This window comes from Necator americanus, chromosome X (genome assembly GCF_031761385.1).
Source record: "Necator americanus strain Aroian chromosome X, whole genome shotgun sequence".
NCBI lineage: Eukaryota > Metazoa > Nematoda > Chromadorea > Rhabditida > Ancylostomatidae > Necator > Necator americanus.
Genome location: NC_087376.1, coordinates 24,011,715 through 24,293,422, shown reverse-complemented (window position 1 = coordinate 24,293,422; position 281,708 = coordinate 24,011,715). Strand labels below are relative to the sequence as shown.

The window sequence follows — 281,708 nt, the reverse complement described above, 5'->3', positions numbered from 1 at the left end:
GTTAATGCCATCAACAGAACTTTGCGCTGCGTTCGTCTTATGCCCTACACTTCACGTAGTCCGTCGACATCCCTCATTGTCTGCCAAAGGGCGAAACATGCCTCGCAGGGACACGCTATCTCTGCCATTGCTTTTGTGCTGAGTATCTATTGTTTACGTTTATTGTGATATATAGAACGATTGCACACGAAGTGCCAGAAATAGAAAATAATAGTGTGTTTTACTTGTATAAAATAAACAAATCTAAAGATCTATAAACAAATCTTAATTCTCAGGAAGATAAAATGAAATTATCTATCAATTAATACCAACATATTTTGTACGACCTCATTTTGTTGGATTTCAGAGAATCCTTATAAGTGCTGTCAAAGCAGGAAACTCAGACAGTTGTTGCTTGATGAATTCAAGTTTGCCCACAATGCAGACACATATCCAGTTCAAAATTTGAAATGCAAAAATAGATCTAACTCAAAATTTAAGCAAAGCGTGAGGAATTGAAAATGTTTTCGAATGTACCATTATATGTAGTGCATTTTAGGTTCAAAGAGTTCCGCGCTTGACTGGAGGATTCGCATTTTAACAAACGCATCACTTTGGATTCCGTCAAGAAGGTTCTCAAAAAAGGAGAGAAATTTCGAAAGAAAGAAGAAGAGAAAGACATATAGAAGGTAGCTTGAAAAAAAAATTCTATTTCAACATTAGAAAATGTCAGATTTTGTTCTGTTTCGGAGCCGCAATCAATACGATGACGACTTGACTGAACGTATCACAAAATTTCCGACTACCACAGCTGTTACGCAATAACCATTACAAAGCTCAGAATTTTGAAGCGTTGTCACCTTAATGTTCTTTGATGTAGCTTTCTTCCTGAAGAAATATGTTTTCGCTTCATTTTCAGAATTTTCGTTTTTTAACGTTCGTTTTTTCACTTCCTTCGTTACTACGTTGTTACCTTTTCTTCTTTGAACTCTCCTAGAAGCCAACTCTATCACGTAATCGCGGTATAAACACAGCGCACGACCTCAGTGACATGATGATGGGTAAGCGTGGCTTAATGATCGCAGCTAGCCTAAGGTATGCCGGCTCTAGGCTACCGACAACCTCTTCTGTAGGCACTTCCGCTGCAATAATGGGCTGTGGGTACCTAACGACCGCCCCCCGTCCAGGGTAGAACAAATAATCAGGGTGAGTTCCAAGATGGAAGAACTTTCCCTTTTTGACCAAGTATTAGCCCTGAACCCGTTATTGCCGAATTTTTCCGTTTTACAACCAGTGCTAAATCACGATTATGTGAAACATCATAAACATAGTACAAGTAGCTAGCTACCACTTATACAGGTGTGCTCTAGTGTGTCCACTACTTCAGTGAAAATTGTTAACTAGAATGATTAGGAAGTAAAGTGGAAGCAGAAACACGAAGGCGTAAGTTCAAGAACGCACTATTACAGCAATACGGAATCATCTCACAGCATCCGAGTTTCTCCAATTTATACCATTTATTCGTCAGACAGCACTGAAAATATGTCTGTGCTCCTATTTCTTAGCGCAAGCAAACCAGTTTCATTCATACTGATCCCGTCTCACTATATCTGCTCTTCAATTTCCTGACCATACTCTCTGATGCCGGTGAGCAATTCTGATGATTTGGACCCGGATAGGGTGTCAACTGAGCTCCACCTATCTCATGATTCGACTGTTTGAGGTTGTCGTGCCAATCTGATTACGTTGGCCATCTGCCTTTCTCACTGCTTCCTGACGCTACTCTTGAGTATTAACACACATCTTATTTTGAAAAGTAGGTTGACTTTACTTTTTAGGATTAGTATTATTTCCGAAAAACTGAAAATTATCTCTTTTTACCTTTTTTAATTTCAAGTTTATTTCGTTTATTTTTTGTGTTATTCTCCAGGATTTTTTGTTTGGCTACTTTTCTTACCGAATTTAGGCTGTGACTACATTTGGAGCAAGCCGCAGGTCAGATGAAAATCAAAAATCCACTCTACGAGGAATCGATCAAGGAATGAGACAAGCCAAATTAGCAGAACTGTTTAACGTTTCCACAGCGACTATCTACGTTTTTCTGAAGAAAACATAAGCATATGGAGTAACTGGAGGAGCGCCAAATCCAGTGTGAAGCCGAATGACTCACGAGTTACCGATATATGCCGGTTGAACCAGTAACGAATGTGGCCAAACATGTGCTTCGAATGATTATCTTGCGGAAAGACAAATCCTCTGCCAATGGATTGAAGAGCAATATACATATCAATCTATCTACACATCTATACATCTATACATCTCGATCCTATATCTATACATCTATGCTCTATACTATACATGTATACATATCTATGTATTTATACAAATATTCAAGAAGGTCCGATTCCATGGTTACTGAAGCAACCCCAAAGCATGATATTTCCTCCACCATGCTTTGCAGTGGGTAGTTGATACATATGATCGAGTTTTTCTAAATGGACGCCTGATATACTTAATGCTATCACTTAATCGAGTTAAACGTGGACTCCTCAGAAAATAAAACATTATTCCACTGCTGGCGAGTCCAACCAGTATGGTCCTCAGCTCACTTGACATGCGTAACACGATTCTTCTCTGATATGATCGCTTTCTTCGCCTATCTTCGCAGGCCTTCCATTGAGACTGGCTACTTGTATTCGTCTTCGAACTTCAAATTGATAAAATCTTTTCACTGGCGACGGCCAATTTAATTTGAAAATCGGAGACAGTGAGAATAGGATAAGCACGACTCATTCGAAGAATGTCTCTATCGTTAACTCGAGTAACCATTCGGCCTCGCTTTTGATATGACGACGTTGCGCCAATTACACCATGTGTTTATACATTCTTAGAGAAAAGGGGAGATAGTTGCTCTGGAGACGTTAAACATTTTAGCTAATTCGACTTGTCTCATTTCTTAATAGATTCCTCACAGGATGGATTTTGGATTCCGTTTGACATGTGCCGCACTAAGAATGTTCTAGCCATAAAGGATAAGGATGAAACGTCTGGCGTTAATCAATCCGCTCGGGATACGCCACCATGTTTACTTCAATTCAGAATAGTTTGAGGTTTACGAACGTGTAACTGAGTTATACAATGACTTGTAGGGGGTAGCCAGTGTGTCAAATCAGTGTTCTTATCCTCCCAGAGAAGTATGGTATCAATTTATCGATCCTGAGAGATGAAAGACTTGGTTTGCACTAGGGCAAATTCGAACCTCCGATCGTGCAGACATCTCATCTCTAACCAACGGCGCTACACCCACCCCATAATCTAAACATAATTTTAAAACAGCGAAATAAGAAAAAAATCCGAGACAAGAACACAAAAAATGCATGAAATAAACCAAAAATTGGAGAAGCGAAAAAGAAAATCTTCGGTTTTTCGGAAATGCTATTGGTCCTAAGAATGCAAAGTAAAGCTATACAGAACAAGTTTCTCATCCTAAACGACAATAAAAAAAACCCGTAGGTCGATTGATTTCTGGCTGTAGCACAACTAAATAGACATAAAATTTTGATGCTACTGGAGTTATCTTGGTCAGCGATTATTAAGGACCTAGGAATGATGAAACTGGAAAGATGGAAAACAAATTTAAATGTTCTCAGTGGAAGGAAAAACAGAAACAGACAAGAGTCTAAAATGCGAAATAATCATATGAAAATACGAAAATCCTTCTTTTTTTGCAGTGTTTTTTGTTTGATGCAGAAGAGTTGACTTAAGGCTCACTAGTCACTTCATCAATGCTACGACACACTGACAAATCGAGACAAAACTTTACATGATTCCCGTTTCAAACCTCTGCATTTGTTTTCAAAGTCATTATTTTAAAAAGGTGATGCCGCCTGTAAGCTAATTTGCATTGCTCTATTGGGCTCTCTCTGCAATTTACTATTAACTATTACAATTGCTATTAACATTGCTCTCTCCGCCATTACCTGAACCAGAATATTCGTTGAGCATTTCTGGTTACTAATGCACTTCTCTTTAGTAAAACTATTTTCATTGTTTTCAACTTTCCTATCTTACAGCTCATATGACTAAACAACATAAGATGCGAAGTTGTAAGATATGTGGATAGGCTGTAAACGAACCTTTGTTCACTTCTCGTGCCAACAATGCTTGGGTACAAATGGCCGTTGCCAGTTTGCAGCAAACTGTGGTACGAAGAGACAGTGGAACGCGAAGAAGTGAAAGACGAGGAAGGCTGTAACCAAGTATTCTACACCATTTTCCGTAGCCATAAAGTACTTAACAATACACCTGAATGGCATCTCTATGATGGGTTGAGGAGCACAAGCGAAGTGGAAACGAAGTGGAGTGGGTCATAGGTTCTAGCGGCTCTTCCTGAACTCAAAGTAAGGTATAGCTTGCGGTAATTCAAAAAAAACAACTTTTAAAAAAACGAAGCAAATGTTACTTCCTGACTTCCACCATAATACTAAATCAGGGTTCAAACTGGACAACTCCTTCACTCAAAGTTTTAGGAATGACCCGCATGATGTCGCTGTGGGATTACGTCTGGGCTAGTGGAAATATACGTAAGAAATTAATGATCGTTTCGATCGATCGATGATCGATTTTTCTTTGAACTCAGACAATTCATTTGAGTAGGCAATTGCCTACCTAAACAAAAAACAGGATAGAAGAAATGAGCGGAGCTACCAAAAGCAATAAAATCTAATGGAACAAAGACTTTACGTCACAATAAAATTTGCTCACCAACAATAACAACCGTATTTGAGTGTTAAGGTCATAAGGAGGTTGCTCATTCCACCGAGACACCGGATAATACCCATCCCGATGGGACTGAAAACAATGATTTTCTAAGCGGAATTTCGGTCTAGATCAAAAATCTAACCCTGGTTCGCAGTTGTTCGTCTAATGCATTGCGAAGACTGCTAATTTGATGGTTTTTCTGTTCATTGTCGGCTATGAGACGTTGAACGGTACTTCGAAGTTGCTCCATTTCTTCATCTGAATAAGACGCGTGTCGTACTTAAAACGAAAACAACAAAACAAAACACTGATTACTAAGTGCACATAAACATGTGAGCAGTAAAAATATTAATCCAAAATGTTTCGATTACTTCACAAATCTTTACTACAGCACATTTTTACAGTTTGAGTCAAAAGGAAAACAAGTTTTGCGTGAAATCGGAATAGATTTCCAAGTGTTATTAAATGGTTTAGCCCTTACGCTCACCAATGTTATTGAATATGGAACAGGCAACGCCGCTAAAACCTTTCCTGTCTTTTAAACTTTTTAAATTTAACTCCTCTTTACAAAGATGAGGGCGTCGTCATCAAATTGCTTGATTAACCTGATAACATGTTGATAGTCGAATTTAAGCAACAGCCAAGATTGTTAACAAATTTATTACGGCTAACGTTTCGGCGTTGTCGCCTTCGTCAGAGCCTGGAAAGTAAGAACATTTGCAATATATCCTCTCAAATGCCTCATCCAGAACAAGTCATCATCCCCTAGGATATTACACCCGGAAACTAAAACCAAAAAAGCCCAAATCATTGTGCCTACCTTAGTAGCCGCGTTGCCGTGATGTTAGCGGATATCCGCGTGGTGCTATCGCTCCGCTGATACTAATTAGGATGCGACCCGCATATGACCCCGTAGATCAAACCCGCAAAGGTCTTGATACAGAGCCAGCTCGTTGGTCACGGCTAAGCACTCTTCCTTTCTATTCATTTTTGGACCTTTTGCATTTATCCAAAACGCTTCTAAAGTTCTGCGAGCTATAATTTCGGGTTCCTACGATAGAATTGTGACAGCTACGCAGAAAGGAACGTTTTCATGACATTGTCTGCGGTGAACTCCGAGGGGAGTTGCTGCATTCGATTGTTTCATCCCCCTTAGATGCTCTTTAATGCGAATACAAAGGAGGCGCCCTGTTTCGCCAATGTATTGGTCCCCACATGTTTTGCACGAAATTAGATAGACTACACCAGAGACCATGCAGTCCCCTTCCTTCCCGAATGGGCATATTACACAGTCTGGAGTGAGACAGAAGCGGTCGTACATTCTGTTTCGAACTAGTTGTTTTTTGAGATTTGTTGGAGGTATTTCCACAACTCTCACTTGGTCCTCGAGACCGCATTTCACCAGACTAGCCCGTATAGCTTTACTCAGGTCGTCGGTTATGAAGGGCAGGCAGAAATTGATCTTATTCAACTCAACCCGTGTGGCATATTCTTGCTGCGCACCAAGATCTGGCCTACGTGCTACATTACCATTGTAACCGTTAGAATTCGCGATGCGTTGCGCTAGGTTGATCGCATCGATCCGCTCCTGGACATCTGATGTCACCCTTACGGCTGTCCTAAACATGTTTTTAACCATAGATTTCTTAGTTTTCCAAAGGTGAGCGGAAAGACAATGAACTAAAATGTTTTTGCTGCTAGGTTTTCGGAACCATCGTGTCTTCCATTCACCATTGGACCACTGTATTTCTACATTGAGGAAGGACAGCCAATTTTCTTTGGGTTTCTCCCTTGTGAACCGTATATAAAGGGACTGTTGGTTTAGAAGCTCGAAACAAGTGTCCATCTCGTCTTGAGTGGGGCATATAATGCAACAGTCATCAATATAACGGCAATACAGGAAAGATTTCCGTTCCAGAATGGGTTGTTCTATTTTGGACATGAATGCAATGGCTAGTGTGGGAGCTAGTCTTTGTCCCATGGCCCATCCCCTGACCTGTTTATAGTAGTTGCCGGCCCAACGAAAAATGGAGCACTTTAAGCATTCATCCAGGAGCGTCATAATTTGCCTTATGGAAAACCCGTGCGAGTCTAAGGTGTCCCGATGTTCTACGAGTAGCTCGAACACAGCTTGCATTGCAGCGCCGTTGGAAACATTTGTATAAAGCGATGTGACGTCGAAAGATTCGATGACACATTCTTTTTCTGAACGCGCTCTTTTAAGCTGCTCAAGGAACATGTTGGTGTTGGATAGATGCGCGGGAACATACTTGAGCAATGGTGCAAGTATAGCGTTCAAAAGCCAAGATATTCTGTCCGTGGGGCCACCTACGTTGCTTATGATAGGACGTACTTTGAATACATCCGGGTCTTCTGAAAGGAAAGCAAAGGAAGAGAGTTTATGTGTTTTTATTAGCAGGTATAAAACTGGGCAAGTAGGAAGTTCGTATTTCAGCTTTGTGATCATTGTTTTATGTAACCCCGCAGCCTTTTCAATCTCTACCCAAACTTTATTGAGACGGCGACTCTGTTTTATGAACTCTTCATGTGACGAAGAGTGGTAGAGTGTAGCGTCATCCAGATGTTTTCGAGTGATAGCCATGTCTAGTTCACGTGATATGACCACAAACTCTCCTCCCTTATCGCTGATTGTGACCTTTATCTCGCCACGTGTTGAGAGTTCGCGTATCTCACGTAGGCCAGAGCGTTGCATTGGCGTGAGATTAGAAATAGGATGTTTTCTCGAAAAACGTTTGAGAATCGAGAAAACTGATGTGGTGAACAAACGAAACTTGGCATCCACTCGAGGATGGGGATCCTGAGGTTTGAATATCATTGCGGGGAACGGTACCACAGGGAAATTCGCATTAATATTACTTCCTCTACCCGTTTCCTCCTCTCCGATCTTTGCTCTATATCGCAGACGGGAGAAACCCAAAGAAAATTGGCTGTCCTTCCTCAATGTAGAAATACAGTGGTCCAATGGTGAATGGAAGACACGATGGTTCCGAAAACCTAGCAGCAAAAACATTTTAGTTCATTGTCTTTCCGCTCACCTTTGGAAAACTAAGAAATCTATGGTTAAAAACATGTTTAGGACAGCCGTAAGGGTGACATCAGATGTCCAGGAGCGGATCGATGCGATCAACCTAGCGCAACGCATCGCGAATTCTAACGGTTACAATGGTAATGTAGCACGTAGGCCAGATCTTGGTGCGCAGCAAGAATATGCCACACGGGTTGAGTTGAATAAGATCAATTTCTGCCTGCCCTTCATAACCGACGACCTGAGTAAAGCTATACGGGCTAGTCTGGTGAAATGCGGTCTCGAGGACCAAGTGAGAGTTGTGGAAATACCTCCAACAAATCTCAAAAAACAACTAGTTCGAAACAGAATGTACGACCGCTTCTGTCTCACTCCAGACTGTGTAATATGCCCATTCGGGAAGGAAGGGGACTGCATGGTCTCTGGTGTAGTCTATCTAATTTCGTGCAAAACATGTGGGGACCAATACATTGGCGAAACAGGGCGCCTCCTTTGTATTCGCATTAAAGAGCATCTAAGGGGGATGAAACAATCGAATGCAGCAACTCCCCTCGGAGTTCACCGCAGACAATGTCATGAAAACGTTCCTTTCTGCGTAGCTGTCACAATTCTATCGTAGGAACCCGAAATTATAGCTCGCAGAACTTTAGAAGCGTTTTGGATAAATGCAAAAGGTCCAAAAATGAATAGAAAGGAAGAGTGCTTAGCCGTGACCAACGAGCTGGCTCTGTATCAAGACCTTTGCGGGTTTGATCTACGGGGTCATATGCGGGTCGCATCCTAATTAGTATCAGCGGAGCGATAGCACCACGCGGATATCCGCTAACATCACGGCAACGCGGCTACTAAGGTAGGCACAATGATTTGGGCTTTTTTGGTTTTAGTTTCCGGGTGTAATATCCTAGGGGATGATGACTTGTTCTGGATGAGGCATTTGAGAGGATATATTGCAAATGTTCTTACTTTCCAGGCTCTGACGAAGGCGACAACGCCGAAACGTTAGCCGTAATAAATTTGTTAACAATTTTGGCTGTTGCTTAAATTCGACTATCAACAAGTTGCAATCTCTATGCCAAGATTCAAGGAAAGTCGAACTTTCGCACTTCTGGAACCTGATAACAATTTTTATATTCAATCATCTTCATAAATAAGAGATAAACGTCCGGTAATTGTGGTCTTTTAACCAACACAGTGATATAGAACAGTTTACTGTCATTCAAACTTCTTAATTTTTCCCACATTTCTTCCTTTGCTACTGTAATCCTGCCCGCTGCGCGAAGAAGTCGTGTGTTGTAGAGCCTCTATGTGTACAGGCAGTTCTGGTAGCATGAATGTACAAATCTTCTCAGAGAATTCTTTCACTTGAGGGACGTAAAAGTAGTTTAAGAAAAACAATGGATAACGGAAAAAAACAGAAGCATGTATGCATCGATTTATTTTGAATAAGTTGCAGATATCCGCAACTAGAAAAATGAGCTGGATGAAAATTCACGTGTATAATAGAGTAACCTTACCGATTATATGTGCTGTGAGAAGCTTCCAGTGTATTTCCTGAACGAAGAGTGAGTAGCCATAGAATGTAATAAGGAATTGGTGAAAAAGAATGTAGAAATACAGTTTGACAAGCTTGATTTCAAAAATAAACGAAATCTATTATGGTGAGCAATCACCGATCCCTTAACCGCGCAATCGTAACGAATTATAATTAATTACGTAATTTTTTCGCCGTCCAACGCGAGTTCCCAAGTACATTCAATGATCGAGAGTACTTCAAACTCAAACAATTAAAGGCAGGGTATCATGATTTTGGTGCGAGCGAAGAGTTCGGGTAGTAGATGGTGGGACTCAGCGTGGTTCCGCTCATCTTTCACAAATCGCACTATTTCAGCTGCAACGCGTCACCCAACCGCACCGCACCCAAGGGCGAGCGTTCGAAGATCAGTTATGTCTTGTCCCCGTCCTATTCAAGTGAAACCAATGAATAGGCTGCTTTTGGGACCGTAACGTGTCCATAGAGGTAAGCTCAAATGCACCTCCTAGAAACTAAGGTGGTATTCATCATTATGTAACACCCTATCAAAGCCAACACACATGACAAAACATTTATGGACAAAGGTGGAAAGGTAGAGTTCTCGTCTATCGAGTGCATGTCGATGGTTCGGCACCCCACCAATGCAGAGTTTTGCATCATTATGGAGTATTTTCGTGACACACAGACAAACACACAGATACACACACACAGACTGAGCGCGTTATTATATAGTATGATGTAAATATAGTTGCCAAACGGGCATTTCTTTGAAAAGTGAAAAGAATACATCAATAATCTGAGAGATGATATCGAATTAACGTAGTTTCTTAAAAGAAACTCGTGAAATGTTATTATGGTCGCAAGCACACAATAACATTCCACTAGGAAGGAAAAAGGATAAAGTGCTCGAGGCTCAATCCCTCTTTTGTTTTCATCCTCCTAGGTAAAGATAGATATGATACTAGTTTCCAGATGGATGAAAGGTCTAGTTGGCCTAAAGCAGTTTCAACTCATTAGCCGTTCGTTCTGTGAAACCTCTTGTCACTGCTCCACACCTAAACAGCCAGAATCACAAACCCTCTCTCTCTAATCTCTCTCGTCAATTGGTTGCGAAGAGCCTGCCGTCAGTCGAGTTACAGTGTGGGTGCTAACAAGTCTTAAACACTTCGCAACGATCATCGATCCTACTCAAATACTTAGGGCGACTCGTCACTTCTTCCGAGAAGAGAATGTACGCAGACCAGATAAAAGCTTGCATAGTAACTTGTCCACAAATGAATCGGCTTATAGTTATGCTTAAAACATGTAACTCGACACTCATCCATTATAACATCAATTCGACGGGAGAGGCACAGGAATATTTTTTTGCCAAAAAATCATCTAACACTGAATGTACATTATTTCACAGGAACGATGCTCTCTCACTTTGGGACGACAATTGCGTATGTTAAAGATTGCTTTTTTTCTTGCCTCATGGCTCGGAACATCAACAGCGATGTTTCCCTCCCTTCTTTGGATTTTACATCCATCATTTTCAGCTTTAGTTTTTTTTTTCACCACCTCGTGGGAGACACTAGGAGCTTCTCATCGGGGACACAAATTCTAAATAACATGACTGTGATATAAGTAACTAAGGAAATAGCAATGAGCAATGAGCATGATCCATATACCCGGCTGTTACAAAAATAATGATCAGACGTTTATGTAGGAGTTTCCAAAGCAAAATCGCATCCCGAAAAACTCGTTCCAGTAGTTCTTCAGCTCCCTTATGCATTTTGGTTCCCTTTCATTGAGTCAAATGGGTGCCTGTAAAGAGGGCCCCGCAGATTTTCGAGCATGCCCCGATTATGCCTCGGCAGAGCAATTAGCTAAGGTGTGAGAAAAAGGTTAACCTTCGTTGCTACCTGAATAGCTGACTCTGCTCACCTATCGCTAGACGCTGCATCACCATGCTAGGTTATAATTCACGAGCTACTAGATTGTTCTGAGGAATCAGACAGATCCACTGGAATTTTTTGATGTGAGGTGATCTCAAATTTACAACTATACCAGAACTAATTGAAATCCTCGTGTAAAATAAGAGAGGAAGGTGCATCTAATAGCTCCAAATTACGTGTATGAAAATTTCCGGCAAAAATGGAACATTCCAGCTTTGAAAAATCATGAGAATGAGGCTTATTGTCATCTGCAAGTTCTAAGCTTTTTTGTAGCTTAATTTATTTGTGGACAGGTGGACCCTCTATACCTCTGACCTCTTATAAAAAAAAGAGTTAATTTGGTGAGATTTCTAGACTTCCTAAAGATAAGATCTAAGCAAAGCTCGCTCCAGTTCCCTTATTAGAATACCTCAGAAAATGGCATGTACTTTTAACCATATTGTTCTTTAATTTACATTTAAATTTTCTTTCACATCATTCTTCCTTACATATTTCCTTATACCTGTGTAGTTCTTTGCGTCTTTATGGCCAGAAGAGCATCTAAGACGGTTGTCTTCGTCTCAATAAGCGACTGGAGCGTGACCTCATCCAGATATGTTCGCGTATAGAACGGCACATCCACTAGACACGTAATATCTCGTAGGCATTCGCGGAGAATCCGCCGGGACCCTCTTTACCGTTCCCCGAGTCGAGTCAGATCAAAGGACTGAGAAAAATTAGTTTCCTTGAAGGGAAGTTTACATTAAAGCAATATTTAAGTATTAGGATTTGACGGATAGCTAAACTGTGGAAAGAAGTGAGTAATGAATGGAAATGTAACTAATCTAGTAGAAGATGAACAAGTCAAACAAGTTTTGAACTCGAAACAGAAAAAAAAACTACAGCAAATAAACAACTGGAAAGAAATTAAACAGAACTTACTGGATAACCAAAAACTTATTAAAAACAGTACAACAGGAAGATATATGACCTAGAATTTGTCTTTCGATGGTATCTACGAAGGGTGCATTGATATCTCATGTGAACGGAATCTACACTCTAGCGCACTCCAGTTTGTAAACCATCGTTAAGCCGAAAAACATTTAACTATTCGTTCGATGTGATCATTAGCGAGGTTCTCTTGAGATTTTCAAGATTAAGAGAAAAGTGGGTGTATATTTTAACACACTGACGACAATACGTGTTTTCCGCATTTCTGCTGGATGAAGGCACGTTTTTTCGCTTTCCCCTATCGACCGTGTCCGGATATCCGTCGTCTCTTTTATTTTGCTAAATTTTACTGTAATGTAATGAAATCATACTAAAAAGAATTTTCGCAACAAAAACTGAGGAAACTCCTTCATATGAGTGAAGAATTGCATCTACATTTTTATCATAGGACGTGACCCACTTATGACTTACAGTTTACCCGGTGGCCGTGACCCACATTGGGAAACATTATCGTCACTCCGTTAAAGGTGGCGTATCACGATTTTGACTTGCTGCGGAGTCTAAAGCGAAAGCGTAGAGTTGCGGTAGTAGTTTGCGGAATCCACGGTGGTTCCGGTCATCGTTCTTTGTTTTAATAGTTCCTACGAACTACATTAGAACGCGCCTCTATGAATGTGTTCCGATCTCTTCAGCAGCCTCTTCATTTCTCTCACTTGAATTGATTGCTGCGAAAACATCGTTGTTCTTCGACCGTTCGCATTTGAATGCGGGGCGTACACAAGGATGGGGCGTTGTGCAACTAAAATCATCGTGAAAAAACGGCGTCTTCCACGCTCTTTTTTCAAACGATTAGGGAAAAATGACAGGAACCACGTTCTGCAATTTACTACATAACTTCCTGCTTTCGCTGTAGTTTCCACACCACGTCAAAATCGTCATACGCTGCCTTTAAATTTGCTTATAAAAGTCAATGGGAAGCATTACTGAAAGGATTGCTTCGGATTTCAAATGAACCTCGCATAACACTGCCTCTTGTTTCATTCACTAAGTATCATGACAGGTGGAGTACATACTTTCAACAAAAAAAAAATCAAATGGGCAGAAACACGTACTCTCTTTCGACCCTTGGCTTCCTTTCACAGTAGGAAGCTGTGAAGGCTGCCTATTTCCACTGCTTGTTTGTGAACGTAACTGCTTTTGCACCACCATACTATTCATTGACTGGTTTACATGATCCATTTCGTTCTGTGAACAAATTAGACTTAAGCTAAAAAGAAAATTATAGCATTCCATTGCAAGTATACCTGCGACAACTTTAACATCTTTTCAGTTTCATTCCTTTGCTGCTCTAATGTAGCGTACTTTAGCTTTAAACTTGACACCTCCTCCATAAGGTTCAGTCTTTTTGACTCAAGTTCAGTACAATCACCCATATAGTGGTACTTCTAAAGAATTGTTGAAATTGATTTAGTGTGGACCAGATCAGTTGTGGCACTCACATCTTGCAGAAGTTCTTCAGTTGAGTTAAGACTATTCCGTTTCAACGCTAGAAGGGCTTCCAAATCTCTGATCTTTTCCTTCTGTGCACCAACTTGCTCATTTAGAACCGAAACCTAGAAGAAAAAATTGGACGTCTGTAAATGCCATGTAGAGAAAGCCTCACTATTTTATTGCTATGATGCTAGGATGATATCGGAAGGACACAGATCTACTGTTCTTCGCATAATGTTGTCGATGGCGAAATTGTACTGGAAAGATCCTACCACTGCCTTTTGTCACCAGTTACCACATCAAACGGGTTGGAACTGCAGCAGTTGTTCGTTGATTCATGTCACCAACCAAGCAAACGAGATTTCCTAGTATTCCGTCGGAGCGGAGCGCGTTGGGAATGCAGATTTCGATCACTCTCCTAATGATGAACACCTAGTAGATCGTAGAGCGGCCAGGACGAAAGCCAGCTTGCTCGTCGCGCGTCGTTTCTTCGCGAAGTTTAATATGTCGGTCCAGGATAATCCGCTCCAAAACCTTGTATATAACACCAAGCAAAGAGGTTCCTCGTTAGCTCCCAAGGTCCGTGAAAGATAACTTCTTGTGGAAGGGAATTTTGATAGCGTGTTTCCACGAGTCAGTTATCCTTTCGTCTATCCATATTGAACAGATGATCTTTGTCATCTCACGAATCCCAGGCGGAGCGAGATATTTTAGCATTTCTGCGCTAATCCCGTCGTCTCCACAAAATTTTCCATTCTTCATTTTTTGAATACAGACTAGAACCTCCGACTCGGTCGGTGTTTCCTCGTTAGCCGCAAATGTCAATCTATGAACGTCCTCGAGTTCAAGAGCTGATGGCACTTGCCGGATAAGATCCTTCGAAATTGGTAGAGTTGCTTCACCGACAGACAGCTCATTGACAGTGAGTGTTGAGAACTGGAGGACAACTTTTCATCTTGCCGCTATACTATTTCAGTAAAGCATAAGCGACCTTCCGAATCTTCTCCTTCCACGCCTTCTCAAACCTCTTCGTTTTTGACGTCCATTCGTTGTCGAGGTCTTTTTGCAGTTGGCGACAAATCACCCTCCTCAGACTCCTTTCATGACTGAAATCGCCAGTGCTACAGATGGCACACACAAAGTTATATGTGGATCTTATCTCCGTAGATACAAAAGCGAACTTTTTTCGCGGCATTAAATCCGAGAGCGTTTCTCTTTCAGTGTTCTGGATGCACTCTGTGAAGAAATCTGCAGAAAGCTTCTTTTTGGTACGCAGTCCATCATGAACAGAGACACTTTGGCGGAATTTCGTTCTGGATTCTTCGTTTTTCAAACCTGTCATATCGATTTTCGGTTGAAAAGGAACCCTTCTGTTTCTGTTGTAGAGCTGCATCCTAAAGCTGGGAAGAACTACACGGTCGGTGGTCAGAGTCGAACGCCACTTCCCAACCAGACCACTTCCGAGCTAAAGTTTGAGAATTCTCATCTTTCGCTTGCACTGCTCTTCAGACCTCAAAAGGATTGGCCTTGCCACGTAAGCTGATGGCGTCGATGATTGGTATTAAACATGGAGGCAATGATGAGGTCCGTCTGTTCCGATAAATCGACCACACAGCTACTGCTATCCAACTTGCGTTTCTGTTGTTGTTGAAGTCATATCTTCGCATTTTCGTCGATTCCGACAATAAACACGTGCTGGCTGGATATTTTAGACATCAACGCATTGATTTCATCGAAGAAGGCGTCCTTACTGTTGTCCTCAGCAGTTTACGTAGGTGCATAGGGACATACGATCCAGAGTGTACGACCTCTGTGATCCCGTAGTCGTACAAAGGCGCATCCGGACGACGTTGAGCCAAATTCCTCCACCAGGTTGTTGTAGTCGGTCCTCATAGCTATCACACCACCATTTATCCTCTTTTCATCAGCCTCGCCGCAGCATACAGTGTAATCTCTGTTACTGTTGATGGACAGGTCTCTGATGCGTGCTTCCTGTTGCGCAGCAAACGGCACATAGAGATATCACACCAGCCTACAGGGCTGTTTGTTGCAGTTCACTCGACAAAGTGCGGCAGTTTAGCGTGACGAAACGAATGGTTGTTTCCAAAGATTCCATGCTCCGTTCAGGCAGCTTACCTTTCAGGTTGTGGGCTTTGACGACGTGCTGCACCTTTTCGCAATGTATGGGAATCTTTCGCCATATAACAGTGCAGGTTATATAGCTAGTACGTCCTCAATGCTTACATTCGATTGCGTTTAGTAAAAACAGGACAACCACGAGCAGGTAGGAATCAGACTTGTATACGCGGTCCCATGGTACATACAACAAATCTATCCCATTAATAAATTGTTCCCTCGCTTATCTCATATTTCAGGTATTCCGAGCATCAGCAAAGTGAAAGTAACTAAGGTTTTGGTAGCAATTTACTGCTTGACTTGATGCCTACCAATTCTACTTCACCAAAAGATTAAAATACACTTAGCAAACTTGCAATCACGTTACAAAACAGTCAATATTCAAAACTTGTAATTTCTATTCATGTTTTAAACGAAACACTCCGAAAGATGTGTTGATGAAAGATGTAATCTTTCTTGAAACTAACCTAAATCTCACAGAACTCGATTTTTTTCCTTCGCAAACATTTGTAAGCTTACAATGAGAACAGCACAAACTTGCAACGAACTTTGATGATAAAATATTGCAGCAAAATATGTTTTAAAGAGAAAGACCTGGTTCATAAATGATAAAAAATGCATGTGTATGGAAGTGAAAAGTCAGAGAATCAGTTTAAAAATAAATCGGAAAGCGGTAAGCAAAACTAACTATATTACAGAAAAACGAATGATCACTATTAACATAACCGCTGACCTCAATGCAACGAACATTAATCATTAAAATAATTACTTCGAAATATCAATGAGTCAGACATTTCTGTGAATGCGCTGTCGGAAAACTGGCTGCTGACAAACACTGGAACATTCTTAGGCTTTTGGGTTCCGCATTTTTCATTCCCATCAATATTAAATAAGACATTAATAAAAACAATATTTAGTACACCGGGCGACTTCATAGAACGGATGAAAAATGATTGACAAAGATATCTAACCGCAGTTCGTCGATCAATGCCATTGACATTTCTTCATTAATGATCAGCATTTTATTTTACGCTGCTTTTTTGGAAAGTAATACTAGGACTATTAACATATGAACATAGTGGTTCCACTAAAACATCAAATGAGGAGATTTCACCAAACTCTTCCGTCATGTTTTCACATCCTAAAGCTACAGATCTATTAGTTCTGTGTTTAAAATTAAGTGTTTAGAGTAGCAAATTCAGAAATTAATTTTGGGATTGTGGAACACCTAGAATTACCTGCAGCGAAAGACTGTCTCTAGCCATAGCAAGTCGATGGACCTTCTCTTGCATTTCCGGATACTCTGGGCACGAAACTGTCGACATCGAAGGAGATGAACTCTAAAAAATCCGGAATGAGAAATATTGATTTAATTAGTGCCACGTTCAGTAATCCCACTTGGTAATTTGCTTCCGCTTCAAATTTCTTTCTGTAACACATCCAAACAGAAGACGAACGTTGAATGAGGGAATAAAAACTGATATATGGAAATGCAGTTGCACAGGTTAGAATGAAAATCACATCTGTTCATCCCGAAAGCAATGTTTCACATTCAACTTACCTTTGATTTCGATTTGAGAGAAGCCATTGCGATATTATCGAGCACTTTTCCAGCTCATCTACGCAGAGACATATGGGCCTCGCAATAAGAAAGTTATTCGAGAGGAAAGGATGAAGTCGCGAAAGATTTTTTTTCGAATTCTGAGAAATTGAAAGCGAACCTGAGCTGCTATAAATGTAAGAAAAAGAAACAGCTAGAGCTAAAACTATGTGAACAGTTACATGAGTGGTTCCTGGTTAATTCAATAGGATTGTCACTGCTTCACATTTTCGCTGGCAGACCTTACTTGCTCGACGGACTCGGGGATGAATACATGAGAGGTTTCCATCTTAGTTATGTCATTAAATCTTCAGAAAACTGTTAGCTATCACTGCAGACGTTTTTATTCTTTGATATGTGCATGCAGGACTGCGAGATCGCCCAAAAATAAACTGTGAACCATTATATTTTGAAAGTCAGGGCGAATTCACATACCGTTGCACGTTATCCTATTGGTAATCCACCAGATTCCAACATAAACAGGTGATAATTGAGAGATTAGTACTGTTATACACGAATATAACTGATGAACTAATTAGAAAACCCATTTACGGAATAGAGAAACAGCTGATGCTTATAATATGAAACGAATTCACCGATGTCGTGATCAAAAAAAGAAAGTATGACATCAAGTGTTTCTGTACGGGTTAGAAAGCATAATAGGCACACAGACCAGATCAATGGAGTGGTATACCTTTTCGGAGAAGTTAATAGCTCACCAAACTGCTTTGACTGGCCCATCCTGCTCCATGTTTTGCCCGTAGAACAGAAGTAGCGGTAGGAATGACTGACTGTTGTCCAACAGAATACTTTGAATCACTAAAGCTCCGATATATTCTGCGGTGTTTGCTTCTCATACGGTACGGTGGAGGTGGAGGAAGATATGAGCAGGATGACCCGGATGACGAACCAAGTCCAGAATCCGAGTAGTGTGTAACATACGGTAGTGCAACCCGTAGTGATGACCTACGACAAGGCTTCTGTTGCTAAGAAATCGATGGTTAATAAACTGCTTCAAAATAGAACGTTCAACTATTTTTAGAGCTTTTAGAAGGATACAGATCATACTGTCCGTTGTAATGAATCCCATAAACTTAAGCGCACCTACAAATCTCGAAAAATATAGGAAATTTCGCACTGGTATAACAAGTGCATCCAGCTATTTATTAGAATTTTTCAAGAATTGCATAATTATCCGCTTGTCGCATGAAGGATGAAACACTACAGCATCGTTTATGTTTGCAAGTGCCGATGATTAAACTGATCAGTGCGACGAGAACTCCTTTTGATAACACTCCCGTGAAATACGCTTATCTCTGACCAAAGAACCCATAAGTATAAAGTTACTTCTCATCTATAGTTAAATAACAAGGAAGAATGATGTAGATGTACGACTCATCGGTATTCACTTCTTCCAATTAATGAGGTACTATTAAACTACCCAAATTGGAAAAATCCTAATGTACTACCTGTGTGTTTTAAAAAAATCACGGAACGTGTTCCCATTTCCATTCCTCTGGAAGTAGACTGGTTGTTCACTTAAAAATATCTCGTTCTGACTAGTGCTAGAGCCGCCAGAAAGGATAATATAGTCATGAAAATCATTGATGCAGGACGAAGTATTCATCGACATGAGTATGCTTCAGAGTAATTCAGAGATACATTATTGTGGGTCGATGCTCCGCAGGAGTATGCAGAGTGAACTCAATGTGAGTATGCTGCATATTCCGCCAAGCGTAGTTGCGGTGAGCAGCAACTGTCCTATCGCCCGCTCCTCTTCCTCACATGCTACCATACATTTGCCCTTCCTTCTTTCGCAGCTTCTCGGACCAATCAGTGAGAGACCTCAAGCTCTTTCTCGTTATTAATATATATATATATATATATATCCAACTTCCCAATATGTACGAGGAATTTTTTTTTTCGGAAAATGTAAACCTACTATTCTCACCGCGAATTAAACACTAAAAGATGCTAGACAAAAATATATTGAGAAAAAAAGAAACTGCTGCTGGTACATTTACGGCAAGGAACGAACAAAAACGGAGGACGCTGCCAGCTCATGCTAATTGTGTTAGTATTGGAAAGCTCACACCCCCTCAACTAGTAAGTAACAAGTAATTCATTCTTGAAGGTAAGGTGTAATGTGAAATAGAAGATACTCCTCACAATGTTCTTATGTTTTCGAGCATGTGTTTAATTCCAAGAGGATCACAGGGAAATAAGAAACGAAAGAATAGAGATCCTGCCTGGCCCATAAACAGATGAGAGACGGGCAGAGTCTGCAGCATTACGGCCCCTCCAGGGATGCCAGCGAAACAAGGACTGCTTCCAGCCGACTAAGTGGTGTACTTTATCTAATAGAATAACACCATTAAAACCTTCAATAATCTTACCCACTCAGTAATTGCTTTTCAACTAATGCTGTACATGAAAGCATCAGATCTACAATTATTTCTCTCCCTCATCCATTTTTATTGCATTATTTGATTTTTACTTCTTCACCCTCACACAATTTAACTAACATCTTCAGAGTAGCCATTGCTATGGCCGTCCTGCTTAGTAAATTTTGCTTGAACCAAAACAGTTCTTTCATTCATAATCCAGCACGACACCTGTTGTTTCCGAACGAATTCTGCGGCTCAGAAACGATTGGATAAACTCCAATCGTTTCTGAGCCGCAGAATTCGTTGTTTTGTAACTTTAGTGGCACTCTGAAAACGCGCCTGTGCCTGGATCCTCTATTACACATTGTCGAACATATGTAGGAGAGAGAGGTACGAAATGCAAAACACGATGACAGCGGATGGCAGTTTTCCTATGAGCACAGGAAGCTTTGCATGTGCATCGACGCAAACTTTCTAGAAGTGTGATTGGTAGGGTAATGTGTTGACAAGAGGAGCGCTTTGAAAAGAAGAGGAAAAAAGCACATAAAAACATGCAGAAGGGCACACAAAACGAGGGCAGCGAGGAACGTTTAAGTTACTGAGTGATAACATGAAGTATGTGATAAAGAACTTACACAACTACCTGTCAGCCACTGTATAATTTTGAGTTGAGTCTCTGCATCCGGTTTTTCTGTTAATGTTTGTTCTTCAATAGCCTAAAATTCGAAAGTTTAAATCAGCTATTTTAGCCACTTAAAAAATGTTATTTAGTACCGATTTTGCAAAAAAAGAAACACCAATGCACGAATAGCAAGAACTGTTTGATGGCAACAGAGATCGGTAATAAGAGATATCATGTGCAAGTTTTGCACCGTATTCCTTCTCGAACAGCTTTTTTCACAATATCTTAAAGGACTAAAAGAGAATTTTAAATATCATTTTCAGTACTATTTCATTTTTCTATCTCATTCAAAATTACAACGCTTAATAACACTGTCACGCTTTATCGGTGAGGAGGAAGGGAGTGAATCATCTAATGATAGTGAATTGCTACTTGTAAGTAGTAGTCACTGTTGCAAGTAGTAGTCACTATTATACAAACATTTCAGTTACCACAGAAACAATTTATTAAATCGTTAATAGCTGCGCAGTGAACAAACGGTGAACTGTATGATGCGAAGAATGGTTAATGCTAGTTTTTGCAAAGTGTAAATATTCCCAAGATGACAAGATCAAAAGTTCATTGATTTTCAACGTTTCAACGCGTTCCAAAAGATCCAGATATGCATGTTGCCGCCGACTACTACTTTTCATTTTACTTCAATGTTAAAAAATTATAACCAGCAGCAAAAGATCGTTTTGCTGTTTGTTTGTATCCGAAAAATTTGCACGAACTTCCGAATCTTCCAAAACCTCAAATTTTTCTCAATTAAATTTCTGCAACATCTATCAACGTTTTTATTTCCACAATCCATTGCATTCACTTCACAGACAAAAATGTACACGTGTTTAACGTCTAATAACGCTGTGGGATTAGAAAATGAGTATCAACGGCAGGATTATCGCGACAACTTGGAATAGAGCAGAATTTTTGCAGGAGCTGATGTTTTCATTAATTCGGACTTACCGTGGTCGTTATTAACAAATAGACAATTCAAAGGATTGGATCGACTTCATAGAACTGTTTAAGAACCTAATCCTGGCAAAACATAGGTACTTATACCACACTTCATTCCTTTTTATAAGTTGATAACCAAAATTGAGTTCTGTCTCGTATATACTGGATTGGGTAATAGGTGGTAAGTTTTACCAAACTTAAAAATGCAAATAGGAATAAAAACATTCGCAAAATATTGCATAAAACTAAATCAGGCAAGAGATAAAAGAGAATGTCGTGTTCTAAAAGAAGTTATTATACTTTTTTTTTCAATTCTATTGGCATCTTTTTTACATACAATTACAATACAATATTACAATTAAAGTGTAGCGATAAATGGTCAAAACAGAGTACCTTCGATGTCACCTTCCTCCCTTTAATCGAGATTATAAATAACGAAGTGCACAATAAAGAATAAATAGAAAAATAGATGGTTAAGAAAGCATAAAATCAGATACGAAGATATCTCTCTCAAAGGTCCAGATGGAAAATGGCATCAACTACTATACAAGAAGAGGATTTCATGAAATCTCTCTCAGTCTCTTCCTTACAAAACAGTGAACTAATTCACTGTTCACTGTTTTGTAAGGAAGAGATTTTTCAACTAATTAACGGTGATAACAGACATCTTTCTCAAGAAACGATTCAGCACCCACCTTTAAAAATTCGCTGTATATCTTTGGCGGATTGCATAATGAGGATGATGAAGTAGGTACATCTGAAGGTGGCGACTCTACCCCTGATGAAGCATCAGATCCTGAAACTGGCAGAAAATGTCGGCAACGGACAATATCCTGAAACATGCATGCACGTGCCAGTTTGATCCCTCCAACCTTTGCTGCTCCAATCACTTGCCTTGGTTGAGCGATCATCCTCAACATCGTGCGCGGTTGTGCTCTCCAAATCTAGCTCTTAATATGCAGTACACTAAAGTCACCCCGTAAGTTAGTTCCAGTCTAGTTGAAGTCACTTCACTTCTATGAACAAATAAAATTGCATATGGTCAAGTACCTTCATCAATATCCCGTCGCATGTTTTCAGCTGTCCACGGTTCCGCCTTACAAGGCTGAGGCGAGCCGTTCTCACTGGAAGGTCCTCGACACTTGCTCCCTAAACTACAAAACTTGAATGTTCAGAATGTTGGAATACCGTCGAAAATGTGCAAAAAAGATTAGTCAGAAGGAATATAAGGAAGGACTTGTAAGGAAAGGAACTCCGCACCGATTCCTGTTTGTTCGATTTCATGCATAGCGAATTATACTCGCTACTGAAAAGGCGGATACATATAAATGGCAGAACAATGCGTTGGGGGAGAGCTTCCCACCAAGTGGCGAACGAGCAACAGCGAAATTATGACTCTGAGATAGGATAAGATATAAAGCAATATGAGAAGTTCTCGAGTAAAAGTCAAGATCTTCGACAATGAGATTGAAAATGCCTGCATCATGGCGGCAATGAAGCCGGGACACAACGGGATGCTCTCTTCCGGGAGCAATGTAAGTGGAAGGCACGATCAATGACTATCACAGCCCCTACGGATAATCGTTGACTAGAAGCAGCCCTATTCATATGGAGTAAGCGTAAAAATGAAATCCAATTCTCTGCAAGCCTGTTTGCCGCAACTGTACCGATTGATCGAATATTGCGTTCCTCGGATATTTCCCAAGAACTACGAAGTCATGAGCGAAACTTGCCGATGTTTTCAACAGAAGAATGTTTGATTCATGTTGAGGGGATAGAAAATGAATCGATCACAACTTAAAGAATGGGAGAAAGACAAACACATTCAGATAAATCATGAACATAACATACAAGCGTTCTCCGCGTATGTTTATGGGCAGGTCTACGAAACAAAAAAGCAAAGTGGAGTAGCAACTGCTAGCAAGCGACTTAACGGAAAGCAAATGCATTAGACAGAAAAAAAGAAAGTGGGCGATTTCTTATTTATTGAATCACAACTGAATAATAATCTCAAATGAATAGGAAATGGAACAACATTTATCAGAGTTATGAAGAATAAAACAAAAATGGATTAAGGACTTCAAAAGAAAAAATTGGATGGGAAAGGAAAATGTGAATGCAACAACCGAACAAACAATTGTTCAAAACATGGACTACTACTTGAGAATAGTAATGTCATTTGCAATACCGTCTGAGACTGAGAGAGACATGAGGCTGTAACTATGAAATTGTAAGAGGAAAGCAGCAAAGAAATACGCGCATCAGCAGAAGAGGGAAGTTTTGGGGTAGAATTGTAGCGTTAACGCTTGCTTTGTGAAAAAGCAACTAGAAAAAATCTGACAACAACTCACCATTTATGATAATTTCGTCCAGTTGTGCAAGAGCGGAGTTGAGAAGAAGATTTGCTTCTGCAAATCCATCCATACTGAAGGGATCTGCAGGAGGAATCCCTTCACAGAGTTCTAAATAATACGAAGGAAAAAATGCATGAGTGTGATATCTGTTGCTTAATAGAACTTCTAGGCATTCGAAAACGTATGAGAGAACCAATCGAATTTAATTCATAAGCAGAGAAGATTGTAGAGAGAATAGAAACGCGAAAATGTATCAAAATGCTGTCAGTCAAACATGTAAATTACAAACAAATGGAAGATGTCATAGACGCGGAAGGCATTCGAAATTTGAGTCGAATAATAGACGACTGCAGTTCGTAGAAGAACCGGCTTGATTCCAAGAAAGAGCAGGCGAGATGACTAGATGTTCTTTCTAGCATTCAGTTCATGTTTCAAGGTCTTTGAAGACCACCTTTAACTTCGAGAAGTAAGCCCAGACATAAACATTAGAAGGAAAGAATAGCATACAGCTGTTTTGAAGAGCAAGACGTGGAACTACAGGACAATGCGGAGTGTATTGACCATTTACCAGACCGAGTAGCCTCACGTAGAGTCAAACAACTTGAGAGTCACTTAAGCCTTAAGCACACAACTATAGAGAATTGCTGTTTAGCTGAACCGAGGTAGGATTCTTATCTTTATATGCATGATGATTACGTTCACGCCATTTGATCTTATCACACCATTCTATGGTTTTTTTTTTTGGGAAGAAGACGAAAAAAGCTTCGGTACTTTATAGAAGGAATATAGGATATGAAATCAAGACTAGATATCCTTGAAACTTTGTACTCACCCCTTCAGCAAGAAGGCTGCACAATTATTCAGCAATGCTTAGATTTATAAAAAAGGATGAAGAGAATTGTTGTTAGCAAGAAAAGCAGACTTAGTTCCGTACGATTTCTCTTACCACCTCAATTGAAGGTTACATACAACTAGTGTCCACTGAAATCTACTTCTTAAGCTGTATGAAAATTTTGATTCACGCTGTGGGAATTCTAGCGCCCCGTTACGACGACTTCACAAATTTCCGATCTCCTAACAGTTTGATCTCCTCTGCATTTCAGAAGGAACAGATCAAAAGAAGTTTTGCTGATTACCGTTATCAGCTAGTTCGATAATACAACATCTTTACAGATATGCGCAACACCCGGACAATTTTATGTAGACTTCTGTATTCATAGTACTCTGACTTGAAGGAACTCTACAAAGTCCGAGGGTTCGACTTTCTGCAATGCTCAGCGTCACTACACAATGTGTCGATTACTGAGGACGTTTTGGAAAACCGCTCTAAAGCAGTTGCAAGGCAAAAGCTCTACATTTGACCATTTACATTTACCGTCCCCCCATTTTTCGAATCCAAATCTCAGTGTGATTAACGGTTTAGAGCTGATTTTGCCCATAGATACTCTGCAAGCAATTCTAAACAACCTTAACCCATTTGGTTGCTGCGCACGTTTTAGCACAACTCTGTTCGTCTAAAATGGTTTTTCTAGCACGTTCATTCAAACATTCATGCGTAAAAAGGAAATCAAAAAGGATTTCCTGTGAAGGAAAAATCTGAAAATCCAATTGAAAATTAGTCAAGGGCGCGTTATCGAAAAAGATTCAACTCTCGTAGTGAGTCCGTGTAGACGTCCTGAGGACTGATGGCTTTAACAGCTCGTCATATTTCATATTTCTGGATATGCGACGGCAGTTGCGCGTTCTCAACGTAAGTTGTAAACTACATCCCGATCTTACTTACTGCTTAATCTTGGAAATCCCTCTAAAAACAGCTTCCAAGGTATAGGCTATTTAGTAGCCAAAACTATTTCAAACTAAACGTACTGTCGTTGCAAAGCCCACTTTCAACTGAGTGAAGTATCGGAAACGCCATCTTAGTGGAATATGTATGGTCTCACTGACATTACATTCTCTTTCCAGATTTCACTAGTACCGATAGAATACACAATTCAAGGTAACGGAAGAAACTCATAATTTTAGATGGTGCTCTGCACGTAGGGTTACCATAATCGTATTCATAAAGTCGGGTGAAAAAGACCTGAACTACGGTGCAGCTGCGTAAGCTGCTGCGTTCCAAGCGGCACACTGGAGATAGCGGTTGGAATTGAAGTGGAACCATTGCGAAGTGCAGTGATGAGAGGTGCTAGCAAGTGCCTATATGCGATAGGAGTAGCCGTACCATCCTCAGGTGAAGGGGGGCAAGCTCGTGGGGTGCTGCTCAAGTGATGAGGATCCCTTCGCCAACCGTTGAAAAGTGAAGACTGTAATCTCGCCAACCTCCAAATCTGAAGGGGGTTTCTTCGTCAAGCGTTCAAAAGTGAAGGACGTCGGAACACAGGCTCCGACCATCGCATCTATGAACAAAGGTCCCAACTTTACTTTAACCGCTACACTCCACTGCACCGCTTCAAGTGCAGCCGCTCCGTGCTTTCATTTTGTTTTGGCCCCAGTACAGCATCTGTTCGAAAATTGAATTGAATGAGATAAAATGAGAAGATATGCATTACTTCGAATACGAGAAACTGAAGATTAAACGAGTTATTTGATAAGAAGAGCAAAGTCGTTATTCGATCGACTTCGACTTGTGGAAAGGTGTGCTCACCATTTAAAATAAGAACCTTCCCTCAGCTCTTTTACTTCTAATGCATATTTTTTCCAAATAGTACCAGTAACAATGAGCTTAGCTCGTAAGCAAATTTGATGGCACTCATATTGACACATTCCGTAGTTTGTTTCGTACACTAACAGAGGGAGGCATCGTCGTTAAATTTGTGTTATCTTTTGGTATTTATTTAATTTTTCGTTGCGCAGCTTTTTTCTAGAAACAACAACAGTCATACGTGCGATAGTCGGAGCTGATGCTCGGATCCTCTTCACTTTTGGGCGGTTGGCGAAGGAACACCCCTCACTGTGATACGCTCAAAGGGGATCGTCATCACTTTAGGTGCACCTTTTCAGCCAGGCCCCCTTCAGCCGAGGAGGGTCCATCTCCTCCTTTCCGCACCCATGAAGGGTGCAGGATGTATTTTTAATGATTAAATAAAGTACTTCACATACAGGAAACACGTTGAATATTCTCGAAGTACTGAATCGCTTGTTTTTCTTTTTTTTTTACAAAAGAAAGTTTTTGTTCCAGGTTTTACACGAACTTCGTGGCAAACCATATCATATGCATTTTCATGTTGAGAACATAGATGCGATAGTCGGAGCCAGTGCTCTGACCCTGTTTACTTGTTTCTGAACGGTTGGCGAAGGGACCTCCTTCACTTCTGGACGCTTCGTGAAATCGCTCCCTCCACTTGAGCTGCAACCCATGAGTTAAGAGTCCTTTCATCTGCGGAGGTTCCGGCTTCTCCGTATCGCACTTGTGATCGAGAAAATCCCGAAAAACAACAGGTAAATTGTTTAACAGCATTGTAACGCAAAAATCTGCCTGCAGAGATAGCGCAGGCAATTTTCGCTTCTTGAACGACTACTGCTATGCAGAATCACCAACATTATCTTCATAACACTCACGAAATACAAAAAAAACTCTTACTTTAAAGATAAACAACAAATTAAATATCAAAATATTCAAATTTCCAACTTACAGAATATTGTTTCCAAAGTTTAAAGCTATATATATATATATATATATATATATATATATATATATATCATATATTCAACGTTGTTGTTCTTTGTGTAAGTGAATTCATACGGTAAGCTTCATTAATAACTACTCATCTTCTTCCAGGTCTACGCAATCCAAGCTCGAGACGTCTGAGGACACTCAATTCAACTCAAGAAGCTCAATTCCACGAAACTGATCTGCCCTGAGGATATATTACGATCAATAAGTGTCTGTCGAGGATCCATGGGCGTTCTGTAGGTTGTTTCGTGTAGTTCTCGTGTGCAAGAAGTGATTTTTCAGAATGTGTTCGAACTTCTAGCTAATGTTAAGCGAATTTGAATGAATTTTTCTCTTTCTGCTTGGATATAAAGCTGAATACGCAGTTGTGCTAACTCGTCATGACTTTTATAGCAAGAACAATGCATGGCGAATGTCCAGTCTGCGGTAAGAACATGGGGGATAAAATATACAATAATCTATTCTTCGTCCATTCTTACTCCAAATACGAAATTAAACACATGCAACAGGAGAACCGTCGGCTGAAAGAGAACAGTACGAATTTAAAGGCGTCACCTCTGAGGTGGTGCCGGTTTCAGATGAGTTATGCCTATACGAGCGCGTAGATTATGGGGATGAGGGTGATTCTGTTCATTTCTTCCTAATTGCCGTAAAAAACGGACCGGAAGATGCGGCTTTTTCGCTTTCCGGGGCGCTATATTCTACAACGAGTTCGATTGCAGCGGCGACAGCCTTGTGCATGTGCCGCATCTTCCAGGCCGTTTTTTGCGGCAATTAGAAAGAAATGGACGGAATCATCCTCCCCATAATCTAGGACTCCGTATGGGCATAACCCACCTGAAACCCGCACCACTTCAGATTCGTGGGGTGATCCCTTTAAGTTGAAGGTAAGCCTACATTTACCTGATGTGTTGAATGATATTTCTTTATAAATAACTTATCCTCAGGATCAAACAGAACATTTTGATGATGTTCATGCGGATCGACCGGGAACGTACACTGTTGAATCTTGTAGTTTTGCCGACTATACTTCGTTAAAGGTATTTTATGTCATATTAACACTTTTTCAATGATTTCATGTTCTGATCGCCCTAATTAGCTTTTCGCGTAGTTTGTTAAGTTACCATTTTTATTCCTTTTAAGAAATAGAAGGAGAAACTGGAAGAGGAGTGTGTCATAAGATTTGTCACTTTTTCGAAGTACATTTTCCAAGCACATACGATCACTTGCTTCCGGTGCAGTAGGTCACTGGCATCCTCAGTACATAGAGCTTCCGTCAAGTCTACAAAAAAAGTAAGGAGATACTGAACAGCACTTATGAAGGTGAAGGGAACCCACATTAAAATTCACTACCGAACCACTGACGAATCTTTATAGACTGTGGAACGACCAGACGATGTGCGTGTGGAGTTCTGTCGGCAACACTGTGGACATGAACAAGAACCTGCCCTTCTCACAATGGACGCCAAATCTGAGGCCTACATTATATCGCTTTTGAAGGAAGGTTTCAAAACCGACCGCACCTTGAAGAAAGTGAGAGAGACCAGTAAAGGCAAAGAAGGTACACAGACGCAGATCTACTACACTACGAGTAGGGATATCAGGTAAGTATTATGAGCAATATGAACGGTTGAATGAATAGTATGGACGGTGTTATAAGAACTTCGCCATTAGGAATAATTTGGACTCAGCTCGTATACACAACGTCGACGTTGAGTCAGCGGCTATTAGAGTTCGCGAGAGTAATCCCGATGATGGAATTAAGTTGTACACTCCACCAGTCAATGAAACTGGCGAGAGGTTTGCACTAGGTGCCCTTTTAGTCTTACATGATTTTTAAGTGCAACGCATGAAACTCACACTACGCACCATTTTTAGCCGATGTGTCAAATAGGTGTCTTTATCCTCCCAGACAAGTCTGGTGACAATTTATCGACGCCGGAGGGACGGAAGGCTTGGTGAGCACAAGGGCGGATTTGAACCTCCGATCGATCGTGCAGGAAGCGGAACTTCTAACCGCTACACTACACCCGCGGTCCAGAGTCAGTGGGTTATCATTATCAGCACTTTCATCCTACAGGTTAGTCCAACTATTTAAATCATGAGCTATTACTGCTGTGATAATTCGTCTTGTATTAGGATGACAGAAAAGGAAGTGTTGCTGCTTTTTAACGAGATCAAGAAAGTCCTTCCACGCTTCGACAATTTTTTCTTCATGACTGATGACACGAATATATTCTTAAATGGATTTTGTAAGGTTTTTCCAAACTCTGCAGCAAAGAAGCTGCTATGCACATTCCACATAACACAATCCATTGGACGAAAGACGAAAAGGATGTGTCAGGTATTCTTCTTAATTTCTACTCTATCTTTCATCCCTTCTAGAGAGACGCGAAGTGATTCCAGAGCCACCTCGCGCAAACACGAAACTGAAATACGCCAGTTTGTTGACGTTTTTGAGAGAAAATGGTGAGCAGACGATGATAGATTATTTAAGAAGGAACTTCCATCCATTTTCCATCCTTGATCATTATTTACACAAGAAGAAGTGGACGTGTGTTACAGTGGAGTGTGCAAGGCATTACTCGTGTAGGAACACGTCAATGTTTGTCGAAAGATTCCAGTAAAGAATCAAGTTTGAGTACTCGAATGTGAAAGCTAATATGAGGATGGACACACTCCTAGGGATGCTCATTACTTTTGCGCCGAATGTGGAGGAATATAGGAGGATAAAGGTGGATTTGTTATTGAGTAGCAGAGAGTGCACTTGATTAAATCATGATCATTCCAGATGACACGTGGATTGCGGGATGGCAGACATCGACTTCAGGAACACTATCGCACTCACTCTTTAGCGGTCAAAGTTTTCAGCGCTAACAGGAGTGCTGTGCAGGTGGTGGACGAAGGTCGCTGGAAAGTGAAGAACAGCAGTGGCGACTATTTCGTTGATCAAGTGATCTGCATTTACAACGCAAAAGTAAAGAACGTAACCACTGTATTGGGCCAGAACTCAAAGAGAGAAAGTTACAGCTGAACAGCCATTGTCAAAAGGATGGTTGCAATGCATTTCCGTATGGATTCCGTTGCGAATGCACTCACGACTCCGGGTCAGGGGTGTCCTGTGTAACAAGTACAGTTTTTTTTTTAAACAATTTTTCGAAATCCAGTATCATTGTACTAATTGGACAGGAAGAGTACCTGACACGAGGGAGACCTCACTTCCCGTTATGCTTCTCGACGATTTACCATCAACGTCTACAGCCAATCAATTGTATGTTGTCCAGGGATATGCTATCCAGACACCAATATGCTCGATAAGAACAGAGATTTATTGCAAAGGATCGAAGCAGTAAGTAAAAAATCTACATCCGCATTTACTATGAGATTATACAAATGTTGTCTCTCAGACTTACGCAGCGGTGCTTGGAAACCTATTGTGTCCCGCAAAGGGACCTAGAGACGGCATACAAGACCACTTGACGGGAGTGGCAACAGACACGGAGGAAATCCTGAGCAAGTCAACACTGGCAAAGTCGATAGAGTGTGGATCCGCTGCTAAGAAACAGCGGCTTGCAAGTCGCCCTGAATTACCACTGGTGGGTCGTATGCCGAATCCGTCACCCATACGTGTAGCTAAGATAAGTATCATGTACACGTAGTCTCAGTGTTTCCAACTTGTTCTAACTTGAAATGAAACTTCAGAAGACGGTGATTCGAGCAAAGCAGCAGGCAGCCACTGCAGCCAGTACAAACACTTCCGCAGTGCTCCGTAGACCAATTAGAGTTCTACGTGAAGTGTTTTCGAAAAACACCAGCCAACGACGAACTCGAACATAACTGGCTGAAGTGCAGTGTGTCTAGGATGTGGGCTCACGAAAACCGTACTGAAGGAGAGGGGTCCCCTGCCTATATGACAAAAAAGTATTCCAGTGCAGCCTGATTCCATGATGTAGTGGTTGCTGCTTCTGTAGAGTATTGTACTTTTTGCTCTAATTGTTATCAAGTTGTAGTTATCAGATTTTTCGTGTTGTTGCCGACAACGTCTTTCTGTGAAAACAATGATTTCTTACGGCTTTTATTTGATGTCTTTGCCTACATCGTATGCACTTTTCAGGTGCCTTTTTAGTTCGTGAAGTCATTGACCTGTAGTTGTTGTGTACTTTGTTGTTTTTTACTTTGTGTAATAAATATACATAGAAACGTGACAAATACATATGAATGAAAAATCAAAAATGTCAAATCCAAACGTCCTGAAGAGGAAAAATAGTCATTAAATGTCAGAAGGTAGTTAAAGATATCATAAAGGCTAAATATTATATCATTATTATATAAGTGTGAGTAATTATCCAGCTTGCCGTCAAATCCCATGTGTAGGCAGGCACATTTTACTTGACGCCTAAATGTGGTTACGGTGGCGGCCTGGCGGGTTATCATCTTGTCCTTTGCAGCACATGGCAGGGAAATGTTCCTCTCACGGTGACATTATGACCAACGCTTTAGGTCTCTTATGATACACGCCCTTTTTGTCTAGATCGTGAAAAAAAAATAATCACAGGACATAGAACTGACATGTCCAAATATAGTCCCACAAACACCCTTTACGAAATCATAATACACCACACAATGTATAATGAAATCTATAATTTGAAGGTTATCTGCAATAACTAACACTCATACAAATAGGGTGAACGAATGTGACAGAGATATAGAAGTGACAAAAGAGCCAACCAGTGTCCAGATATCACCCTCAAGAACCCAGAAAACGATGCGCAATGTAAATAAAGCGCCTTCGAAAATGTAGCATAACTCAGTGGTTACTACTACTTCTTCAACAATTATTTCCATCTCCATAAGCCTACTCCGCCAAATTGACGTAACAGCGGTCACGGATTTCCTCAAGACACTTTCCGTTGCTAATTGTTCCGGCAAAGCATGATCGAAAAAGGCTCGAGAATATGCGGAAGCCTTGTCCATTTAGCAGTTACATTAACTAGTACTTTAATAATGGAAATAAAGCCGAAGGCTAGGAGAGAAAAAGAAATATATAACAGCTTGTGATGATTCTAATACAACAGCCATGATATAGGAGAACGGAATAAAGAATTTTCAGGTAAAACGTAGTCGGGAGTGGGAAGTGGGGGAGGAGTGTGGGGCAGTCAGTGGCGCCATCATTTCTGAAAGTAAATAATTCAGTCAGGGTTATAAGACCTAAGCATTAGTCTTAGAGGATCTATGACATATAAGGTAGAGTTACTAGGAGAAAAAAGTAAGATGTCCAGAAATAAAGACGCCACCGAGTGCCCCTCCCCCTCTAAATACATTTTCAGGATTTTTTTTTTGATGCTACATGCCCTCACCTTCGCCTCGAAATGCAAGATTTAATTTCGTTAAGAGCAATTTACGAAGATGATTAGCTGAATAGCTGATCGATTTCGAAAACATCATTGCTTTAATGGGAACAGTAATCTCGACATACGAGTAAAGTACATGAAAATTTCATGAACAAACTGTGAGTAGCGATCGGAATGGAGACAGATGAGACAAATCTATGGGAGGCCGGATCGAACGAGGATGAGTGAGACGAGAAAAAACGCACTGATTAGACAACCAGACAACCTGGACGAGCGACACGGGTCGCGACCCTATTGATCGATTGAGGCAAGGAGGGAGGAATCGATTAATGTGAATAGATGAGCAGCATGTTGATGCATCATGACATAAAGTAGCATGAATCGAGCCACTCACAATCGATAAATGCTTACTGCAGGAGGAAGCTTTTAATGCATTTTTGGTGTAGAAATTGATAAGATGCTGCCCTATAACCACCACATACTCGGAAGTTGAGACGCAACATTTCACAATTCCATACATTGATGTATCTCCCATATGACCCCATTGAAATTATGAACATCTTTCCTCCATTTTAAAATTCCTACTTTTTCTCCATTCTTCGTTGGAACTTTTTAACATGCAACTAATGGTTTCTATCATTTGTAGAAGTCTGTTACATTTCCGACACAATTATTCGTCTCTTTCAAGCTTTGGGCACCTCCTACGGAAACACCCCTTAGCAGACTACTCATTGGCTTTACTTCAATGCTCCGTTCAAGAGAACTGATTGACTTCCTACCGTTCACTCAGGGACGAGGCGCATGCACAAGAGTGGTGCGTTCTAACGTATCTCGTAGGAACTAACACCATTTCTCATGACGTTTTTCAGGACTATTAGGGAGGAGCGGTGTATAGCAGTTGGTAAGAGGTTCCGGTGTACAATAGATCGGAGGATCTAATCGGATCGGATTCAAATGCGCAAGGAAAAATTCCGTAGAGGATAGAATTTCATTAATCTTCTAACGAAGAGGGCGGGTCCAATCCTTTCATCCATGCGGGGTCGAGAAAACATTGACTTGACACATCGGTTAGCCCCCACAAATCATTGTAAGGCTGCACGCAAGTTCATAAATCTCGAACGAATTCCGAGTGAAGTCGAACGCGTAGGTGCATCCTCATAGGGTTTCTTCCTATGAACTCAACAAATATAATTCTGATTCTAATTTGGAAATTAAATGTTTTTGTTGAACACTAAAACAGCCTTCAGATCTCTAGCACTTGTAACCTGAAGTGGTTTTTCTTCACTGACTGAAAAATTAGACGGTGTAAAATATGAGTTTAGCACGTGTTTGTATTGATTTCTGAACTGATTAGCAAGTTTGTAGTTCGGTTGTAAGAACTTTCAGCAAAACAGACAGTAAGAGACAGAGACAGAGAACAGTAAGACAAAAACAACACAAGACAAAATTCCAATTTGTTTTTTTTTCTTTCCTGCCTCAAATAATACGTTTTAAACATTGTAAGACATGTTTTTGTTAATGAATTGAGAGTCGTTTTTGTTTGAATGAGTGCGGTTGTATAGACAAAATCTAATGCAAAAAAAAGAGGATCAGAGAAATTAGTCATTGTAGAAAGAAAGTAAATCATAAATGACACACTATGAATAGCAGTAGCAGAGGATGAGTAACCACTTGTTGACTGTTGCTGTTCTTTTACCTTGATTGTTCCAAGAAATTCGTTCTTTTGTTTACATACGCGGTGGACACACGTTTTTAGGCGAACATTTGCCGTAATGTCCATCACCGAATCATTTCTTCTAATTACACTAGTTAAACGAAAATCGTGAAATACGTCCTAATAAATTATTACATCTCGTTCGGTTCAAGGCAACTCAGTCACAATATCAGCTCCTACGCAGTCATATATTTCAACTTTAATAATGTATTAATTACTTTATACACAATCACAAATATAAATCTTACACTTAAGCGAAAAAAAGAGACAAGGGGAAGAAAACGCTATGAGAAGAACTTATTGTGAAGCGTTGGCGTCACGAAATCATAACACTCATCCACTTATTTATTTACTTATGTATTGATATATTTGAATTTGCAAACATTTGCAACTGAGCACTTTCTGCCGTATACAAAAATGCATCCTTCGCCTAGATGAATGATCCTGGATGTACCAAAATGAAGGAGTTACATAGATTCTTTGGAATCCTCCTCAAAATACACTTTGTAGAAGACTTTCCGTTGAAGATACAGTACATACTAAGTGCACACTCAACCAAAAAAAAGCACTTGAACGTCATTATAAAAGGGAGACCGCCAATAAAAGTTCATATTTTGCGCAGGAAACAATAGCAACAAACAAGAGTAAATTGTTTCATTTTAAACTCGTGCTGTGATTGTGTTGTTTTATTTCTCCACAGAATTTCAATTTCATGCTCTTTATTGGCGATTTAGCGCTGTAGCAATGTATATGATTTTCCAGCTTAGCTCCAGACTTAATTTTTCTAGCGAGCTTACTCGTTGCAAATAATACGAACATTGAAACATGTTCTTTGCATGGAAATAAAATATGTGGTGTTAAAATGAAAATTGTCTTATGCTTCATTTTACTATTTTTCTGATTCGTATTCCCTGCTTAGAGCAAAAATCATAGGTACTATAACCGCATTGCTCCAGCGCAAACGTTGCTACTATCACATCGTGCTTCATGTCGTTTTGACCCGATTATATGCAGCTTCAATTTTGCAGAATTGCGCTCTTCGGCCGTATAACGTCTGCAGGCAGTTTGTCTTACATGGATGGCCCACTAGTAACGTGTGTGTTTTTGTGGAAATCAATAAGACCTCAAGTACATTTGCTCCGCTCATACTTGCAAATGAATCGCACAAGATAAATCGAACATTTAAGGATGATTTTCTACTATTTTGTTTATGATAATACATCATGTTATTGTTCGTTGTTCCCATTCACGCTCAACGGTACGAATATCTCCGAATGCTCCAGCTATGCATATTTAGGACGGGAAATCAACATGATGAACGACCTAACATCCGAGCCAGGCAGAAGGAAACGAGCGGCTTGGGGAGCATTCAAGAGCATCGAGGATGTAGTGAAGAAGACCAAGAACATTCGGCTCCGTGCTCACATATTCTACACCATCGTTCTAGGTGCTTTGACCTTCACCTCAGAAACATAGGCGTCTCGCAAGCAGGAGGAAAATGCGATCAGCGTCATAGAACGCGGAGTTGAAAGGGTCATGTTAGGAGCAACCCGCTTTACGCGAGTGAATGAAGGGATTCGAAGTCCACTCCCATGCCACCGATCGAAGATCAGAGACGCTGCCGCATATGCTAAGGAAGGCAAAATAAGGTGAGTCGGACACGTGATGCGTTTCAACGACAATCGTTGGACCAGAGCCGTAAGCGACTGGATGCCACGCGACATCAAGCGCACCGCAGGAAGGCCGCCGACCCGATGGTCAAACCCCTTTACAAAATCCTTCAAAGAAAAATACGATGCTATTTGAGTCCCTCGCGTGAAGAGATGCCACTGGGCAGCACTTGCGCGCGATCGCGACCAATGGAAGTATTACTGGTGCCCGCTACAGCAAATCGATGAAAAACGGGAGCACAGGTGATACAGGTGATTATTCGTTGTAGTTATGATTTTAAACTACTTGTGACATTGATAATGTATGATGGTAAATTAGCTGAAGCTGACGGTTATCGCTCCGGTTTCAGTGGCAGGTATGTGACACCTATTGCTGGAGCATCAAATGTCATATATGTCGATGTTTCAACTCATTTTGAAACCGAGGATGTTAAAGTTTGCATTGGATTTTGGTTTTGATGCGACTTAACTGCAAATTCAAAATGTTACAGATGACCTGTGAATGTGCAGTTAACTTGCTGTGAGAACAAGTCTGATGTAGGAGATATAGTGCACACCAGATCCCCTTCATTAAAAGTTGTTCATATGAATTATTGTTTTTGCGGTTATACGTTCACGTGACCCACGTATTTCCTCGTGAAATATCGTTCTCTTCCCTCAACGCCTTCAACGATCGGGTGCGTGTAAAGAAGGTCCCGGCGGAAATTCGATCATCCCCGGTCATGCTTCGTCAGAGCAATTAGCAATGGTGCGTATCCTAAAGAGATTCACTTTCGTTGGCACCGTTAAATAGCTGACTCTACTTCCTTGATCACCTTGACTCCCTTTGATCTTCGAACTGGTCGAGCGGGCGCCAGTAATTCTTCCATTTGTCCCGATCGCGTGCCAGAGTAGCCCAGTGGTTCCTCCTTTCGCGTGGGATACGAAGAGCATCATACTTTTCTTTGAAGGACTTCGTGAAGAAATCTGACCATCGGGTCGGCGGTCTTCCTGTAGTGCCCTTAATATCGCGGGGAACCCAGTCGCTCACGGCTGTGGTCCAACGGTTGTCGTTAAAGTACATCACGTGTCCGGCCCACCTTATTTTACTTTCCTTGGCAAATGCGGCGGCGTCTCTAATCTTCGTCTCTAATCATCAATGATGATATTCTAATCTTCGATCGCTGACGTAGGAGAGAACTTCGAATCCCGTCCCTCACTTGCGTGAAACGGGATACTCCTAGCATCACTCTCTCAATTGCGCGTTCAATGACGCTCACCGCGTTTTCTTCCTGCTTGCGAAATGCCCAGGTTTCCGATGCATAAGTCAAAGCAGGAAGTGCGGTGGTGTTGAAGAGGTGAGCGCGGAGCCATGCTAGGTATTATCAGTACGGTGTCATCAGCAAAGCGCAAATGGTGTAGCTGCCGACCATCAACCTTCACTCCCATGTCATCCCATTCCAACTTCCGCATTGCGTTCTCGAGGGTGGCTGTGAATATTTTAGGTGAGATTGTATCACCCTGTCGGACTCCCCTCTTCACGTCAATGATGATATTCTTGTAGAGTGGCGAAATTCCGGTCGTGAAGTTACTGTACAACTCTCGAAGTACCCTTATGTACTGATTAGGGACGCCTTAGTTGTCCAAGGCTTCCACGACCGCTTCCGTCTCAACTGAGTCGAAGGTCTTCTTTAAGTCGATGAAGGTGAGACAGAGCGGCATCTTGTACTGTCGTGATACCTCGATGAGTTTCGAAACAGCGTGAATGTGTCCTTTTCTTTGAAATTGAAATGGATCCTTTTCGAAACCGTGCTTGCTCGGACTCTGCTTACCTACCGCTAATCATATGCTACATCAACGACTAGGATATAATTCACTATCTACTAAATTGTTTTGGAGAATAAAATACATCCACCGCAATTTTATGATATGAGGTGGACTTTTAATCGTACCAGAAGCAAGAAAAATCCTCACGTGAAATATGAGATAAGGATGTATCTAATAGCTTCAAATTGCGTACATAAAAATTTTCATTGAAACGGAACATTCCACCTTTCAAAAGTAACGGTAATGAAAATTATCGGTATCCTGTAACTCCCAAGCTTTTTTATAACTTAATTTATTTCCAGACAGAGGGACTTTCTGTATCTCTGACTTCTTGGAACCTACAGGAAAAAGAGTTCAAATTTGAACTTATTTGGTAATTTCGACAGCTCACATCAGTCTTCTTTGCATATTCCCTTGTAACTGAGCGGTTCCTTGCATCTCTGTGGCTAGAAGAACATCTAAGACGGTAGTCTGCGTCTTCGTGAACGACTGGAGCGTGACCTCGCCCAGGTATGTTCGCGTATCCGCGGGCATATCCACTGAGCACGTTATGTCTCGGAGGCATCCGTCGGGACCCTCTTTACCGTTCCTCTCAACGACAAATCGCAGACAGACAGCTGAACTACTTGAGTAAGACCTTGAATTTTTTTCCACCAGGCTTACCAGCTATTCTTGGAAGGATACAAAGAAAGTGATTCTTCTGCTCGTTATTCGTTTTTTCTTACGAAAAAGAGTTTTGCCGATTTTTTTTGTCAGATTTCTCCTTTAAAAATCGAGTGTTGCGCCAGTTTCAATCTACATTTGACTGTTCTAAATATTTCTCGGCCTTCCCCATTTCCTTGAAACCAGATCACGTTCACCTCTACGTGCGCATTCTGGTGGTTTGATAGAGAATTCCTTCAGCTTCTTCCACTTGCACATTTTTCAGAAGATAACGTACGGTCAAAACGACATGAAGCACAGAGAGTTGCACAGTCGATTGCGCTCGAAGTGGCGCGGTGGAGCGTAGCGGTGCGGTTGGGATCGTGTAAAGATCCTCGCTACCGCCGCCCATCTCTGATGTTCGCCATGGTCCCATCTCGATTCCGCCCGCTGTCTCCACCGCCTTGCTTCAAGCGCAGCCGCTTACGCAGCGGTCTGTGCTTCATGTCGTTTTGACTCGACTATAGCAGCGCAAAACCAATCAAATTAATTACTCAACGTTTGGGACGGAGTTTTGCAAATATCACAAAGACGAATGTTAATCGTATATTTTCTACCTCACGCTTAATTTAATGGTCACATGGCACTTTCGACTAAATTATAACAGACCCAAGTATTTGCTATGTCCTTTTGGAAAGATAAAATATAATGACCGTGCCTCGATGGGTTTATCGCTCTTCGCTCCATTTGTAGTTCATACAATTGTTTCCACTCTATTTTCTCTTATTCCTTGTCAAATTTTTTTGCTCTCGTTTGCTCTCCTTGCTCACCAGGTGACATTGTTGTCACTTTGATAATTCTATTTTCAGTGTATGTGTATTTCTGTGTACGATGTGTATTTCTGTAGTTGTTGTAAGCTTATAAAGCATGAACAGTTTATCGTAAGGAAACCGCCTTTTGACGTCTGGATTATGTTGCGTTCATTCGCATAAATTATTGTTATGACTGCCTTGTAGCAGTCACATCACAACTGAGCTAGTCATAGATGAGGATAAAAGTGATCTCAAAACATCCGCTCTGAAATTATGCTCATATATACATTTACCACTATTACAACAAAATGTCTTCCATGGTTTAAAATCTTGCAGATCTTGCAAAAAATGTGTCGATAGTCTCTGGTGAGTGCATGAACATGTTCTTTCAGCAGCTGTTCAAAACCAATGGGAAATTACCTCTAGACTGTACTATACAACTCGTGAATTTAGGTTTAATTCTAAGTTCATAGAAATTTCCCTTTTTTCTCTAGGTGAAAATTTTTGTCTTTAGAATTCCAAATATGCATCAAGGAAGCTACTTGTTTCGATAATGAACATTTGTGAAATGTAATGCTCCTTTATTTGTGTGCGGTAAGCATTATTCAAGGAGATATTCACTCGTCTATCCTGTTTTTCTCATTCACCATATCACGCTTTACTATATTTTACTAATTTTCATATTAAGTCCTTGCGTTTGGTGAGCACAAATCCTATATTCTCTTCTTCCAACATTCTTTTCTGTCGCTGGAATACGTTCTCCTCGAAGAAAAAATTTCAATTGCATCTCTCAAAAAATAAGGATTTCAGAACGTTCATTTTGTATTGAGGTTGTGAGTGGGATCTGTATATAAAAAGTTGATTCTAGAAGCATGACTGACAAGAACCGATCGGAGAGAAGCTAGAAAGAGAGCGAGAGAGTGGTGTACCAACTCACAGCTCACCAAACGCTAAACGAAAGGCTAAGAGTAAGCGACCCAGCGCGTCTTCGTTGCGCGCATGCGCGTTTTCTGCACTTTCTACTCGTATGGACGACACAAGTGCAATATGCAAATACTATTTAATAAGTCTTCGATCTACAGCAAAGGTTGACTTGTCAGAATTGATGATATTTTTGATTGTTTCCAAAGTTTTAGCGCATATTGAAGGGGTTCAGCATTTGCAGAACTACGCTTCTTCTTCTTCCTAGCGTTTGTCCCGCGTTGTTACAGCATCCGTCTTTCTGCTTCTTGTCTTCCATTTGGTTCTATCCATTGCATCAGCTGTACACAAACGTGCATCTATCATATCCAGCTTCACACGGTCTAACCATCTTTGGCCTCCCACGCGGCCTCACTCCTGGAACGTCGAGCTCCAGAGCGGTTTTGGCAACAGAATTTTCCTATCGCCGGAAGACGTGATCAAACCATCTCAGTCGCGCCTCCATCTTTTCAGTTATCGGGACGACGCCGATGATGGAGCGTACGGTGTCATTGGATGCTTTGTCTTTTAGCGTTACACCTGTCGTCCACCTCAACATCCGCATCTCCATAGCTCCATAACACTCTTTCCAAGGCTTTCGTCGTTGGCCAGCACTCGCATCTGTAAAGAGCAACAGGACGCACAACCGCCGTGTAGATCTTCGACTTCAGTCGAGCAGAAACTTTCTTGTCGCACAGTACCTCTGTTGCCATTTTCCATTTCATCCATGCCGCATTAACACGTGCTCGTGCTCGACCTTCTTAATCAATGTCGCTAGTGGAAGTCATTTTGGATCCAACGTACTTGACACAGTCCACCTTGTTTAATTCGGTGCCATCGACACGAATTGAACCATCCTCTATCCTTGGTCCGCACTCCATGTACTCAGTTTTTGATACATTGAGGCGCAATCCATGTTGCTGCAGCCGATCCTTCCAAGACTGTACTTGTTTCTGAAGATTATCTCGAGACTCCGACGCGAGCATGACATCGTTGGCAAAGAGTAGGGTCCACGGATGCTGCTTCTGGATTCCCTTCGTTATCGTGTCCATGCACAGTATGAACAACAGGGTGAGAGATATGAACCCTGATGAATCTCTACTTGTACAGGGAATGGACTGCTTGTTCCAGCAGCACATCGCACAACGCTGGTAGGCTTAGCATAAAGCAGCTTCGTCCACCGCACATATTCTTCTGGTACTCTATGCGACCTCATGGACATCCATAACAGCTCATGTGGGACACGGTCGAAAGCTTTCTCGAGATTGAGGAAAGCAAGAAGCACACTGCGGTTCTTCTCTCGATGCTTCTCCAGAAGGATACGGACAGCATGGATAACATCTATAGTGCTGCAGTCCTTCACAAAATCGCATTGGTTGGGTGAAACGCTGACAATTTTCCTCAGACGAGCTTTCAGGACACGCTCAAAAACCTTCATCGTATGGTACAGCAGTGGTATAGGCCTGTACGAAGTGCAGTAAGCAATGTCTCCTTTCCCTTTCCAGACAGTCACGGTTACGGAAGTTTGCCAAACGTCTGGAGTCCGTCATTCTGCAACGATCTTGTTAAATAGAGTTGCGAGCCACACGGTCTCCTAGCAGCTTCCAGACATCAGCAGGTATGTCATCAGGACCGGTTGCCTTGTTCGACTTCATTTTTGCAAAGGCAGTACTGATTTCGACGGCAGTAATTGGTAGAACAGGATCCTCGACGCTGGGAACAGTTGGAATGGAAGGATGACACAGGATCTCCAGGATCTGACCAAAGCGACACGGAACGGCGCCATCAGCTCCCTTAACGATCTTGGTGTGCTCCATATCCAACGTTGAGCGATGACGCCCTCTGATTAAACGATACACTGCCCGCTCGCCTTCTCTGGTATCAATCATGTCGTACACAGCCTTGCAGCGATCCAATTTCGCCTTGGAGACTCTCTTCTCAGCCTCCCTCTTCGCCGCTAGGTAAGCACCGGATCTTCAGGCTGACGTGTCCTCCACCACAGCTTATATTTGGACTTCTTCTCACGAATTGCCGCCTGAACCTAGAGTCGTCTTTCCCAGAGTGTTCTCCGCGGTCAAGCGTATAACGCTGGAACTAGACGACCACATTTACTCCACACTACGAGTAGGGTGGAGAAGTGTAGATGGAGCCAGTGATGCGAAAAATACCTCCTTTCGATCTTTCAGATTCCACCATTTGATGCAATGTTTTTCAGTCCTTGGATGTCTCTTCCTTGGACGGGAGATTTTCAAGCCCATGACGAGCAAATGGTGTTGGGCAGCGACATGGTCTGTAGGGATGACTTTTGAATCCTGCAGAAGTCGGCGATCTCGTCGGCGTCACATCCAGAAATCTATTTGTGTTTCACGACCGCCGCTGGTGTACGTGATCAAATGTGATTTTCTTTTCCGATACTGCGTTAGCAATGATCAAGTCACCTGCAACAGCATACTCCAGGATTCGCAACCCGTCGTCGTTACGAGCTCCATAACCGTATCCACCATAACAACTCTCGAACCCGTCTTTCCGAGAACCGACGTGTCCGTTGAGGTCTCCTCCAATTAGAAGTACTTCTTCGCCTTCCAGGGATTGGCCGTACTGCTCCAGATCTTCCCAAAAGCACGCCTTCTCTTCTTCACTACAACCCATTTGTGACGCATGAGCAGATACGACTCGCAATTCCACTTCTCCTGTGTCTCCTTTTACAGCCATCAGGCGATCCGATAGTCGATCCACTGCTGTGACGCTGTCTCTAAACGACTCGTTCAATATGATAGCAATGCCATTGCGATTTGATGTGCCGTGGTAGATGAGCTTGAAGCCATCGCCTAATTCCCTTGACTTGGAGCCTTTCCAGCGAGCCTCCTGCACACAACATATGTCAACACAACATTTTCTGAGGCTGTCTGCCAGTTCACGACTTCTTCCGGTAAGCGTCCCAACGTTAAGTGTAGCCAAGCGCACTGGATGTTGTTGGTGATGGCGGACTAACTTCTTTGGCCGGCTCCGTCCTCTAGCCGGTAGCCCTCGTATATTTGCCACATTGCCAGGGCGAGGACAATGCGCGTCGCTTCTGGGGGACGCCCTACCTGCTTGTGAAGAACACATAGTAGACATTAGCAGTATGACGCGACGGGGTGTTGTCCTCGGTCGGCTTGTCGCACTAGCAAGCTAGCAGCCTGGCACCGGAATCGTCGTACTATCTCCTCACTTAGCTGGTCTGTAGCCTTGGCCCAAAAACCAGACTACAAGCCGGACAGCTTTGTGGCATGGTTGAACCTGTCGAGACCAAGTCTCGCCACCATAGCTGCCCGACGGCCAGGGCCACCGCTGCGCCGCTTTGAGGCGTGAGATAGGATTTGCAGCAGATTTGCAGAACTACGCTGTAAGCCTCGTCGACAAGAAAACCACAGCTGGATGAAGTCGAGGATAAAAACAGAAAACATTACAATCAATGAATCGATGAGGGAATTTGAACTCCAATCAAGCGAAACAGAAAACGTGGCGGCGGCTGGTTGATGTTGACAATGTGTCAGAGATAGAATATATGAAGCAATAACCCGTGATTTCGTACAGTGAAAATCTGAAGGACATCTAAAAACTAGAATAAAAGTGGCAGAACGTTCCTGTCACAATAGTTGTTATAATTTATGGTTCAGTGTTTTCAAAATATAACTATGTAGCTATGTCGGTTGTCAAATCAAAGCAAGAGCTAAGACTGTTATCAAACTTTATTACGGCGTTTCAGCGTCGTCGCCCTCGTCAGAGCATGGAATTTTAGATCATTTGAAATATATCCTTTCGAATGCCTTGTCTAGAGCAGCTCGTCATTCCATAAGATGCTAAATCCAGAATCAAAACCAAAAGAACCGAAATCGCTTTGCTTACCTATGTAGCCGCGTTGCCGTGATATTAACGGACCTCCGCGTGATAAAATTGCCCCGCTAATACTAACTAGGATCTGACTCAAAACCCGCGAAGGTCTTGATACAGAGCCAGCTCGTTAGTCACGGCTATGCACTCTTCCATTCTGTTCATTTTTAAACTATCCAAAATGCCTCCAAAGTTCCGCAAGCCACAATTTCGGGTTCGTACGATAGGATTGTGGCAGCTATGCAGAAGGGAGCATTTTCATGACATTTTCTGCGATGAGTTCCGAGAGGAGTTGCTGCGTTTAAAAGTTTCATCTCACCTAGATGTCCTCTGATACAAACACAAAGAGGCCGCCCTGTCTTGCCAATATATTGTTCGCCATATGTTCTGCAAATTAAATAAACTACACTAGACACCATGCAGTCGCCTTGCCTTACCGAATGGGCATATTATTAAGTTTAGAGTCAGGCAAATGCGATCGTACATTCTGTTTAGGTTTAATTGCTCCTTGAAATTTGTATTAGGCACTTACACAACTCTCGTTTGGTCAACAAGACTACACCTAACCAGATTGGCCCTTATTGTCTTACTTAGGTCGTCGCCTATTAAAGGTAAACAGAAAGTGATCAGTTTTGAGTTATCCACTGTTGCATAAGCTCGCTGCGCAATAAGACCTGGCTCCGCATTACATCAGGTAACCGTTAGAAGTTGTCAATGACTGATTTTTTGGTTTTCCAAATATGAGCGGAAAGACAACGGACTAATATGTTTTTACAACTACTTTTTCAAAACCATCGTGTCTTCCACTCACCGTTGGACCACTGTATTTCCACGTTAAGGAATTACATCCAATTTTCTTCGGGTTTTCCCGTATAAACCGTATGTAAGGGGATCGTTGGTTTAGAAACTCGAAGCAAGTGTTCATCTCGTCTTGAGTGGGACATATAATGTAACAGTCATCAGTGTAACGGCAGCACAGGAAAGGTTTTCGTTCTAGAATGGGTTGTTCCATTTTGGACATGAATGCAATGGCTAGTTTGGGAGCTAGCCGTTGCCCCATGGCCATACCCTTAGCCTCTCTGTAGTAGTGTCCCGACCAGCGAAATATGGAGCCTATTAAGAATTCATCCAGAAGCGTCATAAGCTGCCTTATGGAAAACCCGTACATATTTAGAATGTCTCGGTGTTCTACGAGTTGCTCGAACACGGCCTGCATTGCAGCGCTCTTTGAGACGTTTGTGTGAAGAGAAGTGAAATCGAAAGATTGAATGACACGTTCTTTTCCCAAGCGCGCTCTTTTTTCCCAATACAAGAAACACTGGTGTTAAATTAATGCGCGGGAACATGCTTAAGCAACGGGGCGAGTATGACGTTTAAAAGCCATGATATTCTATCAGTAGGCCCGCCTATATTGCTTATGATAGGACGTACTTTGAGTGCCTCTGGATCTCCTGAGAGGAGAGCAGAAGGAGAAAGCTTATGTGTTTTTACCAGTAAGTATAGAACCGGACAACTAGGAAGTTCGTACTTCAGTCGTGTGATCATTGTTCTATGTGATCCCGAACTTTTGAACCCTTCGTATGAAGAAGAGCACTAGAGTGTTGCGTCATCCAGGTGTTGCCGAGTGATACCCATGTCTAAATCGCGTCTAAGTTTGGGATTTGACCGCATACTCTCCTCCATTATAACTGATAGAGACCTTTGTCTACCACGCACTGAGAATTCGCAAATCTCACGTAGATCAGAGCGTTGCTTGGGTGTAGGATTTGAAATAGGACATATCCTCGAAAAAGGTTTTGGAATAGAGAAGACGGATGTGGTGAATACGCGGCACTTGGCATCCACTTGGGAATTGGGACTTGTGGTTTGTGCATCATTGCGGGAATGGCACCAAAGGAAGAGTAGAACTTATGGCACTACCTATTCCCGTTCCTTGCTCTCCAACCCCTGCTCTATATTGCAGACGGTCATGTACGTATTGCAGGCCACTATCTTTCGTACAATCCTGGGGCCAGTCGGTTGAACAGGTGAGAAACCCAGATCCAAAACTGACAGCGCGTTGTTAGAAAGAGATACACTGCTTATAACAACAACACGAGGCGTTATCTTCTCATCTTTCGAAGAATGGTTAAGGCTAGCACTACTAGGGCTTGCAACATTTAAAGACTGTTTTTGGTTCCGTTCCCGATCCAGTAACCCAAAGAATTTCCCTTGTAATCTAAACCTGGCATTACAGCGAATATTATCAAAGTAATTCTTGAATCACTCATGATTCTCCTCTGAAGGTTGCCGGGCACGAATCGTGTATCAGTTCTGGAAATTCCTCCCACAAATCGCAAGAAGCAGTTAATCCGGAACAGACCGTACAACCGCATTTGCCTGACTCCAAATTGTGTAATATGTTCATACGATAAGGCAGGCAACTGCGACTGCATTGCACTGCTCTCTGGTGTAGCCTATGTAATTAGTTAGCAAAACATGTAGCGAACAATATGTTAGCAAAACAGGACGGCCTATTTGTGGTTGTATTAAAGGACATCTATGTTAGATGAAAAAATTTAAACCCAGCAACTCCTCTCGTCCTATCGTACGAACCCGAAATTGTGGCTTGCGGAACTTTGGAGGCGTTTGGATAGGCGCTAAAAGTCCAAAAATGAACAGAAGGGAGGAGTGCACAGCCGTGACTAACGAGCCGGCTCTGTATCAAGACCTTCGCGGGTTTTGAGTCAGATCCTAGTTAGTATTATCGGAGCAATTTTGTCACGCGGAGGTTCGCTAATATCACGGCAACGCGGCTACTTAGGTAAGCAAAACGATTTCGGTTCTTTTGGTTTTGATTTTGGATGTAGCATCTTATGGAAGCTGCTCTGGACGAGGCATTCGAGAGGATATATTACAAATGATCTGAATTTCCATGCTCCGACGAGGGCGACGACGCTGAAACGTTAGCCGTAATAAACTTTGTTAACAGTCTTGGCTCTTGCTTCAATTTGACAATCAACAAGTGCAATCTCAATGCCAAGATTCAAGGAAGGTCCAACCTTTACGCTTATGTAGCTACGACTCATCCTGTTAGATTGAACAAGAGCACAACACAAATACTACTGCAGGTATTTTCTTTTCCCGCAAAAATTGTTAAATGGTTTGATGTAAGAGGCTAAAAATGGACATGAGATCTCCAGTAAAGAAGGACCCATTTTTACATGAAACTAAGATTATAAATGAAATAAAGAGCTTGTACTCTACTATTTCTTTCTATATGTGCAACATTTGGACCAACTTTATCAACTGGCAAGAACTTGCTTCCTTATGTTCTTTTCTTCTGAAACATCATTCGTTCACTACTCTATGTGATTTTTAGCGTCACTAACGAAAACATCGTACATCTAAGCAACATTCAACGCATCTCAGAGCACCAGAAGAATTTAAAAAAAAATATATCTTTGAATTGTGCCATTGTCATAAGGAATGGACTTTACATCACTTGTAATCTTTATATCACCCACAATTCATTTATGAAACTGATGATGAAATATTCTCTGAGAACAGTACATAGAAGACTCGATTATGAGAAGGAAACGAGGAAAAAAACGTGATGCATTTCTGGGAAGGAGATTCGCTTTCGAGTAGGATTCGCTATCGAGTTTGCGCTTGTGGTATTTGTGTTACACTTTAAAGGCTCTGAAAATTTACTTCTCCACTTTGTGGTGACAACACATGTACGACAAAGACACGAAGAAAGTCACTTTTCTCGAATCCCACCTATGTTAACATGTAGGCTTACCTCCCGTTATTGTGAAGTTTTGCTTAATTTACGTACTCGGTTGGTTTTTCAGCCGAAATAAGCTTGGAATTTCTACACTTCGTTTTCTAAAGCTAGATTGGTACTCTCCAGTTCCTTTGAACATTGAGCACTGGTAATTCTTAACATCTAATATAAGTTTAGCGTTGTGAGTGTATGATATATCTAAAGTTTTTGTTCATGTGTACATGACAAGTTTTCGGAGAAATTCTTTGAGGTTAGGGTCTCCAGCATTAGACAGGTTGATGGATGTTGTTTGGAAAAACAACGAAAACGCTGAACAGCCCTCCCAAACACGAATTTGGAAATTAGTTAGATAAGAAACACATATGGGTAAGGTTTACTTGATAAAGCAACTCTTAACTTCTGTCGTATGACGAAGTGAATGCTCGTAAAATGGATAAGTGTTGAAATAACCAGACGCTGAGAATGCACAATTATATACGCATAATTGGAAAATTCACTTCACGCACTTCTATCCCATCATTTGTATCCATATTCTTGATCAATCTGATTTAAGAATTGGTAGGTTCGTTTCGCGTTTTTTCTACGATTCATACAAATGCCTGGGATCCTCCTTAGGTACTAAACGAAAAGCACGACCAATATACTTAACCACAATGGAAAAGGAAAACAAGTGGAACACTTCGTTTGGTGATTTCCCAGTAGATTTCAATCTCAAATACAGGTACGACGGAAATAACTTCCACATTTCGTGAAATCACGGGTGGGTGGAGTGTTACGGTTGGTTCCATCATGTAAGGTACATAATAAGGTCTTCAGTCGTCATCAGAGTCAAGCGTGTTGTTGGAAAAAAACCCTCCTGATAACGACCCCCTCCGTAAAAAAACCCACAAGCAAACGGCCCCTTCTTTCTCAATTCTACAATAGTATAGCCGCTCATATAGCAATGAAAAATTAGTTGTAATAAACAGAATTAAAGAAACAAATTGGACGTTTAATAAATAAATCAAGTAGTATAATATAGCAAATTTTAATGAATAGTGCTATAATGGATATTAATATAAAGCGCAAGTAAAGTAAAAATATGTATTATTTATGTTTTCTTGCTATGCCAACGAGGTTTAGGTGAAGCTTTTTTATTGGCCTGACGTTTCGACAAACTCGTCTTTATAAAGGCCTGAAATTGGTTCGAGGTCTTTGATGCCATGCATAGCCCATCAAGCTCCTCTCTTCTCGCCAAGCCTCGATATTGTTCTAAGTACACCATGTATGACCTTCGAAAGGAAAACAAAGTGACCAGTCTCGCCGACTAGCTGGGCTAGTGAACCACCACGTTCTTAACTATTGTCACCAAGGCGAATGAGATCTACGCACTGTGCAGTATCCTTAAGTACTGATGTCTGGATAACGTTAAGGAACTGCATGTGAGGCAATCTTATAGCTCACAGAGTGTTACGAACGGCAAGAAGTCATTGGTAATTAATAAGCATTCATTTTCGTTATTCATGGCTGGATTCCTTAATTCTTTATTAACATATATTATATTATAGATGCCACTGATAGCTCACTGTAAGGATAAGAAGTAAGCCAGTACACATGTGCAAATATAAATTGAAAAGATGATGAGAACTCTTAACGTGTATTTGACGACACAGTTCTTATTTTGACAGCGATTACCAAAGGTTGAAAGTTTGACCCCGCCGAAATTTTTCCACTTTTGCAAAATGAAAAAAAAACAACTGATACCAACGCAGACCACATTCTATAAGCATTTTCTCATTATTTTCTACATTCTACACACAATTTCACTCATTGACATTGATTAGAGACGATGAATAGTTGGATCCCCGTAGTGTAATGGTGTAGTGTAGCTGTTAGAGGTTCCGCTTCCTGCACGATCGATCGGAGGTTCGAATCCGCCCTAGTGCTCACCAAGCCTTTCATTCCTCCGGGGTCGATAAATTGGTATCAGTCTGGGAGGGGAGGATAAGTCTGGGAGGATAAAAACACTGACTTGACACATCGGCTAGCCACCGCAAGTTATTGTATAGGCCAGTTACACGTTCGTAAACCTCAAACGATTCTGAATTGAAGTGAACGTGGGGACGCATCCCAAGCGGATCAATTAACGCCAGAAACTTTATCCTAAACTTTTAATAGACTAGAGAAGAGAGAGAGGAAGACAGAGGTGGGTGCTTTGTGTAAAGAAAGATTTGCGCTATAAAACAGTTAAAAAAATCTTTTTCAGGGACGTTCTGGTTTTTTTGGACGCTAGTTGAGAAAAAAACTGAGAAATTCACCTTTCTTCTCATTTTTTTCTCAACTAGATTATGAGAGAACCAAGCCTACCTGAAAGAAAGTAAAAATAAACGATGATAGCAAAAATATTCCGCTATAGCATACTCTGAAACGAATTCGTCTCTATAAACTATGAGCTGAGTTATTCGACTTTGTTTGAAGTCATACAGATTTCGACGCTTTGCCGAAAAAAATGAGGTTTTGCACCTTTTCCCGTTGCGAAATCACGGTAGCGCAGTTGAAAAATTCAATACCACATTTTGATTCAGTATCAAAGAAAACCCTTAACAGCAAATTTTGGTCTCTGTAGATGTTATGGCTCTCCCAGAAGCTAGTTGGGAAAAACCCGAAAATTTGAGGCAAAATTTGAAAATTTTCTCAACTAGGTTTCAAAAAAACGAGGAAATTTAGAAGCACCAAACTTTGTAGAAATATAGAAGAAATCTCTCTCTACAATTTTTTTCAGCATTATTGCATGAAATTTACTTGGAGTTACGATATTCAGAAATTCAGAGAATATTATTATTCAGAAATTCGTGGAGCCTACTTTGTACTAGTTTTATCCCTAATTGCGCCTGAAGATGTTTTTTTTTTCACTAAGCAACAGCATCGAAATTGATCTTTCGATTGATAATAATGAATTCATCACTGTTGGATGAGAATTACGCTCTATTAACTCTCGTACACTGTATGCAAAAATCCCATTTTTGTCAGGGGCTGATAACTGACAGCCGCAAAAGAAAAAAAGGTGACACATCACGCTGCACCGTTGAATGTGGTATGATAGTGGCATCACTCACCATCAGCCACTTATTTATGCCAGATACTCACTCGTTTTGATTCCTTCTCTCATACCCAACATTTTCCATCTTCTTGGTGAAATGTTTCTTAAACAAGTGACTTAAAGACACAACCCCACGAATCTGAGGTGGTACTAATTTCAAGTGGAGTATTTGTGTACGGCGTCGTAGATTATGGAGAGAGGTGGCTCCGCTCATCTCTCCCTGCATCACTGCAGATGGCAGCCTCCAGAATTCTCTTCTGTACGACGCCGATTGCAACGATTGCATACGATTGTAACGCGCCACCGTTGCGCATTTATTTAGTATTTTCCCAAAATAGTCCCAGAGCAAAAGGTGTGAAATTATACCGGCAAAGTCTTCAAAAAAACTTCAGTCATCTGTTTTTCCAAAAATTTTTTATCCCTTTATATGAGTTTATTTTGAAATCGACATTCCCCTCGTCTTTTTCTTCCTGCTTTCTTCATTTTTCTCCCTTCTGCTGACATGCCTTACGACTCCCCTCCTTCTCCGACACCCCTCTTACGACCTCCTGCTGAGAAATTCCCAACTCACGCCTGACCCTGGTCGTCACTATGCCGACGTCGGGTGGTCATCGAGGTTTTGTAGTGGGGCCTCCTTTTAAAAATGACGAATCTGTATCTGCGAAGAATAGGGCGTTTCGCACGTGATTCAGTTTACGTTCTAAAGCAAGTGTTATAGACCGGGAAACTATTTCGCTGTAGGTTCAAAAAGTAAGGGAAACAGGATCTGTACTGAAGAGGAAACCACCCAGACGCCACAAAAATGTAAGAGCAGCCGAAAACACCACATCTCCCTTCGCAAGGCAGTTCCGTTGCCACCGCGCTCTTTTGATTCAAGCCACTGTGACTTTTTTCTGTGAGAGTAGCTCAAAACCGTAGTTTTCAAGCGTCATTCTCGTTCCTTGGACCACTCAACACATTCAATTCAGGAAAAAATAAAAGGAGACCTTCAGATACCGTGAGTGTGATGAAAAACTTCCAAGAATGGCTCCAAAGATGTACCAGTCGTCAAGGCCAGGTGGAAGTTACTTGTGTCGCAATTTGTAAATCCTTTGCATAAACCATTTTTACGGTTTAATTGTTCCAAACAAGACATCTGTTATCTTCGTTCGCAGCGTGAAAATTCATTAAGTGCTCTTCTGCGTTGTATTCGTCGACAACTCGGATTCTTACCGAATTCTGATTACATCTGATTCCTACTGTACTCTGATTTAGTCAAGTCATAACGACATAAAGCACGGTACAATTCCGTAAGTGGCTACACTCGAAACAACCCGGTAGAGCAAATGGGATCGAGGTGGACTCATGACGAACTGCAGCAATGCACAGTGATAGTAAGGGTCTATACTCACAATACCATTTCTCGTAGAAGTTGAAAAAACAAGAAAGGTCCTACTGTAAAAACAAAACGCTCAAAATGGAGACGAAATGATCATATCAACCGTTTTGCTAATACTTGCAATTGTAGGATCATCTCACCAACAATACTGACATTAGATTTCTTCTGGACAATTTTATCTATAATATATCCACGAATATGAAGTAGGCGAGAGCATCAATTTAAAAATAGGACTAGACGTCCAGATTAAACCGCAGTGATCTCCTGTTGGAGTAGAACTCGCTTTGAAAAAGAAAGACGCATGCGGAACAAAGTATCATACATTTGTATCAGTGCTATACACAAAAAGAAAAATTTAGAAGTGCTAGATGACACAACTCAATTGGCAGAGTGAAAGGTTCTGTAGTACTGACAGGATTAACTTAAAGGCATCACCCCACGAACCTGGCGTGGTATGGATTTTCGTTGGAGTATAACTTTATCGGTTCGTAGATCAAGCATACAGGGGTGGTTCCGCTCGTCTCTCCCTGCATCACTGTAAATAGACGACTTCGGAATGCTGTCTCTTACGACGTCCTCTATTGCAACGCGCCACTCTTCCCCCTTCCCTTCTTCCCCAACTGGGATTCGTCGAATGAAATGAATTGCCATTGCCCATCGGGACGTCCGAATGGATTTTTGACGAATGGAAGTTGGATGAGGGAGGAAAGGCGGGGAGAGGAGTGGCGCATTGCAATAGAGGATGTCGTTTTTATAGGATATAGATGTACCTCAAAGCGTTCCAGAGCCGTCTATTTACAGGGACACATGGAGAAATGAGCGGAACCACCCCTGTATATATAATCTACGACCCGATATAGGTATAATAGATAAATGATAAACTTTCTGGCGTTAATCGATCCGCTTGGGATGCGCCCCCACGTTCACTTCAATTCAGAATCGTTTGAGGTTTACGAACGTGTAACTCGCCTATACAATAACTTGCGGTGGCTAGCCGATGTGTCAAGTAAGTGTTTTTATCCTCCCAGACAAGTCTGGTACCAATTTATCGACCCCGGAGGGATGAAAGGCTTGGTGAGCACTAGGGCGGATCCGAACCTCCGATCCATCGTGCAGGAAGCGGAACCTCTAACCGCTACACTACACCCGCTCTGATATAGATATACCTCAACGAAAATCCGTACCGTGCCAGATTCGTGGAGTGATGTCTTTAACATATACACAGTAACTAACATCTCAATAAATGTGCAATGATATACTCCTTGTTCTTTAGGAACCAGGTTTTTTCTTTCGTCCTACACTGGCACACTTTGCGAGTAAACGGCGTGATGGACGTCTTCTTCGCGATATCGTTCTCCGACTGAGCTGTGATCGTCATCGTTGATTTGGCGACTCTCTTGCAAGAATCTTGGAATACGAAATTCACAGCTCAATTTAAGTGTTTTTTCTGTTCTGTAGAGTCTCATTTTATACTATACTTGTCCCATTTTTCTACTTTATGATATCGTTACTTACCTTGATGTGTGAGTTCTTTTCACGTCCTTCTCTACTAGCTCGTAGTTCTCATCATCGCTCAAGCAATATCGCCTCTCTCTGCAACTGACTACTTACGCAGACATACTTTGCTTACTCGCTGTATTCCCAAGGAAGAACAACCATTTCGATAAAGTTGAGAGAGAAACGGACGTATCTTTGTTAATACGTCGTTGTTAATCAGTTAAAATGGTATCCATATTTCAAGTGTATATTAATATATTTAACATATTTCAACAGGTACCACAAATGCGAAACGGAACTGTTTGGGTTCTAGAAATATTCTAAATTATATTAGGTCTCCCAGAAAGCTGTCCATTTTTGGTATTACACAAAATACAAAATTTTTCTTACTGTCAACAAACCGCATTGAATAATATAATTGTCATTGTTATCAATGATAATTATTGCATGTTTGACAACTTCTTCATTTTTTAATTTTTTGCTGTTCAAAAATTTTTTTAAGAACAAAAACAAGCGATAGTCGGAGGGTGCTAAGTCCGGGGAATATGGTGGATACGACAGCTTTTCTCAACGTAGTTCTACAATTCTTTGACGAGTCCCAAAGTAGCATGTGGCCTGGGACTATCGTGACGCAGTATGATGCCTTTTCTATTAAACGTCGCCGGCCTCTTTTCTTGGACTGCTGTCTTTAAATTATCCAGTTGCTGACAATGCTTCTCCGAATTGAGCTTTTCGTTCGGTTTTGAAGACTCATAATGTATCGCTCCTCGAATGTCCTACCATATACACAGCATTCTCTTATTCAGAGTCAAATTTGGTTAAAAGGTGGAATGGCTTTCACAAAGCTATCCTATCAAAAACTTTACCTTCACCCAGCACTTCTATAAATTTCTACATGCTTCTGTAGCAATTCTTCCCGGTTGAAATTCGTATAGAATACGGTGGCGTAAATGAACTTTATCAGTAGCCATGGGTACACTATCGCTTCACACTTAAGACTGGCGTGAATCGACTCTGTTTTATTTAATTTGCTACGTCAGTATGTATACATTAAGAAGTAAAGATAGACAGCCGAAAATGCGCCAAAATAAACATATGCTTACGTGTCGGAACTTGTTGCATCAGAAGCACTTTCCGGTAGACCTAATATAACAAGTTGCATCGTAGGAGGATCAGACACAACCAAGTCTGTTTCTCATTTTTTTTTTTGGATTGCGACGCGGTATTGAGTGTAGTTATGGTCATAGCCGGTTCACGTAATCCCTCTTCGTGTTTACTGCTTTCCTGCTGCAACAATGGATGCAATTGAAACTATAGCATGAGCACATGAAGAGATCTTAGTTTCATTAACCCTTTTTCTCTTTGAGAATTTTAAGGAAAACGATCAAGCACGAGAATCAAAGCATGTGACTAATATAGATCAAGTCAGCATTGCATTAATGACTCCTTGAGATCTTAAGGCTGCGTACTATTAATGCTGCATCATTTCACTAGAAATGACTTAATGCTTGAAAGTATGCCTAAAGGGCATGAATTTACGGGTTATGAGCGCAAATGCTTTTTTTAACAACAGAAAGAAAACTATCGCATGTACTGCACTTGAAAGTGACGCAAATAAATCATACGGAAAGTAACGATATATTCAAAGGTACGCAGCCGCACATACAAGAAAGAATGAACAAAACGCAGATGGATTTAGCCTGATTGACTCACAAAACCTCTTAAGTCAGCTTCTTCAGCAGTTGTGTTGCGTTATGAGACCGCGAAGCGTACAATGCATAATTTCTTTGCCTCTCGTGTGCTGATATTGCTCCAGTCCAATACAAATACCAGCACCTCTGCATATGTTCGAGACAGTTCTTTACAAATTCAAATGTGGCTTGAGAATTGCATTATGTCACCTTCTTTCTCAGAAAAGGGAATCAAGGCATGTATTTTGAACCATTGCGAATAAAGGAAACTGCGCACCGTCTAGGCGAAATTTTTGGAACTCGTGAATTTTTCTTTCCACTTTACTACAACTTAATAGCGTAATTAAGAACACATTGAACATTGATGTAGCCTTTTTGACCTAGGATGAAGATTGAAAATTAAACAAAAAAATTCCAATTGTGCAGCTAAATGAAAGCGTTGTTCTTCTTTAGAAGCGAAATATATGTGCACTGGAAAAACATCTGTGTTTACACAAATGGTAGTGTGCCTTAGTCGCAAAAAAGTAACCTCGTTTCAACTCGGTCGAAACCTTCGACTGGTGCCACTCCTCCAATGTCCCGTTGGTATGCATAGTTTCTGTAGCTAGAGCTGTCAGTTGAGACTGCATGGTCGTGGAAATTTGCGGCACTTCTTGAATTGAAAAAAAAGATCAAATATGCATATTACATTACTTATGTGAGGAGAGTAGTGAAAATGAAAGTAGCGAACAAGAGGTTGTTCCGAAACTCACATTGCATCAGCTTCTGTTGATCTGGCTCTCTCCCTTACTCCATTAAACGCTGTTCTGAACGAATCTTCCTCTGGAGTGACACTGTAAACTATTTTACAATAATACTAGAATATCGTCTTTTTTGCCGGAAACAAAGTATGACGAAAAGCAAATAGGAGCCTAATTTACACTGAGGATCAGTTTTGTTAGCGCAGTCGGTAAGAGGTTCCGCTGTGGCTACAATCGACTGGAGGTTCGAATCCGCCATAGTGCAAACCAAGCCTCTCATCCCTCTGGGGTCGATAAATTGGTACCAGACTTGTCTGGGAGGATAAAAACACTGACTTGACACATCGTCTAGTCCCTGCAAGTCATTGTAATTCTGCACGCGAGTTCATAAACCTCAAACGAAGTCTGAGTTGAAGTCGAACGCGTAGGCGCATCCCCATGGAGATTGATCAACGCCGTGCACTTTATCCTTTATCCTTTATCACAAAGGGGCAGCTTCACAAGTGCACATGAAAGCAGGGAATCCCCACATAACAAACCAGCTTCGAAGGAGATAGTCATGAGAAGAATAGCGAATCGGGGAGAGTTCGTCTCCCTATGTCATTTGTTGCAAATGTGGTTCGCGTGTCCGAAAAAGGTTACTCTCTTTTCGATATCATTTTTTCAAAACTAAGCGAAGTAATTTCAATTACAATTTCATGGTAAAGTTGACTAAAAATATTAAGACAATTATTAAAATATAACACAAAGAAACTTCAGTTACAAAATAGTAACAGATTTTGTGGATTTCATTCTTCGATACCCATTGGTTCATTTAGGTGCGTACGTGTGTATGGTGTGTTCCATTTCGTACTGCAACAGTGGTTGTCAATATGTGCAATTGGCCAACTTTGGCAGGATTGCTAAGGCATACAGACAAACAGTGGAATATCATAGAACACAATGACCCTCGCGTCATGTTGGAAACGATTTATCGTTCAACTTGAAATGAGATACCAAATTCAAATTCCTGCAAATTAATTAGTGGTAACAAACCACTTAGTAAAAGTTCCATTTCCTTTCTACAAACATTTCTGGAAAGGTAGAAGAAAAAGATCTATTCAGAAGAGAAATCGCCTCTTAGAACGAGGTGTTCTAGGCGTCGTGTAATGATTATTTCAATTTCAGTTCTTCTATGAAGATCTATAAGAGGGGAAAGTGGAGGAGGACTGCCAGGAATGAAAATGTCAAAACTACAATAGTGGATGAAAAATGTTCATTTCGTTTACTCGTACTAAACAAAAGCCCTAAAGGGTTCGGATAAAGTTTTCTTAATAGCGATTTCGGTGATTACTTCGTTCATTTTTGCTTTTGCAAGAAAGGTTCTAAGCAAAGAAAGGTGTAAATCCATAATAATGTATATGTGTAAGGCACATCTAATGGCTTAAAATTCTCACTTACCACACTCTTCGCTGTTCTTTGGCGAATACTTCCGTTGTTCGTGTTATTGGTTCTTGGTCTTCAACTGCTACCTTCAAAATATACAGAACATACATTGCTACATTATTGACCAAGCATTTTTGAACAGTTAAGAGAATGCAACACTTACAGCGGGTCTGACACGATAAAATGCACCATTATCAAGATGTACGTTTTTGCAGCCGACACCTGTATCTTTCACTACCGTTTTCTCGGTTTCAACTCCTATTCCTCTGCTCTTCTCAAAGGCCTCTGTCCTGAAGATGAGAATCAACAGCTACATAGTTGTTTATATAACCTAATGGTGCTTTCGGAGACAAATACAAGAACGGGAATTGCTAGTGACTTTTCTGCAGAAAACTGCTCGCGTATCTCCAGTTGTATTGATCACGAGGTGAAGCTGCAGATCATCCAAGACGAATTTTACTAATAGGGATGTCTTCTATCTATGGACAACAAAGGTGGATATATGAGTTCTCCTGCTTCTTCTTTTCACGTCAAAATTTCATCAAACTTTTCACTGTTTTGGCTTATTAGTTTTGCAGAGTGTCGAGAAATGATGAAAATCTCTTCGAAAAAAGACTGGCTGCGCAAAACAAACTGAGAAACACCATTGTTAGTTTTTTTTGCACTAACTTATGGTGCACTGATCTTCTGAGTATAAAGGCAGCGTATCACGAAATTGACGTAGAACCGGAAATCAAGCGAAAAAGTGGACGAGATTTTTGATTAAAAAAAGCCATCGCATCGTTGCTTTTAGCTCGAATAGTTTCCTGAGGAGACTTCATTGGTTTTCGATTGCGCATTTCAATGCAGCGCGTGCACAAAGGTGGCGTGTTGCAACTGATTTCTGAGGAAAGAACGCTGTCTTCCACTCTGTCTTTTACGATAATTAGAATAGGCAGGATAGTTAACATTATTTATTACAACTAAAGAATTGGACGGAATCACCCTCCTCTCCATAATCTACGACCCCGTATAGGAAATATCCACCTGAAATCCGCACCACCCCAGATTCGTAAGGTAATCCTTTAACTGCTTTCTCAAGAGATCAGAGCAGATACAATGATTTTGCCTTGGATACTCCGTGCTTCTAGAATTGAAGTGAATTCTTGAGTGAATAGTCGCATTCGCGGTTCTTTCTAGTGGAAACCTACTGGGAGCACTTTTTTCCCTTCGTTTCTTTTAGTGAAAATGCAGTGTCAAGAAATGTGACGCTGTCGTTAGATTCAATTTAGTTTAGAAGAACATAAACGGTCCTACGCTATTGCAAATCATTTTGTGATTTAGGATCTCCTTTTGATTGGTTTTCCCATGAACAAAACTAACTTTGCAGCTTTCCGTCGCTGTCTCATCACGAGGAATGGTATGAGACACAGCGATAAGAGACATATTAATAAAAGCGGAATTAGTAGGAACAGCAACCAAAGTGGAAACGATGGCCCTCTGGTGATTACCACAGGATAGACCAGTGAGTGCGTAACAGCGGGGAACATCAACAAAGGTTGGCGTCGTTCACATGATCTCTGTGAAACAGAATATGAAAGTTAGGTGTACATATAATCGCAAAAAAAACGAGTTAGACAAAAAGAAGAACGAATTACTAGGTAACCTCAGCACAACCGCAGCAATCCAGCACTCGAATATTGCAGGCAATATTGTTAATTTTTTCCTTTGCGATGAAATGCACAAGTGTTCTTTTGACAGCTCCAGCTCTCGCGTACTTCTCAGTTTCTATACTCGACAGGATCCCATCACCACAAAGAACACATCTGCAGAGAACCTTATTTTTAATGGTCTCTCATAAAAGCAAGAGATTGAGATAGATTTCAAGATTTCTATTACTTGTGGATTCTGTTATGCTTTGCTAAGACAGAATTCTTCTACAAAGACATGATCTTACAATGGATTACTTCAAAATTAACTTCAATTTAGAAAACTTTAAGCTTAAGTGAGGCGTCCCAGATGATTCATGTTGACAAGAAACAATAGTTGAGCGTGCATGAAATAAGAGAACTGCTAAGACATGAAGCTAAAACAAATAGTTAATCATCTTCATCTTATGATACGCTGATTTTTTAACATTAAAAGGTAATCCATTCGACCTGCTTCTTTGCTTTGTTAACTACATGTTGCTCCAGTTATTCCCTAAAATTCAAAACTCATTTGTAGAGTAGTTAATGACATAGTGACAAGGTCCACGGCGTCGCCTCCCACTCCGCAATCTCCTTAACTCCCGAGGAGAACATGTAGTCCTAGCTAAACCTACTTCGGTTACCTTTTTGCTGCAAGGGTTACTCCGAAATTTCAGGTTTGTAGGGGTTGAGTTTTTAAGGTTTTTCACTGCATGATTAACGTTCATCATAGTCGTAGTAGTCGCAAAATCTTTTCGTTAGTCTAATAGCTTACACTGCTGACAAGCGTGTCGTTAAGGATTTTGATGCGTAAAGATTGGATTTATACTATTAGGGTGTTCGGAAAGTATCTGCCGAAATACGACAAAATTTCAAAGCAACACAACTTTTTAACAACATTTCATTATTCAACGAAATAATCTCCATCAACATCGACTAGCTTCTGCCAACGTCTCACAAGATCACGGATTTCTTTGCCGTAGAACTCTGGCGACTTGGAGGTGAAGAAAGCCCAAAGGTCATTTTCGAGGTGGTCACGATCGTCGTAGCGCTTCTCTTTCAAATGATGCTGAAGTGATCGGAAGAGGTGGTAGTCGCTCGGGGCCAGGACCGCGCTGTACGCTGGATGGGGTAGAACTTCCCATCCGAGCTCCAGAATTTTCTGGGAAGTCTTCTTCTTTGCGATGTGAGAGCGCGCGCTATCGTGCAGCAGGCGAACGTTGTCGAGCTTCGGGTGCTTCTTGCAGATCTTGTCGGCCAATCTTTGCAGTTGAGAGCAGTAGACCTCGGCAGTAACTGTCGTGTTGTCCGGCAGCAGTAGATTCCATGAACTCCCCACCAGACGCTCAGCATTACCTTCTTCTCATGGATTTCACCTTTGACGAAAGGATCCGGCCTTTCATCGCCAGCGTACTACGCACGTTTTTGGGTGTGGTTGACGTAGAGCACCCATTTTTCATCTCCAGTGACAATGGTGTCCAGCCCTCTGGCTTCTGGAGAGCAGCAGATGTCCAGACGTCTTTGGCGGTTGCCGTCGCCCAGTGCATGAGGGAGCCACTGACCAAGCTTTTTCACCATTCTGAGAAATCGCAGTCCATTGCTCACGGTGGACAGCGAACAGCCAAGACTGGCAGCAAAATACCGCACACCTTCATATGGATGCTGCTCTGCCAGATTCTTCAGTTCGTCGACCGATATTGCAGTCGGTCGACCAGAGCGAGGCTCATCTTCGAGTTTTTTGTTCTTTGAAGCGCTGGAACTAGGTGCGCACAGACCGCTCAAAAGGGGCTTCAGTGCCGAAAACTTGAGTTAAGTTTTGATGAGCTTCAGCAATGGGGTGGCCAGATTCGAACTCGTAAAAGAGTATGTGTCGAATATAGGTGGAATGTTCGGCCATTATAGGATGAAATAGGCAAGGAAGAGGGAACCAGATATGTTACGTGTATACACGCGGTAGTGTCCTTATATAATATATTTAAAACAGGAACTTCCAGAACATCTCAAAAAATCTGCACTACTGCGAAATTTTCGGCAGATACTTTCCGAACACTCTAACAGTTTTTTTTTTAATCTCATTGTGCATTCTTTGTACTCATAGCTGGAACTACGACTGCGAAAAATGCTCATGCACAATTGGCTAAAAAAGGGCAGAATATCAATCATTACGAAGTAAAAGTTTGGATGCATCCATGCAGCGAAGCAAACAACAAAACTATGTAGAGAATAACCACGGAGTTACCGATCTTTCCATACTATCGATCAATCGTCATATTGACCGACCGGAGGGACCGACCAGAGTGATCATCTACCGAAGTACAAGTATTTGGTCACTTCTAATTAAGGAAAGTACAGATCTTAAGTTCTCAAATATGTAATATATGGACACGATGGTGAAATATGATGACAGAAATCATTAGCTTAGGAACTGCCCATAATTCGATGAGAAGGGAAATCTTAAGGAGAAAAATATTTATAGATGATAGAGGAAAGTAGGTTAGGAAATATATTAACAGCTGTAGTGTTCAGAGTTTGCTCTGTAGAAACCATGAAACATCAATATATATATATATATATACATAATAAAACAGAATGAACTTCAGCGACAGGTGTGAATCTTTTTCTTTGGAGATAAAATAAAGGAAGAAATAAATCAGAAGAGATAACCTCCTTCTGCGGAACACATTCTAGATTTTTGAACATCCAGGTTGGCATAACAAACGGTACGTACGAAACGAAATGGTATCGTAAGCCCAGTATTAAAAACATTTTGGTTCATCTTCTTTCTGCTCATCCATTTCATATGAAGAAAGCTGTGCTTAAGAACATGTTCCGCACGGCAAGACCTTTGTTGTGGACATGAGGAAAGAAAGGAATCGTTAACTTTGGCTTGCAAAATCGCTGTTTCGAATGGTTATGAAATCCGAACGTCTGAGACAAGACGATACCGGAGTGAACGAGCACGGCAATTGGAAAACCCCACCACAGATGAGATGACTCTCTGCTTTCCTTAAATTTCCGATAAAATGAGCGCTGCCATTAGGCGGTGTTTGACGAGAGCGGACTTGGATAGATCCGTTTCGGTCGTTGAAATACCACCGAACGATTTGAAACGTCAGCCAGTTCGGAATCGTTCGTACGATACCATCTGTACAACACCGAACTGTATTATTTGTCCCACAGGTAGACCAGGAGACTGCTTGAGATCCGGGGTAATCTACCTGATTTCTTGCACGAACTGTGGCGACGAGTATTTCGGTGGAACGGTACGACCGCTGTATGTCCGCATCAAAGAGCACGTGAACGGCAAGAATAGGTTACGAGAATGGACACCTTTAGGTGCCCATGGAACACAAAGACACAACGGAACCGATTTTGAAATTAAGGCCCAAATCATAGCGCACGAATCTAAAAATTTGGCTCGAAAATCGCTGGAGGCATTTTGGATCCAATCCAAAAACTTAAAATGAACCGCAAGGGCGAATATCTGTCGATAACGCGGGAACTCGCACCATATCTCGAATGGTTCTTCCGATCCGAATGTGACAGTCGAACCATTCGCACTCGTGATCGACTAGTCAGCGGTCCATGCTATGCATCTCCGATCTAAGGTGAGCATTCAGTGCAGTCGCTAAATTGGTGATTGGAAGTAGTCGTGGAGTTTATCAGTTTAGTTGTGGAGAGGTTGGTCGTTTAAATTGTAGATGGGATCGCCCTTTTCAGGCTCTGAAGAAGGCGATATAGCCGAAAAGTTAGCCAATAAACTTATTTAACAACCTCTTGTACAGCTTATCAAACTCGATACTACATTCTAGTTAATTGTTCAGTGTGTCCTAAAAAGAGGATCGGATAAGAAATGAAGGATTAAAAAACCAGAAAATTCGGATCCAACTTCTGGAAAACCAATGTAGCTGTGTACTATAGTCACCAGATTCCTGCGAAAACCATGCCATAATGATTTTAATAGTACCTCTTATAGTACAAAAAAAAACTCTTTATCTCGTTGAAACTGCAGAACTATAAACTCTTGGAGTCTTTAAGTGATTGAGTATTCGGGCTTTGAATCCTCCGTTCCTGGAAGGTCTTTAAAATTTTGATTTTCTCACAAGCCCTGGAATCTTAAATATTTGAACAGTCAGAATTTTCTTGTACTCAACTAAAAGTCTATTCTGTTGGTGCACTAGAATGGTTCTGCAATTTCTAATTTCACTTCTGAACCTTGTTTGAATGCAATTCTTTTTCCTTTGACGGATCTGTGAGCAGAGAAATAGAGTCGTTTATAGATAATGATTTAAACCTTTCTCTAAATAATATACGTAAAGGGTACAAGTGGCAAATCCTCCATGAAACGCATTAGCTATGAATAAAGTAAGATCAATTGTAATGGATAGACTTGAAAACATGAAATGAGGTCGTCAAATTCTTGTAAAAAGCCCTAATTAGGTAACTAAATTGCATCCAGGGACTGTAATTGATGGTCGCTTGATAACATGGATTTTCGCGCAACGTATAACTTTGAACTAATAATTCCTATCTTCTTTGCTTTCATAGTGATGCGAGCGAGCACAATTCGTATGCATCCTCCTTATAAGTTAGAGTAGGAGGAAATTTGTACTTCGAAAATCTTGTCTCAGAAGATGGGAGGAAATCACAGGTCTCTGTTTAGGCGCGTTTCGGATTTAAAATTTCCTGGCAGGTAATGAAGAATCGACAAGAATTGTCACTTTGAGATCTGTGGTAGTTTCTTTTAAAACTAATACTCTTGTTAATATTCTATTCTGTATTATCCGCTGCTATCTTATACCTATTACATATATTTTATTTAATAATGTAGAAGTTTTTTCTCAATGGAATAAAATAACTAGGAAGTCTTTTCAAAGGAGCTGTTATAAAAGTTGGAAGTTGAAAACGCGTTTTTCTAACAAAGATTTCCTATTGGTAGAATCGGAAATCAGTGGTTTTAGAACACGTCTGCATTTGCCAGAAATTGTGAGGAATACAATCGGGAAGAAGGAGAGGATCCAGAAGTATTGGCCATATCAGTCATCTCACTGACTAGTTTGTGGTTAATACTGCTTACGCAGTATCAATTGAGAAATTTGTTTACGCTGCAACAATTATATTTTCTACCTTTTTTCACTAGTTACGTTCTGAGTTCCCATGGTGACAAGACAATTCCAAGCTTTTGAAGACACTTTTTAATTTTTACATTTATTGTAAGGCCTAATATGTTCCAGGTCATGAATCTGTTCCAAAAACAGACAATTGTTTTACGCTTTTACGCAGTAGTCGAACTAATGCTTATCCCATTGTAGTTCGTCAGTGAACGTGTTTGGAATTTTGTCGTTCTCCCTCGGAAACAAAGTTTTGCTGCATTATTTGATATGAATGGTACGTAAAAACATGAGAGCATTCCGTTATTTTCACCTTGAGAAAAGGCACCCAAAGTTTTACATTGTGAACACTGAAGCAGTAAGGAGTCACATGTTTCACTACTAGACTAGGATCAGAATTAGAGATGTTGACCTGATCAAGTTCTGAATGTTCGTAGTATCCCACCATCGACCTTTAAGATACAGCGGTGGATCATGAAGTTTATCCATGCTATACATTGCACCCTTTTGAGCACTCATTCAGCATTTCAATGTGTCATACCTATACTCTGGAACGAAAAGACCACTATATCCAAAGAGTCACAATTTCGGTCTCGAAAATAGAGCGCCGGCATTATGAGAATTTATTTATTTATAAGAGCTTTTTCCTACCACTGGATACTCGACGATATTTAGGTCTACACTGAACGGCACTGAACAAATTAGCCATTTCTGTTGATTCAACGAGCTTCATTCTGGGTTGATTAGCCTCTAATTGTAAGTGAAATAAACACGATTACTTTGTATACTGCCAGTGCTACGTTTCAGCGTTTTTTTTTCGTGTACGCCACTTCTGAATGGATGACGTCACGCATACATCATGATCTTTCCATGCATTTCTGTTAGACCTTTGCAAATCAGAACTATTTACTTCACTGCTTGATATCTGCAATAGTGGAAGCGCATTTATTGGAACTACTCCTACTACGTTGGCCGTAAGGATGTCGACTATTTGTATTTGAAAAGAACTGTTTCTGTTGCAGCAAATATCATAGCTCTAGTGTCGAGGTAAGCATCAAATTGCATTGTTTTTTGGTCGTACCAGCGGGTGTTGTGCTATGCTACCCTGTTGCAGGTCGTTTTTCCTAGATGTCAGTGGATCATTTCTAACGTTTCGCGAGTCTAATAAAGATAGTAACTTCTTAGTGGTTCACAAAAGTCCCGTTTAATTATACATCGAAAGCATTGCGGAAACAGTTGTTAATCATCTCAAAAACGAGCAAACCCATCGAAAATCAGTATGAGATCTTCGCTTAAGTCTACAAGGTTCAACTCCCCTCTTCCTCATTTATTCTCAAGTACAAAGTGAAGATTCTTGCTTAACAAGAAGTATGCAAAGGGCCGCGTATACAAGTCTGATTGCCACCTGCTCATGATGGCCTTGCTGTAGCTAAACGCAATCAGGCGTTCGAGTGTACGCATTGGGAACGTGTGAGCTATATAGCCTGTTATATGGCAAAAGATTCCCATACATTGCAGAAAGGTACTATCGTCCAGCAGCCCATAACCTGAAAGGTCAAAGCCCGTAACCTGAAAGAGCGAACTGCAACAAACGGACCTGTCTAGGATTCTGCGAGATCTCTCTGTACTGTTTGCTGCACTGCAGGAAAAACTCATGAAAGATCGGCCCGTCATCAGCATCGAAAACTACACATTATACTGCGGCGATGCAGATGAGAAGGAAGTAGGTGGCTGCGCGATAGCTGTGAGGAACAATTACAACAACCTGGTGGAGGAATTTGGCTCAACGTCGTCAAGATGCGCCTTCGTAAGACCTCGGGTCCGCAGAAGGCATAAACTCTGGGTCGTAATTGCCCACGCACATACGGAAACCGCTGAGCACAACAGTAAGAATGCTTTCTACGATGAAATCAATGCGTTGATGTCTAAAATACCAAGCCAGCCTGTGGTCATTGTCGGAATCGACGCAAATGCGAAGATGGGACTCGAACAACAATCCGATGTGCTAGGAAAATGATATTATCCAGCGGAGCGCACGTCAGAGAAGGGTGACCGTCTTGCTCACTTATGTATGATTGAGGAACAATTCGTGACCGTTTTTTTCATACTTAGGAAAGCATGAAGAAATTAAATGATTTGCCAAAATGTTGCATGCAGTCTGCGAGAGACTCTTTCCCTCTAAGATGAGGTGTTTTTTTTTTGTATTGTGAGTTTTTAGCTCCACTAATTACTGTTTTTTCAGAGTACTAGATGTAGACAAAACGGACAAAACGGAGCATTTACGGGAAATTATCGACGCTTTCTGTTTTTTTCATGTAGCAGACAAGTTAAAACGGCCAAAGCAATCGTGAGACTTAGTTTGTGTATAAAAGATTGATTGTTATGTATGACTTTCTCCCTCTAAGATAAGGTATTGTTTTTTTTAATATTGTGAGTTTTTAACCCCACTAATTACTGTTTTTTAAGACTACTAAACGTGCACAAAATGTTATGTATGTTAGATTGTGTATTTAGGATCTAATGAGAGACTGCAAGGGCATAAAAATCTTGAAGAACAACAAATGACATGAAAGGAAACGGAAGAACAAGCAAAAAACATTACTAAATACAACGCGATGCATCCAAAAACCCATTCACTGGATGATCGAAAACAATGAGAACGGTGGGAGGAACAACATTTGGAGTATGTCATCTCTTGATTTGCAGTAATTTTTCCGGGGAAAAAATTCGAACAAAAATCAATGTGCTTTCAACCAAGTTGTATTTGTATTTTTTGCTCCTTTTCCACACACAGTACCAATCTCAGCTTCTGTACTCTTATTATTTGTTTATTTGAAAATACCTATAGGTGTGCCATAAAACAAAAGCAAGATGGAACAGAGCTTACTAAAATTTCGCCTAAGTTTCAAACAACCACACTGGCCGTTCAAAGCATAAAGGGTGGTGGGTTGGCAGATAATTCTCCTGCTACAAAAAGTGAGAGATCTTCACGCGAGATCCTTTTATTATATATGCCTTCCCGATCCATGAATATTGATGATTAAATATCAATAAGAATTCTACATTCAATTTCCTATAGGCTTGAATAAATAGGTTAAAAAAGTGCTTCAGACTGACTTTTTTCTTGTCAAAATGTAACATTTTCATGAACCTAGGCATACCGAATATAGACTTTTTATATTTAATATTGAAAACGACATGAAGCACGTACACAATCGCGTACACGGCTTCTCTCGAGGCGCGTCGGTGGAGCGCAGCGGCTATGAGCGTGGTGAAATCCTTGCTTGGACCACTCATCGCTGCACTTTGCGATGGTCCTAACTTGGTTCCAACTGCTGCCTCCACCGCCCCGTTTCGAGCGCGTACGCAAATGCACCGCAGCTATATTTGTAATTCATGTCGTTTTGACACGATTATAATTCCATTAATCATCTTTTTAAAAGACATTTACTGAATATATGTTTTGATTTCTTCTGGGACCTTTCGTTCTCTGCGCGATACAGAGATACAAAACAATGCATCCGGTAGACTACTGTTTGAAAATTACCTTCCAGTACGAGCTCTATCCACAAACACTAGATAAGATCAGGTGAGAGCAAAATAAATGCTTGTGGTCAGGAAGTAATATCCTATCATGGCTAATCTCTATACTACAGTGCACCCCAAAGCCCTGCCGATCAAATACTGCGAGCTATAAAACATCGGTGCGTCTTAGCATACAATGCAGTTTCCACTAGGAGGCTCTGCCCTCCACCACACATTACAAAAGCGTCTTCTTGATCACGTCGAGGTCTTCAAATAGTAATCATATCGTTATTTAAACAAGGTGCTTTGATAGGAGTTAACCAACGACATCCTGACTACCAATCCGTAGTCGAAGTGTGAGTAAAATTTAAGTGAGGCTCAAATTTTTGGGCTACAGCTAAAACGTCTTTAGCTTTAATATAAACCATTCCCAAGATGCATTCAATACGTTAAAGGTTCAACAAATGAAGTGAATTTAGGTGAAGTAGATGTGTATTCAGCTTTTTTGCACCCAAAGGATGGAAACTGGAAATTTTCTCTTTTTACCAAATGTAAATGTCTCTGCATACGTTAACCAGTTTTGTAATCCTATTGAATTAGCACTTCAAATAGTTTACACATAATCTAGCGTATATGTTATATTTATTGTAGCTTTGCCAAATGATTTCCTCAACTAACCCGTTAGCATCAATGAAGGTCCTGCCATTGAGTGAGCAAGTATCCACGATGTAGTCTTGCTGCAGAACGTTCTCCATGAAAATTTCGAACGTGTACGGTTGACCAACAACAAATTGACGAATAGGGACATTTCCAGTAACATGTTCGATTGGTATGTGTCCTGAAACCAAGTTCGAATCCTGGTATCCTGTCTGGAATGTTCGCACGGAATCACATTTGTTTCCACAAATTTTACTTCTTTAAATATTTACTTAAGTGCTGGCACTGTTCAATATGTTACGAATGATTAAGCAACAATGTGGAGAAATGCCTAAAGAATTTGTCACCATAGCGTTATCTACAAAGATATTTCTGCTTCAGCAAAAACAAACCGCTGTAAATGTGCAGCACCGGGACTTCGGCCAGAGTGAACCCTACAGTTAGGGTGACCAGTCCGAAGCTAAGCCTTCCAGCCATAGCGCAGAATAGGACTGCTCGCGCGCACCGTGTTACTCGCAACTAAAATGGGCGCACGTTGCGCCTCCTGCCTGCAAGTGACTAATGCCTCCCGACGATGAACATTCCTCGAAATATATATGAATACAAATGTGTAAATCGTACAACCAATGTGAATAGGATTGTTGCAATACTATTTCTCTCATTAGCTTATACTAAGTTCAAATCAATTAGCCATAACTCGGCGAAGTAGTAGTAGTGTGACTACTCGCAGTCTCCAGCGTAGTCATGAATATGAACATCTATAAACATGATCATCTATCATCTACAAACAGAAAAAATTCTTCAAGCATTTAAGTAACCGGATGGAGTACACTTATTTCAATAATTATATTATCATCATCTGTGTCGAAAAAACTAACCGGTAGAGCGACAGGATCATGCTGTGTTTGCTAACCATATCACGGATCGTAGTTTTTCTTCTTTTCCGCACGCATAACTGGTCACGATTGCGCAGAACTCTGATGTTGGGCATCCTGTGCTTTTGAAATCAATCAGTACTCTCTAACATCACCAGACGAGTACCTAAGATTCCTTCGACACGTACAAGAAGATATGAAGAAGATACGTCTGCGTGTGAACTTTCGTAGGATCTAGGATCAAGGAACGTGTATGAATGACACTGTTGACATAATTTGGAAAACTTATGCCTCTCATATAGATCTCACATATGTTTGGAGGAACTCACTTAATTTCTTCAGAATACTACTTCAGTTTCAAATTGCTGCTGCGCAGCATCGCTATTCAAATACTTATCAAATATACCTCGATAAATGAGTTTTTCGGCAATTCTGATGGGACTGATTTCAGAGAACATTTGTACAGAGGAAATTTAAGAGTAAGGAAGCAGGAATCTATTTGGCTGTTGAAAACATCAGATTTCAGATTAGCGCTGTTTCTTGAAATAAAGGGCAGGTGCAGCAAAGTTGTAAAGAGGTTCCGCTGCGCTTGTAAGGTCGATGGTTCGAAATATCCCAAGGGCCAACTAAGCCCTTCGTCCCTTCGTGGTCGCTACATTGGTGCCAGACGTGTTTGGGATACGCGTTCACAACCTCTAGTGATTCCCAATCGACATGTGCGCGTCGGCACGTCGCAAGTGGATTGATTGACGTCGGACATGTTATCTTCTGTTCTTTTTCGGCAACAATGAAACATAAATAAGGTACGAAGCAGCAGTCCCTGCTCTGCTACAGGTAAATCTCAATAGAAATTTGCTCACTTGCTCACAATAGAGATTCAGTAAATCAATGTACGTGGTCAACTTCCCACATTTGAATGTAGAATTCTTAGGAATTTTCATCGATTAACTACGAACAAAATACTTAATTTTTACAAAATGGGAGTGCAAAACAATGAGACGGCTGTTCAAACAAATGCTGTTTTATTTCTTTAGATCTGTGTTTACTCGCTTGTTCAAGCAAAAGAGGCTATGCTAGCGTAGCTTGTGCCCTGCTCGTGTGCAAAATGGTGATGTCTCGTAAACTGTTTAAACATGCGATTCGTCAACTGAAGAAATATGTAGGTGTTTTCAGGGATAAACATACCGAAATAATTGCAGAAGAGCAATCAATTTTATTGCTACTTCTACCAAGTAGCAGTGTGCAAATGTTCTTGTATATCCAAAGATGATAAGGGCAAAGATATGTGTATGTGAATTAATAAATAAGTAAATACTGTTAGGGTGGGTGTGGCGCAATCGGTTACAGACCCACACGGTCGACGGTTCGAAACCGTCCTAGTGCTAACCAAGCCTTTCATCCCTTCAGGGTCGACAAATTGTTACGTGGGTTGTCTGGAAGAACAATAACACTGAATTGATCATTGGCTGGCCCTTGCAAGTCATTGCATAGGCTAACACGCGTTCCAGAACACCACCAGTGACTGATACACCAGTAACTTTTAAATACAGTTAACTGTATTCTATGCCCATAAATCATGCGGTCGCCTTACCAACAATGGAAATACTTAGATACTTATATGGCCCGTCTTCACTGGAAGTGCGGGTCCCAGGATCTTTTCCACTCGTTTCGTTCCCTCCCATTGTCAACCGAGATGTCCTCAATTTTCATGAGCGTTGTTGACTTCGAGCCCAATCCAACTGAGCTCTCAGCTGGTCCATCCGTGTAGCAAACACGTCAACTCATCTCGTTGGCTGTCTCCCTCGAGGGCGTTTAGCATCTCTTGGGATCCACTCTAGCGTTCTTTTAGTCTATCTATCGTCGATTCTTTTCATAATGTGACCCTCTATATTCCACTTCTTTCTGTGACCACGATATATATTCCACTGGGTCGCAAAGGCGAGACATTGTTCGTAAGTCAGAGCTAGTCAGCGGTGTTGCTTGCGCCGAGTGAACTCCAGAAGACATCTCTCAAGAGCCCTGTGGGTAGCGAATAGCTTCCCAGACGTGGCAGCGATGTCTAAGCACGTCTTTGCTGCATGACACAGCGCTGGAAGAACTGTGGAGACCAGCAGATGGGCGCGGAGATTTTGGCCTGTCAGTTGGTCCATAGCTTCGCTGACGAGTGCGAATGCTGCCTATTTTGCTCTCATCCTTCTATTCAGCTCTTCCTTAAAGTCGTTCTCAATATCCACAGAACGTACGAGATATACGTAAGACAAAGCTTCACCAGTAATTCTTCCATTTGTTCCGATCGCGTGCCAGAGTCGCCCAGTGATTCCTCCTTTCGCGTGGGACACGAAGAGCATCATAATTTTCTTTGAAGGACTTGGTGAGGAAATCTGATCAACGGGTCGGCGGCTTTCCTGTAGTGCGCTTAATATCGCGGGGAACCCAGTCGCTCACAGCTCTGGTCCAACGGTTCTCGCGGAATACTCCCAGCATCACTCACTCAATTGCGCTTTCAATGAGGCTCACAGCCTTTTCTTCATGCTTGCGAAATGCCCAGGTTTCAGAAGTATGGATCAAAGCTGGAAGTACTGTGGTGTTGAAGAGGTGAGCACGGAGCCGGGTGTTCTTGGTCTTCTTCACTACATCCTCGATGCTCTTATATGCTCCCCCAGCCGCTCGTCTGCACCTGCTCAGCTCGGGGATCAGGTTTTTCTTCATGCTCAATTCAAGGCCCAGATAAACGTAGCTGGTGCACTCGGATATATACGTTCCGTTGACTGTGAATGGGCACCCGAGGTCCATCCGTTACGCATGAACGTCGTCCTTTGCAGACACAGCTGAAGACCGATGCACACACATGTTTCTTCGAATTCGGTTAGCATTCATTCCGCTTGGCCGATACTAGGTGTTATCAGTACGATGTTTGCTGTTTAGTCGCATGGCAGTCCTTCATCCAAGACGTTTTCAATCCTATTAGGGATCACTCTTGTAAAGAGTTTGTAGAAGACGGACAGTAAGCAGATAGAGCGATAGTTTCCGATGCCATGTGGATCTCCATTTTTATTCAACAACACGGTTTTGCTGGTCTTCTACCGTTTAGGAACCTTGCATTCCGACAGGTAACGTGTGAAGAGCCTTGCCAAGGTGTTGATGAGCGCTGGCGTAAGGTTCTTCAGGTGTTCTGGTCTTATTCTGCCGGGACCGGGTGCCGTACGAATTATTACCGAAATAAGAGCACGTCATACTTCGGACGGGAAAACCTCTGGAATAGCATGCCATCTTCTCTCACATGGTGAGGAGACAAGTGGACATGGCTGTCGAAGAGACCAGAGTAGAAGTCGTGGAATATTTATTCTATTCCCCTTCTCGATGCAATGGCTGTTCCCTTCGGGTTCCGGAGAGCAGTCATCCTCGTCTTGCGACTCTCGAAGTCTCGACGGGCATAGCGGATGCTTTTAATCGACTCTGCAGCTTCAGTCTACACTTCTGCTCTTCTCTCCTTAAGGTCTTCATTTATCGCCTCTTTGCCAAGCCTTGCGAGCTCGGACTTGAGTTCTTGGTTCCCTGCGGCTCGTGCTGCTCCACGCTTGCGTAAAGAGTTTCAAGAGACAGGCGTCTCTTGGTGGTTTTAAAACTCTCAGCCTTCTCCGTGCAGTCGTGATGGTGTTCAGCGAGCCGGTCATATTCCTCGTCGATATTGTGCATTGCGGAATCTTCCCAAAAGCCCGCTAGCATAGCGAAGAGATCCCAGTTAATGATAATTTTGGGACTTCCCTCTCTGAACTTGGCGGCTTTCTCTTCTCTCCTTGTAAAGGAAAATCTTCCTCGGAGGAGGCGGTGGTCGGATCCCGTATAGAACTTTGGCACAACAGCGACATCCGTCAGGCAAAACCTTTTACTGACGATGATGTGGTCAATTTCAATACGGTACCCTCCATCGGGTGACTCCCACGTCCAGCGTAGTGGAGAGGGCTTCTGGAATTGCGAGTTCCCATGGATGGTCTTGGTCGTCATGATGAACTAGGAGAGAATCTCCTCTGTTCATTCCATTGTACGCCGTGAGTCCCGATGTGAAGTTCCTCTGGCGTTCTTCATGGGCCAGTTTTGGCGACCTTGCAGAAGGCATGATCTTTTCGGTAGAACTTCTCCAGGTCCATATAGAAAGCTTTGACTTCTTCTTCTTCGTAGCTTGATGTTGGAGCGTAAGCGAAGAAGATAGTCAAAGCTGGTGTTGGACCACATCTTCTCATCCGCTGACGTCCGATTTGGGATTCGTAAGCTGTTCTCTGCCATACTCGTATTGACGACGACGCCAATACGAGCAAAACCTCCGCTGTCGCAGGTTTCTTAGAACAGTTCTTCTTCAGTTTCATATACGGCGTTGAGAGGATGACGATCTATTCTTGGAACGCACGTACGCTTGCATCGGCCATCCTTTTCCTTTTCCATTTCGGTATGTATTCCTTGTTATATTCCTATGTGACTTCTGCAACCCCGTCTTTCCTGGCGCTACCGTACCAGACTTTCCTCCGGAATTAGGACACTCTTTTCTATTACTGTGACCTGCGTAAAATTTTAAAACCCAAGGGCACGATTGCAAGTCTCTAGTCCCACGAGTTTTTGGGAGAACGTTGCGTTCTCCCGGAGTGGACATCTTGAGCTTATTTGTTGGAGGCGGCTCCAAACTGCCTCCCTTGTGAGTCAGCCCTGGAACAGCAGAAACAAGGACTCCATTCCCTATATCCAGCCGCGTCTCTGGGCAAGCACAAGGTCGCTTTTGGTGCGCGGTTAACCCCCTATCCGCCACCCGTGAACGCGCCGTGTAGCCTCGCGACTAATCCCTCTGTGCTTGGCTCCCTCTAGTGAGGGAGATCCGTGGAAATGATTCCATTATCCATTGTAATGCAGTCGTGAACAGCTTCGGCAATATAGTATCGCCATGTCACATCGCTTAAAAATAGGTATGATGATGGACGGTGGAAAAGCTGCATCTTAGTGGTGCATCGATCGTAGCAATCTGCCAATGCCCTCACATACGACGTGTCCTCACATTGATCGGCCAGCGCTGACAACACTGCATCCGTTTCCACGCTGTCGAAAGCTTTCTCATAATCGACGAAGGTTAGAACAAGAGGCAGGTGGTATTCCCGGGAAACCTCTATGGACCTCGACATGGTTTGGGTGTGGTCCAAGCAGTTGGAATTACCTTAGCTAGATACGAGCATTTTGGACCATTTAAGACCTTTATAACTTTTATCATGTCATTTATAATGCGTTTTACTTGGTCACGTATTCGATAGTTTGTCCTCATATGGACATCCGACTGTAAACGCCGGATATGAATTTTGTACGTCTTGAGCCAGCGAAGCGATCCCGATTATCAAGCACAGTTTAGAGCAGCAAGAAAGGCAAAAGCTTAGGAGCAAGAAAATGCTAAGCCTGTGCTCTTTAAGCAAACCGTAAGCACTTTATAATTCCATGACCAGAAATACAAAGAATAAGATTACCCTATCCATTTCACGCCTATCCACGCCGAGTGTCCGAGTGTCCTTTTCCACCGCTTTGGTCCAGAACTTCCGTTTTCAGCCAAGTAGCCTTTTCCAGATTGAACTCGTTGAACAAGGCGATCTGCTGGTCTCCTTGTGAGATTCGTCCGTCTTCAGACACCAATCGGATCTTTTGGCAGGCTCAAGGTCGCTTTTGTTCCACGATTAGCTCCTATGCGCCATCTCTGGACGTGCCACGCAACCTCGCGACTTACCGGCTGTGATCACTCCACTGAAGGAGATCCGCGGCCTATGAGTAAACTCAAAATAGTAATTGAGAAAGACTCGATTTTGTACAGCAAAAGTAGTTTAGTTATGATGACAGAAGACATGCCTCAACGTGACAAAAGGATTCTTATCCTTTATATTTCTGATCAAGGTACTACAAAGTGCTTACAGTGTGCTTACAAAAGCTCGGGCTTAGCATTTTCTTACTGCTGAGATTTTTCTTGCTGTGTCTTAAAGGTCATAAATCGTCGAAAATGCACGTAACTATCTAACGTAACTTCAGCTAGATCGACCACATCTAGGCTGTGTCGAGAGTCGTAGAGGTTTGCGGGAATACCACCTACAACTTGTCTTAGCCTTCGTGAAAAATGAGAAGGTCTTCAACGACGTTGAAACGAATGCAATACTGTCAGAGTTGGTCGATCAAGGTGTGCACACGTCGTATGTGAAGACATTGACCGATTGCTACGATTGATGCACCACTAAGATGCAGCGTTTCCACCGCCCCTCACACCTACCCATTTGTAAAGGAGTGTGATAAGGCGATACTATGAAGGTCTCGAGGAGATCCACTTCTGCTTGCACTTATCAGGGCACAGGGGTAATCCATAGGCCGAAACTAGTTTCGATACGGGGTCGATAGCGTGTTGAAGCTTAGTGCTGCTTTAAGCGAATATCACAATATCGTCAGCTACTCGGCCAAGGGGCGTCCTTATGCTGCTAGTATGATATAGGCAAGACACTGATCTACTGTTTTTCGCATGACGTCGTCGATAGCGAAATTGAACAGGAAGTGTCCTGCCACTGCCCTGTACCTTACTCCAGTTACCACGTCAAACGATGTTGTACATTCTGCAGGTGTTTGCAGCAGTTGTTCGTTGATTCATGTTATGAAGTAAGCGAACAAAGTTTTCTTCTACACTATCTGCGCAAGGAGAAGACGGCTCTGATGAGGAGAGTCGAAAGCGACTTCGAAGTTCAAAGAGGCTAACTGCCTGGTTTCGACCACTCGGATGGAGGTATGGGGTCCAGCGTACCTTTCGCTCCTTGGAAGTCAAACTACGGACCTAGCATACTGCTATAGTCAGAGCAAACAGACTAGAATGCGTAATGGCGTTACCAACGTGTTAAGATCATCAGCCTTCCGGTTGATTCTAAGGTAACTGCGGTAATAAAAGAAGAGAAATTCCGATTGCGAACACCACGAAAGCGTGAGTAGGATTGCGCGGCTTACCTGCGATTAAGCAGCTAGTGCGTGGTAGGAGGTACATTCTACCCGATGCGCCATCTTCAAAGGCTTCCAACACTTACATTTATTGTGTGAGCCACAAAGGTATTTCATTGTTGTACAGAGAAGGGTATAAAAAAATAGGTAAGAACACGATCAAGCCCTCAAAGATAAAAAAAAACACACATTGTATAGGTGACAGCAAGCTTATCATGAAGGTAGATCAGAATTCCGCCCCGCTTGAAGCGCTGTAATTCATCGCAGTGGTGACAATAAGAAAGCAAATTGTGCCACGGAAAGTTTCAGGTTCAACATTAAGCATGTTCATGATTTCTGATTTCTCCGAGATCAAATGCTTGTGAAACGTAAAAGGGTGGGATAAACAAGAAAAAGCTGTTGTTTCGTTTCCACTGTCCACTTTATAAGTTTACCATTAAAATGATTTCATTCTGCTTACAGTTATTTGTAATGACTCCTATACATTCTTATTGTGAAAGTAGCAATTGAATAGGCTTCTTTCGCTCATCTGTATGATTTGTGGATGTCGGTACCAATATAGCGGACATACAACAAATCTTCAAATAGATAGAAAGACGGGCATTGTTGTGAAATCTTTGAACTGTGTAGCGTTTTTCATTAGCACTGTACTTTAACTAGTACATTATCCGTGAACTGCGATATCATCACTCTGTCTGTATCGAAGAGGTCAAAACTATCTGTTGAGAGATAGATATCCTACAAAATAGTTAGTTTAATACGAAGGCTCCATAAGATTTTATTGAGCGGTCGCTTGTATGGAAAAAAAAACATAAGATTCAAAAACAACTGGAAAATTCCGGGTTTTATTAATAGTGTATGAATATACAAGAAAGTAAAATTTCTGGAAACATATCAAATTTACTGCATCATTAGTGATTTTAGATTTTGCTGTAATATCGTATCTCGAACATCTACAAATACTCTTCTGATATTTTCTGTGTCAATGGCAGTTGTGTAGTGGTAAAAAAATGGGCGAGCTCGATCCTTCCGTGATGTTTCAAATTTGTCGACTAGGAAGAACTGCACGTCTCGCACTGATGTGTGGTCACCAGTAAAGTCAGAAAAGTACTGTCGGATGTCTGATTTCGGCACTTTTTCTGAAAGAAAATAAAATTTCATTTAGGGGGTTCGTTTTGTTTCTAGTAACTATTTTATTCGCGACAAATATATTGCATCCATAACTCCCATCAATTTTCTTATAACGGTTCCTAATGACAAGTGCAAAATTAACGCACTTTTGATGTTAAATGAGTGCAGAAATGAAATGTTTTGCATCGAAGTTTCGATGGTAGATTGTTTACCAGGAAAACGTCAGTGGTGAGTCACAGATTAAGACTCGGAGTTGGTGAAGAGCTCCGTGTGAGTATAAAATATTATATTCAATGTCACTAATGACTTTGATTTTACCAGGTTCTGAGCAAGGCGAAAAGGCCGAAACGGTTAGTTGTTAATAAATACCAGTACCACTCTTGGCCACAGCTCAAGCAAATCAATAAAAATATTGGCTTCGTTTATGAAGAGCGAGAACACATGCGATTTCCTTACTTGAAGAGAGTTCTCTTCCGTTTTTATTTTCTCTTCATATGAATCAACTTCTTTGAAAGGGAACATTTATTGTTTGTCTGTTATTGTTCATGGCATTTACATAAATATGAGACGATGCTTTACAATTTACTTCCGATATGATTTACTTACTCAGGCTAACTGATCTGTAAGTCATTACAGTAATTTCCCTTTCTCATGATCTTGCTGCTCTCTAAAGATGACTTATACAAATTTCAAAACAAACGAATGGTGCTGCGAGTAGCAGTGTGATGTACATAGTGGCTCCTAACAAAATAAAAAGCGGTAAGAAAAATAATTTCGTATTAAAGTTAACAATATTGTAATAGTGGACGTGGCTCAAATGTACTTCTCACATTTCGTCTTTGAATGGGAACTGTTGTTGCGATAGTTTCAAAAACGATGGGGATTAGTAACACTAAGTTGTGCAAAAATTCATGGAGTGTGTCAGGTGTAGTTATTGGGTCAATTAAAACTCACTTAAAATATAGTAGACATAGAGCAAAAGAGGTTTTTACCTTTCAGCAAGTCGCTCTTATTCATGAACAGAATAATGGACACATTTGTAAACGATCTGTTGTTGACAATAGTTTCAAAGACCGACCGTGATTCAACCACTCTGTTTGTTCGCCTATCTTCAAGAATCACCTGAATTAAGTCAACTGCCATACATTTCGTAGCAGTTTTGAATGTAAACGTAAATTGTAAAAATTTGTGATTTATCTATAAGTGCGTATTAAGCGCGTCATACATGTGGAAGCAGTCAGTTGTCCAAAAGGGAAGTGTAATAAGTAAATGACTTTGAAATGAATCAAATACCTGATCGTATTCGTTTGAGGCCACCATAAACAAAATACTAGTAATATCAGTAAAACATTGGAACCACTTTTGTCGTTGAGATCTTTGCCCTCCGACATCAATAAACCTGAATCACTGAATGGAAAAAGGGCTCAGAAGACAAAATTTTCTGCGTCCATATTTGAAATGTCCCTTAGAGACCGCATTTATAAAAATAAGTTTAGTAGCAATTTTTCAATAGATTACGCATATTTTTCGGAAAAGGAAACTAGGAATCTTCACAAGGCGGACAATCTTCCAAACTCAGTTGTATTATTTGCTTTTTGTTGGAATGTTAAGCTCGTTCTAACTTCCGAAATTTCCGTTCTGTTTAGAGAAAATTTTAGAGCACTTTACATGCAAAAGAAGTACAACTGAAGGTAGCTACTGAGCTAACCTGAAGGGAATTTTGTTGATATCAAATGTATGCTCGCATATTCCTCGCGTCGCTTTCCTACAGTAGAGAATATCCTTGTTCGTTGGATGGAAGTTTGGCATCGCGATCCTGCCGAGGTGGTCGAAAAAGTACTTGCATGAATCACTCTGAACGTGTTTCGCATACTTATTATGTTGTACAAAGGACTCTGATTTACTGCTTAAACTTACAATTTGGAAGAGATTGCGCTGCTCGTACGTTTCTTTGATGGCAGCATCTTCCCAGAAGTCATGGATTACTGGGGCGACATCAGCAAACGTAGTGTAGTCAATTCCCTTCAGTAGGTCTGCTACAGTGAACCTTAATATAAACATTTGAGGGTTTTTCTTGAAAGACGCGGAAGCAAACATTACAAAAAACGCTTACTTCATAACTTTAACCACGCTCCCTTGTCTTTCTGATTTTTCCCATGGTATATTCAATTTGCTCCTAGCATCCAGTAGAACTCTCATTGCAGATATTGCGTTCTTAAAAACTGTAAAGCTGATTTTTTAGGAGAACATTGTTGAAGGCTGTATATCGCAACAACAAAAATGTGGCTTAACAACCAGCAAGTTTAAAAAGCCAATGAAGGATCAATAGAAAATAATTTATCACAAGATATTTTACTACCAAATCGTAAAACCTATACCACCTATTGAATTCGTTTCACAAATGGCGAAGCACCGAACTAAATCCAAATGCAATAATGTGTCTGCCTTCTACGAAAATCTTAATCCCACTAACATGTACTGCAGGGTACCGAACACGATTGTTTTCGTATCATCGCTGAGAACTACCACTACGATGAAACATAGCTGAGAAGTCTCGAACTGCAGTGCGGAGTAAATTTGCGGCTAGAAACACTCTTTATTTCTTCGATGCCAATGCTTTCGTCTATTCTTCGTCTTGAAATGAAACTGAAAATAAAAAGTTGAACTTGTCAGCAAGGGATCAAATCTGTGCATAAATTAGGAATTGTCCAACAATGGTCAACGGGAAACTTCTCAGACCTCGTCGCATCGAACTGAAACCTGGAAGATGAACACTCGATCAATGGCCTCCCAGTTCACCAAAGTGAATCCAATGGACGTTTGGTTTGCTCGGTGCTGGCGGTCGAAACATCCGCCTAGCCAAATGCAAAAATCCCGTTTCTTGGAGGAAAATATAGGATTAATTCGACAACAACTACCTTTAATCGAACTGGCATGTGATGCATTTCTCAAGCATCTTCGAGCGTGCTTTCGAGCGAATGGAGAAGCTTTCAAACCCGACTGTTAGTTTATCTTTGCTGTTGATTTGGAATGCATTTTTTAAAAGATAAGGAACTCTTCTATGGATATATATTGTTATAGTGACCTGATTTCTTTTATTTGGTATAATCTTCGCCGCTTAGTTTAAATATTAACCTTAATTAATCTACGATAGTTCGTAGATCGTAGCCTTCACATACTAACTTAATGGGTGGCTGATCTTATCTCCTGACACCATTACCCGCATCTTCGCCGAGGTTTGTCGTCCTTGTGCATAGCTCTGTCCAACCTACTCGATCTCCAGCAAAAGCTTGCACAAAATTGACCAATTCGTCGCTATACCATATTCTGCCCAAAACTTCGGGTCCCGGCTCGCTCCACCGCGCCGCTTTGAGTGCAGCCGATTATGCAACTCTCCTTGCTTCATTTCGTTTTGACCCAATTAGACGTTCTTATTTCCTACTTCCTATACTCTAACAGTAACTTTTAAAAGGACCAAAATTCTAGCGAAGAGTAACATTACGTTTGGAGAATGATTAAATAAAGTTTATAGTGAACGGTCGAAGTTTTTGGGATCCTTTAAACATGCGTGAAACTATTGGTAGCGTAGCGGGAGTTACTATTCCCACGAATGTAAAAATTCTGTTGAGTGAACTGATCAGTTTGCTTCTCTAATTCGTTTGATTTCCGAATGTGTAGGGTATGTGCCACATTTTTACTGTGATTAACAGTTGACGCTTCCAAGCATGTCTACCACAGTGAAGAATCTAACAGTGAAAATTTCCTTGAACGTTGAATTTGATCCATTCTGTTCATAGCGATTTTGACAAAAATTTAGTGAAGAGGCACCCACGTATGAACGCGTAAAATGTTTGTATTGAACTACTGCAAATGTTCTATTTTTGTAATATATTACTATGGATTATTGTGTAATTCTTTTTTTTTGCACTAAATGAATCGAGTTTGAAGTATTTCTTTGTATGAATCAGATGAAACGATTCTAGAAAAACTTTCTATGTGCAGAATATTTGCTAACCTCTTCGTGTTTTGATAGATGAAGGTTAATTTTGAAATAAGCGGCGAAGATTATACCAAATAAAAGAAATCAGGTCACTATAACAATACATATTCATAGAAGAGTTCCTTATATTTAAAAAATGCGTTCCAAATCAACAGCAAAGATAAACTAACAGTCGGGTTTGAAAGCTTCTCCATTCGCTCGAATGCACGCTCGAAGATGCTTGAGAAATGCATCACATGCCAGTTCGATTAAAGGTAGTTGTTGTCGAATTAATCCTATATTTTCCTCCAAGAAACGGGATTTTTGCGTTTGGCTAGGCGGATGTTTCGACCGCCAGCACCGAGCAAACCAAACGTCCATTGGATTCACTTTGGTGAACTGGGAGGCCATTGATCGAGTGTTCATCTTCCAGGTTTCAGTTCGATGCGACGAGGTCTGAGAAGTTTCCCGTTGACCATTGTTGGACAATTCCTAACTTTTGCGCAGATTTGATCTCCTGCTGACAAGTTCAACTTCTTATTTTCAATTCCATTTCAAGACAAAGAATAGATGAAAGCATTGGCATCGAAGAAATAAAGAGTGTTTCTAGCCGCAAATTTACTCCGCACTGTAATTGGAGACTTCTCAGTATGTTTCATCGTGGTATTACTTCTCAGCGATGATGCGAAAACAACTGTGTTAGGTACCCTGCAGTACATGTTAGTGGGATTAAGATTTTCGTAGAAGACAGACACATTATTGCATTTGGGTTTAGTTCGGTGTCTCCCAGTTCTTGGCAACACTCTGGCGAGGCTATTAATGCGTTACTTCGCCAATGCAAGGTTCCATGTCAGAGAAAGGCCAGCGCGACAAGCAATGTTCTTGTATAAGCAAGCATTAAGCAGCGTATCAAAAAGGATTCAGCACGATCGAAGACATTCACACTGTTTCTAAACTCATCGAAGTATTACGAGAGTACGAAATATCGCTATTTCTCACCATTGTCGACTTAAGGAGGCCTTTCACTCACTTGAAATAGGAGCGATCATGCTTTGAACAACTAGGGTGTCCTTACTCGGTACACAAAGGTATTTCAAGAGTTGCACAGTAACTTCACGACTACTAATTTCGCCATTCTACAAGAATATCATCATTGACGTGAAGAGGGGTCCGACAAGGTGATACAATCTCACCTAAAATATTCGCCGCCACCCTCGAGAACGCAATGCGAAAGTTGGAATGGGACGGCATGGGAGTGAAGGTCGCTGGTCGGCAGCTACACCATTCGCGCTTTGCTGATGGCATCGTACTGATAACATCTAGCATCAGCCAAGCGGAACGAATGCTGACCGAGTCCGACGAAATATGAGGAAATACGTTGGTCTTCAGCTGGTTCTGCGAGAAGCGACGTTCATGAACGGAACAAGCACATCTGTAGCAGCTGTATCCTGGACGGGAAATGAACATGAAGAACAAGCTAACAAAGAAGCTGGGCAAGGAGAATGTAGTAAAGAGGACCAGAAGCACCTGGCTCCTTGCTTACCTCGTCTACACCGCCGTAATTCCTGCTTTCATCTATGCTTAGAAAGCTTGGGAACTTCACAAACAGGGAGAAAATGCGTCAGCGTCATTGACCGTTCAAGCGAAAGAGTGATGAAGGAAGTCGAAGTTCAGTCCTGTGTCGAAGAAGGAAGATCAAAGACGCGGCATATGCCAAGAAACCAAAGTAATGTGGACTTAGCACGTTGCGCATTTCAACGACAAACTTTGGACAAGAGCAGTGACCGGTTGGGTACCACGCGATGTTAAACGCACTACAGTAAGACCGGGGACCCGATGATCAGACTTCTTCACAAAGTCTACCAAAGAGAAACTTGATGCTCTTCGAGTTTCTCGCAAAAGAAGAAACCACTGGGGGACTCTCCTTTACCGCCACTCTACCCTACTTTACCTCTGTTTCAGAGGAGTAAAGTAGAAAATGAAGGATTAAATGCCTCTTCAAATCCCTTTTCGAAACGCCCGCGCGTCGGTTTTCTATTGTAGAGCTTGATGAACGACCTTCATAGATTTTTTACGATGATTTTTGGAACTACAACAATTCAGTGTCTTCTCTTCCAAGACAAATGTTGACGTCAATTTATCATCTCTCGAGGAACAAAGCGCTTAGCTATGACTAAACGCCATCGATGTATCGACAGAGCTGACGTACATAGTTGCGACTGCGCCACAACCATCCTCGGTGACAATGAATAATGACAGTACCTGATATATTTGTTGCCTATATGCCCGAACTTCATCTGCAGTAAATTCTCCCGCTCCATGAATTATGTTCATTTGTTTAAGGAAAGTCGATTTCCCAGATTCTCCAGATCCAAGAAGGAGAATTTTAACCTGCAACATTATGTAAAGTTACTAGGAAGTTACAAGGTTCGTTATTCCTGCTCTTTACTAAACAGATATTAGTGAAGCTACAAAAACGAAGATGACATATAGAACAGAATTCTACAAAATATATAGGGTGCAGGGAAAGTGTTGAAAAAATGATGTTTTCTTGGAATGACTCACTTTTACTAAGCTTTCAAATTATTTATTTAAGAAGAAATACCGGACTCACCTGATGTAGGAAGACCATCGTTGACTAGAAGCGAAGGAAAGCAGTTGCACAATAGTGGATCATAACCATATTTCACATTTTTGAGAGAATGGATGTGATGATACCAGTGCGATCTTCTACAAGGATTCGGCTTGCTCCCCAGTATATGATGAAAACTACATATCTCTACAAATAAGCTAACGTTTCCCAGTGAGTTATCCTACCTAACACAGGAACGTTGATCTCTTTTCAAACATTGAAATTTGGCTCTAAACAATATTTCAAAGAATTGTCCAATGTCACGTGAAAATGACGTGTTTTGACTGCTTTCCCCACACCCTATAAAAATCAGCAACACCATCCAACCTGTCGTCTGAGAACTTTTCTTTCGTTGTGCAGTTCGCGTTCAATGGTCTTTGTGTGTTCATCTTTCCCTCCAGAACAACACAAAAGCATTCCAAGAACCCTGCAATATAGTTCATCCAATCATGTCTATACTGATCAGTGCTAGAGCGTTCATATATGACTTCGCTGGACGAATCTTAATGGAAAGGTTTCAATTCCACAAACTGAAGCAACTTTAATTTTATTGGTGTAATAAGTCATTTAGCCCTGCAACTGTCTGAATGAAAAACACGCATGCGTTCGTTCGAACGGAACCAAAGAAATCAGTGACGAGGATAGATCATTGACGGCTTTAATTTTTCCTGGCTCCGACGAAGACAATAATGCCGAAATGTTAGCTGTTAGTTGATAGAGAAGATCAGTATTAATCTTGGCGACAGTTCAAGCAAATCGACTAGAACTTATACGTACATATAAAACGTTACATATAAAATCATGCCAAAATTTAAGGGCAGTCGAACATGGGCACTACGAAAAATCCATAGTTTTCAGCAACAAAAAGAAATTAAATTTTGTTGAACCGGAAATGTTGACTCACTAGTGCGACGATTTGAGTAACGAAGGTTTTTTTGAAGGGGCATTTGCCGCCAATTTTCCCAATCTCTAACACGGCAAGGTAATATTTGTGCAAAATAACGCACATGCAGTCTTACTTTCCGTGACCATTATGCCGCTTCTGCCCACTCTATCAAAAGACATGAAATGGAGAATATTTGAGAAGAGAGCAAAAGTGTGAAGAAAGAAGAAATTTGTGATCGACAGAGACACGACATTTGAAAAGGGGACATCTTTTTGGTATGATAGGAAGAGAGTCATTCCCAAAAAAGCGTTTCAAAATTGCAGATTTTTTTCCACTGAGCATCTTAGGAATGAGCAATCTTCTTTGTAGGCACTGTAGAATTTACGTGTAGGAGGATTACTCGCGATAATAGCAAACAGACAAATCAATGAAATTGTATGAAGTTCTACGTTCGGTTCACCTTCAAGAGGTTTCGATAGGAGGAACACTGATTCATCATTGGAGATTTTATCGTTTTTTCGTGTAGTGGCGAATTCCAGCATCTACCACGTTCCAACTCCCAACCAAAATGTTCATGTGGGCATTTGGTACACGGATGACCTACGTAAGTTCACATAACTGATGTTTCATAATCGACTGCTGCTGGAGCTGAAAATCCCTAGTAAGGACCAACTTATCGCTTCACACCTCAGCAATAGAGTCTACATATACTGCAGTGTTAACACTGAAAAATCTAATGCTTCCATTGAAATACGATTATTTTCTTCATTCACCAAAGCAAACGAAACAAAAAGTTAATTTCAATTTCAGAATGGATGATATTAAGAGCCAAATTAGCGCACCAATGCTCACTGTATAAAAGATTTTCGAAGGAATAAAAATGTACCCAATAGATTTATCTCCAATCCTGCCTTTTAACTTAACATTTTGGATGAAAGGGATAGACGAAGTAACAATTTTAGAAATATATTGTCCCATTCTGGACTTGTGACCTTCCTTTCTGATACCGTGAAATGGAAAATTCTCGGATGTGTCGAAGAATTCGTATCAAATTGAACCAATCTCATTTGTACCAACTCGTTGTTATATAAAAATCAAATAGAAATTCGAACTTTCACTTCTGGAAGGAACGTTAAACTGAACCACAGCAGCTGGTAACTACACAGTCTTTATATATTCGTGTAGTTACTAGGAATTTGCTCCACCTGATTCAGTCACTGTTTCTCTGATCTTCTCTGATTCAGTCATTCCCTTTATTTTATGAAGAAAGAAACAGCAGACATACAGTAAATGGAGAAAACGCTCGAAAAAATGCTTACTTCGAAAGCGTTCATTCTCAGAGAAATGAAACAGTCGAATATTAGTTTAGCCGGCAAATCTTTGCACAATTTGGGGAGCTAAGCTGATGCTTACACTAATAAGCTGTCGCGAAAACGATTTTACATGTTTTTTTTTTAATTTGCTTCAAAAGTTTTATAAAATTTTATTATATATATATAAATATATATATATAAATATATGAACATGTATTATAATAGCACCAATCTGAACGTCAGGCTAAAGCCGGACTTCAGATTTTCTATGGTGTTCGCTTCGCTCCTCCTCACTGATCAATGAAAATTAATAAAAGTGGCATTTCTGTGAAATTATATTTGTGCTATTCAAACAACGCCTTCTTTTTTTTAATAAATAAAGGCAAAGATTTCGCAGTTTTCTTTCCAAAAGAGTCAGTTCCACATTTGGAAAATATACCTTTAGTGCCAAACACTCCTTCGATACCAATATAATACAGGCACGAATTGAGAGCATTTCTTGAAGTATAGGTTTTTCTTCTCCTGATTTCCCCCAACAGTGATCACAGAATGTTTTAACGTAAAATGACGTTAACAATATTATCGTATTAATAACGATAACGTTCCACTTCAGATCATGTAAACTGTTGGCTACTATTTAAGCAGCTGTTTGCATGGGAGTTTCCACGTTTTGAAGAAGGCATGTTACCAAACTGAGGCAAACGTGCAAGGAGATAGACATGTGGAGTCATAGAGGTGAAATGCAATGCGGGTAGTGGCCACCGCTCCAAACGGTTGTAAAACCATCCACCTTTCGCGGCATGCACACGAAAGGTGGATGGTTTTACAACGTTTGAAGTTATTGCGCACCAATCCGACGCCATGGGACCCGTCTCACCCCATTCTGTAGCTATCTGGCATCGACGCACCAATCCGACGCCGCGGGACCCGTCTCACCCCCTTTTTTGAATTTTGTGACACACAGAAACACAGACACACACAGATTAAGCTCGTTATTATATATCATGATTGTTGTCGACATGAAGGGAATGGTCGGAGAGGATCACACAATCTCATCCAATGATTCAGACCAATGAATTCTACTACTCTATGTCAGAGGTCGAAGGTCATGGAAGCTGCAACATATGCTTTCAAAAGCTAAGGCAAGCCGAATACAGCGGATGGACAAATGATGTGAGTGGCACTAATCTACAGAAACTTGCGAGTTAACGAACATTATTCGTACAGAAGTAAACAGGTGAAACATTATTTAAAAAAAAAGAAAAAAAAAACTTAGATGATAGACGTAAAAGATACGACATATTAGAGTTCACACGAAATTAGAGCGATATGCTGAATTCACTGAACGGCAGGAAATACGAAGTTTCAGGCGAAATCTCACCGAAATCAAATGCTTTGAAAGTGAACTCACCACTGTACATGAGATACAATTTAAGCGGAACTGAAACGAACAGAAGCATTTAAGAGATTAATGCACTCTTTCTTTCCAATTTCCAGGAGGATTTCGCCGGCAAAGTTACACCAGATTGGGAAGTCAACCTGATTTCAGTGTGGAACAAGAAGAATACGTTTTCTTTTGTAGCCAATCAAAACAAACAGTTTAACTAAAGAAATAAATAAGCTTCGCGCAGCAATGAAGATGACTGGTAAGAGAATTCTGAACACGTAACACATGTGCGATCAAAATACGTGAAACTATGTTGATTGTACATGGGTAAGCGTCAAGGACGCACGGTGGAAAATATCTTGTCGTGTCGTGCCAGGAACTAGAAAATCAGTCGGCGTATTGACATTAATCGATCGGTACCCATACGTCTCACTCTTATATAGTAATAGAATAGGCGATGAAAAATGAGGTATCCAGATCTAGGACTGTTAAGAACGGAATGGATAACGCTGACGCAATGGGCGTTTGGCCTTATCATTTGCAGTGAATCTCTCCTATCTTTTTGTGCACAAGTGACACCTCCCAATGAACTGAACTATCAGTGAACGGTAGAAATGAGGGCTTTCGCTAAGGGTCATTCTGTAGATGTATGAGGAATGTGCTACTTTCTTCTATTATTTGTGTTTTCCTCTTTTAACTACTGAAGAAGACTACCAGATCTTGTTCACCTACATAACAAAATTTCAATAACTGCTTACATATTGTGCTAGAAACTTAATATTGAAATCAAAAAGATTTACGTTACTCTGGAGTTCGCTGAAGGTTTCCAGTGGAAGCGAGGAATGAACTACGCAACTTAAGGAACAAATTGGAACGAACGAACATTTTATTAATGTTCTCTTTTAATTTTTCCATTACTTGGCACTTATTTCGTCATAATCTCGACATTTTTGTTTTGATGGGATTTATTCTTGAGTAAATCATTTATCTGTCTACATATCCCATTCCTTTCCTTACCATAATACGTTGATATGAAGTGGCCTAAAACTGCTAATATGCGGGATGAGTAAAAAGGAGGAATTATAATAAAAAATAACAGCAAATGAACACGCATAATGCTTTTCAATGCCTATTTCTGCAGGATACAAATATTATTTACTACGTCTCTGACGAAAGGTAGTAGGGAAAAATCTTTAAAAATATTGAGAATAAATTTTAGTTACTAGTACCTGAATACCAAATCGCATCAAAACTAAGGGACTGCGCTGAAGCCGAACTTATGTGTCTAAAAGTAGGTACTATGCGAATGAAAGGAGAAAATGGTTGAATCTTCAGAGGCAAAAACGTCATACAATAAACATATCACATTCACAGTAATGTCTATTATAACTATTCCAAAGCTTCAGTGGACATCCACTCACGTGAGGAACAAGATTGAAAACGGCTATGAAGGCTATTTAAAGTGGGTTTTATTCAGTAAAAAAAAAGTACGTTGCAAGCATCAATGTTAGTAGGCAGGTACTCAAATAGCATGGCAATACCAGCCGCTTCTTCATGTGTTCTCCACATGCTAAAGGTAAGAACGCGTCTGTGATTACAATATTCTTGCCAGCTATGTAGAACTCAAACGCTAACAGAAAACTAAACTAACCGTTTCCATATGCGAAGAAATGACCGCTTAATGAGAGAAACGACCATAGATGTGTGCACACTGCGTCGCTTGCGTCCTATGTAAACACTCATCGAGACTTTCATCACATTATCTAAGAGGGTTTCGTCACTGTGTATATAGCTAGTTTTTTTTCGTAACTGTATAAGCCTCATCAGTTAGCTTGCAACTTCACGTGGAAGTTCGCTGTCGCATATTACGGAATGAGAAACTTAAATAGCAATTTTCTGATCAGCTAGCCAAAGGACGATACTAGATTTCCATAGGATCTACTAAAATTTTGAAAAGTGCAAAGGTAGCATCCTTGTACTAATGTACGTTACGGTATGTTTAGTTATTTCAAATGTTGCCTAGAACGAGTGAGGTACGGGTGGGATTCACTGGAGAAGAGGTTCCTGTTCCCTGTCCTTCCACGCAATGAGAGCAGTACAAACGAGAATAAAACGAACAAAAACAAAGCTGATTTGATTTGGAACGAATTTTCATCGCGTTTTTCGAAGTTGCAGTGCTAAGCACAGGGAATTTCGCAACTTTTTGGCTGCCTCAACCTCAAGATCAAATCTCCTTTGAAATTTCGGTATTTGTTCGTTTTTGAAACATCTCATACAAAGTGCATATCTTGTTATGACGTTAGTGCATTTGGACAGCTTTTCGCTGCCACTGCCACTATTTGCTACGTATGTGTAGTAACAACTTTAATTCTGATAAATTCCGTAAAGAGAAAGCGCTGCAAGGGAAGGGGTCATAAGGAAGTCTGCGGTGGGCAGCAGTAAATGGAGGGTAGCACGATAAACAGGACAATGCATTGCGTAGTATTAGATAGTTGCACACAATATAAAAAAATTACAAAAATAATATTGGATGTTTACATAAGTAACCAAATGCTATATATGGTTTCAGAGTAGGACAGTATGGAGTCCCCATCGTTTTGTTTTGGAGATGTATAACGTGTTGACAATGTAACATTGAGACCTCGTAAGCAGAGTCAAAAGTGTGTTGAAAATTTCTCAACAGGGGATCATAAGAGGGCGTCGGAAAATTAGACAAAAATAAAAGGAGCAATGAGGAAAGGAAGACGGGGCTGTCGATTTTAAATAAACACATATTAGGGCGTACAAAAATTCAGCGTAATTTAGCTTACAACATTCAACAGAAATACAAAAGTGAAAACTGCTTTTTTTTTCAGACGTATTGTAAGTTGAAGGAGGATCAGTAGTGAATGGCATGTTTCACCGCATACCAGAAGATATTCACAACTGAAACGTATTCTAAGGTCTTTTTTCAGGTCTTGGTATCTGCGACTAAAAAATGGAAGAAATGTATCAAGGAAGAAAAAACGTTGATGATGCATATTCAGTACTGAGTTCATAAGAAATTTGTTTAATGTTTGAATAGACGATGACGAAGAAGCGGTTGAGGAAGACTATTGTAGCATAAACAGTTAAGTTAAAAAGAGGGTGCACAAACCACAAAATGATTTTTTAAAAATTTATTCTTCATAATTCTGGTAATGAAACTAGAGTGCTTCTTGACCCAATCTTGAAGATGGACAACCTAGCATTTTCTTGCTGCTCTAATTTGTGCTTGATGGCGTTGGAGTCGCTTCGGTGGCTCAAACCGTGCAAAATCATATGTCGTCGTAAGTGCAAGGCGTTAAGGGAGTTCACATTACCTGAACGAAAAGGAAAGCATTCAAAAAGGAGAAGAAGTTTGTAGGTAAAGGAAACGTACCAGTGGCAATAGCATCCTTTCTGAAATATCAAGATTTTTATAAACAAGCCTCTCGGTTACTTTTGAATTAGCACAAACAATTGAAATCTTGAATAAATGTGATGCATAATAAATAACGTGATAAAGATGTGGAGGTGATAAAATAGAAAACCAATTATTTTAAATGCAATTAGCTACCTAAAAGTTTTGATCCCTTCAAAAAATCGATTTGTTGTCAAACCCATCAAATCTAAGCACTACAAAATTATGTGTTACTTCTTTATATGAAAGAAATGAAACTAACCAGAGGTGACTTCGTATTGAGTACTAAGAGACCTTAGGAGGTAATCTTCATTTCCTTCATAGCTTGCACAGTGCTTCGACACACTTCTGTTACATCCAGTTCAATATATTGAAGATCCGCAGTTGTACTGAAATGTAGCGTCGAAAATTAGGAACGGATGATAAACTTGATGACAAACGAGATCTTCAGAAGCTAACAGAAGTGTAAGAGCACTAAGTAAAAGTAGCAGCATAATCGCAATGAGAAGCAAGTACGCTGGATCAAGTTGGTAAGTGTAATGCATATAAAGTGCTTTATGCATGATCTTTCCCCATCGATCGCATATTTATGCACGAAAAATGGCTGATGGGAAAATTACATCTGATTCGGTGGCTCTATGCGATGTCTCGCTGTTTTTAATGTGAGGGTCAGGGATCAATTCCTGCCAGAACTGATATTTTGGCATTCAGCGCAAAGGAATTTAAAGAGCACATTGCTCATCTGACAGTGACGAATTTCTTACCTTCACTCGAAGAAGCAACTTTGATGTTGCTACTGAGCGAAAAAAAGACAGCTACAAGCGCAATTAGGGTTAAAATTAGTACAAAGTAGACTCCACGAGTTTTTGAATATTGAAGCTCAAAGTGAATTTCATGCAATAGAGCTGGCTGCAATGTAGAGAGAGAGAAAGATTTCTTCCATATTTCTACAAAACTTGGTGTTCTAGCTTTCCTAGTCTCTTTGAAACCTAGTTGAGAAAAATCCCAATTTTTGCCTCAAATTTCCGCGTTTTTCTCAACTAGCTTTTGAGAGACCAGAACACCTACAGAGACCAAAATTTGCAGTTAAGCGTTCTCCTTGATGCTCTATCCAAATAGGGCATCGAATTTTCCAACCGTAATCTCGCAACGGAAAAAATCCCAGATTTTCGGCAATGCGTCAAAATTTGTACGACTTCAAACAAATTCCAATAACTCAGCTCGTAAATTATATAGATTCAACTCGGTTTGAAGCCTGTTGTAGAGAACGCTTTTTGCTATCACAATTCATTTTCAATTTCTTTCTGATAGTCTTACTTCCCTCAAAAGTTAATTGAGAAAAAGTTGAGTAAAAATGCTAAATTTCTTAACTTTTTCTCAACTACCTTTTAAAAAAATCAGAGGGTCTCTAAAAAAGAATTTTTTACCCTTTTATAACGCAAATCCTCCTCTACAGAACGCAGCCACCTTTGTCTTCTTCCGTCTCTTCATTAGTCCGTTATTCATGTTTACTTCAAGCTAACAAAATCGGACCTGTCCAGCTGTAATTTCCAGTTAAGGCCTGGTTCTAATCGCTAAGATAACCTCTATATAACACTTATGTGTGGCGAAAAGTGTTCTGAATACAAGTTCAGAAAACTGCTGGTGAAATGTTCCTCTCAATGATTTTTTTTTCGGTTTTGAAAAATCTAGATTCCGGCGGGGATCGAACTCTCATCAGTTCATTTCCATTGTCGATGAGTAAAATTGTTTATTAATAGTTGAAAATAGTGTGAAAATTGTTTCAAAAGGTGTTCTCTTTCTTTTCCAGCTGTTTTTTGGTTTTGCAGAAATAATGGTTCCGGCGGGGATCGAACTTTTGTTTATTGTTTAAAACTTTTATTTTTCTTGATCTTTTTCCATCTGGCGCACGTCACGCGGCATCTTGAACATATAATTAACATGAACATATAGTTTCTAGTTATTATTTATTCCATTAATATCGCTGCATTACAATATGTATTTTGTTTTACTTGTAGCATTACTATTTTTTTTAAATAATTTATTATTTGTTTATTACATCGCATTGTTTTAATTTATTTATTAGGCGTTTATTTGTTTTTTTAAATTTTTTATTATACCCAAATTTTGACTGCTGTGTGGGCAGCTATACTGGTAGGAACGAGATGGTCATTTTTGTTAGGTTTTAGGGGGTCGTTTTTGGGAGGGTCTGCGAGGAGAGGAGACGATGAATAGTTAGTTCCGCGGGGATCGAACTATTCATCGTCTGTAATCACTGTCAAGTGAAAGTGAGTGAAATTGTTCGTAGAATGTAGAAAATAATCAGAAAATGCTTTTAGAATGCGGTCTGCGTCGGTATCAGTTGTATTTTCTATTTTGCAAAAATGGGAAAATTAGGGCGGGGATCGAACTCTGAACCGTTCATTTCCATTGTCGATAAGTAAAATTGCTTGTAAATAATAGAAAATAAGAAAAGTTTGAAAATTGTTTTAAAACGTGTTTTCCGTCGTTTCCAGCTGTTTTTTTTTTTGTTTTGCTAATATAATAGTTCCGGCGGTTATCGAACTTTTGATCATCTCTTTTTTTCAATGTCAGACAATACAATTGTGTTGCCAAATACACATTGAGAGCTCACTCATTTTTTCAAATTATACGTCTACAATTTTGATCGAGGATATTTTTGATGATTAGCCAATGTGGTATGGGTCGCGGCCTGCCGGTAGCATCTTCAACAATCTGAGTGCCTTCCAGCTAGTCTTTTTTTGTTATCTTGATACATCTTTCAATCTTCTTGCCTAATGATAATCATTTATTGGATCTATTTATACACTAATCGCAGTATTTACAGATGCATCACGATATTTCCGCCCTATCTCCTGAGGAGGGCTTTATACGTTTTAGTGAGAATAACTCCGAACCAAGACCTTCAGCTGGGTGGGTGGCAAAGAAAAAAAAAGTTGAGAGATGCATGGCTCACTTCTCCACCTATGACGATGACGACGGACGCTCCACTCTCGCATCAATCTTATACACGCTTATGCTTGTCGCAGTACTCAGATCTTTTGTTTTGATTATGCTCCTCGCGCGAATGGTAAGGGTTTTTTACTTGCAAACACTTTTTTCCAGTCTATTTTTGAGTTTTTTGAAATTCAATGTTTTGCTGTCAACATTATTTCTGCTCAGACTTGCGCTGTGAGATGAAGATGGCAAAGAATCGTGACCGCGAATTCCTGCGGCATGTGGAGCTAATCGGCAGTCTCTCCGCTCAATGTCCTTGCTGCTCGAAATAGGAGATTAAAAGTCTTAATTAAATTTATTATCTATGTAAAGTACAATGAATGTCTTTCTATTTGTTTTGCACTGCACTGTTTCACATCTCCATACAAGCTACCTGGAACACACATTCTTACAGAAATTCTGCAGAAAATCAGACACAGTGTTCTAACCGTCTCTGGATCAGTCCACCGAGAGGTTGAATGCTTTTCCACCTCGATTATTATTCTTGATCTTCTTCCACCTGGCACACGTCACGCGGCATCTTGAACATATAATTCACCTCGATCACCTTGACTCTCGTTGATCTTCGAACTGGTCGAGCGGGCGCCAGTAATTGTTCCATTTGTCCCGATCGCGTGCCAGAGTAGCCCAGTGGTTCCTCCTTTCGCGTGAGACACGAAGAGCACCATATTTTTCTTTGAAGGACTTCGTGAACAAATCTGATCATCGGGTCGGCTCTCTTCCTGTAGTGAGCTTAATATCGCGGGGAACCCAGTCGCTCACGGCTCTGGTCCAACGGTTGTCATTAAAGCGCATCACGTATCCGGCCCACCTTATTTTACTTTCCTTGGCAAACGCGGCGGCGTCTCTAATCGTCTTCGATCGTCTTCGATCTAATCTTCGATCGTTGACGTAGGAGAGAACTTCGAATCCCGTTCCTCACTTGTGTGAAACGGGATACTCCTAGCATCACTCTCTCAACTGCGCGTTCAATGACGCTCACCGCGTTTTCTTCCTGCTTGCAAAATGCCCAGGTTTTCGAAGCATAGGTCAAAGCAGGAAGTACGGTGGTGTTGAAGAGGTGAGCACGAAGCCGGGTGTTCCTGGTCTTCTTCTCCTCGATGCTCTTGTACTACATCCTCGATGCTCTTGTACGCTCCCCAAGCCGCTCTTCTCCTCCTGCCCAGCTCGGAGGTCAGGTCGTTCATCATGTTCAATTCCTGACCCAGATAAACATAGCTGGTGCATTCGGATATGTTCGTTCCGCTGAGCGTGAATGGGGCATCCGAGACCCATCCGTTCCGCATGAACATCGTCTTTTGCAGATTCAGCTGAAGACCGATGCATCCACATGTTTCGTCGAACTCGGTCTGCATTCGTTCCGCTTGGCTGATGCTAGGTGTTATCAATACGATGTCATCAGCAAAGCGCAAATGGTGTAGCAGCCGACCATCAACCTTCATTCCCATGTCGTCCCATTCCAACTTTCGCATTGCGTTCTCGAGGGTGGCTGTGAATATTTTGGGTGAGATTGTATCACCCTGTCGGACTCCCCTCTTCACGTCAATGATGATGTTCTTGTAGAATAGCGAAATTCCTGTCGTGAAGTTACTGTGCGACTCTCGAAGTATTTTTATGTACTGAGGAGGGACGCCCTGGTTGTCCAAGGCTTCCACGACCGTTTCCGTCTCAACTGAGTCAAAAGCCTTCTTCAAGTCGATGAATGTGAGACAGAGCGGCATCTTGTACTCTCGTGATACCTCGATGAGTTTCGAAACAGTGTGAATGTGGTCTATCGTGCTGAATCCTTTTCGAAACCCTGCATGCTCGCATGCTGTCCTTCATCTAAGACTTTTTCGAACCTATTAAGGATCACTCTTGTAAAGAGCTTGTAGATGACGGACAGTAAGCAGATTGGACGATAGTTGCCGATGTCATGTGGATCTCCCTTTTTATACAACAACACGGTGTTGCTGGTCTTCCACTGTTTAGGAACCTTGCATTCCGACAGATAACGTGTAAAGAGCCTCGCCAGGGTGTTGATGAGTACTGGCAGAAGGCTCTTCAGGTGTTCTGGTCTTATTCTGTCGGGATCGGGTGCCGTACGATTTCTTACCGACATGATAGCATGTCGTATTTCGGACGGGAGAACCTCTGGAATGACTTGTCCATCTTCCCTCAGATGGTGAGGAGGTAAGTGGACATGGCTGTTGAAGAGATCAGAGTAGAAGTCGTAGATGATTTTCTCCATCCCCCTTCTCGATGCAGTGGCTGTTCCCTCTGGGTTCCGGAGAGCAGCCATCCTCGTCTTGCGACTGGCGAAGTCTCGACGGGCATAACGGATGCTTTTCCCGCCTCTGCAGCTTCAGCCAGCACTTCTGCTCTTCTCTCTTTAGAGTCTTCCTTTATCGCCTCTCTGCAAAGCATTGCGAGCTCGGACGTGAGTTCTTGGTTCCCTGCGGCTGGTGCTGCTCCACGATGGCGTATCAGCTCAAGAGTTTCAAGAGACAGGCGCCTCTTGGTGGTTTTAAAACTCTCAGCCTTCTTCGCGCAGTCGTGAAGGTGTTCGACAAGCCGGTCATATTCCTCGTCGATGTTGTCCATTGCGGAATCTTCCCAAAACCCGGCTAGCGTAGCGAAAAGATCCCAGTTGATGATAGTCCTGGGAATTCTCTCTCTGAACTTGGCGGCTTTCTCTGCTCTCCTTGTGAAGGAAAATCTTCCTCGGAGGAGGCGATGGTCCGATCCCGTATAGAGCTTTGGTACAACACCGACGTCCGTCAGGCAGAACCTTTTATTGACGATGATGTGGTCTATTTCATTACGGTACCCTCCACCGGGTGACTCCCACGTCCAGCGTAGAGAGGAGGGCTTCTGGAATTGCGAGTTCCCATGAATGGTCTTAGTCGTCATGATGAACTCAGAGAGCCTCTCCTCCTGGTCATTCCATTGTAGGCCGTGGGTCCCAATGTGAAGTTCCTCCGGCGTTCTTTTTGGGCCAACTTTGACGTTGAAATTGCCAACTATGACCTTTTAGAAGGTATGATCTTTTCTGTAGAACTTCTCCAGGTCCATATAAAAAACGTCGACTTCTTCTCCGAGGCTTGATGTTGGAGCGTAAGCGACGAAGATAGTCAAAGCCGGTGTTGAACCACATCTTCTCATCCGCAGATGTCCGATTCGGGTCGTAAGTTGTTCGAAAGAGTCGATGTTCTTTGCCATACTCGTGTTGACGAGGACGCCAACTCCACCAACTCTACTGTCGCATGTTCCTAAGAACAGTTCTTCTCCACTTTCATATGCGGCGTTGAGAGGGTGACGTCGTCTCGTCTCGGTCAGTCCGATGGCGTCGTACTTGATCTTCTTGGCTTGCATCATCAGATCTTCGATGGCCGCTTGCGATGCAAGCGTACGTGCGTTATAAGTACAGATCGCCATCATAGTCCTTTTCCGTTTTGTTAGCCTACATGACTCCTGCAACCCCGTCCTACCTGGAGCTACCGTACCAGGCTTTCCTCCGGAATCAGGAGACCCTTTTCTATCGCTGTGTTTTGCGTAAGAATTTTAAAACCCATGGGCAGGTTGCAAGCCTCTAGTGCATGAGTTTAGTAGTCCATGAGTTTCTGGGAGAACTTCCGTTCTCCCAGAGTGGACATGTGGAGTTTATTTGTTGGAGGCGACTCCAAAGCGCCTCCCTTGCACCTCCCAGTCACTTGATTGCAGGCTTTTGGCCGGACCGATGTGTGGGATACAATGATGTCATGAGTCAGTTCTGGCTCAGCAGAAACAGGGAGTTCATCCCCTGAATCCACCTGCGTCTCTGGGCAAGCACAAGGTCGCTTTTGTTCCGCGATTAGCCCCCTATCTGCCACCCGGGGGCGCGCCACGTAGCCTCGCGACTAACCGGCTGTGATCCCTCTAGTGAAGGAGATCCGTGGGAACATATAATAACATGACCATATAATTTTTAGTTATTATTTATTCTATCAATATCGCTGTATTACAATATATATTTAGTTTTGTTTGTAGCATTACTTTTTTAAAATAATACTAAATGTTTTCAACGCATATCAGAATCGCATATCAGAGGGTTGTTTTTGGGAAGGACTTCGAGAGGGGCGTTTTTAGGAAGGCTTTTTTTTTTCAACTACACCTTGACCCTGGTTCGAAGTCATACTCATTTTGACACGCAGCCAAAAATCCGAAAGTTCTTCTAGTTGAGCGATTATTGTAGCGCGATTGAGAAATCTGCAGCTATATTTTTATAGGGCATCAAAGAGAACCCCTGGATGGAGCTTTCGATCTTTGTAGATGGTTCTCTCAAAAAGTGGTTGAAAAGTTCTAAATATAAGAGGAAAAATCCATCATTTTCATCGAGATTTGAAAAAAAAAGAAACTAGGAATTAGGATTAGAAGTACTCCCTTTTTCATCATGATGATACGTGACCGTGGCAACTTCAACAATAAATTAGCTAGAAACTGCAGTTTTCCTACCGCCTCCTAAAAACATTCGTATGATTTAGGTAAAACGAACATGAAGATGTCAGCTACATACGTGCAGAGGCTCCCCTTAGCAGCTGTCCTTACTATGGAGTTGTCATGAGGTTCAATCAAGGATGAGCCATCAGGATAGCTCGGTCAGAACGTAGTCGAGCTGAAGTTTAAGAGTTCTCATCTTCCGCTCGCGCTGCCCTTCAGGCGTTAAAAGAGTTGAACCCTGCCCCTTGAGCTGATGACGTCGATGAATCCTCTTAAATGTGGAAATGATGATTATGCTCGTCTTTTCACGTGCCCTCCGCTAGATAATACCGTTTTCCTAACACTTCGGATTGTTACTCGAGTCCCATTTTCGCATTTGCGTCGATTCCGACACCTTCCATTCCGGCGTTTTCGTTGCGGAGAATGGTCGCACTGACGTTCAGTATTCATATATCGCCATAGTGTGAATTCCTACTGCACTCCAGGTTCTGATTGCGTGTAGAGGTGCATGTGAGCTACAGCTATTTATTACACTGATATTAATAGAATACATTGCAGAAACCAGTTCTGACAGCGATTCTGAGCATTCTTAGAGTACCTTGGTCTTCGTGATTGTATTCTCATGACTGTGCCCATGAACTAAAGTGTTCTTTTTTGAAATGTTTTTATTCTGTTACCTAGTTCACAAAAGAAAATAGAATATGTGCAAATGCAATAAATATTTTATTGCAGGGAGGTAAATCTAAATGGAAAAGTACAACCATGGGTAATAAAACGAACGAAAATCCTATCATTAATGGCGTCATAAACGTCTATCAAAATCCCAGGCCCATGACGAATGTAATAGCATAGCTACGTGCGTCTAAAATCTTCTAGAAAACAAGATGTGTTGACTTGTAGCACTGAGATTACCTCACTCATTTTCAAGAGCGGACATTTCATTATGATTCACTTGGTAAATTTCGTACTGTTCTCGTGTAGTATTATATCCATTGCAATATCACCCATCATTTATCGTTCGCCAGTAAAAGGTTTGAAATAAAGTTGACCAATCAATACATCGCTATTTTTGGGATGGAAATGTTTCCTTACCTAATCTTTATTTCTGCCAGGGTATACTACTTTAGGCAACGTATTTTCCGTTCTAATTCTCCTTATTTTCTGCTCCTTTTATTGACGATGCCCTCAAATTAGTATTATCTAGAAACGCCTCAGAAAAAGCAGTGATTTCTTTGCCTAGTTTCGTAAAAGGTGAAAAGAGAATTCGCTCATTAGAGAATAGCACCACATTCAAGGCGTGCGAATTGATGGGACAAAACCAGGAAAGAAAAAAATTGCGATAAGAAAGGAGGCGAAATTGTAAAAACTTTATAAGCAAAAAATTTGCTGCCATCCGGTAGGATTAAGCCAACAATTCATCTTTTCCTAGACCTTACCACTGCATTACTCGAGACTGCCTATTAGTTCGTAACCATTATTCACGCACTGTTTCAGTTTACAATATGTAATGCAACGATTTAACTTGATCGCTACGTTGTTTATGTGCAAATTCTTTTCACTTTTCACTTTTTTCTTTTCACACCTTTCTTCACTTTTCTGAACAGAGTCTGGAAAAACACCCCCGAGTAAACTTTTATAATGACTTTTTCTCATACACAAAGTGCAAATTTCACTGTGTTAAAGGCAGTGTATAGTGTATCACAATCTTGAAATGGTGCGGAAACAACAACGAAAGTCTACAGTTCGGGCTGTAGATTGAGGAAGCGTGGCCGCTCACCTCTCACTTATCGTCGTGAGAAAAAACGGCATGAAAGCGGTGTTTGTTCTTACGACGTAAGTTAAAACCTGGCACTTTGTACAGCTTCCTCAGCTGCCTGTTCAGTGGTTTTTCTTGAATAGTCTGTCAATACAACCAACCAATGAAGTTGGGGAGGCAATCCTACCCAACAGGAAGGAACATTTCAACACCTTGCTGAACCAACAAGCCCCATCAATCCCTGGACTCGAGCACGTCCAACGACCAACGTACATCACAATCAGCGAGGAATCACCGACAGTGTCGGAGGTTCTGCTCTTCCCCCCAAAAAATGACAAATGGAAAATTTGGCGTACGCGACGAATTAGTGCAGAGATACTAAAATCTCTTCTTCTTCTTCTTCTTGATGATATTCGTGAGATGACGAAGATCATCCGTTAAATATTGAATCAAAGGAAGGATATTTGACTTGGCGAGGCACCATAGCTCCCTTCCACAAGAAGAAACAGTCACGGATCCTAGGAACTATAGCAGAATCTCATTACTGCTTGTTATGTACAAGGAGCGGATTATCTTGGAGCGGCTAGTCAAAAAACGCGACGAAACCGCTCGCGGCTTGTCCGCCACGTTACGGTTTACGAAACTAGGCAAAGAAATCACTGCTTTTTCTGAGGTGTTTCTAGATAATACTAATTTGAGGGCATCGTCAATAAAAGGAGCAGAAAATAAGGAGAATTAGAACGGAAAATACGTTGCCTAAAGTAGTATACCTTGGCAGAAATAAAGATTAGGTAAGAAAACATTTCCATCCCAAAAATAGCGATGTATTGATTGGTCAACTTTATTTTAAACCTTTTATTGACGAACGATAAATGATGGGTGATATTACAATGGATATAATACTACACGAGAACAGTACAAAATTTACCAAGTGAATCATAATGAAATGTCCGCTCTTGAAAATGAGTGAGGTAATCTCAGTGCTACAAGTCAACACATCTTGTTTTCTAGAAGATTTTAGACGCACGTAGCTATGCTATTACATTCGTCATGGGCCTGGAATTTTGATAGACGTTTATGACGCCATTAATGATAGGTTTCTTCGTTCATTTTATTACCCATGGTTGTACTTTTCCATTTAGATTTACCTCCCTGCAATATAATATTTATTGCATTTGCACATATTCTATTTTCTTTTGTGAACTAGGTAACAGAATGAAAGCATTTCAAAAAGAACACTTTAGTTAATGGGCACAGTCATGAGAATACAATCACGAAGACCAAGGTACTCCAAGAATGCTCAGAATCGCTGTCAGAACTGGTTTCTGCAATGTATTCTGTTAATATCAGTGTAATAAATATATCAGTGTATAATCTTCTAGATTACTCAGTCATTCTTCAACAACCTCCCAGACGCATTTTGGTTGTCCACATCCCTCTTCGCTGTATATTGCTTAGGAGATGTAGCGTAGTTGGTAAGAGGTCCCGCTGCGACTGCACGATCCGTCGATGGTTCGAAACCGCTCTAGTGCTAACCGAGCCTGTCATCCTGTCTTCGAGGTTGTTAATATGGTACCAAAAGCGTTTTGAAGGACAAATACATGGGCCAAGCACTCTGAATTGAAAAGAATCCCATACGAATTAATTAACGCCAAACACTTTGTTGTTTGTACTTTTTGCGCAGAATTCAAAGTTTTCAATATTTATGGAACTGCATTTTAGTTTTATGGCATGAATCTTTCAAAACACTAATGTAGTGCTTGCGTTTCCCAATTTTCGAGCAACAGATTAATGACGAAATATGATTCCTAGTTTTGGATTCTCAACAGCAGGATAGAAAAGTTGTTTCTAGAATTAGATAGCATCGTCTATGCTATTTATGACAAACAAAGTTTATATTGACTTTCTGTAGACACTTACACGTACATGCATTGCAAAAGAATTTGAATTCTTTTTTCATTAGGGAAGCTTTTCATTTCGTACGGTAATGCTACAGTAGTGATAACACTGCATCATGACATCATAACATGCCTTTCCATCAAGCGTTTTTTTCTACATCTAGGTTAATGAATGAAAGGATTTTCGATATAGTGACATAGCTGATAAGAAAAACTACATCCTTTCTTGAACGAAAAATTAACAGCTACATTTGAATAGATATCTATCTACAAAAATCTACAAGAGCAAAAGTTCCACTCTTACATTTGAGCAGCTCCGAAACTGGATGCAAAAAAAAGTTTATTTTACAAAAGATTTTTGCAAATGCAAAGAAAATTATTCTTAACAAATGTGCAGTAGCGTTTTTTAAGTTCTTTCGTTTCTAAGTAAGTTGTCACACAAATTTCGTAGGACAAAATCTGTCTCAAGAACGTCTTCTTCTTCGATGTCACATATAGCAAAAAATAAATATCATACTATACCTCTCTGCTGTTTCAAATAACACAATGAAAAGCAAAGGGATGCGGGGATGTGGGACAGTTCAAGCGAACGGTGCGTCATTGTAGAAAACTGATAGCTTTTTGTTAGCAAAAACCTGTACAGCGATACTCCTCTGGAAGCTGCTAACAGCAGAACTTGATATGAAATAATTTGTTACTTCGACAACACGGATTTTTTAGAGTCTCTTATTTCTTTCTTATTTCTTATAATGTTTGCTGAAGACCATTAGTTCAGCATCTGGTTCTTTTGTTCTTACCTGTCGAATCAGCATCTTGCTTAATCATCTTCTTCATCTTCATCTTTGTATTTTGTACTTTCTTTGCTTTACATTCTTCACGTATATATATATAAATATATATGTATGGGGGGGCCGCGTATACAAGTCTGATTGCTACCTGCTCGTGGTGGTCATGCTGTAACTAAACGCAATCAGGTGTTCGAGTGCACGGAACGTACGAGCTATACAACGTGCACTGTTATATGGCAAAAGATTCCCATACATTGCAGAAAGGTCCTGTTGTCCAGCAGTCCATAACCTGAAAGGTCAACTGCTCGAAGGAAGCATGCAATCTTTGGCAAAAACCATTCGTTTCGTCACGCTAAACTGCCGGACATAGTCGAGTGAACTCCAACAAACCGCCCTGTCTAGGCACCTGCGACATCTCTCTGTGCCGTTTGCTGCACTGCAGGAAACACGCGTGACAGATCGGCCCGTCATCAGTATCGACAATTACACCATATACTGCGGCGATGCTGATGAGACGAAAGTAATTGGCTAGGCGATAGCTGTGAGGGACAACTACAACAACTTGGTGGAGGAATTTGGCTCAACGTCGTCCAGATGCGCTTTCGTACCACTGCGGTACCGCAGAGGACGTAAACTCTGCACCGTAAGTGTCCACCCTCCTACGGAAATCGCTGAGGACAACGAGAACAGGACAACGACAAGAGGGCATTCAACCTTTAATTCGATCATTTTTGCTAGCGGAGGATGTCTGCAATGAGCGCCAAAGTCTGCTCAGCTGTATAGCTGTAGCTCACGTGCACCTCTATACGCAATCAGAACCTGGAGTGCAGTGAGCATTCACACTATGGCGATATATGAGTACTGAACGTCAGTGCGACGGTTCTCCGCAACGAAAACGCCGGAATGGAAGGTGTCGGAATCGACGCAAATGCGAAAATGGGACTCGAGTAACAATCCGTAGTATTAGAAAATGGTATTATCCAGCGGAGGGCACATGAAAAGACGGGCATCATCATCGCTTCCACGTTTAAGACGAATCATCGACGCCATCAGCTCACGTGGCAGGGTTCAACTCTTAACGCCTGAAGAGCAACGCAAGCGGAAGATGAGGTTTCTCAAACTTCAGCTCGGCTACGTTTAGACGAGGAACATCCCTCAGTCGGAAAACCGAAAATCCAAAATCCTGTTTGAGAGGTTGCTTTCGACTCTGACCACCGTCCAGCTCTCTTCAGCCTTAAGATACGGTTCTAAAAGAGGAACTGAGGAGTACCTCGTCAACCGAAAAATTTCTCGCAAAACGAATTTCCGCCAAGATGTACCTACTCATGTCGGAGTGCGGACCAGAAACAATCTTCGCGATGCGGATTCCTTTACCAAGTGCATCCAGAAGCTGCAAAGGAAACCCTCCTGATTCAAATGCCGCAGAAGAAGTTTGCCTTTGCATCTGTGGAGACAAGACCCACGTACAATTCTGTATTTGTCGCCTGCAGCATTGGCGATTTCAACTAGGAAAAGCGTCTTAGAAGGAAGTTAAGCCGTGAACTGCAACAAGACCACGATGACGTCGAGAACGAATGATTTGAAAAGGCGTAGGAGACAAGAACCCGCAGAAAGCCAATGCTTTATTAAAGCTGTGTAGCAGCAAGATGAAAAGTGTTTTCCAGTCCTCAACACTGCTACTGGAAAGGCTGTCGGCGAAGCAACCTCTCCAATTCGGAGTGATCACTCCAAGACCTTGCTGAATCGCCAAGCGCCGTCAGCTCCTAAACCCGAGCACGTTTATAGGCCGACATATGCGATTAACTAGGAACCACCGACCGAGACGGGGTCTGGTCTGTATACAGAAGATGAAAAGTGGAAAATCTGGTGGAGACGATGGGATTAGCGCAGAAGTGCTGAAATATCTCCCTCCGTCTAGGATTCCTGAAATGACAAAGATCATGCGTTCAATAAAGAAAGACGAAGATACCTGACTCGTGGACATACGCTATCATGATTCCTTTCCACAAGAAGTTAGCCGTCACAGACCCTAGGAATTATCGAGGACTCTCTTTGCTGCGTACTATGTACAAGCTTTTAGAGCGGACAATCCTGGGCCGACATATTAAGCATCGCGAAGAAACAACGCGCGACGCGCAAGCTGCCTTTTGTCCTGGCCGATCTACGATTGACCAGATGTTCATCGTTAGGAGAGTGATCGAAATCTAACAGCGGTACTCGAAGCCAATACAGTTAGCCTTTCTGGACTTTGAAACCGCTTTCGACTCTCCTCATCGAAACCGTCTTCTCAGCGCGCTACGCGCCGATGGAGTTCCAGGAAACTTCGTTCGCTTGCTTGATGACATTAATCAACGAATAACTGCTGCAGTTCGAACACCAGCTCGATGTACAACACCGTTTGTGGTGGTCACTGGGGTAAGACAAGGGGCAATGGCAGGACCCTTCCTGTTCAACTTTGTTATCGACGACATCATGCTAAGAGCAGTAGTTCACTTTCCTGCCGATCTCGAGCACGCCGATGTTGTTATATTCGCAGAAAGCGCTACGAAACGCTACGAAACGAGACGGACAACCAATTAAACTCGTCGATGAGTTCTGTTACCTGGGGTGTATGCTGAAGAACAGCGGCAGCTACGAGAAGGGTATTCAGCAAAGATGCGCAAAGGCCATTTCCACATTCGACTCCTTAACGAAATGCCTGTGGTCGACCCCTATCACCAACGAGTCAAGCTGCGACTCTACCTATCCGCAATTTGCCCCACCATGTACGGATCGGAGACTCGAGCAGCACCATCTACGGTGATGGAGAGGCTTGATAGCGCGGAAAGGAAGCTGCTTAGACGGCTGCTTGGCTACTTTGGGCCTAGGGCATGCCACAATGAAAAGCTTTACGCGGAAGTCGATGTGGTGTACCGGCAGATGATACGTGCAAGATATCAACACCTCGGACCGCCATCGAAAGTGGCTACAGAAAATCGCTTTCGCTTCCTTGGTCATATAATAAGGAGATCAGCAGATCGCCTTGTTCAATGAGTTTTGGATAGTTTGTCTGGCTGACCTGGGAGAGGTCACCTGGCCGAGGACGGAGGTTCTGGACTGAGTTGGTGAACACTGAGAACTTGAGGACACTCGGCGTAGATAGGTAGTTCAAACGAAACGTAACGCTTCACAGAATATGGACTAGCGATGAATGCTTTGATTCTATGCAATCTCTCGCAGGCTATGAACGAAGTCAGTATATATATATATATATATATATATATATATATATATATATATATATATATATATATATATATATACTGAGGATAACTACATATGCATAACTAGATGCTGCGGCAATTATGAAAATTTTAGCCCGACAATCATGAATCATTATGATCTCAAATGCATGTGTCCTCGAAGGTTGCCTTCAAACGAAATAGATGCTCAGTGCGACTGATTAATGAACGAAGTCAGTATAGTTGTTACCATTTGTAAACTGCATAACAAGTATTTATACGGGCAAGTATGATTTTATGAGTGAGCACAGCATAGTTCTTTCAAATACGATTCTATACGATTGTAAACAACATATGAATCATACTTCTCTTTCTTACTTTCGACCGAAGCGAATGAATTCAAACTTGTTGCGGCGCTTCTCTGCGATCTTGATCGGAGGTACGCCACCTGGCAATTTTCATGTCGATGAATGGAAGAGTAATTCAACAATAATTCTGCAAACCATTAATCACGCTCACCTTCCTGGATGCTTTCGATCGTGGCGAGAGCAGTCAGTAATTGTGAGGAAACCTATATCACTACCTATAATCTTGTTGAAGTGCACAGGAATCAGGAAAAACTTTAAGTACCTTGGCAAGTGTTTCGCTATTGTCTGGGTCGTACATCACAGGCTGGATCAGTTCCGGTGCCCCTTTCGAATCTGCAAGTGAAACTTTAAGTGGGACCATCATATTAAAAGTTTTTTTTACGAAGGAAAATAAAATTGTTGAAAGCAGAAAACCTGCTGAGGCAGTGATATTCAGGAGAAATCTGATCTAGGGGCTATTTCATCATTCGAAATTAATGATCTTGCCATAACTTGCAACAACGTGGGATGTGAGAGCATGTAAAGAAATGTAAAGCATGTTGAGAGTTCTTGCGATGATAGGACTTTCTGCAGACTTTTTATTTGTTTTACTTTTTGTTTTACAAGGTCATCTCGGAGAGACCCACAGCACTATCTCGAAGGTGTAGTGAAAGCAATCTTTTTAAATGATACGAACAATTGGTGATTTAAAAAAGGCACAATCCTTTATGTTGTGTTTCACTGCATCGGTGAGGGGGGTTATGTGTTGGGTACCAGCAAATCGTTAACTACTCTTGTCTTGTCACATCAGTCTTCTTCCTTCGGTTGCTGTTATTATATTATACTACAATGGTTCATAGTTTTTTCAAAGGTATTGAGAAGGACTGCTGATAAAGTCAGAAGAATCCTGGTACCAGTGTAAAGCACTTTGGATCAAAGTACATTAACGAACTCACGTGACTTCTGTGCGGTGACGAGAAGCATGCTCATCACAAAAATTACAGTCGTAGATGTCCTCATGTTAGACTCCTCTTTCGTTTCTGTAGTTTTGGAGAGTGTAATGTATGTAATGTGATGAAGTGAGCTAAGAAGTCGTGGAAGAGAGCGGCACGCAATCAAGTCGTGAAATGCCAAGAACCGTCGGGAAGAAGTATGTGAGAGACCGCCTCCATGTACAGAAACAAACAATCGCCCAATTAGCGCATTGCTCTGGCTAACGCATTCTTGAGGAGCCACGCATCCAATCGGCAATGGGACAATCACTCAAATTGAACAAAGACAACAATAGCTGATCCCAATCATGACGTTGTGCAGCATATACTTTCTTAGCATGCGACACAATGCTTTTTTAACCATAATTTTTTATCGCTAGACTGTTCTAAAATATAAATTTAGAGAATCTCCCAGGAAAATATAATTTGATAAGCCCATCAAAAAGTTCACAAGAAAAACCAATAGCACATTTTGAGGATGCACCTATTGCAGTCGTTGCACCGTTGCAGTTGACCTCATAACATCACAGTGCTCCTCCTCTCCCTCTCCTAGTTGTTCCCTTTTTTGATTTACAAGTAGATTTAGATAACGATGAATGAGGATAATTCGGTTGTAGACTCTTATTCTGCGCAAGTTATCACGCCTTTATGGTAGCGCCATGGAGTCCACGGAATGGTGCCAGTCTACAATAGTTAATCATTGCCTTGAAGAGAACCCGGCCGTTCTAAACCACTAAGATTATCCTGCGAGTGGATGTGACTGCTTCACATAGACTCTCCGCACATAATACAATATTTCAGTGCTGTAGGTATCTCGTAATAACAGCGTCACCAGCACTCAAAGGAACTGCGTTGTGCACAGCGCCGAACGCAGTTCCTTTGGGTGCCAGTGACGTTCTCGCACTTGTGGGTGTTCCCCTATACTAAGACATGCGCTGTCATCCACGAATGCAAAAAAACTTTTCATAAACAACGATGATTTGCACCGTTATGAGTTTACCGTCATGAAGAGAAAGCTGCTTTTGGCACCAATTCGTTCACAACTCTTCTTTATATTGAAGAAGTTCCACGATTCTTTTAGAAATTACAATCATCAATACTGTTGCATTGTACATGGCTTCGTGGATACCAGACAACGATGTAGACTAAGTAGAAATTTGGATGTTTTTTGTTCAGCCAGCACAATTTTTGGTCGACTTTCATGTCTATGATGTTTCAGCAGCACTCATTGATCGCTAAGAAACATAGATAATTTAAGAAAGTGTATAAGAAGTTTTATGTATGTCTCGTTGAGAGAAGTTTGAGCGGATCTCATGCAAATGGAAGCAAATGTTTTTCTGAATAATTTTCAAATGTTTAAAAAGAGCAGTTTTGCAAAGTCCAGATTTATTTTAACATGAAAGTACGTGACCCTAATGTATATGGAAAAAGCCTTTCCCTCACATAAAAATGAAGTTTTGTGGTTTGCCGTGGTCTTGCAAAACAACTTGGTCAAATTTCCACAGTAATCATGGCATCCAGGATCTTAATTAGTTACGTATCTCACAATGTTGCTCGAATTATTGGTCGCTTGTACTACTCTTGCAGATACTGATTGTTGGAGTGCGGCATTAGCTGAAATGAGTGTTTGTTTCTGCGGATAGTACGTAAACATAGACTCAGCTTAAGTTCTTGAGATCTGAAAAGACGGAAATAGATTCTCCTGAAAACATCTTGAAAAAAAAAAACTAAATAAGATTCAAGGGGCTATGTGGACTATGTCGCATATCTATGTTCGCAACAAATATATTTAAAGGAGCAAAGATGTTCGTCTTCGATGCCCCTCACATTCTTGAAATTAGTGCAAGCGTTAGTATGGCACACCACAATGGCTACTGCTTACAAATTAACTATCATATAAAGAAAAGAGTTAATTAATTACCAGAAATGGTTTAAAAAAAACTCAAGGGTTTTCTACTTAAGATTTCTCCGTCCACTATAATCCTAGTTCGTGCATGGAACTTAATTTCTTCACATTATGCATGCACATAGCAAGGCAGTGCAGAAATATTAGGTTAGGTTATAATAATTTTATAACGAATTTTTCCTCGGTCCTCTATCATTGGTCGATCGTGGGTGATCCGTAAAAATTTCCGGTTTTCAAACGAGAAGGGCAACAGTGGGCCTCCCTTTGAAGTACTGGTCCCCCTCCATGCATAACATCCGTCCCGCCTTCAGCAGACTTATTATCCTGACAAAATGCGACAAACAAATACTGTCTGAGATGCCTTATTATGTACTCTTAAACCTCCATTCTAATGATCAGAGAGAAGAAAAGCACTAATAAATTGCAACAATATCACATCGTATGGAGAGAAATACTCTATCAAAAGGTATATAGGACTTTGTCAATTCTTTTCTTTTCATGTGCATTTTCAAACTGACTTTCTGCCGGGCAAACATCGTAAACACAACAACATTCAAAATATTCTTGTTGATAGTTTCTCCCTAAGGGCGGATGTAGTGTACCGGCTAGAGGTTCTGCTTCTTCACCAATCGATCGGAGGTTCGAATCCGCCTTAGTGCCCATCAACCCTTTCAACCCTCCGGGATCAATAAATTGGCACCAGACTTGTCTGGGGGATAAGAAACACTGACTAAACACATCGGCTAGCCACCACAAGTCATTGTATAGACCAGTTACACGTCCGCAAACCTCGAACGATCATGAATTGAAGTGAACGTGGGGGCGCATCCCAAGCGGACTGATTAAAACCAGACACTTTACCCTAGTTTCCCTCTCCACGGATGTCATTCACTAGGGGGATCACAGCCTTTTACTTGCGAGGCTACCTGAGAGCTCCAAAGTGGTTGATAGTGAGAGGGGCAATCTAGCACCAAGAACGACCTTTCTCATGTCTCCAGACGCGGTTCGATTTAGAGGACGGTATACTTTCCTGTTGTACTGAGAATGACTCAAAGCTACCCTTGCATCCAACACAAAAAGCTCCAGCTCTCTGCTTCGGGATAACGTTTCGTTCATTTGCTTAAACCTATGTTCTGAAAAATAAAGACAGTGTCTTTATTCTTCTAAACAAGTTTGGTACCGAGGTATCGACACGGAGAGATGAAAACCCTGGCTGGGGCTAGTGCGGTTTCGAAACATCGATCGTGTAGTCACAGTCGAACCTCTTACTAACTGCGTTTCTGCTGCCTACATGTTTTGAATCAACTGACCTCAACAGTAACAGGAAAATGTCTTCTGGCGCCGAAATAGCGCTTGGTAGCGCAACTCAAGAACGTTTACATGAGCTATCTGCCAAAATGGAGAAGTACCACGACGACAATCTGTGCATACGACCCATCGGAGGCTACGAATAAATATTAGAGGAAGGACAGCTATGCAAGCAAATTGGATTCAAAACACCATTCAGCAAGATTGACCAGAAAGATCCTTTTTCCAAGCTCATCGAAGTATCGAAAGAGTAGGTGATCACGCTGCGTTTCATTTTCATCGACTAGAAGAAATCAAAAGTTCGCTATTTTACAAAGTTAATGTCCGACAGTCACACCACTTTCGTCCTGTTAAAAAATAATTCTCATAACTTCTAGCATAAGCTAGGTGGAACGAATACGGGACAAGGTTCGACAAATCATACTGAAGACTGGTCTTCGGCTGAAGTTGCAAAAGACAACGTTTATGAACAACATATCTCTGATGCCCCATTCGAGCTCCTATGTGATGCGTCCACCACGAGTATCCAGGTCAGAGAAATTAACACGATGAACGACTTGTCGTGCGAGCTGGACACTAGGAAACAAGCGGTTTAGGTATTGTATGAATGCACCGACGTAGTGAACAACGCAAAGAACGCGGGGCCCACAGTGCTTTCTGTGTTGACCACCACTTTGAAAATGTAGGGGCCTCACAGACAGAGGGAAAATGCGATCAGCGCCATTGAATGCACAATTAAAAGAGATTAGGAATATCACCCCCCACCAAACCCAGAGGAAACAGCCATTGCATCGAGAAGGGGGATGGAGAAAATCATCTACGACTTCTACTCTGATCTCTTCAACAGCCATGTCCACTTACCTCCTCACCATCTGAGGGAAGATGGACAAGTCATTCCAGAGGTTCTCCCGTCCGAAATACGACATGCTATCATGTCGGTAAGAAATCGTACGGCACCCGATCCCGACAGAATAAGACCAGAACACCTGAAGAGCCTTCTGCCAGTACTCATCAACACCCTGGCGAGGCTCTTTACACATTATCTGTCGGAATGCAAGGTTCCTAAACAGTGGAAGACCAGCAACACCGTGTTGTTGTATAAAAAGGGAGATCCACATGACATCGGCAACTATCGTCCAATCTGCTTACTGTCCGTCATCTACAAGCTCTTTACAAGAGTGATCCTTAATAGGTTCGAAAAAGTCTTAGATGAAGGACAGCATGCGAGCATGCAGGGTTTCGAAAAGGATTCAGCACGATAGACCACATTCACACTGTTTCGAAACTCATCGAGGTATCACGAGAGTACAAGATGCCGCTCTGTCTCACATTCATCGACTTGAAGAAGGCTTTTGACTCAGTTGAGACGGAAACGGTCGTGGAAGCCTTGGACAACCAGGGCGTCCCTCCTCAGTACATAAAAATACTTCGAGAGTCGCACAGTAACTTCACGACAGGAATTTCGCTATTCTACAAGAACATCATCATTGACGTGAAGAGGGGGAGTCCGACAGGGTGATACAATCTCACCCAAAATATTCACAGCCACCCTCGAGAACGCAATGCGAAAGTTGGAATGGGACGACATGGGAATGAAGGTTGATGGTCGGCTGCTACACCATTTGCGCTTTGCTGATGACATCGTATTGATAACACCTAGCATCAGCCAAGCGGAACGAATGCAGACCGAGTTCGACGAAACATGTGGATGCATCGGTCTTCAGCTGAATCTGCAAAAGACGATGTTCATGCGGAACGGATGGGTCTCGGATGCCCCATTCACGCTCAGCGGAACGAACATATCCGAATGCACCAGCTATGTTTATCTGGGTCAGGAATTGAACATGATGAACGACCTGACCTCCGAGCTGGGCAGGAGGAGAAGAGCGGCTTGGGGAGCGTACAAGAGCATCGAGGATGTAGTACAAGAGCATCGAGGAGAAGAAGACCAGGAACACCCGGCTTCGTGCTCACCTCTTCAACACCACCGTACTTCCTGCTTTGACCTATGCTTCGAAAACCTGGGCATTTTGCAAGCAGGAAGAAAACGCGGTGAGCGTCATTGAACGCGCAGTTGAGAGAGTGATGCTAGGAGTATCCCGTTTCACACAAGTGAGGAACGGGATTCGAAGTTCTCTCCTACGTCAACGATCGAAGATTAGATCGAAGACGATCGAAGACGATTAGAGACGCCGCCGCGTTTGCCAAGGAAAGTAAAATAAGGTGGGCCGGATACGTGATGCGCTTTAATGACAACCGTTGGACCAGAGCCGTGAGCGACTGGGTTCCCCGCGATATTAAGCTCACTACAGGAAGAGAGCCGACCCGATGATCAGATTTGTTCACGAAGTCCTTCAAAGAAAAATATGGTGCTCTTCGTGTCTCACGCGAAAGGAGGAACCACTGGGCTACTCTGGCACGCGATCGGGACAAATGGAACAATTACTGGCGCCAGCTCGACCAGTTTGAAGATCAACGGGAGTCAAGGTGATCAAAGTGAACCAAATATTTACCTTCGTATCTCTCGCTCTTCTTCTTCTCTTTCTTTTTGCATCTCCACCTCTCTACGCCGGTTATTTTCTCCAATCTGTTTCAGAAGTTCTTGCTCATGCTGTTCTTCGCTCGAAAAATGACTTAATACCTGGGGTTGCTCTGCATGTACCCAGCAGTATTCGTTTTTACAGTTACCGTCTCTGTACATTGGGCTAAGTTAGAGGTAAAACGTTCAGGGTTTCCAATGAAGTGGCTGTTGCGTGTGAAACAGGCCGTAAAAATGTGTGTCCAACACTCTAGAATCTTCGCATTAGTTTTTGTATCCAAAGGGGCTTTTCGCACATGTGATTTGCAGTTACGAAAATGTACGTAGAATGAAATAAAAAAGTTGAGAATTTGGCATAAGAGGTGAACAATGCAAGGAGCAATTAAGAAGAGCAGACAAAAATAAAGTTGGTCACTGAATTTAAATTCTAAGTTGCTACCTTATTTATTTTTTCTAATTTTGCATATCATTAAAGAAGATAGCCGGTGAAAAATCATGCGTTAAACTGGGCGTGATAATTTGATGGATAACTTTTTCGCGGACTTCGTTCGAGCAGACGAATACCTTATCTACAGTGTTTTCACCTCGCCAGAGTTGAGATCGTCGATTACCGGATCGCGGCTGAGGGTGAGACTGTGTCCAAGAGGGATCGTTTTGCTGGAAAACATACAGTTGATAAGTTTTATCAGGAGTTCATTTAAAAAAAAAAACAATCGCATGTGAATGTTCAAAAATCACATCTGAAAATAGTTCTACGTCTTTAGGACTAGACTGTCTCCATCTGTCTCATCATGGGGGATCAAAAAAATGTAATGAAGGTGGAGTATTTGATTGATATTACTTTTGAAAGGTAAATTTTATACTTCTAAGTCTTCATCACCAATTGCACGTAACCTTTTTTTGTGAGTGTGATGAATTAATTTGAGGATGCACCTTTATATAACAAACTCGCTAATTTATTTTATTTTATTGCACTATCTATGATGTTAATGACAGAAAAAGAGGAGAAGCAATTTCGGAGTAGTTTGATTTCAAAATAAACTTTCCCTTACAAAGGAATGTAAATTCAAGAGTGAAGGTATAATGCATGGATAAGAAGTGCGCCTATTCACCACTCTTACCTTATCAAAAATCTAAGGGATAGCAGGCTGCAAAAATCAACAGCATAACAGCCTACGAATTTAAAAAATCGTTGTTCTAATCTTACAAGTGTTTTGGTACATCAGGACACATATTTGCTAATTTCCGAAGGTTTACTTTATAAATTCATTTGTTTATTGGCGAATGTTAAGCTTCATATCTCCTTAGAAGATTTGAATTTAAATATCTTATTTCAAACCGAGAATTCATGATTCTTTGGTCTGCAAATTCACTCGTACACCCCTGGTTCTATGTAAAAAGTCAATTCCACTCCTCTTATCAAAATAACTAAATTTTTACTGCTCTTTTTCGTGAAAAACGCTAAGAACTGCTGTTTTCGTAAAGAAACAAGTATTGCTTACGAAGGTTTCCAGAATTCCAAAAAATCTTTTTTTTCCACTAAACATAAACTGATTAACAATCTTTGAAGTATGTTCTTCAATGTTTTCTCTTGCAGGTTAGGTAGAAGTGTTCAAGTTATCTTTAGTTTTGTACGCTACGTAGACCTAGAAATTCTCTCTTCGGAGACGTTTACTTTCTAATATATAAAATTCCTTTCTAGACATTTATGTTTGAAAAAAATGGCAACTAATTGCTCCCCAATCCTGTATTACAATATGGAAAAGCATATAAAGGTTTGTTCAGTTACTGCAAAGTTCACAAAGATTTGTGTGGCACAAGTTCCAGAAGTGTAAAATTTTCCACATTACTGCCACATTACGTCCATGTTCACTGAGCGAGCAAAAAGAGTCTGTATTACTTGTAGTTAAAAGTTCTCACTTAGTGATAATAAAAAAACCACGGTATTCCATTAAAGTGAGATTCGCTCCATAATAATTGAAAACAGCGCCCAGAAATGATAGTATGTTGTTGTATTCATGTTGATTATTCCGGCTATTCCTTTCTGCTAAGAAAGCACGGTCACAGTCGGAATACCAACAAGGGTAACTACCTCGTGTTTTGCTTCTAAATGTAATCAAATGGGTGCTTTATCCTATATGTGGTTTTATATATCATTGTTAATCTGATTCGCTCCTGAATGGTTGGCTTTCCTTTTGCTCTAGTTTGGCCATTTTCATACTCTGTTTTGAGTTATTTAGTTTTGCTCGCTGCAGTGATCAGTTGGTGTTATCTTTATCTGCTTGATACGTCGAATATAGAGTTAATTATGCCGGAGTTAATTATTATCAACCCGTATTGCAAGAAAACAGATTTCTCTTTCTTCGCAGTCCACCTCAGGTACTAAGCCGAGGACGATAGAATGTTCTCAAACAACAGAACCCAACTACAGTGAAATGTCAACAAAAGACCTGATCAGTTCTACAGCTGGTCCAAACAAAGACCTTGTTATAAGTAAAATGCTTGCAGTACTTTCTGAAAAAAATTGAAAAGGATTTAGCTGAACAGTTAGAAGCTGACAAACGTACGTAGAGCATAGTGAGTAGTGCCTTACCAGAGTCTTCGTCCTCTTCAGAGACGCTGCACGACCTTGAAGTCAAAATCAGTGATATTTTGCTAGCGTTGAACGTCAGCTGTCGCCCTGTCCACCTTTACCGGATGGGCAAACCTGATCCTACTCGTTCATGCCTCTCTTCGCAGTTTTACTCTCTCGAGCTAATGCGCGTCCACTTCGTAGTGAGTGTGAACTAAGGTAAGAGGCACGTAGGCGTAATAGAGGGAAAAGTCAGCAGGAGTGGATGGTCTATCGTAGTGACCCATGGGACATCTATGACATTAAGCGAGGCACATTGGGAAACACCTAAAGCTGCACGGTGTCTCATCAACACTAGAAGCATATTTGTTTAACACTCGTAGTCTTGTCAGTAAACTGCATCATCTGCGAACGTTTCTCTGTTTAAATATATAGACCTTACCTAATTTTTATCACTGGAACCTGGCAAACAACTAAAATCTTGTACTCTAAGGTCGTTAGTAGCCTACCCTGCAGTGTCTATTGTTCTCAATTTCTTCTTCTGATTCGTAACAAGAGGAGGTAGAGTTTGTGTTCTTGTTAGGGCCTTTACTAAAGTCCATAACGTTACTCCTGACTATGATCTGAAAGCTGACTTACTCTCAGCTGAAATTCTATGCCCTGTTAATGTATCGCAGCTTTGTTTCATACTCGTATACCGTCCACCAAACAGCTCGGCTGCTTATGATAAACAAACTTGTACACGTGCTCAATGATTTTACAGTTGTAAATCATTATACAATCATTCTTGGCGAATTCATTCTTTTTCGCAATCACTCTCAATCTGCATGTAGACTGGGTCAACATTATAGCATTTAACTCATTTTTATCACCATTATTAAATTTCTTCTCCAATGCTGGGTTGGTGCAAAATGTGAATCTGCCTAACCATGCTGATAGAGTTCTTGAAATTCTCCTTACACCTAGCATCTACACTACTGACATCAAGCTTCTTCCTCCCTTACCATCATCCGACTACGCTATAGTCTGCTTTAGCTATGTCAGCTCCAAGTATTCATTGCCCAACTTTTTCGCGGCTGATTACTTTTCTTTGAACAATTGTTTCTCAGATGTTGATTGGTTTACTCTATTTGATCAATACACGTCATGTTCTATTTCAGATCGTGTAGGAAGGTTTATGAAGATCTGGCGAGATTTGTACCTTTTCGATTTCCGCGCTCTTTTTCCTTCAATCTACCACGTCAACATAAAACTTTATTTTCTCAGAGGCAGCGTCTTTTTGATGGGCTAAACGATCCCTTGCATAATCCACTATACAAGAAAGTATGTTCTGACATTGGCTTACATATGAGAAAAAACCTTGCTCATGGGGAACGCCGTTTAGTGCGCAGAGAATCCATGAAGCTTTTTTATCTATACTTAAAGGCATCACCCCACGAATCTGAGGTGGTGCAGATTTCAGGTGGAGTATTCGTATACGGGATGGGAGACTACGGAGAGGGAGGTGATTCCGTCCATTTCTTGCTAATTGCCGCAAAAAACGGCCCGAAAGATGTGGCGCCGCACAAGACTGGCGCGCTCCAATCGAACCTCTTGTACAAAGTGGTGCGCCAAAACGAATGAAGCCGTATCTTCCGGGCCGTTTTTTACGGCAATTAGGAAGAAATGGACGGAATCACCCCCTCTCCGTAGTCTCCCATCCTGTATACGAATACTCCACCTGAAATCTGCACCACCTCAGATTCGTGGGGTGATGCCTTTAAAGCACAAGATGAAAGCGATTGCGAGGCTTCCAAGTCTCGTGGATCAGATAGGAGCTACTTATGTTAAAGATGCTGATGAAGTCAATGCGGTTCGCCAGTGTCTTTTCCTCAGACTGCAATAATAACATCCCTGAAACCGTCGGTGTAAATCTCGTCCAAAAACAGTGCAGCAGCATATTTTTGCATACTTGTGATATCTACAAATATCTCATATCTTTAAAGTCGTTGGTTAGTGAAACGTATGATGGAATCCCATTCATTTTATACAGAGAGTGTGCTGCCGCTTTATCTTCTCCTCTAGCCCATATCTCCAACATCTTAATGCTATTAGGTGAAGTTACGGAGATGTGAAACAACATCATTGTCACAACAATCATCTGAGCAATCATCGTCCTATCGCGCTATTGCCAAACGCCGGTCAAAATTATGGAGAAAAATAATCAGAGATAAAATATTGTCTTGACTGGCAAAGTTTCATTCACTTCAAAGTCAACAATATGGGATTATCGCAGGAACCTCGACATCTACTAATCTAATTGATAGTGTCTTCGGCTGGTCCCTAACTTGCAATCAAGGCAAATCGATAGATATAGTTACGTTGAACTGTCAAAAGTCTTCGATAAGAAATATGTCGATCGATCATTTCTTGTCTTAGCATGAGAAACATTATGGTCAAAGTCGGTTAAAAACACTCTGGCAAATTCTCTTGCACAAGTGGAGTTCCTCAAGGGGAAGCCCTGTCCCCTCTCTTGTTTCTTATCTACACAGTCGAACTACCAAATGTGCTGGAAACTTCTTCGCATCTGAGAGCCAAATGTACGCTGATGACATAAACATTTACGGCATCTATGATGATGACAATTACTACGAAATACGTACTGCACTTCAGACATCACTAACTAGGATGTCTGACTGGGCTTCCAAATGGGATCTGCGCATTAACTATGAGAGCACTCTGGTTATACATATAGGTAAGGAGGGTGTGGGTGAGTATAGCATGAATGATGTAATTCATAAAAGTTGCATATATAAAAGAATTAGGATTTTTTGTCGACGTTAATCTCAACTTCTCAGAACACACAGCAAAGCTCGAAAAGGTGCAGGTAACCCTCACCCGTATGCTGTTCAGAAGAATGTCGACAGATCTTATGCTGATTGGCTACAATGATGGCCTCAAAAAACTAGGTATGAGCAGCTTGACGTACAGTCGTACGTCTTGGAAGGTGCTGAAAGTTCCCCCAAATATTCACTAATCGAACCCACCAATATTTTCCAGGACTCTAGCCCGACTTTCCCGGCAATAGTTTACTGTCACACTTAACTTTCTCCAGTATAGTTTTCCGCCGCAGAATGATGGCTAGATGTGGGTATTGGCGCATAACTGCGATGCACACCAAAAACTGTTCACAGGTTGGTATTATCTGCTACACTGGCGAGTTTGGGTTTTCCAAGTTTATCGGAAGCCACATGTACAATTAAGAGTAGGGCACTGTGAGTGTTTGTTCCTGGCAAAACAAACTACAAAATGGTCTACTGAATCATTTATCCGGTAGTAACACAGTCGTCATTACCGGAGAAATGGTTTCCGTTACTAAATACAGGGTGCGGGGGAATATGGGAGAATCGTAATCACGGTGGGTTTCATTCATTTCACAGGACAGGTAGAGAGGAGCGCTCACTCCCGTTAGGTAGATTACGCAAGAAAGTTTCCAGATATCATTATGCTGTCACGGAAGCTTTGTGGTGGAGTATATTTTCTTTTGAAAATTTCATATCTGTAAGTGCTACGCAGGGGGAGTTTTGCACGCGGTTCGCTTTACGCGCAAATGAAAGTGTTCTAAACCGAAAAACAACTGCTGTGAGTTTAAGGAGTAAAGGAAACAAGATCTGCACCGAGGAGAAAACACCTCGGACGTCCCAAAAAAATGTGAGAACAGCCGGAAACATCGCGTATCCTATTGGACAGTTATTGGGCTGCCCTGCTCACCTTATTTTTTTTTGTGGTGTATGCCATAAGGTTTTCAAACATCGTCCTTATTCATTGGATCAAAGGATTTTAAGAAGGAATTGAAGGGTTCCCCCCGATACGTTAGTCAGAGTGATGGAAGTCTTCCAGGAGTGACTACGAATGGATATCACGCGTGAAAGCCACCATTAGGACGATGTAACTTGAAAATATAAAGTGAAGGTCTATCTAAATCTGGGAGAAAGGAAGTTTTTGGTGATACCCCATACCATTTTTTCAATAACCCTGTGAAATGTGGGAGTTATTTCTGCAGCAATTCTGCGTTGGCACAGCCTGAGAACGAGCTGATACAAAATGCATCTACATTCTATTGCTGGCAAAGATAAATAGCTACCTGATTCAACGCTGGATGGTATTGCTGGTAAAAATCCAGGATTTATAAGTTGAAGAAATAGTTGTCTTACAAAAACGACATTTTGATTATTAAAAGGCGACGTTAAAGACTCCCCTTGTATTTATGCGAAGCATTGTAATGTGTTAAATGTGGTAAATTGCTCATGGGTTCTTCTCACCTTTGCTGGCACTATTTGGAAACATTGAGTAACATCTTCTTGAAGGGCGGAAGCCATAGAGCATAGTAGCAACTGATTGGTACTTCTCATAGAATCAGCGGAGCGCTGGGATCAGATCGCTCCTGCTTGTTCTCTTAAATAAGCACTCAGTCTTTGCTTTAGTTTCTAATCTAGAAATTTCCTGCCTCTTTCAATCACTACTCCTTCATTTTTACCTTTTTACGCTTTCCAGCTTTCATCATGAGCCGATGTCAACTTTGTTCTTTTTTTTATTGTTTTGTTCTTCTAGAAATTTTCTACGTCTTTCTTTAATTTTTACCTTTTTCATTTTTAGGTTTTTTCCACTCTCTATGTTGCTCCGTTGTTACCTTGTTGTTCTTTTAACCCTCATAGAACCCAACCTTATCACGTGATTACAATACAAACACGACACACAATGCCAGTGACATGATGGATGGATGTGACTTAAAGGCATCACCCTACGAATCTGGGGTGGTGCAGGTTTCAGGTGAGTAGCGCCTATATGTGGTCGTAGATTATGGGGAGGAGGGTGATTCCGTCCATTTTTTCCCTAATTGCCGTAAAAAAGGCTCGGAAGATGCGGCGCATGCACAAGGCTGGCGCGCTAAAATCGAACCCCTGTAGATAACAGCGCCCCTGAAGCCGCATCTTTTGGGCCGTTTTTTACGGCAATTAGGAATAAATGGACGGAATCACCCTCTTCCCCATAATCTACGACCCCGTATAGGCATAACCAACCTGAAACCTGCACCACCCCAGATTCGTGAAGTGGTGCCTTTAATGATCACAGCTAGCTCAAGATATGCCTGCTCTGACCTACCGACAGCCTCTTCTGCAGATACTCATTAGCTGCACATAATCGGCCGTGAGTACCTAACGGCCGCTTCTCTACCTCTCATGCAGCTCCACCCTGGCATATTAGCTAAAGAGTTTCTGAAGACAGGCGTCATTTTGTGGCTTTGGAACTCTCAGCATTCTTCGTACAGTCTGAAGGTTTTCAACGAGCCGATCGTGTTCCTCGTCATTGTTGTCAACTGCGGTATTTTCCTAAAAGCCAGCTGACGTAGTTGGCTTTTAGGAAGATACCGCAGAAGAGGTTGTAGTTAATGACAAATCTAGGTGTTTGTTCTCTAAATTCTGCGGCATTCTCTCTTTTCCATCCAAAGAACAACCTTCCTCGAAGAAGATAGTTGTCCGATATCGTGTAGAACTTTGGTACAACAATGACATCCTTTAGACAAAGTTTCTTACTTACGATAATTTTTCTATTTCGTCATGGAGCCCTCTACTCAACGTTTCTTAATTCCAGGATAGAGAGGAGGGCTTCTAAAATTGCGATTTTCTATAGATACTTTTGTCCCTGTGTAAAATTTTCCCTCTGATCGCTCCATTGTAGGCCGTGTGTCTCGTTCCTCAGTAGTTCTTCTGGGACAACGTTCAATCGAAATCACCAACAGTTGCGGAATGTACGATCTTCTCTGTAGAACTTCTCTAGGTTCATATAGAAAGCTTCGATTTCTTCTCCTTCGTAGCTTGATTTTGGAATCGTAAGCAACGAAGAGAGTCGTGGCCTTGAACCATATTTTCTCGTATGCAGACGTCCAATTAAGGTCCTAAGTTGTTAGAAAGAGCCGATGTTAATTGCTGTGCTCGTGTTGACGAAGACACAAGTTCCGCCAACACCTCTGGTGTCACATTTTCGTAAGAACAGTATTTTTCCAGCTTCATAAACAAGTTCGGTGGGTGGCGTCATCTCGCTTCGATCAGGCCAATGACGTAGTACTCAATCTTCCCAGCCTTCGCCAACAGATCTTCGATGGCTGTTTCCGATGCCAGCGTAGAAGCGTTGCAAATACGGATAGCCATCTTAGTATTTTTCTGATGACTTCAACAACCCTTCCTGGCGCTACCGTTACAAGCTTTCCCCTGTAGTCAGGAGACTCTTTTTCATTATTGTGTCTTACATACAATTCTAAAATAAATGTGCAGGCTGCCAGCCTCTTGCTCCATGAGTTGAGGAGAACGTTGGATCCTCCGAACTGGACGACGGGAGCTTATTTGTTGGATGCGTCTCCTAACCACCTCCTTTGCACCTCTCATTCACTCGACGGCATTCTTATGGCGAGAATGGCATGTAGGGCATAGGAGAGCTATGAGCCGATCCTGGCAGAAACACAAAGTCCGTCCCCGAAAACCAACTGTGTCTCAGAGCAGACATAGTGTCACTTTGGTCCGTTTGGGCCGCGGTTAGCTCTAGCATCAAGCTACGACGAAGAAGTGAAAGCTTTCTGTATGGACCTAGAGAAGTTTTGCAAGGAACTTGTAGAACTCAGTTTTGTAACTTCTACAAGGCTAGAGTTGGTGATATCAACGCCAAAATTTACTCCAGAAAAACGTTAGAGGTACCTCACATTGGAACTTATAGCCTACAAGAAATGAATAAGGATAGAGGCTTTCTGACTTTATCATGGCAACTGAAACCATCTCGCAATTCTAAAAGCCTTCTTCTCTACCCTGGACTCAAGAATCGTTCGGTGGAAGGCTCCATTAAGCCGAAAGATGGGGAGTGGTATAATGTGTACCAACATCTATTGCCACGCGGGTATTTCCGTCTGAGAACCTTCTGTGCCACTCAGGCACACCACACCTCAAACTTGAACTTGGGCAATTGAACCTTTATACATATTTAACAATAACAATAACAGAAATAACATAATCTTGAGATAAAGTGATCATAGAGAGGTGACTCTCTATATCCATAGCAAAATATACAAGTTAAAGTCAGCAAAACGATTTGACTGACGGATGTTGCAATTGTACCAAATTTCTAAACGTGACTAGACAACCATCTTCTTCGAGGAAGATTGTTCTTTCGAGGAAGACACAGGAAAGAAAAAGGACGAAGACACAGATTATCGTTAACTGGGAAATCTCCGCCATCTCTGAACGTGCCACGCAATTTCGCTAATAACCGGCTGTAATCCTTCCATTGAAGGATTTCCGCGGCCTACGGGTAATGTTCAGATAAGTAGTTGACGAAGACTCGGTTTTGTACAGCAAAAGGAATTTAGTTGTAATGCTCGTCTAAACTGTGTTTGATAATCGGGGCTACTTGGCTAGTTCAAGTGTACAGTCAGCTGTCCATATGAAGACAAACCATCGAATACGTGCCCAAATAAGATTTATTATTAATGATGTGATAAAAGTTGTGAACGCAATGAGGTGAAAAATAAATCGTTTAAAATGCATGTAACTATATAAACACGCTTTTGAGAAGTTAACTTACTATCACAACTATCGTATCCAGCAAGCGAGTAAGAATTACAAATCTCTATCAGTCTGTATTTTTGGGGGAAATTTAACGAAACAAATGAACAGAGAAGACTTCGTATTGAGCGCTAAGAAACCGTTGAGGTCAAACGTCACAACTTTCATAGCCTGCACATTGCTTCGGCACTCGTCCGTTATGGTTAATTCAATATACTGAGATCTGCGTACTTATTAAAGTGGCTAATGCGTACTTTGATGAGAGTCACAATGATAGTTACTTATCCAACTTCTATTAGGGATCAGTGCTTGGGAGATCTTAAATTTTTCCATCTGGCTTAGAAGAGATGAATCAGCATATTTCTCATCCAAGTGTGACGTTTTATAGTACTATTTTTCATAGCAAAGTCCAACAACTCAGTGCACCCCGCATAAGAGCCTGGTCAATTTGAGTTTGGTCATGTTGTTGGGGAAGATTTCCCTACTAGAATTCTTTTACTCCTTTCACATTGTTCATTTTTTCCTTCCACTTTTTCTCAAGTAACCGTTAAAACCGAAGAACATCTAAGGACGTTGATTTAACCATTTTACAGGTTATCATTTTTTCTTAGCAGACCTTCATCCTCGAGCGCATCCTTACTTTCTCTTCTAGGTAATTCTGGCAACTTTTAGAAGTTATTAATGTTTATTTCAACGAACTAAAAGCCGCACTAGTCTTGTACATTTTCCCAACAAAGTTCGGAGTTCAACCTTAAAATCAGCTCCTAATAGCCCGTAGCTGCTGTATTTATATTACCTCTTGTTGTTTGCAACACATTATTTTTGTTTCAATTTATTTCCCAATACTTGAATTTATTGTTTATTTTTTTTTATTGCATTTGATTTTTAATTACTAGCAACCACAGCAAAGCGGATGAGAAGAGAAGAGGGGTGGAGGGGGTCATGGAAGGTGTGGAATCGTGCACCAACTACACAGTTGACTCTGTCTAGGATAATAATATGGTTAAATTCCGTAGTCTTCCGTACTGCGGTAGTCTCAGTTCCTTGGTAAAGTCGTTGTATCTCATTTTTCTAAAGATTTCCAAGAAACTACGAAAATGTCGGTTTTGTACTAGTGCAAGGAAAAATCAATTTATTGAGATATCTATTAACGTCGAGAATTAGTTGGTATTCACCACTGTTTATAAGTTTTTTTTTTTCAAGAACCGCTTCAGTAGTAGGTTCTAAGAGCTCTAGTTGAACTCAACATATAGACAGGGTCTGGCGTGGTGATGGTACACGACTCTCTCGTATACGACCTCCTCTCAACCCCTTCTTCTTCTTCTCAAACGTTCTTGCGGCAGTTCTCGGTTGCTGGCAATTCAATGTATTTCATGTGTTTCGAAAAAGAAAAATTGAAAATTAGCCGAAGAACAATCGGCAAATGAGAAAATCGATAGCTGTTAAAAGGGAAAAACACCAAGCAGTAGAAGCAATTTTTTTTTGAAGTGTTGTTGAAACAATGGTATTGAAATATTTTCATTTTTGTTCTATTTTATTTTTATTCTTGAATCTATTAAACATCTTTAAATCCTGACCACAGGTCAAAATACGACGAAGAAAGAGAAGAGTCACGTGCATAGGTCGAATCACAGAGGAACAGAAAAAAATCAACATTTTGTCCCCAAAACATGACAATGGGACGACTCGGGTTCTGCACCCAGCTGAGTCAAATTGTTGAGTTAGAAATTTGAAACCACATTCAAAAGAAGGAAAATTTAATTATACATCAGTGTTCAGTACTTTGAAAGTGGATTTAATGGAGTTTAATGAGCAAAAAAACTCAGATTCTGGGAACACTGTCAAGTCTGGGTGGTCGCGAATAACTTCGTCAGAAGAGCACCAAAAGAAAAGATTTAGGTAGTTTTCAGAAAAGAAGGTTTACCCTACAAAACAATCATGTCGCTTTTTTCCCCACCTCCAGGTAGTCTTGCAATTTTGATGGGACATGACTCTCTCGAATACGACCTCCCACCCCTTTCCTTTTCTCTTCCAACGCTCCTGTGACAATTCTTGGTTGCTGCCAATTTAATATATTGAAAATTTCATGTGTTTCGAAAAAGGAAAACAGAAAATTAGCCAAGGAACGGAAAGCAAAAGTGAAAGTTGGTGGCTGATAGAAGCGAATAAACACCAATTAGCAGAAAATCAAATTTGCTGAAATGTTATTGAAATAGAAGAGAAGAGTAAGATGCAACGTACACTTACACAAAGAAGCAAAATAGAAATTCGATCTGTACCCGCTATAGTCTTATAATCTTATTCACGAGCCACTGCTCAAAAAAAGAAAGAAAAACTTTGAATAGCAAGAAGAGAAGAGTTTCGAGAAGCTTGTCACTGTCTGTGAGGAAGGTGCACACCATAATTGGTGCGCGTAAATACTCCCGTAGATTTTCGACCGTGCGTCCGATCTGTTGTTTGAGCAATTAGCAATAGAATGTATCGTGTGGAGATTCACAACTGTTGCTACCTAAACAGGTGACTGCCTGCCTAACGCTGATCATGCGTTGTATCACCGGGTAATATATAATTCACGAGCTACTAAATTGTTTCAGAGAATCAGACACCCTAACTGACAATTTAGAGAAGCATGGTGATGTAAGGAAATCTCAAATTTGTAGTCGCAAATGATGTTGCTATTTGTGGAAGAGCTGAATAAATAGGAACTGAAGAAAGTGATGAAAAGATGGTCGTATGGATGGTCAAAAGACGTTCAAAGGGAGCGTAACACGATTTTGACGTAGTGCGGAACACCGCGTGGTTCCGCTCATCTTTCTCTAACAGTCGTAAAAAAACGGCGTTGGAAACACTCCAGATTATACGGGACACCTAGTTTGTACACCCTTCCGTCCCTTCATCCGGCTTTTGATTGCTTCCACTTGAATAGTCTGGTAAAGAGGCATGATTGATCTTCTACCGATCGCACTTGGATGCGCGCTGGAACTGAAATTGTCGTAAAAAATAGCCTCTTCCAAACCGTTTCCTACGGCGATTACGGAAAGATGAGCGGAACCACACTGGGTTCCACAATCTACTTCTCGAACTCTACGCATTCAATGTGGATTCCACACCACGTCAAAATCGTGATACGCTTTCTTCTGTGTTTGAGAGAGGGACGTCCTGTATTTGCTACCTCCAAAAAGAAGTGTTTATTTGATAAGATTTTTAGACTTCCTGAAGGTAAGATCTTCACAAAATTTGCTCCTCCCTCTTATTACTAGTACAAAAAAAATCTAATGTCTAAGTACGTGGTTTTTAATCGACTCAGTAATATCTATACTCTCACCATTCTTCTGGAACCTAGGAATGAAACAGAAAGCAATCCGTTTGTTGGGTATGTGGAAGATGGTAAAAGTTGAAGGATTAAGAACCTAGTTGGTCGATCATTATAAAGGATAGCAAATTCTGTGGGTCATACGATGTATTAAGTCAGAGCTCTACTCCCTAAATAAGTGGCACCAATTTCGGTACTTATTACCACATTTACCGAAATGAAGGCCTGGCTGGCCCAGAGTGGTTTCGAGCCATCATCTGTGAGGGTACAACGGAACTTCTCACCATTGCGCTCCTACCGCCTAACGAAATATAAAAAGAAATAACGCATGGGTACAAGCTTGGCGTAAAGTTCTGATTTCGAAAAAACTACGATTATTTTCATTTCAAAACAGATAACCTACACACAAGTAAAGGTGAAAAGCTCACTATAAAGACACGATATTCTTCCCGTCTCTCTAACAAGTGCTATGGAAACCAAAACAAGCACATTAAGCGTATTTACAAGGTCAACTCTGTTAGTTAGAATTCACCGACATCGATGGAATGACGCAAGTAAAGTTACGAATTGAGATTTCAACAGCAATATACTTAACAGGATGCACATTTATGTGGAAAATTTCGTCTCCAAAGAAGTCCTCGAAAGAGTCGCCCTGAAAATAATCAAAATGGTAAAAGTCAGAAGTTAGGGAAAAAAGACAATTACATCCTTATCGCAGCTCAAATAAAAGAGAAATGGTGCACATATCCGAGACCGGACTATATGGAGAGCGTGTTTCTTAAAGAAGGACATACAGGGTGCTTCCTTAAAACCTGGACATAAATGTTCTTGAAGTTCCAACTGCAGTAGCGGTCAAAATTCACAAACGGTTTTTCAAGCATTTCTCTTCTGAAAATCGCTGAATCGTCTCCAAACTTGCACCAGATCTGTCATTTAAGATTAGAAACTAAATAGGTTCACTTTGCTTTTTTAGGATTAGAATTATTGCCAGAAAAACCGAAAATGTTCCTTTTTCACTCTTCAATTTTTGGTTTACTTTGTGTATTTCCTACGTTTTTCTCGCAGTTTTTCTTTTATTTTACTGTTTTCTACTGTATTTAGATTGTGGCTAGAACATTTGGAGCACGGCACATCATAGATGTGATAGTCGGAGCCGATGCTCTGACCCCCTTCACATTTGAACGGTTGGCGAAATTACCCCCTTCACTTTTGGACGAGTGGCGAAAGGACCCCCTTCACTTGAGCTGCACCCCACGAACTAAACCCCCTTCACCTGAGGAGGGTCCGGCTTCTCCCTATCACGCCTATGCGACACATGTCAGATGAAAGTCGAAAATCCATTCTGCGAGGAATCGGTCAGGGAATTAGCAAAACTGTTTCACGTCTCCAAAGTGACCATCTCCGTTTTTCTGAAGCAAGTATTAGCATATAAAGTAATTGATGCAACGTTAAATCCAGCACGAAACCGAATGGTTACACGAGTTACCGATATACGCCCGTTGAAAAAGTCACAAATAAGGCAAGATTTGTGCTTCGAGCCATTAGCCTGGAAGACGAATCCTCTGCCAATGAATGAGTGAGCCTAGGATTAGCACTACTCATTCGAAGGATGTTTCTAACGGTAACTCGAGCAGTCATTCGGCTTCGTCTTGGATTTGGCGTTCCTGCAATAATTCCATATGCTAATACTTTCTTCAGAAAAAGCGGCAATAGTCGCCCTGGAAACGTTAAACAGTTTGCTAATTCGACTTGTCTCTTTCCCTGATTGATTCCTCGCAGAATGTATTTCCGAGTTTCATCTGACATGTGCCGTGCTCCGAACATTCTAGCCATAATCTAAATACAATGAAAAACAGTAAAATAAAAGAAAAGCTGCGAGAAAAACGTAGAAAATAAGCAAAACAAACCAGAAATTGAAGAGTAAAGAAGGAACATTTTCGGTTTTTCTGGGAATAATTCTAATCCTAAAAAAGCAAATTAACCAATTTTTAAGAACAAGTTTCTAATCCCAGATGACAGATCTGGCCCAAGTTTGAGGATTTTCAGAGGGGAAATTCTCAAACAAAAAAAAGTTTGTCACGTGATTTTTGGCCGCTACTGCATATCCGATTTAGGGGTAGGCTCTAGTTTGGCGAAAATTAGCTAATCATATCAGTACGACTCAGAACTTCAGAAGGTCATCAAGCCAAGTATTGAGTAGGGTAGAACAGCGAATATTCACCCCATAATAGTAATAGTAATAATAATAGTAAAAATAATAGTAGTAATAGTAGTAGTAATAATAATAGGATAAAAATAACAATGATAAAGGATACAGTGTCCGGCGTTAATCAATCCGCTTGGGATCCGCCACCACGTTCCCCTCAATTTAGAATATTTGAGGCTTACGAACTGTGCAAACTGTGTAACTGGCCTATACAATGACTTGCGGGGGCCAGTTTATGAATCAGGTCAGTGTTTTTATCATCCCAGACAAGTCCGGTTCCATTTTACCTCGAAAGGATGAAAGGCTTGGTGAGCACCAAGGCGGATTCGAACTTCCGATCGATCGTGCAGATACCTCTCGCCGACTGCGCTACACCCGCTCCAGGTTTTCAATTAAGCTAATTGTTTTTAAAGAATTTGTTCTCACAGATACAACAAAACAGCAATATTCTGAGATTGGAACGCATTTCCACAACCCAATCGTGTATTCTCTGTATATACTGAGGAAAGGTAGTACAGTCATGTACACTTCATTGTTAAGGTTTCGAAGAACTGAGTTATTTAAGACGAAACTTGCTCTTAAATGGAACCATAGAAATAAAGAATTTCCGCAACTTTAAACAGTTTCTGTTCGTGATTATACACGCACTTCCACACTCCTCTGGGAGCTCCATTATGAACGTATGTAATATGTAAGTTTAATTTATAACGTATATGTATATGTATACAATATATGTTGTATTAAGTGCTCGTTTTTCCTTATATCCTTTTCGTCCTTCTAGCTACTCCTTCCACGTATTTCTTCATTCGTCTTCGTAATTGTTCATTTAGTACGACTCAGAAGAAAATGCATATTATGCTGTTGCTGGATCTGCTTGCTAAATGAGAGATAGTACCACTGCCAAAAAAAAATGAGCTTTGTATTCTGGGAACTCTTAACTAGCAAACAACTACAACTAACTTATAATAATCCCCCCTTAATCCTGCAGTAGATTATGAATTCTTCTCCAAACAGCGATGTTTTTGTTTTAGAGTTATTACGCGGCACTACTCTATTGCGGCGCACCGATCCGACACCGTGGAACCCTTTTCACTCCATTTTAACTCTTTGCGGTGCCAGCACACTTATCTAACACAGTAGAACCTTTCTGACTCCGTTTTATCTTTGTTTTAGAGCAAATATTCAATTGATTTTATTAGTTCAATACTTTCCAAGTGCCTTTCTGTTAATAAGCAATATGCAAGAACACTTCTGAGTTGTCTCTGTCTTTGACAACCTTTACCCTTACACACAAACTATTTGTCTTCGAGAGGCATCCAAACATGAAATTTCTATAATGTTAAATGATTGATAAAAAAAAATTGATTGATAAAATTGAAGTATTGATATCCCCTTTTCAGAAGGTCACCCAAGGAGGGGACGGGCTGTCCAGGGGAGTGCTCAAGAGGTACCCGTATCATCTGCTGCCGTGTTATCCAGGAGGTTAATGAGCGCGGATAATTGCACAGCGCGACTCCTGACAGCGTCACAATCGCTGCAGTAGTCTGATCACTTACCTTGTGCCATGTCTCGCTAACGTCCCTTAAACACCGTCTTCCCTGCCCACTTCGCAGCGTCTGCCACTCTTATGATGCATTTTTTTCGCTATGCCCGTAACTCTTATATTATCACTCAGAATATCACCATCATTGGTACGCTTCTGATGACATATCTTTCAATTCGATAGGATTTGCTTTTTCTCCATAATTTTCATAGGCGCTCATTTTACCATATTCGTATATCAGAACTTGCTGCGTCAACTCGCTTTTCACTCCTCTCCCTTTCGAATTCGCAGTTTCCTCCCCGTCGCCACGCCAACAACGCACGCATCGTTGGTTCGAGGGTACTAAGGAGGCAGTGTCTAGGTGATCCAAGGCGGCCGTGGATGCTGTCTAGCTGGCGGAGCGTCAGTCGAAATTACGCAGAGGCGCACGGCGCTCAAGGCAGGTCAACAACGGTCAGCCGATTTTGCAGGTACCTTTTGTCACCCAAGCAACCGGGCTGTCCAAGATGATGTAGACCTCCTTAACCTAGGAAGGGTACAGTTCCGACCTATCGCACCTATTGGTTTAAGTGATCTGAAGCGGAGCCTTATCCTTATAAGTACGACGATGAGGTTTACGTCATATCATGTTAACGTTCTGTGCCGTTTTTGAAAGAAAAATTGCTCAGAAGAAAGAATAGAAAGCCCAAACTTTGAATAATGTTTCCATATTTTGCCGGTATCAAAGGAATATAGGTGTGAATCAAGTTTGAATATTCACAGAAAGTAGTACTGACGCACTTACCAAGAAAACTATGAAATCACCATTTCATAAATGCTTCAATTTCTATAAAAAAGAAACTTAGTTTACAGAAAATATCACCACTTTTAATTTTTATTGATCAGTGAAGGCAAGCGAAGGGAGCACTACAAGATCCCTGATGTTACGCATTAGCCGGACGCTCAGACTGGTCTTCACGTATTGTGCCGGCAGCCTTACGAAAAAGCGCACGGTGTTGCAGATAGGCCAGCAACTGCCATCAACATTGCCAGCATTTTCCCGAGTAGTTCTTACAGCACAGTTCTGGTCCACGGAAATAGAAAATCTGTCGAATCGTTGGACACATGTTACATAGCCTGATCGAAAACATATTATTCATTAGTTGACATCTCATTGTAATAGAAATAAGCGTTTCAAATAAAGAAAATTCTACTTTTTTTTAGAACTTTTTCCTCATCCCAATAATTGCTGAAAGGTCATCCCACCCTTTTTAAATGAATGTCACTCTCAGTCTCGACTTACTAACTCGTCGCATAAGTCCCTTCCGATACTCTGATGACCCCGGGTGCGGGACAAGAGGTACCCGTGAAAACCGGCTGACCGCTCCTGTCCTCCCTTCAGCACTGCGCTCCTCCGCGTAATTACGACTGCCGCTCCACCAGCTATACATTCTCCACGACCGCCTGAGATCACCTACACCCCGCCTACCTATTGCTCTCTGATCAACGCCGCGCGCGACGTTCGCGCCGCAACGAAGCGGTAGATAGTGCGAATTTTGGAGAGGGAGTGAAGAACGAATTGCCGCAGCGAATTCTGATGTACGGATATAGTAAACTAAGCGCATATTATTGGGAATAAAAGAGAAGAAGTAGATCCTTCTATCCAATGTAACTTTACATAAGTAGAAATTATCTCAAAAAGATGCTCCAGGGAAAAGAATAACATACATATACTTCCACACATCTCATAATTTAACACATTTCATGCCCTATGTCTTCGATATAAACTAGCAGTGCATAAGTGTTTGTTTGTCACGGTGCCATTCAGCGAATTCGTGTTCAGCTTCAACTGCAGCAGCTATAATAACAGTAAATTTATGCGCTTATTACTTTGTATGCATTCTTTAAACTCCTTTCTACATTTTACCTTTTCAAAATTTTACATAGATATAATGTTTATATACAGCACATGCCAAATATTTCAATACATGCTTGTACGTTTTATACAGTTTTATATAATAAAAATTTGAAATTGTATGGTTCTTCAAACTTCTTTCAACAGCGTTTTATCGCTTCATTTCTATCTATTCTCTGTATAAAATCGATACGACAGGTTAGGTATATTAGTGGTGAACAGAGACCTTTGTATCTTCGAGATATACCTTTAGGTACAGTGTATGTCTGTGAGGCATTATTCGCGCCTCGTTGATCGTTGGACGTCAATTTTGCCCAGCTAAATGAGCAAAAAGAAATCCTTAGAAAGCGAAGAAAAAAGTAAAAATGATAGCACAACACCGATCAGTGGGACATTTTTTGAAACATCTCTTGCTTTCCCAGAGATGAATGAGTGTTTCCCACCTAACAAGTCGAGACAGGATAATTTCATTTTCACTCGCATTTCTAAATGGCATATCACTTATACAAATCTATTTCATTCTTTCCTTCTTTTATATTAACTTGCAAACACACTTTATGTAGACCTTCGAACAACATCTAATATCATGTTCTTTCCTTTCCATTCGATTTTAAAAGCGCATCATAAGAGCTGTAGGTGCGGCGACAAAAAATCGTCGTAAGAGCGGTAGACGCGGCGAAATGGGAGGGGAGGGAGGCGTGGGCGGGGCATCTTGAAGACGTAGCACAAGAGGAGCAGTCAGGCTACTGTAGCGATTATGACGGTATCAGGAGACGCGCGGTGCAATTAACGACGCTCATTAGCCTCCTGGATACGCGGCGGTACATCATACGGGTACCTCTTGACCGTTCCCCGATGACCCCGTATTTCCCGCCTATATTTCATACGTGTTATTTTTAAACGGATGCGGGAAGTGCACCCTCTGGAATTTCACCACAATCACTGTCATAGACCAGTTTGCTTCTTACGTGCTAGTATGACACACAATTATCACCCTATCCAGACTCACCTTCATCACCTCCTCTACCAATATTCAGGCTTGAAAGCAAGTGAGGCCCACGTCAACTCAGTCCACAATTACGGTACCATTCCCTAGAAGACGTGTACAAAGCGATTTTCCAGATTAAAGAATGGCGACTATTCGCCGGGGATGTTGACTGGTCGGGTGGGGTTCTGAAGGTGAACGTCGACAATTTATAAGACACGGAGCCGTATGCCACCACCGGAAAACAAGCGACGCTTAGCTTTCACCATTCCACAATTTCGCGTGGCGTAATTAAGTTGACACGGTATAGAAACTCGATCGGCTACCCCACGGGCTGTTCGCATTTTACATGAGCGAGAAGGTAGAAGACATGCCTTCTACTTCGCTCTCCAAAGACGACTCGGCGTTTTTAAGACGTTCATCACTTGAGGTGTAAAGTGGTTCATGACGAAAACCCTGTACGCACGAAAACCCGAGAGACTGCGTAATTAGAAGTCAGAGTCGGTCCCAAAGCACAATTCAAACCGTGTTCACTGGCATAGGGGTATGGGCTCAAAGGGGTGTCTCGCCGCAGAATGAGGTCAACGGCCAAATGTGGGGCACGGAGCGGGAACACCACACACTACTCAGCTAATATTCCCTTAATGTCACTATACCTATCATTTTTGACGACATTACACAGTTAATGGATTTTCTTGAAAACTGAAACTTGAGCATCTTAAGAAATACCAATTAGAATCCACAGCAAATCTCGCAAATTTGAAGCCGTCCTCTAATAACAGAGGAAACGTAAAGCTTTTCACCTTCTAGTATTCTTCCTTTGTTTCGTCAGTCCGGTCAACTGAGGAAATCGAAGAAATCGTTTGGGCAACCTGTAATTAAAACGTATACTCCTAAATAGGTTAATCTCCCACTGCCCACTTAACTGAGTACTTTCATATGCATCTCGTCAGTAAAAAAAAATGTGTGCCCAACGCAAAAACTGGTAATTTCAATGAAGAGCATAGGCTATATCTTTGTCATGGAAGTGGTGATCGGTTTATCGACTACATTGATTATATTATATTACTTATTATCAAATGTCATTAAACTAGACTGCTGTTTAAGAACTAACCGGAGTTCTGCCTTCGTAACGATAACAAAAATCAGTTATGCATTGTTCCCTCGTATCCGATGTACGCGTAAACAATAACACTATGTACCATGTACATGGGCGGAAGCTATATATGACTCGACCTAATGATATTCACTTTGGACGAAGATGTAGATCTCACCTACCCATCGTTTTTATGCGTCTTCTTTATCCTAATAAAATTAGAAAAGGATATTGAAAAGTTTGACTTTCAATGAACCTCGGCATAGTTAAAGGTATCACCCCACGAATCTAACGTGATATAGATTTCCGATGGTCAAAGACTATACGGGTTCCAGATTGCAAGAACGGGTAGGACTCCGCTCATTTCTTCCTAATCGCCGTAAAAAACGGCCCAGAAGATGCGGCTTCGGGCGTTCCGGGCGCTATTTTCTACTACGAGTTCTGTTGGAGCGCACCAGCCTTGTGCACGCGCCGCATCCTACGGGTCGTTTTTAACGGCAATTAGGAAGAAATGGACGGAATCACTCTTTTTCCCACAATCTACGATCCCGTATAGGCATAACCCACCTGAAAGCTATACCACCCCAGATTCGTCTGGTGATGCCCTTAAATGTCGTATTGATTTCTGATGAGCTGTAAACGAGGTTGTTAAATAATTTTATTTGCTAACGCCTTCTTCAAATCCTGAAATGGGCGATTCAATTCACAACTGAAACGACCAAACCTCTCCACAATTAAACAGATAGACTCCATGCCTACTTTTTGAATCACCAACTTAGCGACTACACTGAGTGCTCACCTTGGATCAGAGACGCCTAGCAAGAACCGCTGACTGATCGATCACGAAAGCGAATGGTTCGAATGTCCCATTTGAATCAGAGGAACCATCCCAAATACGGTGCGAGTTACTGCATTATCGACAGACATTCGTCACTGCTGTTCATTTTAGGGTTTTTGGTTTGGATCCAAAATGCCTCCAGCAATTTTTGAGCCAACGTTGTGGATTCTGCTGGTGCGCTAAGATTTGGATCCTGATTTCAAAATCGGCTCCATCGTATTTTTGTGTTCTGTGGTGTTCCTAGAGGTGTCCATTCTCGTAACCTATCCTTTCCATCCACGTGCTCTTTAATGGGGACATATAGCTGGCGTGCCGTTTCACCAACATACTCGTCATCACAGTTCGTGCGAGACATCAGGTAGATTACACCGGATCTCAAACAGTCTACTGGTTTACATGTTGAACAAATAATACAGCTCAGTGTTGTAGAGATGGTATTTAGATATAAAATTTTGGCACTACCGTAAGTTAAAAAAGAAAACCCAAAAAGTAGATATTAGTAGCTCTATTCTTCACGTTGTGCTCCTGGATAGTTCAGTTACAATTTTATTTCGAAGTCGGTAGTGACATTTCGATAGTAGTTCGATCGGAAGATATTGATAGATCCTCCGGGAGATAGTGGTCAGAGTGGCATGCACAAAATGTCAAAAATCCTGTTTCTGGAAGATCCAAAATCTACTGTTTGAATGATGTCAGTGTTAGCTTCTTGCACAGGACAATGCTTTATTACTTGATTACATGCACGCAAAAAATAGCAAAAACATAAAAAGTGCAACAAAAACTGAAGTTTCCACGTGTATCAAAGCTACAAAGAGCCAATACAATCCCAATAAGCAAATAAGTAAGTAGCATTATGCTCCGCCCAAAACAAGTGAACCATCACGCTCTAAGCAGCAGTGCAAAAAGAAAACTCGATCAGATTTATAATTCACGGTGCAAGGAAATGGAGTCTTCACGCTCTTCACGCTTATGTGTATTCGTAAAAGAAAACAACAGCTCTTAACCAGTTTCAAACCTACCTCACATCGTCTACAAGATAAACCCAGACCAAAAATGCAAAGGGAGCCAAACCAGCAAATCGCATTGTCAACATCATAGGTGCGGTAGGGAGAAACAGGACCCTTCTCAGGTGAAGCGGCTCTAGCTCATGGGGTGCAGTTCAAGTGATGAGGATCCCTTCGCGAACCGCCCAAAAGTGAAAGTGGTTTCTTCCCCAACTGTCCAAAAGTGAAGAGGGTCGGGGCACCACCTCTGGCTAACGCATCTATGATCAACATTAAAACACAGCCTAATAAGCGCGGATACTCCTTTATTAAAGAGGATTCAACATAAGTGAAGTGGCGTTTAGGATTTTTGAAATGTTTAAAAATCTTGACCATCTTTAGAATTCCTTCGCAAAAATGTGAAGTTGTGTGAACGATTAAGAATGGATTTTGAGGTTTTCGTAACTGAAAACTACCAGAGTCAATAGAAAAGCGAAAAAAAAACAGGGGTTGAGCAGGAAATGTGTGGTTTTGGAATAAAATGAATGAATTGAAGATTAGATAACTCACTGATTTCACAGCTGGTTTTGAGACTCTAGAAATTGTTGGAACAGGCGTGGATGGAAAGTGATCTGGTCTAAAGAAAATAACATTAGAACATTCAATTATACAATAACATTAAATACAAAATCATCAGATTAAATGAAGTGAATGGACACGAAACATCATGATTACTATTTAACACGTGAAGCAAAGTAATCAAAAAGCCTGGAGTAGGTCAGCTTCCTCAAAACCCTTGCCAAATGTTTGTACTATCTTTGGGTTTGGTTCAATCAGGACCCCAACTCCCGTAATGAATACTATACATATTAAACAAGTGCAAAATCAAATGTATTCAAGAGCAATATATTTTCTCCCTAGAAATCCGGCTATTTTTACAATGTATACCTTTGAGATTCGTTTCTGTTCAAAGTCGATTTTTGTCTGCTACCGTTAGTCGCACTGACAGTGAGCCAAGTATGGTCGGGTCAAAACGACATGAAGCTTATTGAACGCCAACGACAGCGCTCAAAGTGGAGCTTTTAGTTGAGAACGAGGGGTAACCCTCGCTAGCCACTCATCTCGACAGTTTTACTGGAACATAACCGCTGCTACTGCTGCGAACTCCCGAAGAACAGGGTAAAGACCTTCATTTAACAATGCGGCTCTGCTATTGTAATTGTAACAAACAAGATCAAAATACTTGATACAGATAATTACTTGGAGTTCATAACTAAAGTGTGAGCTGCAGTGCATTATCACTTTCACGCTGCGAGGAACATACGTATTACGTAGTGTTAATAAGATAGAAGCATGGCAAATAAATACGGCAATCAAAATTTTGACCAGTGACGATAGGAGCGCGACCAAATCAATCAGTTTTCTTCTGCACAACAGAAGGAGGCTTTCAAGCTAAAGGCAGCATAGCAGAAAATTGAATTTGTAGGAATCTCTCCACGAATAGATAGGAACAGGAGTGTAGTCCAAGGGTATGAGCGCGATCATGCTTTTCCCTAATTATCCAAGGGAAAAAAAACGTGGGAAGCAGCCTTGTCGCACCGATTCCCGGATATGGATGATAGGACGTTTGACCGTATAAATCTCGGTAGACTTCATCCTTCCAAGCTCTGACGAAGGCTAACTCGCCTAACCTATGGTAAGAATAAAGGATCGCGACAATCTCGCTCCCCAGCTGAATTTAAGAAGAACAATACTGAAATTTGGAAAACAACGGCACTCCCACGGCCACGGCTATAATCCTTCATAGCAAACAAATTTGCAGTCTAAGTCACAGAGCAAAATAAATTTTTCCAAAGAAAGAATTTGTGCACAATTAACAATAGGCTTTTCTATTGTAGCTGCTCTGAAATCCATCCGACGACAAATAACCTTCGACAAAAAATCTGTGAATGAAGCACGCCATGGATGAAATCAACGAGATAATGCGATATAAGATTTATGACATGTTCAACCGAAAGGTACCTGAATTTCTTGGCTGGATTAAAATACCCGCAAATAAAGCACACGAAGGCGAGATAGTCGTACTCGGCAGGAACAGCCATACCATTATGTCCGTGACAATTTGAACATATCAAAGCAAATCTGATGCAGAAAATGAAGACAAAAATGAATACGGGATCAGATGCAAATGATGTAACCTCTGACTGGGTCCGTCCCCGAAAAAATAGTCCACAATTTTATCAACCATACTAGTGCTTTCCCTTTGGAAAGGGCGGATGGGTTTGAGTTCGGAACGTACGGCTAGAGTTCTCATGGTCTTTGTCTAAAGAAGAAAAGTGGTACGACATCAACTAATTAGTTTAACAATATAATTAAGCAGGAACATAATTATAAACTCTAACACAGCATTCACTAGCTTCGAACGATGAGTCTAAATAATGGCAACAGCTGATAGCTCACAATATTTGAGATTAAAAAACATAGTAAGATAACGCGATGAGACTACCTCAACCGTTGGAATGCTCTCGAAACTCCTCGTGAGCTTTTTGACGGAAGGGAAGTCTAGCAAGTCTTTGTCCATATGCGTCAGAGTACCCGATTGGTCTGGGTGAAAAAGTTGCCCTACAGAAAGGCATCAGAAGGGACTAACTTCAAAAATAGCTTTATATACCAAGTTGATTTCCAGCAGACCGCTTCTCAGTTGATTGGCTCGAAGGTTGGGACGAAGATTTAACCGTTTCGTGATCATACTTCTCCAGTATTTCTTTGGCAACCTGCGATATGAAATCAAATGCCAACGTTTAACTCTTATGCTGGTACAAAGACATGATGTAGATTTAACGACTGCCGTCCATAGAACGAAATGTAGGGTCTCCAAATATAAGTTCGTATACGCGAACTATTCCTTATCCGTTCACAGGCTTCGGATGAGTTACACATGAGAATGTTAAGTGATTGTATTGGTTAATATTTCAGAAATTTGTTTTCGTTGAAGCCTGCCAATCTCTCCACAATCTATCGGATGGAAATCTAACTATAAGGCTGCTTTTTGACTACTAACTTAATCATTATTCTAAACGTTTCAAATCATGATGGCGTGGAAGTGGCAAAGGTCGTCAAAATGTCGTCTAGCGGAGATTTGTCGTCTGACAGAGTCTTTTTAAATTGAGAAGGTATCGACTTTTCCGACTCTGTAGATGGTAAGTCTGGCAAACGACTGCTAGGAACGGCTTTTGATCAAACAGGTCGCAAGGTGTTTTTAATGTTCCTTGCAGGTTGGGGATCACCTGTAACAAAGCTGAATAGTTGCGGGAGGAGGGGCACTGTGACACACCCAAATCGAGCTGCTTTCCTGCTGTATTCGGGGTGACTACTTGAAGAGAATCGTGGCGGGAACTTCGACTGTGCCAGTACTGTACCAGCACTCACAGCGCTAAAAAGGCAATGGAGCACAACAGGCGCAAAGACGTCCATGGAACACGCTGACCGTTCTCATCGTTAAATCATTCCATTTGCTTAACGGGTGCCTCTAACTTGGTAATTTTCCGTGACTTCACTCAGATTACTGATTACCACTTGGTCGAACCTTGCATTGAAGTCGACGGAGGAATTCGGCGAATGGCTCGCTGATCGTGGATTGCTGTGGAAGGGGCGACTTTGCTCCAACTGCGGAAGACCAGTTAAAGTCGCGAAGCAGACGAATGTGAACAGCCTTCATAAGGGCTAACCCAACGGCCCTCCTTAAGCCAACCTGCGAATACAAATCAAAAATGTGTGAATAAAAGTTGTTGCATGCATGCTTAGTGATAGTGGACTGTTATGGAATTCATTTTCCATTTTTTTTTTCTTAAGACATGATGAGAAGTATGAGTGCATGAGAAGTAACACATGATATGACTTGGTTAGTTATTTCTCGTAAGCTTGTTCGGAGTAAAACGTAGTTATTGATGGCCACTCAGTGGTGTCCTTGTTTTTGAAATAAATAACTAAATCAATCGGGGTCCTAAGACCTAAGCATTAATCTTATAGAGATCTATGACATATAAGCTAAAGTTATTAAGAGGAAAAGTAAGACAGATCGTCTAGAAGGACGCCATTGAGTGGCCCCCACAACTACAATTTTCCCTTGTTAAAAGATTTGGTAAAGTTAAAACAGCAGTAATTCCAGCTCTCTCTTCCTTTTTAATTAGTAGCTTCAATCTACATGTCGTGGATCCTCTAACACTGCTGCTTAGGTGTTATAGCCCCGACCGACTCAGCTATTAAGTTATGCTCCGTGACCTTTTTCGCGCTGTTAGTGCAGGTGCAGCACTGGCACAGTCGAAGTTCCCACCACAATTCTCTTTAAATTGTCACTCTCCATATACAGTTCGAATTGGGTGCGTCAGAGTGGCCATGGCAGAGATGGTTAGTGCGGAGAAAAGTATGCTTGTCTATCCAGCATGCATTCTGTCACATCACCTCAAACACTGGACTGTCTGAGAGGTCACATGACACTAAAACTGGTGAATTATCAAATTTCGAGTTGCGCATTTGATACCGCACCGAAGCCGACATGACTACGACTAGCCTTAGAAAGAGTTCGAGATGTAGTGAATGAAAATGTGGTGAACAAATCTAAGATATCCAACCCCCTTTTTCCATACGCCATTTATCTTGGTGTGATCTAGGCAGTCTCAGACCCGGGCGCATCGCAATCAAGGAGAAAATGCGGTTAGCCTCATCAAACGCGTCATCTAAAGGGCGTAAGGATAACCCGCTTTACACAATCGAAAAAGGAGAAGTATACTATTAATTTGTACTCGTGTTTATAATCTAGGTTTTCCACAACAGTCGAAGAAAGATGCTGCCGCCGAATTTGCCAACAAAAGTAAAAATAAGGGACCCAGACATGTGATGCCTTTTAATAATGACTTGGACTAGAGCCTTAAGCTTAGGTTCAGTGTGGAAGATGACCTACAGCATGGAAATTGCTGAGCAGGTCAAAAGAACATCAGAAAATTCCTTCAAATAAAAATATGATGCTCTTCTTATTTCTCGAGGGCGGGAAAACTACCGGAAAACTTTGGTCCGTGATCCAGACAAATGGAAGTATTACTGGCTCCTGCTATGCAAATCGATAAACAACCGAAGGACATGTGATATACGCTTATGCTTATATTTGGTGAATCAAGAGGAGAATAAGGATAAAAATTTTGGAGTTAATCAATCTGCTGAGATGCGCCAACGAGATAATTTCAACTCAGAATCGTTTGATGTATACGAACGCGTATACAAAAATAGTGACTTGCAAGGTCAAGCCGATATAGCAAATCAGTATTTTTGTCCTCTTTACAAAGACCGGCACCAATTTGGCGGCCCGATTTATTTATGGAAAACTTGATTTGCTCTAGACCGGTTGCGAATTATCGACCCTGAGTCGCAGTGGAACCTCTTACCAAGCGCTAAACCTGCCAATATTGGACGAATTCACAACTTTAAATCATGAACATACTAAACCACTGCAAAACAGCTATACTATTGACCAGTAGATTTCCATACACTTCCAGATTCATCAATTTTCAGGCAAGAATTTCATCAACATTACTTCTACGCACCGGCAGTGACCGAGGAAAAACCACACTAGTGCCAGAAGGGACGCAAGTTGGCGAAGTCCTCAGTCTTCAGTGATTTGCTAACTCATATTAAAATGATATCAAATGCGAGCGTGAAAGCTAAGACTAATAGAATCAGCGTGGTACTTAAGTCTGTGACCCTCATATGAACCAACACAAATGATAACATCCTACATGTAAAACTGCACACCTGCCTTGCTATCAGAACTCAATACTTTAAGGGGAATTTCGGTTGATTTCAAAGATTCTAGTGTGTATAAAACTCTATTTCTGATTTAGAAAAAAAAACTGAGAATACCCACTGTATGCAATTACCTTGAAAGTTTCTGTCTCCTTCACTGCTTCCAATAAACTATTTTTTCGTGCGACCAAAACATCAAGCCCCTGAAAACGCAAAGTATACGAAATTCTGAGATGTAAAGGATAACAACTACTGAGGACAATTTTTATGTCGACTTTACACAACCGTATTAACATAATGAAATGAAAAATAAAAACAGAAGCAAATATTGCCATAAAATTTCATTCATAAGTTCAGTTCCCACTTCCTCCATGCACATAAAAACCACTGCAAAAGGTGGGAGAATGATACTCGGTCTCGAAATCGTTGAATTTCCTTTGACAACCCCCAAGCAGGATTTTCTTCTTGAGAAAGCCCCTCTCTCTGGTGAGTTATTAATAATGGCATGATAGTCTAGGCTTCAAAGTCACTTTCTACCCTCCTCACCGAAGCCGTCTTTACAACTCCCTTCACGCCAGTGGTGTTCAAGGAAAGTTCATTCGCGTAATCGAAGGCATGAATAGAAGAACAACTGCTGCTGTTCTCCAGCTGGATTTACTCCATCGTTCGAAGTGAAAACTTGCGTAAGAAAAGGGGTTGCTGCGAGACCTTTCTTGTTCAACATTGCCGTCGATGATATCATGCGAAAAACAGTTGAGAACAGTCTTGCCGATTAGCACCATCTGCACGTCCCTTGGTCGATGTCGAGTACGCCGATGATGTAGTGACATTCGCTTAAAACAGCGCGAATTTGTGACATGTCGTCGATCTTGTATCGAAATTAGCTGCACCCTGTGGTTCACGACTCCGCCCCGATGAATGTAAGCAGATGTGGGTCTGCGCGAGACCCTCAGCAGGAATCAGATGAACGGACAACCAATGGAACTTGTAGACGAGTTCTGTTATTTAGGTTGCATGCTGAAAAACGACGGCAGCTAAGAGAGAGTTCTAGTGCTTGTGGTGGACCCCATCGTCAACAAAGTTAAGCTGTCCACCTATTCGCAATTTGGCCTATCACGTTGTAGGGATCTGGACAGCGCTTTTGCCGCTTGCGTGGAAAGGAAGCTGTTTAGACGAATGCTTAGCTAATTTTGGGCAATGCTGTGTCATAATGAAGATTTATCCAGAAGTGGATATGGTGTATCGACCGACAACGCGAGGAAAACACCAACATCTTCCCCCCTCGCTGTAAAGTAGTCGCAGAAAACCGTCTTCCCTTTCTTGGTCAGATTCTAGGGAGACCATATGATCGTCTTGTCCAAGTCGCCTTGAAGATGCTCCCAGACCAAGACTGGAGGAGGCCATCCGAACGCAAAAGAAAGTTCTGGACGGAAGTGGTTGAGGAAGACTTTGGGAAACTTGGCATCGACAAGCATTTCAGGTGAGACGTAAAGTTTCGAAGAATATGGAACATTGGCAGATGAACAGATTCTGAGAGCTTCAGAGCTTTAGGTGAAGATGCTTTAGGTGTCGAACAGGATGGGCTCAAATATGTCCAATGAAGACTTATCTCGGCAAAATGCGGATAAGCCGCGTTAGGTCACAACATACGCTCGCCTTTTAAGCCAAATAAGTCAAGCTGCCGAGAAGGCCTCATTGGTTTTTGACCGTTCGCGCGTGGATGCGGTGCGTGCACAATGATGGCGCTGCTCCCACGCATTCTCTTGTGTTGCCATTTAAAGGAGTGAGTGAGTCACCCGTCTCTGCGTGTTGATGCGGTGTGTTGCGCACTTCGTTAAAAGATTTTGATACATCTCGCGCCTCTGATTGAGATAGTAGGGAACTGCTCAGCTCCTCGAGAAGTCAGCGAATCTCGCAGCTCGTTAAAAGATGTTGATGGAATCCTCACATCGTTAAGAGAATGTTCTTTGTGCACTGTTAAATTATTTATACTATAATTGTAATATCAGAAGAAATTCCCTGCGAGTAAACTTTGTTTAGCTGTCTTTGTAATATTCATTCACTTGTCATGAGTAGTTTTATAGTCCAAATTTACCTACCACTGCTTTGAATAATCTCATCAACTCTGCCATATGTCTAGCTGCAACGTGGAATCAATTCTTGTCCCACAAAAAAAAATTCCTCCCACTTTTGGGATCATATCCTTTTTATGTCTTGGTTGCTTGAGATACATTTTTCCTTATCTCTTAAGTATCACTGCTGTTAAGTGTTGTGTACTCAAAATATCACGAAACTTCTTTGACGCTATTTCTGAGAATTCGAGCGCTTCCTAAGATCATCGTCATCACCATGATCTCCGTCTGTAACAACATTTGGAATTGAGAATTCCAGATTCCCATGAAGGAAGTAGAAAAGTCATAGAAAAGTCTCATTAATATCAGTTCCAGGGGGCGCTGCAGGGCAGCAGGCAAGGGGTTCCGCTGCAGCTACAGTCGATCGGGAGTTAAAATCCGCCCTAGTGTAAACCAAGCCTTTCATCTATCTCTGGATAATAGAATGGTACCAGACTTGTCTCGAAAGATAAAAACACTGACCTGGCACATGGCCTAACCCCCGCAACTCACTGTATAGGCTAGCTACAGGTTCGCGAACCTCAAACGATTCTGAATTGTAGTGAACGTAGTGACGCATACCAAGCGGCTTGATTGACGCCAGACTCTTCTTCCACTTTATCCTTTATCAGTTCCAGTGAACTTTGGAGTTGGTCTAGTGTTTATGATAGCTTCAATTCGCGCCATTATTGACATCATCTCTTCAAATAAGAACTTTTTCTTCCTGCGACTTTTTGAAAGCTCCTTTTCATGGAATCTTCTAGCCTTTTCCACCCTCAGCGAAGCTGGAGGATTAAAAATCCAGGAAAAAAACCTTTCATTCAGCGGGACAGGTCATTACTGCGCTTCTGCTGAGGTCACCACTCTTGAAATCACTGTCGATGACTTGACGACCTAGTTTGAAACTGACTGCACAAACTGTCCAAGTTGCGAAACTCCTCCACGATATAAGGAGAAAACTGCTATGAGGCATGACCCCAGGAATCTGAGGTGGTACGGATTTCAGGTGGAGTATTCGTGTACGGGATCGTAGATTATGGAGAGAGGGATGATTCCGTCCATTTCTTCCTAATTGCCGTAAAAAACGGCCCGGAAGATATGGCTTCGAGCGTTCCGGCGCGCTATTTTCTACAACGAGTTCGATTGGAGCGCGCCAGCCGTGTGCACACGCCGCATCTTCCGGGCCATTTTTTGCGGCAATTAGGAAGAAATGGACGAAATCACCCTCCTCTCCATAATCTACTACGCCGCTTACGAATACTCCACCTGAAATCCGTACCACCTCAGATTCGGGGGTAGATGCCTTTAAAAAATGCTCCAGTTGATAGATTTCCAGTTACTTCTAAGTCGGTTGCTATTGTTGTTAGGCAGGTGTACAGACATATGTACATTCTTTAACTCATTTGAAATTCAAACGGAAATGTAAAATACAACCATTAGCAATCCCTCTTTCACTACTACTCGGTCTATTGGAAGTGATGGGATTGCAAGCGCTCCAAATGGTAGACCATGAAGTTTTTTTGCAAGTAATACACTTCCCAATTACTTTACTTACTGTCCGCAATGGTTATACAGTCCAATACTTTTCTCTTACTAAAGTATGTTTTCTGGCAGCGCTTCTGATGTGAACGTTTTATATGATTAATCGAGCCATATTAGAATCTTTTGGGATGTGTATTGGATTCCTCATGTCATTTTTCAAAAGAAAAAAGACGTTTTGAATTCTTGATTCAAATCGAATTATTCTGAAGCTGTCTCTGAAACTTTTAATTTTGAGATTCTGTTGACAGCTTAACTATAACAGATATTTTTATATTTTTCTGCTGCAATAGATTTTCCGCTCAATGCTAAATTAGCAGCAAAAATTTCTTTTTGCACATTCAAATTCTGATACAGCGTAGCATTATACGTTGTATATGATGTTCAGGCCTCTTTTCGCATTACATCTTTGCGCACATTTGACCGGAAATTTAGGAACTGTTGACAACGTTCGCAAAACCTTCATCAGGCCGACACTCCTGATGAATCGATTGCTATGGACGGCGGAGAGGCCACCACTTCCACATTGCCGTTCTGTATAGTTTTGCATTAACTTTTATGTAACTTGCACATGCATAGGGCATTAATCGCAACTGCAGTTTCTGTTGTCAGCAAGTCAACGTCGTAAATCAGTCGAATTCAGTCGTGGTCGTATATATGGATTGCTCTTACACTCTGTGTAGGGGTGCTGAGATTCTTGGGATCTTCGCCCGTAACCTTCCGAATGAATAAACAGGCAATTCAGTGACAGAATGCTCGACTGCCACCCGGGCGCCTCAGGTTCGTTCCCGGGGTATACAACAAAATGTTTAGAGGTGCGGAGACTTTTGGGATCTTGGCCCATATCGTTCCGATGAATGAACAGGTTGTTCAGTGAATGTTTGTTGCTACAACCAGACGACCACTCGTGAGCAACGAAGGCAAACTCTATGTTACACATATCAATCAACAGCTACTATAAGCGGACCACGTCCGTAACTACTCGAGTCGCAGTGAGGTCACCATAAGTGATCATAATCGGTATGATGATACACTGCGTGTTCCAGCGCCTGCGCGAATTTTATGCATAAGTGCATGAGAAAAATTGACTGTCAAACCACTAGATGTCATAAGCCGCTGCATTTTTGCAACCGTCTCCGCCTGATTAGTAACAAAATTAGGAAGTTCATATGAAAATTTTATCCATGCTAGAGCAATCACACTGTCATTGATTATGTCCACCTCTGTAACCGTATGCTTTGAGACTTCTACTACTTTGGATGGTGAACGCAAAGCTAATACAGTACTCATTAGTTCCAGTTTCGGTTTTGTTTAAAAGGTCTTTCTGAGCGCAAGTGTAGTCTAGCTGCTAAGTAATTGTGTGACCTAATTATTTCCCTCATACATTTGATATGTGCATAGTGCTACAGCAACCTTACTCCAGCAAAGACCCAGAACAAGACTGTCTAGAAGAATTGTTACGAGCAATCCGCTGAGTTGAACAACGACGGGGCACGTTAATCTGTCGTAAAAACGCGTACCATTTGTTGCGTAAAACCCCCGATATGCTGTCTTTCCACCCTATACCACTCGAACATATTTCTCACACTAGCGATTTAAGCTCACTTAATAATGATGCTACTATTCCTGAAGAAAATAAGTTGACTCGTCGTCTTGTTCCGTAGGTTGTTTTTTTAAAGAACTTTGCCTCTACTGAGAGGCTCATCTTTTTCGGTGTCATAATTAATTTCATATAGAGGAAAGTCAAAACTACCATGTTAAAAATGCTCGGAGATGCCGTTATTCCGAATGGTGAAATTTTGAATCGATGGCGCAAAATGTTTTCTTTCACAAGTGGTTGTGTTGTTTTCCAGTCATAAGAATTTGCAAATCCTCGTGTGAATTTTGAAGGCATATTTGAGTGGATGCTACGTCTATGCACAAGTCTATAATTTTGGAAAGTTGGCTTGAAATCAGAATGTCGTGGATTCTGCTTAGGAACGATTCAACAGTTTCCATGACGTTGTTGAGGGAAATATTCCCTTTCTCTTCGGATGAAACGTCGAAGATAATTCGGTATGGTCTGGTTTATTTTGTTTCCACTCTCCAGAATGTGGCACGTAACAAATGCAGGAGGCGTCTTCTGTTAAGACTCCAGGTTTTTCAATAATGTCTTTTCAAGATATTCATTAAAGACTCTCCAATATCATTCTTTAAGAACTGTTTTTTTTTTGGTCAGCTGATGGTACCCAGATGCAAGTCTGCGATGCGCAGTGGCTTAACTGTCGGAAAGGTGAACAATACTGTTCCGCAACGGAAACGGTGTGGTTGCGTAGCCATTTTCAAACGAAATTGTTTTCGAATACTCTCTGAAGTCGTCGTATGTAGTTTTGTCATTTTGTGCACTATCCGAACTGATCCTTAATCCATCAAGTTCGAACACTTTATGTAGAATTTGTGCTTCCTGCCGTTGTGAGGTAAAGTTAGACCGTGTGTCATACGTGTTTGATCACCCGCAAATTGCTGATCGTGCCTGCACTCAAAACGACGAAGAGAAATGCTTGAGGTTTACCAGCCCATTTCTGTAGCATACCCCGGATTCAATGTTTAGTAAAAGATTGTGATAGTGATATAGTCTTGCTAAAATGTCCGGATTTTGAATTTCTCCGCGAACATTTGAATTGCAAATATAGAGATCTTTAGTTTGTAAGAAGTGTTTTTCTTCTTTCGTCAGTGTAACCGATGGAAAACCATTCGCAATTATAGATTTTGTTTGGATTTGAAGGTAGAGTTCATCATCAAAGCTTTAGAGATTTCAAAATGTTCATTTTTGCTGTTGAATTTCTCAATATATCCCTCTTTCAGGACGGAGTGTAGGCGCTATATTTGATTGGTTTCCTGCAGAAATTTGCAGACATGTTTGACCTTTGTAAAGACAATGTCTGTGCGCGTTTATTGCACAAAGTTTTAAGGGTTTTTATGATTTCTCGCGTTTCTGGAAATTTCGATCCCTTGAGTTATTCTTCAGCCCTTGAAATGTCCTGGCCTCTATAGAGACGAAACGTCAATTAATTTAACCTATGCACCAAAAGGATTTGTAGGGTGATGTGTCAATATAGGGTGGTTAAGTGGTAAGTATTTATTGTTGATAAGTATTTATCAACAATAAAACTCTTGGAATAGGTGCGATAGGGAGAAGCGGGATCCTCCTCAGGTGAAGGGAGTCCTTTCGCCCACCGTCCAAAAGTGAAGGGGGTAATTTCGCCAACCGTTTAAATGTGAAGGAGGTCCCTTCTCCAACCGTTCAAAAATGAAGGGGGTCAGAGCACCGGCTCCGTCTATCGCATCTATAACTCTTGGTCCGAATTCAATGTCGAAGTAAATAGGCACTGAATGTATACCGGTGAGCGGAGTGAACTTTGAGAAGTTTACGGAGAATGAATTCACTCACTACAAACATACACTGACGTTAGTTGGCATGCTGCCTCTTTTATATCACACCCATCACAGTAGCAATACAACTGAGGACAGCTGATGTGGTGCTTCTTTACTGCAATGATATTGCATTAATATTATCAGAATATCTAGATACAGCAGAGGTTCAACGGCTAATGCCGAACACGCTTAGTGATTTTTTTGGTCGGTTCGTTATTCTGTAAAAAAAAGGTAGACTATATGATGGTTTATGGATCTAAACAAATGATCAGGTGAATAAAACTGACAAGGTTGGAAAACTGCATATCTCAACCTTCACGGCGTCCTTTCTCTTGAAAACATCCCTTTTAGTTATTAATTCTTCATATGTAATATTTTGAAATTGAAATAGTTGCTAACTACAATATTACGGTCGTACCCTAACCCACCTTTTTGATGATCTTTGGACCAATATGGATGCTTATACGAACCACGTTTTTCTCGAAGATAGAAGCTACCACTTACATCTAGACCCTGCCGACTACGACTGGAAATTAAGAGTTAATATCACTAAGCGCATATCATATTTTTTGCTGACAGGCCTTTCTTTTAAATTCGCAAAGGTAACGAATTAGAACACCAGCTTTTGTACTTAATAGTATCGGAATACGTGCGGAAACAGTGATAATGCTTGGTTTACTTGATTTTAGGTTTTTAGGTTCAACAGATTACAATATTCCACTGCAACTACATAACTTCTGGCATTGTTTTTTTTTTCATATTCACCTTTTTTTAGTTGCCTCACTTAAAGGCAGCATGCCACCAATTTGACGTGATGGGGAATCCAAGGCAAAAGATAGAGATGCAGTTGCAGATTGCGGGATCAAGGGTGGTTGCGCTCATCTCTTCTTAATCGTCCTAAAAAAAACGGCGTGGGAGCCGTTTTAGTTACTACGAGAAACGTTAGAATGCTCCTATGCGTATACTTCGTGGTCTTCTCCACAACCTATTCATTGGTTTCACCCGAATAGGCAATCGAGGAGAACTCATGAGCTTTTCGACAACTGGGCAGCAGGATGCGGCGTGCGTACAAAAGTCGAGCGACGCAGCTGAAATGGTGGTGGAAAAAGAAGTCTTTCGCGCCGCCTTCTTACAACGATTAAGGAGAGATCAGTGGAACCACAGTTGATCCCGCAATCTACGACTCCGTATAGAGTTTGTCCATCGGAAATCCATAGCACGTCAGATTCGTGGGTGATACCTTTGACATGAGAAGTATCTGAGCACTTTGTGATATTTGCACTTTCTCGTGTTTATCAAACCAGTCTGAGCGTCCGGCTAAAGCTGCACTTCAGACTTTCTGTGGTGTTTGCTTCGCTCGCCTTCACTGATCAACGAAAATTAAAACTAAAAGCGAAAGATTTCATAGTCTTCTTTCTAAACGCGTCATTTCTACATTAGGAGAACATTCGAACTTCAGCTTCAAACACTCGTTATCAATATATTACAGACAAAATTTAAAAGTATCGCGCTAAATATGGGTTTTCCTCCTGTTTTCTACAAACAGTTATCAAAGAATGATGTTCTGGCATAAAATGACGTGAAAGAGATCATCCTACTGATAACGATAACGTTCCACGTCAGATCACATAAACATCTTGCTACTATTTAAGCAGCCGTTTACATGCGTGTTTCCACTTTCTGAAAACGGCATGCCACGAACTAGAGGCGAAGGAAGAAGGAAATAGGCACGCGGAGGAATCATAAAGGTGAAAAGCAAAGCGCCCTGTGGTCACGGCTATGAAACGGCTGCAACCACCTCGCGTTTGCGTCATGCACACGAAGTTATTGCGCACCAATCCGACGCCGGTGGACCCGTCGCACTCCCCATATTATAGCTATCTAGTGCCGGCGCACCAATCCGATGCCGGTGGACCCATCACACCCCCCTTTTTGAATTTCGTGACACACACACACACATACACACACGCTCGCGCACGCAAGCACGTATGCACGCACGTACGTACGCACGCACGTGACAGAATAAATCCGTTATATATCATGATATTTTGTTTAAAAATATGATAACGTATAATATAAGCGCGAAAACAAATACTTCAATTGCAACAATGGCATCAAGAAATAAGAAAGCGATTTTAGTGGAAATTCCCTTAGTTGGCAACAAAATCAGAACTGACACCGAACTTCCACGAGAACTCTTCTTACACTTCCACACAGAGCAAATTCTTAAAGGCATCACCCCACGAATCTGTGGTGGTGCAGATTTCAGGTGGAGTATTCGTATACAGGATGGGAGACTACGGGGAGGGGGGTGATTCCGCCCATTTCTTCCTAATTGCCGTAAAAAACGGCCCGAAAGATACGGTTTCATTCGTTTTGGCGCACCATTTTGTACAAGAGGTTCGATTGGAGCGCGCCAGTCTTGTGCGGCGCCGCCTCTTCCGGGCCATTTTTTACGGCAATTAGCAAGAAATGGACGGAATCACCTCCCTCTCCGTAGTCTCCCATTCCGTATACGAATACTCCACCTGAAATCTGCACCACCTCAGATTCGTGGGGTGATGCCTTTAATCACATCATCAGGATATCAGCGTTTTGCAAATATTCCGATGTTGTTATGTAGTGTTCGGTGTTTTTAAAGGCATCACCCCACGAATCTGAGGTGGTGCAGATTTCAGGTGGAGTATTCGTATACGGGATGGGAGACTACGGAGAGGGGGGTGATTCTGTTCATTTCTTCCTAATTGCCGTAAAAAACGGCAAAAAAAACGTATCTTCCGAGCCGTACGGCAAAAAAAAACGTATCTTCCAAGCCGTACGGCAAAAAAAAACGTATCTTCCGAGCCGTTTTTTACGGCAATTAGGAAGAAATGAACGGAATCACCTCCCTCTCCGTAGTCGAACACTCGACGAGTTCACGCTCCAATCGTTCATGAAGACGCACACAACCGTCTTAGATGTTCTTCTAGCAACAGAGACGCAGAAAACTGCGCAGTTACAAGGAAATGTGTAAAGAAGAGTGGTATGAGCTGTCGAAAGTATCGAATAAGTCAAAGAATAATAGAGTTTGATAGAAGTACATGGTATTTTGTATGGTGCTCTAACAAAGAAAGGGAGTGAGTCTGTCTTTATATTACCTTCAGAAAGTATGAAAATCTTATCAAATTTGAACTCTTTTTCTTCTTGCAAGTTCCAAGAAGTCAGGGATACAGAAGGTCCCTCTGTCCGGAAATAAATTAGGCTACAAAAAATCTTGGGAGTTACAGGATAACGACAATTCTCATTACCCTTACTTTTGAAAGCTGCAATGTTCCGTTTTAACGAAAATTTTTATATACGTAATTTGAAGCTATTACGTACATCCTTATCTCATATTTCACATCTCATATTTTTAGTGAATTACATCCTAGCCGATGATGCAGCGCATGCTTAGCGGTAGGTAAGCAGAGTCAGCTATTTAGGTGTCAACGAAAGTGAATCTCTTTAGGATACGCACCATCGCTAATTGCTCTGATGAAGCATGACCGAGGCATGCTCGAAATTCCGCCGGGACTCTCTTTACATGCACTCAAAGGCATCACCCCACGAATCTGCGGTGGTACGGGTTTCACGTGGGCAATGCCTATCCGGGGTCGTAGGTTGTGGGGAAGAGAATGATTCCGTTCATTTTACCCTGCATCAGTGTAAACGGACGACCCCGGAACACTATTTCTTACGACGTCCTCTATTGAAGCGCGCCACCCTTGCGCCCTCCCGCCAGGAGAGGGGTGGGGTGCAATGGTTGCACATTGCAAGAGAAGCCATCATAAGAAAGAACAACAATAAAAAAGTCCGTTTACACTGGTACAGGGAGAGATGAAATGAAATCACCCTCTTCATCACAATCCACGACCTCATGTAGGCATTACCCCCTGGAACCCGTACCACTCTAGATTCGTGGTGATACCTTTAACATCCATCTCGGGGTGATAAAAAGTACTCCGCCTCGTTCACTACTAACTGTTTATCTGTGCCTAGTTGTTTTTTTTTACTTCAGGAACTGTGGTATTCTTGAAGAGAAACCTTGGTCTCACGAACAAACAGAAGGTGGAATGAATTAGTTTCTTCTTTCAGGAAATTTCTATATAGGGTGGGTGTAGTGTACCGGTTAGAGGTCCCGTTACCTGCACGATCGATCGTAGGTTAGATTCCGCCCTAGTGCTCACCAAGCCTTTCCTACCTCCGGGGTCGATAAATTTGTACCAGTCTTGTCTGGGAGGATAAAAACACTGACTTGACACATCGGCTAGCCCTCGCAAGTTATTGTATAGGCTATAGTTACACGTTCGTAAACCTCGAACGATTCTGAGTTGAAGTGAACATGGTGGCACATCCCAAGCGGACTGATTAACGTCAGACAAATTTGTCAGGAAATTAAAAATCCAAAAAAAAAACAAGTGAAAAAGATCTCTAGCACAATCACAAAGTGGAAGACTACAAGAGCGCACCCTGATCCTACCAATTCTTGGCCTGCCTAGGCATTGATAACGCCGTCTGGCTTTATGTGTCTGTTTCACAACAATGAGTAGAAGAAAACATTAAAGTTCACAAGACAAATCAAGTTGGAAAGGAAACATAACAAATAAAGAACTAAGCACCTGGCGTTTTCGGGATATTCTCCAGTTGTAAAAGGCGTTTGCAATCCTTCTACCAAACCAGAGCAGTATTAAGCCAGCGATAAACGAAAGTACCGAGAACAGAACCTAAAATTCAGAGGTAGGAAATTTTTAACGTTAAAAATATGAATCAAATGGACCTGGTAATCCTTTCGTTTCAGAGTAATCCAAGCATACGCGACGAAGAACGACGAGAGAAAAAACGTGGACAATGTAAGGTACCAGAGAATCATCCGCTTAGCCTTGAATCATGTCAGTGATACCGTCGAAACCGATAGACAAGAGAGTGCAAAATCTATAGTATATTCATCTTGAAGTACAGTCTTACTGCTGAAACATAGCATTACGACTAGAAACGGAGTCCATTGGAAGAATTCCTACAATATGTTATCTCAAACTACATGCAGATAACTTCCCTGGGTGGTTCGTCGAACTCTAGTAGTTATGTCTTCATCAAGTACCTTACGGACTTCCCGAAAGTCGCCGCAGAATCTTGCATTAAAAACAAGCATGTGCGCCTTTCGGACGACTCTTCGTAGTCTGACGACATCGTCGAGTTCCTGAGTATTAGTGCGTGCAGTCCTGGGCTTTACTCTCTGCGAACTCCCGTGGTCTTCGTAGGATACCCAGTAGCAATTCCCCTCATCCATATGACGCTCTAATCGAGCAGAAATCAAATTCCATCAGCTCAGCAATGACACTGACTGGGTCGCAAATGTTCCCTGACCACCTTTCAGAAACCCACTCCGTTGGAGGTCGCCGATAAGGGAGTGCATCGTTAGAAAAAACGGTTACGTGTACCTCAGCGAAGTCCCACATGGATCCACGACGGGTTTCGAGCGCTCGGTAGTACCGAGGAAATAGCGTGAGCCCAATTCTCTGATACTACTCGCGAGCCTATTTGTGATGCCGCTCCTCTATCTGACAGTTCAGCAGTCACAGTAACGCACGCATTAATGAGCGGACGTCTTTAAAGGCATCACTCCACGAATCTGAGGTGGTACGGATTTCAGGTGGAGTATTCGTATACAGTAGATTATGGAGAGGTTGTGATTCCGCTCATTTCTTCCTAATTGCCGTAAAAAACGGCTCGGAAGATACGGCTTTGAGCGTTCCGGCGCGCTATTTTCTACAAGGAGTTCGATTGGAGCGCACCAGCTTTCTGCACGCGGCGCATCTTCCGGGCCGTTTTTTTTTACGGCAAGAAGGAAGAAATGGACGGAATCACCCCTCTCTCCATAATCTGCTATGCCATAAACGACATACTCCACCTGAAATCCGTACCACCCCAGATTCGTGGGGTGATGCCTTTAAGCGGCTGCGCGGGCGGTCGCGTCGCGGCAGGCTGACTCGTTGCTAGCTCTGCTGTATAGTTCAGTCATACCGACATGAAGCACTTACGCAATTGCACACGCGGCTTCTCTCGAGGCACTTCGGTAGAGCATAGCGGTTAGGACCGTAGTGAAACCCTTGCTGGCAACACCCATCGCTGGAGTTTTCGACGGTCCCACTTCGGTTCAAACAGCTACCTCAACCATGCCGTTTCGAGCGCGTACGCAAATGCACCGCAACTACATTCGTGATTCATGTCGTTTTGATCCGACTATACCTGCGTCTCCATCACACGTGTGAGAGCCTGTGGTTGCGAGCATTAGTTCAGAACTTGTCGAAAGAAGAAAATTTTCACGCTCTATCAACGCTTAAGAGAATGTTCCCACTATTTCTGACTGCTGAGGCAGTTGTATGCTTTCTTTGAATCTAAACTACTTTATTCTTTGTTATCCTTCCTACTGTACTTCCGAGCAGATCTCTACATTCAAAAACCTAGTACTATAAAGTAAAAATTCCTTCTAAAGCTAGCATATGAGCATAGTCAGCAATATAACCTAGCTTATATGATTGCTCACTGAAATGTTGAAAAAGGATGCCTTTGCTGAAAACCAACTGAACTAATTGCTATGCTAAGGAGTTTCCTTGAGCATTTCTGCTCAAATCTAAACAAAAACTCATGAACTCATGAACCTCTGAGATCCTTCTTCAACGTCTGTTTTCATTAATCTAAATTCTCATTATTAGTTTTTAAGAATTTTCATAAATAGTACGGCTTAGTGTTTAACGTTGGAATTGAAATACTAATTCATGTATTTATCAGTTCTCGTAAAATTTTCCAGATACAATGTGATGGTCACTTAAAATAAGTTTCTCCCAGAAATTCTCGAGCAATATATTTGTAAACTTCCTACGTCTCTTCAATTCAATTTGTTTCATCCTCGAATCGTTATATACCGCAAAGAACATGTTTGTACATAGGAGAATAGACAGCCATTGAGTATCTATTTTTAAAAGTAATGCACTACTCGAGTTCACATATTTTTGAAAAGACAGACAAGAAAGAAACGCAAGAAAAAATGTAACTCTTAGAGCGAGATTGAATGGATGACTAGGAGCAAATGATTTTTGGATGTAGCAAGGAAGCACCTTATCAACGGATTAGTGGACTGCGCAGGCTGAAATTTGCGAAGGTAAGTAAAGTTCCTGTCAAACTCAACCCCACTCTGTCACATTTCACTACGTCATTTTCTGACCAACAGTGTCACCTTCACACTGCTGCTGTGTCCGCTGCAAATCCTACTTCACGCCTCAAAGCGGCGCAGTGGTGGCCCTGGCCGTCGGGCAGCTATGGTGGCGAGACTTCGTCTCGGCAGGTTCAACCATACCACAAAGTAGCCCCGTGTCCGGCTAGTAGCCCGGTCCTTGGGCCAAGGCTACAGGCTAGCTAAGTGAGGAGGTAGTACGACGATTCCGGTGCCGCACTATAGATGCTATCCATGCTGTCCGAATCCTCCTGGAGAAACATCGAGAGAAGAACCGCAGTGTGCATCTTGCTTTTCTCGATCTCGAGAAAGCTTTCGACCGTGTCCCACATGAGCTGTTATGGATGTTATGGAGGTCACATAGAGTACCAGAAGAATATGTGCGGTGGACGAAGCTACTTTATGCGAAGCCTACCAGCGTTGTACGATGTGCTGCTGGAACAAGCAGGCCATTCCCTGTACAAGTAGGGATTCATCAGGGTTCATCCCTCTCACCTTGTTGTTCATACTGTGCATGGAACATAACGAAGGGAATCCAGAAGCAGCATCCGTGGACCCTACTCTTTGCCGACGATGTCATGCTCGCGTCGGAGTCTCGAGATGATCTTCAGAAACAAGTACAGTCTTGGAAGGATCAGCTGCAGCAATATGGATTGCGCCTCAACACATCAAAAACTGAGTACATGGAGTGCGGACCAAGGATAGAGGATGGTTCAATTCGTGTCGATGGCACCGAAAACAAGGTGAACTGTTTCAAGTACCTTGGATCCAAAGTGACTTCAGGCGACATTGATCAAGAAGGTCGAGCACGAGCACGTGTTAATGCGGCATGGATGAAATGGAAAATGGCAACAGAGGTACTGTGCGACAAGAAAGTTTCTGCTCGACTGAAGTCGAAGATCTACACGGCGGTTGTGCGTCCTGTTGCTCTTTACAGATGCGAGTGCTGGCCAACGACGAAAGCCTTGGAAGGAGTGTTATGGAGCTATGGAGATGCGGATGTTGAGGTGGACGACAGGTGTAACGCTAAAAGACTAAGCATCCAATGACACCGTACGCTCCATCATCGGCGTCGTCCCGATAACTGAAAAGATGGAGGCGCGACTGAGATGGTTTGATCACGTCTTCCGGCGATAGGAAAACTCTGTTGCCAAAACCGCTCTGAAGCTCGACGTTCCAGGAGTGAGGCCGCGTGGGAGGCCAAAGATTCGCTGGTTAGACCGTGTGAAGCTGGATATGATAGATGCACGTTTGTGTACGGCTGATGCAATGGATAGAACCAAATGGAAGACAAGAAGCAGAAAAGCGGACCCTGCAACAACGCGGGACAAACGCTAGGAAGAAGAAGAGTGTCACCTTCACACATTTTTCCAAAAGTAACCTACGATTTTGTGTGCAAGCCATTGGACGAATGTTAGTAGGTATTGGATACATATCTATGCTCACAGTACAGGAAATATTCCTAGAAACAACAGCCTAATGAAGCTGTACTACGTAGCAGTAAACAGCAGAAGTGCTCATGCCCCCTTCTCACTGTTCAAGTTCCAAATACTTGCTTTTAAACCAAAATTAATTCGCACGCATGGCTTTAGCTAAGCGAAATCCCCCATCCCCGCTAATCCAGCAATGTGCTACGCGACCGCCCGAGCAGCCGTTTAAGTAGATTCAAATGGGACCTGGGAGACTAAGCGGCCCACATCATCACGAGGGTAATGGTGCATGCGAGCGGGTCATAGACCTGCTGATCCAACACGACCTGTAGCGATGTATTCATTGGGATAACAAATCACGCATTTACCCAGAGAACTTGATTATCACCTTCCATGCGACTTGGAGAGCGTCAGCAGCTTGCAATGAACGTCAGAGCCGTAAATTCAAACAATAATGTGATCATTCCCACTCGGAATCCCTGGAGGTGAGGGTTGGCGATCGTCTTTTTGCGCGTTTGTATACCTGACCCCGGTCTTTGAAATGTTTAACCATTGGCAGAGAGAATTTCGGGTTATAGCGATGCATCCACATCTTACCATTATCATTATTTCCTCTCTATAGTCCACGTCGGGAACACTGCAGCTGAACCAAGTCAAGAAGACCTTTCCCTGGTTAAATCCGGTATTCTTTTCCACGTGGCTACCAGTCGAATAGAGTCGGGTATGTTTGCGGTTAGAAGCTGGAGCAAGTGCAAAAACCCTACTCAACTTTCGAGACCGATACTCACGATACTCGTTTCAGATCACGACGAACTTCGACTCAACTGTGTGACCCGGCTTCAGTAACAACAGCTCTTATTTTCGCTCTTCCTTTATTTGCTGTCACAGCCCCTCTGCTAGGCTCCTATAGGGACCACCTCGACCCCAACGAATTGCGCAACTGGGTTGCGTATGCAGGCGCTCTCTTCAGCGGCCTACGATCAAAAGCTTGGCCACTACTTGTAAACACGCTAACCTTCCCCATCTCCGCAGTCCCTCTTATGTTTCACTATTATCTTCTCACCGCAACAGTGTAAAAACAGAAGAGTACCTGGGGCTTCTATGCTCTCTTTTGAGTCAAGGCATAACGCCGGCGCAGCTCTGTTACATCACCTTTTAACCGAGCAATACTGCCGCCTAGAGCGTGCAGCCGACGAGGTCGGTGTCGAACTGTCCGCTGCCGTCTCCGTCCAAGGAATAAAAAAGTGGCCATCTTCCTGACCACCAGATTACACGCTTCGCTGGAGTCTGCCAAGTTACTCGACGAGTACAGATGCATGAATGTCCCGTAACCAGCAGGGTCAGGTCTTCGACGGCATTTATATGTCATATCATGCGGTGGGTGTCTCTGTTTCTATGCATGCAAGGGATAGACTTGAAGTAATGGGGAGGATGTAAATGATGGATTTCGCACACTAGCCGATCAATGTCATTACATTTTCCCTCAACGGCGGAGATTTCTGACTGCGGAGGCGGTGCAACCTCGCGGCTGAGCTCATAAGAGCCCAAGGCTAGAGCTCTCATGGAGGGCACTGACGGCTCAACGCTACCCGCTCAAGGACGCATTGCAATTTACTGGTGACCCTGAGGCTACTACGCTGAGCCCAAGTTCATCCTGACTACTCCCAACCGAAGTGAAGTTCACACTAAGTTGAGTAAAGTTAAATCTAGGAGTCGAGAACCGCTTCCACCGCGCTAACGCTTACTCCTTACACTGGATTCACAGTTGTTGATGGTTTTCATTCTTGAAAATATGGTTTATGGAGTTATGGAAATTGGAAGCGGGAAATTAAAATAAACGTCAAACGATTTGGAGATTTAACAGTACGATGACAGGAAAACCATTCGCACATAATGGCAAGACAATGCGAGCTAAAGAGCCCAAAAGTTGCATAAAATCATGTTCTTAGTTGAACTTATGAAATCTCAGTAACCTGACTGCTGAAGTTACCCAACCAGAATGTCGAATGGTGCAGAATCGAATGAAAAAAAGCTGAGGAACTGCAGGACGAAATTGACGATGTAGGGATCTCTGTGGGACAATATAGAGTTCGGGTTGTAGATTGCGAGTATGACCATGGCCACGCTCCATTCCTTCTAATCTTCTAAACGGGATGGGAAACGCCCTACTTCCGTTGCGTTGCAGAACGTCTCACACGTATACACGCACGTCCACAAATGAGCGGCCGAAATTCAATGAGGTCCCCTAAAGTAGCCTATTCAAGCAAAACCAATCAGTAGGCTGCTAAGAGTCATTGGATGTATGTGATTCTCCAGAACAATTTACTATCTTGTGAATAGCGGATGATGCAGCGTATGATCAGTGGTAGGTAAGCAGAGCCAGCAATTTAGGTAGCAACGAACGTAAGTCTCTTTACAAGCGCCCGCCTTTGAAGGCGGAAGCCACAGCGAAAGTGTAGCATTCGGATAGTAGATTGCGGAACGCAGCGTGGTTCCGCTCATCTTTCTCCAACCTGAGAAAAAAGGCGTTAGAACCGCTTCAGTTCCAACAAGGTACGTTAGAACGCGCTTCTATGTGCAAGTTCCGGTCCCTCAGCACCCTATTCATTTGACTCACTTGAACAGACTGTTCAGAGACATCGTTGATCTTCAACCGCTCGCAATTCGTGTTACAATGGTGACGCATTGCAATTGAAATCCTCATTTAAAAAAAGCGATTGGGGAAGTATGACCGGAAGCATGCTGCGTTCCTCAATCTACTAACCGAACTCTACATTTTCGCTGCGAGTTCGCACGTCAAAATCCTGATACGCTGCAAATGCGTCAGCAATGCCCAATCAATCAAGTGTTGAAAATGATCTTCCTTTATTCTTTTTAACTGGTCCAAACAACCAAACATGAATGAAGTAAACGAGGGGTACGTCTCGTTAGGTACCCGCAGCCTCCGCGGCAACCTATCCTTAAGAAAAACGACTGGCAACGGCTATCATGAATTGCTCTGCGCAACAGTTACTAGCGTCAGCAGAGCACTGCGTTGAGTTCGTCTTACGCCCTGCCCATCACCTCGTCCATCTTTGGCCCTCATCGTCTAATGAGGTGCGAAACATGCCTCGCAGGAGCAAGTTATCTCTGGTATTCCTTCTGTACGGAGTATCGTTCGCTTACATATAGAGATACATCGAACAATTGCACACGAAATCCCAGAAATAGAAAATAAGTGTTTATTTATGTAAAACAAACAAATCGAAACTTTTACAAACTACTGCAGTATCTTACAAGAATTAAATAGTCTGTATAGATACAAATATACATCTATATCTTCTATATAAATTTTCAACCACAAATCTTCATATTTCAAAAACCAGGTTCTCGTTTCTACACCTCTTAACTTTTGTTTTCGAACGTTTTCAATTTTCAGCTTCATTTCTTTTCTGATGTTGTTTTTTTCTTGCACAAATCTTCTTCGTTCCTTCTTCATTTTTAGCATTTTCATTTTCTACGTCTTTTTCCCTTTACTACGTTGGTACCTTTTCGTTCTTTGAACCTTCCTAGAAGTCAACTCTATCACTTAATTGCAATACAAACACGCCACATGATCTCAGTGACGTGGTGATGGATGGGCGTGGCTTAGTGATCATAGGTGGACTAAGGTATGCCTGCTCCGGCCTACCGACAGCTTCTTTTGCAGGCACTTATCCGGTTCCGGGTACCTAACGACCGCCCTCAGTAAACCAGTGATACCTTGTACCACTCGTTTACTTCATGCATGTTTGTTTCACTTTCGTCTGTCTTACTGTTCTTACATCGATTCTTGTTTTTCTTCCTATTTTTCACTCTTCTTAACGTTGCTCTCCTTTTTTCTGTCTTAACTTTCCAGCATGTAATTGCGCTGCTTACTTTGTTCCTAGCTAGAGAATGCGTACTGGATGATAATCGGCACTTAAATCACATTAATATATGACAAGAACATCGAAGGTAAAGGAATACAATTTGCATAGAAAAAATAGTAGTGGTTTCTCAATTGAAAGTAAAGAATCTTTTCCAGTATCTTTCTAACTGGAGAAAGTACTTTTTCTACAAAACAAATCCGGGATGATACAGCTCCAACATTGATACGAGATAATGAAAAAAGTACGAAAGAAAGCCAGTGAGGTCCATGACAAAACCTAGGAAGCGTTTTCAGACTTTACTTGAAGTTTCAACATGTAAATATTTCCAATCGACTTTATTTTTGGTGTCTCTGGACTTGCTTCCAAGGTTTTTTTTTATCTTTGGAAGAGCAGTTTTCTGCTGCTATTCAACCAATTTTGGAGACAGAAAGGGGAATCAAACTCTCCTCATATTCAAAGTTAGGCTTAGCAATTTTTATGAGAAGTAAACGTGCGAAATTTGCCGACAACGAATGCTTTTTCGAACACTGAATTTAAAAGTCTGATTTAATTTCCGTTTTTAGTCTGTGCGAAAACATGATTACTCATTTATGTTACCGAATTTCACAACATCACAACCTTAAACCTCTGCTCAAAAAAACTTACAACCAAATCAGAGCTACTGAGGCACTTCGGTTCTGGTGATGCTATTACATAATGTAACATAACGTCGTTTCTTCTCTTGTTACTGAAGGTAAAACAGTAGCGAGGTTAAAAGCGGGTGTCCAGGTACTGTGTCAATACTTGGTAGAGTGGGAATCAAATGAAAGCGGCGGTGAACTTAATTATGTTGAAAGAACTCCGCCCTTTAAAAAATAGAATGAAAAGAAAAATAATCAAGTAAAACAAGGATGTAATAGACGAGATTGAGAATGAAAACTCAAATTTAATAAGTGATAGTAATAAATAAGGAGGCCAATGCAAGAACGAATGGAACAACGAGAAGAAAATTGGAGAGGAAGAAGAAAAGATATAAGCTATACAGTTACCCAGTTACCAGTTATCTTTCCCAGCTGCAAGATAAGGATCAAAAAGCATAATTTCCAATTTCATCTCCAACTCAGTTTGAAAAGCGGAGATCATACTTCGTTTCTTTCTTAAATTAAGGTTTATTGTGATATTCTCCTCGTTTCTTTTAAGGTAACAGTACGTGAAACACCGTAAGGCACACACTTTCTACCTTTCTCTAAGCTTATTCCTCTGAAGCAGCAAGTTATTCGGTGTACCATTTTGAATTTCGCGGTGCGTTAGCATTGGTCCAAGAGGGGAGCCTCCCGCAGCCGGATGTAAGTTTAGATACGACTAACGAAAATACAAATTAAACACATAATAATAATAATTAGAGGAAATGCAAGAAAAAATAAGGAAAAGAAAACTGGAGATAAGAAGAAGGAAGGACATTAGCTATATAGCTATAGTAAGGTCAAAACGACATGGAGCACGGTGCAATTGCGTACGCGGCTTCTCTCGAGGCGGTGAGGTGGAGCGTAGCAGTTAGGGGCGTACTGAAATCCTCGCTGGCACCACGTCGCTGCAGTTTGCGATTGGCCCACCTCGGTTCCAATTGCTGCCTCCACCGCGCCGTTACGAGTGCGTACGCAAATGCCCCGTGCTTCATGTCGTATTAACCCGACTATAGCTGAGATAATCATCGTTAGATCCTCAAATTACTTTTGAATTCGAAGGTCATACTCTCCTTTCTTTCCTGTATTACGGCTTATTGTGGTATTCTCGTCGTTCTTTATGGTTAGAGTCCGTAAAGTACCGCATAGCATTCATCTTCTAGCTTTTGTGAATTTATTTCTTTGAAAAAACGAAGGAATTGGTTACCCACTGCCCTATTTTGAATTACGCGGCTTGTTAGCATTGGTCCAAAGGGCCTCCAGCAACTGCAATACAGAACTAGTTCTGTACTGCAGTCGTAATATCACGTTTTTCGGAGGGAAAGAAGAAAGTGAAGAAATGTAGACACACAATATCCGCTAGCGTTGCCGACTTACTTTTTTTATATTAGAAAGAACTTCATATATTTATATGTAGAACGTTTGTTTAGATGTTACAACCCATGACTCCATGACTGCGTCATTTTAGGCAACACTGAGCGGTAGGTTGGACTAGATTATCGTTTCAAAATTAGGACACGAGCAACGTTATTAGCAGGTGAGTGGATAGTGTGGCATCTCAGGACTAAATACAGTGCCTCTATTATTCTGCAATCGGGTCGAAACTTCTGTTGCAACTGTACGGGCTTCCAGGTGGCGCGGTGATACCTCATTCACCTGCGTAGTCCGACTGGATCACGCGAGAGTTCCACCACTGGGGGGGCCTATCTCGTGGGGTGCAACTTAGGTGAAGAGGGTCGGGGCACCGGGTCCGACTATCGCATGCATAGTTTCGACCCGACTATGTCTGTGTTGATATTCTCGATGAAAAAGGATATACCTCAGCAGTCTTTTCAATATCATCGCGAAAAACCTTCATCTGTTGAGAAAGCGTCTCCAACTCTTCAATGAGCACTTTCTTTCGTCTCCTCAGGATGTTACCCATTTCCTGCAAGCATCGTGTATCGATCGATCCGTACTTTGTAGAATAAGGCAAATCAGGCACAGAACTAATAGGGCTTGTCTGTGAAGCATAAGAAGCCCGACACACAGGTCTACAAACCATTCTACTCAATCGAAACTTCTCGACTATGTGTTTAGCAAAAGAATGCTTTGAAACAAATAACTGGTCTTATGGATACAGCGAGGATCCTGAGTGCTGAGTAGATATCACACCCTAACAACACGACCCCAATAATGTCTCAAAATCAGAAAATTTCCGGATCTCGCAGTAAAATCCCTAAAGAACATAATCGGGATGGAGTTGACACCCATTCCATCAGCGTGCGTAGTGCGACGGTTGCAGCAGGAGCGCGATAGCAGCTACAGCTGAAAAAGATCACGTAATCATGGGAAAGATGCTAATTAATGATTAGCAATCATTGTGATATGTCAATTGTCTAAGCGTAGCCTTGGTGTCTTGCATATATTGCAACATGTTTCACACAAATCCCCAGTAAAAATATGTTCTTTAGTAGGCGGTGGTAACTAGCTTGTTCTGCGCAACCGTGGTACCTGTTTAGTCAGACATCAATCATATTTAGTTCTTTGTGCTACTTCACTATCACTAGCCTTAGTTGCTGCTCAACAACAACGGGACAACTCTTGGGCCCCGCTGAGCGTTACGGTTGGCAGAAGTTGAGAAAATTGGGAAATTTCCTGCATTTTTACGTCATGACTTAATAGTTCGTGAAGGTCTCCAAAACGATTCCATACACTTGCTGTTCTGTTTGATACGCGTTCGCTGGTCGCCAATTTCTTCACTTTTTTTTTAAAATCCCTCCGCATGAATCCTCGTTTTGTCCTTGGCAACGGTATTCTTGTACTAACCCTCTCTTCTATTTTGGTGGTTCTTCTCATTTCTCGTGTAATCGTGCATGAATAGAATCACGTATACGATTGCATGCTTTTCCGTTCACCTAGATGCACTCAATCCATCCTGGGTAGTGTTGTTATCAGTCGTGTTAAAACGGTGCTGGGGACATCTTCGAAGTGTCGATGCAGAGAAGAATCACGCGCATGATAAGCTCCAAGCTGTTCTACGATTATGATTTTAGTTACGATGAAGTCGAAGTCTTCTTGTTGAACTAGAGAACTTTCGCAGAAAAGATCATACTTTCTACAAGGTCATTGTTAGTGATTTCAACCCCAAAATTGGCCCGAGAGGAACGCCTGAAGATCTTCACATCGGAACCCGCGACCTTCAATGGAATGAGCAGGGGGAGAGCCTTTCCGAGTTTATCGTGACGACTAAGAGATTACAGGACAACTCGCAACTTCCGCGGAATTTCTCCTCTATAAGCTGGACATGGGACGCGATGATGGGCACCAAAACGAAATAGAACACATCATTGCCACCAAAAAATTTGGCCTGACGGATGTCGCTGTTGTACCAATGTTCTACACGAAACCGTCTTCGGACAACCGTCTTCTTTGAGGAAGATTGTTTTTCACACGGAAAGGAGAAAAGGCTGCAAAATTTAGAGAACGAAGTCCCAGGACCACCACCGACTGGGACCTCTACGCTTGGTTAGCAGGCTTTTGGAATGATGCCGCAATCTACCTCATCGACGGCGAATATGATGCGCTTGTAGAACATCCTCGTGACTGTACGAGAAAAGCGAAGAATTTTAAAGCCATCAAGATACACCTGTCTCAGAAAGCTCTCGAGGTAGTACGGCTGCTTGAAGCTGGACGAGCTGCAGGCAACCTCGAACTCACGCCCGAACTCAAGAGGCTTTGTAGAGAAGCGGTAGAAGAGACCTTAAAGAGGGAAGAGCAGCCGGCGGGAGCGGTAGAGGCGGGTAAGAGCATTCGCTAGCCTTGCCGGAACTTAACAAACAGCATCGAGGGGGAGGGGTCACTCACGACGTTTACTCACATCGCTTCGACCGTCTCATCCATTCGCTTCCTCTGAGGGAAGATATACACGCCATCCTAGAAGTCCTCCTTTCTGAAGTCCTTCATGCTATCATGTCGCTGAGGAATCATACCTCACCCGGTCCCGAAAAAATCAAGTCTGAACATCTGAAGAACTTACCTCTACTCCTCTTCAATATACTAGCAAGGCTCTTCTCTCATTATCTGCTTGAATACAAGGTTCCAAGGAATAGAAGACAAGCAGGACCATGCTGTTGTATAAGAAGGGTCCACATGACATAACTATCGCCCAATCTGCTATTGACTTAGTTGTCTCAATCGGTGGGCTGGTGTTATAACGTGATGCGGATACCGCATCTTCGCCGTGCCGCGCCATCCCCGAACATAGCTCTACCGCAAGAGCTCGTACATATTCCAACCACTCTTCTTTGTCCCATAGCTTGCGAGATTTGGTGTATCGCGCGAACTGTCTATCGAGACCGAGCGACCCACACACCCTCAGGTCGACAATGTCCGACAGTTCAGGTCAACGAAATGGTGTGTTGTTACCAAACATTCCGCGCTTTCTCTATTTGATCCATTTGGGTCGGAATTTGTTAGTGTGGTGACCGACGGCATCTTTTAAGCTATCTCGGTAAATTCCCATATAACAGAATTTACCATAAGCAAGGTTACCACAAACAGACAACAATCAGATTACCATACCTTGCCTCCCTCAATCTGCTCATTGGCTTTCACCTACAGGCCCTTCACAAAGGTAACCCTAACTAGGATTGAAAGAACATTAAACGAAGCCATGGGAATAATCACGTTTTCGAAAAGGGTTCAGCATGAACTTGGCCAGGAAAACAAGAAAAAATGACCAAATACTCACCGTTTCAAAACTCATATAAATATCGCTAGAATACAAGATACCGCCATATCTCCCTTTAATTGACTTAAAGAATGCATTCGATTCAGTTGAGATGAAAGCGGTCATGAAAGCCTTGGACAACTAAGGCGTCTCTAATCGGTGCAGAAGGGTACTTCGAGAGCTGTACAGTACCAGCTGTTGTTGACTACCGGAACGTCCGCTATTCTTCAAGAACATTATCATCGACTTGAAGAGAGGAACCTTACAGGGTGATATAATCTCACCAAACTATGCACGGCCACTATTGAGAACATAATGAGAAAGATGGAGTAGGACGGCATGACAGTGAATGTTGGGGTGTTCATGATGAACGGATGGGTTTCCGATATCGCGTTAACGCTGAACGGGAAGAATATATCCGAGTGCCTCAGCCACGCATATCTAGGGGCTGGAAATTGACATGATGAGCGACTTGACTCCCGAGCTGGGCAGGAGGAAACGAGGGGCTTAGGGAGCGTGTAAGAGCATCGAGGATGTTGTGAAGAAGACCGACAACATCTGGCTTTGTGCTCACCTATTCAAGACCACAGTTCTTCCTGCTTTGACCTAAAAAAACCTTTTTTTCGGAAACCTGGATGTTTCGCAAGCAGCAGAAAAATGCGATCGGCGTCATAGAATGCCGAATTGAATGGTCGATGCTAAGGATATCCTGCTTTACTCAATTGAAAGAGGGGATTCGAAGTTCAGTCCTGGTTCTATCAACAGTTGAAGGTCAAAGATGTTGCTGCAAGTGTCCAGGAAAGCAAAATAAGGTGGGTTGGATAAGTGATGCGTTTCAACGACAGTGATTGGCTTTGGCGTTGGAAACTCAGCGCTAACAGCGAATGACAGACCTAATGGATACCCTGCGATATCAAACGCACTGCTGGATGACCGCTGATCCGATGGTCAGACTTCTCTACAACGTCTTTCAAAGAAAATGTAATGGTTTTCGAGCACTTCGCAAGAACAGAAGCCACCGTACAACTCTTGCTCGCTATTTGGACAAATGGAAGTATTAGAGACACGGGCTCGCCCAAATCGACGAACAAAGGAAGCATAGGTGATTCAGATGACAGGAAAAACTTACGAAAGTGGAAAAGAAAGGGAAGTTCGCCATAGATTAAAAACTGACATTTGCAATTAGACCATTTTTTGCACTATAATATCGCAATCGATTGCAGGCGAAAGTTGTACCAATAGGTTTCAAGTAGGGAGGACTTTTTGACTCATGTCGACATGTTCTTTACAAATTCCGCGACAAAAGTCTACTAACCCAAATTACGTATGAGGGCAGTTACCATCAGCGATTTCTTTTGTTAGCAAATTGAACTGTGAGAGGAAATTTTAGAGAGTGGGCTTTCAATGAGAAATAAAAGGCAAAAAAAGTCATGGTCCTACGTAGCGACAAGTCGAAGGTGTAAAACGCCATGTAATTAAACCTTTATTACTCCTTTATATATATATATATATATATATATATATACTATTATGTGAAATAAAAAATTTTGAGCGTGTTCGCTAGATGTCTTAGTGAGCCATATCTAACGATGTAAACATCTTAACGGGTCATACCACACAGGGATTTCAAAGTGACATTACGCTTCAAGAAAAGTTCTTTATCAGTCTTGTCTGTGGTGAAATGACAAATGACACGAACTGACGCAAAAGAACTTTTGGGACCGAATTCATGCTTGCGATTCTATGCTGAAACTTAACGAAATCGACCCATTTTTGAAGCGGCTGGTGACTGGCGATGAAAATTGGAGCAAAACGGGAAAATGAGAACAAAAAGTGAAAAGATCGTGGTTCAACCTCAGTTTGGTGGCCTAAACGATCGCCAAGCCCGGAGAAACCGCCCAGAAGGTTCTTCTGTGTGTTTGGTGGGATTGAAAAGGAATCATTCACTATGAGCTCCTCCCATCGGCCATACACCCAATTCGGACCTCTGCTATCTAAGAGCTCGGAGCTAAAAACTGACTAGGTTGCAGCAGACGATCTACCAGACATACATGTGAGCCGTAGTGTCCAACACTTTCAACTTTTGGACTGTTGGCGAGAAGAGCTCTTCATTTCTGGACCGTTGGTGAAGGGATCCTCATCACTTGAGCTGCACTCCATGAGCTAGACCTCCTTCACCTGAGGAGGGTCAGGCTCCTCCCTATCGCACTTATGCTACCAGAAGCGGCCAGATTCGGTCAATAGGAAAAGTTGTGTCCCATAAAGATAACGCCAGATCGTGCACATTTTAACGACGCGTCAGAAGCTTCTAGGGTTTGGATGGAGGCTTTTACCGCACCTGTCGTATAGTTCAGACCTGGCACCAAGCAAGTATCACCCTTTCAAGCGTTTGTAGAATTTTCTTGATGGTACAAAACTGACCTCAAGAGAGCCTTGTAAAAATAAAGTGGTCAAGTTTCTTGCCAACAAGGACGAGTACTTCTTCAATTGCGGACCTGACATCAAAATGGCAAAAGTTATCGAGCAAGAGATATCTGATTATATTTGATCTAAATCGGTTAGTTCTAACTACGTCAATTTCATCATCGAAATAAAGCGGAAAAACGCTCAGAACTTTTTACTTCACCTATTACTTTGGGCGCTTTTGCGCGCATGTCTTAATCAAGCCAGTCAGACACCACGTGAATACCTTTCTCGCAGGTTTTTCCTCTCACCAGGAACAACGTAAGAAGATAGCTTCCATTCTGACTTCATCAAATCATTTATTATTTCACTACTGTGACCGACACATGAATTACTATTTTCGCAGGTCGGGTGTCATCTTTTGCTCTCCTTTTTTGTTGAATAACTTTTTATGTACTATTAAATGGATATTTGCTGCAATCCTCAAGTCTAATTTTTCTGCTGTGCCCGTGTGTCCTGACATTTGTATCAGGACCCGAATTCTGCGTTGTTATGCTATATTTTTGGCGCTGTATCATATATCCATTATACAAACATTCGGCATTGTAAAGAGTTATATTTTGACGGTCATCTTATCAAGATGACCGCCCACGAAGTTTGTTTATTCTACGATTGCTCATTATGCTTATTTTGTTAACGACCGCCCACAACGGCATTCCTGTGTTTCATGGCTCCCAGTGAGCACATCGCTTTCGCCTATCAATAACTTCTTCGCCTATCAATATCGCTTTTGCCTATCAATATCGTCTTCGCCTATCGATATCGTCTTCTCGTATCAATAACTTCTTCGCCTATCAATAACCTCTTCGTCTATCAATAAAGTATTATACTACTACCACTGAACCACCTGTACTCTGAAGCAACAGCCTTATCGCTTTACTAATAGGGCATAAAGAAGGATCCGTATAAATCCTTCGCGCCATCACACCGTGTACCGTTTGACTTACTTGACTTAATCGGTGGGCAGATGTTACGGCCTAACGTAGCTATCGACATCTTCGCCGAAGTGTGTCGTCCTTGAACATATCCGAGCCCATCCTGTTCCATCTTCAGCTAGAGTTCGTATAGAATCTACCCATCCGTCCCTATTTCACAAGCGGCGGGATTTCACGATTTCGACTGAACTGCTTGTCAACGCCAAGTGTCCTCAGATCTTCCTTCACCAACTCCGTTCAGAACTTTCTTTTACGACCAGGAGGGCTTTTGCAAATAGGATCTGGAAGCATCCTCAGGACTATTTGGACAAGACGATCAGAAGGTCCCCTCATAACATGACCAACGAAATGAAGGCGGTTTTCCATGACCACTTCAGAAGGTCGGGCAAGATGTTGACGTTTCCTACGTGTCATCCGTAGGTACACCATGTCCACGTCCGAGTAAAGTTCTTAATTATGGCATACCAACGACCAAAAGTAGCCTAACAATCGCCTAAACAGCTTTATCTCCAGTGCAGTCAGCCTTTCCCATCACTGTCGATGGCGAAGCCCAATTTCCCGATCCGTCCATCATGATAGGGCAAATTGTGGAGAGGTAAACTTGCAGCTTGAGTTCGTTGGCGACAGGGGTCGACCACATGCAATTGGTCAACTAATTAAATGTCGAATTAGCTTTAGCGCATCTTTGCTGAATATGCCTCTTCTTGTTGCCATCGTTTTCAGCATACAACCTAAGTAACAGAACTCATCCACGAGTTCGATAGGTTGTCCGTTCACCCTGATTTCTGTTGAGGATCTCGAGGAGACGAACATCTGTTTATATTTATTAAGGAGAAGTCGCAGTGCGTAGGCTGCAGCTATTCTCAATACAAGAATAACAAATGTTGTAACTTCGCGCTTCTAGAAGCGAATATTACCACATCGGCATTCTCGAGGTCCACCAAGGGAAGTGCAGAAGGTGCTAAAATGACACTGGCGGAACACTGCTCAGCTGTTCTCGGCATTATGTCATCTACGGCAAAGTTGAATAGAAAAGGTCCCGCCACGACTCTTTGGTTCACTCCAGTTTCCACCTCGAACGGTGTAGTACATCCAGCTGGTGTTCGGATTTCAGCAGCTGTTCTTCTATTCATGTCGTTTATTAGGCGTGCGAAGTTTCCTCGAACTCTATCGGTCGAAACGCATTGAGAAGACGGCTTCGGTGATGAGAGTTGAAAACGGCTCCGAAGTCCAAAAATGCTAACTGTAGAAGCTTCGAATACCGCTGCCACACTTCAATCACTCTTCTCACAATAAACACCTGATCAATCGTCGATCGACCAGGGCGAAAGCCGGCTTGTTCGTCACGGGTGGTTTCTTCGCGATGTCGGATTAGTCGATCTAGGATGATCCGCTCCAAAACCTTGTACATTATACGCAGCAATGATATTCCTAGGTAATTACTGGGTTCCGTGACGGATAGGTTCTTGTGGAGAGAATTATAATAGCGTGTCTCCACGAGTCAGGAGTACGTTCGTCAATCCATATTGAACGGATGATCTTCGTCATCTCACGAATCCCAGAAGGAGGAGGAGATTTTAGCATTTCTGCGCTATTCCATGGTATATCTGTCCTTGGGCGTGCACGAGTGCAGGGATAAACGGCGCTTGTCGGTTCAGTAAAGTGTTAAAATGCTTCCTCCAGATGGGCAAGTTTGTCTCCCCGACAGCATCTCCATTGGCTGTGTTCAGGACAGGCGAACTCCTCTTCATCTTGCAGCTATACTGCATTAGCAGAGTATAGGCTTTTCTCGGGTTCTTGTCCTCCCACGCCTTCTCAAACTCCTTCGCTCTTGACGTCCATTCGTTCTCACGAACACGTTTCAGCTGACGACGCAACCTCTTTCTCAGACCCTTCTCCGGGCTGAAGTTACCAGTATTGCGGGCAACACATACGGAATTGTACATGGATATTGTCTCCGTAGATGCAAAGGCGAACGTCTTCCTCGGTGCTAAAACCGCTAGCGTTTTCTTTACAGCGTCCTGATTGCATTCAGTGAAAAAGTCAGCCACTTTCTTTTTGGCCCGTAATCCAACATCGATGGACACTCATGGGCGGAACTTCTTTCTGCATCCTTCGTTTTTCAGACCTGCCAAGTCGAGCTTCGGTTGATGTTGAGCTCCCCAATACCTTTTGTGGAACCATACCATAAAGCTGAGAAGAACTGGGCGCTGGTTTGAATCGAATGCGACGTCCCAGACAGCTCTAGATTTCCGAATATCTGACAAATGTATGATCTTCGTCAGAACGTAATCGAGCTGAAGCTTAAAAGTCGGCACCTTCCGCTTTCGCTGCTCTTCTGCCGTTATGCTCTGAATTGTTAGACGTTGTGGAAAAAAGTACTCCGGAGTTCCACTAATCCTCACCAGTTTTTTGCAACTGAAACTTTTTGAACGCTGCTCTAGTACTCATCATCTTATAGGATATGAAATGCCGATATTTCCGTAGTACAAAAAGCCTTTTTTGTATACTATATGTATTCACCGCAACTATTTTATCGCTGTACTATTTTCCTATTTCTCGTCTTCTTCCCTTGCTGCATAGCGTGAAGGTACTTCCACCAGAGGTAAATCGTCTCTTCAATGTGTTTATTTCGACATTCCAATACATCTCTCTTTGGCGTTCAGGAGCTCTCTCGCAGAGTAAAGGACACAGGAGAGGTGAATAATTCAACTGATAGAAGATGAAAATGATATGATAGAAGCAAGTGTCTATTTGTCTTAACAAAAAAAAAACTGCGAAAATGAGCTCCGGCTTTCTTCAAGTGTTGAGCACTTTTTCTGTTCTGCTTTCGTTTTACACTAAGCACATTTCTTTGGGAAGTGTTGGATTATGTAACAATGCCTTCTTTAAAAAAGGGTGTCTTAAAAGGGGAACTGCTGAAACTGCTACTTACTGTTTCGCTTCGCTAGACCTGAGTAAAGATATAAAACATGAAGAATACTACATAAATTTCTGCCTCACAGACAGATCTATTATTATTGAGAATAAAGATTTCCTTCTCTAGAAATAATCGCACTGGTAAAGGATTTTGCAGTTTCCTTCCTAAAAATTTCAGTTTTCACAACTTGGTCGTTTGAAATATAGACAAATCTCTTTTTTTTCTTTTCTTAATCGTACTTGTTCAGTCCGCTTAAAAGATTGGTGAACAGCCATTTCAGAAAACACCCAGTCAGTTCTCTCTAGGGTTACACGTCTTTGTTCCTGCTCTTTAGAAGGGCAGAGGAGCAACCCTGTTATTTTTGGATTCTGATTCTTGAACTGCTGCCATAAATAGATTTTTTGGACTTTTTAGATTTATTGATTTTCTAAAACCTTTCTTCTATAACAACAAGAAACCGAAGAACCTCTCGACTCAATTGAACATCAAGGATATAAATCCAATTTTTGGATTAGAAATCACTCCTAAATTGGGTAGGAGAACGGTTTCGGGTGATATGTAGTTGGCACTTACTAGCGCCGTTATTTCTGGAAGTAAATAACTGTATCATTCGAGCCCTGAGACCTAAGCATTAGTCTAAGAGGATCTACGACACGTAAGGTAAAGTTACTAAGAGAAAAAAGTATGATAGAGAGTCCAGAAATAAGGGCGCAATGACATTCACTAGTAGATGGAAAAAACGGCGATAAAAAGTGTAAGTGCAATTGAAGTTGGCAAATTTACGCAGAACCGTGAAGTACATCTGACTTTGTCACCATTTCGAACAAAGCATTTCCGCATGACTCCCTACCAAAGGAGAAGAATAAAATATCCGAGGAAGCCAAGTTGAAATGAGAAATGCAGTCGCAGAATCGAAAAAAGTATAGTAAACGTCGCACAGTGGAAGCAGCTTTCGACCCGTGAATGAAGCTAGCCTTATCTCTAGTCTATGTGTCGCTAACATCTGAAGCATCCTCGTGAGGCACTGGCCGGCGTCGCGGTCCTTGGCATCGGCAGCGTCGTCCCATATGTCCTTGATCGGGCGGTGTCGAACGGCTAGGGTCCCCTCAATTTGCTCTAGGCGTGGGCTTTTATGAGCCCAGCCGCGAGGTTGCTCTGCTTACCACCGTCAGGAAGTTCCGCCTCTGAAAGGAAAGATTACGGTACCGATCAGCTGGCGTGCAAAGCCCATCACTTGCAGTATAATGCGTCGTATCCGCCCCGAAGGTACATATAGTTAGCATATAGCGTAACTAACTTAATCAGCGGCATTTTGTAGTCTTTTGTGGTATTTCATTAGTGCCTTCGCTGTGTCGTTCTTGAACATAGTTAAGCCCATCTTGTTCGACGTTCGTCGCAAATTCGCATAGAATCAATCGATTAGTCGTTGTTCCTTATTCTGTAAGACATGTTGCCTTAACTTTCGATTGACGATAATTGTCTCCAGATTTTGTCTCACAATTCTCATCCAGATCTTCCATTTTCGACCAGGTGGCTTTTTTCCAGCTTTGGGCTGGAAGGATACTGAGGCCACGTGGAAAGGTGATTTGATGGCTTCCTTAAGATTTGGCCGAAGAAGCTATGACGGTTCCATGTGATTGCTCTGGAGGAAGAGACGGATGATTTTTTTCAGGTATTTTTCACGCATAGGATATGATTCTTGTTCAGGTATGAGGATATCCTTGAGGAAACTTGCACACTTGGACGGTCTCCTTGTAATATAACATAAAAAAGATGATTTGCAGTTACTTTAGAAGATAGGACTCTACAGAGAAAGATGCTCATGTTATCCACGAGTCATCTACCGTTCCATTACCTTCCTTTCCACGTATCTTTTCCCATCGGATATGTTTGGCCTGAAGTTGCAAAGATCCGGTCTATGCAGACTCCCCTTCACGCATAAAAACTTCAAAGTCACCTTAGACGGTGTGTCTCATGTTTCCTCCCACCCGTCCACTGATATGATATTACGAGTAGTCCACAGACAAGATTAAATTTGTTGGAGAAAAAACACCAAGCACGAACATTAGCACTTCGTCAAGAAGTTGATGATCGGAACGGCCTCAGCGCATCTTTACTAAAGATTCTTTTCGTAGCAGTTTTTCCGACATCCTGCCCAGTTGGCAAAGCTCCAAAGTTCAATCTGTTGCTCGATCACCCTACTATTTTTTACTTGAAAGTCTTGATGAGACCCACACATGCTTACTCCTACACCCTACACCTTACACCGAAGTGGAAGCGCAGTCTATTGACTGCAGCTCGATAACCATGATGAACCTGCCGCTAGTTGATGCAAGATTGACATGTTGCAGTTGCGATCTGTTTGAAGCCAACATCACTAGATCGTCGTCATAGTCTAAATAGACTAAACGGTATCCAGATCTCGTTAGAACGATGGTATAGTAACCCACTACTGTTCTTCGCATGATCTCACCTCAATGGAAAGGATGAACGGGAAGGATCACTCCGCAGCATCTGTCCGTGAAATGAGTGAGTGATAAATAACAACAAGACATACACGTATCTGAGCGACAGCGGATACAATGAAAAAAATAGTTTTTTTGCTGTTTTTGTTTTTGAACAGACCTATTATGTTGTACAAAATTCAGAATGTTCAAGAGTTCGATCCTTGACGGAATCTTGATTTTTGCAAAACGAAATAAAACTATTGAGAATGATACTTTATAGGTTTTGTGATAGTCTGCCTGCGAGGTTTTTAGATGGAACCCTTTATTTGCCTGGCCTTTCGGCTTTTTCGACATCTTCAGAGACCTAAATAGAGGATGACAATGCTACGTTTATCCCGTCAAGTGCCACACTACCTGAGCACTTGACGGGATAAACGTAGCATTGTCATCCTCTATTTACCCTGGGTCACTGTTTCGACAATCGTTCAGAGTAGTGAAAACAGAAACCCATCTACATTGAAAATAGTCTTACGTGTTGTTCCACCGGATGACTGGTAGCACGCACTTATCACTCAACGTACCAGCGAATGAGTATTGCTGCGTGTGTAGATCACCAGCGCCGATATAGATGATTTGATCTACACACAGAATATCAGGCGGTTATAGGTCACAGAGCGGTACAAGTAGCAAGAACTCATTCGTTATCGACAAGCACTCATTCCTATTATTTATTGAATGGTTCCTTTTAAGAATCCAATACTCCTCCAAAGTCTTCCCTGTCGATGATTCTGCTTCGTGAGCCAGTATAACGCATTTCATATCATACTCGTTTCCGTTGTGGGCCTCATGTCTGTGCCTTCCCAGTGGTGTTAGCAAACTTTTTCGTCGTTTTCCTGCCATGTGTTCATTATTCCTCACTCCAACACTCCTACCGTTCTCCCCAATGTGAGTTGCATTGCACATCAAGCATTCAATCTCATATATTACCCCCATTTGTGCGCAGTCGCCTGTTTTTCCGTAAGGACAAATAACACATCTTTCACAGAGGCAGTATCTATCATACTATCTATCATCATATCATCTGTTTCTAACAAGCTGGCTTTTGATGTTTGCATTTGGGATATTTACCAAGATCACGTGATCTTGTAATCGTGCTTGGATAATGATGTGCTGAACAGCGGCACTGACTCTGTCAGAGATAAAAGGAAGACAAAGGGAAATTTTGGAAACATTGCTATTTACACCGCGGGTTCTTCGGTAATGCGGACGTACTGTATGGCCATTAGCACATGCCATTTTCAAGGCTAGTCTTCGTGATTCGTGTCGTTCTTGGTTGCCAGTGCATACTTCACTAGCGGTTTTGAACATATTACGAATCACTGCGCGTTTTACTGCAGTCGGATGTGCAGATTTGGCGTGCAATATGATGTTCTTGCAACTTTCTTTGCGATACCATTTTAATCTAATAATGCCGTTTGAAGTACTTATTTGTGCGTTGAGGTAAGGAAGCCATCCTTCTTTTAGGGTTTCTCGTGTGAGTCTTATATATTGCGATTATTGGTTGAGTATTCGGAAACACTCGTCCATTTAGGACTGTGTCGATGTTATGATGCAGCAGTCGTCAATATATCTGCAATACATTGTTGGTCTACGCGAAAGCACTGGTTCTTCGATTCTTCTCAAGAAGCAGATCGCCAGTACTGGTGCTAATCGTTGACTCATTGCTAGCCCTCTCAGTTGTGCGAAATAATTTCCTGACCACCTGAAGATATTACGATTCAGGCATTCTTTGATAAGTGTTATTATGCGAGATTTACTAAGTCCATATGTTTCCAAGTTGTTACCATATAAATCTATCATCTCAGAGAGAGAGAGAGCTTGTAGCGCCTCACTGTTTTTACATTCGTGTAGAGTGAGGTCACATCAAAGGTCTCTATTACGCAGTTGCCCTCAACTCTCGCACTGCGTAATCGCTCAAGGAAATGGTGCGTGTTCGACAAATGAGATGGTATTTTAGGCAAAATTTGACTCACGATTTTATTAAGGAACCACGAAATTCGATCCGTTGGTCCTCCCACACAACTTATTTCTGGTCGGATTTTGAATGTTGCCGCTGATGTTGAGTTCATCTCATCGGGGTTCAGCTTACTCGTTTTGATGAGGCTATAGAACACAGGGCAGGACGGTTTGTCAAGCTTCAGGCGGCTTACAAATCGTTTGTCAAGACCAGCAGATTTTCCTGACATCCATACATGATTCAAGCATTTGCACTGCACAAAGAATTCTTTCTCTGTTACGCGGCGATAGATCGTTTCATCTTGCAAGTGAAGATTTGTTATTTCCCGATCAAGAGCCTGTGACATGACTACGAATTCCTCACTTTTATCGCTTGCTGAAAGACGCATATTCCCTCTTGTAGTCATAGCGCGGATTTCCTTGAGACCCTACCATTGCTCGCGTGTGAGATTGTTAAGCGTGAGTTGTCTATGATGGTTATAAGCGGACAACACCCCAGATTGTATTTAAAATTTTGTATCTGTTTTGCGAGCTGGTTCGGGTTCTTCATAGAAGTTGCGCGGAAATGGTGTTGAGAGTAACGCTCTTCTGCTCATAAGTGCAGCCTGTTGATAGTTGCTTTCATTCCTTGCTCTGATTCGAAGCTGGTCCCGAAGTTTGTGGAGGCCTACTGTGACTCTACGAAATGTTGACCCATCGATTCGATGTGAAATTGAAAATGATGGCCCAAGGCTCATTTTCAATTGCACATCGAATCGATGGGTACCTGTTTTCGCTACCCTGAACGATTATCGAATCTCTGACCTAGGGTAGTGTGGCACTTGACGGGAAAAAGGTAGCATTGCTCCAATCATCCTCTATTTAGGCCTCTGACGACGGCGAAAAAGCCGAAACGTCAGGCAAATAAAGGGTTCCATCTAAAAACCTCGCACGCACACTATCACAAAACATAGACAGAATATGCTGAGGTTTCAAGACAAGAGAACATTCGAAATACTTTAAAGGTTTTTTTTTTCTAAAATTGCAAATATAGGGAAGATCTGTCTCTACGACAATGCAAAATAGTATTGAAAATGAAAACTACTGTGAGCGTTGTTATTCGGCAACTCGTGGAGATTGTTTTGCACTAGTTTCATTCCTATTGTTGGCTGTACTGTAGATGTTTTTTTCTTAATAATAACATCAAACTTGCCCTTTTGAGTGATAACATGAAATAGATTATTGGAACAAAATTCTGCAACCCTTAATATGACTTTATTTAACAGTGCATACCCTCTTCTGATTTCCTCGTTGTTCTGTTCATTCCCTTCCTGCTCTTCACATCTTCTTACGACCCTCCCTTGTTCCCACACTCCTTTTACAAGTCCCACGTTAGAAAAATCTCAACACAAGTTTGACTCTGGTCATGCGTACAAGTTAGTAAGAAGTTCTTTTTTTTGTAGATACACCATCTTTCAAAGCGTTTAACGAATCCAAATGCCTCCAATTGTTTATATATATGACAAAAATATGAAGTATTCTTGTTTCTCCGTCCGTACGTCTGGTCACTTCATAGCTCGCTTTCTTTTAGAGGTATTTAGACCAAACCCTACCAACAGCACTATGATCCTGGACACCAACTAAAAGCTACTTTTCGCATGGAAGTATTGTAGTACTCGAGACTAGTGTTCGCAGACTTCCTGTGAACACTAAGCGTCGCCCGTCTAACAAATATTGCTCACGTTTTCAATGCGACGACCCGATGAAATTCGCTTCTAGGAGAGTACAAAAACATAAAGCTGGCAACGTAACAGATGTTGAAAAGTGGATTCCGTGGAAAATGAAGGAGAGACTTACTTGTAGAGCAAGCAAGCAATATTATATATATATATATATATTATTATTATTAGCAATATAGAAGGTATGCATTTATATAGAGTATTCCAGCAATACTTTTTGTAAATGCACACCTATAATATCGTAAAAGGTCTCACTGTGGCTAGAATCGATTGAAGGTTCGAATCCACCCAAGTTCAAACCAAGCCTTTCTCTCCGGAGTCGATAAAGTGGTACCGGACTTACCTGGGAAGATAAAAACACTGACTTGGCACATTAAACGAAGTCTGAGTTGAAGTCGAACACGTAGGCGCAACCCCATATGGATATGTCGGTACCTTGCATTTTATCCTTCATTAACTTTATTCCAGGAATGCGATATATGTATATTATTAGTCTTTCGTTATTATTACTCTTATATGTATATTATTCCTTTCTTTGCACAAGTGGACTTTAAGTTCTCTTTTTTGCATGGTTTGGGGAGCCATCGCTTCATATATGCGACATATATGGCAGGCGCACCACGATGGTGTATCTGGCTGTTAACTGAAGCGCATTACAGTTAATTATCGTCTATTTATTACCAGCTGTTATGCGTAAAGATGAGTTTTGTAGAAGATGCGGACGCACCACCGATACACATCAACAGTAATAATTTCCCAGCGACGGTTATACACCTAACTACGTATGTGGTTATCGCTTTGGGAAAAGTGTTAATATTACCAATTTATCAGCTCAACGCACTTTACAGCGAGGTTTGGTAATACTTGTCAACTAAGTTCTAGTATATGCTAATCAAAAGTGTCGACATGCGTTCTCAGCTTCGGTCTGGTTAATCACTTCGCAAAAAGCAGAGACTTTTTCAATCTTTCACATATTTTTGAAGGAAGTTGGGAGAACTTGCTGGGAAGGCTCTACACCGGCAACTAGCAGCGATGTTCCTTATGGATTGTATGCTTCCGTAAAACAACTACCTTACGTGGTTAGCATATTCGAGAGGCTCTGCAGACCCTGAGAGGCATGAAAGAAGAATCAGTATATAGATAAGGCTGATATTTCCGATTTCCAAAGTGACTTGATTCAGCACATTCGTCATCAGCGCATTCAAAACCTGACGTAGTGAGAATACTCTATTTACAAGATGTTTTCCGCTCATTTCGACGTTAACTTTCTGATGTCAGGAGCATCACTGGAGCATTTCGTTTGGTTAAAAGTTTGTGGAATTGGCCAACGGTTTTGTGCTGCTCGATCGTGTGTTAAATTGACAAGCGCAGAGGAATCCTGGTGCCAAGAAGTAGTTGCTTTCACTACAAAAATTATCTGTTCAAATTAATAAGATACCATGTTTTTTTTTTGTAGGCATGTGCTTTGCAATAGCAATCAACAAAAGTCAGGACCAATCTTTGGACACATCTGGAGTAACAAGTATGTGTGCTTCAAATGACCTCACCTTCTCAAATGCCCAACTAAATGTTGCTCTTCAAAAGCTAGAAAGTGCACGAGAAATTTTTCTTTTAAATCGAAAATGAGGTTTGTAAAGTATCCTATGGTTACTATATAACCCTCTAGAATAAATCGCTTAAAAGTTCCCACAATAAAGGGTAAAGGATAAAGTGCCTGGCGTTAATCAATCGGCTAGGGATGCGCCATTACGTTTACTCCAATTCAGAGTCGTTTGGGGTTTACGAACGTGTAACTGACCTATACAATGATTTGTGGGGGCCTGCCGATGTCGAGTAAGGGTTTTTATCCTCCCAGGCAAGTCTGGTACCAATTTATCGACCTTGGAAGGATTAAAGGCTTGGTGAGCACTGGGGTGGATTCGAACCTTCAATCTATCGCGCAGACAGCGGAACCTCTAACCGGCTGCGCTACGCTCACCCCTTAAATTTCTCATTATAACCGAAAAGATATTTGTGATGGAAAAATCCCCTACGAAAAACTATGAAAAATTCATTACCAGAGATCTTTTTTATAAAGAATTATGAGTGCGCAAACCCACTTCTTCATTATGGAGTGTTGTTTGAAGGTAGTGTCTCGCACCGATCGTATCGGCGCGATTTAGTCATACGTTGTCCTCAAACATGAATGAGAGAACTGGCCAATCTTTAATGAACATGATTTACGGAACAGTGATGCGGAAGGACAATTACTGTACTGTCTACGGTTAAATTTTCTTGGGAATTTCACGGCAACGTAGTGGAGTTCCAATTGCAACTTTTAGGACATGTTTACAGGAGTGACGGGGAGTTGAATAACGCCTCGTAAATGTCCGCAAGTGGCAAAAAAACCGTTAAAGATAAGAGTAAGGACGACTTCCGTGATGAGACCTATGCATACATAGAAGGACAACAGACTCGTGCGGACATGCCATTTTAAACTCCGTTCACACAAAGGTGAGCCCAAAAACTACTAAAGAATTCCGTTGTTACGAAACACAAGGTTTTAGAGTGAATTTTTCTGAAACGGCTTATAATACGTCGTGAAGGAACCATACACTGCGAACAAATGGTTTTCTTCCTGTTCTGCGACTGACCAGCGTTCACTAACACGAGAGTGATCGCAGTGTTGAAGCGGTGCTTGAATACTATGCAGAACCCACGTCTGGATTTGGATATAGACTTCGTCTCTTTTCATCTAAACTTCTTTTAAAGTTTGGTTCGACCAAATGAATCCCAGAAATACTCGTTCGCAAGACCGACGACACTAGTCGACGAAAACGAAAAACTGCTCAATTTTTTGATAAAGGTAAACTGGGAGCGCAGTTCTTAGGGCTTCCCGATGCCTTCGATTGAAAGTCAAAAGGAGGAACTATAGAAGTAGTTCTGCAGTTTAGCCCCTGTCTCCCCTCCCAAAAACATCTACGATATGGATATTCAGGACAGAAGAGCTGAGGTCATTTTGGCATCCAACTCTTAGAGTGAGATGCCCGCTAATGACGAAACTTGCTTGGATGTAGAGGAAGCCGGTTATAAGGCTAATTAATGGCTTCTGGCTACTGACTACGAAACCCTATATCATATAAATTATGCTATATTATATTTGCAACTAGCATCAACTAAATATGCATCATGTATTGAGTCGACGGCCTCATCGCGATGTGTTGCTTTTTTTATTGCGACCGTCAGGGATCAATCTCTGACAAACGTGGGATTTTTTGCATTTAGAGTAAGAGAATTTAAAGAGAACTATTCTCTTTTGAAAGTGATGAATTTCTCATTGTTATCCGAAAAAACAAAGATAACCACGGATCTCCCTCACTAGAGGGATCGAACAAAAAACCACGGATCTCCCTCACTAGAGGGATCACAGCCGGTTAGTCGCGAGGCTACGTGGCGCGTCCCCGGGTGGCGGATAGGGGGCTAATCGCGGACCAAAAGCGACCTTGCGCTTGCCCAGAGACGCAGGTGGATTCAGGGGATGGACTCCCTGTTTCTGCTGAGCCAGGACTGACTCATGACATCCTTGTATCCCGCACGTCGGTCCGGCCAAAAGCCTGCAATCAAGTGACTGGGAGGTGCAAGGGAGGCGGTTTGGAGTCGCCTCCAACAAATAAGCTCCACATGTCCACACCGGGAGAACGAAAGTTCTCCCAGAAACTCATGGGACTAGAGGCTTGCAACCTGCCCATGGGTTTTAAAATTTTTAAGCAAAACACAGTAATAGAAAAGAGTCTCCTGATTCCGGAGGAAAGCCTGGTACGATAGCGCCAGGTAGAACGGGGTTGCAGGAGTCATGTAGGCTACCAAAACGGAAAAGGACTAGGATGGCGATCTGTACTTATAACGCACGTACGCTTGCATCGGAAGCGGCCATCGAAGATCTGATGATGCAAGCCAAGAAGATCAAGTACGACGTCATCGGACTGACCGAGACGAGACGACGTCACCCTCTCAACGCCGTATATGAAACTGGAGAAGAACTGTTCTTAGGAACATGCGACAGTAGAGGTGTTGGTGGAGTTGGCGTCCTCGTCAACACGAGTATGGCAAAGAACATCGACTCTTTTGAACAACTTACGACCCGAATCGGACGTCTGCGGATGAGAAGATGTGGCCCAATACCAGCTTTGACTATCTTCGTCGTTTACGCTCCAACATCAAGCTACGAAGAAGAAGAAGTCGAAGCTTTCTATATGGACCTGGAGAAGTTCTACCAAGAAGATCATGCCTTCTACAAGGTCATAGTTGGCGATTTCAACGCTAAGGTTGGCCCAAGAAGAACGCCAGAGGAACTTCACAACGGGACCCGCGGCCTACAATGGAATGACCAGGGAGAGAGGCTCTCCGAGTTCGTCATGACGACTAAGACCATCCATGGGAACTCGCAATTTCAGAAGCCCTCTTCTTTACGCTGGACGTGGGAGTCACCCGGTGGAGGGTACCGTAATGAAATAGACCACATCATCGTCAATAAAAGGTTCTGCCTGACGGACGTCGGTGTTGTACCAAAGCTCTATACGGGATCGGACCATCGCCTCCTCCGAGGAAGATTTTCCTTCACAAGGAGAGCAGAGAAAGCCGCCAAATTCAGAGAGAGAAATCCCAGGACTACCATCAACTGGGATCTCTTCGCTACGCTAGCCGGCTTTTGGGAAGATTCTGCAATGGACAACATCGACGAGGAATATGACCGGCTTGTCGAACACCTTCACGACTGCGCGAAGAAGGCTGAGAGTTTTAAAACCACCAAGAGGCGCCTGTCTCTTGAAACTCTTGAGCTGATACGCCAGCGTGGAGCAGCACGAGCCGCAGGGAACCAAGAACTCACGTCCGAGCTCGCAAGGCTTTGCCGAGAGGCGATAAAGGAAGACCTTAAAGAGAGAAGAGCAGAAGTGCTGGCTGAAGCTGCAGAGGCGGGGAAAAGCATCCGCTATGCCCGTCGAAACTTCGCCAGTCGCAAGACGAGGATGACTGCTTTCCGAAACCCAAAGGGAACAGCCATTGCATCGAGAAGGGGGGATGGAGAAAATCATCTACGACTTCTACTCTGATCTCTTCGACAGCCATGTCCACTTGCCTCCTCACCATCTGAGGGAAGATGGACAAGTCATTCCAGAGGTTCTCCCGTCCGAAATACGACATGCTATCATGTCGGTAAGAAATCGTACGGCACCCGGTCCCGACAAAATAAGACCAGAACACCTGAAGAGCCTTCCGCCAGTACTCATCAACACCCTGGCGAGGCTCTTTACACGTTATCTGTCGGAATGCAAGGTTCCTAAACAGTGGAAGACCAGCAAGACCGTGTTGTTGTATAAAAAGGGAGATCCACATGGCATCGGCAACTATCGCCCAATCTGCCTACTGTCCGTCATCTACAAGCTCTTCACAAGAGTAATCCTTAATAGGATTGAAAAAGTCTTGGATGAAGGACAGCCATGCGAGCAAGCAGGGTTTCGAAAAGGATTCAGCACGATTGACCACATTCACACTGTTTCGAAACTCATCGAGGTATCACGAGAGTACAAGATGCCGCTCTGTCTCACCTTCATCGACTTAAAGAAGGCTTTCGACTCGGTTGAGACGGAAGCGGTCGTGGAAGCCTTGGACAACCAAGGTGTCCCTACTCAGTATATAAAGGTACTTCGAGAGTTGTACAGTAACTTCACGACCGGAATTTCGCCATTCTACAAGAACATCATCATTGACGTGAAGAGGGGGGTCCGACAGGGTGATACAATTTCACCCAAAATATTCACAGCCACCCTCGAGAACGCAATGCGAAAGTTGGAATGGGACGACATGGGAGTGAAGGTTGATGGTCGGCAGCTACACCATTTGCGCTTTGCTGATGACATCGTACTGGTAACACCTAGCATCAGGCAAGCGGAACGAATGCTGACCGAATTCGACGAAACATGTGGATGCATCGGTCTTCAGCTGAATCTACAAAAGACGATGTTCATGCGGAACGGATGGGTCTCGGATGCCCCATTCACGCTCAACGGAACGAACATATCCGAATGCACCAGCTACGTTTATCTGGGTCGGGAACTGAACATGATGAACGACCTGACCTCCGAGCTGGGCAGAAGGGCACGAGCAGCTTGGGAAGTATATAAGAGCATCGAGGATGTAGTGAAGAAGACCAGGAACACCCGACTCCGTGCTAACCTCTTCAACACCACCGTACTTCCTGCTTTGACCTATGCTTCGGAAACCTGGGCATTTCGCAAGCAGGAAGAAAACGCGGTGAGCGTCATTGAACGCGCAATTGAGAGAGTGATGCTAGGAGTATCCCGTTTCACGCAAGTGAGGGACGGGATTCGAAGTTCTCTCCTACGTCAACGATCGAAGATTAGATCGAAAACGATCGAAGACGATTAGAGACGCCGCCGCGTTTGCCAAGGAAAGTAAAATAAGGTGGGCCGGATACGTGATGCGCTTTGATGACAACCGTTGGACCAGAGCCGTGAGCGACTGGGTTCCCCGCGATATTAAGCGCACTACAGGAAGACCGCCGACCCGATGGTCAGATTTCTTCACGAAGTCCTTGAAAGAAAAATATGATGCTCTTCGTGTCCCACGCGAAAGGAGGAACCACTGGGCTACTCTGGCACGCGATCGGGACAAATGGAAGAATTACTGGCGCCCGCTCGACCAGTTCGAAGATCAACGGGAGTCAAGGTGATCAAGGTGATCCGAAAAAAGCAATCTCGAGGCTGTTATTGAGCGAAAAAAAACATCTACAGGTGCAATTAGGGGTACAATTAGTACAATGTAGGCTCCACGAGTCTCCGAATAACGACCCCCAAAGTGAATGTCATGCAGTACAATCTTCGCAGTTTTGTGGAGAGAAATTTCTTCTACAATTCTACAACGTTTGGTGCTTCTAGATTTCCTCGTTTTTTTTTTTGAAATCTAGTTGAGAAAAATTTCAAATTTTGCCTCAAATTATCGAGTTTTTCTCAAGTAGCTTTTGAGAGAACCATAACACCTACAGAGGTCAAAATGTGCAGATAAGGGTTTTCCTTGATGTTCTTTTAAAATATGACACCAAATTTGTCAACCGCCCCGCCATTATCTCGTAACGAGAAAAAGTACGAAATTTAATATTTTCATCTGCGCGTCAAAATCTGTACCACTGCGAACAAAGCCCAATAACTCAGTCGTTGTTTGCAAATGTGAATTAGGCTTGAAGGAACATCTTTGCTATCGGAATTCATTTTGTTTTACTCCAAATGCTTTCAATTCTCTCAACGTTTTCTCAAAAGCTAGTTGAGAAAACGTTGAGAGAAAAGAAAAGAAATTAGGATGTGAACTGCATCGGTATAAGTTCTTTTTTTTTAATTTTGCAAAAATGGAAAAATTACGGCCGTGATCAAACTCTCAACTTTTCATTCCTATTGCGGATGAGTAAGATTATTCGTAAATGGTAGGATATAGCGTGAAAATAGTTTTGAAACGTGTTCTTCGTCGTTTTAAGCTTTTTTTCCATTTGAAAAATGGTTCGGCGATGTCAATTGATAATTTTGTGGTGACTTGTGGTAGGTTCACTTGTTGAGGATTATTTCCCTGCCACGCGGGACTTGTATGACTTGTTCGACTGATCCGGCAATAGGTTTATTCCACCGTTCAAGCCCCGAGTGTGGGGAATACATGCTTATATACAATGCACAAATATGTAAACATGAATCACAATGCTCGCTAAGCAAAGCAAGATAAATGCAACATACGGAATAACACAAACATGTCAAAGAACAATCTACGCTAGAGCAAAATAATGCCCCTATCTATAATACAAATCAAGTGTAGTCGACTTGTCGACACTCCCGCCCACCATTGGTCCTCATCCGTCGAGCTTTTTCTTGAGCTTCTCGATCCTGCGTCGTGAGGTGTTCCTCGCGTTTGGTTGCGTACATTGCAAAGGGCGCGATGATGTCTTCCGTCGTCTGGCATTAGGTCCTCTGCGATAGTTCCTCTAATTCTTTCACAGTACCAACATCGTCTCGGCTTGAACTTGCACTTGTCAGGTGGGCATTGATCAAGGCAGTGCTTGCAGAGTCCTCCATAACGTACAATATTGTACCGTTTATCGCCATCTGTTGATTGTGGGCAGGAGTCAGAAAAATGTTGGCCGACTCTGTTGCAGAAGGCGCATTTTATCCAGCTTTTAATACCGCGTGAGGATTCTCCGATTTTTCCGAATGTAAAATTCCGAAGAACTTGTTCCATCTGCAGTAGGTCTTCACGTAATCTTTTGCGTCTCCACATTTCGTCATCTATTTCTTTGTTGTTATCGCGCGCGTCTTCCTCATCGCTTGAAGTGTTTTGTAACGCAGGTACGTGGTCTTCATCCATCGGCTCGTCTTCGCTATATTCCTTTACCTCGTCAATCATCTGTTCGAAGTAATCAGGATCTGACCTTGGTTCTTGATTGTTTTTCGGAGTCTTGTAGTAAACGTCATTGTCATAGTATTCATCGTTCACTTGTTCGTGATTAGGAGAAACTTGTTGTGCGTGCCGTGTTTTGCATTTTACTTGTACTTGTAGGCCAGTCAATTGTAGCCTTTTTGGTGATGTCGTGTTGTTCATCGTATCGGATTTTTCCTCTTCATCTGTTTTCGTCGCGTTTGTTCTGGATTCCAGTTCTCGAACTTGTAGTGTCAAGGCGTGGATGTCCTGTTGTTGCTCTTGCAGTCTGTTTTGTAGAGTGTAGGCTACTCTCTTGTAGAGTTCTGTCTTGTCGTGAATTCTTCCTTCGTAGACGTTCCTTTCTGCTTCTTACAATTCGCTTTCGACATCCTTGATGAGTGTGGAAAGGCGTTTCGTTTCCTCGTTAGCCATTGGAATGACTTCGGAAATATCCGCCGTTTTCCGCTGAACCTGTCTCCATTCCAAGAGTCGGACGGGGTCAACTTGTGCGGCATACCATTTACTGGTCAGCAGGTAATTCGACACTACTCTAACAATCTTTTCCTTTGCAACGCTTGCTGCTCTGAGAATCCGATTAAGGATGATAACTTGTTCTTTTGGGGCTCCAAAGGTTAAGGCTGGGTCTCCCTTCATGTGCATCCAGTCCCCTCGGATAGTTGCTGCAGTATCAACTTGCCGGTGAAGGCCGTCCAGTGTCCACGTGAGATTGTTTTCGAGGCAACTTGTAATTGGTTTCTTGTCATTCATGAATATCGACAGATTGGCGAGATCTTTGTCCATTGTTCTTTGACATGTTAATGATATTCTGTATGTTGCATTTATCTTGTTTTGCCTAGCGTGCTTTATGACTCATGTTTACATATTTGAGCATTGTATATAAGCATGTATTCTCCACGCTCGGGACTCGAACGGTTGGATAAACCTATTGTGAGCAAGTCTCGGAACAGTCGAACAAGTCATACAAGTTCCGCGTGGAAGGGAATAATCACCAACAAGTGAACCTACCACAAGTCACCACATGGTGCATCGGCACTACGGCGAACTCAGGTCAAACACTATTTGACTTTCATTTTCTTTATCATACTCATCTATCTCTGTCTTCTCAAGTGGGGACAATCTCTCTCTCTCTCTATCTCACAAGTTTTACTTGCTCCGAGAAAAGTAGTGATCAGGAGACGATATACGTTAAGGGTACCCACAAGCTTTAGGCATCATGTCGTACAAGTTAGCGACTCCTAAGCGGTTACTTACCTACTATTCCAAGAAGCTTGAAACGATTTTAACGCGTTTCAAAGATGGAAGGTTTTAATCCGTCAACCTTTCTGGCATAGAGGGAGATCCCTCACCCTCCTTCATTCGAGATAGTCTTCAGCGACTAGAAGAGTAGGGGCTATCGAAGCAGCCACTTCAAAGATTGAGCGCCAGTTGCAAGATTATGCTACCGAATTAGGCAACCTAAGCGAACATGAACCCAAAGAAAAAAATGAATTTGAAGTCTACTCGACTAAGGTATAAGAAGCTTTGACCTTGGCCTTTGACTACATGCTTCAACTTCAAGCACGAATTCGAGCGTTTCGTTCCTACGCTAGTAATTCACAAGTTCCTCGGAACCTTCCATCAAGATCTAGTGGTGCAAATATTGTGAATGAGTCAGCATTTGCGCCTAAGCAGCTAGAACTGCCCTCTCTTCCTATCGCGAAGTTTAGCGGTAACATTTGGGAATGGGATAACTTCTGGGAACTATTCGAGTCTAATGTGCATTCACAAGACCTTTCTGAACTGCACAAGTTTAACTATTTACTGAATGCTCTTAAAGGCGAAGCCTTAGAGTCAGTGAGAAAATTTCAAGTAACAAAAGAAAATTATGCGAAAGTTCTCGAATTCTTGAAAAATAAATATGAGAATTCGGAGGAACTCGTTTTTTGACTGATCGATAAATTAGACAGCTGCTCTCTTCGATCAACTGCTATTCGCGACCAACGAAGGCTGTTTGAGCAAATTCAGGTTATTGTGGCTCAATTGCTCCAAAAAGGTGAAAATGTCAATAGTCAGTGGTTACTCAGGCGAATACTTTCTAAATTCCCTGACAACACACAGCGTCGTAAGAAAACAAGCGGTTTTGGCACATAGTCCTTTTAGCATGGATCACCTTCTCCAGCTGCTTGAACAAATTATCTCAAACGAAGAAATGGTTTTCCTCTACACCGGGAAAGACAGATCTTCTAACACAGATGGGACAGATAAACGACCCAAACAAGCGAAAATCCCACAATTACTCTCTTGCATGTATTGCGAGGTACCCATAAGCCTTTCGACTGTGACAAGTTGAAAACTCCCTATCAAAGATCACGATACCTGCGCAATCACAAGTTATGTCTTATCTGCGCGTCTCAACGCGCGACCACAGAATGTAAGAGGCGGCCATGTTTCAAGTGCCAGAAACGCCACCACACCTCGTGCTGTTTCCGGTTCGCTACAAAAATGTCAAGTTCTCCGTCTTCTCCGAAAAGGGAGCTTGATGACACAAACAAAGCTAAGGAAATCTCGACAAAAGGGAAAGAACCTAGGGCGTTCAAACCAACGACAAAGATTAACCAAATTAGCCTAGAAACAAGTTCAAATTTTCCAGAAGAGAAAGCTGTCTTGGAACTTCATTCCGTAAAATACCTGGAAAATTCGCAAACCACCTTCTTGCCCACGGGAGAGGTAATAGTGATGGACCCTAACACTAACAGACTAAGGAAAATTGCACTGGACACTTGATGACCGGACAAGTCAAAACAATAGAGAATCACGAGGACGAGATGGGTAAATGGGATGGCTACGGGACACTGGAAGGCCAAGTTAACGTTGCTTCCATCATTCATATGAACACGGATGAGAACGAGAATTAGAAGTGGGAAAAATACTGGTCCCTAGAGTCAGCGGGAGCGGAGGACTTTTCCAGCTCTGAAAGAGAAGAAGAAGCTAGGATAGACAGCCAAGTATGGGAAAAGTTCAACCAGACAATAGAAAAACGAGAAGACGGATACTATGTTCGTTTGCCGTGGAAGAATGTCAACATCCCATTACCCGATAACAGAGCTATAGAGCTGAGAAGACTAGTTAACGTCTGGAACTCATTGCAGAAGGACGAAAACCTACTCGAAAAATACAATGAAGTATTTAAGGAACAGCTACGTCAGCATATTCTTGAGGAAGTTCCAAGCGACTCTACACCACAATTATCCAGAGTTCATTACATTCCTCATCATGCTGTACTAACGCCTCATAAAGCAACAACCAAACTTCGGGTGGTTTTTTGATGCGTCCGCTCATTACAAAGAATGTCCATCGTTGAACGATGTCCTTCACTGCGGTCCAGTAATACTACCACAGCTTTTCGGTGTACTTCTTCGATTTAGAATTGGAGAAATGGCAGTAACCTCAGACGTGGGGAAAGCATTTTTACAAGTTCTTCTTTATGAAGATGACTGCAACTACACACGGTGTTTGTGGTTACGAAACCACAAGCTACCACCTACGTCAAGTTACATACAAGTTCTCCGATTCACCCGAGTAACGTTTGGTTTGATACCATCTTCATTCCTTCTCGCCGGAACAATTCATTTCAGGAGGATGCCAAGCTTATAGCTGACATCAAAGAAAATTTATACGTCGACAATCTCATCTTAACTGCAGATTCGGTGGACGGCTCAGTACATATCTACAATCGAACAAAACAGGTGTTCAACGGCTTGAACATGAATCTCCGTGAGCTCTCATCTAATAACACCAAACTGATATCACAAATTGCACAGAAAGGCAAGTCACTGGAGAAATTATCTAAATTGCTGGGAATAACATGGAATCCAACATCTGATTATCTCCAGATTTCATGCCGACCAAAACACCTGAGGATATCACGAAACGAAGTGTGGCAAGTTCCCTAGCATCTATTTATGGCCCGTTAGGATGGATGCTACCATTGCTTCATAAGGCAAAAGCCTTTCTTAGGACTATTTGGAAAGAAAGATTCGATTGGGACACAGCGTTGTCTCCTGGAAGACTCCTGGAAGCGTATCTGCTCAGACATGGACGGGTTTACAAAAACTCTACCTCGATGTCTTTGTGCAAAAAACACAGAATGTGTTTTAATCACCTTCGCCGGTGCAAGTACTGAAGCCATTGCTGCAAGTATCTACTTACGCACTGAAACGACAACGAACATCATCATCGCAGGAGGTAAACTAGCATCTATAAAAACCACATCATCGACAATACCGAAAATGGAATTGGATGCGGTAACTCTCGTACTCCGCCTGACTGACAAGGTTCTATAGCAGCTTCGTGCAGTGCACAAATTAAAGCTGTCTACATCCTTTCCGACTCAGAAATTGTACTAAATTGGATAAAGCGGAGACCCCTAACAGGCGTCGGTGTGAGAATCTTCAACTGATTGATGGAGATCGGAAAGATTACACAGCACCTACAAGCTATGGGCATACCAGTTCACTTTGGACATATCGCAACTCAACACTACGCGGCAGACTGCGCAACGCGAGGTCTTACTCAAACGGAACTAGCTGATCACATCTGGTGGACAGGACCAGCTATCCTCCATGATCCTCCAAAAAGTTGGTCATCCACGTTGTGGACATTCGACTATGACACTGGCTTTGAAAATGAGCATCAGGATGCTACTACTAATAAAAAGGAATCAGAAGTCATAGAGCCTCTCGAAGAACTCAAAGAAGTCTTACTAACGAAAAACAGATTTGAACAAGTTCCACAAAACCGACTTATTTGCTTCTTTGAAGAAATTCTCACTTCAGAATGCAAAACGAATTATAGCGCGAGTCTTACGCTACATTGCAATTCTTGTTGCTCAAGTGAATGCTCGAAGAGATCGTCCAATTAGGCTTTCCGCACTTCTTGAAGAGGTACCTAAGCAGAGCAACTTCCAGCTGTCAGAAAAAGAAATAGCCAGAGCAGGAAAAGTTCTGGTGAAACAGCATCAATTAGTAAAAAGCACCCCCTGCTATTCTCAAGTCCTTGCAACATCAAGTTCGAGTTCACATCAAGTTCGATCCAGATGATCTACTCAGATGCTTTGGATGTCTGGGAAAAAGCGATCTGGATGGGGAATCAAAAACACCACTATTAGTCTTGCAGAACTCTTGGTCAGCAGAAGTCCTAATTCGCGACCGTCATAATAACGGACATCCAGGAATAAGTCACACCATGTCCTTGGTGAGACAATCCTTTTGGATTCTCAAACTGCGAGCACAAGTGACACGCATTATTCGGCACTGCATACCCTGTCAAAAATTTAACAATTTGCCTTACAAGTATCCCGAACAAAGCGATTTGCCCTCAGAACGGGTCTGCAGATCACGACCCTTCGCACACGTCGGACTGGATTACTTTGGTCCACTGTCCATTCTAAAGTGCGATGGTACAGAACGCAAATGCTATGGACGTATAATTACGTGCATGGCAACACGCCTCGTACATCTCGACGTTGTTTCTGACCTCTCCACCACAGCATTTCTTATGATGTTACGCCGCTTCTTCGCCCGACGAGGTCTACCAGTATCTATCACAAGTAATAATGCTCCAAAGTTTACTCTTGGAGAAACCATTCTCAGCGAGTGTCTACATGCGGTCCAAAATGACCCGGCTGTGGAACGAACAGTAACAAGTCGAGAAATCCAGTGGAAGCATATCACGCCTTTCGCTCCATGGCAAAGAGGCTTCTATGAGAGGTTGATTAAATCAGTGAAACATTCCCTCTACAAGTCAATAGTCCTCGCTAAACTGTCCTTTGAACAATTGACGACACTGATAATTGAAATCGAGGAACTTCTAAATACGAGGTCTCTTCTGTATGTGGAATCAAACTCACCCTTAGAACAAGTATTGAGACCCATCGACTTCCTTCAAAATGAGTTTGAAGTTCCCTATCCATTGGATGACACCGCTGAAGATGAGGGAGATCCTTCTTATCTCCCACCTGGAGGACAAGTCCTTCTAAGAACCAAAACACAAACTATAAAAGCTCTACAAACATCCTGCAAGTTCACAGAGAAATGCTGGCAAGTATGGAGAGATCAATATTTGCTACCTTTGCGCGAAAAACATCAACGCGAAGTAGGGAAGAACAGAAGTTCACGATATTCTCGTAGAAAGGATGATATTGTATTAATTAACGAACCGATTTTACCTCGAAATTTGTGGAAAATGGGAAGAATACACGATCTGACAATGAGCTCAGAAGGAGTAATACGTGAAGCGGTCATCATGCTACCATCTCATCGCCAGATATGCAGACCGATAAACCTTCTGGTTCCACTAGAACTAGAGGATGAGAAACGAAAGAACGAGAACTCTCCAGTACAAGTACAAGAACCCAAATCGGCTTCATCGTCCACTTCCACAGAGAGAATTCACGAGTCTGAAAACTGTCCTGAGTCCATACCCAGTAGCAATAAACAGACAAGTCGATATAACCTACGACCAAGAAGACAAGTAGATTATAGAGGAATTCTCTCAATTATTCGTGCAAATCAATCCGCTACGCTACTCACCATTTTGTTGATTCTGGCTATAGAAATAGGAGACTTATATTCCGACGAGGCATACCAACATTCCTCAAACACCAGACCCATTCGTTGCATAAATGGAGGTGTGGGACTTATTTCACCGCCTCACATACCCTATCAAGTTTGTGCCGCAGAATTTTGTCGAACTTACGGAGACCCGCAAAATAATGTAACATTGCGGTTTCCCCCACAAGTTATATTACACGATCATCAAGTACAGTGGAAGTTTACGGAGAACGAAACCACGACAATTATAGAAACACAGTGTCCAGCCGCAGCGTTCTGCCAAAACATCGACTGCATCTTCTGCTCCGTTGCAATTCTCAACCCAGAGTGCTGGCCAGCTGGAACTATCATCCTCGTCACAATTCTCCTCTACTTTGTCATCTCCGGGTGTTACATGTTTTTATATGTGCCTATCACTCTTGGTTGGCCAATACGCCTAATGACAAGTCTTATTTGTCGTTGTCTTAGAGCTCTCATCAACGGCATTACACGAAGGACGAGGAGAGAACATAAGAATCGTCGACAACAGGTCGACCTGATCAAGCTGTTGGCTATCTTGTACATACCTACTTTTGCTATGGCCGAAACAAAAGGTTGTCAACAAGTAAACATATTCTCCCACGTATCAACAGTCTGCTCCCGCTCTGATGATGACCAAACCTGCAAGGTCCAACTTTCCGAAGTTCTGAAGATTAATCCATTCAAGCAACATGCTTGCTTCAAACTACACCACAATTCGACTTCATTGCATGAGATTCACGTTCAGTAGAAATCACTCATTTTGCTTTCTGAACCCGTGACAGACGTCTTCACACGCGACACGAACTACGGTATAGGGAACAGCAAACGCTGTCCCCATAAGGGATCATGTAAGGGAGGAAAGTGTGCAGATATAAATGCAACAAGTCTGCTACCAGAATTGGAGCATGGGAACGAGTATCGGGGAATTACAGCATGTGTGGAGTCCTGCGGAGGCCTCGGATGCGATTGTTTCTATTGGAGCTCGGGATGCCTGTTTTACCACATTTATTTAATGCCTACCACTCCACAAGTTTACGAAATCTTCCACTGCAATCGATGGAGAGAAGCAGCAAAAGTCGAGATCACACATTACGACGCTGTCAAAGGAACAGCTGAGTCGTACTTGGCACATCTGCGACCAAATATCCCAGTGTTATGGAAGTTTTTTACACTCACTCTAAGTTCCATAACAGTGCCACCAATTCCACCCTTTAATTCGCCATTCGTTACGGATGGAAACCACACGACCATTTGGCACTCAAACAGAAAACCTGCCCTGCAGTGTCCGAATCACACGACAGCGATGAACCTCGACTGCGACATTGCAGAAGACTGTACATGCTATCCGGCCGAGACCCAAACCAACTGTAAATGCAGACGAGTTGATATCTCCTCATGCTTTGACAACGTACAACACCGTCTCCCGGTAGATTTACTGCCAGTAACATTCCGACAAACTCGAGAAGGACAAGTTCAAGCCACAATATCAAGCATGACTACGTCCAAAATAATTTTCAACATTCAAGATGACTTCAAGACCAACATCATTGTGGACAACGCCATCTGCACAATAGAAAATACTATTGTAAGCGGATGTTATCGATGCCAAGAGGGAGCTTACGCAAAAATTATGTTCATTTCAAATAAACCAGCTCAAGCAAAAATAATATGTCCCACGTCAAGCTTCACTGTACCTTGCGATCAGAACGGAAAGAATTCGGAGCTACAATTTAGCTTCAGAAGCGCAAGGATCACCCAGACATGCACGGTCTCGTGTGGAACAGTAGTCAAAAGTTTTGAAATCAGCGGTATTCTCAAGTCCACAGATACTGCGACATCCATTCTTAACAAGTGGCTAAGAGGTACTCCAAGTAGTGACTTCGATATACAGTGGACTGATATTTGGCACATCGTAGATTTTTTCCTACAGTGGTACAAAATACTCGTCATATGTCTGATCACTTTAGTCGTAAATCTAGCTCTAACTCATCTCTATTTGCCAACTTATGGTTTTCGGATTGTCAGATGTGCGATCGGATTCATAATAAGACTAATCCAAACATGCTTCCGCCTTATGTTGCTAGGGTTGTATGTTGTATGCTAGGGACCTTATGTTGTTTTCGAAGCAAGAGTAGTTCAAAACCACACTCAAAATTTCTTTAGGCTCCGTCCTTCACTACTAGATTTGGAGTACCTACACAAGTTAGATTCTCTACACATCTATATTTACCTTGCCTTCAACATCACAATCAATTTCCTTACATTTGTATTTAGCATTTAGAGAAATGGACAAAGATCTCGCCAATCTGTCGATATTCATGAATGACAAGAAACCAATTACAAGTTGCCTCGAAAACAATCTCACGTGGACACTGGACGGCCTTCACCGGCAAGTTGATACTGCAGCAACTATCCGAGGGGACTGGATGCACATGAAGGGAGACCCAGCCTTAACCTTTGGAGCCCCAAAAGAACAAGTTATCATCCTTAATCGGATTCTCAGAGCAGCAAGCGTTGCAAAGGAAAAGATTGTTAGAGTAGTGTCGAATTACCTGCTGACCAGTAAATGGTATGCCGCACAAGTTGACCCCGTCCGACTCTTGGAATGGAGACAGGTTCAGCGGAAAACGGCGGATATTTCCGAAGTCATTCCAATGGCTAACGAGGAAACGAAACGCCTTTCCACACTCATCAAGGATGTCGAAAGCGAATTGTAAGAAGCAGAAAGGAACGTCTACGAAGGAAGAATTCACGACAAGACAGAACTCTACAAGAGAGTAGCCTACACTCTACAAAACAGACTGCAAGAGCAACAACAGGACATCCACGCCTTGACACTACAAGTTCGAGAACTGGAATCCAGAACAAACGCGACGAAAACAGATGAAGAGGAAAAATCCGATACGATGAACAACACGACATCACCAAAAAGGCTACAATTGACTGGCCTACAAGTACAAGTAAAATGCAAAACACGGCACGCACAACAAGTTTCTCCTAATCACGAACAAGTGAACGATGAATACTATGACAATGACGTTTACTACAAGACTCCGAAAAACAATCAAGAACCAAGGTCAGATCCTGATTACTTCGAACAGATGATTGACGAGGTAAAGGAATATAGCGAAGACGAGCCGATGGATGAAGACCACGTACCTGCGTTACAAAACACTTCAAGCGATGAGGAAGACGCGCGCGATAACAACAAAGAAATAGATGACGAAATGTGGAGACGCAAAAGATTACGTGAAGACCTACTGCAGATGGAACAAGTTCTTCGGAATTTTACATTCGGAAAAATCGGAGAATCCTCACGCGGTATTAAAAGCTGGATAAAATGCGCCTTCTGCAACAGAGTCGGCCAACATTTTTCTGACTCCTGCCCACAATCAACAGATGGCGATAAACGGTACAATATTGTACGTTATGGAGGACTCTGCAAGCACTGCCTTGATCAATGCCCACCTGACAAGTGCAAGTTCAAGCCGAGACGATGTTGGTACTGTGAAAGAATTAGAGGAACTATCGCAGAGGACCTAATGCCAGACGACGGAAGACATCATCGCGCCCTTTGCAATGTACGCAACCAAACGCGAGGAACACCTCACGACGCAGGATCGAGAAGCTCAAGAAAAAGCTCGACGGATGAGGACCAATGGTGGGCGGGAGTGTCGACAAGTCGACTACACTTGATTTGTATTATAGATAGGGGCATTATTTTGCTCTAGCGTAGATTGTTCTTTGACATGTTTGTGTTATTCCGTATGTTGCATTTATCTTGCTTTGCTTAGCGAGCATTGTGATTCATGTTTACATATTTGTGCATTGTATATAAGCATGTATTCCCCACACTCGGGGCTTGAACGGTGGAATAAACCTATTGCCGGATCAGTCGAACAAGTCATACAAGTCCCGCGTGGCAGGGAAATAATCCTCAACAAGTGAACCTACCACAAGTCACCACAAAATTATCAATTGACATCGCCGAACCATTTTTCAAATGGAAAAAAAGCTTAAAACGACGAAGAACACGTTTCAAAACTATTTTCACGCTATATCCTACCATTTACGAATAATCTTACTCATCCGCAATAGGAATGAAAAGTTGAGAGTTTGATCACGGCCGTAATTTTTCCATTTTTGCAAAATTAAAAAAAAAAGAACTTATACCGATGCAGTTCACATCCTAATTTCTTTTCTTTTCTCTCAACGTTTTCTCAACTAGCTTTTGAGAAAACGTTGAGAGAATTGAAAGCATTTGGAGTAAAACAAAATGAATTCCGATAGCAAAGATGTTCCTTCAAGCCTAATTCACATTTGCAAACAACGACTGAGTTATTGGGCTTTGTTCGCAGTGGTACAGATTTTGACGCGCAGATGAAAATATTAAATTTCGTACTTTTTCTCGTTACGAGATAATGGCGGGGCGGTTGACAAATTTGGTGTCATATTTTAAAAGAACATCAAGGAAAACCCTTATCTGCACATTTTGACCTCTGTAGGTGTTATGGTTCTCTCAAAAGCTACTTGAGAAAAACTCGATAATTTGAGGCAAAATTTGAAATTTTTCTCAACTAGATTTCAAAAAAAAAAACGAGGAAATCTAGAAGCACCAAACGTTGTAGAATTGTAGAAGAAATTTCTCTCCACAAAACTGCGAAGATTGTACTGCATGACATTCACTTTGGGGGTCGTTATTCGGAGACTCGTGGAGCCTACATTGTACTAATTGTACCCCTAATTGCACCTGTAGATGTTTTTTTTCGCTCAATAACAGCCTCGAGATTGCTTTTTTCGGATCACCTTGATCACCTTGACTCCCGTTGATCTTCGAACTGGTCGAGCGGGCGCCAGTAATTCTTCCATTTGTCCCGATCGCGTGCCAGAGTAGCCCAGTGGTTCCTCCTTTCGCGTGGGACACGAAGAGCATCATATTTTTCTTTCAAGGACTTCGTGAAGAAATCTGACCATCGGGTCGGCGGTCTTCCTGTAGTGCGCTTAATATCGCGGGGAACCCAGTCGCTCACGGCTCTGGTCCAACGGTTGTCATCAAAGCGCATCACGTATCCGGCCCACCTTATTTTACTTTCCTTGGCAAACGCGGCGGCGTCTCTAATCGTCTTCGATCGTTTTCGATCTAATCTTCGATCGTTGACGTAGGAGAGAACTTCGAATCCCGTCCCTCACTTGCGTGAAACGGGATACTCCTAGCATCACTCTCTCAATTGCGCGTTCAATGACGCTCACCGCGTTTTCTTCCTGCTTGCGAAATGCCCAGGTTTCCGAAGCATAGGTCAAAGCAGGAAGTACGGTGGTGTTGAAGAGGTTAGCACGGAGTCGGGTGTTCCTGGTCTTCTTCACTACATCCTCGATGCTCTTATATACTTCCCAAGCTGCTCGTGCCCTTCTGCCCAGCTCGGAGGTCAGGTCGTTCATCATGTTCAGTTCCCGACCCAGATAAACGTAGCTGGTGCATTCGGATATGTTCGTTCCGTTGAGCGTGAATGGGGCATCCGAGACCCATCCGTTCCGCATGAACATCGTCTTTTGTAGATTCAGCTGAAGACCGATGCATCCACATGTTTCGTCGAATTCGGTCAGCATTCGTTCCGCTTGCCTGATGCTAGGTGTTACCAGTACGATGTCATCAGCAAAGCGCAAATGGTGTAGCTGCCGACCATCAACCTTCACTCCCATGTCGTCCCATTCCAACTTTCGCATTGCGTTCTCGAGGGTGGCTGTGAATATTTTGGGTGAAATTGTATCACCCTGTCGGACCCCCCTCTTCACGTCAATGATGATGTTCTTGTAGAATGGCGAAATTCCGGTCGTGAAGTTACTGTACAACTCTCGAAGTACCTTTATATACTGAGTAGGGACACCTTGGTTGTCCAAGGCTTCCACGACCGCTTCCGTCTCAACCGAGTCGAAAGCCTTCTTTAAGTCGATGAAGGTGAGACAGAGCGGCATCTTGTACTCTCGTGATACCTCGATGAGTTTCGAAACAGTGTGAATGTGGTCAATCGTGCTGAATCCTTTTCGAAACCCTGCTTGCTCGCATGGCTGTCCTTCATCCAAGACTTTTTCAATCCTATTAAGGATTACTCTTGTGAAGAGCTTGTAGATGACGGACAGTAGGCAGATTGGGCGATAGTTGCCGATGCCATGTGGATCTCCCTTTTTATACAACAACACGGTCTTGCTGGTCTTCCACTGTTTAGGAACCTTGCATTCCGACAGATAACGTGTAAAGAGCCTCGCCAGGGTGTTGATGAGTACTGGCGGAAGGCTCTTCAGGTGTTCTGGTCTTATTTTGTCGGGACCGGGTGCCGTACGATTTCTTACCGACATGATAGCATGTCGTATTTCGGACGGGAGAACCTCTGGAATGACTTGTCCATCTTCCCTCAGATGGTGAGGAGGCAAGTGGACATGGCTGTCGAAGAGATCAGAGTAGAAGTCGTAGATGATTTTCTCCATCCCCCTTCTCGATGCAATGGCTGTTCCCTTTGGGTTTCGGAAAGCAGTCATCCTCGTCTTGCGACTGGCGAAGTTTCGACGGGCATAGCGGATGCTTTTCCCCGCCTCTGCAGCTTCAGCCAGCACTTCTGCTCTTCTCTCTTTAAGGTCTTCCTTTATCGCCTCTCGGCAAAGCCTTGCGAGCTCGGACGTGAGTTCTTGGTTCCCTGCGGCTCGTGCTGCTCCACGCTGGCGTATCAGCTCAAGAGTTTCAAGAGACAGGCGCCTCTTGGTGGTTTTAAAACTCTCAGCCTTCTTCGCGCAGTCGTGAAGGTGTTCGACAAGCCGGTCATATTCCTCGTCGATGTTGTCCATTGCAGAATCTTCCCAAAAGCCGGCTAGCGTAGCGAAGAGATCCCAGTTGATGGTAGTCCTGGGATTTCTCTCTCTGAATTTGGCGGCTTTCTCTGCTCTCCTTGTGAAGGAAAATCTTCCTCGGAGGAGGCGATGGTCCGATCCCGTATAGAGCTTTGGTACAACACCGACGTCCGTCAGGCAGAACCTTTTATTGACGATGATGTGGTCTATTTCATTACGGTACCCTCCACCGGGTGACTCCCACGTCCAGCGTAAAGAAGAGGGCTTCTGAAATTGCGAGTTCCCATGGATGGTCTTAGTCGTCATGACGAACTCGGAGAGCCTCTCTCCCTGGTCATTCCATTGTAGGCCGCGGGTCCCGTTGTGAAGTTCCTCTGGCGTTCTTCTTGGGCCAACCTTAGCGTTGAAATCGCCAACTATGACCTTGTAGAAGGCATGATCTTCTTGGTAGAACTTCTCCAGGTCCATATAGAAAGCTTCGACTTCTTCTTCTTCGTAGCTTGATGTTGGAGCGTAAACGACGAAGATAGTCAAAGCTGGTATTGGGCCACATCTTCTCATCCGCAGACGTCCGATTCGGGTCGTAAGTTGTTCAAAAGAGTCGATGTTCTTTGCCATACTCGTGTTGACGAGGACGCCAACTCCACCAACACCTCTACTGTCGCATGTTCCTAAGAACAGTTCTTCTCCAGTTTCATATACGGCGTTGAGAGGGTGACGTCGTCTCGTCTCGGTCAGTCCGATGACGTCGTACTTGATCTTCTTGGCTTGCATCATCAGATCTTCGATGGCCGCTTCCGATGCAAGCGTACGTGCGTTATAAGTACAGATCGCCATCCTAGTCCTTTTCCGTTTTGGTAGCCTACATGACTCCTGCAACCCCGTTCTACCTGGCGCTATCGTACCAGGCTTTCCTCCGGAATCAGGAGACTCTTTTCTATTACTGTGTTTTGCTTAAAAATTTTAAAACCCATGGGCAGGTTGCAAGCCTCTAGTCCCATGAGTTTCTGGGAGAACTTTCGTTCTCCCGGTGTGGACATGTGGAGCTTATTTGTTGGAGGCGACTCCAAACCGCCTCCCTTGCACCTCCCAGTCACTTGATTGCAGGCTTTTGGCCGGACCGACGTGCGGGATACAAGGATGTCATGAGTCAGTCCTGGCTCAGCAGAAACAGGGAGTCCATCCCCTGAATCCACCTGCGTCTCTGGGCAAGCGCAAGGTCGCTTTTGGTCCGCGATTAGCCCCCTATCCGCCACCCGGGGACGCGCCACGTAGCCTCGCGACTAACCGGCTGTGATCCCTCTAGTGAGGGAGATCCGTGGTTTTTTGTTCGATCCCTCTAGTGAGGGAGATCCGTGGTTATCTTTGTTTTTTCGGATAACAATGAGAAATTCATCACTTTCAAAAGAGAATAGTTCTCTTTAAATTCTCTTACTCTAAATGCAAAAATCCCACGTTTGTCAGAGATTGATCCCTGACGGTCGCAATAAAAAAAGCAACACATCGCGATGAGGCCGTCGACTCAATACATGATGCATATTTAGTTGATGCTAGTTGCAAATATAATATAGCATAATTTATATGATATAGGGTTTCGTAGTCAGTAGCCAGAAGCCATTAATTAGCCTTATAACCGGCTTCCTCTACATCCAAGCAAGTTTCGTCATTAGCGGGCATCTCACTCTAAGAGTTGGATGCCAAAATGACCTCAGCTCTTCTGTCCTGAATATCCATATCGTAGATGTTTTTGGGAGGGGAGACAGGGGCTAAACTGCAGAACTACTTCTATAGTTCCTCCTTTTGACTTTCAATCGAAGGCATCGGGAAGCCCTAAGAACTGCGCTCCCAGTTTACCTTTATCAAAAAATTGAGCAGTTTTTCGTTTTCGTCGACTAGTGTCGTCGGTCTTGCGAACGAGTATTTCTGGGATTCATTTGGTCGAACCAAACTTTAAAAGAAGTTTAGATGAAAAGAGACGAAGTCTATATCCAAATCCAGACGTGGGTTCTGCATAGTATTCAAGCACCGCTTCAACACTGCGATCACTCTCGTGTTAGTGAACGCTGGTCAGTCGCAGAACAGGAAGAAAACCATTTGTTCGCAGTGTATGGTTCCTTCACGACGTATTATAAGCCGTTTCAGAAAAATTCACTCTAAAACCTTGTGTTTCGTAACAACGGAATTCTTTAGTAGTTTTTGGGCTCACCTTTGTGTGAACGGAGTTTAAAATGGCATGTCCGCACGAGTCTGTTGTCCTTCTATGTATGCATAGGTCTCATCACGGAAGTCGTCCTTACTCTTATCTTTAACGGTTTTTTTGCCACTTGCGGACATTTACGAGGCGTTATTCAACTCCCCGTCACTCCTGTAAACATGTCCTAAAAGTTGCAATTGGAACTCCACTACGTTGCCGTGAAATTCCCAAGAAAATTTAACCGTAGACAGTACAGTAATTGTCCTTCCGCATCACTGTTCCGTAAATCATGTTCATTAAAGATTGGCCAGTTCTCTCATTCATGTTTGAGGACAACGTATGACTAAATCGCACCGATACGATCGGTGCGAGACACTACCTTCAAACAACACTCCATAATGAAGAAGTGGGTTTGCGCACTCATAATTCTTTATAAAAAAGATCTCTGGTAATGAATTTTTCATAGTTTTTCGTAGGGGATTTTTCCATCACAAATATCTTTTCGGTTATAATGAGAAATTTAAGGGGTGAGCGTAGCGCAGCCGGTTAGAGGTTCCGCTGTCTGCGCGATAGATTGAAGGTTCGAATCCACCCCAGTGCTCACCAAGCCTTTAATCCTTCCAAGGTCGATAAATTGGTACCAGACTTGCCTGGGAGGATAAAAACCCTTACTCGACATCGGCAGGCCCCCACAAATCATTGTATAGGTCAGTTACACGTTCGTAAACCCCAAACGACTCTGAATTGGAGTAAACGTAATGGCGCATCCCTAGCCGATTGATTAACGCCAGGCACTTTATCCTTTACCCTTTATTGTGGGAACTTTTAAGCGATTTATTCTAGAGGGTTATATAGTAACCATAGGATACTTTACAAACCTCATTTTCGATTTAAAAGAAAAATTTCTCGTGCACTTTCTAGCTTTTGAAGAGCAACATTTAGTTGGGCATTTGAGAAGGTGAGGTCATTTGAAGCACACATACTTGTTACTCCAGATGTGTCCAAAGATTGGTCCTGACTTTTGTTGATTGCTATTGCAAAGCACATGCCTACAAAAAAAAAAAAACATGGTATCTTATTAATTTGAACAGATAATTTTTGTAGTGAAAGCAACTACTTCTTGGCACCAGGATTCCTCTGCGCTTGTCAATTTAACACACGATCGAGCAGCACAAAACCGTTGGCCAATTCCACAAACTTTTAACCAAACGAAATGCTCCAGTGATGCTCCTGACATCAGAAAGTTAACGTCGAAATGAGCGGAAAACATCTTGTAAATAGAGTATTCTCACTACGTCAGGTTTTGAATGCGCTGATGACGAATGTGCTGAATCAAGTCACTTTGGAAATCGGAAATATCAGCCTTATCTATATACTGATTCTTCTTTCATGCCTCTCAGGGTCTGCAGAGCCTCTCGAATATGCTAACCACGTAAGGTAGTTGTTTTACGGAAGCATACAATCCATAAGGAACATCGCTGCTAGTTGCCGGTGTAGAGCCTTCCCAGCAAGTTCTCCCAACTTCCTTCAAAAATATGTGAAAGATTGAAAAAGTCTCTGCTTTTTGCGAAGTGATTAACCAGACCGAAGCTGAGAACGCATGTCGACACTTTTGATTAGCATATACTAGAACTTAGTTGACAAGTATTACCAAACCTCGCTGTAAAGTGCGTTGAGCTGATAAATTGGTAATATTAACACTTTTCCCAAAGCGATAACCACATACGTAGTTAGGTGTATAACCGTCGCTGGGAAATTATTACTGTTGATGTGTATCGGTGGTGCGTCCGCATCTTCTACAAAACTCATCTTTACGCATAACAGCTGGTAATAAATAGACGATAATTAACTGTAATGCGCTTCAGTTAACAGCCAGATACACCATCGTGGTGCGCCTGCCATATATGTCGCATATATGAAGCGATGGCTCCCCAAACCATGCAAAAAAAGAGAACTTAAAGTCCACTTGTGCAAAGAAAGGAATAATATACATATAAGAGTAATAATAACGAAAGACTAATAATATACATATATCGCATTCCTGGAATAAAGTTAATGAAGGATAAAATGCAAGGTACCGACATATCCATATGGGGTTGCGCCTACGTGTTCGACTTCAACTCAGACTTCGTTTAATGTGCCAAGTCAGTGTTTTTATCTTCCCAGGTAAGTCCGGTACCACTTTATCGACTCCGGAGAGAAAGGCTTGGTTTGAACTTGGGTGGATTCGAACCTTCAATCGATTCTAGCCACAGTGAGACCTTTTACGATATTATAGGTGTGCATTTACAAAAAGTATTGCTGGAATACTCTATATAAATGCATACCTTCTATATTGCTAATAATAATAATATATATATATATATATAATATTGCTTGCTTGCTCTACAAGTAAGTCTCTCCTTCATTTTCCACGGAATCCACTTTTCAACATCTGTTACGTTGCCAGCTTTATGTTTTTGTACTCTCCTAGAAGCGAATTTCATCGGGTCGTCGCATTGAAAACGTGAGCAATATTTGTTAGACGGGCGACGCTTAGTGTTCACAGGAAGTCTGCGAACACTAGTCTCGAGTACTACAATACTTCCATGCGAAAACTAGCTTTTAGTTGGTGTCCAGGATCATAGTGCTGTTGGTAGGGTTTGGTCTAAATACCTCTAAAAGAAAGCGAGCTATGAAGTGACCAGACGTACGGACGGAGAAACAAGAATACTTCATATTTTTGTCATATATATAAACAATTGGAGGCATTTGGATTCGTTAAACGCTTTGAAAGATGGTGTATCTACAAAAAAAAAGAACTTCTTACTAACTTGTACGCATGACCAGAGTCAAACTTGTGTTGAGATTTTTCTAACGTGGGACTTGTAAAAGGAGTGTGGGAACAAGGGAGGGTCGTAAGAAGATGTGAAGAGCAGGAAGGGAATGAACAGAACAACGAGGAAATCAGAAGAGGGTATGCACTGTTAAATAAAGTCATATTAAGGGTTGCAGAATTTTGTTCCAATAATCTATTTCATGTTATCACTCAAAAGGGCAAGTTTGATGTTATTATTAAGAAAAAAACATCTACAGTACAGCCAACAATAGGAATGAAACTAGTGCAAAACAATCTCCACGAGTTGCCGAATAACAACGCTCACAGTAGTTTTCATTTTCAATACTATTTTGCATTGTCGTAGAGACAGATCTTCCCTATATTTGCAATTTTAGAAAAAAAAAACCTTTAAAGTATTTCGAATGTTCTCTTGTCTTGAAACCTCAGCATATTCTGTCTATGTTTTGTGATAGTGTGCGTGCGAGGTTTTTAGATGGAACCCTTTATTTGCCTGACGTTTCGGCTTTTTCGCCGTCGTCAGAGGCCTAAATAGAGGATGATTGGAGCAATGCTACCTTTTTCCCGTCAAGTGCCACACTACCCTAGGTCAGGGATTCGATAATCGTTCAGGGTAGCGAAAACAGGTACCCATCGATTCGATGTGCAATTGAAAATGAGCCTTGGGCCATCATTTTCAATTTCACATCGAATCGATGGGTCAACATTTCGTAGAGTCACAGTAGGCCTCCACAAACTTCGGGACCAGCTTCGAATCAGAGCAAGGAATGAAAGCAACTATCAACAGGCTGCACTTATGAGCAGAAGAGCGTTACTCTCAACACCATTTCCGCGCAACTTCTATGAAGAACCCGAACCAGCTCGCAAAACAGATACAAAATTTTAAATACAATCTGGGGTGTTGTCCGCTTATAACCATCATAGACAACTCACGCTTAACAATCTCACACGCGAGCAATGGTAGGGTCTCAAGGAAATCCGCGCTATGACTACAAGAGGGAATATGCGTCTTTCAGCAAGCGATAAAAGTGAGGAATTCGTAGTCATGTCACAGGCTCTTGATCGGGAAATAACAAATCTTCACTTGCAAGATGAAACGATCTATCGCCGCGTAACAGAGAAAGAATTCTTTGTGCAGTGCAAATGCTTGAATCATGTATGGATGTCAGGAAAATCTGCTGGTCTTGACAAACGATTTGTAAGCCGCCTGAAGCTTGACAAACCGTCCTGCCCTGTGTTCTATAGCCTCATCAAAACGAGTAAGCTGAACCCCGATGAGATGAACTCAACATCAGCGGCAACATTCAAAATCCGACCAGAAATAAGTTGTGTGGGAGGACCAACGGATCGAATTTCGTGGTTCCTTAATAAAATCGTGAGTCAAATTTTGCCTAAAATACCATCTCATTTGTCGAACACGCACCATTTCCTTGAGCGATTACGCAGTGCGAGAGTTGAGGGCAACTGCGTAATAGAGACCTTTGATGTGACCTCACTCTACACGAATGTAAAAACAGTGAGGCGCTACAAGCTCTCTCTCTCTCTCTGAGATGATAGATTTATATGGTAACAACTTGGAAACATATGGACTTAGTAAATCTCGCATAATAACACTTATCAAAGAATGCCTGAATCGTAATATCTTCAGGTGGTCAGGAAATTATTTCGCACAACTGAGAGGGCTAGCAATGAGTCAACGATTAGCACCAGTACTGGCGATCTGCTTCTTGAGAAGAATCGAAGAACCAGTGCTTTCGCGTAGACCAACAATGTATTGCAGATATATTGACGACTGCTGCATCATAACATCGACACAGTCCTAAATGGACGAGTGTTTCCGAATACTCAACCAATAATCGCAATATATAAGACTCACACGAGAAACCCTAAAAGAAGGATGGCTTCCTTACCTCAACGCACAAATAAGTACTTCAAACGGCATTATTAGATTAAAATGGTATCGCAAAGAAAGTTGCAAGAACATCATATTGCACGCCAAATCTGCACATCCGACTGCAGTAAAACGCGCAGTGATTCGTAATATGTTCAAAACCGCTAGTGAAGTATGCACTGGCAACCAAGAACGACACGAATCACGAAGACTAGCCTTGAAAATGGCATGTGCTAATGGCCATACAGTACGTCCGCATTACCGAAGAACCCGCGGTGTAAATAGCAATGTTTCCAAAATTTCCCTTTGTCTTCCTTTTATCTCTGACAGAGTCAGTGCCGCTGTTCAGCACATCATTATCCAAGCACGATTACAAGATCACGTGATCTTGGTAAATATCCCAAATGCAAACATCAAAAGCCAGCTTGTTAGAAACAGATGATATGATGATAGATAGTATGATAGATACTGCCTCTGTGAAAGATGTGTTATTTGTCCTTACGGAAAAACAGGCGACTGCGCACAAATGGGGGTAATATATGAGATTGAATGCTTGATGTGCAATGCAACTCACATTGGGGAGAACGGTAGGAGTGTTGGAGTGAGGAATAATGAACACATGGCAGGAAAACGACGAAAAAGTTTGCTAACACCACTGGGAAGGCACAGACATGAGGCCCACAACGGAAACGAGTATGATATGAAATGCGTTATACTGGCTCACGAAGCAGAATCATCGACAGGGAAGACTTTGGAGGAGTATTGGATTCTTAAAAGGAACCATTCAATAAATAATAGGAATGAGTGCTTGTCGATAACGAATGAGTTCTTGCTACTTGTACCGCTCTGTGACCTATAACCGCCTGATATTCTGTGTGTAGATCAAATCATCTATATCGGCGCTGGTGATCTACACACGCAGCAATACTCATTCGCTGGTACGTTGAGTGATAAGTGCGTGCTACCAGTCATCCGGTGGAACAACACGTAAGACTATTTTCAATGTAGATGGGTTTCTGTTTTCACTACTCTGAACGATTGTCGAAACAGTGACCCAGGGTAAATAGAGGATGACAATGCTACGTTTATCCCGTCAAGTGCTCAGGTAGTGTGGCACTTGACGGGATAAACGTAGCATTGTCATCCTCTATTTAGGTCTCTGAAGATGTCGAAAAAGCCGAAAGGCCAGGCAAATAAAGGGTTCCATCTAAAAACCTCGCAGGCAGACTATCACAAAACCTATAAAGTATCATTCTCAATAGTTTTATTTCGTTTTGCAAAAATCAAGATTCCGTCAAGGATCGAACTCTTGAACATTCTGAATTTTGTACAACATAATAGGTCTGTTCAAAAACAAAAACAGCAAAAAAACTATTTTTTCATTGTATCCGCTGTCGCTCAGATACGTGTATGTCTTGTTGTTATTTATCACTCACTCATTTCACGGACAGATGCTGCGGAGTGATCCTTCCCGTTCATCCTTTCCATTGAGGTGAGATCATGCGAAGAACAGTAGTGGGTTACTATACCATCGTTCTAACGAGATCTGGATACCGTTTAGTCTATTTAGACTATGACGACGATCTAGTGATGTTGGCTTCAAACAGATCGCAACTGCAACATGTCAATCTTGCATCAACTAGCGGCAGGTTCATCATGGTTATCGAGCTGCAGTCAATAGACTGCGCTTCCACTTCGGTGTAAGGTGTAGGGTGTAGGAGTAAGCATGTGTGGGTCTCATCAAGACTTTCAAGTAAAAAATAGTAGGGTGATCGAGCAACAGATTGAACTTTGGAGCTTTGCCAACTGGGCAGGATGTCGGAAAAACTGCTACGAAAAGAATCTTTAGTAAAGATGCGCTGAGGCCGTTCCGATCATCAACTTCTTGACGAAGTGCTAATGTTCGTGCTTGGTGTTTTTTCTCCAACAAATTTAATCTTGTCTGTGGACTACTCGTAATATCATATCAGTGGACGGGTGGGAGGAAACATGAGACACACCGTCTAAGGTGACTTTGAAGTTTTTATGCGTGAAGGGGAGTCTGCATAGACCGGATCTTTGCAACTTCAGGCCAAACATATCCGATGGGAAAAGATACGTGGAAAGGAAGGTAATGGAACGGTAGATGACTCGTGGATAACATGAGCATCTTTCTCTGTAGAGTCCTATCTTCTAAAGTAACTGCAAATCATCTTTTTTATGTTATATTACAAGGAGACCGTCCAAGCGTGCAAGTTTCCTCAAGGATATCCTCATACCTGAACAAGAATCATATCCTATGCGTGAAAAATACCTGAAAAAAATCATCCGTCTCTTCCTCCAGAGCAATCACATGGAACCGTCATAGCTTCTTCGGCCAAATCTTAAGGAAGCCATCAAATCACCTTTCCACGTGGCCTCAGTATCCTTCCAGCCCAAAGCTGGAAAAAAGCCACCTGGTCGAAAATGGAAGATCTGGATGAGAATTGTGAGACAAAATCTGGAGATAATTATCGTCAATCGAAAGTTAAGGCAACATGTCTTACAGAATAAGGAACAACGACTAATCGATTGATTCTATGCGAATTTGCGACGAACGTCGAACAAGATGGGCTTAACTATGTTCAAGAACGACACAGCGAAGGCACTAATGAAATACCACAAAAGACTACAAAATGCCGCTGATTAAGTTAGTTACGCTATATGCTAACTATATGTACCTTCGGGGCGGATACGACGCATTATACTGCAAGTGATGGGCTTTGCACGCCAGCTGATCGGTACCGTAATCTTTCCTTTCAGAGGCGGAACTTCCTGACGGTGGTAAGCAGAGCAACCTCGCGGCTGGGCTCATAAAAGCCCACGCCTAGAGCAAATTGAGGGGACCCTAGCCGTTCGACACCGCCCGATCAAGGACATATGGGACGACGCTGCCGATGCCAAGGACCGCGACGCCGGCCAGTGCCTCACGAGGATGCTTCAGATATTAGCGATACATAGACTAGAGATACGGATTAGAAACTGGGAAGACATTGTCGTAATTAGGCAGGTTACTCTTGATGGATCAGACATGGTGGTCATTGAAATTTCGAGGTCCCTTTCAAGTTCTCGAATAAAGTCTAAGGCGCGAGATTTGAAGGTTCTGATCAGATGATTTCTAAAGGTGAGCAGCAGGTGGGGTATGGAGATGGTCATTGGTTAATATATTGGTTAGCATACTGATTAATATACATGACCTCAGAGTTTCGTTCAACCGATTACTGGTTATTAGTCACTTGTTGTCCCTGTGGGATACAATCTTCCCAAACACGAAAAATGGAATTTTAAGTGAAATTCCAAATCACCGAACAAATTCAAATACCATCCTGTTGGACCTCAAGCTAGAGCTGGCACAGAATTTAACAATCCGTTCAGTATTCTGCGTCACTTGAGGTCTCGCCTCAACTGCGTGTCGATGCCACGTTTCTTCGGGGTTTCCTTCACCGTTCTTTACAAAACTTTCTCTTACGTCCGGGTGGCTTTATCCAGTTTGGGTTTGGGAGCATTCTCAAGGCAAGTTGCACAAGGCGATCCAATGGTTTCCTTACAATGTGTCCAAGGAAGCGAAGAGGGTTCTTTGCGGCTACCTTAGAGGGCAAGATGTTGATGTTTCCATTGCATCATCCTCCGCCACAACATATCCACTTCTGAGCAAACACTTCGTTATGGTACGCTATCGGCCAAAAAAAAAACTGAGAATCCGTCTAAACAGTTTGTTTTCCAAGTAGTCGAGCTTGATCTCCGTTGATGGCGCTGCTCAAGTCTTTGATCCGTACATCATGATAGGTCGAATATTATAGGCACGCTCGCAACTTGATTCCTTTGGCTATGGGGGTGGACCACAAGGAACTTCGAATGTCACTTCCGTGAAGCGAGATGCTAGCAGCATTATTAGCAGCGCTATTAAATGCAGAAAATGGAATGTCGCTTAGCCGAAGGTCAGACTTCTTTACAATGTCCTTCATAGAAAATTTTGATGTGCTTCGTATCCCATGCGAAAGGAGAGACCACTGGACCACTCTGGCACGCGATCGCGATAGTGCGTCAAATGGAAAAATTACTAACGAACGCTCGACCCGAAGAACAACAGGAGTCAAGGTAATCTAGGTACCTCTTGAGAAATGACTTATTCTTCAACTCAGTAGATAGGAGCCAGGACATATCCCACAAATATTACAGCGAAAGCGTGCGGCTCTCTGCAGAAGACTAAAAAAATTGTAACAACAGTTGCATGTAGAACTATTAGTTCACAAGACTTCTGCGAAAACACGTCCTAGAAAGTGAAAGTCTAACACAATGAAAATTTCCACGAACGCTGCTTTTACCAACTTACCAACAGATAAGCAAAACATTTTATCCCTTATCTTGTGAGGAAGTGCAAGTCATTTTGTCGTGTGTGTTTTCGAAGTTTTGCAGACCTATGGCTCCCACTATTTCTGTTGTCTCAAACTTTTGGATTTGTTGGACGGGAAGAGTTGTATGTTTTTACTGTGATACTTGTGAAATACGTACGCCGCGCGCTTAACTACCGCTGCAGAGATTCCACCCTAGAAAATTTCCCCTAACCATGCTTACTAGCTCCAGAAAGGTGGCATCACATCATTTTCAGTAAGTCGTTGGGTTTCATGCAGCGCAGAGATCGTTGAGGTGCCTATTTCGTTTGTTCTTCTGACCAACGCAAATAAAATCAATACGTCTCTCTAAACTTTTGCTTTTTCTTCTTTTCACTTCATTTCTAATCTTACGCTTCCCTAGTATTCTTGTTTGATCTAGTCTGAGCACTTCATTGCATTATAAACAAATAAATAATGGATTGCATTTAGCACAAAATCCTAATAGCTTCGATGTCATGCAGCATTCTGTAAATTCATATAAGTGTTCTCCTGCTCTGATCACGCTGTTGCTGTTAACTTTGTGCTTTTTCCAATGGGACCTTATATCTTTCTACCTTTTATTTCTAAATTCTCTTGATGCTTTTCCATTTTTCTGACTTGGTCCTCTGGAGATAGATGGCCTTGCGAGTGGAAGAGGTGCCAATAGCTTAGTAAAGATTGGTTTCTTACTTACGGAGAGAATGAAGTACACTGAAATATTTTTTCATAAAATTTTATTCGATGAACAACTAGCAAATAAAATATTGGAGTTCAACTCGTTCGTCTCTTCTTCTTTTCGCGACGTTTATCTGTAGCAAGTGCTATTACCTCAGAGATCTCCCGTGCTGGTGGCATTATTTTTTCTGGCAGAAGTACTAACGCGAGAGACAAGGCGTACTTGCAAAACATTTACCAACAAAATCATAGAAAGAAAATCCATGAATTATTTTAGAGTTTGAAAGATTTGGAAGTTCCCCTATTTATTTAGAACTCACCTTGTAGGAAAGAATGCCGTCTTCGACCCCGTTTTCTACTACGGTTAGGGGAGTTTGGGTTCCCACGCTGTGTTCCGTAATCTAAAAGCCGAACACTAGGGGTTCCCTATGGTTTCCGTGTTACGTCAATTTCGTGCTGCCCTGCCTTTAACTAAAAAAAAGTCAATATAAATAAGATAGAGGATAAAATTGAAAGATGGATAGTTTCGCCTCAACCTAGACGATTCTGTACTGTCATTGGCATATCCTGCTGATATCTCCGTGGAAGTAAGAGGTGTTCACAGAAATTGCGCTGATTTCTCGAAACTGGACGAAATGTTCATTATATTCGTAATCAGAAGGTTGTTTAAAACAATTTGGTACCCCACATCATGCGTGGATTCGAAATTTCCATCTTCTTTGAATATTTACGGAAATCTTATATTGAAAGTTCTACACAGTTCTTCCTCATAAAAACAGCAGTGATAAGTTGAAACGGCTAGGAAGAAAAATGACTAACAGACGGAATCAAACCAAGAGATAAAAGGGAAAGAAGAGGAAAGAAAAGGAAGAGGTGAATGTTGACAAGTTCCGATTTTTTCCTCAATAACTCTTTAATCTGTTACTTGTTTGTCCCTTTTAATGAAGTTTGTTCTTTTGCTTGTATTTCTTTCCAAAAGTCTGTGTAGAGTCGTCGCCACGGTCCATTTATATTGAAATATAATGGTGTTTCTATGGCTCGAAATCGCCAGAGGAGTTGCCTAGAGGAGGCGTAAGATATATGGCAGAAAATGCATGTACCGCGATAACCATATCAGTCATAGAACATCGTCTGCTATAAAAGTGGAAGGAATCAGTGTTAAAATTTTGGTATTTGTAAATCGAATGAATTTGACGTCATTCGAAAGAGCTTCTCTTTGCGAGAAGAATCGGCTATTCCAGACAAGATAAAGCGTAAGGTGTTGATACATCCTAATAATAACTCGTCTTTGCGTTCAACTTCAAGTGGTTCGCGGTTTAACAATGCGCGTGTATCCTTACAATGACCAGAGGGGGCCAGCCGATGTGCCAAGTCAGCGCTTTTATCTTCTCAGATAACTCTAGTACCAATTTATGGACTCCAAAGGGATGAAAGATTTAGTTAGCACTAGGGCGGATTTGAACCTTGTAGGCACAGCGGAACTTCTTAACACCGCTCCGGGTATTTCAGATACGGGTAAAATTCATAGAGGCTGCAAAATCTCGTTTTTGAGAAAACAGTGGAAGTTTTCTTCAATTTGTCCACTCGAAAACCACGACCAAGTGTCATCCAGAGTAAGCTCCTAAATCACATCTTGTCAAAAAACAACATTGTTGCATTTCGTTATTTGTTCCAGTCTTTGAGCAGCTGTCAACGGCCTGCTATGAATGCTTAATTGTGGCGATTCGGGACTTGCCTAGGACTTTCCCTTCTTTACAAAATGAGGTTTAGGAAATTGGACGTAATTAGAACTCTTGAAATGTACCATTAAAATACTTTTCGAAAAAGCTTTCCTGCGGCTACACGTTAGCATGGCTGAGTCCGAGGTTATTGCACTACAAGGGTCAATGATTTTTGACGTGAATATATTTTTCGAAAAGTACAATAATAGTTACATATTCGTCATTTACATACTATTGCGAACAATTTGATATCTCTCGTAGCTGTAATATCGTAACTTTGAAGTTGTTGAAAAATTGACTAAAGTAACGTGTTTCAACTCCACTAATTTATCTTTCGACATGAGTAGCTTAAACGTTATTTTCTTACAAAACCTGCAAGCAAACTGTTTTGCATTAGTTGTTTCCCTAATCTCTCTACTTTCTAGCTCAACAGAATTTTCTGGGTTTTTTTTTGCAGCTAAAATTACATCTTCGTTGTTTTACATTACTTATCGTGATTTTTGGCAGTTCGTAAATCGCTAACAAATTATGATTGCCTTCTAGCGGCCGTGGCGACGACTCTACACAGACTTTTGGAAAAAAATACAAGCAAAAGAACAAATTTCATTAAAAGGGGCAAACAAGTAACAGATTAAAGAGTTATTGAGGAAAAAATCGGAACTTGTCAAGTTTAGAAGTTTTCATGTTTTCCAGTTTAATTCGACTAACATTCACCTCTTCCTTTTCTTTCCTCTTCTTTCCCTTTTATCTCTTGGTTTAATTCCGTCTGTTAGTCATTTTTCTTCCCAGCCGTTTCAACTTATCACTGCTGTTTTTATGGGGAAGAACTGTGTCGAACTTTCAATATAAGATTTCCGTAAATATTCAAAGAAGATGGAAATTTCGAATCCACGCATGATGTGGAGTACCAAATTGTTCTAAACAACCTTCTGATTACGAATTTAATGAACATTTCGTTCAATATCAGTACGATGATGTCGTTCACGTCATTTTGTTAAAACATCATTCTGTGATAACTGATGTGGAAAGCATGAAGAAAACCTATGCTTAGGGTAATCCTTTCAAATTGCGTCGATATTATATTGGAATGTTTGAAAGTGAAGTTTGGTTTTTCTGCACAATTAGAAATGACGTGAATGGAAAGAAAACTAGATAATGCTCCACATAAACCTGTAAAAAAGGAAAGAAGAGGGCGTTGTTAGAAAAGTACAACTCTAACTTTGCAGAAAATGTCACTAATATTAATTTTCATTGATCAATGATGGCGAGAGAAGGAAACACTAAAGAAAGCCTGAAGTCCGGCTTTAGCCGGACGTTCAGACTGGTTAATAATAATAAGAAGTTTGCGATGAAAATTTGAATGAAACAGAATTTTTTGAAATCGACATCTTTCAATAGACTTCTTCCTCCAGAAAAAAACCTGTCCACATGATATTAACTTCCGATAAATCATAGAGAAGTGAGGTATTTGTAAAATCATTTAAATGCGTGGGTTTTCGACCGGATTGTATATAGTCGCCGTCGAATGCCAATGACAGAACTGCTGCTAAACGGTGAGGACGGACAGTAGTGCTCTGTCACTCGGTGCGCAGTTCCGCTCCCTTAATCGGCAGATTCGGAGCAGCACTACCTTCTTTCATCGAGCACGCATCACAGAGCTCTGCGGGAGGCGTTCATCACCAATTAATGTATATGTGCACATATATGATTTGTGCCAACAGCTTAGGAGATTACTCTGCTTCAGACTGGTGTCTTATGGCTGGCCTACGGAGAAATGTTATGGATCACCTCTCAGCTTTCGTATTGGACAGCACAATCAGTTACGAACAGCTTTTTCCAGACTACAATTCTGATTGGATTTTCATTCACTATGTTGCAGATAGGTACACCACTACATTAATAATGGAAACACACTCGAGCTAATAAAATCAAATTGAGCATTTGTCTTCGTCAATGTCTATAGAAACAGAATCTCCTAAGTTGCGCTGCGTCGTGAGTAAGCTAATGAAGTCAGGACAACATTATTGCTTTCTACTTATTAGAAACGCAGCAGTATGGAAATTTCACATCCGTTACCGGACGAGCGTTTTCGGTCACGACAAGTGAATTTTGAAAGAGGGACATTGAAAGTCCGCCAAAAAGATGCAGCTGGACTGCAGAAAGTGGGGGGAGTACATTTTAAGCTCAAAAAGATTCAAAAAAGTTTAAAAAGTAAGATACATCGGCTGGCTATATATATATATATATATATATATATATATCCGTGATGTCGAGCGAAGCGAACACCAAGCGAAGGGAACACCAGTCTGAAGTCCGGCTTTAGCCGAACTTCAGACTCTCTGGTGTTCCCTTCGCTCGCTGGCATGCATATATATATATATATATATATATATATATATATATATATATATATATATATATATGCCAGCGTCGGCTAAAGCCGGACTTCAGATTCTCTGGTGTTCGCTTCGCTCGACATCACGGATCAATGAAAATTAATAGCAGTGACATTTTCTGCAAAATTAGAATTGTACTTTTCTAACAACGCCTTTATAAAACGGTTCCAAAGTCCCGTTTATTTTTTGCAACATGCAAACGAAATTACTGCGCAATACTATTGCACTATGGCGCACCAATCCGACGCCACGGGACCCGTCGCAACCCAATTCAGAAATTTCTGGGGCTGGCGCACCAATTCGACGCCGCGAGACCCGCCGCAATCCATTTTATAGCTATCTGGAGCTGGAGCACAAATTCGACGCCGCGGGATCCGTCCCACCCAATTTTTACCGCGTTGAGGCTCCAACGCACCAAACCGACGCCATAGTATTCGTCTATCTCTTTTTGGAATTTGTTGACTGAGACACGCACAGACGCACACACGTGACAAAATAAGCCCATTATTATATAGCATGATGGTTTGCAAATTTGGAGGTGTATATTCACATAAAAGTTTATTTACCCTTTCTAACATATGAGAGAAACTAACTTGGCCTATGAAAGCCGACATATATATATATATATATATATATATATATATATACATATATATATATATATATATATATATAATTATGAATGTGGACAATTGTGGAGACGTAGAGTGCTCGCCCATCAATTGCATGACTGGTTCGGTACATCACCAATGCAGAGTTTTGCATGATTACGGAGTACATTCGTGACACACAGACAAACACGCGGACTAAGTGCGTTATTATATAGCATGATGATTATTATCATCTAGGAAAATTATTATCTTCTAGGGACGCCGACCGGTTAGATACCTTAGGCTACAAACGAACTACGACTCTGTTACCGCACTTACTACTACTTACTTACTACACTTGTGATTGTGTACATTACATTGTGTTGGCCGTGAGCGCTTTCATGAACTTTCACGATTCTGAATTGAACTCAAGTGCGTTGATGCATCCCAAAAAAGATTATTCGACGTCAAACACCTTACCCTTTTCCCTTTAGGGTAACCTCCAAAAAGGGAGTAGAAGTTAACGCATTATTTTGTTGGGCCTCTTCTCTTCATTTTTGCTGTTTATTTTTGTTTTTGCTAGCTCTTTAGAATCGCAAGATTGATCCTATATTTTCAGTTTTCTCCTGTTCAAAGTTTGTATATCCCTACATCTTAGTAGTCAATTTATTTTTGTTTCTTACACATGATGTAATTGGTGTTTTAGTTTTACAGAAAAAAAAACAGCATGAGAAACCATTGACCTTTTTGCATTCGGCAAGCCATCACTAGAGCTCTCACATCTCTGTACTGCAAACAATTCGTGTTCATTCTAGATGAGAATACCCAAAGAAAGGAATCTTTTACCGCTATCACTCGGAGTTTATCCTCATCATCGAAAAGTACCTTCTTCAATGTGCTGTTTCCGCTTAATGTATTTACGGGTGAGACAGAATTATGCTTGGTTAGTTGAAACGCAGGATACCCCGAATCTGACGTGGTGGGGAAATCCGCGTAAACAAACTAGAGACAATATTGTAGACTACGGAAATCCGACATCGTTTCGCATATCTCTTCCTACTCGTCGTAAAAAAAAAACTCCGTAGGAAGCCGCTTAGCCCCTGCGAGGTACGTTGGAGCGCTCCTCTATTCACACGTTCCGGTTCTCTCAGGATAGGATTACGGATAACTTTGGATAATGGTGAAAAGGTAGAGTGCTCGCCTATCAGGTGCACGGCAATGGTTCGGCACCTCACCCGTGCAGGGTTTTCAATCATTATGGAGTATTTCCGTGACACACACACACACAAACGTGTGCAGATTTAGCAGAAAATGCCACTGCAACTAATTTTCATTGATCACCAATTGCGAGCGAAGGAAACACCAGAGAAAGTCTGAAGTCGTTTAGGCGGGCGTTCAGACTGGTATATATATATATATATATATATATATATATATATATATATATATATATATATATATATATATATATATATATATATATATATATATAGGCAGCTTTCCACCATTGTCCAGATTCATAATTACATGTATGTTGGCTTTCATAGGCCAAGTTAGTTTACGGCATCTAATTGTGCTCTGGAGTCAGATAGCTATAAAATGGGATGAGACGGGTCATACATACTGCTTCGAATTCGTGCGCGGGAGCCGCAACCGTAGAATGAGTTTTTATGACTCATTCGTGTACCTATTTCCAAGCATATTTCCCTGATGCTGGTAACATCGTTTCTTCAAAAAGTTGAAACACTCATCCAAACTGCTGTTTAGATACAATATTACCCAACACGCGTTCACGTGGTCTGACGTAGAGTTTTATCTTCATCACTGTGATGATGATATTCACGCCATTACATGGTAGCACATCATTTTGTGCTAATAGTTGAGAGCAGATGAAACTCATACTTCGAATGATGTTTCCAAATTGGGGAGATATCAGAGAAACATAGATGTAAAATCAAGTCTGATTGTTCTCCAAATATAGTATTGACGCGTTTGGGAAGAAAATTATGAAATCTCTCATCTATGCATAAATTCTTGAGGAAAAAAATTGAAAGAAGTGTTGATAGAAGAAAAAAACAATTGTAATTGTACAATAAAAGTCACCACTGTTATTTCTTATTGATCGGTGAAGGCGAGCAAGGCGAATACTACAAGAAATCTGAAGTACGGCTTTAGCCTTGTCCATTAGCGTTCCATTTAACCCAACTAGATTTTTGAGCACGTTCCGCGGCATCAGAAACCAAGTAGATGACGTGAGGGATCAGGCTGGAAAAGAAACATATGCTGACCTTTGGCAGAGGTTGAGTGTTTTCGACAGTATGCAAATATCATTGTTAAATCTTAGTAATGAATTTCCTTGATTTTACTGTCTACGAACTTAATTTTTCAGTGCTCATCTTATTCCTTATGAAGGGAGTGAGACGACTTAGCCTACCTTTCATAGCTGTCTATTTATTTAGATCGGCTGCAGGAATACTTCTCTACTTTGCTTTTCTGACAGCTACGATTCTAATAAACTTCGTATATTGGGATGGTGAGTTGAGTTTCATAATTAGACGCACATCTCCAAACAGTAGAGTGAAAGTGGTAATGATATTAAAAGGAATATCCGGAATAAGAGTGTAATCTGCTAATGTCGTTGTTGTTGCTGTTAATCTTTTTTTACTTGCAGAAGGCGACGCCACTTATATGTTCTTCCGAAGGAAGGTGGTCCTTAAGGTTATTATATGTGTTTTCTACACATTGCTCAAAATCTATGTATTTATTACAATACACCGCTATTACATGTACATTGATGGAATAAAATATTTCCGTCGGCCGACCGTCAAAAGAAAGTTAGGGAGTGCCGGAGGTCCTCTTCTTCAATCGCGTTGTTGGTCTTTCTCTTTCAGTTCTTCTGGAGGTGGTTAGAGATTACATACAGGCCTTTCAGCCCGTGAACTTTTGTGTTTCAGAATGGTCTACGAAATAATTCTGTTCTTCGGAAAGAAGACAAAACTGATATCTATGAGGAAGGAGTGCTTCAGTTTGTCTTTTACAAGCATCTGCATACGATATTTGATGAAACTCCCTTATGTAGAACTTTTCGGAGGAAAACTAACAGTTCCCTCTACCATGTTTTTATACCAACCATATTTCATTAAAAACTGAACCTTTTGGACACAAAACTGGATGATTACCAATAGTCAAAATTGAATTCTGTTTATAACCCTGCAGGGAGTAACATCACACAGAGATAAACTCTGTAACAAGTAATTGTGAAGAAAATTTCCTTGTGTTTGCCGCTTGACGTTTATAAGTTACTTTCATGAAATGTTATTTCTTCAAAGGTACACATGATCTCCTCTTATTTCCTCCTTGGAATATGACAAATTATGTTGCAAAGGCTTTCATTCAAACAAATGCACGGCTGATGTGTGGAGAAAGGTGTAGGGTTTCTCTTCTCAAAGTTTTCGTTTGTTCTGAAGGACGATAGATTTTTTTCTACTATGATTATCTACTACTTCAACTTGTGCAGTACTTGTGCCTTGGAGTTAAAAAAAGATACTTACTTAGATACTTAGATGGCCCGTCTTCACTAGACGTGCGGGCCCCAGCATCTCTTTCACTCGTTTCGTTCCCTCGCCATTATAATCCAAGATGTTCTCAAGCTTCGTGAGTGACGTTGACGTTGACGAGATCCTTGAGCCGTATCCAGCTGAGCTCTCAGCTGGTCCATCCATGTAGTGAACACGTCACCCCATCTCGTTGGCGGTATCCCTCGATGGCGTTTTGCATCTCTTGGGATCCATTCTAGCGTTCTTTTAGTTCATCTATCGTCGATTCTTCTCATGATGTGACCGGCCCATCTATGTTTTGCTTTTGATACATATTCGCTGTTGGGTCGGTGTTGACTGGGTCGCGAAGACGGGACATTCCTCTTAATTCGGAGCTACGAAGACCGGCAAGGTGTTGTGTGCGCCGGTTAAACTTCAGGAGACATCTCTCAAGGGCTCTGTGGGTAGTAAGTAGCTTCCTATACGTGGCCGCGGTGTCTGCCCATGTCTTCGCTGCGTAACAGAGCGATGGAAGGACTGTCGAGTCGAACAGATGGGCACGAAGATCATGGTCCGTCAGTTGGTCCGTAGCTTCCCTGACGGCTGCGAATGCTGCCCATGCTGCTCTCATTCTTCTATTCAGTTCTTCCTTCAAGTCGTTTTCCATGTTCATAGAACGTCCGAGGTATACGTATGACGGAGTTTCCACTACTCGGGGTCCTTCAAGTTGCACTTCTCCATCCTCGCAGTGGGCGTTCTTCATGAACTGTGTCTTCTTTCTGTTTATTCGTAGTCCTATTCTCTTCCCTGCTTCGTTCAATTCGTTGAGCATCGTTTCTGCTTCATTGGTACTGCTCGAAAACAGAACGATGTCGTCCGCGAAGCGAAGATTTGAAAGAAATCTTCCGTCAACACGTATGCCCCTTTCTTCCCAGGATAATGATTTCATTATCCATTGTAATGCAGCCGTGAACAGCTTCGGCCATATAGCATCGCCTTGTCGTACTCCCTTTCCAATGGGTATAATGAGAGGGCGGTGGAAAAGCTGTATCCTAGTCGTGCATCGATCGTAGCAATTGGCTAATGTCCTCACATACGACGCGTCTACACCTTGATCGACCAGTGCTGACAGTATTGCATTCGTTTCTACGCTGTCAAAGGCTTTCTCATAGTCGACGAAGGTTAGAACAAAGGGCAGACGGTATTCCCGGCAAACCTCTATGACCCTCGACACGGTCTGGATGTGGTCCAAGCAGCTGAACCCTTGGCGGAATCCAGCTTGTTCTTGAGGCTGGGCTTCATCCAGCGTCCTAGATATGCGCGTGAGGATGATCTTGGTGAATACTTTGTATAACACGCTCAGCAAGCATAGCGGACGGTAGTTCCGAAGGTCCTCTCGGTCACCTTTCTTATGGATAAGAACGGTTCGCGAGGTCTTCCACTGGTCTGGGCTCCTTTCTTTCTGAAGGTAGGATGTCATGTGCGCTGCTAAGATTACATGAAGCGGATGGCCACTAGCCCGAAGAAAGTCTGCTGATATAAAATCAGGTCCGGGGGCTGTGTCAGGTTTCATGCTCTTGATAGCGACTCGTACTTCCGAAGGGAGAATCCGTGGTGGAGCTTCGCCAGTGGGGATGATTGGGGTTGACACAGGAGTTGATGAACGGAAAAGGTTCGAGTAGAACCTCTACGTAATGATTTCCATCTCACGACGAGAAGACGTGCGAGTTCCGTCTTCGCTCAGCAAGGTTGCTAACGGAATATTATATTCGCTGAGATCCCTGCGGCACTTCTTTAGACTCGTTCTTCTTTGTGCTGTTTCTAGAATCTTCTTCTGCCTGTACCTCAAAAGATCCTCCTGCAACGCTTTTCTGCAGCTAGTGTTTGCTGCTAACGGCTCAGTGTGCGATGCATTTGGATCAAGCCTCAAAGCCCTTCTTCTTTCCAACAATTTCTTGGTGATCTTCGAAATTCGATCTAAGTTTGTCGTGCGCGGCTTCGAGGCACGTTCAGCGCAGGCTCGTAATCCTCTGAGCAGCATCTCGTAGTCCACGTTTGGGTCCTCCTCAGTGTGCCAGTCACCTTGGGACAAGGAGTCCTCGAGTACGCAATCGTCGTAGACGACTTCTTTTCTCCTTCGTTGCCAACAGCAGATGTTCTTTTCCATCGTGTGGCTGAGTCCTATTTTCAAACGAGGGAGACGATCAGAACCACTACAAAAGGATGGTATTACCGAGACGTCAAATAGACACCACCTCCTGTTGGTGAGTATGTAGTCGATCTCCGCACGAGTCGCGCCATTGGGCGATTCCCATGTCCACCGACGATGATCTTTTTTCAGCGAGATTCAGATTTTTTTTTGGCGAGCGGCGGACAACAGCCCAGCGAGACGATTGCCATTTTCATTCCGGTCCCCTAGTCCAAATCTTCCAATTCTGTATTCCTTTTCTGTGGCCTTTCCTAGTTTTGCGTTGAAATCTCCGACAACGAATTTGTAAAAGGACTTCTCGTTGCGGACTACTTCCTCCAGCTCCTCGTAAAACGCGTCCAATTCGGATTCATCAGCTGCTGATGTTGGTGAGTAGCAGTTGATGATACTAATGGATTTTTGGCGCAGAGGGAGGAGGCGAAGAATGGCCAGACGAGGTGACAGGATCTGGTGAGAATCGACGAGATGAACGACAGATGGGTGCACAACAAAACCAACACCGCTCACATCTCGCGACGGAACCTTCTCTTCACGAATGACGAGTGTACCGTCATTCATCTGTCGTACGTCGCTCCTTCTGCACTTGGTCTCCTGCAGAGCAATCACGTGAAATTTGATATGCTCTGCAGCTCCGAGAAGGACATGCAGGTCAGCGTCTGTGGAAACTGTTCTCGCGTTGTAAGTACACAGTTTGAGACAGTCTCCATGGCGAGTCGTGCGTATGTCGCTTTGGTCCAGAATCAATGACGTCCTGAGCAATCTGAGATTTGATCGCCTCTCACCGGTCGCCATATCGTCCGACGTCTGAGACCGCAGGGCCCAGTGTGCAGGGTACTGAGGCAGTGAATATGGTGGAGTGGCAAGAAGACTTTTCCCCAAACTAAGCAGCCCTGCCACGGCGAGCTTAGCTTTCACCACAGGTCGTCGCCCAACCTATATGGATCAGGGAACCACCTTGCGACATTTTGCCAAGACGGTGGTGAATCTTAGCAGTGGTTTACTCTTAGCTAGGTTTCCGATTCCGAGAAGTCGGAATGTCGGATGTGTCGAACTCCTTCTCAGCTTGGGAGACCCTGCCGGAGGACGAACCTCCGCTGTACATCGCAGTTCGACGCCCAGTGTCACCTCCACGCCACTATGAGGCGATAAACCGTTGTGGAGGCTTAAAAAAAGGGTTGAGGTAATTTACAAATAACGAATGGATGTTTTACACGGCTCAAAAGTTTGCTCCTGAATTGAATAGGATGTGCGGGAGGAAACGTTCAAGCGGTCAGCTGTTGCCAATCTTGATCTGAGCTGCAAATGCGAACAATGGTCTCGATTCTCTTTATTGGCCATATAGATGCAACCATGAATGCATGGTATGTATGTACAGCATGACTTACTTGACTTAATCGGCGAAGTGATATTACCGTCTTACGCGATTTCCGGCATCATCGCCAAGAAGTGCCACTTTGGGTATAGCTCTCTCTACCCTTCTCGATCATCTGCGAGAGCTGGCACAGAACCAACCCATTCGTCGCTATTTCATATCCTATCAGTCCGGAACTTTCGTTTCCGGCTAGGTTGCCTACTCCTGCTTGAACCCGACAAACTCCTCCCAACACGTTCAACACAGCGCTCTGCTGTTCTCCTCACCATGTGACGAAAGAAGGGAAAACGACTTCATACACATCGCTTTTGCGTAAACATTTTCATAATGGCATATCTTAGGCTAAAAGTGGCCAAGCAGCAGTTTCAACAGCTTTCTTTCCGTGTAGTCAAGTCTCTTAATCACTCTAGATGGTGCTTTCGAAGTCTCCGATCCGCACATCATCTTGGGGCAACTCGCAGCTTGACTTTGTTGGTAATAACCAACCATAATATATGCAATTCCTCATAAATGACGGTGGTGTCATTTATTCGCTGTCATTTATTAAGAATTGCAGAGGTGGCATTAACGCATCTCTGTTAAACATTTTTCTCATAGCTGTCGTTGTCCCCTCAGTATTCAGTCTGAGTAGCAGAACTCATCGACGAGCTTGATAGGTTGTCCTGATTCCCGTTCGAGGTCTCGAAAAGACCCACATCTGTTTGCACTTATCAGGGTGTAGGCGTAGTCCATAGGTTGCATCTAGCTTCGATACAAGGTTGACAACATGCTGAATTTTCGCGAATATAATAACATCGTCGGAGAACTCGAGATCGGTCAAGGGGCACCCTAATGGTGTTAAGACGATGTCGGTAGGGCTTCGCATGATATCAACGATAAAGAGGAAATATGCTCTCGATGGCCCTTCCCTCACTCCACTTATCACTGCAAACGATGCTGTACATCCGGCTGATGTTGGAACTGCAGCAATTAATAGTTGATTCATGTCATCAAGTAAGCGAACCATCTGCGCGCGGCGCATTGAGAAGACGGCTACGATGAAGAGAGTTGAAAGCGGCTTCAACGTCCAAAGAGACTAACTGCACTGGTTTCTTCTCTCCTTCTCCTCCCCATCGATCACTCTCCTGACAATAAACATCAGGTCAATCGAAGATCGACCAGGACAAAGGAGAACTTGCTTGTTGAGCGTTGTTTCTTAGCGATGCTTGATTAGCCGGTCCTCGATCGCTCCAAAACCTTATACATATGCGGTGAGATTCCTCGATAGTTTCTGGGATCCGTGTTTTTGAGAGATAGCTTTTCGTGAACTGAATTGTGATGGTGTTTCTCCACGAGTCAGGTATCCTTTCGTCGGTCCATATAGAACAGATGATCTTCTCTAGTTCACAAATCTCAGACAAGGGAAGACATCCCAGCATTTGTGCGTTAATTCCTTCGTCTTCACTAGATCTTCCATTTTTCGTCTTTTGGATACAGACCAGAACCTCCGACTCGGTCAGTGGTTCCTCGCTGACCATGTGTGTCGGTTTCTGGACGTGTTTGAGATGAAGAGTTGATGTGGCTTGCTGGTCAGCCAATGTGTCGAAGTGATATCTCCAAATTGGTAGTTTTGCTTCACCGACAGTCACACCAATGGCAGTGTTCAGGACTGGTGAGCATTTCTTTTTTCTTGTCCTCCCATGCCTTCTCAAACTCCTTCGCTATTGACGTCCATTCATTTTCGCGGTATTTTAGCAGTCGAAGACACAGCTTCCTTCTAAGACGCTTTTCCAGGCTGAAATCGCCAGTGCTGCGGGCGGCGCTAAAAAGTTATTTGTGGATTTTGTTTCTGCAAATGCAAAGGCAAACCTCTTCCGCGGCATTAGACCCGGTATCGTTTCCTTTGCAACGTCCTGCAATCACTTTGTGAAGGAATTTGCATTGCAGACCTTCTTCCTGCTCCGTATTTCAACATGAAAAGACAGACGTTAACGAGGCCCTGCTTTCTTCGTCTTTCAGACCGTATCTTGAAGCTGAGAAGAACTGGACGGTGGTCAGAGTCGAATGCGACCAAAATTCGAATTCCGACTGAGAAATGCTCCTCGTCAGAACGTAGTCGAGCTGGAGTTTGAAGTCTCGTGTTCCCTTTGCGCTGCTCTTCAACTGTCAAAAGGGTTGACCCTTACAGCATAATCTGATGGCGTCGATGATTCCTCTTAAACGGGGAGGCGATTATGAGATCTGTCTGTTCACAAGAGTCGATCAGGCGGTTATCCGTTATCCGACGTAGGTGCTGGACAATACCATTTTTCTAGCACATCGGATTGTTGTTCAAGCCTCATTATCGCGTTTGTTTCGACTATAGCAATGACTATCACCTACTGGCAGGGTGTTTTAGACAGCAACGCATTGATTTGATTATAGAAAACGTCCTTATTGTTGTTCTCAGCGGTTTCCATAAGTGCATCGGCATTTATGATTCAGAGTTTACATCCTCTGCGATCCCGCAGTTAGGCGACATTGAGCCAAATTCCTCTACAAGGTTGTTGTAGTCGTTTCTCACAGCCATCGCGCAGTTGCCTACTTTCCATTTATCAGCATCACCTCAGTACATAGTCTCCGACATTGATGACGGGCCAATTTCTGATGCGTGTTTCCTGCAGCACAGAAAACGACACACAGAGATATAGATACAGACAGGATATAGACAGGGCGTCTTCTTGGAGTTCATACAACAGCGTTCCTCAGTTCGGAGTGACGATACCAAAGGTTTCTGCCAAAGATTTCATGGTCCCTTCAGGTAATTGACCTTTCAGGTTGTCGGCTTTGGCAATGTGCTGGACGACATTATTTTTTTTGCAATGCATGGGAATCTTGCATCAGATAACTGTGCAGGTTATATACCTCGAGCGTTTCCTATGCGTTCACTCGAATACTTGATCGCGTTTATTGAGAGCAGGCCACCACAACCAGATAGCAATCAGACATGTATACTCAGCACCACATCGTATGTTATGTTCTGTTCAAAATAACCTGAAATTTGCTGAACTTGCTTAAGCTGCTGCGGACGAAGCGGAGCGCTGAAGACGGGATTTAGATCGCGAGAAAACTCTAGTGCAGTGAAGATACCAATTCTATCGTAACGGTTAGTTCCACTGCGCTGGTAGGAGTGTAGCCGCATAGGATACTACTCTAGGCTTCAGGTCGTTTTGACCTGACTGTACATACGCTACTTTTGGACTAGTCCACGCTTGACATCAGTTTAGTCAGTCAGTTTTCGCACAGAATAACTGATCCATCCATTGGTTTTTTATTCCACTTCTTTCAGGACTTTTGCGCTAGACGCAATAGGAAGTAACTCCATTGGTTCTCGCCTACGAACAACTACCACCATGATAATCAGCTTACATGAATAGATTGATCCCATCAATCATTTTTGTTCTAGATTACTTACACGAAAATAGAACTTGTGACCAGGATCCTCATGTATGACACATGATAACTACAATTACGACTCTTTTTTCTAAAATACCGAATTTCCCACTCATAGACTTCCCTTCTCATTTTCTTCGGTCCAGAAAGAAAATTTGCTGACGTGAGTTGTTTGATATGTTACAGATGGGTTCCATTCCACTTTGTTTTCAGAGAATTATCATTTGAATGACAGAAATTGTATACGGAGTTTTTTTCGTAGCGGAGCGATTGCATCGATCATGGCAATATATCTTAACGGCGGTAATCCTCAGAGATCTATGGGTTGAAACTGGTGTTTTCTCCAATAATCCTTAATGCCACATTATCGTCTCTCTGACTTACCGAACCGATCTTGTTCTATTGTGTGGCAGAAAAACCTTAAAAGTTGAGTGATTTTATTTCGTCTGGGACATAGGCCTCGCATCTGCTAACGGGCGGAAGAGGCAGGGCTAGCGACCCATTGGTTGTCTGCTCGCTCATGGACTCACAGACGCGTTGTAGGGTGCTTTGCAGGGGAATTAATTCGTCAAAGCTAAGGCCGTTTCCCACAACGTTTTCCATGACAATCAAGGGAACTGAGCGTAGTTGCGCTCATACTCGTGATCTACACCTCTGATTCTATCCTTTTACGGGAAATCCCAACATCGTCAATACGAGATGCGGTATGTTGCCTTGAAGTCAGCATATCAGAAATCTGACGTGGTGAGGAAGCCCACGGGAAAAGCTAGAGATGGGTTATCGATTACCTGGATGGTTCCGCTCTCCTCTCCCTAATTATCCTAGAAAACAGCGTGGTTGGCGAGGTACAACTGAAATCATCGTTAAAAACGGAGTCTTCCATGCCATCTTTTAAAACTAAGGAAAGTTGAGCGGAACTACCTCGGATACTGCAATCTACAACCCCATCTCTAGTTTTTTCGCGAGCACTCACCACGTCAGTTTCGTGGTATGCTGCTCCTAAAGGATAAAACAGAGGGAGTGTCTGACGTCAATCAATTTGCTTGGGATGCGATAATGCGTTCAACTTCAGAAGATTTTGAAATTTCGCGAACGTGTGTTGGCCCATACAATGCCTTAGTGGGATTAACTCATGTATCAAGTCAAAGTTTTCATTCTCTCAAGCGACTCTGGTACCGATTTATCGACTCTGCAGGGATCAGAAACTGACTTATCTTCGGCAGTTTCGAGCCATCGAACGTGCAGTTGATCAACGATTTCAGTGATTGAGTGCGTGTAATATCCTGAATGACAGCGATCTTGTAATCTTGAAATTTGGTCTGCCTGTCGTCAATCGATTGCAGACAACTTGGCTGTCAAGTGGTTTGGCGATACCATTGCCTGGAGCTAATGCATGATTTTTTTTTTGCCGAGGTGTGTCGTCCTTGAGTTCTGCCCAATCTTCTCGATCATTAGCAAGAGCTTGCACAGATTCAATTCAATCAATCAATTCGTCACTCTTTCACATCCTGCAAAACCTGATATTACGCCTAAACTGTCCATCCAAGCGAAGTGTTCTGAGGTCCTTGTTCACCACCTTAGAACACTTCGCTCAGAACCTCAGACCGAATCCAAAGTAGTAGTCCAAACTGAATCCAACCTGAATCTGAGATAATCTTCAGAAAAACATCTTCTGAACATAGCGGTCTGGTGCTCTCCTCATACCAAAGAGACGAAGACAATTTTCTGCCGCCAATTTTGGCGGTGGTGTCAGATGTTGATACTTTCCAAGTGTCATCTGCCGTGCACCAGATCAATTCCTGCGTAGAGATCTTCATTGTGACAGCCTTCGATACAAGGTCAATAACATGTTGTAGTTTCGTTGTGCTTTCTGTGAATCCGAATGTCAAAATTTTGTCGGCGTACTCGAGAATGGTCGAGGGGCGTCCTGATAGTACATACCATTCACAATATAACCATACTTTTAGATTTTTCGGTTAAGACTCTAGTAGCGCCAAGTCCCTGAACTCGCAAGTTAGTAAACCTTGCCCACATCCCATGGATATCTTAAATCAGTAGTAAGGTTTGAGGGCCTGTAATTAGTAGCTTCACTACACACCTTAAATAACCTATGATGTGTAGGCAAGGGTAACTGGTATATGGGCTGAAGTCACCTGTCAGTCACGCTTTCCTACATATCATAGGTCCTCTTTAAAAGTGGTTAGGGTTAAGAGCCCTGACATTAGTAGCTTCACACCGCCCTTTTGCAGCCCGTCGATACAATGTTTTTAATCCTTGTGGAGCAGTCTTGTGACACACAGACAAACGCACAAAGGAATAAACATACACGGACTAAGCGCATTATGTGGCATGATGATTATCGATTACCTTGACTCCCGTTGTTCGGGGATTCAATCGAGCGGGCTACAGTAACACTTCCAGATCCAACTTGTGATTTTAAAAAATTTGAATGATACAGGCTTCTTCAAAATCCTTGATTACCTTGATTACCTCGACTCCCGTTGTTCTTCGAACTAGTCGAGCGAGCGCCACTAATTTTCCATTCGTCCCGATCGCATGCCAGAATAGCCTAGTAGCATCTCTTTTCGCGAGGGACTTGAAGAGCGCCCTATTTTTCTTTGAAGGACTTCGTGAAGAGGTCTGACCATTGGATCGGCGTTCTCCCTGCAGTGCGTTTGATGTATCCGGTCGCTCTCGGCCCTAGTCCAACGATTGTCGTTGAAACGCATCACGTGTCCGCCCCACCGCTTTTGCTGTTCTTGACAAATGCGGAGGCGACTCTATTCTCCGATCACTGACGACAAAATTTCGAATCCAGTCCTTCTCTTGCGTGAAGTGGGATGCTCCTAGCATCGCTCTTTTAATTGAGCGTTCAGTGACGCTCACCACATTTTCTTCCGGCCTGCAAATTGCCCAGGTTTCTGAAATATAGGTCAAAGCAGGAAGTGCGGTGGTGTTAAACAGGTGAGGATTGAACAACTTGTTCTGTGGTTTCTCCAGTGCGTCCTCGTCCTAATCCTAGGAACTCCCCAAGCCGTTCGTTTCTCTTTCCTCAGTTCGGTTATCGAGCCATTCTTCATGCTCATTTCTTGACCTAGGTAAACGGAGTTGATGCACTCGGATAAGTTCGTTCCGTTGAGCGTACGTGGAGCCTCCGAAACCCATCCGTTTCGCATGAACAACGCGAGAACAACAACAACGGCTAGCATTCGTTCCGCTTGGCTGATGCTAGATGTGATAAGAACACCAGTCATCATCAAATCGCAGATGATGTAGTAACCGACCATCAACCTTCATTCCCATGTCGCCCTATCCCAGCTATAGAATTGCGTTTTCAAGAGTGGTCGTGATGTTCCAGGTGTTTTGATGTTTTGCCTCAAGTCGTCGGACCCCACTCTTCACTTCGATGATTATGTTCTTGTAGAATGGAGAAATTCGAGAGGTTACTGCTAAGCTTTCGAAGGACTTTTATGTACTTAGTAGGGGTGCTTCGATTCTTCAAGGCTTCCATGACCACTTCCACCTCAGCTGAATCGAAGCCTTTCCTTAATTCGACAAAGGTGAGGCAAAGCGGCATGAGTGCGGTATACGTATCATCAAATGTGGATACAAGAAATGGATATCTAAGTCATATAATGTAGAATTTCCGTTAAAAAAAAGACCGAAATGTCTCCGCATGCAACAACTTTTATTCATATTTTGATGCGTCTTTTTGAAGGTTAAGACCATGAGGGGAGCCTCTGAATTAAGTGGAAGGGAAAAACGACACCGTATTTAAGTGACAAATGGGAAAGTCAAATGGAAATTTGCGACTTAAGAACGGTTCTGGTGCCCTATGAACGCTTTTGCGCTCAAAAATTCGGTTCAATTATAATAAATCAATTAACCAATCATGAATCAATCAAGAATTCTTACAACAATAATAGTAATAAAGGTAGCTAACTGTTTACATTTATAGACGTGAATATTTAGTGAACATCATCTGTGAAGAGTTAAAGTAACAGTTAAATAACGGATAAAAGTGATAATGTTGAACATTCTTATTATCCTTGTGCTAAAACCATTTGAAGAGCCGAAGTAGAATTCTCGTCCATGACTTAGAGTTGCTTAATCGGCGCGCTGATGTCATCGCCAGACGCGATTACCCGCATCTTCGCCGAGGTGTGCCGTCCTTGAACACTACTCTGCCTAACCTCCTCGATCTTCTGCGAGAGCTTGCACAGAATCAATCTATTCGTCGCTATTCCATATTTTGCGAAACCTTACGTCTCACCTGAACTGCCTATCCACGCCGAGTGTCCTCAGGTCCTCTTTCACCACCCCAATCCAGAACTTCCGTTTTCGGCCAGGTGGCTTCTCCCAGCTCGAAAAACTCCAAACTCCTCAGAATTCGTTGAACAAGGCGATCTGCCGGTCTCTTTAATATATGACCAAAGAAGCGAAGACGATTTACTTTAGTCACTTTCGATGGTGATGCAAGATGTTGGTGTCTTCCACGTGTCATCCGCCGGTATACCACATCAATTTCTGCGTGAAGATCTTAATTGTGGCATACCCTAGACCAAAAGTAGCCAAGTAGCCGTCTAAGCAGCTTTCGTCCCGTGTAATCAAGCCTCTCCATAACCGTTGATGGTGCTGCCCAGGTCTATACATCGTGATGGGGCGAATTGCGGATAGGTAGACTCGCAGCTTGACTTCGTTGGTGATGGGGTCGATCACAGGCATTTCGTTAAGGAGTTAAATGCAGAAGTGGCCTTAGCGCATCTTTACTGAACATCTCTCTCGTAGCTGCCGTTGTTCTTCGGCGTACGGCCCAGGTAACAGAACTAATCGACGAGTTCTATCGGTTGTCCGTCCACCCTGATTCTCGTTCGAGTCTCGAAGAGATCCACATCTGTCTGCATTTATCAGGGCGTAGACGTAGTCCATAGGTTGCAGCCAGCTTCAATACTAGGTTGACAACATGTTGAAGTTTCGTACTGCTTTCCGCGAATATAACAACATCGTCGGCGTACTTGAGGTCATTCAAGGGGCACCCAGATGGTGCTAAGACAATGTCGGCAGGACACTGGTCGACTGTTCTTCGCATAATGTCGTCAATGCGAAATTGATCAGGAAAGGTGCAGTTGTTCGTTGATTCGTGTCATCAAGCAAGCGAATGAACTTTCCTGGTACTCCGGAGCGCGTTGAGAAGACGGCCTCGGTGAGGAGAGTCGAACGCGGTTTCAAAGTCCAGAAACGCTAGTTGCATTGGCTTCGAATACCGCTGCCAGATTTCGATCACTCTCCTGACGATGAACACCTGGTCAATCGTAGATCGGCCAGGACGAAAGCCAGCATGCTCGTCGCGCATTGTTTCTTCGCGATGATTAATGAGTCGGTCCAAGATAATGCGCTCCAATACCTTGTACATAACAAGCAGCAAAGAGATTCCTCGATAATTCCAAGGGTCCGTGACGGATAACTTCTTGTGGAAGGGAATTATGATATCGTGTCTCCACGAGTCTGGTATCCTTTCATCTATCCATACTGAACGGATGATCTTTGTCATCTCACGAATCCCAGACGGAGGGAGATATTTTAGCATTTCTGCGCTAATCCCGTCGTCTCCACCAAATTTTCCATTCTTCATTTTTTGAATACAGACTAGAACCTCCGACTCGGTCGGTGGTTCCTCGTTAACCGCATATTTCGATCTATGAACGTGTTCGAGTTCAGGATCTGACGGTGCTAGCCGGTTCAGCAAGGTCTTGAAGTGTTCTCTCCAAATTGGAAGGGTTGCTCAATTTGTCGCTATACTGTTTTAGTAGACCATAGGCCCTCCGCAGGTTCCTGTACTCCCACGCCTTCTCAAACTCCATCGCTCTTGACGTCCACTCGTTATCACGGTCTTGTTGCAGTTGACGACGCAGCTTCCTTCTAAAAAGTCACCGGCGGTTGCCCGGTTGAAGTCACCGGCGTTACGCACGACACATACAGAATTGTACGTGGGTTTTGTTTCCACAGATGCAAAAACAAACCTCTTCTGCGGCAATAGAACCGGGAGCGTTTCCCTTGCAGCGTCCTGGATGCACTTTGTGAAGGAATCCCCATCGCTAAGCTTCTTCTTGGTCCGTACTCCAACATGAATAGACACACGTTGGCGGAGTTCCGTTCTGCATTCTTCGTCTTTCAGACCTGCCACGTCGATTTTCAGTTGAAGGGGATCTCGGTTTCTTTTGTGGAATCGTATCTTGAAACTGAGAAGAACTGGACGGTGGCCAGTGTCGAACGCGACGTCCCAAACAGCTCTAGATTTTCCGATATCTGACTGAGGAATGTTCCTCTCCAGAACGTGGTCGAGCTGAATTTTAAGAGTCCTTATCTTCTGCTCGCACTGCTCTTCAGGCGTAAAAAGGGTTGACCCCTGCTATGTGAGCTGATGGCGTCGATGATTCCTCTTAAACTCGGAAGCGATGATGAGGCTCATCTGTTCGCACAAGTCGACCAGACGGTCACCGTTGTCCGACGTGCGCTCCGCTGCATAGTACCATTTTCCTAGCACATCGGATTGCTGTTCGAGTCCCATCTTCGCATTTGCGTCGATTCCAACAATGACCACCTGCTGGCTTGGTATTTTAGACATCAACGCATTGAGTTCATCATAGAAGGCGTCCTTACTGTCGTCCACAGCGGTTTCGGTAGGTGCGTGAGCACTTACTATTCAGAGTTTACGTCCTCTGCGATCCCGCAGCCGCAGAAAGGCACATCTAGACGAACCCAATTCCTCCACCAGGTTCTTGTAATCGTTCCTCAAAGCTATCGCGCAGGCACCTACTTTGTTCTCATCAGCATCGCCGCAGTATATGGTGTAATTTTCGATGCTGATCTCTCATGCGTGTTTCCTGCAGTGCAGTAAAAGGCACACAGAGGTATCGCAAAAGTCTGTATAGAGCGGCTTGTTGGAGTTCACTTGAAAGTGTTCGGCAGTTCAGCATGACGAAACGAATGGTTGTTGCCAAAGATTCCATGCTCCCTTCAGGCAGTTGACCTTTCAGGTTATGGGCTTTGGCGATGTGCTGGACGACAACACCTTTTTGCAATGTATGGGAATCTTGCATCAGATAACTGTGCAGGTTATATACCTCGTGTGTTTCCTATGCGTTCACTCAAATACTTGATCGCGTTTATTGAGAGCAGGCCACCACAAACAGATAGCAATCAGACTCGTATAAGCGGCCCCAGTTCTCGTCGATATGTGTGGAAATTGCGCGCTCTGGTTCCACCACTACGTGACTGGGCCAGGTCCTGCGCAATGCGACCGCTTGCGATATCTCCATGTGATTCTGCATATATATATATATATATATATACATATATATATATATATATATATATATATATATACATATATATATATATATATATATCGGCACTCATAGCGGCATCCTGTACTTTCGTGATACCTGGATGAGTTTCTAAACAGCGTGAATGTGGTCAGTCGTGCTGAATCTTTTTCGAAATCTTGTTTGCTCGCATGGCTGTCCTTCAGCCAAGAATTTTCAATCCTATTAAGGATTACCCTTGTAGAGAGCTTGTAGAGGAGAGATAGTGAGCAGACTGGGCGACAGCTGCCGATGCCATGTGGATCTCCCAACTCGGTCTTTTTGGTCTTCCACTGTTTAGAAACCTTGCATTCTCACAGGTAACATGTAAAGAACCTCGCCAGAGTGTTGACAGTTATTGGCGGGAAGGTTCTTCGAATGTTGTGATCTTATTCTGTCGGGACCTAGTGCCGAACGATTTCTTACCGACTTGATAACATGTCGTATTTCGGACGGGAGAACCTCTGGAATGAAATGCCTTCTTCCCTCAGATGGTTAGGAGATAAGTGGACATGACTGTCGAAGAGATCAGTGTAGAAGTTGTGGATAATTTTCTTCATTCCCCTTCTCGATTCAATGGTTGTTCCACTTAGTTTCTGGAGAGCATCCAACTTCATCTTGTGATTGGCAAAGTCTCAACGAGGTAGCTAATGCTCTTTCCCAACTCTGTAGTTTCAGCCAATACTGCTGCTCTTCTCTCTTCAAGGTCTTCTTTCATCGTCTCTCTGCAAAGCCTTGCGAGGTCGGACGTGAGTTCCTGGATGGTATAGGGTTTGTGTTGCTCCACACTGGCGAACTAGTTTAAGAGTTTTCAAAGACAGGCACGCATCAAGCTGAACCCTTTACTGACAATGATGTGGTCAGTGTCATTGCGGTACCCTCCACCAGGTGACTCCCACGTCCAGCGCAGAGAGGAGGGCTTCTAAAATTGTAATGGGTAGTCCTAGTCCTCATGATAAACTCGGAATGCCTCTCTACCTTCATTCGTTCCATTGTAGGGCGTCGGTCTTGATGTAAAATTTTTCTGGCGTTATTCTAGGGCCAATTTCGGCGTTAAAATAACCCACTATGGCTTTTAGGAGGTAACATCTCTAGAACTTCTCTTGATCCATATAGAAAACATCGACTGCTCTTTCTTTAGCTCGATATTGGACCGTAAACGACGAAGACAGTCGAAGTCGGCGTCGTACACCATCTTCTCATCCGTAGACATCCTCGACGCAGTCTTAAAAGAGTAGACGTTTGTTGCCATACTTGACGAGGACACCAACTCTAACAAATCTTCTACTGTCGCGTGTTCGAAAGTACAGTTTTTCTACAGCTCCGTATACGGCGTTCAATGGGTTGCCTAGTCTCATCTTGGTCAGTCAGTGGTGCCTAGTCTTCCTGGCTTGTATCATCAGATCGTGAATGGCTGCTTCCGATCTACTCCCAGTCCTCTACTGTTTCGTTAGCTTAGATGACTCATGCAAATCCCCATCCTTTCTGAAGCTACCTTACGAGACTCTCCTACGCATTTAGAGAACTCTTTCTCATTACTGAGACATGCTTATGGAGTGTGTAGTTGCGAAAAACCCTCCTGAAAACGACCCCTTCCTTGAAGAGCCTTCTAAAAATGACCCCTCATCTCGTTCCTACAAATATAACTGTCCATATAGCAATCAAAAATTAGGTATAACAAAAAGAAGTTTAGAAAAACGAACGCCTAGTAAATAAATTGAATTAATATGAAATAATAAATAATAAAATGAATAATGAATAATAACTAAAAATTATATGGTCATATTAATTATACGTTCAAGATGCCATGTAACGTGTGCCAGTCGGGAAAAGATTGAAAATAATAATCGAGGAAGAAGAGCATTCAACCTCTTGACGCACGGATTTAGAAACGGTCAGAATATTGTGTTTGGCTTTCTGATGAATTTCTGTAATGATGTGTGCTCCAGGTAGCTTGTATGGGGATGTGTAACAGTGCACTGAGAAGACAACACAGGAAGATGTTTATTGGACTTTACATATCTAATGAGTCGAATAAATGTTTTTTATCTTCTATTTCGAGCGGCAAGGACCTCGAGCGGATAGGCTGTTTGAGGAACTCTACATGTTGCTGGAGTTCACAGTAACGGGTCGCTTGCCACCTTTGTCTCACAGCGCAGATCTGAGCAGAAACAATGCTGATTGCACAAAACAATGAATTTCAATAAAATTACAAATAGTTCTCAGAAAAGTTTTCGCCTGAAAAAAATTCTTACCAGTAGTGCGTGCTGCGCAAGAAGCAGAAACGATTCGAGAAGTATTGTTATAGGCAGTGTATGCGACTAATCTGGAAGTGCAGATTTTGTCGTCGTCGTCATAGGTGAAGAAGTTAGCCATGCATCTCTCAATTTTTCTTCCTTGTCAGCTACTCGGCTGAAGGTCCTGGTTCAGAGTAAGTCTCATTAAGAGGTATGTCTTTCCAACGAGATAAAGCGGAAATATCGTGATACATCTGCAATGAACACTAGCATGAGGTAGACGCCACAGACGCTCCTGTAAGAATTAGATGTCTATCAGCTCATATGTAAACCTACAATTTGAAAAGATGAGTCCGCTCTTGACATGCATTCGACGCCACAATTTTACTTCTGATATTGGTAAAGAAATGATCAATTGACATCGCCGGAACCATTTTTTTGTAAAATGGAAAAAAGCTTAAAACGACGAAGAACACGTTTCAAAACTACTTTCACGCTATTTCCTCCCACTCACGAGTAATGTTACTCATTCGCAATAGGAACGAAAGGTTGAGAGTTCGATCACGGCCGGAATTTTTCCATTTTTGCAAAATGCAAGAAAAAGAAGCTATACCAAAGCAGATTACATTCTAAAGACATTTTCTTACTACTTTCTACTCCCTACATACTATTTTCTCACTGGCAGTGATTAAAGAAGCTGAATAGTTCGATTCCCACCCGAATCTCGATTTTTGCAGAACCGAAAAAAATTACTGAGAAAAACATTTCACCGACAACTTCTCTGAAATTGTATTTAAAGCTTCGTTCACCGCATCAAGGTGTTGTTTAGAAATCATCTTTGTGATCAGCCCAGGATCTGATTGGAAATTACTGTTGGACTGGACGGATTTTGTTAGGTTGAAATAAACGTGACAGATGATATGATAGCGGACTGCAAAGGAAACGGAGGAGGACAACTGTGTCAGCTTTTGTAAAAAAAAAAGATTCGAGCTATGATATGGTCGAAATATCTTTCTTAGACCCTCTGGAAAGTTAGCTAAGAAATCTTGCAATTTTCTCAACGTTTTCTCAACTAGCTTTTGAGAGAATTGAAAGTATTTGGAATAAAATGAAATGAATTCCGATTGAAAAGATCCTTCAAGCCTAATTCACATGTGCAAACAACGACTGAGTTATTGGGCTTTGTTCGCAGTGATACAGATTTTGACGCACAGCTGAAAATCTGAAATTTCGCACTTTTTCTCGTTACGAGATAATGGTGGGGCGGTTGACAAATTCGGTGCCATATTTTGAAAGAACATCAAAGAAAACCCTTAACTGCACATTTCGACCTCTATAGGTGTTATGGTTCTCTCAAAAGCTAGTGGAGAAAAACTCGAAAATTTGAGGCAAAATTCGAAATTTTTCTCAACTAGGTTTCAAAAAAGGTGGAAATCTAGAAGCACCAAACGTTGTAGAATTGTAGAATAAAATTCTCTCTAAAAGGTTGCAAAGGTTGCACCGCATGATATTCACTTTGAGAGTCGTTATACGGACACTCGTGGAGCCTACATTGTACTAACTGTATACCTAATTGCGCTTGAAGATGTGTTTTTTCGCTCAGTAGCAGCCTCGAGATTGTATTTGCGACTGGAAATTAGAAATTCGTCACTGTTGGAGGAGAAATGTGCTCCTTAAATTCTTTTACGCTGAATGAAAAGATAGCTCTTCTGGCTGGATTGATCGCTGACAGTCACAAAAAAAAAACAATAACGAGACATTGCATTGAGCCACCAGATTGATTCCGCATCAGTCGTCATCAGTTCAACAGAGTTCATAATAGCCAGTTAATAAATATCCTCATTGGAGCCTTTGTAATCGCGCAAAAATACGTAAAATTCGATGGGGAAGGGTCACGCATACAGCATTTTATCTGCATTACAATTACCAACGTGAGCCAGCGTAGCATAAGCCCTGGTTTTTATTGCGACTATGCTTCTTCTCTTACTTATGAAAAAAGTCAAAGATTTTATTGCCACTGGTACGTTTCCTTTGTCTACAAACTTCTCCTTTCTGAAGGCTTTCCTTTTCGTTCAGGTAATGTAGATTCCCTAACCGCCTGCACGTACGACGACATACGATTTTGCACTGTTCGAGATTTTGCCGAAGCGACTCCGACGTCATCAACATAAGTTACAGCAGCAAACAAGTGTTAAGTTTTCACCTTCAAGATTGGCTCAAAAAGAACACCAATTTCATTACTAGAATTGTAAAGAATAATTTTTTTTGAAAATCATTATCTGGTTTGTGTACCCTCTTTTTAGTTAAACCGTTTTTGCTAGACTAGCCTGCCTCAACTGCTTCTTCGAGTCTTCCTCAATCGCTTATATAAATATTAAGCAAATTTATTTAGAACTCAAGTACTGAATGCGTTATTAACGTTTCCCCTTCCTTGAGACTATTGTTCCATTTTTTAGTCGCAAATATTGGGACCTGAAGAAAATCTTCTTAGAATACGTATCATCTCTTGTTATACGAAAACATGCCAACATGCTTGTTTACCTAAGTTACACTGAATTTTGTACACCTCAATATGTGTTTATTTGACATCGACAACTCCGTCTTTCTTTTCTCTTCGCTTCTTTCATTTTTCCCAGGTTTTTCCCTACTTTAACTTTTTTCCTAATTTTCCGACTCCCCTCTTACGAGCTACCCCCCTCTTCCTCAGACACCCCTCTTACGACCCCCTGTTGAGAAATTCTCAACACACGGTTGACCACGGGCATGCGTATTAAATTAAAACCTATGATCAGATTACAATCCTCTAGTCCCACCGGTTTGTGTGAGAGCGTTGGATGCTGCACACAAATGGAGCATATTTGTTCGAAGCTACTCCAAACCGCCTCCTAGTCACTTGATTGCAGGCTTTTAGCCGAACCGACGTGCAAGATACAACGATGTTATGAGTCAGTCCAGGCGCAGCAGAAACAGAGAGTCCATTCTCTGAATCCATCCGCGTCTTTGATCGCTTTTAGTCTGCAGTTAGCCATCTATCCGTCACCTGGGTATACGCTATGTAGCCTTACGACCAACTGTCTGTGGTCTCTTTAGTGGGGCAAATCCGTGGATGATTACCGAAACTTCTTGGATATTTTATTGTTTCGTATGCTGCATTGACGAAACGAGCATCAGAGACCACCCCGTGGTCAGTGCAAGAGATACACCACGACTGCTGCCTAGGCAAGAAATTTGGCTCAACGTCGTCTTGATAGGCCTTTGTACGAATGCGAGATAGTGGGAGGACGCAGGGTTTTGGATAAACGCAAAGGTCCAAATATGTATAGAAAAACGGCTCTGAATAAAGAACTTTGCGAGTTTTGATCTGGGGGTCAGGTCAGGAGCATTTCAGTATTTCCAGGTGTTCTACCATGTGTAGGTCCGCTAACATCACGGTAATGTTGCTACTAAGGTAAGCACCACAATTTGGGCTCTTTTGGTTCTTGGTTCCAGGTGTAATATCCAAGAGGATGATGAGTTGATCTGGATGGGGCATTTGAGAGAATATGTTGCAAATGTTCTGACTTTTCAGACTCTGAGGAAGGCAACAGCGCCGAAACGTTAGCCGTAATAAAGACAGTTAACAATCTTGACTCTTGCTTCACAATGACAATCGACAAGTTGCAGACTAGAACCTCCGTTGTTGTTCGGTGTTCCTCCACTTGTTTGGTGATTCCTTCATGACCGCGGCGTACATCGGTTTTCGATAGCCTCGAGTGTAGGGACTGATAGAGTTTGTCAGTTTAGCAAGACCTTGAAACAAAGTGTGAGTGTGTCTGGTGTTAAGTATTCCTGGCGTATCCGAAACGAGATGCGCCGATTTGTGTACTTAAATTCAAAATCGTTTGAGGTTTACGAACGCTTGTTTAGTGAGTCAGCGGTGGTTCAGTTGTTCGTTAGATGCCACGTGAATAAGCCCCAAACTTGGGTAATTAAACTTTATTTATCACGTACAATATACACGAATATCCGAGGCATGTTATGTTATTATATAAGGCACGGTACATGACAAATACAAAGTAATAGGCGTGATATAATAATACACACACAGAAATGCATAAACAGAAATGCAAGCATCATAAAAAGGGAGGCAAAAATATGTTAGCACACTTGAGTTCACAAGAAGGGAGGCAAGAGTAAAGAAGATGCTTTAGACGAATGCTCGACTATGCTATGAGCAGTAAACACTCTTGGACCGTTTATATACGGTCCAAGTTCTTTGTCTGCTGTCGGCACAGTGTTGCTCTCGCAATCTGATTGTGCTCGAGTAGTTTTTGCACACCAGATGCGCCAGCTGCGCGAGAGTGCAACTCTCATTCATTGCCTCTTATTCAAATGCTCTTTGTTTGAGCATACCCACCGAGCGTAAACATATTTTTCTTACTTCTTCATTTTTATTATCTATGGTCACGTTTGTGACATTCAGCTTATACAATGACCAGTGGGCTTGTTGATGTATCAGGTCAGTGTTTTTATCCTCTCCGACAAGACTGGTACCGGTCTATCAAACCCAAACGGATGAAAGGTTCAGTTGGATCCAAGACGTAAAAATCATAGGCCGACCGTACAGTCACTGCAAAAAGTAGAGAATGAGCTTTTCTCGGGTTCCTGTTTTCCAACGCCGTTTTGAACTCTTTCGCCCTCGACGTCCATTTGTTCTTGCGACCACGTTTCAGTTGAGGACGCATTTTTCTCCTCTGATGATTCTCCCTTGTTGAATCACCAGTAGTGTGCGCGACACACACAGACTTATAGATGAATCTTGATTTCACAGATCAAAGGCAAACTTCTCTCTTGACTTCTGAATACAAATTGTGGAAGATTCGGCGTCATTAAGTCTCTTCTTAGTCCTTACTCCAGTATTAATCGACACCATTGGAATCAGCGTGCTTATTCACATTTGAAATCGTTTGAGGTTTACGAACGCTTGCCTAGCTTGTCCATAATCCAGTGTTAATCGACACCCGTTGGGATTTCCTTCCACATTTTCGGTCCTTCAGACATACATATCGATCTTCGGCCGAGGTGGAACTCGCCTCCTTATTTGGATACGCTCCTTCAAACCAAGATTCGTCAGCTCGTAAAGATCCACGAGACGATATCCGTTCTTAGATGTTGTTGCACGAGATGATGCCAATTCTTAAGCATATGGGATTGTTCGTGTCACATCTTTGCGTTCACATCAATTCCGGTGATAGCCGCCTGCTGGTTAGGCGTCTTGGATATCACAGTCTCAAATTCATCATAAAAAGCGTCTTTGTAATGTTCTTTACCGATCTCCGTAGGTGGGTGAGCACTCACGATCTAGAGCTTGTGTCCTCTGCGATATCGCAATCGTACGAAGGCCCATATTGACAACGTTGATCACAATTCCTCCACCAAGTTGTTGTATTCATTTTTCACAGCTATTGCGCGATTTCTAATTTCCTTTCATTAGTGCCGCTGTAGTACATAGTGTAACTGTTGATAATGATGATGGGCCGATCTCTGTTGTTTCCTGCAATGCAGGAAGCAGTGTATGCAGATATCGCGGTAGTATGGACAGAGTGGCTTGTTGGTGTTCACTCGCCAGCAACCGACAGTTCAGCATCACAAAACGGATGTTTGTTGCCAATGATTTCATGCTCTCTCTAGTCATTTCACCTTTGAAGGTATGGCTCTGTAAGTGTGCAGGACGACAGTATCTTCTGCGGTGTTCAGGAAATTTGCGCTAAATAAAAGTGCGGGTTTTATAGCTCGTACGCTGCCAAGGCGTATACTCAGATACCTGATTGCGTTTAGTGAAAGCAGGCCCACCGTGTGGACGTAACAATCAGACTTATATATATATATATATATATATATATATATATATATATATATATATATATATATATATATATATACCAGTCTGAACGTCCAGCCTAAGCCGGAATTCAGGCTTTTTGTTTTTGGTGTTCGTTTCGCTAGCCTTCACCGATCAATAACAAATAACAGTAGCGACATTTTTTTGTAAAATTAGAATTGGCTTTTCCTATCAACGCTTTCTTCAATTTTTTTTTACCAGAAAATTTAAGCATAGATGAAAGAGTTTATGGTTTTTCCCTAAACGCGTCAGTTCTATATTTGGAGAACAATCAAACTTGATTTTACATGTATGCTTCTCTCACATCTCCACAATTTGGAAACATTATTCAAAGCATGAGTTTCCTCCGTAGTCAACTATTAGCAAAGAAAGATGTGCTAACATGAAATGAGCATGAAATGAAGTGAATATCACTATCGTAGTGATAAAAATAACGTTCTACAATGTCAGATAGCGTAAACTGTTGGCTACTATGTATTGTATTCGCACGTGATCAGCCGTTCGCACGTGTGTTTCTTCCTTTTGAAAAAAAGATGTTAGCAGTGTTAGGAAGACTGTTAGATGCTGAGAAATAGATATGTGAAAGAACCATAGAAACTCCTTCTACTGCGTTGGGGCTCCCGCGCACCAATCCGGCTCAGCGGGACCCGCCCCACGCCAATTTGCAGCTATCTGGCTATGTGGCACGAATTCGACGCCGTAGGACCCGTCTCACCCAATTTTACCGCGTTGAGGTTCCAGCGCACCAAACCGACGCCAAGGTATCCGTCTCCTTTCTTTTTGGGATTTCTTGATTGAGACACACACATACACAGACGCACACACGTGACAGAATAAGCCCGTTATTATACAGGATGATAGTTTGCAAATTTGGAAGTATACATACACATAAAAGTTTATTTACCCTTATTATGAACATATGAGAGAAGCTAATTTGCCTTATCAACGCCAACATAGATGGGTTTGTAAATTTGGGCACTAGACAAAAGGTAGAGTGCTCGCCTACCAGGTTCATGGAGTTGGTTCGGCGCCTCACCGGTGTGAGTTTTGCATCATTGTAGAGTATTTTCGTGACACACAGACAAACACAGACACACAGACACACACACATACATGCACACACACGCGGACTAAGCGCGTTATTATATAGCATGATATATATATATATATATATATATATATATATATATATATATATATATATATATGATATTTGCGAGATGTTGCTTACTCTGCTAGTAGTCTCTGTTGCGACAACAGAAATGAGTTAGAATTGTGTTGCTGTCACAAACTATTCACCAAAATGATTACTCGAGAACTTGATTATTTAAAAGCATCATCTCTTCAAGATATACAGGAGTCTTATATGTGGAGCACGAAATTGCGTCCAGTGTTCATTTGTAGCCAGCGGTTGTCTTGGCTGAGGGCGAAAACAAAGGCGAAGTACACATGTAGATCCTATCAAAGACAGTTTGAGTCTGCAGATCCAACACTAGTAATCGCGATAACTATGGAAAATCGCGCAACACGACAAAGCAAGCCCCAACCTGCAGAAAAAGTACTGGTTACTGGAATATTCAAAGTGCCCGTACCTCGGATTGAGAATCAACAACGAACGATGAATATATATTATTAAGGAAGAGAAATAAAAAATGAGCACACAAACTAAAAGAGCAAAGCTGGGCTGTCTAGTTAATATTCCCAACAGGTAATTTACCAAAAAAAAAAAAACTGATTGAGCGTAGTCTCAGTTTCTTCTACTCTCTCCTCCACTTTCAAAAACAGAATCGCCTCCACAGCATAGTAGGACAAGAAGAAAGACTTTAGAGACCAGAAGGACGAGCACAATGCCAATGTTATCATACATAGCAGATGAAAAGTTCGACTTTCAATTAACCTCGGCATAGTTGAATTTATATTATCGAGTTTGATAAGCTGTACACGAGGTTGTTAAATAAATTTATTGGCTAACGTTTCGGCTATATCGCCTTCTTCAGAGCCTGAAAAGGGCGATATTCAATCTACAATCCAAACGACCAACCTCTCTACAACTAAACCGATAGACTCCACGCCTACTTTCAATCACAAATTTAGCGACTACACTGAATACTCACCTTATATCGGAGACGCCCTGCATGGACCGCTGACTGATCGATCACGAGGGCGAATGGTTCGAATGTCACATTCGGATCGGACAAACCATTCGAGATATGGCGCGAGTTCCCGCGTTATCGACAGACATTCACCCTTGCGGTTCATTTTAGGGTTTTTAGCTTGGATCCAAAATGCCTCCAGCGATTTTCGAGCCAAATTTTTAGATTCGTGCGCTATGATTTGGGCCCTAATTTCAAAATCGGTTCCGTTGTGTTTTTGTGTTCTATGGGCACCTAAAGGTGTCCATTCTCGTAACCTATTCTTGCCGCTCACGTGCTCTTTGATGCGGACATACAGCGGTCGTGCCGTTTCACCGATATACTCGTCGCCACAGTTCGTGCAAGAAATCAGGTAGATTACCCCGGATCTCAAGCAGTCTCCTGATCTACCTGTGGGACAAATAATACAGTTCGGTGTTGTACAGATGGTATCGTATAAACGATTCCGAACTAATTGACGTTTCAAATTGTTCGGTGGTATTTCAACGACCGAAACGGAGCTATCCAAGTCTGCTCTCCTCAGACATCGCCTAATGGCAGCGTTCACTTCATCGGAGATGTGAGGAAAGCAGAGAGGTATCTTATCCGTGGTGGGGTTTTCCACCGCAGATAAGATACCGTTTCGTAATAATTAATAATAATAATTTGTAATTACTCTATTCCTTTCAAAATGCAGTAATCAATGCGGTGAATGAACCATGGAATCGTTCGCAATAGCCATTCTTTTCGTCACGCTGAAGTACCGAACACTGTCGAGTGAACTCCAGCAGACCGCCCTGTCCAGGCTTCCACAATATCTCTGAGTGTCGTTTTCTGCGGTGCAGGAAACGCGCATCAGAGGTCGGACCGTCATCAGTGTCGGAGTCTATCTACTGAGATGACGCTGATGAAAGGAAGGTAGGCGGCTGCCCTATAACTGTAAGGAACGACTACAACAACCTAGTCGAGGGTCGTGGAATACGTAAGCTCTGGATCTATGTACTCACGCACCTACGAAAACCGCTAAAGAAAACTCTTGAAGAAAAAAAAAACTTCCGTGATGAGCTCATTGTGTTGATATTTGAAATAGCCAGCTAGCAGGTGGAAATGGTCGGAATCAACGCAAATGCAAAAGTGGGACTTTAACAGCAATCCGATAGGGTCCAAATCTTAGCGCACGAAACTAAAACGTTGGTTCGAAAATCGCTGGAGGCATTTTGGATCCAAGCCAAAAACCCTAAAATGAACCGCAAGGGTGAATGTCTGTCGATAACGCGGGAACTCGCGCCATATCTCGAATGGTTAGTCCGATCCGAATGTGACATTCGAACCATTCGCCCTCGTGATCGATCAGTCAGCGGTCCATGCTAGGCGTCTCCGATATAAGGTGAGTAATCAGTGTAGTCGCTAAATTTGTGATTGAAAGTAGGCGTGGAGTCTATCGGTTTAGTTGTAGAGAGGTTGGTCGTTTAGATTGTAGATTGAATATCGCCCTTTTCAGGCTCTGAAGAAGGCGATATAGCCGAAACGTTAGCCAATAAATTTATTTAACAACCTCGTGTACAGCTTATCAAACTCGATAATATAAATTTATCATACATAGTTTTTTTTTTCTCACATAGGAGTTCACCACTTTTCGTTAGCGGGTTGCCTAGAAATTAGAACGGGGATATTGGAGAACATTTGACGCCGTGCATGAATCTTATTCGCTCTTAATGAAGTTGCACTGGATTTTTTGAATCATGAGGACCGAGGGTTTTGTTCCTAGAAAAGCGGCTCTGCCTAGTAATGCCTTTCCGAGCTCCACTGCGCTTATAACAAAAAAAGTAGAAAAAATTGTCGTCATCTGAGTCCTGCTGAAAGCAAAAGTTTCGCCCAGTAATACATTCAATACAAACTTAAAAGTGTATTCTTACAACCTTTACAGAGAAATCGATGACAGTGACTGATCGAAAGTAATTTAAACCAGATGATTGCGAGATCCGTCTACTTCGGGACACTACCTTCCCTCTCTCAAAAGTTAAATCAATAACTGATGCTTAATATTGCATAATACAACTCCACTATAAGCGTAAATATAAATCATAGCGATATTGCGAGCGATACTGCTTCGATTGCATTCCATTTCGACGAATGACTTCTTACACTGACGGTTTCTTCGTTGGTCGCAGATTATTGACATTTGTTAAAAAGCCTTAAGAGACGCATGCGATAGATCCGTTGAGTCCATATAGTGATAACTGGATTAATCACCATTCCAACAACCAATATGCGGAAGAATATGTCCGTCAGCTGTTGCACCAGAACTGTGCGGCATGGAGTGCCTAAACTGTAGATGTCAGTCGTGAAAATTATTTTCTAAGAAAATAAGCTCACGATCGTGCAAAACTGAAACAAAATAGCAGTAATCTTGAATCATCTTAACAGTAGGAATGCTACAACTCGTAGCGATTTTTTCAAATCGCAGTTGTCTTTAAGGAACCAAACCCTTATTATCGTTAGCTTGGAACGCTACTTACGTTTTCGGGAAAATTACAGTCGTTCGAACTATAGTCCATTTACTGCTCTTTTTTCAGCGAAAACAAGCGAGTTCCGCAGAATGCGTGCATGGCTCTTTCCATCACCATTTGAGGGCATCACAGCTCTTCCGATTGTAGTTGTTTTCTAGAGTTTGCACAAAATGCACATATTTTGAAGTGGCTTTCGAACGTTTGCTTCCGTCTTCTCTACTTTCTTTCATTCAATGCTGTTTCACGAGTACTGTAGCACAATCAATGTTGCTTGACTTCTGATTGCCCAACTTCGTGAGAAACAAGGCTAGTGCTCTCCCTCTTACACGATTTGTGAAGTACTCTAGACGGAATTTCCAGTAGAAGAAAGGAAGATAGGAAAAGAATCAGCGTCTTCTTTCACTGTCTCAGATGTTGCGGTGTTGAAGCAGAAGCATATAATCCACCTTCTATAGATCGGTGGAACTCTATTCTAGACGCCTCTTATAAAGACTTATAAAGAATTATCTCTTATAAAGAACCAACATTTTCCAGAAAGGCAGCAGTGGCGTTGCGGTTGCATATTTTCGGTTGACCGCGCAAATTCGCTTGTTGATAGCTTATTGTTTCAAATTACTGCTGCGCATTGGCAGTTTTGGCACCATTTGCAAAGCAGCTTCTATGAACTAGTGTACTGATCACCAAACAGAACAAAGCGGCTACCTTCTGACGCTCCTGCACCCGCTCCTTACTCGAAAAAGTATTGTTAACGATCTTTAAAACTAAACTAGAAAACAACCAAACTTGTGCAAGGTAGTGCAACTCAAGGTAGTGTCAGGTTGAGAAAGTGCTGAGAGATCATGTCGGTTACACATACGCTGACCTTCTTGTCGTTTAGCGCTGATATTAGCGTTAAGGAACTTAGAAAGGAGACTGTTTTTAAATATAAGCATTTGTGTAGCGATGTAAGTAGGGAAACTCACAGAGCATATTCAAGAGATATAGAATCCTATATGGGAGACAAGTGAAGAACGTCCAAAGTGTACTAGAGAATAGAAAGAACAGACGGTGGAATAATTTCTGAACAAATAAACATTGTTTGGAAAAGAAAAAGTTGGTTTGGTTAAAAGTAGTTAGATGTGATGTCTACAGTTTCTATGTACATAATTCTGCATACGCGACTATCAATCTTCTTTCATATGTCGTCACAAAACAATATTACTGAGCAAAGTAACAAATAGACACGAACAAAATTTTGTAAGTGGTCCTAAAGTGATATTTTATGTTTAAAATCTGACTAAGGTAACTCTATAGAGAACTATTACCGTTCCATGAACTGTCTCAATTTTTTCCATAATATGAATCAGCTACGGCCAGCTTCACAACTGTACGGATGAAAATTTTCGGAGCAATTTTAAAGAGTTTTCTGCGACTTATTGAAGATTTCTTTGAATATCAGGGTGGGAATATTTTCCAGGAGGAGAAGGTCTATTGAATGGTGTTGATTTCGAAAACTTCTGTATAATTCATTAAAGACTACGCCAGCCTTTGTGGAAAGTTATTATCATCTAGGCACGTCGGCACACCACATATCTTAGGCCGCACATTGAGCTACTACTGTGTTACCACATTGATTAATGCATCTGAAAAGAAAAGAATAACTCCTGAGAGGAGCGTTGTACTTGCAGAACAACATTCCATAAGATATTCTGTTTTATTCCTTGAAAATCTTAGAAATTTTTGGAAACTTTTAAAATTGAAAAATCTGATAGTGAAAGTGGAGCTCTGCCTAATCATGCACCTGGAGATTTCTAACTTAGTTCGTAACCCACATTTTAGTAATTCTATTCTGATTTTTACTTCAGTGATTCTTCATTTACCTATGCCATTTGTTTATTCCATTCCATGAGATCGTAGAAAATTCGTTTAATCGTAACAATTCCTTTGATTTGATGACTTTACTTTAATTCAAAGATCAAAGAATGCAGGTAGAGCCAAATCGATCGCAAATTTTGACCTTGTGTTTCGATCTGAGTGTCTAATAATAGTATCTTCTCTGTAATTACTCCATTCCTTTCAAATGCAGTAATCAATGCGGTGAATGGACCATGGAATCGTTCGCAATAGCCATTCTTTTCGTCACGCTGAAGTATCGAACACTGTCGAGTGAACTGCAGCAGACCGCCCTGTCCAGGCTTCCACAATATCTCTGAGTGTCGTTTTCTGCGGTGCAGGAAACGCGCATCAGAGGTCGGACCGTCATCAATGTCGGAGTCTATCTACTGAGATGACACTGATGAAAGGAAGGTAGGCGGCTGCGCTATAACTGTAAGGAACGACTACAACAACCTAGTCGAGGGTCGTGGAATACGTAAGCTCTGGATCTATGTACTCACGCACCTACGAAAACCGCTAAAGAAAACTCTTAAAGAAAAAAACACTTCCGTGATGAGCTCATTGTGTTGATATTTAAAATAGCCAGCTAGCAGGTGGAAATGGTCGGAATCGACGCAAATGCAAAAGTGGGACTTTAACAGCAATCCGATGCGATAGAAAAATGGTGCTAACCAGCGGAGTGCACGTCAGATAGCGGTAACTTGGTCGACTCATGTGAAAAGACGGCCTCATCATTGCCCCCACGTATAGAAGGAACCATCGACACCATCAGCTTATGAGGCAAGGGTCAAACTTTTCGACGCCTGAAGAACACCACAAGCGGAAGATGAGAACTCTCAATCTTCAGCTCGACTACGTTCTGACGAGGAACATTCCTTACTCAAATATCCGGAAATCTAGAGCTACTTAAGACGTTGCACTTCTCGGCTCTTATCACCGTCCAGTTCTTCTCAGCTTCAAGTTACGGTTCCACAATAAAAACCGAGGAGTTCCCCGCCAGCCGAAAACCGACATGGTATGTCTGAAACATGGAGAATGCAGAACGAAATTCCGCAATGATGTGTTTACTCATGTTGAAGTACGGGCCAGGAAGAAGCTCTGCGATGCGAATTCCTTACAAAGTGAATCCAGAACGCTGCAAAGGAAACGACTCCGGCCTTATTGCCGCGGAAAAGGTTTGGTTTCTCATCCACACAAACAAAATCTACATATAATTATCTATGTAGTGGCGTCGGCAGCACTGGCGATTTCAGCCAGGGAAAGAGTTTGAGAAGGAAAATGTATCATCAGCTGCTAAAAAACTGCGAAAACGAATGGAATTCAATAGCGAAGAAGTTTGAAAAGGCTTGGGAGGTCAACCTGCGGAAAGCCTATGCTTTGTTAAAACAGTATAGGGGCAAGAAGAAAAGATGTTCTCCAGTCTTCACAACAATTCTAATGAAGTCGGCAAAGCAAGCCTGACAATTTGGGGATATCACTCCATGGCCTGACCGACAAGCGCCATCAACTCTTTATCTCAAACACGTCCAGAAACCGACACACATGGTCAGTGAGGAACCACCGACCGAGTTGGAGGTTCTGGTCTGCATCCGAAAGATGAAAAATGGAAAATCTGGTGGTGACGATGGGATTAGAGCAGAAATGCTGAGATGCCTTCCTTCGTATGGAATTCGTAAAATGACAGAGATCATCCATTCAGTATGGATCGAATAAAGGGTACCTGACTTGTAGAGATACGCTGTCATCATTCCCCTTGACAAAAAGTTATCCGTCACGTGCCCTATGAACTATCGAGGAATCATATTGCTGCGTGTTAAATACAAGGTTTTGAAGCGGATTATCCTGGTCCGACTTATTAAGCATCGCGAAGAAACAACGCACAACGAGGAAGCTGGCTTTCATCCTGGCAGATCTACAATCATCGACCACATCGTTAGGAGAGTTATCGGAATCTGGCAGTGGTATTCAAACCCAGCGCAATTAACCTTTCTAGGCTTTAAAGCCCCCTTTCGATTCTCTTCATGGGAGGTAGAGTTGATCAGTGTCCTCCTGCCATCGTTTTTCTACCTTTTCAAAACGCTGAACGTGAATTAGGGTGGACGGACAACCAATCAAGCTTTTCGATGAGCTCTATGCTAGGTTGTATGCTAAGGAACAGTGGCAGAGAAAGATAGTCAGCGAAATGCACAAAGATCGCTTTTGCATTTAACTTCTTAACGAAGCGCCAGTGGTCGACCGACGTACCAACGAAGTCAACCTGTGTGTCTACGTGTCTAATTATCCGCAGTTCGCCTCATTATGATATAAAGATGGGAGACTTGGGCAGTACCGCCGACAGTGATGGAGAATTTTGATTACGCAGAAGGGAAGCTGTTCAGACTACTGCTTTGCTACTTTTGGCCCAACATATGCCATAACGAAGATCTTCACGCGGAAATCGGTGTTAGTGTACCTGCGGATGACAAGTGAAAAATATCTCGTCGCACACGTCTCGCACCGCCATCGAAAGTGTCTACAGAAAATCCTCTTTGCTTCTTTGGTCATGTATTAAGGATACCAACAGATCGCCTTCTGAGAAGAGTTCTGAGAAGTTTGTCGGTTTCAAGGTGAAAGAGGCCACCTGGGCGAAAACGGAAGTTCTGGACTGAAGTGGTGAAAGAGGTCTTAGAGACAATTGGCGCGGATATGCAGTTCAGGGGAAACGTAGGGTTTCACAAGATGGAATAGCGACGTGTGGATTGATTCTTTTCATGCTCTCGCAGAAGATCGAGAAGGTTGGGCAGAGCTGTGTTCGAGGACGGCACAACTCGACGGGTATTCGCGTCAGTCGATGATATCAGCCCGCCGATTACGTCAACTCAAGGAAGCCAGGTATGTGCACTACGAATATACATATATTTATCCTTTTACTTTTCAAAGAATATGTTCAATATGTTAAAAATCACATATCTTTGTAAGCAATTATCTAGGACTCAGCCTTATAAGTGAATCAGACTCGTGCTCAACTAATCTGAAGCCACAGACGTTTTTCTCAAGAAATGTTTTAGTGGTAGGCATTAGGAGTTCTTGCTGTATACAATGAATAAAGTTCGTGCACTCCAAAGAGATGTCCAGATATTGTAAGAGAAATCAACTTTTGACGACTTCTGAAAAAAGACGAATAAAACCCGTGTTTTCTTCGTGTTTTTTCAGTTTATTGCCCCTAACAGTGTGCTTTCCTAAATTTTATGGACCTTACAGAAATGACTGGTTAATTGTAATTCTTAGATAAAAGATGCTTCTAGACATCACTGCTTCTAGACATCAGAATTCGAACATTGTAGTAGTTTTTCAGCATCCTGTCTACAAACGTGAAGAGTGTTCTACCACTGCACTTACATGTCTTTCTGAAACTAACAAGTTTATTGTGAGTAATATAATAAGGACCGAAAATAGTGATGATGCATAGGAAAAATGCCTCTGCTTATTTCATGCGCTTTGTAGCTTATTTATGAAAATCTGAAAGCGTTATCCACATAAACGATAGTGCGTTCATGCATTCAGTAGGGTTGTTAAGAAACGATGAATCTACCAACTCCCGCAGACCGGTCTTTCCAGTCATAGCGTCATGATTTCGCATACTGTCTTCGGAGCACATTTTAAAAATGGTTTGATTCGTGAGGAGGCGAACGGGGATGTCGCATTCGATTCCAACTGAAAGACGATGAATGCAGAAGGAAATTCCGCCAACGAGTGCCGATCAATATTGGATGAGACCAAGAAGAGAGTGGATGACGCTGACTTTCTCACTAGATGGATTCAAGACGCTGCAAAGAAAACGCTCCCACCTTTAACGCCGAGGAAGACGTTCGCCTTCGCATCTGCAGAGACAAGATCCACGCACAATTCTGTATGTGTAACCCCACTATGTCACTTGGTGACTTCATCCAAGAAAAGCGCCCAAGAAGGAGGTTGCCTTGTCAGCTGAAATGTGATCGTGAGAACGAATGAAGGTCAAGAGCGTTAAAATGCATGGGAGGACATGAATCCGAGAAAAGCCTATACTCTGCTATGGCAGTATAGCGGCAAGATGAAAAGGTGTCTTTCTGTCCTCTTTGTCGAAGATCTGGCTGAGAAAATGAAATGAAATCAGCGCAGAAATGCTGAAATCTTCTTTCCTTCGTGGATTCGTGAGATAAAGATAATCCGTTGGATATGGATTAAAAAAAGAATGTCGCATTTGTGGGGACATGCTGCCATAGTTCCTCTCCACAAGGAGATACTAAGTCCGTCACGCAACCCAAGAACTACCGAGAAATATCTCTGCTGTGTCTTAGAAACACTGTCCTGAAGCGAATCATCCTGAATAAGCTTACCAATCATCCCAAGGGTAACACCAGGACAAACCGGCTTTCGCCCTGATCGTTCGACTACTGATCAGGTGTTTGTTGTGAGGAGAGTGATTAAAGCGTGGCAGCGACATTTGAAGCATCTACAGTTAGTTTTTCTGTACTTCGAAGCCGCTTTGGATTCTTCTCAGCAAGACCGTCTTCTCGTGCTTAGTGCCGATAGAGTTTTAAGAAAATTCGTACGCCTAATAAACGACATGAATGAAATAACAACTGCTGCGGTTTGAACACAAGCTGGACGTACCACACTGTTCGAAGTGAAAACTGGAGTTAGACGAAGTGCCGTGGAGGAACCGTCTCTGTTCAACTTTGCTGTTGATGACATAATGCGAAGAACAATTGAGCGGTGTTCCGCCGATGTCGTTTTAGCACCGTCTTCTTAACCTTGTATCGAAGTTAGCTGCAGCCTAGAGACTGCGACTTTACTCTAATAAATGCAAGCAGGTGGACGGACAACCTGTTGAACTCGCGGACGAATTCTATTATTTGGGCTCGGGTCGACCCCCACCGCCAGCGAAGTCAAGCTGCGAATTTGCTTATACGCCATTCGCCCTATAATGGTGTACGGGTCGGAGATTTGGGCAGCGCCGTCGACGATGATGGAAAAGCATGACTGTATAGAAAGAAAGCTGTTTAAACGACTGTTAGGCTATTTTTGGTCGATAGTGTCCCATAACAAAGAACTTAACTCGAAAGTCGATATCGTGTACCGACGAATAAAAGGATAAAGTGTCTTACGTTAGTCCGCTTGAAATACGCCACCACATTCACTTCAATTCAGAATTGTTTGAGGTTAGCAACGTGTAACTGGCCTATACAATGACTTGCGGTGGCTAGCCAAATGTGTCGAGTTAGAGTTTTTGACCTCCCAGACTAGTCTGGTTCCAATTTATCGATCCCGAGGGCATGTAGGCTTGGTGAGCACTAAGGAACCTAAAATTCGAATCTGCGATCGATCGTGTAGACAGCAGAACCTCTAGGCAGCTGTGCTACACCCGTTCCCCCGATGCAGAACCTCAACGATTACCGGCGGATGACACGTGGATAACATTAACATCTTGCCCACTCTTCTGAAGTGGTCATCGAAAACCGTGATTGCTTCCTCGGTCATACTACAAGGAGATCGCCTGATCATCTTGTCCAGGTTGTCCTGAGGACTTGGCGTTGACAGGCAGTTCAGTTGTGACGTACAATTCCTACGCTTATAGAATAGCGACGGCTGGGTAGATTTTATGCGAACTATAGCTGAAGATTGAACAGCATGGGCTCGGATAATTTTGAGGACGACACACACCGACGAAGATGCCTCGTTAAGCCATAACGCCCGTCCTGATAGTGAGGCGGGGAATGAGGTCTTAATTTTGGTTTGGTTGATCGAACGGGATCACAGAGATTAATATGTTGCTGCTAATAAAGGCTGCTACAAGCATCTTCAACCTAGGCAGGTAGTTTAAATACCCGCTCTTATACAGTCGTATCAAATTATGGGAAACTGAGGAACATCGAATCAAAGTGAATAATGGAGCAGAAGAAGTGAGAGAGCACAAGGTTTCTCTGGTTTATTTGACTCATCGAGAGATTTCAAAGCAAAAAAAAGTGAAATCGAAGACTATTCAATGTACAGAAGCAGTTCATACGTGCACTAAGCTAATGATTTGGAAACATGTTCGGTTTTTAAAGGATGCAGTGTAGAAATGAAGAATAAGTTAAAAAGTATTAATTTCTGAAAAAAGATTTGCTAACAACAAGATATATTACTCATATACGGGGTTGAATGTATCCTGTATTTTTTTTTTGAACAAAATTTCCTTTACCTAGTTTTACGTTTTGAAACTCCTACCACTCACATGTCATAAATAATCTTCATTAACTAAATCAGTGGAGATGGCGAGCGTGCCACACATTTCCGTAGACAGAATCCGACGCACTTCAAAGACTTATTGTATATTGTTACAATTATACAAATAATTACCTTTCTTTGCCTTATCTCAGATCTCGTAGATGTGTGTGCAATAAAATAAATGACTGCAGAAATCGTAAAAGACGCAAGGATTACTACCACATATAAAATGCAGATAGGCATGTAGATGTACGGGTTGATGACAACACGATCACATCTCCCCTGGAATTAACTGGGATTCGTTTTAGGAGTGATATTATGAAAATATCGAAAACCAAAGAATTCTTGCCGCAATTCTCATAAAAGATTCCACCGTAAAGGAAATGTATCCAAGAACAATCCATGTGGCTGCCATCAGAATCAATACTTTTTTCCTATTTATAATTGAATAGTAATGTAGAGGGAACTGGATGAAAATCAGCTTATCGACATTCAACCTGAAAATAGACCTATACAAGATACACTCTGCATTGCATCATCATGCAGTACACATAAAAGGTAGACGGTAGACTTTTTCCTCTAAACGTGCATGTGGAGACAGGATGTTAAAATGTGTGAAACATAAAATCCAGAAGGTATCAATTCTACTAACCACACCAAATTAACGCAGCTGACAAGTTGAATTGTCCATATGGTAACGTAGTAGGGATTACAAGCCATGTTAGGAAATAAACTCAGATATGGTCTTGTCAGCATATAACACAAACACATAACGAGATCAGCAAAGGTCATGTTGATGACAATGATCTGGAATTTTGATGATACTTTGACTGTTCTGAACCAAGTTTCGGAAAAGGGAAAACACCAAGTTCGAAGTTGACTGAAACGCATGCAAAGTTTTTCTATGTAATTCACATCCTATTTGTATTGGAAAACAATAAATGCGTCTTGGAATAACACCAGCCACATCCTATTCAAACCTTCGTAGTGCCTGTTAACGGGTGCGTATCGTTAAGTACCCACAGCCTCCGCAACAGCTTATCATCAGAGGGAAGGACTGCCAACGACGGTCGTTAATTGCTTTATGTTTTTTGATGTTGTTTTGTTCTTCAGGGAATTTTCCACGCTTTCACTCCAATTTACCACTTTTTATATTCTTTTCCACTTTCTACGTTGCTGTGCTGTTACCTTTTTTCTTTGGACTCTCCTTGAAGTCAACTATATTAAGTAACTGCAATACAAACACAGCACTCACCTTAGTGATGTGGCGGTGGGTGGACGTGGCCTAATGATCAGAACTGGTCTAAGATCTACCTGCTCAGGCCTACCGACAGTCTCATCTGCACGCACTTAATCGGCTGCGGATACCTCTAAAGACCGCACCCCCACTCCCACCTGTTAATCCCACTGCTGTAGTATGCTCTTAATTCATTATCAAAACAGTTGGTGATTTCAGTCCTCAGAAGTTAAGCTAATGATTTTGAGAAAACAGAAAGGGCTAGTGGTTATAGCATAAAGGAAGTATTTGAAAAGATTTTCGATGCTGGGTTCCCTACAGTAGAAGAAAGATTGGAAATGTAAGTCGTTTATAACTATCACAACAAAAAACAACAAAAAAAAACACACACATAGGAATCACATAGATCAGGCACACTCTCACCAATTAGTTGACACGACGAGGCAACTCTTTAATCAGTACGAGCAATGAAATTCACATCGCTACATGAATATTGTTGGGTATGAAGAGGTGGCTTCTCAGATAAGGTGAGTGTTTCAGTGTTTCTGAGGCATCTGATTCTACGATATTAAAAACATCGTACTGAACACCATCTCCCACTAGAGAGACCTCAACATCGAACATTTCTCCGAACGCTGCCTTTAACACCTCTTTTTCAAAAGCATCATCTGCACGTTCGTTGTTGGCTACTTTCAGAACGGAGGAATCTGCGCAAAATTGAACAAAGAATGAAAGGAAAACCAGCAAAAAATACATCGTATAAAGCTTACATGGTCAGGTAACAGTATTGCACCCAGTATTCGTGGTAATTTTTTGCCAGAACACAAAAAGGCGGATTCGCGTTCTTTTCATTTTCCACAACTTGATTTCTTTTGCACTATTGGAATGATGTAAACCATTGGATGTGAATCTATCCATGAGTACAAGATCCTTCTATCTGGCTTATTCTGAACTGCAAGAAGAGCGGAAAGCACTTGCTCTCCAAATTACTGGCGGCTACAAACTAGTGGACCTAGCTCATCTTGAGAGTGTGTGATATCTGATGCGAATGAAAGTCAATTGATGGTTAAATTTGCAAATTTGACGTTATGACGAACTTTTCGATAACTGCAACATTTTAAATTAGCTAAAAAACCAAGGTCCTTACCTGAAAAAGATATACTACGACGTCTAATCATAGAAAAATTTGTTATAGAAAACACTCCAGTTTGTAGTGTTATTTTTAAAAATTGGTGAGGTCACTCCAGATTAAGTGGAGAAGTTTGCTTTTTTAGCTATTGACTGGAACGTATGAGCAACTATCAACGACCTGTTATAACAGTTTCAGTCCTTGATTTTTCCACATAACTCCATTTTCTACCTAAGGTGCAACGTCGAAAATAGCAAATAATGACAACTGATAGTTGATCTCACGTGGCCGTGAGGAGAGAATCCGACTGTTTCTACAGAAATCTTACTTCTATGCTTATTACGGACCATTTCTTTGTTTGAAGAAAATAGTTTTGCGACCGAAGAGAAATCTATCGATTGACATCAAAATCAGTTCAATTAGTGAAGTTCAAAATGTTTCTAATTATTTCAATCCACCTTGATCACCTTGACTCCCGTTGATCTTCAAACTGGTCGATCAGGCGCCAGGTATTGTTCTATTTGTTCCGATCGGGTGCCAGAGACGTTCAGTGGTTCCGCTTTTCGCGGGGAACACGGAGACCATCATAATTTTCTTTGAAGGACTTCGTCAAGGAATCTGACCATCGTGTCGGCGGTCTTCCTGTAGTGCGCTTAATATCGCGGGGAACCCAGTCGCTCACGGCTCTGGTCCAACGGTTGTCGTTAAAACGCATCACGTGTCCGGCCCACCTTACTTTCCTTGGCAAACGCGGCGGCGTCGCTAATCTTCGATCGCTGACGTAGGGAGAACTTCGAATCCCGTCCCTCACTTGCGTGAAGCGGGATACTTCTAGCATCACTCTCTCAACTGCGCGTTCAATGACGCTCACCGCGTTTTCTTCCTGCTTGCGAAATGCCCAGGTTTCTGAAGCATAGGTCAAAGCAGTAAGTACGGTGGTGTTAAAGAGGTGAGCACGGAGTCGGGTGTTCCTGGTCTTCTTCACTACATTCGCGATGCTCTTATATGCTCCCCAAAATGCTCCTCTCCTCCTGCCCAGTTCGGGGGTCAGGTCGTTCATCATGTTCAATTCCCGATCCAGATAAACGTAGCTGGTGCATTCGGACATGTTCCTCCATTGAGCGTGAATGGAGCATCTGAGACCCATCCGTTGCGCATGAACATCGTCTTTTGGAGATTCAGCTGAAGACCGATGCATCCACATGTTTCGTCGAATTCGATCAACATTCGTTCCGCTTAGCTGATGCTAGATGTTATCAGTACGATGTCATCAGCAAAGCGCAAATGGTGTAGCTGCCGACCATCAACCTTCACTCCCATGTCATCCAATTCCAACTTCCGCATTGCGTTCTCGATGGTGGTTGTGAATATTTTGGGTGAGATTGAATCACCCTGTCGGACCCCCCTCTTCACGTCAATGATGATATTCTTGTAAAATAGCGAAATTCCGGTCGTAAAGTTTCTGTACAACTCTCGAAGTACCTTTATGTACTGAGCGGGTATGCCTTGGTTGTCCAAGGCATCCACGACCGCTTCGGTCTCAGCTGAGTCGAAGGCCTTCTTCAAGTCGATGAAGGTGAGACAGAGCGACATCTTGTACTCTCGTGATACCTCGATGAGTTTCGAAACAGTGTGAATGTGGCCTATCGTGCTGAATCCTTTTCGAAACCCTGCATGCTCGCATGGCTGTCCTTCATCCAAGACGTTTTCAATCCTATTAAGATTACTCTTGTAAAGAGCTTGTAGATGACGGACAGTAAGCAGATGAGGAGATAGTTGCCGATGTCATGTATATTTCCCAACTCGGTCTTTTTGGTCTTCTACTGTTTAGGAACCTTGTATTCCGACAGGTAATGTGTAAAGAACCAGTCAGGGTGTCATGAGTACTGGCGGAAAAATCTTCAGGTGTTCTGGTTTTATTCTGCCGGGAACGGGTGCCATACGATTTCTTACTGACATGATAGCATGTCGTATTTCGGACGGGAGAACCTCTGGAATAACATGCCTTCTTTCCTCAGATGGTTAGGAGATAAGTGGACATGACTGTCGAAGAGATCAGTGTAGGATTCGTAGATGATTTTCTCCATTCCCCTTCTCGATGCAACGGTTTTTCCCTTCGGGTTCCGACCAAGACCAAGAGACAGACGTCTTTTGGTAGTTTTGAAACTCAGCCTTATTCGTGAAGTCGTGAAGGTGTTCAACGAGGCGGTCATACTCCTTGTCGATTTTGTCCATTACGGAATCTTCCCAAAAGTCGGCTAGCGTAGCGAAGAGATCCCAGTTAATGGTAGCTCTGAGATTTTGCTCTCTGAACTTGACAACTTTCTCTTCTTTCCTTGTGAAGGAAAATCTTTCTCGGAGGAGGCGATGGTCCGATCCCGCATAGATCTTTGGCACAACAACGACGTCCGTCAGGCAGAACCATTTACTGACGATGATATGGTCTATTTCATTATGATACCCTCCATCGGGTGACTCTAACCTAGAGAGGAATGCTTCAGGAATCACGAGTTCCCATGGACGGTCTTAATCGTCATGATGAACTCGTAGAGCCTCTCTCTATTCATTCCATTTTAGGCCGTGGGTCCGAATGTGAAGTCACTCAGACGTTCATCCTGGGCCAACCTCAGCGTGAAATCGCCAATTATGACCTTGCAGAAGGCATGATCTTCTCGGAAAAATTTCTCCAGGTTTGTATAGAAAGCTTCGACTTCTTCTTCGTAGCTTGATGTTGGAGCGTAAGCGACGAAGACAGTCAAAGCTAGTGTTGGGGCACATCTTCTCATCCGCAGACGTCCGATTCGGGTCGTAAGTTGTTCAAAAAAGTCGATGTTCATTGCCATACTCGTGTTGACGAGGACGCCAACTCCACCAACACCTCTACTCTCGCATGTTCCTAAGAACAGTTCTTCTCCAGTCTCATATACGGCGTTGAGAGGGTGAGGTCGTCTCGTCTCGATCAGTCCGATGACGTCGTACTTAATCTTCTTTGCTCGCATCATCAGATCTTCGATGGCCGCTTCCGATGCAAGCGTACGTTCATTATAAGTTCAGATCGTCATCCTAGTCCTTTACCGTTTCTGTAGTCTCTATGACTCCTGCAACCCCGTCTTTCCTGGCGCTACCGTACCAGGCTTTCCTCCGAAATCAAGGGACTCTTTTTTTATTACTGTGACAAATTTTGCGTAAAATTCTAAAATCCATGGTCAGGTTGCAAACCTCTAGTCCCATAAGCTTTTGGGAAAACGTTGCGTTCTCCCGAAGAGGACATGAGGTGCTTATTTGTTGGAGGCGACTCCAAACCGCCTCCCTTACACCTCCCAGTCACTTGATTGCAGGCTTTTGGCCGGTCCGACGTGCTGGATACAAAGATGTCATGAGTCAGTCCTGGCTCACCGGAAACAGGGAATCCATCCCCTGAATCCACCCTCGTCTCTGGGCAAGCACAAGGTCGCTTTTGGTAAGCGATTAGCCCTCTATCCGCCACCCGAGTACGTGCCACGCAGCCCCGCGGCTAACCGGCTGTGATCCCTCTAGTGAGCGAGATCCGTAGTTATTTCAATTGTTTTCATTTATTAATATTTTATTATTTGAATTATTTAAGTAATTGTAGAGAATTAAGATGAACCTTTCTATACTTCCTTCTTCCAGATGCCAACATTGTTGAAGAAGTTCAGGTTTTGTTGGGAGATAGAATAACGATATATGGTTTTATATTCAATATATACCTTTGAAGTAAACCCATAGAATCTATGTATAAAAGCATTGCGAAGAATGTGGGATTTGTGTGGTAATCGCTAGAGAAGGCGGAGATACAGTGGTTACAAGATAATGTGTTAGAAATGAATTATTGCGCCTTGAACCCATACCAAAATCGACGTTTCTAGTTTCTTGTTGCTCTGAGCGGCATTTGATGAAGTCGGCATTGTGTCGATGGTCAACCCTATTCGTAAGCATATGTAATCGTGTGAAACAGTCATGAAATCCACATCTCCCGTAAAAAAAACATCTGTGAAGAGGAGAGTATTTAGCCTAGAACAAAATACACTAGTACCTTGACCATTCTTGACCTCCATCATTGCACTCCTTTCTCTTTCGGTCAGTTCTTTCGCATCGTCAAAAGTTAGGGCGCAGTCTTAATCCCTACAGAGAATGAGTGGATTCGATTCCCGGCTGCTCTGCTTTCACAGCATTACGCTGTACATTATGGATGCAACTGTAGAAAGCACTAGTATCTGGCTATTTTACTGACTTTTTGCCACGAAACATTTTTGGAGTTGATCGTTTTTCTAGCCATCTTCGATTGTTGAATGTATGATGTTTGTGATGTAATGTTCACAGGAAGTTAAAAATTTAGTTCCTTTGTCCTTCCAAAGTGCCAAGTTCCAGGAAGCAAAGAAGTCAACTTCGCCCTTACTGTATTGGAGAACCTTCGTGAATAAGCTCCTTGTAGTGGTTTCAGAGATTAAGCAAAGTCTGTACGATAAAAAAAAAACAAATTTCAGAAAACGGGAAAGAAGTTAAGCTTGAACTTTGAAATGAGATTTAATACTAATACCAGCAGGCCATAACTGCCTAGTTACACCTCTTTCATGGCATCTACGTTACTGCGAGTTCTCCTTTACTGGCAATATATTGAAAATTTCCTCCGTTGAAAACGAATGATAAATGTGAAACTCCGTAGACGAGAAGAAACAAATTGAGGAAGCGGATTTACGGAAAGGTTGTAGAAATATAAGAGTTGAAACATTTCCACGCTCTAAATTCTACAAAACATCTTTAAAGACTCATTGAATCACATAATACAACAAGCCAGAGAAAAGTGGGGTACATATGTCAAATTGTAGAGGAACAAGGAAAAAGATAAACGAAAAAAAAGTACATTTTGTTATGACAATGAAACAATGGTCTGCACATGTTCGACACCCCGGAAAGGCACACTTTTGAAAAACTTTTGAAGCGTCACCTAAAACATGAAGATTTTGGTAATAGATCGTTTTCGACTGTTTGAAAGCGGATTTAACAGAATTTAATAGCCATGATTATGGTCCGGAAAAGAGCAGTTTTGCAAATGGGAGTTTTTTTAGACTCTTCATCCGAATAGAACAATTTTTTAAAACGCACTTTCGTTTCCCTGGAAAGGAAAAACTTGCTGGATTTCCGAATTTGCCCGAGCGCCGAAAACTGCACAAATTTTGAATAAAGTGTAATATTTCGAAGGAAGGGCAGGTATAGTGTAGTGGTAAGAGGTTCCGCTTCCTGTACGATCGAACGGAGGTTCGAGTCCGCCCTAGTGCTCACCAAGCCTTTGATCCCTCCGGGCTCGATAAATTGGTACCAGACTTGTCTGGGAGGATAAAAACACTGACTTGACACATTGGCTAGCCACCGCAAGTCATTGTGTAGACCAGTTACACGTTCGTAAACCTCAAACGATTCTGAATTGAAGTGAACGTGGGGGCGCATCCCAAGTGGATTGGTTAACGTCACAAACTTTATCCTTTATCCTTAATTCGGAGGGAACTTGATGTCGAGCTGTTTGCCTTCACGTTTACTGTAGAAGTTAATTTTTTTTTGCTAGATCCTATACCCTTTGATTTACAGGGTTTGGTTTTTTTTTAAATTTTAGGTGAGTGACGGGAAGATGGTCCCATCTATGGCCCAAAAAGTCTACGGGATCCCAAAAAAAAACTTTCTCAGGGGGCTCTCCTCATGAAGTTATTTACGATCTTCCGAAACTAGCAATGTAAATAGTGTCTAAGCTTTCTAGATCAACAAAACTTACTAAATCCACTTTTAAACTGTTGGAAGCGATACAATGTGGTATGAATAAAGGAGTGCGCCTCACAAGGGTGCTGAACCGGCACCGGAACACATTTTTGCATTGTCAAAACGAAGTGTTGGTCTTTTTTGTTCTTCTTCTTCGACGCTGTTCTGTAATTCGACGTATGCACCTCACTCATTTCTGCCTCCTGTACTATGAGTTTTTTTCAGTCCGTTTGTTTTTGTCAGGGTTTTAAAACGTAGAAATAGTTCATAGATATATTTCTACAAACTTCTAGCAAATTTGTTTCTTCTACTATTTGGTGTCTCTTTACCTCTGGGACCAACCAAATTTCACCTTTGCTATTCGTTTCTCGTTTCAATTTTTGAAGGTTGGATTCTCAAAACACAGAAAATTTCCTATATATTGAGTGCAGTAAAGGAACACTGTAACAGCAGCGTTGAGCGTGGAAAAAGTCGTTTTTGAGAAAATTGTGTTCCATCACCACTCTTGACCTTTCGAATAACGCATGCAGTTATTGCGGCCTCGTCAGGATCCGCCGGGGAACCTCACTTCATAGCTATGCGACCTTTCTAATGTTATGTTGCCACACCGACGACATCGTATTTGAACAAAAGCATCCACGAATTAGTTAATCATACGAATCGAAATGAAGTGCTTTTAAAACCAAAAACGAAGGACTCTGAAAAAAATAAATAAAAGCAACACAGAAGAGTTTGTTGGATGCTCTACTTCTACATTCACCTACTCCAAAATTGCACTTCACATGAACAAAAATAATTACCTAAATAGACGCTTTTTGCGAATGGCCTACATTTTTCACTGGACGTACAGGACAAGCAACTTCCCATTCATTTCGTTCCCTAGCCATTGTCGTCCAAGATGTTCACAAGTTTCGTGATGAGGTACTTGATCGGTGCCCAGTCGAGCTTTCAGCTGATCCATCCGTGCATCGAATACATCGTCCATCTCGTAAGCGGCTTCCTCGAGGGCGTTTGGCATCTCTTTGGATCTACTCTAGCGTTCTTTTCGTCCATCTATTGTCGATTCTGCCCATAATGTGGCCGGCCCATCATCATTGCTTTCGATGTATTTTCCGCTGGCTCGCGAAGGCAGAACATTGCGCTCAAGTCGGAGCTGCCAGAACCGGCTAGGTGTTGTGTGCGCCGGTTGAACTTCAGGAGACATCTCTCAAGGGCTCTGTGGGCAGTGAGTAGCTTTAGCTGCGTAACAGAGGGCTAAAAGAACTGTCGAGTCGATAAGAACGGAGATCTTGATCCGTCAGTTGGTCCGTATCTTTCCTGATGAGTGCGCATGCTGCCCATTCTGCTCTCATCTTTCTATTCAGTTCTTCCTTCAAGTCGTTCTTCATATTCATAGGGCATACAAGGTAGATGTATGACAAAGTTTACTCCTCTGTCTTCGCAGTTGACGTTCATCACGAACTGTGTTTTCTTTCTGTTTCTTCGCAATTCTATTCTCTTCTCCGCCTCGTTCAGTTCCCTGAACATCGCTTCTGTTTCATTGCTACCTCTCGAAAAGGGAACGATGTCGTCCGCGAAACGAAGGTTGAGGAGAGGATTCCTTCACAAACACGTATGCCTTGTCGTACATCCTTTCTAATGGGTACGGAGAGGTAGGCTCTCGATGGTTTTCTCATAGTCGATGAACATGGAGTATTCACATACCTCGGATAAAAGCACTCCACATAGTGGAACTAGAGGTTTCCCTGGAGAGAAGGAACAAAAATGTCTCTCAACTCCAGCTTTTTCGAAGTTATTCAGAGTTTTCGTCTACGTTCAGATTTTGTTCTCTTATCATGTTTTCATTTTCTAATTTCAATTTCCCTGTTTTACCTTTAGTTTTCTAAAGTTCTTACTAATAATAAGAATTGCACTAAAGTGCTTCTAAAAACATTGAACGTGACCATGTTCCGTACGAGCCACAAAAACTATATTTCTGTAAAAACAGTCGGGTTCCCTCCTCACGGCCATGTGAAATCTGTCGTAAACTAACATTGTTTGCTAACTCAGACATCTCACTTTAGTTAGAAAAAGAAGTTTTGTGAAAGCATCAGGTTGCAGGACTGAAGGATTCAGCATAAATCGCTTCTAGTTGCTCAAACATTGTGGAGAACAATGAAGAACAGCAAAGGTGTACACTTGGTGTGGAGGGATGAAGCAGATTTCAGAAAATAACTTAGAGATTAAAATTTTCTCCACAACAAATAGATCCCTGAGGAAACTCCGTACAAAGTTTCTCTTGGTAGGAACGTACGTCTTTAAACTTACTTGAAATGTGGGAATTTCGCTAAATTCTGAAAATTTCAGAACTCTCAAATGCACATACAAATGAGGTTTCGAAATGTTTCTGATAACGTCTACTTTACATGTATTCAAGTATTACACTTTTTAGCGTTTGAGTAGCGCTGTATATATTATCCTCCACAACGGTTTTATTGCTTCATAGTGGCTTGGAGGTGATTCTGGGCGTCGAACTGCCATGCGCAGCAGAGTCACGTCCTCCGACAGGGTCTTCCAAGCTGAGGAGTTGGGCACATCCAACAATCCAACTTCTCCGAATCGGAAGTCTAACTAAGAGTAAACCACTGCTAACATCCACCACATTCTTAGCAATGTGTCTCAAGGTTGCTCCATGATCCATATAGGTTGGGCGACGACCTGTGGTGAAAGCCAAGCTTGCCATGGCAGGGTGCTCAGTTTGGAACAGATGAACGACGGTACACTCATCATTCGTGGAGAAAAGATTCCGTCTCAAAATGTAGGCGGTGTTGGTTTTGTTGTGCACCCATCTGTCGTCCATCTTTCTAACTCTCACGAGAATCTGTCACCTCGTCTGGCCATTCTTGGCCTCCGCCCTCTGCAACAAATACCCTTCAGCATCATGGACTGCTCCTTATCAACATCAGCAACTGATCAATCTGAATTGGATGGGTTTTATGTGCAGCTGGAGGAAGTGATCCGTAACTAGGAGTTCTTCTACATATTCGTTGTCGGAGACTTCAACACAAAACTTGGAAAGACAACAGGAGAAGAATACAGGAAAAATTTTGGACCAGGGAACCGAAATGAAAACTTCAATCGTTCCGCTGGGCATTTGTCCGCCACTCGTCTTTTTCATGGGAATTCTCCTTTCATAGGAAAAATCATCGTGAGAATGAGACATGAGAATCGCCCAATGGCGCTGCTCGTGAGGAAATCGACCACATACGCCGGAGGTGGTGTCTACATGACGTCTCGGTAATACCATCCTTTTGTAGTGGTTCTGATCGTCTCCCTCGTTTGAAAATAGGACTCAGCCACACGATGGAAAAGAACATCTGCTGTTGGCAACGAAGGAGAAAAGAAGTCGTCTACGACGATTGCGTACTCGAGGACTCCTTGTCCCAAGGTGACTGGCACACTGAGGAGGACCCAAACGTGGACTACGAGATGCTGCTCAGAGGATTACGAGCCTGCGCTGAACGTGCCTCGAAGCCGCGCACGACAAACTTGGATCGAATTTCGAAGACCACCAAGGAATTGTTGGAAAGAAGAAGGACTTTTAGGCTTGATCCGAATGCATCGCACATTGAGCGGTTAGTAGCAAACACCAGCTACAGAAAGGCAATGCAGGAAGATCTTTCGAAATACATGCGGAAGAAGATTCTGGAAGCGGTACAAAAAGGACAGGTCTAGAGAAGTGCCGCGAGGACCTTCGCTAATATAATATTTCGCTAGCAGCCTTCCTGAGCAAAGACGGGATTCGCAATCTTTCTCGTCGTGAGATGGAAATCATGACGGAGATGTTTAACTCAAACCTCTTCCGTTCATCAGCTTCTGTGACGAGCCCGATCATCTTTACTCGTGAAGCTCCACCACGGATTCTCGCTTCGAAAGTACGATTCGCTATCAAGAGAATGAAACTTGGCACAGCCCCCTGACCAGAATTATATCAGCGGACTTTCTTCAGGCTGGTGGTCATCCGCTTCATGTAATTCTAGTGGCGCACATGACGCCCTATCTTCAGAAATAAAGAAACCCAGACCAGTGGAAGACCTTGCGTACCGTTCTTATTGATAAGAAAGGTGACCGAGAAGACTTTTGGAACTAGCGCTAGGCATGCTTGCTGAGTATCTTGCACCAAGTATTCACCAAAATCATCCTCACGCGCATATCCGGGACGCTGAATGAAGCCCAGCCTCAAGAACAAGCTGGATTCCGTTAGGAGTTCAGACGGACCGTGTCGAAGGTCATGTAGGTTTGCCCGAAATACCGCCTCTTGAATAACGAAATAACTTTCTTGCGAAGAAAGGAGCATACGTGTTTGTAGAAGATTACTCTCGAACCCTCGTTTCGCGGTCGACATCGTTCTTTTTTCGAGCAGTACCAATGAAGCAGAAACGATGCTCAACAAATTGAACGAAGCAGTCAGAGAATAGGACTGCGAATAAACATAAAGAAGACACAGTTCATGAAGAACGCTTACTGCGAGGAGTACAACTTGAAGGCTCCCAAATCGTGGACACTTCATCATACATATACCTCGGACGTTCTATGAACATGGAAAACGACTTGAAGGAAGAACTGCATAGAAGGAGAGAAAGGACAGCATATACACCCGTCAGGAAAGATACGGACTACCTGACGGATCAGGATTTCCGTTCTTATCGACTCGACAGCTCTTCTGTTACGCAGCTGAAGCTGCTCACTACCTACAGAACCCTTGAGAGATGTCTTCTGAAGTTCAACCTGCACACAACACCTAGCCGATCTTTGCAGCTTTGACCTAATCTCCTGACTTCGCGACCTAGCGTAATGTATATCGAAGGCAAGGCATTGTTGGGTCGGCCATATTATGAGAAGAATCGACGATAGATGAACTAAGAGAATGCTAGAGTGGATCAAGTTCCTAGAGTCTTAGTATATTTCTAATGTTATGAGGCAAAATGAACTAACCAACGGACAAAAAGAACAAAAAAAAACGTGGATTTGCGCTCTGTCTGTTTTCCGAGGGAGAACCAACGCTCCTAGTATACTACTGCGGTCAACTTGATAGGTGACTTTCTAAGTTTCGCCTGTACATTGTAATATTTTTTATAGGTTGGCAGTGCTGTTATTGACATCTATGTAAAATTTCATGTCATTATCTCCATTGGATTCATAGTTGCGTTTGTGTTTTGTAAACACCTAAAAGTGAAATTGGCGTTTTTACCTGTGTCTAATTTTATCGAAAAAGAATTCCATTAAGTTTTGCTTGCTGAAATTTCTGCTGCAGAAACGGTGAGAATCTTGCAGAAGGCCTTCGGTGACAGACTCTGTCGAAAGAAGGTGAACAGGGACCGAAAAAATCGCGCCATATTCGTCTAAAGGCGTCATCCCACGAATCTGGCGTGGATTTTCGTTGGAGTATACCTATATCAGTTCGTAGATTATGAATACAGGGGTGGTTCCGTTCATCTCTCCCTGCATCACTGTAAGCAGATGGCTTCGGAATGCGATTTCTTACGATGTCCTCTATTGCAATGCCTCACCTTTGCGCCCCACCCCGCCTGCGATTCGTCGAAAATCCATTCGGACGTCCCGATAGTCAATTCATTTTATTGGACGAATCGCAAGCGAGAACGGTGCGCGATAGAGGACGTTGCAAGAAACCGCACTCCGAAGCCGGCTGCTTACAGCGACGCAGGGAGAGATGAGCCGAACCACCCCTGTATTCACAATGTACGAAACGATATAGGTGTGCTCCGCCGAAAATCCATACCATGCCAGATTCGTGGGGTGATGCTTTTAAAAATCATGGTCATGTCAGCAATTTTCTTCGATCATAGTGGTGTGGTGTACTACGAACTCCTACACTACAGGAACACTTTTTGAGTCCATATAACAGATTCAACGTGAATCGCGGCGTAAACTAAAGACCATTTCGGAAATCGGGTTTAATAACTGTTTAGAGAATTGGAAAAAGAACGTTGGCATAGGCGTATTTTGTTGGAGGGCGACGTTGAGGATGATGACGATTGATGACTATCCTTTCCCAAGGAAACAGATGCGGAGAAATAAATTAAATATTATTATATAATTTGAATAAAGATTTTAAAATTTACAAACAAAGTCACCCTTCAATTTGATTACAGTAATATATGACAACAGCAACTTTCTACGCAGTTAATTCACAATCGGGGCTTTCACAATTTCATATGGGCAGTCGAAAACTAATGAGCTAGCCTTTTATAAAGTCTACCTAACTCTCAATACTCGATATTAAAAGGAAGCTCTATTCCATTTATGGTGTAAATAACAATATGGTTTGGGTCACATACCTGTCGTGGTTTGTCATCAGTGTTTATGTAGATCAAAGCAATCCATAGAACAATACAATTGAATAAAGAACCGACGGCACCATTACTCAAATAGAATACTGTCTCACCAAGGGTAAACTGGTCCTGCACTACACTTTGGTTCGTAGTGTTCATCCTGGATAAAGCGGTGAGTATGAACGCAAGGACAATCGCACAACAATGTGAGCTTACAAGTATAAAAGAACAGGCAAGTCAGTTTCTCCTCTTCTAAAGTCGGCAGGACAATAATATGGTTACTCTTATATAAACTCGGCAGTTCTTCCACCACCCGCACTATGGAGTACGAAAAAAAAACAAAAGATAGAAAATAAACGAAAAAAAACTTGCAGATGTGGACAGACATTTAAATCACTTCCTCAAGAAGCGAAAATTGAGTTAAGGGAGAGTTCGTCCCAAAAGGTACAATAATCGCTATGCAAGCAGGTTTCTTGAGGTTTGAGACAGTAAACAGAGTTGTTGATTCGGTAATTTCTTTAATGAGCATAATTACCTTAGCACGCTAATTATCATTTTCCGCCAAAATTCGTCGTAAAGGCTTCTTGCCTCTGTATAGAAGCCTATCAGCCAAAACAATGGTTCAGAATTCATTGTGGCTTTCTACAGGGTGGAATTTAGTTGCGAAATATTCTCGAAAATCACCCTATATAAGGCCAAGTTAACAGAAATCCGCTCATCACTTCTATAACGAGAAAATTGGGTTGCTGCTAACTTGCAGAATCTTCGTGATCTCACTCTGGCTACTATGTAGCAGGAGGTTGCGCTGAAGTCCAAGGAAAAAATTCGAAAAAGAGAAAAGTACGTACTGACAACTGGAGCGGTCACAACAAGTTTTGTTGTGACCGCTCCAGTTGTCAGTACGGTAGTATAGTAGCCAGAGTGAGATCACGAAGATTCTGCAAGTTAGCAGCAACCCAATTTTCTCGTTATAGAAATGATGAGCGGATTTCTGGTAACTTAGTGTTTAGTGGCTAAGACTTCTGATAACCTTGGGGTACATCAAGGTGGTGTTCAAGCACTCATCAAACTTCGTGGATTCGGTCCCAGGACGCATGATAGTTGGTTCTCTTTAGAACAACAAATTCGTAAATTCAAATTGAAGTGTGATTAACAGTTGTTGCATGCGGAAAATTTTAATCTTGACAAAACTGATAATTGGTCATTTCAAGTAGTTATGCTAATTAACATAATAAATAAGTCAATCAACCGTGTTTAGTGGCTAAGACTTCAAGAAACGTGCTTGGTTAGCATAGCGTTAGGTAGCGTCTAGACCACTTTTCGGAGTGACCTCTATCTTAACAATATGCAGGTTAGATGGTCTCGTAATGCATGTGCTTTAGGTACAACTTGACATCTGCAAGTTTCCTTTCTTCCCACCAGGATGGTCACCAGTAAAAGTAGATTCTTCGCAAAGACAGCTTAGTTGAGTGCTTTTCACAGTTTTCTGTTCGGTTTGCTGGCGCGGTACATTTTTTTGCCTACCAGCATTCACTAGATCTCTTCCTTCAATATCATTTTCAGTAGTTGAAAGATGGTTATTTAAGACAATATGTTACCACCCGAATCGATTCTTTGCATAACAATGAAGAATGAGTTCCAAAAACAAATATGTGGCCTTACCATGCAAAGTTATTTCCAGATAGAAGTGCAGCGGGGCGCATACAACATCCTGAGAAAATCCTTTTGAAGGACTAGGTCAATAAGAGGTGCGTTAACTAGCGTTTTCATGAACTTATAGGCTGCGGACTATAATTCACAGATAAAATCATTTTCACATATACGGGAGGTGTAACGCCTTGAAGATAATTATGACCCGAGAACGTCGCAATTACCACAATCCATTCGATTGCGGAAACGCTCATTTCCGTTCACAAGTGTAAAAGAAAGCTATTTAGATGTTCGTAAACTATTCCAAGCAGAACATTATGAGCAATGTAATTGTGAGCAGCTGATAAAATAGAAGAAGTTACCTTTGCGCCTTCACGAAACACAAAAAAAAACTGTGGAAAAATACGAATGGGTCTAGAGCGAGAGAAAATAACCGAAGTAAAACCGAACAAAAAAGGCATGGCTGAAGATAAGGAAACAAAACAAAAACCAAAGCACAAACGCGAGAGTAATAACAATATAAACTACTGGCTACTATAATAATATGGACATAGTTATCAAGATTGTGAAAGAAACTATGGAATCACTGTAGAAGAACTCATAAGCACTTCATCACAAAGGAGATGGCCATGTAGAAGAATATGTATGTTGACCCAAACATCTGTACGCTCTCTGCACTCAGTGTTGTATATCCTAATTGGCTTCCTCAGAAATTCACTTAAAGTCAGCATCCGTGGAAACTTCTGATGCTACTCGTAAGTAGGGTTCGGAACCTGTTGTTCAAGGTCGGGAGCGAAACACTCCATGGGTAAGGTCTTGCATTGTGGGAAGCTGAGGTTTGCGATTCCTGGGTTTGTAGGGGGTGTTTTGCGTTTTACTGACATTCCTGAAAATTACGTCTCAAATCTTACTTAAAATGGAAGATCCCTATGCTGAAAAGTTTTGTGAAGGCTGGTTTAAATCGAAGGCCGTATGTCGCAGTAACATTAGCTTATACAGTAACGGAATTCCATCACGCTTACATAGTGAAACAAGCCTTCACTCTCGAGATTTTATTTCCAAGAGAAACTTCTGGTTTTCCTGATAGATCCCTCTCTTCCTCATAACATGATTCTACAAATGAACCTTGCACCTCTACAAAAGAGCCTAAGCACTGGATCCTGTCTAGGTTTTGCTTAAAAGATAATTCTAGAAACTGGAAAACTGCTAATGAAGGAAGTAAGGTTTTTATTTACCTAAAGTAAGTGAAGTAATTTCTACTACGTAGTTTAGGTTTTCTTGATATCTTTCCTGTGTTTCGTCAGACCTCAAAATAGATGATTTTATCAATGTGTTCATAAACGATACAGAGAGACCATGCTACCAACATGGTAGTGAAGAAGGGAGAAAGTCTTAGAATGGTACCTAACCGCTCTAGGCAGTCCTTAGTTAACGAAGCCTCAGGAGCACCTAAAAGTGATGTCAATTTTATGGTTATCAAGTTGATTCTTTTTGGGATGGACACCATTTTTGTCCTAATGTTTCACGAATTGAAAAGCTGCTATACATGATTTATTAATACCCTATCCTTAAAAATCGTTATAAATCTACACTAGCCTTCACTAGTGAATTGAAAAGTACTTACAGGCATCCACAATTGTGAAACGTACTCAAAGTGCACATTATTGTAAATTCGGCATTTCGACAAACGAGAGCTTCTCACAAGCATTCCTAATCCTATCCATATTTGGAAATACACATTCATTAACAATTCTACAATTCTACACATAGCATCTCAACGTGAACTTATTGAAACTTCATTCAGAAGATTGCCGAGCGGCTTGGATTCAAAGTTGATAAGTTGAATAAAAGAAAAATGGCAGCGAGGTTATTGGCGAAAATAATGGTTTTGGAAGGAGAAAATGTAGTAGTTCTACTGGATAGTAGGTGGGTATCGCATGACTGAACTTGTTAACAACAACGCAGTTAATTCTGGCACATTCTGAATTTTGATTACTATATTTGCTGACCAACCCCCACTATGGGACTGTCAAGAATGCTTGCAGCTTTTAGTAGTGCTCGACTGCTAAATTTCACTGGTGCTGTTTGTTTTTATCTACAAATTATCATTATTATTATCATTATTATTATCACAATAGAAGGAAGAAAATCTAGATTACCAATAGAAGTTTTTATTACAGTAGCTAATTCGTTACAAATTTTGTCCCAACGCAGACCTTTACATACAATCTGTTTTCGAATTTTGCCACTCGGGATGGCTTTGTTCAGACGATTATAAATTTTAGATTTTGCTCCAATTTTGAAAATTTTCAATATTGCATTGTATTGAGATGGCGTGCGGCAGCCGTGGTTGGCAATCCTATCTGTGCGTATAGGGCGCATAAGTGTCCTGGAGAAAAAACCGTTCAAAAATATTGAATGCTGGTTGCCATCTTTGCACACTTTACTGAGGATAACATTCGGTATACTTTCGAAGCTAGATCCCCTAACATACTTTGCTGAATTCCTACGGTGGAAATGAGCAACTACCATCAGTCTAGGAATTTACAACATAAAAAGCATTCAGAGCCATAGCTGTGAGTTTAGCGATAACACGCCTAAGGATCAAGATCACTTATGAATCCTCGCGAAATAAAGAAACTTTCGTCAAACGGTGCCCTTATGTGAGCTATCCACAAGTCAGCAAAAGGTGCTAGAACTAAGTAGGTCCTTGATTTGTAACGTCATCATGTCCTCGCAGGTTTACTGAGTCTGCATGCAGACTAATGCATCAAATTTTTAGACTTTTGAGGTGTTGGGCGTTTTCCCCACAATAGCCAACCAATCTGACATCTTCCTGAAAAAAAAAACTCGAAGACGAGAACTTTTCCAAACGCTGCTTTTAAGTGTTCTATCAAGTTGCATGAACATTTAAAAGATTAGTGAATGACTAAGGCACACATCAATGCTGCCAACGGGAGTGGATCCTTCAAAAAATGAGCAGTATGAACGCACGTAGTCAGTAGTCTATAACTCAAGAAGAATAATCCTGCTTTTCCGCTATCAATTCGTCCAAATACGCTGTTCAACAACGATGCAGCAACCATCACAACAACATATTCCTTTGTTGAGGAGTCCTAATTCTTAATTTCGCTCCTGCTACAGTTACTCATTCGAATGTGTATAATGAACAAAGATCATGCTATTCATCCGAATCTGTGTAATGCATGAAGTACATAAATGATTTAAAAGCTGAAGCTAAGACAAGAGTTAAGTGGGGAGGGGCGAGATTGTGCTTTAATGGTATAGAAGGTGAAATTGATACGGCAGGGGTTTTTTCCATAATAACATATCAGTTGTAATATATAGAGCTTTCAGGAAGCCATATTATTCATAAAAGCTGCTGTAAAGTGGTAATACATCTTCAAAATTCTCTCATAAGTGTTTCCCAGGGAAATTCTGTACGTGACTTTATGAAGTCTAAACATCCCTCACAAAACATTTTTAGACGAGTTCTGTTCTTCCTAAGCGAGCAGTTGGATGTGTTTGCAATCGTTAGTAACTATGGATGTGAAGATGGTTTGAGGTGCATAAGAGTGTAAACAATAGCAGCGCCGCATGTGGACCGCTTTTCAGCATTTGGGAGGAGGCATTTGGGAAGGAGGCACCGCATGTTGGACATGACTGCGCTGTGTGATGCTATTTGTTCTAGCCTCAGCCGAGTATTTCAGATAAGATTGCTTCTACTGGCCTGCAATATGCTACTAAATAGGTTTTTTGTTGGCTGCGGGAAGCAACTGAGCTGAATATACAGGGATGACTTACATCTTGTTTCTGGATAATGAGCTCTTGATATCGCAGTACTATAGGTAGAATAGATATAGGGTCATCCACATCAACCTAAGCACACATAAGCATTTTGTGGCTACCATAGTGGAGTAGTCCACTTTCATGACGTGTTATACTGCAAGATGCTCTTGAACTGCATTACAATTCAGATCTCAAATTTCTCATTAGATAATTGCTTGCATCTATTTTAAGATCCAATATTCTAATACACTCATAGTCTCAAAGACTACCACCACTCAATTATAATGATTTCCGACGAATTAATTCCATCAATGTGTGCGGCAAGACTCTTTCAGTTGAAGAAAAATGAAAAAAGAGCAGCAAGCTTTCTTTGAAACGTTAAGCATAATTCTTGAATTTGCAACTAAAGAAGTGTGTAGAATTTCAGCCATTTCTGATGCTACTACAGTGGGCGAAGTTAAAAAAAAAACTCTCCCGTTCTTTAAATATCTATATCATTTTCTGCATACATGCATGCAATATGTACAGACGTGAGTACGAGACACGAACTTCAAAGGGATGAGAAGACATTTAAGAAAATACATATATGTGCTTGAACAGCCTTTATGAGGACTCATATCTCTACAGGTTCAACAAAGGAAGCTATTTTGCACTTCTCATGGAAGAAAATGGCTGGTCTGGCTGGCGAGTAGTAGGAAATACGTATCCTTTTTTGGCCTGCGATATCGTATTGTTCTGTGGCTGCTGACCCTTTAAGGATTTATGAAGCAAATATGCAAATATGTAAATAGCAAAAATTTAATATGTTTCGTTCTATTCAATATTTCTTCATATACAATTTCTTGCAAGTACACTGAAAAGGGACGGCGAGTGACGGTGCGGACCGTTGGATACGGTCGCCCTCTCTTAGCTTGTCTTAAATTGGAAGTTTTGGAACAATTGGTGCATCTTTGGACATCTCTCTTTAAGATCTATCAAAAAACTGCATATCGTTGAGAAGAGAGCGAATACTGCCAAATTCTAGCCGGAAAGGCAATAACTGCAAACTAACATAGCTTGGGGCATACTTCGAAAAGTATCTAAAGACCTAAACCAATTCGTCTTTTGTGCGTTCTTGATTATTGTGCAATATTATGGTTTGTCATCACTTTGAACCTTTGCTACAATAGCAGAATTTATCAAAATACTCAATGAAACCGCGGTATATAATATAATTGAATTTTGTGACAACTTCAACAAGTACAGTAAAATCGGTAATTCTTTGACGTAGAGGAGAAAGATTAGATATGACGATAGAGATCAATTTCAAAACTGAGGCCAGTTATGAGAAATGACGCGGATCGTCGTCTTTTTGTTTTCTTTCAATACATCTGGGCATTAATAGACAGGCGAACACAGGATTAATCAAATGCATCTAGCTGAAACTGTCAAAACTCGCGGTTAAAACACTTTTTAAAAAAGTGTCTCTACATATTAGCAAAGCTGAGCTAATTGTGCCCTAATAATATGTGATTCTTGATCTGAATATAATCTCGGAATAGTAAAGTGATAGTTACATATTTACATGCGATTGCAAACATTTTGGTATCACTGCTTTTTCTCGCAGCTATAGTTTCAAAACTTTGGAAATGTTAGAGTTTTGTCTGAAGTACCATGCTTCAACTCCTCCATCGACGTTAGTAGCAAAATAGGTTGTATTTTGTCAAACTTGCTAAGAAGCTATTTGCTATGCAAAATCTCCTGATTTTTCTTGTTTCATCATGTTTTGTGCGGCAAAATTACAACTCCCTCGTTATCCATTATTCAGTGTCGAATTTGAAGGTTTTTAAACGGCTACCGAACTAAGTATCATCTCTGCCAATGCAGCATTCAGCAGAACAGTTACTTGCCCTTGAAATGTTCCATAGCTTATCATCAAACTTTAAACTTTTCCGCTGCAGGCAGTTTTTGGGCGGTAAAACTTTTAAGTTTTTCTTTCTTGGAGTTATCAGCATGCTATGTAATAGCGCGCTTTGTCCGTTTGTGTATGTCTGTGTTTGTCTCTGTGTCACGAAAATACTACATAATGATGCAAAACTCAACTCACTGCACCGATGATGTGACGAACCATAGTCATGCAACTGATAGGCGACCACTCTACCACTGGACTACTCCCCAGAATTATCTATTGTATATGCTGACCTTGATAAGGCACGTTTGTTTCTGTCATATGTTAGTGAGGGTAAATAAACTTTTATGTGAACGTATATTTCCAAATCAGCAAACAATCATGCTGTGCAATAATGGCCTTATTCTGTCACGTGTGTGCGTCTGTGCCCGGAGTGATGCGCCGGTGCCAGGAAGCTATAGAGTGGGAAGAGACGGGTTCTACTGCATCGGATTGATTCGCAGGTGCCAAAAAGCGGTGAGATTGGTTTCTATGGTTCCTTCACATATCTATTTCCCAGCATGTCTCCCTGATTCTGCTAACATCCTTTCTTCAAAAAGAAAAAACACACGTAATAATGTCGTGTGGGTTGACAGAATTGTGGTTTGTGGTCCAAATTGTGGTTTGACAGAAACAACGATGTAAAATCAAGTTTGATTGTTCTCCAAATCTAGAAGTGACGCGTCTAAGGAAAAACCATAAAATCTTTCATCTATGCTTAAATATTGGGGCAAAAAAAAAATTAAAGAAAGTGTTGATAGGAAGAGAACAACTCCAATTTTACAAAAAAATGTCGCTACTATTATTTTTTATTGATCGGTGAAGGCGAGCGGAGCGAACACCAAAAAAGCCTGAAGTCCATCTTTAGCCGGACATTCAAGCTGGTAAAAACGATAATCTCGAAATTTCTAGGAGTTATTTAGGAATGTCGAACAGAGTGGCTTTTTCAAGGAAACGCTACCCATTTAAGCATGATAAAGTGTCTGGCGTTAATCAATCCGCTTCGGATGCGCAACCACACTCACTTCAATCCAGAATTGTTTGAGCTTTTACGATCGCGTAACTAGCCTGGGCAATGAGGTGCTAGGGCTAGCCGGCGTACCAAGCCAGTGTTTTTATCCTCAGAGTCGCACTAATTTTTCACCCCGGGAGAGGTGAAAGGCTTGGTCGACACTAGTTTGGATAGAACCTCGTCGATCATGCTGCAGCCACAGCCTACCCTCGAACCGAATACGCTACACCGCACTGACTGGACGATGGTAGTATCCTACAATTCTTGTCACCTAGCCACCCGACTGCCTATGCAGGGCTATAGTTATTCAGTATTCTACGTACTCCATACGTGTCAGGCGATAGCCAAGCAATTGCCGCAAGTGCCGTATCACTCACGTTATTCAGAAGGAAAGAATTGCGCAAAGAAGAAAGTACAACTTTACAGCAAAACTCTCGACAGCTATTTATGGTATTGCTCAAGAGAACTCAGAAATTCTGAAAAAAAAAACTCTATCTATCTCTCAAACGCTACAAATATACATCGGAAATTGAAAACATTAAGCGAAACTGCAAACAAAAATTAAAACAAAGAAGACAACTTGACATGTCATCAGATTATTAGCTTGCATCTCACCATGTTTTGCTGCTTATCGTTTTGCCCATTCTGTTCAACTTCTAGCTTCATTCTTATTTTAACTCCTTTGATGCAATTACAACACACTTTCGAGCCGGGTTGTTTTCAGAAAGCAAGGACTGCCTTTTTCAACTTCTCCACGTCCTATTTTCTGCCTTGTTAATTCTTCATAGTGGTAAGAAACTTGATGAACTAAGTAATCTGAGTCGTTCCCGCCAAAAGTTTTTTTATGAATGTTATATATGTATTAGCTGTACGATTCGCATCAGGAGGTCTTCCAGACCAGAATCTTGTAAGAACATTTGGTGATTGCAGCTTCTGGTTAATATATACACTCTTATGAGCTGATGCATTGCCTTGCACAAGCTTTGAGTAACGTAAACAAGAAGTTTGCAAAAAATTTGAAGAGTAGAAGAGAGTATCATTTGCACCCTAAACAATGGGATTGTTGAAGCAAACAAAACATAGCTGTAGTTATTTTGTAGTAATTTTCTTATCCGCACTTTTGAAAGGAAAGTAGTTAGCTCTTCTGATCTCCTTGTTGAAACCCTATCCCATAGGCAATGCTCGGCAGGATATTTTACCTTTGACATTTTTTTTTACGGTGCAATCAACTAAAATCGATCAGCGTTCCAAAACATTTCTCAAAATAAGCAAAATCAATATTTCGGTGGAATAATGATTGGTAGAACTTCAATCAATCTGTGCAGAACTCCATGTGCGTCAAGTATCATTGCACTCTCATGGAGCGGGAAGAAAGAAAAAATTAATTTCTTTGTGAAAGTTATAAGTATTATGGAAACGTAGTCAGCAAATGAAAATAGCCTCAAAAGTAAAGAATTTAGCCTGGAGTAGGCAAAGGACTAAGGACACTAAGAGCTTGCTGAATAACCTGCTT

At 42.1% G+C, this 281,708-nt stretch overlaps 52 protein-coding genes across 75 annotated transcripts in view; 17 read left to right on the top strand and 35 right to left on the bottom strand.

Annotated features, from left to right (window-relative positions):
- Positions 1 to 23,840, bottom strand: part of RB195_025236 (uncharacterized protein) — a gene marked incomplete at both ends in the record, with an annotated part of 38,274 nt that extends 14,434 nt beyond the window's left edge. Inside the window, 14 exons of one of the 3 annotated variants that reach the window (XM_064213288.1) lie at positions 4,116 to 4,228; positions 4,285 to 4,368; positions 4,744 to 4,830; positions 4,883 to 4,998; positions 5,956 to 7,755; positions 13,297 to 13,429; positions 13,489 to 13,629; positions 13,684 to 13,797; positions 17,050 to 17,151; positions 20,434 to 20,514; positions 22,112 to 22,212; positions 22,289 to 22,366; positions 22,467 to 22,565; positions 23,768 to 23,840. In XM_064213288.1, coding sequence (XP_064069170.1) covers positions 4,116 to 4,228; positions 4,285 to 4,368; positions 4,744 to 4,830; positions 4,883 to 4,998; positions 5,956 to 7,755; positions 13,297 to 13,429; positions 13,489 to 13,629; positions 13,684 to 13,797; positions 17,050 to 17,151; positions 20,434 to 20,514; positions 22,112 to 22,212; positions 22,289 to 22,366; positions 22,467 to 22,565; positions 23,768 to 23,840 — 3,122 coding nt within the window. Of the gene's footprint in view, positions 1 to 4,115; positions 4,229 to 4,284; positions 4,369 to 4,743; positions 4,831 to 4,882; positions 4,999 to 5,955; positions 7,756 to 13,296; positions 13,430 to 13,488; positions 13,630 to 13,683; positions 13,798 to 17,049; positions 17,152 to 20,433; positions 20,515 to 22,111; positions 22,213 to 22,270; positions 22,367 to 22,466; positions 22,566 to 23,767 lie in introns of all 3 variants that reach the window. The other 2 variants (XM_064213289.1, XM_064213290.1) reach the window with 2 other exon arrangements.
- A 2,830-nt stretch (positions 23,841 to 26,670) lies between these two features.
- RB195_025235 (uncharacterized protein) lies at positions 26,671 to 33,672 on the top strand (the record flags this gene model as incomplete). 2 transcript variants are annotated; one of them, XM_064213286.1, is made up of 11 exons in its annotated part: positions 26,671 to 26,756; positions 28,258 to 28,330; positions 28,391 to 28,483; positions 28,821 to 29,047; positions 29,118 to 29,243; positions 29,720 to 29,787; positions 29,850 to 29,912; positions 30,728 to 30,792; positions 30,851 to 31,039; positions 33,441 to 33,608; positions 33,664 to 33,672. In XM_064213286.1, 11 exons carry the CDS (start codon positions 26,671 to 26,673, stop codon positions 33,670 to 33,672), a joined length of 1,167 nt encoding a protein of 388 aa, XP_064069167.1. The 2 variants fall into 2 exon arrangements, with proteins under 2 accessions (XP_064069167.1, XP_064069168.1); XM_064213287.1 differs by lacking the exons at positions 26,671 to 26,756; positions 28,258 to 28,330; positions 28,391 to 28,483 and having other exon boundaries at positions 28,902 to 29,047; positions 33,483 to 33,608.
- A 2,147-nt stretch (positions 33,673 to 35,819) lies between these two features.
- Positions 35,820 to 36,542, top strand: RB195_025234 (uncharacterized protein; the record flags this gene model as incomplete). Its single annotated transcript, XM_064213285.1, has 4 exons — positions 35,820 to 35,955; positions 36,025 to 36,157; positions 36,330 to 36,430; positions 36,529 to 36,542. 4 exons carry the CDS (start codon positions 35,820 to 35,822, stop codon positions 36,540 to 36,542), a joined length of 384 nt encoding a protein of 127 aa, XP_064069166.1.
- Positions 36,543 to 36,989: 447 nt separating this feature from the next.
- On the bottom strand, positions 36,990 to 38,518 carry RB195_025233 (uncharacterized protein; the record flags this gene model as incomplete). Its single annotated transcript, XM_064213284.1, has 3 exons — positions 36,990 to 37,306; positions 37,438 to 37,748; positions 38,376 to 38,518. 3 exons carry the CDS (start codon positions 38,516 to 38,518, stop codon positions 36,990 to 36,992), a joined length of 771 nt encoding a protein of 256 aa, XP_064069165.1.
- A 2,389-nt stretch (positions 38,519 to 40,907) lies between these two features.
- Positions 40,908 to 43,506, bottom strand: RB195_025231 (uncharacterized protein; the record flags this gene model as incomplete). Of its 5 annotated transcripts, XM_064213281.1 has the most annotated exons (6): positions 40,908 to 41,158; positions 41,485 to 41,934; positions 41,987 to 42,320; positions 42,368 to 42,433; positions 42,567 to 42,710; positions 42,784 to 43,506. In XM_064213281.1, 6 exons carry the CDS (start codon positions 43,504 to 43,506, stop codon positions 40,908 to 40,910), a joined length of 1,968 nt encoding a protein of 655 aa, XP_064069159.1. The 5 variants fall into 5 exon arrangements, with proteins under 5 accessions (XP_064069159.1, XP_064069162.1, XP_064069163.1 ...); XM_064213282.1 differs by lacking the exons at positions 41,987 to 42,320; positions 42,368 to 42,433; positions 42,567 to 42,710; positions 42,784 to 43,506 and having other exon boundaries at positions 41,485 to 41,836; XM_064213280.1 differs by lacking the exons at positions 40,908 to 41,158; positions 41,987 to 42,320; positions 42,368 to 42,433; positions 42,567 to 42,710; positions 42,784 to 43,506 and having other exon boundaries at positions 41,438 to 41,836.
- On the bottom strand, positions 41,160 to 41,384 carry RB195_025232 (uncharacterized protein; the record flags this gene model as incomplete). The annotated part of the gene is made up of 1 exon (XM_064213283.1): positions 41,160 to 41,384. The coding sequence occupies one exon, from the start codon at positions 41,382 to 41,384 to the stop codon at positions 41,160 to 41,162; it is 225 nt and encodes a 74-aa protein (XP_064069164.1).
- Positions 43,507 to 53,792: 10,286 nt separating the features above from the next.
- RB195_025230 (uncharacterized protein) lies at positions 53,793 to 62,803 on the bottom strand (the record flags this gene model as incomplete). Of its 4 annotated transcripts, XM_064213276.1 has the most annotated exons (9): positions 53,793 to 53,904; positions 54,013 to 54,090; positions 56,215 to 56,337; positions 56,438 to 56,518; positions 57,866 to 57,936; positions 58,014 to 58,140; positions 59,213 to 59,409; positions 59,496 to 59,655; positions 60,101 to 60,132. In XM_064213276.1, 9 exons carry the CDS (start codon positions 60,130 to 60,132, stop codon positions 53,793 to 53,795), a joined length of 981 nt encoding a protein of 326 aa, XP_064069157.1. The 4 variants fall into 4 exon arrangements, with proteins under 4 accessions (XP_064069157.1, XP_064069155.1, XP_064069158.1 ...); XM_064213274.1 differs by lacking the exons at positions 53,793 to 53,904; positions 54,013 to 54,090; positions 60,101 to 60,132 and adding exons at positions 56,135 to 56,156; positions 62,736 to 62,803; XM_064213277.1 differs by lacking the exons at positions 53,793 to 53,904; positions 54,013 to 54,090 and adding an exon at positions 56,135 to 56,156.
- A 3,479-nt stretch (positions 62,804 to 66,282) lies between these two features.
- RB195_025229 (uncharacterized protein) lies at positions 66,283 to 66,645 on the top strand (the record flags this gene model as incomplete). The annotated part of the gene is made up of 1 exon (XM_064213273.1): positions 66,283 to 66,645. One exon carries the CDS (start codon positions 66,283 to 66,285, stop codon positions 66,643 to 66,645), a length of 363 nt encoding a protein of 120 aa, XP_064069154.1.
- A 1,660-nt stretch (positions 66,646 to 68,305) lies between these two features.
- Positions 68,306 to 69,287, bottom strand: RB195_025228 (uncharacterized protein; the record flags this gene model as incomplete). The annotated part of the gene is made up of 3 exons (XM_064213272.1): positions 68,306 to 68,420; positions 68,832 to 68,991; positions 69,203 to 69,287. The coding sequence occupies 3 exons, from the start codon at positions 69,285 to 69,287 to the stop codon at positions 68,306 to 68,308; spliced, it is 360 nt and encodes a 119-aa protein (XP_064069153.1).
- Positions 69,288 to 71,862: 2,575 nt separating this feature from the next.
- On the bottom strand, positions 71,863 to 72,394 carry RB195_025227 (uncharacterized protein; the record flags this gene model as incomplete). Its single annotated transcript, XM_064213271.1, has 2 exons — positions 71,863 to 72,100; positions 72,177 to 72,394. The coding sequence occupies 2 exons, from the start codon at positions 72,392 to 72,394 to the stop codon at positions 71,863 to 71,865; spliced, it is 456 nt and encodes a 151-aa protein (XP_064069152.1).
- A 795-nt stretch (positions 72,395 to 73,189) lies between these two features.
- Positions 73,190 to 73,690, bottom strand: RB195_025226 (uncharacterized protein; the record flags this gene model as incomplete). Its single annotated transcript, XM_064213270.1, has 1 exon — positions 73,190 to 73,690. One exon carries the CDS (start codon positions 73,688 to 73,690, stop codon positions 73,190 to 73,192), a length of 501 nt encoding a protein of 166 aa, XP_064069151.1.
- Positions 73,691 to 73,767: 77 nt separating this feature from the next.
- On the bottom strand, positions 73,768 to 74,049 carry RB195_025225 (uncharacterized protein; the record flags this gene model as incomplete). Its single annotated transcript, XM_064213269.1, has 1 exon — positions 73,768 to 74,049. The coding sequence occupies one exon, from the start codon at positions 74,047 to 74,049 to the stop codon at positions 73,768 to 73,770; it is 282 nt and encodes a 93-aa protein (XP_064069150.1).
- A 486-nt stretch (positions 74,050 to 74,535) lies between these two features.
- Positions 74,536 to 74,850, bottom strand: RB195_025224 (uncharacterized protein; the record flags this gene model as incomplete). Its single annotated transcript, XM_064213268.1, has 1 exon — positions 74,536 to 74,850. The coding sequence occupies one exon, from the start codon at positions 74,848 to 74,850 to the stop codon at positions 74,536 to 74,538; it is 315 nt and encodes a 104-aa protein (XP_064069149.1).
- A 2,725-nt stretch (positions 74,851 to 77,575) lies between these two features.
- Positions 77,576 to 89,746, bottom strand: RB195_025223 (uncharacterized protein; the record flags this gene model as incomplete). 3 transcript variants are annotated; one of them, XM_064213267.1, is made up of 10 exons in its annotated part: positions 77,576 to 77,814; positions 78,799 to 78,928; positions 79,100 to 79,205; positions 79,515 to 79,660; positions 79,724 to 79,853; positions 79,920 to 80,020; positions 84,048 to 84,176; positions 84,400 to 84,423; positions 84,745 to 84,844; positions 89,655 to 89,746. In XM_064213267.1, 10 exons carry the CDS (start codon positions 89,744 to 89,746, stop codon positions 77,576 to 77,578), a joined length of 1,197 nt encoding a protein of 398 aa, XP_064069147.1. The 3 variants fall into 3 exon arrangements, with proteins under 3 accessions (XP_064069147.1, XP_013301616.2, XP_064069148.1); XM_013446162.2 differs by lacking the exon at positions 84,400 to 84,423; XM_064213266.1 differs by lacking the exon at positions 84,400 to 84,423 and having other exon boundaries at positions 89,655 to 89,701.
- Positions 89,747 to 95,410: 5,664 nt separating this feature from the next.
- RB195_025222 (uncharacterized protein) lies at positions 95,411 to 96,163 on the bottom strand (the record flags this gene model as incomplete). The annotated part of the gene is made up of 1 exon (XM_064213265.1): positions 95,411 to 96,163. One exon carries the CDS (start codon positions 96,161 to 96,163, stop codon positions 95,411 to 95,413), a length of 753 nt encoding a protein of 250 aa, XP_064069146.1.
- A 50-nt stretch (positions 96,164 to 96,213) lies between these two features.
- RB195_025221 (uncharacterized protein) lies at positions 96,214 to 96,543 on the bottom strand (the record flags this gene model as incomplete). Its single annotated transcript, XM_064213264.1, has 1 exon — positions 96,214 to 96,543. The coding sequence occupies one exon, from the start codon at positions 96,541 to 96,543 to the stop codon at positions 96,214 to 96,216; it is 330 nt and encodes a 109-aa protein (XP_064069145.1).
- Positions 96,544 to 96,599: 56 nt separating this feature from the next.
- RB195_025220 (uncharacterized protein) lies at positions 96,600 to 97,334 on the bottom strand (the record flags this gene model as incomplete). The annotated part of the gene is made up of 1 exon (XM_064213263.1): positions 96,600 to 97,334. The coding sequence occupies one exon, from the start codon at positions 97,332 to 97,334 to the stop codon at positions 96,600 to 96,602; it is 735 nt and encodes a 244-aa protein (XP_064069144.1).
- A 120-nt stretch (positions 97,335 to 97,454) lies between these two features.
- Positions 97,455 to 97,862, bottom strand: RB195_025219 (uncharacterized protein; the record flags this gene model as incomplete). The annotated part of the gene is made up of 1 exon (XM_064213262.1): positions 97,455 to 97,862. The coding sequence occupies one exon, from the start codon at positions 97,860 to 97,862 to the stop codon at positions 97,455 to 97,457; it is 408 nt and encodes a 135-aa protein (XP_064069143.1).
- Positions 97,863 to 104,312: 6,450 nt separating this feature from the next.
- Positions 104,313 to 105,922, top strand: RB195_025218 (uncharacterized protein; the record flags this gene model as incomplete). The annotated part of the gene is made up of 2 exons (XM_064213261.1): positions 104,313 to 104,452; positions 105,634 to 105,922. 2 exons carry the CDS (start codon positions 104,313 to 104,315, stop codon positions 105,920 to 105,922), a joined length of 429 nt encoding a protein of 142 aa, XP_064069142.1.
- A 75-nt stretch (positions 105,923 to 105,997) lies between these two features.
- On the top strand, positions 105,998 to 106,375 carry RB195_025217 (uncharacterized protein; the record flags this gene model as incomplete). Its single annotated transcript, XM_064213260.1, has 1 exon — positions 105,998 to 106,375. One exon carries the CDS (start codon positions 105,998 to 106,000, stop codon positions 106,373 to 106,375), a length of 378 nt encoding a protein of 125 aa, XP_064069141.1.
- A 562-nt stretch (positions 106,376 to 106,937) lies between these two features.
- Positions 106,938 to 107,930, bottom strand: RB195_025216 (uncharacterized protein; the record flags this gene model as incomplete). Of its 2 annotated transcripts, none has more annotated exons than XM_013446164.2 (4): positions 106,938 to 107,011; positions 107,083 to 107,134; positions 107,194 to 107,264; positions 107,867 to 107,930. In XM_013446164.2, the coding sequence occupies 4 exons, from the start codon at positions 107,928 to 107,930 to the stop codon at positions 106,938 to 106,940; spliced, it is 261 nt and encodes an 86-aa protein (XP_013301618.2). The 2 variants fall into 2 exon arrangements, with proteins under 2 accessions (XP_013301618.2, XP_064069140.1); XM_064213259.1 differs by having other exon boundaries at positions 107,867 to 107,900.
- A 3,989-nt stretch (positions 107,931 to 111,919) lies between these two features.
- Positions 111,920 to 112,635, top strand: RB195_025215 (uncharacterized protein; the record flags this gene model as incomplete). Of its 2 annotated transcripts, XM_064213258.1 has the most annotated exons (2): positions 111,920 to 112,308; positions 112,371 to 112,635. In XM_064213258.1, the coding sequence occupies 2 exons, from the start codon at positions 111,920 to 111,922 to the stop codon at positions 112,633 to 112,635; spliced, it is 654 nt and encodes a 217-aa protein (XP_064069138.1). The 2 variants fall into 2 exon arrangements, with proteins under 2 accessions (XP_064069138.1, XP_064069139.1); XM_064213257.1 differs by having other exon boundaries at positions 111,920 to 112,378.
- Positions 112,636 to 112,678: 43 nt separating this feature from the next.
- RB195_025214 (uncharacterized protein) lies at positions 112,679 to 113,182 on the top strand (the record flags this gene model as incomplete). Its single annotated transcript, XM_064213256.1, has 1 exon — positions 112,679 to 113,182. The coding sequence occupies one exon, from the start codon at positions 112,679 to 112,681 to the stop codon at positions 113,180 to 113,182; it is 504 nt and encodes a 167-aa protein (XP_064069137.1).
- Positions 113,183 to 134,563: 21,381 nt separating this feature from the next.
- RB195_025212 (uncharacterized protein) lies at positions 134,564 to 164,689 on the bottom strand (the record flags this gene model as incomplete). Of its 3 annotated transcripts, none has more annotated exons than XM_013446165.2 (10): positions 134,564 to 134,629; positions 137,245 to 137,311; positions 138,697 to 138,816; positions 138,873 to 138,997; positions 139,181 to 139,296; positions 139,346 to 139,448; positions 142,605 to 142,673; positions 154,172 to 154,276; positions 154,330 to 154,431; positions 164,585 to 164,689. In XM_013446165.2, 10 exons carry the CDS (start codon positions 164,687 to 164,689, stop codon positions 134,564 to 134,566), a joined length of 978 nt encoding a protein of 325 aa, XP_013301619.2. The 3 variants fall into 3 exon arrangements, with proteins under 3 accessions (XP_013301619.2, XP_064069134.1, XP_064069135.1); XM_064213254.1 differs by having other exon boundaries at positions 139,181 to 139,278; XM_064213253.1 differs by lacking the exon at positions 134,564 to 134,629 and adding an exon at positions 136,837 to 137,139 and having other exon boundaries at positions 139,181 to 139,278.
- RB195_025213 (uncharacterized protein) lies at positions 157,128 to 157,832 on the top strand (the record flags this gene model as incomplete). The annotated part of the gene is made up of 1 exon (XM_064213255.1): positions 157,128 to 157,832. The coding sequence occupies one exon, from the start codon at positions 157,128 to 157,130 to the stop codon at positions 157,830 to 157,832; it is 705 nt and encodes a 234-aa protein (XP_064069136.1).
- A 1,362-nt stretch (positions 164,690 to 166,051) lies between the features above and the next one.
- On the top strand, positions 166,052 to 166,564 carry RB195_025211 (uncharacterized protein; the record flags this gene model as incomplete). The annotated part of the gene is made up of 2 exons (XM_064213252.1): positions 166,052 to 166,140; positions 166,228 to 166,564. 2 exons carry the CDS (start codon positions 166,052 to 166,054, stop codon positions 166,562 to 166,564), a joined length of 426 nt encoding a protein of 141 aa, XP_064069133.1.
- Positions 166,565 to 172,015: 5,451 nt separating this feature from the next.
- RB195_025210 (uncharacterized protein) lies at positions 172,016 to 172,285 on the bottom strand (the record flags this gene model as incomplete). The annotated part of the gene is made up of 1 exon (XM_064213251.1): positions 172,016 to 172,285. One exon carries the CDS (start codon positions 172,283 to 172,285, stop codon positions 172,016 to 172,018), a length of 270 nt encoding a protein of 89 aa, XP_064069132.1.
- A 166-nt stretch (positions 172,286 to 172,451) lies between these two features.
- RB195_025209 (uncharacterized protein) lies at positions 172,452 to 178,664 on the bottom strand (the record flags this gene model as incomplete). Its single annotated transcript, XM_064213250.1, has 3 exons — positions 172,452 to 172,864; positions 173,003 to 173,225; positions 178,275 to 178,664. 3 exons carry the CDS (start codon positions 178,662 to 178,664, stop codon positions 172,452 to 172,454), a joined length of 1,026 nt encoding a protein of 341 aa, XP_064069131.1.
- Positions 178,665 to 183,838: 5,174 nt separating this feature from the next.
- On the top strand, positions 183,839 to 185,065 carry RB195_025208 (uncharacterized protein; the record flags this gene model as incomplete). Its single annotated transcript, XM_064213249.1, has 1 exon — positions 183,839 to 185,065. One exon carries the CDS (start codon positions 183,839 to 183,841, stop codon positions 185,063 to 185,065), a length of 1,227 nt encoding a protein of 408 aa, XP_064069130.1.
- Positions 185,066 to 185,162: 97 nt separating this feature from the next.
- Positions 185,163 to 186,401, top strand: RB195_025207 (uncharacterized protein; the record flags this gene model as incomplete). Its single annotated transcript, XM_064213248.1, has 1 exon — positions 185,163 to 186,401. The coding sequence occupies one exon, from the start codon at positions 185,163 to 185,165 to the stop codon at positions 186,399 to 186,401; it is 1,239 nt and encodes a 412-aa protein (XP_064069129.1).
- Positions 186,402 to 186,453: 52 nt separating this feature from the next.
- On the top strand, positions 186,454 to 186,705 carry RB195_025206 (uncharacterized protein; the record flags this gene model as incomplete). The annotated part of the gene is made up of 1 exon (XM_064213247.1): positions 186,454 to 186,705. One exon carries the CDS (start codon positions 186,454 to 186,456, stop codon positions 186,703 to 186,705), a length of 252 nt encoding a protein of 83 aa, XP_064069128.1.
- A 1,079-nt stretch (positions 186,706 to 187,784) lies between these two features.
- On the bottom strand, positions 187,785 to 189,230 carry RB195_025205 (uncharacterized protein; the record flags this gene model as incomplete). Its single annotated transcript, XM_064213246.1, has 2 exons — positions 187,785 to 188,715; positions 188,803 to 189,230. The coding sequence occupies 2 exons, from the start codon at positions 189,228 to 189,230 to the stop codon at positions 187,785 to 187,787; spliced, it is 1,359 nt and encodes a 452-aa protein (XP_064069127.1).
- Positions 189,231 to 190,931: 1,701 nt separating this feature from the next.
- Positions 190,932 to 198,792, top strand: RB195_025203 (uncharacterized protein; the record flags this gene model as incomplete). Of its 3 annotated transcripts, XM_064213242.1 has the most annotated exons (8): positions 190,932 to 191,156; positions 192,065 to 192,203; positions 192,447 to 192,733; positions 193,265 to 193,372; positions 193,482 to 195,633; positions 195,931 to 196,923; positions 197,336 to 197,774; positions 197,862 to 198,792. In XM_064213242.1, 8 exons carry the CDS (start codon positions 190,932 to 190,934, stop codon positions 198,790 to 198,792), a joined length of 5,274 nt encoding a protein of 1,757 aa, XP_064069123.1. The 3 variants fall into 3 exon arrangements, with proteins under 3 accessions (XP_064069123.1, XP_064069125.1, XP_064069124.1); XM_064213243.1 differs by lacking the exons at positions 190,932 to 191,156; positions 192,065 to 192,203; positions 192,447 to 192,733; ... (1 more) ...; positions 193,482 to 195,633; positions 195,931 to 196,923 and having other exon boundaries at positions 197,347 to 197,774; XM_064213244.1 differs by lacking the exons at positions 190,932 to 191,156; positions 192,065 to 192,203; positions 192,447 to 192,733; ... (2 more) ...; positions 197,336 to 197,774; positions 197,862 to 198,792 and having other exon boundaries at positions 193,926 to 195,809.
- Positions 192,892 to 193,350, top strand: RB195_025204 (uncharacterized protein; the record flags this gene model as incomplete). The annotated part of the gene is made up of 1 exon (XM_064213245.1): positions 192,892 to 193,350. The coding sequence occupies one exon, from the start codon at positions 192,892 to 192,894 to the stop codon at positions 193,348 to 193,350; it is 459 nt and encodes a 152-aa protein (XP_064069126.1).
- A 1,080-nt stretch (positions 198,793 to 199,872) lies between the features above and the next one.
- Positions 199,873 to 200,124, bottom strand: RB195_025202 (uncharacterized protein; the record flags this gene model as incomplete). Its single annotated transcript, XM_064213241.1, has 1 exon — positions 199,873 to 200,124. One exon carries the CDS (start codon positions 200,122 to 200,124, stop codon positions 199,873 to 199,875), a length of 252 nt encoding a protein of 83 aa, XP_064069122.1.
- Positions 200,125 to 200,176: 52 nt separating this feature from the next.
- RB195_025201 (uncharacterized protein) lies at positions 200,177 to 202,738 on the bottom strand (the record flags this gene model as incomplete). Its single annotated transcript, XM_064213240.1, has 1 exon — positions 200,177 to 202,738. The coding sequence occupies one exon, from the start codon at positions 202,736 to 202,738 to the stop codon at positions 200,177 to 200,179; it is 2,562 nt and encodes an 853-aa protein (XP_064069121.1).
- A 5,178-nt stretch (positions 202,739 to 207,916) lies between these two features.
- RB195_025200 (uncharacterized protein) lies at positions 207,917 to 221,934 on the top strand (the record flags this gene model as incomplete). 2 transcript variants are annotated; one of them, XM_064213238.1, is made up of 7 exons in its annotated part: positions 207,917 to 208,306; positions 212,808 to 212,938; positions 221,055 to 221,128; positions 221,267 to 221,313; positions 221,435 to 221,497; positions 221,550 to 221,620; positions 221,925 to 221,934. In XM_064213238.1, 7 exons carry the CDS (start codon positions 207,917 to 207,919, stop codon positions 221,932 to 221,934), a joined length of 786 nt encoding a protein of 261 aa, XP_064069119.1. The 2 variants fall into 2 exon arrangements, with proteins under 2 accessions (XP_064069119.1, XP_064069120.1); XM_064213239.1 differs by lacking the exons at positions 207,917 to 208,306; positions 212,808 to 212,938 and adding an exon at positions 217,365 to 217,492.
- A 489-nt stretch (positions 221,935 to 222,423) lies between these two features.
- Positions 222,424 to 223,704, bottom strand: RB195_025199 (uncharacterized protein; the record flags this gene model as incomplete). The annotated part of the gene is made up of 1 exon (XM_064213237.1): positions 222,424 to 223,704. One exon carries the CDS (start codon positions 223,702 to 223,704, stop codon positions 222,424 to 222,426), a length of 1,281 nt encoding a protein of 426 aa, XP_064069118.1.
- Positions 223,705 to 223,818: 114 nt separating this feature from the next.
- Positions 223,819 to 224,298, bottom strand: RB195_025198 (uncharacterized protein; the record flags this gene model as incomplete). The annotated part of the gene is made up of 1 exon (XM_064213236.1): positions 223,819 to 224,298. The coding sequence occupies one exon, from the start codon at positions 224,296 to 224,298 to the stop codon at positions 223,819 to 223,821; it is 480 nt and encodes a 159-aa protein (XP_064069117.1).
- A 180-nt stretch (positions 224,299 to 224,478) lies between these two features.
- On the bottom strand, positions 224,479 to 226,718 carry RB195_025197 (uncharacterized protein; the record flags this gene model as incomplete). Its single annotated transcript, XM_064213235.1, has 3 exons — positions 224,479 to 225,273; positions 225,430 to 225,502; positions 226,408 to 226,718. The coding sequence occupies 3 exons, from the start codon at positions 226,716 to 226,718 to the stop codon at positions 224,479 to 224,481; spliced, it is 1,179 nt and encodes a 392-aa protein (XP_064069116.1).
- Positions 226,719 to 226,854: 136 nt separating this feature from the next.
- Positions 226,855 to 227,229, bottom strand: RB195_025196 (uncharacterized protein; the record flags this gene model as incomplete). The annotated part of the gene is made up of 1 exon (XM_064213234.1): positions 226,855 to 227,229. The coding sequence occupies one exon, from the start codon at positions 227,227 to 227,229 to the stop codon at positions 226,855 to 226,857; it is 375 nt and encodes a 124-aa protein (XP_064069115.1).
- A 4,827-nt stretch (positions 227,230 to 232,056) lies between these two features.
- Positions 232,057 to 232,410, bottom strand: RB195_025195 (uncharacterized protein; the record flags this gene model as incomplete). Its single annotated transcript, XM_064213233.1, has 1 exon — positions 232,057 to 232,410. One exon carries the CDS (start codon positions 232,408 to 232,410, stop codon positions 232,057 to 232,059), a length of 354 nt encoding a protein of 117 aa, XP_064069114.1.
- Positions 232,411 to 233,405: 995 nt separating this feature from the next.
- RB195_025194 (uncharacterized protein) lies at positions 233,406 to 233,627 on the bottom strand (the record flags this gene model as incomplete). The annotated part of the gene is made up of 1 exon (XM_064213232.1): positions 233,406 to 233,627. The coding sequence occupies one exon, from the start codon at positions 233,625 to 233,627 to the stop codon at positions 233,406 to 233,408; it is 222 nt and encodes a 73-aa protein (XP_064069113.1).
- A 336-nt stretch (positions 233,628 to 233,963) lies between these two features.
- Positions 233,964 to 234,212, bottom strand: RB195_025193 (uncharacterized protein; the record flags this gene model as incomplete). The annotated part of the gene is made up of 1 exon (XM_064213231.1): positions 233,964 to 234,212. One exon carries the CDS (start codon positions 234,210 to 234,212, stop codon positions 233,964 to 233,966), a length of 249 nt encoding a protein of 82 aa, XP_064069112.1.
- Positions 234,213 to 234,269: 57 nt separating this feature from the next.
- On the bottom strand, positions 234,270 to 234,755 carry RB195_025192 (uncharacterized protein; the record flags this gene model as incomplete). The annotated part of the gene is made up of 1 exon (XM_064213230.1): positions 234,270 to 234,755. The coding sequence occupies one exon, from the start codon at positions 234,753 to 234,755 to the stop codon at positions 234,270 to 234,272; it is 486 nt and encodes a 161-aa protein (XP_064069111.1).
- An 82-nt stretch (positions 234,756 to 234,837) lies between these two features.
- Positions 234,838 to 236,746, bottom strand: RB195_025190 (uncharacterized protein; the record flags this gene model as incomplete). The annotated part of the gene is made up of 4 exons (XM_064213228.1): positions 234,838 to 235,042; positions 235,144 to 235,466; positions 235,611 to 235,818; positions 236,685 to 236,746. 4 exons carry the CDS (start codon positions 236,744 to 236,746, stop codon positions 234,838 to 234,840), a joined length of 798 nt encoding a protein of 265 aa, XP_064069109.1.
- RB195_025191 (uncharacterized protein) lies at positions 235,533 to 235,748 on the bottom strand (the record flags this gene model as incomplete). Its single annotated transcript, XM_064213229.1, has 1 exon — positions 235,533 to 235,748. The coding sequence occupies one exon, from the start codon at positions 235,746 to 235,748 to the stop codon at positions 235,533 to 235,535; it is 216 nt and encodes a 71-aa protein (XP_064069110.1).
- A 12,163-nt stretch (positions 236,747 to 248,909) lies between the features above and the next one.
- RB195_025188 (uncharacterized protein) lies at positions 248,910 to 261,309 on the bottom strand (the record flags this gene model as incomplete). Of its 3 annotated transcripts, none has more annotated exons than XM_064213226.1 (5): positions 248,910 to 249,061; positions 250,210 to 250,306; positions 257,483 to 257,632; positions 257,724 to 257,847; positions 258,003 to 258,070. In XM_064213226.1, the coding sequence occupies 5 exons, from the start codon at positions 258,068 to 258,070 to the stop codon at positions 248,910 to 248,912; spliced, it is 591 nt and encodes a 196-aa protein (XP_064069107.1). The 3 variants fall into 3 exon arrangements, with proteins under 3 accessions (XP_064069107.1, XP_064069105.1, XP_064069106.1); XM_064213224.1 differs by lacking the exons at positions 248,910 to 249,061; positions 250,210 to 250,306; positions 257,483 to 257,632 and adding exons at positions 260,588 to 260,962; positions 261,025 to 261,123; positions 261,199 to 261,309 and having other exon boundaries at positions 257,667 to 257,847; positions 258,003 to 258,157; XM_064213225.1 differs by lacking the exons at positions 248,910 to 249,061; positions 250,210 to 250,306; positions 257,483 to 257,632; positions 257,724 to 257,847; positions 258,003 to 258,070 and adding an exon at positions 260,264 to 260,914.
- RB195_025189 (uncharacterized protein) lies at positions 252,151 to 252,462 on the top strand (the record flags this gene model as incomplete). Its single annotated transcript, XM_064213227.1, has 2 exons — positions 252,151 to 252,297; positions 252,376 to 252,462. The coding sequence occupies 2 exons, from the start codon at positions 252,151 to 252,153 to the stop codon at positions 252,460 to 252,462; spliced, it is 234 nt and encodes a 77-aa protein (XP_064069108.1).
- Positions 260,953 to 266,503, bottom strand: RB195_025187 (uncharacterized protein; the record flags this gene model as incomplete). 3 transcript variants are annotated; one of them, XM_064213221.1, is made up of 4 exons in its annotated part: positions 261,772 to 262,198; positions 262,342 to 262,735; positions 262,936 to 263,075; positions 266,334 to 266,503. In XM_064213221.1, the coding sequence occupies 4 exons, from the start codon at positions 266,501 to 266,503 to the stop codon at positions 261,772 to 261,774; spliced, it is 1,131 nt and encodes a 376-aa protein (XP_064069102.1). The 3 variants fall into 3 exon arrangements, with proteins under 3 accessions (XP_064069104.1, XP_064069102.1, XP_064069103.1); XM_064213223.1 differs by lacking the exons at positions 262,936 to 263,075; positions 266,334 to 266,503 and adding an exon at positions 260,953 to 261,430 and having other exon boundaries at positions 261,863 to 262,198; positions 262,342 to 262,718; XM_064213222.1 differs by lacking the exons at positions 261,772 to 262,198; positions 262,342 to 262,735 and having other exon boundaries at positions 262,910 to 263,075.
- Positions 266,504 to 267,964: 1,461 nt separating this feature from the next.
- Positions 267,965 to 268,324, bottom strand: RB195_025186 (uncharacterized protein; the record flags this gene model as incomplete). The annotated part of the gene is made up of 1 exon (XM_064213220.1): positions 267,965 to 268,324. The coding sequence occupies one exon, from the start codon at positions 268,322 to 268,324 to the stop codon at positions 267,965 to 267,967; it is 360 nt and encodes a 119-aa protein (XP_064069101.1).
- Positions 268,325 to 268,827: 503 nt separating this feature from the next.
- Positions 268,828 to 269,199, top strand: RB195_025185 (uncharacterized protein; the record flags this gene model as incomplete). Its single annotated transcript, XM_064213219.1, has 1 exon — positions 268,828 to 269,199. One exon carries the CDS (start codon positions 268,828 to 268,830, stop codon positions 269,197 to 269,199), a length of 372 nt encoding a protein of 123 aa, XP_064069100.1.
- Positions 269,200 to 281,708: the final 12,509 nt, after the last annotated feature.